The following is a 265,934-nucleotide window of genomic DNA, read 5'->3' as shown; positions in this document are numbered from 1 at the left end:
GCCACCAGGGAAGTCCCACATCTCAGCTTTTAAAACGAATGACTATGTCCTTCACTGCCCTTGTCTAGGGGTTCTGGCATGCTTCACGATCAGATCATCCTCCGGGTTTCCCTGGGGCGCCCAGGGCCCGCAGATAATCCACAAGAAAAAGGACAGTCGGAGTACTGTCTTTTTCTGTATCGCTCCCAGGGCTTGGAGGCGGAAATCTCCACCTCCTCTTTGGATTCACCTTGTTCACGGTTGGTCTGATTTTCACCTAGCTCAGCGCTGTCCACACACAGAGGGTCCTGAAGAAATGCAAATCTGCTGATAGGGCAAGAGTAGGTGAGGGCTGACAGGAGAAGAGAACTGGGTGGGAGCAGGGTCCCCGGATAGGGCCCCAGTGCTGGAGTAGCAACCTCTGGGTGCTGCCAACCCACCCGGGCCACACTGATTTAATCCAATCGAAAATTTCCCTCTACCTCATTAAGGCTCCTCTCTGAGCATCAGCGACTTCCAAACACCTGATGATGCTCAGCAGGGTGCCAGCATAAAGTCCCAACAGTCTTGCCAGGAGAGGCAGGACCACGTCCCCTCCTCCAGCTCCTTCCTCTCTTCACTCCTCCAGAAACCTGCCCCCCGCAGGCGGCGGAGCCCTCCCCAGACCACAGGCTCTTCAGGCCGGCCAGCCTGAGATCTCTTCTTACCCTCTCTCCCCAGCATCCCCAGGGCCCACCGCGTGTGAGAGCTTCAGGACTGAGAGGAAGGAAACAATTAGACGCCGATCTCCCATCCATCTGAACCGCGTTCCAGGCCCGCTGTGAATTTACAACGGTCTCAGGAACCAATTAGCCACTAACCCAGGGGTGCAGGAAGTGTTGCCTGTCTTCATTTTCCATAAATCAAAGAAGATGGAGCTTGCCATTCCACTGAGCAGGCAGGAAATACCATCTCTGTCATTATAGGAGCTCCGGCCTCCTGGCTCAGGGCAGCAAAAGCACTGGGAAGGCCTTTGCGGCCCCCAGCCACAAGCAGGCTGTCGCCTCTGGTCCAGCTTGACCACAGCGGAGGATCGCAGGCAGCTGAGTGGTTCTGGCGGAAGAGGCGGCTCTGTTACCCTTTCCCGGCCAGGAAGTCTGGGTGACAGGGTCCCCTAGTCCCTGGTCCCCGCTGCTGGAGGGGCCGGCCTGTCTCTGGGACTTTCTGGCCCATCTCCCTTTAGAAGACACTCACCTCATCTCCATCCTGCTCCAAAAACCTCAAATAATCCCTTCAGTGAGTTTACACTTGCAGTGAAAGCTGACGTCAAACAGGAAGAGAGGCTGTCTTTGATGGCTTCTGCTTTCCATCTCTATAGACGTATGGAGCCCTAGCCCCTTTCTTGGGAAATGTAGGGGAGAGGAAACTGCAGAGAAGACAAATTTGTATCAATTCATGTCTCAAAAAATCATCCTGCATGGAGCCAGCACGTGCTCTCCCTCACCTGTTCTTTGCTAAGTTGTGTCCAACTCCTGTGACCACATGGACCATAGCCCACCAGGCTCCTCTGTCCATGGGACTCTCCAGGCAAGAATATGGGAGTGGGTTGCCACTTCCTTCTCCAGGGGACCTTCCCGAGCCAGGGATCGAACCCACATCTCCTGCGCCTGGAGGTGGATTCTTTACTGAGTGAGCCACCAGGGAAGCTCAAAAAACGTGTGCATGCGGGCACACACACCCCTCTAATCAGCTGTTTCTCAGGGATCTGTCCCAGCAGACAGCCCTCCTCCTACTCAATCATACTCCTCAGCTGCATTGGAACTCTGTGACCCCATGGACTGTAGCCCGCCAGGCTCCTCTGTCCATGGAATTCTCCACGAGGCTACAATACTGGAGGGGGTAGCCCATCCCTTCTCCAGGGGATCTTCCTGACCCAGGGATCGAAGCTGGGTCTGCTGCACTGCAGGTGGATTCTTTACCAGCTGAGCCGCCAGGGAAGCCCCACCTGTTCTATAACCAACAGTAAACATCGGCTGGGCCTGGGATGCGGGGCTAGGTCCACAGAACATAATAGTCAGAAGGTCTCCATCATCAAGGGGACACGTTTGCATCCTGGGAGCCAAGGAAAACTGCTGCTCATCTGTCACTGCCCAAACGTGTCCCCGTGAGGACTGAGTCCACTCCTTCCCGTGACTGGGGAACGCTGGCCAGATCGCTTCCAGGAGAGATGTTGTGAGAGCCAGACAGCAGAGCAGAAGGTGACGGGAAACAGGTGTGCTTTCACTTGAAGGTCTAAAGAGTTATGATTAGTGGACGTCCCTGGTGGTGTAGTGGATAAGAATCTGCCTGCCGATGCAGGGGGCACGGACTCCATCTCTGGTCCAGGAAGATCCCACGTGCCTCGAACAATGAAACCCACATGCCACAACTACTGAGCACGCGTGCTGCAACTACTGAAGTCTGTGCACCAAGAGCCTGTGCTCCAGAACGAGAGGAGCCACTGCAGTGAGAAGCCAAGCCCCGCGAGGAAGAGCAGTCCCTGCTCGCAGAAATGAAAGAAAGATCTCCCAGCAGCGAAGACCCAGTGCAGCCAAAAAATGAAGTTATGATAAGTATTTTTTAAATTGTGAAAGTACAATCCTAACAGTACATTGAACGTTAGATTCACAATCCATTTTCCTAATCTAATCACCATCAAGATGTTGGTCTATTTCTCTCCAGTATACTTGCTTCTGCATGCTCACTCACACACACACACACACACACAGTTGCTATCTAGTTCGTATACAAATTTACCCTTCAGTTGAACTGCCACTGACTATAATATAAAACTTGACACCATTAAAAAGGAGAATGTTTTGATATCAACTTTGATAACAGAAGAAACTCTGATCTCTGTTCTGCAGCTTTTTATCTGTGTGAATAAAACTGTTATCTCTTTACATCAGAGTCTTGAGAGTGGGCTATCATGTATATTTCAGGTTTGTTCTTCTCTGTTACACGTCTTTCTTATTCAAGAGTCTATTCTACCAAAATATCTCACAGAGTTAGAAAAACTAACTCTATTGAGGCGTTCAGTTAATGAGTTGCCTTCCTTGCAAAGACTGACAATACTGAGTCTACAGGTCCCTGTGAGAATGGTGTCCAGACTGCTGGGACACTGCCTTTGTTTAGGGAAATGCATTTTAAGAAAGTTACATATGTTCATCTGGATGGGGGGAGAGAGTCAGGAGACCCAGAGTCCAAGAGGAAGGAGTTTAGATCCAAAAATCAAGTCTGAGGCAGCTGTCTTTCTGCTATGAAATGTTTACACTCGACACTTAAGGCCTCCACACCAACACCATTTTACAGGCCAGACACTGAGGCCCAGGCAGGAGTCATTGTCCTGGGTCAGATGGCAGAACTGGGCCAGAATCCTGTAAAGAAAGAAAGTGAGGTCACTCTCAGTTATGTCCAACTCTTTGGGACCCCATGGACTGTAGGCTATGAAGCTCCTCTGTCCATGGGGCAAGAATACTGAAGTGGGTTGCCATTCCCTTCTCCAGGGGATCTTCCCGACCCAGGGATCGAACCCAGGTCTCCCACATTGTAGGCAGATGCTTTACCATCTGAGCCACCAGGGAAGAATTATGTAAGTTGCCATGAACCAGACCGCACCAGCTCATAGAGAAACTGGTGTGGAGAGGACACCCAGCCTGCCTTCTGAAGACCCATCCACACCCTCCCTCCATCAAGGAGGTTGTCCATCAAGGAGGCACTGCCCTCTTCTCTGGGCCCTTCCTGTGCCCTCAGACGTTCCTGCAGCCTGTCTGCTGACATCGCCTCACAGTCACTGAAGTTTCAGATGCTCAACCACCAGCAGTGGGAAGGACTGGCGATGGGAGTAAGCGCTCCTAGGAGTCAGAGCGCTGGAAGCTCAGTGCCTGAAAAATCTCACTGCCCTCCAAAATAATCTCCATTGATGGCTACGGTTTCACTCTAAAGAGAATTCCTAATTTTCCCCCCCTAATTTACTTATTTTTTAATTCTTAAATTTAAGAATTTCCTAATTTTTCACTCTAAAGTAAATTCCTAATTTACTTACAATTTATAAATAAACTTAATTAACATATTAAAGTTAACTCATTAAACTTAAGTTAATTCTGATTTGGTTTAAACCTTGACTAAAACCAAGACCCTGAAAGGTTTTACCAAACTTACAGTAAAACCAGACCCTTTTTCTGCTTCTGCACGTGTGTGACAGCCTCGCAGTAGTAACATTTCTCATTATGCGTAGCGATTTGAAAATCATGGTTTTAAAATAAGTGTCGAATTCTTCGCTGCGCTTAAAGGATGAAAGCCAAGGGCTCCTGGGGGCCTTTGTGCTCCCTCGGGTCCGCGGAGCAGAGCCCGGACCGGCGAGGACTCAGCGGCGCGCGGTGCAGTGGGAGCCGACGCCCCCTGCTGGACTGTGGTCAGACTGCAGGTTAGCGCCAACAGGCCTCTTTCCGAAGGGTGTCTACTTTAGATGGCATTCGTTCCTTAAATTTTAAATTAAAAAATAAAATAGCAAAACAAACACAGCCTGCCTGAATTTAAAACTAAGCACCTGAAGACATGGGCTGTTGGTCCAACAGTTCCGGAGAACCCATTCGGGGCCGAGTTGATGCCCCCACGGCAGGCCCAGTGCTGGAGGGATCCACTCTCCCAGGCCTGGCGTTTGTCCAGAAGGAGGATTTGAGCAGGAAGAAACCATCTGTAAAGTCAATACCCACGCCAGCCCTTCCCAGTCATTCTGGGATGCTTTCCCTGGGGGTTCTGCTTTGGTGGGTCTGGAAGGCGGCCCGTGTGGCTTATGGACCACAGACCACTGACCAGCATCCTCTTCCAAGTTCGGGTACCGCAAAGACCCAGAGAAAACACTCGATGACAGGGAACTAACCACATGAAACCACCGGGAGGAGGAGGAGGAGCGTGAGACAGCCAGACCACGAGGACCCAAAGGCCCAGCGGCCTTAAAACTTCTGTGTCCTCTGGAGGCTGGCTCTAACACCAGAGGCGACACCCCTGGCTCGGGCAGGCGGGAGGTGGATTTCTCATTGTTTTTCTGCTAAAAAAATTATTTTTAAGAAGACAATTCGGATTATACAAATATTTGACCCTTCATGTAGTGGATGGGCTTCCCTTATAGCTCAGTTGGTAAAGAATTTGCCTGCAGTGCAGGAGACCCCAGTTTGATTCCTGGGTCAGGAAGAGCCCCTGGAGAAGGGATAGGCTACCCACTCTAGTATTCTTAGGCTTCCCTGTGGCTCAGCTGGTACAGAATCCGCCTGCAATGAGGGAGACCTGAGTTCGATCCCTAGGTTGGAAAGATCCCCTGGAGAAGGGAAGGGCTACCCACTCCAGTATTCTGGTCTGGAGAATGCCATGAACTGTATAGTCCACGGGGTTGCGTGGGTAGATCTCATTTTGGAAGACTGAAAAATAAGGCAGAAGGCAGGGAGCTTTTATAGGATAAAGAATAAAAAACAAGAAAGAGGACAATGGAAAATATCCAGTTGGCTGGGGCACCAGGGTCAACCTGATTTGGATGGGAAGCCCAGCGTTGGGTGGTGAGTGGGGTCACTGACTCACTGACTGCATTTACCCTGTGACTCCAGGTCAAGTGGCCTTCAGGGCACACGGGAGTCACCTAAGTTTCTCTTCACTACGGTGGCACCCCACCCGGGAGCAGCGCCACTGTGGGCCTATAAGTTCCCTTCAACACATCTCATCTCATGCCTCACCGGCTTGTTTGGTTTCCCGTTTGAGGGTTCCCTTTGTCCTCTTTGAATGACAAAAGCTGCCTGCACCGTTGTCATCATTTTTCAGGGCTCTCTCCCGGTCAGGGTAACAGCTGAGCCACTCCTGGTCTCTGATTTTCCAAGGCCTCTCACCAGGCCGAGGCATGCTACTTCCTCCTAGGCGCTGCGTCCTCAGTAGTGGGGCTTGCTTCAAGCTGTGGGACAAGTGGTCAGACAGCCAGGATCCCCCGTGGCCTGGGGAACAGGATCCTGTGGATTCTGCTTGTTCTACAAAGTAATCTCTGCAGTCAGAGGCGCTTCCTTGCCCCTCCTGGTGGGGGTGCCTCCGGGCGGGCCCTGGACCCAGGCGAGTGATCCCAGGCGAGTGGTCCCAGGCGAGTGGTCCCAGGCGAGTGGACCCAGGTGCTCACAGCAGATGTGCTGAAGGACCTCCTGGGGCTGAAGGGAAAGAGGGTCGGGGGTGGAGGCCAAATTTGTAACCAGGGGCAGAGGGCATCCCTGAGCCAGGGGGAGGGACCGGGTCTGAAATCCTCAGGAGCAGCAGGGAGGGAGGAAAGTTGGAAGGAAGAAAGGAGAGCGTGGGATCTCAGTCGTGGGCACACAGCTGGCTGCTCTGCGATGGCTTTCTTGAGGCCCAGACAGCAGTGTGGGGGCGAGTGGTCCTAGTTAATCACCCTGGGCCAGGGTTAATTGCAGGTAACTCTTCAGTTATCGTCTACGGAAGGGCTGTGGTGTGTGGGCAGAACCCTGACCTACACTTAGGAACCCTGCATTTGCCCCTAATTAATCATGTCATCTTGGATGAATAATCTGTTGTGGTGTCAGATTCCTCCTCTATTGGGTGAAGATGCTGGACCAGGTTAGTTGTTCTCAATGTTCCCTTGGGGAGCTTTTCAAAAACACTGATGCCTGGTGTTGTACCCAGGCATTTTAGACCAGATTTTAACTGGTTTACTGAGAGGCCTGGGAATCGGATATTTTTCTAAGCTCTCCAGGTGATTCTAAGCCATAGCCAGAGTGTTGATCCACAGACCAGAAGAACTCTGGGTCCCCTTTGGGTTTGAAATTTTATGAGTCTAGATGGTAAGTAGGGAGACCAACCATCCCGGTTTGCCCAGGACTCTCCCAGTTTTAAAACGGAAACTCCTTGGCCCCAGCAACGTCTGAGTCTCAGGCCATGGTCTACATCCCTCCCTGTCTGACATGGTACCGAAGGAGGGAAGAGAGGCCTGCTCAGAGCTCTCTGCAGTGTGTTGTAAGCGTGGGTCTTGTGTGTGAGGTCACCAGGCCTGTTGGTAAGCAAATGTATGACTCGGCCGCTTGCCTGCCTCATAATTGCCGTGTGTGCAGCTAAGTACACATCTGGATAAAGCTTACCTCCTGTGGATTTCTAAAGATTATACATCAACCATCCTAGCCTGTTTCCTGTTCTCCAACCTGATGCTTTGAGAAAGCATGCTTTTATTTTTTCTTTCTGACTCTAGTAAAAGGAAGAAACAGTAAGAGCAGAATAGTTTTAAAAGACATTCGTTCACTCAAATCTGTCCAGCCTCTGCCTTCTCTGCCCCACGTCCATTCTACACCAAGTCATATTCTTTCTACCTTCAAGACATCTCAAACATATCCCTTCCAACTGCCCCACGTCTATCACCCTGGGGCAGCTGTTCTCATATTTGAGGGACATCAGAATCATCTGACAAGTGTGCTACAATGATATTTCCAGGGCTGGAGTTTCTGATTCAGGAGGTCTGGAGTGGGACCGATCTTTCATGGTTCCCATAAGATCCCAGTTTCCAACAAGGTTCCAGGTGTTACCCACTACATTCAGGGTGATGCGTGAAGATCTGGCAGGTGGGGCTCCAGACTTCAGAAGAGGGACATGACTCTTGAGCCGTGGACTTAAAAATACAATTATGGTGGAATACACATAACATAAATTTACCATCGTGACCATTTTTAAGTGTAGAGTTTGGTTGTGTTAAGTACGTTCACGGTGGTGCAGCCGTCACCACCACCTGTCTCCAGAACTCTTTTAACCTTGCAAAATGGAACCTCTGTCCCCATTAAACCATAACTCCCCATTCTCCCCCATCCCAGCCCTGGCAACCACCATTCTACGTTCTCTCTCAGAGGCAGAATGATAGAGCTTTATTTGCCTCTGTCTTTTTGTGACTGGCTCATTTTGAACTCGGGCGTTGGAGAAGACTCTTGAGAGTCCCTTGGACTGCAAGGAGATCCAACCAGTCCATCCTAAAGGAGATCAGTCCTAAATATTCTTTGGAAGGACTGATGCTGAAGCTGAAACTCCAATACTTTGGCCACCTCATGCAAAGACCTGACTCATTTGAAAAGACCCTCATGCTGGGAGAGATTGAAGGCAGGAGGAGAAGGGGACGACAGAGGATGAGATGGCTGGATGGCATCACGGACCCGATGGACATGAGTTTGAGTAAACTCCGGGAGTTGGTGATGGACAGGGAGGCCTGGCTAGCTGCAGTCCGTGGGGTTGCAGAGTCAGACACGACTGAGTAACTGAACTGAACTGAACTATTCCACTTGACGCTGTTTTTTCAAGGTCCTTCCATGTTGCAGCCTGTGTCAGAATTCCTTCCTTTTTAAGGCCCGATAATATTCCATTAACTGTATAGACAACATTTTGCTTATTAATTCACCCATCAATGGACATTTGGGTCGTTTCTGCCTTTTGTGAATCATGCTGCTATAAACATGGGTGTGCAAATGTCTCTTTGAGTCTCTGGTTTCAGTTCTTTTGAGTTGGAAGTGAAGCTGCTGGATCATATGGTATTTCTATTTTTACTTTTTTTGAGGACCCTCTATACTGTTTTTCATAATGACTGAACCATTTTACACTCCCATCTGCAGTCCACAAGCATTCCAATTTCCCCACATCCTCACCAACACTTGTTATTTTCTGAATTTTTGATAAGCCATGTGGGGCTTTGGCATTTTTAATATACTTGATTAAGGAAATTTGAGAGATTGACATTTAAAAAAATCCTTAGTGAGAACTTAATGCAGGAGAGAGCATAAACGTATTGGGTTGGCCAAAAAGTTCATACTAAACCAGTGTGAACTTTTTGGTCAACCCAATACTTTGAACCAGAAACTTTCTGACATGTTTTGACAAGAATTCTTACATCCTCTACCTTTCCCTTCACTCTCCCATCTTTCTTTTTCTCTGCTATTCTGCTCCCATATCTATGTATTCCTTAGCGACTTTTGTCCAACCCTCCCTCTTGTAGGACAGATCATCTTACTCACAAGGCAAGCCGTGTCCCTCTCAAAACTACTTGCACCTTTTTTAAGCCAAGAGGCAGGACAAAGCAAATTCTGAATCAGACTTTAAGCAGTGGATATTTGGGTGAATCCTTGGGAGCTTCTTAAACCACATCCATCTTTTTCCAAAATGCCAAAGCAATTGTACTTTGGATTATAAAAGGATAAAATGGGAGGCTTTTCTTCCCTTTGCAACTGCTGACAACAATTTATAATTTCTTGCTGTTCAGAAGGCACAAGTTTTAGAATTACCTCTCCTTTGTGTTAAACAAAAAGGTAAGACATACATATCAGAGAAACAAAGATACGAACAGGCGGCTCATAGAAAAGAAAACAGAGATTATCCTTCTTTTTTGTGGTTGGTATGCTTTGTTTTATTTTTTTGTAAATTGTGGATTTTGGAGATTTCAAAGGACCCAGCTGACCACTGAAGGGTGAGACTGGAAATGTGGAGTTTCGTCCCTAAAGGGCTGGAGGCAAAGACCTCAATCGTGGGAAAAGTGTCTCAGCAGATGAAGCATCTGGTCCACAGAGAGATCCCCCCTCACCTCCACAACATGAGCTTCTTTGGCCCCAAGAATGACATGACAAACACTCAAATAATTGGAACTTGAAGATCAGGGAATGAGTTCTCGATTTCCATGTGCCATCTACTGGACATCATTATATGCATATGTAATATTTATTGACTGCTAATTAAATGCTAATATAGGTGTTAAAAAGATAATACTGTCCATGGAATATAGACTCCAGCAAGTGGCTGCAGACTGATAAACCCACGACAGGACCGGCCTTCCATGCTTTAAAGACTGTCCTCTTAGACTAATAATCAGCCTCAGAATGGCCCTCGTGAGGGGGGAAGGCACCACGTCCAGCATGTCCGCTGAGCCACCTCGGAGATGAGCAGGGTGACCTGCCGCAGACAGCCTGTCCCTACCCAAGAGCACGGGCCCTGTCGGACAAGGTGAAGGCGTGTGTGTTTGGGGACAGTGAAGCCGGTAGATTTCTGGCTCAGTCAACCACGTGAAGACCGTTGTTTAAAAATTGCCGCTGTTCAGAATAGAACATTCGGTATTAATCAGTAAGCGTCCCATGGACAGGGGAGCCTGGCAGACTGCAGTTCATTGGCTCACAATGAGTCGGACACGACTTAGCAGGTGAGCACCCACGCACCCTCTTGAAAGCCAGTTGTGAGATTCATCTGTGATAGAAACTGTGACTGATGGACTTCCTTGGTGGTCCAGTGATTCAGAATCCGCCTGCCAATGCGGCGGATGTGGGTTCGATCCCTGGTCTGGGATGATTCTACAGGCCTCGGGGTGCCATCACTACTGAGCCCGTGAGCCTAGCGCCTATGCTCTGCAACAAGAGGAGTCACCGCAGTGAGAATTCTATGCAACCACAGCTAGGAAGTAGCCCCTCAATAAATATATAAAAGAAACTGTGACTGATAGCAAAAGTGATGAGACAGAGTCCTAAGAAATGTCCTCAATGGAAATGGAGGACATGAAAATGTCCTCAGTGGAAATGGAAATGGAAATGTCCTCAATGACATTTCCAGTCTAGAATTGCCAGCCCATTCTTAGTTCCAACAGACAAGACTCCAGCTCACACCTGCTTAGAATAAGAAGGTGTGGAGACTTACTGCAGTGGTCCTGGGAGTTTGCGGAGCCAAGGGAGGCTCTGTGTACTAGGGAAGCTGTGATCAGGACTCGGGGCAGCGTGGAGGTCAGGAACAAGGTTCAAAGCCAGCAGGACGTCCTCTCCCCAGGTGATGCTCTGGCCCGCCCGAATGGAGACAGATTTCTCCATGTGATGGACAATATGGCACCTGGTAACCCAGCCTCACGTGTGCCTTTCAACAGCCCCAACCCGGGGGGATGGAGGCTTCTCTCCCGACTCTGAATGATGTCACAAAGGGATTTTGGCTCCGGGTCACTGTGGCCAGGGCCGAGGTGCTATGATGAACCTGGTCTTGTGCCTCCTCCATAGCTGAGGAGCTAAGCAGGGCCCTTGACGGGAAGTAGAAAGGGTTTGGCGTTGGATGGAATCGTGGTGGCAAGACAACCCCGGGAAACAGAGCAGCCGCGGCAGGGGCAGTCTGCCCCGGGGAGGGCCGCCTCCCAGCCCGGGGTGTCCACTCACTGCGGCCACACTCAGGGGACTCTCCACCCTCCCGGGCACTGTAGCCACGCGGGTCATCCGTGAACCCAGGTGGTGAATCACCGGAAACATTTAACTGGGGAGGTTTCAGGTTCACTTCCTTCTACATCAGCGTGACCACAAAGGAAATGCTACGGTCCTCAGATTTGATAGAGAAAGCTTGATTAAACTCTCCTTGATTTCACCAGCTCTGCAGTTCTGTGTGACTTCTCCGTGGCCTGACTCCAGGCAGAAGAGGCCCTGGACACCAGCCATTGTCGTAACATTTTGGATTTGTTACCGTCTTGTATCTGACCCCCTCTACCCCACCCCACCCTGTGGCTGTCACAGAGTTGTGCGGTCCACGTCTCACTGATCCCTTCCCAGTGGCTTATCAGTAGGGGGTGTTGGAAGTTTGGGGCAGAGACAAGTGGGAGCCAGTTCTTGGGTTTTGAGTACAGGCCCTCTCCTCTGGTCAGTTTGATCCAGTACTTCTCAACTGGGGGCCATCTTAGTTGTCACAATGGGACTTCCGACAGGTAGAAACCAGGGATGCTATAAAACACCTACAGGTCACAGGGAAACCTACAACAAAGACTCGTTCTGCCCCAAATGTCAACATGCTGAGGGCAGGTTCTGCCTCTGATCCAACATGCCGTAGGAGTTCAGTTCTCTGGAGGGTGAAGGATCAGTTCAGTTCAGTTCAGTTCTGTTGCTCAGTCATGTCCGACTCTTTGCAACCACATGAATCGCAGCACGCCAGGCCTCCCTGTCCAACACCAACTCCCGGAGTTTACTCAAACTCATGTCCATCGAGTCGGTGATGCCATCCAGCCATCTCATCCTCTGTCGCCCCCTTCTCCTCCTGCCCCCGATCCCTCCCAGCATCAGGGTCTTTTCCAATGCGTCAACTCTTCGCATGAGGTGGCCAAAGTATTGGAGTTTCAGCTTCAGCATCAGTCCTTCCAATGAACACCCAGGACTGATCTCCTTTAGGATGGACTGGTTGGATCTCCTTGCAGTCCAAGAGACTCTCAAAAGTCTTCTCCAACACCACAGTTCAAAAGCATCAATTTTTCGGTGCTCAGTTTTCTTTATAGTCCAGCCCTCACAACTGAATTACTTTGCTATACAGCAGAAATATGGATACAGCAGGAAAATGGATGGCATTACCGACTCAATGGGCATGAGTTTGAGTAAACTCTGGGAGTTGGTGATAGACAGGGAGGCCTGGCGTGCTGCAGTCCATGGGGTTGCAAAGAGTCAGACATGACTGAGTGACTGAACTGGATGGAACTGAACAGCAGAAATTAATGCAACATTGCAAATCAAATATACTTTAATAAGGTAAATTAAAAAACACAAACCATTTCAGTTTTAACAAACCCTAGAGACACAGCAGCCTTGAATCAAACAATTCCCTTCCACGGTCGTAGGCTGAGCTTTCACCAGCCTGGAAGCAGTTCTCAGTCATCCCACTCCCTTCCCTTGGGTGGAGGGACCTTTATTTTCCAGGCTCCCAGGCTGGGGAGTAGGGGAAGGCTGGCTCTAAAGAGAAATTCACTCTTCTCAGGTAGAAAACCTTTACATATGAAGCTGTTGGTGAAAAGCCCAAATATCTATCTATCTGTCTATATATCTATGTATTATTTATATATATATATAAAATTTCAAACTAACTTGATTCTTAATATTGCCAGTTCCCATAAGAAGAAAATGTGAGATTAAAAGCCAGCTCTTATCACTGGAAAAATTTCATCACGGGACCCAAACCATGAGAACAGGGCATATTTCAACCAAGAGGAACCCTGAGAAAAATATCAGTTAGATGTAATTATATTTCATCACAGACACAAGAGACATGGAGCAGAGAGGATGAGAGAGGCTTCTTCTAATCACGAAGCCCTGAGGAGTACTCACCACAGAGAAAACACGCATTTAGGAAGGATCATTTTTGTTTTTCTTTTTTTGTTGTTGTGCCAGGCGGCATGTGGGTTCTTAGTTCCCTGACCAGGGATCAAACCCGTGTCCCCTGGGTTGGAAGTGCAGAGTCTTAACCACTGGGCTGCAGGGAAGTCCTGGAAAGGATCGTTAAGCTGTTTTACCAGAGACGTAAGGTTTCATCCATCTGTCCATCCACCACGCATCTTTCGTTCATCCTGATTCCCTACTCTGTTCAGGGGAGCCAGTGCTGAAGGCATGAAGGATAAAATAAAACAAGGATCAGAGGGTGACTCCCACCCTCAGAAACTGAGGAATTGGATGTACGCTGTGCCACGAGGACTCCCGTCTTCCTGATGCAGGCGGGGCCTGCATCACCCCGCCACGTTCTAATTTCTGACCCAAGAACTGAGCCAGGTTGTTCTCACTCAGGTGGGAAGCAGGCTGAGAAATTCCGTTTCACCTGGAATTAAGACGCGGGCCTAGCTTGCGCTGTAGGGGGCGCCGTTGCATAGAACACACAGGTCTGAGTCTCCCGGCTGATGAAGGACAAGGCTTTTCTTCTTTTTAAAAAATATGTTTTAATTAGAGTATGGCTGCTTCACAACGTTGTATTAGTTTCCGGTTACAGCAAAGCAAGTCAGCTGTATATTTGCACACATCCCCTCTTTTTTTGGATTTCCTCCCCGTTTAGGTCCCCAGAGAGCTCCGAGGAGAGTTCCATGTGCCTTGGCGTGGGTTCTCCTTAGTTACCTGTTCTACACGCGGTACTGCGTACCTTTCCTGTGTCAGATGCTCGGGGGCTCAGGGTATCTTAGAGAAGTTTGCTGTCCTGGAGGATCCAGGAGGGAAGGTCCTCTGAGATTTTTTTTTTTTTAAGTTAAAGTGTAACATGCATCAAGGGAAGTGTGTAAGTGCTAAAGACACAGCTCAGTCTTTGCACAGCTGCACACTCAGGTGACCATCTCCCAGATGAAGATACGGATCGTCTCCAAGCCCCTGAAGGTTCCTCCTGCGGCGTCCCAGACCACGCCCCCCCCCCACAGGGGCTATTCTGATTTTATCACCATGCGTGGCTTTACCTGTCTTGAACTTCATAAAAATGATAATTATGCCTATATACTCTTCTTGTTCTTGTTCTTTTTTTTTTTTAATCTGCTTCTTTGGTCCACGTTCAAGCCTGCATATCATCCATATGGATGTGTTTGGCCCTAGTCCGATCTCTTCATTACCACGGAGAATTCCACCGGAGGGATGTACTCTCTCACTGGTGGGCCTTTGGGTTGCTGGTAGTTCGGGCTATTGTGACGAAGACAGCACATATAAGTCTTTTGGAGCTTGTTACTCTTGCCACACATGGGATGTAGAATCTGAGCGCATTTTTTTCAATTCTAAAAATGTTCCTGGATAAAACACGCTGGTTTTAAGATAAAACACACTAGTTTTTAATATCTGAATATGCATGTAGATGTTTATTAAAGAGAGATCTGTCTGCAACCCACAGAAAATACATTTTCGATTGCGACCAGCCCCAGTCTGGAGAAGGCACATGGCTTTCTTCTAAATTCACACAACGAACCACGGCAGCATTTATGCGGTGTAGTAGACAGAGGGGACCACGAGGAGAGTGGTATCCTTTGCTCCTTAAAGTTAATTGGTTAAAATTAATTGGCTAGAAATGTGTGTGTGTGTGTGTATACAGTGACCTGGCTCTGGAAAGAATGTGTGTCTTTTGAAAATGACAGCCGGTTAGAGCCTTGAGGCCCTGCCCATCTGTTATCCTGGAAAATGTGAAGACACTGTGACGGTGGAGCCGGCAGGCCTGTACGGCCCGTGAGATGGTGCGTGGGAAGGAGCGGGGCAAAGCCAGCCAGAGATTCCCATCTAGAAGACAGGAGGAAGGTTATGCTATTAAGAGAAGCAAGAAAACCAAGAGGAAGAGGAGTCGCAACAAAACTGACTTGCCCCCTGGGCTGAAATGTAGTGAAAACACATCCACTTCATTTCTCCGTAACCAAATGTGAGATCGCGCCTTCTGGAAAGTTCAGGAAAGGACGCCCTCCAGCTTCCCCGAGTGGAGTCTCAATCTCTCTGGATGATTCACTTTCTTGAGCAAATGCTCTCCACGCCCCCCCTCCCAGCTTCATTTCCTCTGAGAGGCATGTAGGTACTGGGTGTTGAAATTGGCTCCTTTGCCAGGGACCTTGATAACCTCATAAGGCTTGTTGGTGGTGGTGGTTTAGTTGCTAAGTCCTGTCCAACCCTTGTGACCCCATAGACAGTAGCCTGCCGGACTCCTCTATCCGGCAAGAATTCCCCAGGCAAGAATACTGGAGTGGGTTGCCATTTCCTTCTCCAGGGGATCTTCCTGACCCAGGGACTGAACCCACATCTCTTGCTTCTCCTGCATCGCAGGAGGATTCTTTACTGCTGAACCACCAGGGAACTGTCATGAAAGTTAAATTGATTGTAAAGCATATGACCCTAAAAACTATAAAAAGAATAGTTTATTTATTCCGTAGAACATAGAACCAAGAATATCCAGGAAGCCCCTGAAAAAGAACAACAGGGAAAACAGGAAGATATTATAAAACCCTCTCACTGAATCAGACCCAGAAATAGACACACAGACCAAGCAACAGACTAGAAAATGTCGAAAAAGATCCATTTGCACGTGAGACTTAGTTTCTAACGAAAGAGATATCTCAAGTCCATAGGACAAAAATACACGTTTCAATAGAGGGTTTAAGGATACCTGGACGGCCATGTGGAAAAAGATAAAATTAGATCCCTGCTTCACATGGTACACTGAGATTCATTCCAAATGGATCAGAGATTTAAATATAAAGAATCAAGCCCTCCAGCTACTAGAAGAATTCCTCTGTAACTTATGCAATGAGAAAACTTTCCAGGAGCTTAAAAGCTGGAGGCAATGAGAGAAAAGATCAACAAATCTGATTATATGAAAAAAAGTTTTCATGGCAAAAGTACCATAAGTAAATTATAACAAGCCAGGAAAATGTATTATAGACAGAGGGTAATTACCCGTGATATAAAAGTAGCATCTAAATTAAAAAAGAAAAAGTTCAACAGATCTATAGAAACATAGACTAGAGAAGTCACAGAGGGTAAAATCCAAGTGGGCCTTACCCACGTGAAAAGATTCTCAACCTTGCCTACAAGAAGAGAGATGCCAATTAAAACTCATTGAGATACTATTTCTCACCCAGCAGATTGATAAAAGGCAGAATGTTTGACCACATACTCTGTTGACCAAGCTGTGGAGAAGCAGGCTTTCTCATGAGTTGAGGTGGGAATTTTTCACAAAATTGTCTAATTCCTATGAAGGGGAACTTGGCAGGATCTATGAAAACTACACATGCATTTATTCTCTGAACTGGTGTTCCTGCTTTTAGGTATTTGTCCCAAAGATAGTGTGCTGCTGTTGCTAAGTTGCTTCAGTCATGTCCAACTCTGTGCGACCCCATAGACGGCAGCCCACCAGGCTCCCGTACCTGGGATTCTCCAGGCGAGAACACTGGAGTGGGTTGCCATTTCCTTCTCCAATGCATGAAAGTGAAAAGGGAAAGGGAAGTCGCTCAGTCATGTCTGACTCTTCAAGACCCCATGGACTGTAGCCTACCAGGCTCCTCCGTCCCTGGGATTCTCCAGGCAAGAACACTGGAGTGGGTTGCCATTTCCTCCTCCAGGGCATCTTCCCGACCCAAGTATTGAACCAGTGACTCCTGCATCTCTTACATTGGCAAGCAGGTTCTTTATCATCGCACCCCCTGTGGGGAAGATAGGGTACAGATGAACACAACTGATCATAGGTTGACAGCTGTTGAAACTGAGTGATGAGAATAGGAAGACCTCTGTCTTCTACTTTTGCATGTGTTTGGAATTTTCCATAACATACAATTGTTTTTGAAAGACTCAAAAGCTGACTATTATCCTCCTCCCCTGAATTCCTCCCACAACAAGCTGAACCCTCCCGGAGGCAAATGAGTGGTCAGAAGCCACACATGGGGGATTATAATGCAGAAAAGCAACCGACATATTTCCAAAATATTATCTCCATTTCAGAGGGTTTATTTTTGATGGAAGATGACAAGTTCCATTTTACATGTGTTGAGTCTGAGACTCCCAGTTCTAGGAGGAGTTGAAAGGCAAGACTTCAGGGTAGAAGATGTATTAGGGCTGACGTCACCAGTCAGAAAAGTGTGGGCAGGAAAGAAAAACAGGAACTTGAGGTAAAGCCTCTTCCTTCCCTCCTTCATTCACTGATTCATTCAAAAATACATGAGAAAAGTACTTATAAGATGTCAGAGCCTGGGGATGAAAATACAGAAGGTTGGGGTTCATTGAGGAAGAAAGGAACTTAAAGACATGACAGCATTAAATTTCATTGTTAAGGATCCAAGAGGTACAGTAAGGGCACAGAAGTTCTTTTAAGTTTGCCTAAAGAAATCAGAGAAATGCTCGTGTTTAGAAGGCCGGAGGAAAAAGGGAAGCTGAGACTAGCAGCCCCATCTCAGTCCTGAAACTAATGAATCTATTGGGGGACCTCTGTGAAAATGTTTTTCTCCCTACTAAAAGGAAGGTCCTTTTCTGCTCACTTCCTTCCTTGCTGCTCCCTGCTTTTAAATACAGTGTGAGGTCATGATACTTGGTGCAACTGCAGTCATCTTGTGACTACTAGCCGACAAGCAGGAGGACAAGATGTCAATATACTGAGCGTATCTAAACAGGCCTCGGTCCTTGATTACGTTGCTGAACTGCTCAACAAGCCCTAAATCTACTGGTCTGGAAGAGGTACAATTCACGTGGATATAATTCACATCTCCTGGGATATTGTTATTTCTGATAAAATGCTAAAGTGGTTTTCTCATTAACTATACGACAAGTAAGCAGTGTTTGAGAGACTTGTCTCCCACCATCAGTCACATATCTAGAGATGTTTAAGCAAACACTCTGACCTTTCTGCGACTGGCTTAAGTCCATTATTTTAACATTTTATCATCCAAAAATATACTTCCACCAAAAATGAACCATGTCTGCCAGACAGCCTCTCTTTCACAGCAAGATTATAATAAAGCTTTTACATGTGCATGTTCCTTACAGTCTGAAAAGTTTTTACATACAGACTATATAAACACTGGGCTTCCCTAGTGGCTAAGATGGTAAAGAATCTGCCTGCAATGTGCAAGACCTAGGTTTGATCCCTGGGTTGGGAAGATCCCATGCAGAAGGGACTAGCAACCCACTCCATGATTCTTGCCTGGAAAATCCCATGGACAGAGGAGCCTGGTGGGCCACAGTCCATAGGGTTGCAGAGAGTCAGACATGAGTGAGTAACTAACACAGACATACACGTACAAACATCACAGAGTCACTAAACACAAGTTTATGTGATGCAAATAATACAGAAGTATAGATAATAGTAAGGGATAGTCCTCCATGGAATTCCAATTCCCAAAGATAATAACCAGTTCCTGTATGGCGTGTGTCTTCCAGGCATCTCCTATCCATTCATTCATTTGACCTTTCATTCATTCATTCATTCAATATTTATTGATCACCTAATCTCAACCCACTCCAGTGTTGTTGCCTGGAGAATCCCAGGGACGGGGGAGCCTGGTGGGCTGCCGTCTATGGGGTCGCACAGAGTCGGGCACGACTGAAGTGACTCAGCAGCAGCAGCAGTCTCAAGCTGAGGGCAGAAGATACAATTGTGGAAGAGATAAACCTATTCTTTAACTCGTGGATCGTACGCAAACATAAATACCAACCCTCATGTTAATCAGGAAGCTGGCCCCCATCAGTCTTTCTTTCCCGGCTGCAGGTTCGCCGAGGAAGAGTAAGGCCCCTCTTTGCCTGCTCCCATCCGAGGAAAGAAGGATGCGGTGTGCTGGCCGCTCCCCACCTTTCCACTCCACTGCCCCACACCAGCCATCCCCAGACCCCCTAGGGGACCAGGGTGGACGGTCCTGGGGAGAAGAATGGAGGAGATCAAGGCAGCCCGGCTGGGGGAGGAGGGGGAATGGAAAGCAGAGAAGGGGATCCCTTGGCCCCGAGAGAAGGGAGGAGGCTTGCGGGCTGTTGGAGGCCACAGTGACCAGCCCTCCTGTGCCCAGGGCTCCATGGGGGCCTGGCTTCAAGATGGATGGGGAGGCAGATACTGGTGTCCACTGGGGGCCTGGTGCAAGGCCTCCCCGCCCCCAACCAGGGATCAAAGACTCTGCCTTTGAAATCGACCCTAGAGGTCGGGCACTGGGCGCCCAGCTGGGACCAGGAAGTTTAAGGACAGAGCTGCTTCCTGAAATCCTCTGGACGGATCAATACCCCGGGACTCCTGCACGGCCCCAAGGCAATGAAAACAGATCCTGCTCATCCCGTTGCTCTGGTCAGTGGAGACTGCAGCCGGAGGTAATCTGATTGAGGAACAGAAAACAAAACGTTTCCTGCACCCAAGTGGCGCGAAGCAAAGTTACACACACACATCCCCAAGCTCACGAAATTCCTTAGCTTTGTTTATTAGCTCCCCATTCTGCACATCATTCCTTTTTACAATAGAGGCTGCAACTAGACCAGAAGCCTCTTTCCTGCCAGTGACAGAGCTTGTCCAGCGTTTGGCTGGCCCTCTGCAGCCTGCAGTGAGGATGCTGAGGAGCTTTACTTGGAAACGAGCCGAGCTCATGCCCTTTAGAAAGCCTCCTCCACTGCTGGGCAGTGTTAGGGCGGTGTGGGGCAGCTCGGGGTGGCCGACCTCCTCCGGAAGATGCAAATTTCCACAGAGCACTCCGGGGTCCTTTAGGGGACCATTAAAGTGGTCAGGGAAGGGACGGGATTGAGGCCCCCCCCCCTTGCTCAATTAAAGCAGTTCTGCTTTCAAAACAAACCAAAACAACACAGATAAACTGATGTTACTGAGGTGTAATTACAAGCCGTAAATTGTACCCATTCAAGTGTGAATTTCAGTGAGTGGTGACAACTAGAAACATCAGCCCACAATCCCCGTGCAGAGCCTCTTGCATTACCCCTGAAATGGGCCAGCTTCCCTCAGCCACTTTGCAATCAGCCCGGCCCCTGCCCCAGGGGAACCCTGATTTCCCTTCTGTCACCACCGACTGGCTTCAGCATTCCTAAATTTCCGTCTCAGTGGAATCAGGCAGTGGGCACTCTGGTGCCTGGCTTCTTTCACTCAGCAAAATCACTCTGAGGTTCACCCACGGTCAGTGTGTATCAGAGCTGGCTCCTATTTGTAGCTGAGTGTGTTCCACTGTAGGCATGCACACCAGCTTGCTAGCTTGCTCATCTGTTGCGGGCCACGTGGTGTGTCTCTAGTTTTTGTCAATGACGAATGAAGCAATGTGACTCTGCTCTGGCATGGCTTTTGTTTTTGTTTTTAAATTAATTATTAGGCTGTGCTAGGTCTGAATTGCAACATGTGGGATCTAGTTCCCTGATCAGGGATCGAACCCAGACCCCTTGCAATGGGAGTGTGGAGTCTTAGCCACGGACCACTAGGGAAGTCTCTGGGATGCTTTATATGCTTGGATTTGTGTGCCGTTTGGTTGGAAAAACATTTGGCTTCTAAAAAAGAAAAAGAAGGAAGGAGTAGAGAGACAGAAGGAGAAAGGAAGAGAGAGGGGAGTGAAAGGGGGGGAGGGAAAGAAGGAACCCACAGGTGAAACAGAGAAAGCTTCGTCTTTGAATCCACAGACAGAGCTGGGCTTGGAAGCTGGCTTGACTTCTAGCTGCATCAGCCCGAGTGAATGACCGCGCCTTTTAGTCGTAGGGAGCTGTCCGCCGTATACTTTGTAAAACGAGGACACCGCCCAGCAGCGTTACTGAGGGGCTCCGCTCCAGGGAGCGCACAGCTGGTGCTTCTGCCGGGAGAAGGCCGCTGGCCGGAAGAGCCCTCTGGCCTGCTCAGCTCCGCAGACCAGATGTGCGCGTGCAGTTCCCATCCAGCGTCCCTTTGAGGGCTGCCTGTGCCTTTCGATGAATTTAGCCCAAGTGGTTTTTGTCTGCTTGAAACCAGAGTCTGCAGACTTTTGGTCATTCCTAATCATGCGCTAAATAACTCTTTTTAAATTGATTAGCTATTCGCAGCCCTCGAGTATCCTGAGTTAGCTTTGGCCTTGTAGGGGATGTTAGATAAAATGAAGAGCATTTGAATGCTGCTTGCTTAGTAAGGGAAAGTTCCCACCAGCTAACTGCTAGGAAGTTTCTAGAAAAACAGTCTCATCAGATGCTGGGGCCAAGTTAATGAACTCCACTCAGCTCTGGGAAAGGCCAGCAGCTTTGTTTAAGCTCGTGCGGCAGGTTCTAAAGAGCTGTGCTGTCAACTCTGTGGGAATCAGAGAAAAGGCGGTGCTGAAACACGCAGGCACTTGACAAATAACCACCTGGGAGAACGGAGATTAGAAAGGTCACGTCAAGTCTGATGGGGATGGAGCCCCAGGCTGAGTGAGAAGATGGGACGTGCGGTGATGCCGCCTCTGGTTCTTGCAAATCCCACTGAGGGGATGGTTTCTTCATCTGTAATGAAGGGCTTGCACGGGGCAGCTTCCAGCCCTGACATCCTATAATCTTGGGATACTGATTAATCCATGGACGTGAGGTGCTGGGAACCTGGTGACTCCATCAAGTTTCTGACGCTCACCAAGCCCCGGATGAGGTTAACTCTTACGAAAGTGCGAGCTGGGATGATTTGGGAGGCAAAAGGAGGAGGCTGGGGCAGGTGTGGGGCTGCGGAGTAAGTAGTTCAGGTTTTGGTCTGCTGTGACCCAGGTAAAAGTCAGCATTGCTATCTGCATTCTTGAAGGAGCCTGGGACGGTCATAGCCTGAGGGAGGGTCAGGGGTCATGGGCAAGTCAGTTTCAACAGCTATTTGTTGAGCTCCGAGGGGTGCAAACGTTCTTCCATTCAATCGACAAGCATTTATTTAGCATCTATTATGTGCCCAGCTCCCCACTCTACAGGGTGGGAGGGTCTAAAAGGAGACACAGTCTCCCATCAAATTCAGCAGAACTGGGAGCTGTGGGCCAGTGGGAAGATCTGTGGATTTGGGGTTCACCTCTGAGACCCCAGTGTTTCATCTGTCAAATGGAGAGTTCATTGGAAAGACCGATATCTGATATCTTAAAGTACGTAAAAGGTTTCATAAAAGCCTAAATGACAAAGTATATAACAGGCTTCATAAATGCACGGAGCCTGCTCTACACAAAGTCAGGTCTGTGTCGTCAATGAGATCATCAGGCCAGCCAAGCGCAGTGAGCCTGCCTCCCTCCGTCCCCAGATTGTTCCACCCCGGGGAAAGGTCGCCAAGAGAGCAGCCAGGTGAACGCAGAAGGAGGACTCTTTTGATTTAGGACCCGAGTGAGTTTTATTCCTAAACCAGGAGCTGGGGCTTTCTGAACCTTCCCATCTTTTAAAAAATTTTTTATTTATTTTTAATGGAAGGATAATCGCTTTACACTAGCACGCTGGTTTCTGCCGCACCCACACGAATCAGCTATAGGCATACATGTGTCCCCTCCCTCCTGACCCTCCCTCCCACCTCCCACCCCATCCCACCCCCTAGGTTGTCACAGAGCCCCGGTTTGAACTCCCCGAGTTGTATAGCAAATCCCCACCGGCTATCTATTTTACAGATGGTGGTGTATATGTTCCCATTCTACTCTCTCCATTCGTCCCACCCTCTCCTTTCCACCTCTGGGTCCACAAGTCTGCTCTCTCTCTCTGCGTCTCCATGACCTTCCTCGTCTTTCAGCTGCTTCATACCCCGGGTACTCACGCCCCGGGCCACCGAGCGCTGTGCCCTTCACCCAGAGGGAGCGGGGACAATGAGCTGTCTGCACCCGGCTTAGGACCTCGTCACTGGAACACCACGCTTCGCAAACACAGGATGTGACTTTTCAGCTGCTGCGGAGGGAGGGAGAGTGGTGTGTGGGGAGGTGCCCTCCCCCTGTCCTGGGCCAGTGTCAGGGCCAGGCTGGGGGACAGGAAACGACCGGCCACTTCCCGGGGTGCCGCAGAGGGCAGAGCAGGCAGGGGGGTGGGCAAGGCTCGAGCCATCCTGGAAAGGAGGCTGCCCTCATCCTCCAGACTGTACTGGAGGGACGCAGAGCCTCCCTGGAGACTCAGCCATAGAGGTGAGGACGTGTTTGCAAATGGACCGTGGGCTGGAGGCTTGCAGCATGGAAGCAGGGTTCCTGGCAGGGCACTCGCTCCTCTGGGGAGTCCTGTGTGTGCAGATGTTCCGAAGAAAATCTCCGAGTCCATCTCGACAGGCACTTAAGGAAGAGCCAGTCCTTCGTCCCCTTGCCCTTGTGATTTTGATGTGAAAGGTCACAAGCCACCCCAGAAGCAGGCTCTGTTGCCTTTGGGCCCCTCCCAGAACCCTGACTCTAGTGCAACTAAAGCAACACACTCCCTCTGTGCTCTTTTTTTAAAAAAAAAACTTTTTACTTTATATCGAAGTATAGTTGATTAACAGTGTTGTGATTCCCTGGTGGCTCAGTTGGTGAAGAATCTGCCTGCAATGTGGGAGACCTGGGTTCGATCCCTAGGTTGGGAAGATGCCCTGGAGGAGGGCATGGCAACCCACTCCAGTATTCTTGCCTGGAGAATCCCATGGACAGAGGAGCCTGGTGGGCTAGGGTCCTTGCGGGTCACAATGACTCGGATACCACTGGGCGCCTAAGCGCAGCACATGTAGCTGATGACCAGTGTGGTGATGGTTTCGGGTGTGCGGGAAATTGATTCAGTTATGCATTTATATGTATCTGTTCTTTGTCAAATTCTTTTCCTATTTAGGTTGTTACTTAATATTGAGCAGAGTTCCCTGTGTTAACAGTAGGTCCTTGCAGGTTATCCGTCCAGGATCTCAGAAAAAGAAGAGAGGCACAGAGTGCAAGAAATGTTTAGCAAAGCCCTAGAAGAACTAAGCAACAAGCAGAGATGAGCCACGCAGTAACTGAAATGGAAAATACACCAGAAGGAATCAATAGCAGAATAACGGAGGCAGCAGGATAGATAAGTGACCTAGAAGACAGAAGGGTGGAACTCACTGCCGCGGAACAGAATAAAAAAGGAATGAAGTGAAATGAAGGCAGTCTTTTAATGGTTCTCACAAGGCAGAGCATACCAGCTGTGTCTCCTTTGCTCCTTGTCCCTCTACTGGTAGAAGTTTGAGGTTTGGGGATTTTTTTTTTTTAAAAAGAGATGTATTCAAATTAAGAGCAGCTGAGACATGGAAGTAGGTGAACGGATAAAAAAGAGGAGGTACATATATACACACGTATATACAGATGAATGGATAAAGAAGAAGAGGTAGGTCTATACAATGGAATATTGCTAAACCATAAAAAGGAATGAAACAATTCCATTCGCAGGGACATGGATCAACCTAGAGATTTATCATACAAAGTGAAATTAAGTCAAAGACCAATATATGATATCCCATATGTGGAATCTAAAATATAACACAAAGGAACTTAACTACAAAACGGAAACAGACTCACAGACACAGAAAGCAAACTTATGGCTACCACAGGGTAAATGCGAGGGGAAGGGTAAATTAAGAGTTTGGGATTAAAAGATTTTATATACAATTAAAACTATTATATGCAAAATAAACAGCAAGGATTTACTGTATAGCACAGGGAACTATTGAATATCCTGTAAAAAATCATAGTGGAAAAGACTGGTAAAGAATATATATGTATGAATCACTTTGCTCTACACCTGAAACTAATGCAACATTGTAAATCTTCAATAAAAAGATACAATAAAATGAATAAGTTAGTTAAGTGAAGTTGCTCAGTCCTGTCCCACTCTTTGAGATCCCATGGACTGTAGCCTACCAGGCTCCTCAGTCCATGGAATTTCCCAGGCAAAAATATTGGAGTGGGTTGCCATTTCCTTTTCCAGGGGATCTTCCCAACCCAGGGGATCGAACCTGCATTGCAGGCAGATGCCTTACCATCTGAACCACCAGGGAAGCCCCTTATAAAATGAATAAATGAATAAAAATAAGGGCTGCCAATGGAGCCTTCTCTTTTCCCAGCTCTTCTAGGAACTACCCTTGAAAAAAGACTCAGAATGGATTTACTTATTGAGTACTTACAGCATGTGAAATGCCATGCCAAGCATCATTAGAAGGCTACAGAAATGAAGATGATTTTGGTGATGCTTGTAATCTGGTAAAGGAGACAGACTTAGACATAAATCAGCCCCATTAGGCAGACAGCAGTCATACTACCATGGAGGAGAGAAAGAGACTTCTTCCTCCCGGGAGGATGAAGCAGGTTGGAGTGGATGGTGGGGCCATGGGTGTTGGCGGCGGGGGCTTCCATCAGGAGCCAAGCTCAGAGGAGGGGAACTGTAAGAAACTGAATATTTGGGTGTGGTTGGGGTCATCCTTGGGCGGAGGTTGTGGTGGAAGGGGAGAGAGGTAGCTTTGGGTCGCAGGCTGACTGTTTGGACCTGGTTCTCTGTGAAAGAAGGAGCAGGGAATGTTTTCTAAAATGGGAACAAGGCTGTCGGGATGGAGTGGGCCCAGAGCAGGGAGGCCCGTCGGGGGTCACCGTGAGTCCAGGAGGGAGGGGAGGTGACTCTGATCCCGGGGGAGCGTGTCCTCCAGGTCCTGGTTGCTCCGCATCCCTCTAAGTGGGGCCTCCGGGAGCCGAGCGTGTCCACGTGGAGACACGGAGGCTCCATCCATGCCGACCGGACCACTGGGCTCGGCGCATCCAAGGACACGTGGGTGGTCACACGACACACGTTCTTCTGGGTTTGTTCTACTTGCTACCTGGGGTCTGCAGTCACACCCCTCTGTTCTGGATGCTTCAGTTAAGGGGGAGAGCAAGACCAGAGAATAAGCCAGACCCAAGGGTTGATGGCCGAGGGGCCTTCCCTGATAACTTCATCAGTAAAGAATCCTGCTGCGATGCAGGAGACCCAGGTTCAGCCCCTGGGTCGGGAGGATCCCCTGGAGAAGGAAATGGCAACTCACTTCAGTATTCTTGCCTGGGAAATCCCATGGACAGAGGAGCCTGGCTGGCTACAGTCCACGGGGTTGCAAAGAGTCGGACACGACTTAGTGACTAAACCAACCAACACTCCAGAAGCCCAGCTGAGCAGCGGTGCAGCCTGGGCCTTTTAGGTTTGATGAATGTCCGTTCTGTGCTGAGCTGGAAATGCTCCATCTTCCCCCTCCCATGCCCTGTCAAGTGCCCGAGACGGGAGGGTGACCCTTGTTCCCCGCTCTAGAGTTGGGCCTGACCTGCTTCTAAGGAATCGGACCTCAGACCCCTGCCCACAGGCTGTATCAAGTCTCTCCGCTCATGTCCTCTGGGCATGATAAATTCTAGCCAGTATACCACCTGCTTCCTGCCAGGACCCTGGCACAGGTGCTATCTATCCTCTCTACGTGCCGTTCATCCTCAGGACTGCCCTGGGAGGCATTAGTTCCATTTGGTAGATCAAGGAAGTGAGGCACAGGAAGGCTACTTGACCACACCTTTTCGAGGGGCAATTGTGGAGGCTTCAGGTTGGGAGGTGTGGCACGTGATTGTCCCGGTGACCTTGGCCACCACAGGGAGGCCGGCTTCCTTGGACCCACAGCCAAGCCTGCATGAGCGAAAAATAAACTCCTATGTGTCAGCCAGGAGATGGGCTAGTGCGCGACTCGTCCTGAGCACCAGGCTTCTCTACGGTCACTTAGCCAGTAAATGGCAAGACCAGGATACAAACAGGATATGGACAGGATGCAGGAATTAATTAGGAGGAAGAAAGCCCCACACAGCGCTCGGTCGAATGAAACCAGAGCCCCGGGGAATTTTCTGTTGCTCACTTTTCCCACAGCTGTTCTACCCTTACTAACGCCACCATCCATAACCTTCTTACACTTCTTGAGGGCTTCTTGTTTGCCAAGAAATGCGCTAAAGTCTTTGCCTTATCTGGACCTCTGCTGAGATGTGCACTGTTATTATTCACGCTTTTCATTTGGGGGAGCTGAACTCAGAGATGTTAAGCAATTTTCCAACTTCACATGGGTGGTAAGCATCAGCCCTGAGGTTTTCACTCCGGCCACGTGACGTTACTTTCTACTGCCTCCCAAGACCACGGCCAATGCCAACAAGGAAAGGTGGTGTGAAAATGCAAACACACACAAACACCGCACCGCTTGTGATGGAAGGGAGCAGATCCAGTGAACCCTGGATGTTGGAAACATCCCCCCAAGCTCCGGCCACGGCATCCGAGCATGCGCTCTCACCAGCCGAGACGAAGTTTTCCATCAACGGCTTTGAGCCGCTCTGAAAAACCCCATTCCTGCTCCTACACTTGACTTGGTTTCTGTTTTGCAAGCCCAGTGGGGGAACTAGCTTGTTGGAGCTTGCTCACCACGGCAGTCTCCTCCGTCCCGGCAACCACAGGATCTTCATCGTGGTGGGACAATCACATACCAGCCGATGTAAGTGTGTTGGGCAAACCATTCTTCTGGGAGACAATTAAACCTGGCTAAGAGTGGGCCCGACCTGACTGGTGTCCAGCGTCCAAGGGCCCATCCCTCACAGGAGTGACATTAACCACAGCGCCCACCACAGCTCACCCTCATCCTCTGCGGTACCGTTTTCCATCTAGGATCCTCTTTACGTCTGAATCAGTCTTCCATTTGGTGCATATAATTACACGCATGCTAGCAAGAAATTCACGTTAGGGAAGCAAGGATGTATAATTGTTTAATGAGATTATTTAAGATTAAGCTCCCTGAATAGAATGCAGCCCTTTTTAGGCATTCCCCTGTCCCCGTGTCTGAGTTTGTGGCATCATCCAAGATATAAACAACATTCATATATCCAGGGACATTCGCTTCAAGGCTTTTTTTGTCTTTTTTTTTTTTAGCAGTGTGTTGGGGGGAACTGGCTTGGTACTATTTCTTTTCTTACCAAAAGTTTCCCTCCCTCCCAGGGAAAAAAGATTTTGAATATGGAGGGAAACTTCCTTTTTTAACATATGGTATGGTGGAGCGCATGTGCGCGTGTGTGCGTGCATGTGTGTGGGCGTGTGCGTGCATGTGTGTGTCTGCGTGCATGTGTGTATGCGTGTGTGCACGCGTGTGCGCGCGCGTGTGCACGCGCGTGTGCGTGCATGTGTGTGCATGCATGTGTGCGTGCATGTGTGTATGCGTGCGCGTGTGTGTGTGTGTGTGTGTGTGTGTGCATGTGTGTGGCGTGTGCGTGCATGTGTGTGTCTGCGTGCATGTGTATGCGTGTGTGCACGCGTGTGCACGCATGTGTGTGCACGCGCATGTGCGTGTGTGTGTGTGTGTGTGTGTGTGTGTGTGTGCTCAGTTGTGTCTGACTCTTTTGCAACCCCATGAACTGTAGCCCGCCAGGCTCCTCTGTCCATGGGATTCTCCAGACAAAAATACTGGAGTGGGTTGCCATTTCCTTCTCCAGGGGAATCTTCCCCACCCAGGGATTGAACCCACATCTGCATTGGCAGGCAGATCCTTTACCCCTGAGCCACCTGGGAACCCCACAGTTGACATACAACACTGTTTAAAGTATACAGCATAATGATCTGATTTATATGTGTTGCATGTTGATTACCAAGTACGTTTATTTAACATCCATTTTCTCATATAGTTGCCAAAAAAAAGAAGAAAAAATGTTTCCTTCCTTCTGATGAGAATTCTTAGGATTTACTCTCTTAGCAGCTTTCAAGTAAACCGCAGTCATCATGTTAACCATTGCATACAAGTATTCATCTTTTAACTTGAATTTTGCACCTTTCGGTCACCTTCGTCCAGTTCTACCTCCCTCCACAGCCTGCCTCCAGTGACCACAAATGTGACCTCTTTTTCTGAGTTTTGGCTTTTGTTTTTATTTTAGATTCCACATATAAGGGAGATCATAATGTTATTTGTCTCTCTGTCTGACATTTCACTGGGAATGATGCCTTCGAGGTCCATCTATGTCATCACGAATGGCAGAATTTCCTTCTTTTTGGTGGCTGAACGATATTCCACTGTTTAATTACCACATTTTGTTTACCAATGCATCTGTCAAGAGATATCTTGTTTCCATATACTGACTATTACAAATAATCTTACCAGAGACTGTACTTTTGAGGAAGCAAGGGAAATTCTTGGCAGTCAAGATGAAGGGAGCCCAGGAAAGCACAGTTTCTGGCAGCTTCTACGCATAGACCCCAGGAAGGTATTTATGGCCTCGGTTTCTGAGAGCCGTGGATATGAGTGGCCCCCTGGAGGAAAGACCCTGATGCTGGGAAAGATTGAAGGCAGGAGGAGAAGGGGATGACAGAGGATGAGATGGTTGGATGGTATCACGGACTCAATGGACATGAGCTTGAGTAAACTCTGGGAGTTGGTGATGGACAGGGAGGCCTGGCGTGCTGCAGTCCATGGGGTCGCAAAGAGTTGGACACAACTGAGCGACTGAATTGAACAGAACGGATGGAGTAAAGAGACAAGGCCTTGTGTCCATGCAGGTTGGGAAGTTGGAAATAAGACTCCTCACATATATACACCACCCTCAGCATAAAGATGGACCTGAACGGCTCTGTACCAGCAAAGACACGACAAAGAAACTCATCTGCTTTGACCCTGACTCTAGGTAAGGGGGGAAAGTCCTCTGAAAGCGTATACCCACGGCCTTCCCTCAGTGGGTTTAAGGAATGAATGTGAGCCATCTGGGCTGTCCAGAAACTCCAGGACTGGGAACTTTAACTTCCAGAGGCCTTGGGTTGAGGGCACCTGGAAGAATGAAAGGTAAAACCTTTTCGGAGGTTTGCACACTCAGCCAAAGCTGCATGTGATTCTGCAAATTCAGCTGGGTAAGTAAGACACAAGTTCATAGCCCCAGTCACAAAACGCAGGAGGAGAAAGCCTCAGAGCTGGAGACAGCAGGACCAGCAATGAGAGGGCAGACCCCCAGATACTGGCAAGTCCCTGGGAGAACTGAAAGTGGGCATTTCACAGCATTTAAAGAAGCAAAGGGCTTCCTGGGGGCTCAGTGGTTAAGAACTCTCCTGCCAAGCAGGAGACGCAGGTTCAGTCCCTGGGTTGAGAAGATCCCCTGGAGAAGTGCATGGCAACCCACTCCAGTATTCTTGCCTGGGAAATCCCATGGACAGAGGAGCCTGGTGGGCTAGAGTCCATGGGGTCACAGAAAAGTTAAACATGACCTAGCAACTAAACAGCAACAACAATAACAAAGAAGTAAAAGAGGGAATCAAAAAAAGAAGCAAGAAATAAAATACTAACACACAGACCAGACAGATGTGAAAAAAAGACCAGTACTTTAAAAACAAAATAAAACCGTGATAATAACAGAAATTAAAACTCAATGGATAGGTTAAAAGGTAGCTCAGTCAAAGCTGGAAGAATTGGAAGATTCTTAGATAAAAGATTATATAACCTTTTCCTGGCCCTGGATAATTCAGTCTTCTATTTTTTAATTGAAGTATAGTTGAATTGCAAGGTTGTGTTAAGCACTGCTGAGCAGCAAAGTGACTCAGTTATAAATATATATACAGTCTTCTGTCCTTGTGTATGTTTAAGCATCCAACCTGATCTGACTCCTCTTGAGGCTGGAGTCCTAGAGAGATCTGATGTCATGTGGGACAGAAGGACGTCCAGTCTTTACATCACAGTCAAAAGAACAACTCCCAACCTAGCGTTTCCACTGACCACTCAGAGCCTCTAGGTCACAGCCAAAGAAGGAAGGAAGGCACGGACTTTTCAATTATTTTCTTTTGTAAAGCTACTACGAATGAAGGTTTTCAGAAGCCAGTCACACAATTTTCTACTTAGGAGATAATATTTTCCCCCTAACTGTGCAAAGTCATTTTGGTGTATCTTTGGGGACTTAACCTTATTAACAAATGAACGGCTGAAATGTGATGTGTGTGCAACTGTTTAATGCTGACATCTGCTCAAGGGTATGAGTGTGTTTGTGTAAAAAACTTATGACTTTATTGTGCTTCAATAAGATGCTTCATTTTGTTGCAAACACAAGAGACAGAAAGAGTTGTGAACAGAGAAATACCCAGAGATCTTCCCCAGACTGCAATACAGAAAGACAAAGAAATGAAAAGCATGTGAGAGAAAGAAAGAAAGATGATAAAGGACAGAATGTGTGTGTGTTCAGTTGCTCCGTCACATCTGGCTGTTTGTGACCCCATGGACTGTAGCCCACCAGGCTCCTCTGTCTATGGGATTCTCCAGGCAAGAATACTAGAGTGGGTTGCCCTTTCCTGCTCCAGAAAGGACAAAATGATAAGGTTTAAATCTCAGCGAATTGGAATTCCATAAAAAGAAGAAGAAAAATCAGACATCAAAAGGCAAGAAATTTTCCTGAGTTGATGAAAGATGGTGAGTCTTGTTTAAGACGTGAAGCAGAGGGATTCCACGGTGATGGTGATCCCCCAAACTATATGTTAAAACATTTGCACAAGCATATCTGGATTCATTTTTGGTGCCGTTTTCTTGTTTCTCTCTGATGCGGACGTGAGGCTGGGGTTCTCTCGACATCAGAAAAGGGAAGAAGTTAGTGGCAGAGGTAACAGGACAGAGAGGTGACTCTGAGGATGTCAGGTCCCCGGGAAAGATGCTATGAAAGGTCTCAGAGGGGGTACCGAGCCAAAGGTATGTTCATCTGGGTTGACAGATGAGGTAACACGTGGGGTTCAGTGAGAGGGAGGAACTCCAGGACTATAATTTAGTAAGAGTTTTCTGGAACCCCAGTGCTAGAGTGGATTAAGTAGTTATGGCCTCGTGGTAAGTTCATGGGAACGAGCCAGAGGGAAAATTAACTTGTATTTGACATGAAACACATACTCTCTGGGTATTCATCAGAGTAAATTATACGCACTGGAGAAGTTTAAAAGCACTTCCTTCCCCCCGCCCCCCTTAATGAATATGTACTGTTGGATCACACTGGACTGCCCTTCTGGTTTTAGTAAACAGTCAACAACTTCTGATGCCTATAATCTAGTGTTTAGTTCTCTCTACTTATGATTAAATGGAAGGGGGATACACATTACCATAATCCCTAGGAATTGCACAATATTTCCCACCAACCCTCGGTTCCCTGCTCCTCAGTACAATGCGGGATTCCAGCCAGGCTGGCAGGCAAGGCCGTGGGAGAGCCGCGGTGGGGAGTAGGCTTGACCTTGGGGGAGCCAAGGAGTCGTGTGAGCCGTCAGGCTGCCCAGCAGGAATGGAAGTGGCCAGCTGCCTGGAAAGGTGTGGGCGTGCTGGGCGGAGATGCTGAGGCGGGCATCGTTCCTCTTACGCAGCCCTGAAAACACAGGACGGGGTCTGCCCACAGCACCTGGGATGATGCGCTAAGCCCCCAGCTCGCCAGGGGATGCTGGGGACCCATGGCTGGGGGTGGCTTGGGCTGGAGGCACTGTGGGGAGAAGCCTGGCCTTGGCTTCCTCCTTTTCTCCCAAGTCCACCTTCACATTTCCTCCAGCCGTTCAGGCAGCAACAACACATAAAACCCTAAGGCAAGGCCTATATTTGCACAATGGAAAGAGCCAGAAGGTTCCAAGAGGGCTTTTTAATGTCCGTGTGTGTTGGTCAGTAGGGAGCACTGCCATATACTCTGCTTACCTTCACAGCACCCCTGGGAGACAGGTAGAGCGGGTGCAATTGTCCACATTTCAGAAAAAGGCCCTGGAGAGGTGAGATCACCTACTGAAGGTCAGTGGCCAAGCAGGGGCCAGGTTCCAGGTCTCCTGACTCTTAGTCAGGGAGTCATTCCGTCCAGACCTCGAAGCATCCTGCTTAGCACAGGGAAGTTAATGAAGATCTGGAGGCAGGGATCTGACGTTAACTTCTACCCCCTTGACTGTGCTTGGAAAGCCAGTATTCACAGGTGACTCCCTAATCCAAGTGATGATAGAAAAGAATCATGTTAATGTCCCGATTTTGACTAGTTCGGTTCTAAAGCTCTAACCAGGTGGTTTCTGAAGGCATTTCCCATTCTGTGTGCACAGACTTGCAAAGTGGGTAGTGGTCCTCAAAATGCCATCCATTCTGCTGATGCAAGAGTATCTGACAGTGCCAGGTGGCCAGTATCATCACAAAGGTAGGCGTATCATTTTATGACCCTGAAACCCCCCAGGTGTTATGGTCCCAAGACTGAACCAAACAGACACGAGTTTGGGAAAGTCAGAGCAAGATGGAGAGACCCAGGGCAGCAGGCGGTACCACAGACCCTTTTCCCATCACCTGGTTCTTACATCTCCGCGTCCACGTGCACTACTGGCTTCTGCTTCCGCTAGAAGTTTGGAGAAGAGGCAAAAAGGCCAGCCTCTCACCCTGGGTCTGTGGGGCGTCTAGGACAGCACTGTGTCACCTTCCAACCCGAGTAGGTTTGAAGGGAAGGTGCCCTCCAACTCCCGCTGGCCCAAGCATCCTCTCCATCTATCCCTACCCCATCTGAAATGCCTGCTAGCAGAGATACTAATGTAGGCTCAGATTGCAGGGGTTGAGAGAGTGGATAGAGAAAAAGAACCATTGAGAATAAACTTAATAGGGGAAGTTATTGTAATTTGCTAATTATCTTCTTAGAAGGTAGAAAGTAATCAAACAAGTTTTTAATGAATTTCTGCCATAGACTCAGTGCCATGGTAGGCACTGATGGGCCACAGAAACCCCTGGAAGGGGCTGAGATCCAGTCAGAGTGTGACTATTACAGGTCCCTTCAGTGGATAACCCCAAACCACATGCAGCAGCTTCCCTGGTGGCTCAGATGGTTAAGAATCTGCCTGCAATGCAGGAGACCTGGGTTCAATCCCCGGGTCAGGAAGATCCCCTGGAGAAGGAAATGGCAACGCACTTCGGTATTCTTGCCTGGAGAATTCCATGGACAGAGGAGCCTGGCAGGCTACAGTCCATGGGGTCTCAAAGAGTCGGGACATGACTGAGCGATTAACACTTCAAACCACATGAAACAAAGCACTAGGAAGTGAGGTGGAGATCAAAGCTGGCCTCCCGGTACCCTGGGATGTCTTCATGGAAATGTTTCTAAGACACTGAAGTGTCACATCTTCCACTAGACTAGAGGGCAGGGACCAACAAGGCAATGGACAGGTCACTGGGAGTTGGTGGGATGCTATGCATTTGTCCAGAGTCAATCTTGCCTGCCTCCATCTGATTTAGTTAGGACTGGAAGGGGGCAGTCTGGATAAATCTGCCTGGGTGAATCCTGAAGAGGCAAGGACCCTAAACTTTTTGCCCTAAACACACACACACACACACACACACACACAAACATGCATACCCACCTTCAAACTCTTTGGAAGTCCAGTGATGGTGACCTTTCCTCGTCTGCTTGCCTGTCTTGTATGATGCATGGATGCACTGGACCTGACTCACGGACCTCTTGGTAAATGAGAACTGAAGCTAGGGGGGGCTTCACCACCTCAGTGCTGACCTTGGGGCCCGGCCAACTTTGCTGTAGGGTCTGCAGGATGCTCAGCATCATCCCTTGCCTCTGCCTGCTCCCCGCTCCTAGCACCACCCTCCCCCTCCCTTCCAACGCTCCTCCCTTCACCCCCCTTCCCCCCACCCCCAATCAGGACAATCATCTGTGTCCCCAGCCTTGCGGGACATCTGCCCTCTCCAGAGAATGGGACACCAGCCTAGGGGGCCACAGTAGGTGTCCACAGCACGTGGCTGTCCCTTCTCATCATTCATCGCCTTGAATCCCTGGAGAAAGCCACTTGATCTCATCAGGTGGTATTTCTTGAAACCTGAAGGGAACTTAGAGTTGATCAGAATCTAGGCTCTCCTTTAGAGACAAAGGCCCAGCAGGGAGCTTCATCTTCAGGGTGCTGGACCTCGATGAACCCTTCAGCATGTTCACTGTGCGGTCCTTTAGATCTCTGGCCAACAGCCCGGCCAGCCAGCCCTCCCAGGGCCGAAGTTTACCACGTGGTAAGAAGTCACACTCAGGTGACTTCCCTGGCAGTCCAGTGATTAAGACTCTGGGCTTCCAGTGCAGAGGGTATGGGTTCAATCCCTAGTGGGGGAAGTAAGATCTCATATGCCACCTCCCCCCCAAATACATTTTTGTTAAAGTAGAGCTTGGAGCCCACATTCCCTGAGGGTATCCAACAGGCCCTTGTTGGGAGTGGGTTATCAGATTGGGCATTCTGTGCTGGACATAGACCCAGAAAACTAAACTCAGGTCATTTATTCCAAGTAAGAGGGGAGGAAAAGCTAGCAGTTAGGATGCAGCAGGGCAGGAATGGTTCTGGCCGAGGGGAAGCGTGGAAACGCTGGTGGCCAGGACTCTGTGGGTGTGTGGAGTGCCCACGCCTGGCCTCTGTGGGACGTGATTGTCGAGTGGAGCCGCGGGGCAGGGAGCAGACTGAACAGCCTTCGGCGCTGTCCTGATGGCCTTGAATTTACTCCTGTAGGCGATGAGGAGGACAGGGTCCAGGAGAGCCAGTTCAAGGCAGGAGGATTAGTTGGGATGGCTCTGCAGTGGGGACAGGGGCACATGGAGGAAGGGAGAGGCTCAGGAAACACACTCGAGGGTCTCAGCAAGGGGCAAGGACAACGCTCAGTGTCCAGGGGACCTTCCAGATGTGGGGGGGCACATCCAGGTTGGAGAATGGGGTTGGAACCCGTGCATCGGGAGGAGGCGGCGGGTACCTGTCACTGGGATTGGGTGGCATTGCTGGGGGAGCATGGGTCAGAGGAGGGAGTGTGGTGGGGCTCCACATTTACACACCAGTGAATCAAAAGAAAATCTCTCTCCAGAAACCACCTTCTTGGGCAGTCCAGCCATTGCATTGCAAGTCCTCAACCCCTTCCAGCCCATGATGGGTTCCTTTGTGAAACAGGAATAGTGGGCGGAGTTGCCCAGGCAACTTATAAACTTTGTTTCTTAACTGCCCAACCGCTCACAGACTTTTATTTCCCACCACCAGAGACTCTCCGAAAGGCACCAGAATGCTGGCTGGCACGCTGGCCTGGGTTCCAGGATCCTTCTAATGAACTGTGAACCTAACATTTGTGGACAGCATTGTGCAACTTCTAAGGTCTGTGGTCTGAGGGTTTCATCCACAGCTTAATCGTCTGTGTAGACCCTTAAGATCTAGATTATAGCTTTCAGAGGTTGTTGGCGGTTTACTGAAAGTCAAAGGAGAGTTCCCTTTTGCCATGGATTTGCAGTTCTGTGTATTTGCATTGGGGAAGGAGGTTTGCTTTGAATCGCCCCCTCTGCATGTAATTTCCTCTGATGAGTACCTATAGTGTCTGTGTTTCACATGAAACATGACTTGATATTTCCCCCTGGCTGTTTCCCATGAACTTGACCCTCTTGTTTCATGGAGACAGTAATACTGACTGGAGCCCTTCTCTGAGTCTTCTCGGCTCATCAGCCTTTTGGCAGTAACCGCACCTCAGTCGCTCAGCTCTTTAATGCTGAGTCAGATTCCTATCCCTTGGGGGAAAAGATGGTTTAAACAATGAGCTTTTTCTAAAACATTTGTGCTTTGTTTCATGTTCCTATTTTCTTTTTTGGGGGGATTTTAAGAAAAATTTATTTTATTGAAGTATTAACAATTAACAATAAAATTAATAAATATTAAGATTAACAATGATGTGTTAATTTCTTCTGTACAGCAAAGTGAATCAGTTGTACATATACATACATCGTTTATCATCTTCTTTTCCATTATGGTGTATTGCAGAATACTGATGATAATTCCCTGTGCTATATAGTAAGAACTTGTTGTTTATCCATCCTGTATAAAATATTAATAGTTTGCAGCCACTAATCTCAAACTTCCAGTCTGTCCCTCCCCTGCCCCTGATTGATTCCCTTGGTAACCACAAGTCTGTTGTCTAGTCTGTCTGTGTTTCATAGATAAGTTTTCTTGTGTCATTTTTTTAGATTGCACATACAAGTGTCTTTCTCCTTCTGACTTCCTGAGTGTGATAAATCCCTAGGCCGATGCATGTTGCTGCAAATGGCACTATTTCATTCTTTATGGCTGAGTAGAATTCCGTTGCGTAGAGATATATTTAAAGAGTCAGACATAACTAAAGTGTCTTAGCATGGGTGCCCCACACCTTTATCCATTCATCTGTTGACGGACTTTAGCTTCTTTCCACGTCTTGGCTGTTGGGAATTGTGCTGCTATGGGGGTGCGTGTATCTTTTGAAATATTTTGTCTTGATATACACCCAAGAGTGGGATTGCTGACTCATATGCTAACTCTGTTTTTAGCTTTTTTGAGGAACCTCCCTACTGTTCTCCATAGTGGTTGCACCAGTTTACATTCCTATGAACAGTGTGGTGCTGGTGGTTTAGTCACTAAGTCCTGTCTGACTCCTGTGACCCCACGGACTGCAGCCCACCAGGCTCCCCCGTCCCTGGGATTCTCCAGGCAAGAACACTGGAGCGGGTTGCCATGTCCTTCTCCAAGGCATGAAAGTGAAAATTGAAAGTGAAGTCGCCCAGTCGTGTCCGACTCTTCGCGACGCCATGAACTGCAGCCCACCAGGCCCCTCCATCCCTGGGATTTTCCAGGCAAGAGTACTAGAGTGGGGTGCCATTGCCTTCTCCGTGTTTTAGTGTGATGTAGCTTTGATTTGCATTTCTTTGATAATTAGCGATATTGAGCACTGTTTCATGTGCCTATAGGCAAATTATGTCTTTTTTCAAGAAACATCTATTTAGATCTTCTGCCTATTTTTTGATTGGGTTATTTGTAAAAATGTTCTATATAATTAATTATACAAGCCTGGAGGAAAGCTTGGAAAGATACACATCAGATTGTTAACTTTTATTACCTTGATGGGGACGCTGTGGGACTCCAGGGAAAAAGACTGGATTTTTTTTTAAAAGCTCTTTTGGCCACGAGGCGTGTGGGACCTTAGTTCCTCGACCAGGAATTGAACCTGCAGCCTCTGTATTGGCAGTGCAGTGTCTTACCCACTGGACTGCCAGGGAAGTCTCAAGACTGGATATTTTTAAAAGGAAGATGTCTATAGTTAAAATTTAGCACATGCACACAATTAAAAAGAAGCAAGAATGATCAGTAAGATGTTACTAGCATATTTCTTAGGTGGAATGGGATTTCAGGTGAAAAGTAGAAAAAGCATATATATATATGTATGTATGTAGGTATATTCACAGTGGCCACCTATAGTACTCATATTGGTGCCTTTTAGTATAATTTTTTGCTTCCTTCCTTAAGCTTTACATTATCTCTCTTATTGATGAAAAATTAGAGTTCAGAGCTGAAGGCAGGACTCAGAGATTAGAAGATGCCTTTGGGTGGTCGGGGAGTGGCAGTGGTCCCAGGCCCTGCTGGCCTCAGGCGGTACTCACTGCAGAAGGATGTAGTCACAGGAGCATGACAACACAGAGATTTTCTGTTTAAGAATGAAACCTCCTTCTCTGTGCGTGCTGGACAGGCATGCCTGTGTTGTGGGGGGGGTATACCAGCTGGTGTTTCTCAAAGGTCAGCTTAGTAGGGTTCTGGAAACCTGGGTCTACGTTTTATGAAATCTTTACCAGTTTCCTACAGCAAAAAATACATCATTGTGAGAATATCAGAGTGCTAAGCGCTACCGTTCACGATAATGTGGGGAAGGGTCTCAGCTAGGAGACTGAGGTTCTAACTTTGTTGTCACTTAGTCGCTCAGTTGTGTCTGACTCTTTGCGACCCCGTGGGCTATAACCCGCCAGGCTCCTCTGTCCATGGGATTCTGCAGGCAAGAATACTGGAGTGGGTTGTCATTCCCTTCTCCAGGGGACCTTGATCCAGGGATTGAACCTGTGTCTCCTGTATTGGTAGGCAGATCCTTGACCACTGAGCTACTACGAAAGCCTCTGGCAAGGAGACTGAGGTTCTAATTTTAGTTCTCTACCCATTAGCCCGGCAGGATCCTTGTAAATCATTCCTGCCCTTTGAGGTTCAATTTTCCAATCCATATAAACGGCTGAAGATTAGTGCTCCTCACACTGCAGGGTTTGGACATAACTTGCAAGCTCTGAGTTCTCTGTGAGAATTGTTTTTTAAAAATCAAAGTTGCAGAAAAGTCACAAGAGTAAGACAAGAACACACCCTTCATTTCCACTCACTGATTAATAGCCTTTGCTCATCTATTAATTTTTTCATGTTGATGAAATTCACATAAGGTTTTCCGTGGCTCCTTCTGCTGCTCCTTCTAACCAAGGGCTGCCAGCCCTGAGCCTAGGTGTCTGTTTGTGTTTATCTTTTCTTTGGGGACAGGCAGGACTGCTCTCATTTCCGGGGGGTACCCAGAAAAGGACCGAAGAGGTCTCTACAACATCCACATCAAGTAAGGGCCAAGTGATAACATGGGTCCTGCTGTAAATGATGGTTGACTGGTAATTTTCACCGAAAGAAGCGGGCCTGTCAGATCCAGGAAAGCCTTCTCCCTAGAGTTATTAGCATATTCACATCACCAGTAGCAATTTATTTTAAGCAAAACAACATTGTCTGGCAAACTAATGTTGCAAGTTTAATTGCATGGGCTTGGAAGTAATATTTTAATTGAATTGGCAAATCTGTTTTATTATAGTTCTTCAAGAGCTACAAGCATAAGGAATTTATCTCTAAAATAATGCTGGTGCAGACTACAATAAAAATAAAACTGGGGACACGAAAGAATATGTTTCCGGGGCACATTACACATTAGTCCTGTTTGTAAACGGTGAGCTGGAAGGTTTGAGTTTAGAAGCTGTGGCTCCAGGGGTGCCTTGGGAAGAGGAGAGGGGGAGAATAAGGCAGCTGAAGTAAGTGGCCTCCTTTATCCCATTTCAGTACATTGGAATTCAGAATTTCAGAGTTGGAATTGACAGAGATGTCAAGTTAATGAATTGATGCTTTTCTATGTGTGGGAAGATGCAGATTCTGGGATCATTGAAATCGCTGTTTGGTATGTGCCTTAGCTACCTGGGGCCAAGATAGCTTACTCAAAATAAATTTTGAGGACTAGAGGATTCTCCAGATCTTACCCTGAGTAAGATCTTGAAAAACAGAGTTTGGGTACCACCAATCTAGATTATTCCTAAAAATCCTTTGAGCTTTAGCAACCAAAACCCATTTATTTTCCTGACAGTGAAAATTATTGATACTGCTTGAACTCCTCTTCACGTCTCACTGTCTTGAGTGTGTGTCATGTGAAGTTTTGTGGGTGTGCGTGTGTTATTCAGGGCTCTCCAGAGAAACAGAGCCAAAACTGGGGACTTCCCTGATGGTCCAGGGGTTAAGAATCTGCCTTGCAATGCAGAGGACATAGGTTCTGTCCCTGGTCAGGGAACTAAGAGCCCGCATGCCGTGGAGCGGCTAAGCCTGCATGCCACAACTAGAGAGTCCCTGCACCACCTCGAAAATTCCACCAGCCATAATTTCAGACCCACTGCAGCCAAATAAACAAAAAATAAAGCTAAAAAAAAGTGAATTATTCACTCTGAATGTTGTATCTGGGTCTTAATCATTGCACTTAAAAAAAGATAAAAGAAAGACGTTGCTTGCCACATCAGTAAACAAAGCATGTCGCAGCCATCAAGCCATTGCATTACAGTCAGCCCAACGGTGAGCCCAAGGCAATCAGGATGGGAAAAAGTGCTGCAGCCACCCCAACAGTGCATCCCGAGGCCACTCAAGATAAGAAACCATGGGATGCTGGCCCCAGATAGCTAAGGCGCATACCAAGGAGGGATTTCAATGATCCCAGAATCTGCATCTTCCCATACATAGAAAAGCGCCAAATTCATTAACTTGACATCTCTGGTTTTCTTTAATTACCAATGACCTTTTGATGTTCTGACTATTTGATTCTTTGTTGCAAAATCCCCCATATATCCTGGTAACCAACCCCATGCCCCCACCCCAGCCTCTTTGGAACAGTCTAAGCTTTATCTGAGATGCTGTGTCCCAGGCATGAAGTCCTCAGAACGTCCGCTGAATAAAAGATAATTCTCAACTTTTAGATTATGCGTTTTTTCAGTCAACATACACACAGGAGAGAGCATGGGGGAGATTTATTTTGAGGAATTAGCCCACATGATTATGAAGGGACATGCCCAGAATCTGCAGGGTAGACCAGCAGGCTAGAAACCCAAGAAGAGCTGATGTTGCAGTTCAAGTCTGATAGTTGTTTGTGGGCAGAATCGCTTCCTGCTTAAGTGAAGTCAGTTTTGTTCTGTCAACTGATTGGGTGAGGCCCACCCAAATTACAGAGGCAAATTCATCATTGGGAGTGAGGTAATGAAGTCTCCAACTATTATTGTACAACTCATTTGCCCCTTCCATTCTGCCCATTTTTGCTTAATATATCTTGATGGTCTGTCATTAGTTTTGAAAATGTTTGTAATTGCTGTATCTTCTTGCTCTATTGAAACTTTTATTAATATATAATGTCTTTCTTTGTCTTCTGTAAACATTTACGATTCAATGTCTTTTTTGTCTGATATTACCATGGTCATTCCTGCTCTCTTTTGGTTACTATTTTCATGGAATATCTTTTTCCATCCTTCCCCTTTCAGCCTGTTTGTGTTTTGGGGTTTCATTTGTAGAACGACATATAGTTGGGCCTGTGTTTTTATCCATTCTACGCATCTCTGTCTTTTCCTGCTCACACTCAGGTATCTGCATAGATGGGATAAAAGGAGTATGCCACGATTGTACTATGATTTTCCAGGCCTCCTCAAAGAGCCCTGGTTCTCACTTGACCGGATTCCCACCTTCCTGCATTGTTCATCTGCTGCTCAAGTGACTCCTTAGTGCCTTCCTGGGAATGCCTTCCTTCTCTGGGTAAGACCATCTCTCTGCCCCACCTAGAGGAGGGACTGTCACAACTTTCTCTTGGAGGATGGACAAGCCTTCTGATTTAAGTGTGAGCTGAAGATGGCATGCCCCCTTATGTTCCTTACGTACTTACCTTTGATCTGGTCAGAGTTCAACCCACGATAGTCTCATTCTATGATTAAAGGTCTTTATTCTGCTCCCCACTGACTCTGTATAGTCTGTACCCTCCAGTATCATCTCCTAACAAAGCAGTCTCCACACAGCACATTTCACAGCCCCCGTGTAAACTCAACACAGTTAAAAAAGATTTTTTTTTAATCAGAAAAGCAAAGCATGCTCTTTAGATGAAATGTGAGACATAAACAAAAGGAGAGAAGAAAGCATCATTATTAATTTCACCACTGTTAACAGTTGAAATATTGTATTAAGTTTAAAAATTCAGAAAAATATAGAGTAACTAAGTAACTTCCTAAAATAGCACATATTAATAATTTGTCATAAAAAGATTACAGAGACCTTCCATTGGGGCTTCCCTGGTGGCTCAGATGGTAAAGAATCTGCCTGCAATACAGGGTTAGACCTGGGTTCAATCCCCGGGTCAGGAAGATCTCCTGGAGAAGGGAACAGCAACCCACTCTAGTGTTTATTGCCTGGAGAATCCTGTGGACAGAGGAGCCTGAAGGGCCACAGTTCATGGGGTTGCAAAGAGTAGGACATGACTGAGGGACTGATTTTCTTTTTTCATTTTATGAAAGAAATAGAAGATGGCAAATAAAGCTGAAGTGACTTTTTGTCCTTCGCAGGGGGTGGTCCCTGCCCTCCCCAGAGGTAACTGCTCTGATGGGAGAAGGGCTGAGGGAACAGAAGGAGCAGGGTAAACACAGGAGGTGTGCCCAGACATCCAACCGGGAGGCCGAGCTTCGGGCTGCCTCTCCGCAGCGGGCTCAGCCAGCCCTGCTCCAGACGGCGCCCGGGGAATCCGAATCGAGGTGCCTGTGCTGAAGGCCAGGCCTTGAGTCGAAGCCTGGGGCCCCATTTCCCTTCCAACAGCGCTGCTTTTGTTTCCCAGGGCTTGGGATACCAGCCATTCGGGGAACAAAGGGGAGATTTGGGCTGGGGCTCGGCCCAGCGGGGAGCACACGAGCTGGCTGTGTTCCCGGGACAGGGGCAGCCCGCATCCAGGACTCCATGGGGTGGTTGCCATGGGCACGAACAGGCCCACATCAGAACTCCAGGGCACAGACGCCCTTCCCCAGATAGGAAGTGGCCCTCGGATCAGAGCGTGGCCACCTCTGGGTGAGGCTCACACGTGCTCCCCCACCCCCGGCTCACGGACACTCCGCCCGGACCCCATCACCTGCAGGCCTGCTCCCTGCCGGGAGGCGCACCTGCTCTCTCCCAGGGGCGTCAGAGGGGAGGGGCGTTGCCTGGAAACCTGGTGGCGCCTGCATCTCCTAGGAGGAGAGGACTGGGAGGGACCATGGGGCCACCACATTCTTCTACTGGGCAGCCTTGTCCAGCTCCGATTTGTGACGCTTCCGTTCATGAAACAGGGCAGATTAGCCTCAGCACTCGGCCTCTGCGGAGCCTGGTGGTGAGTGGTCAGCGCTGCCTTTGCCAAATGCCAGGTGTTTTGGAAAAAAACCAAGTCCATTGCAGCTGGAAGCTGGAAGTTATCAGCTCCTGGCGAAGATGTCAAAAGGCTGCATTTCTTACTAAGGAGTTATCGTCTAACTGACTTCCCGGGTCACTCAGTCAGTAAAGAATCTGCTTGCAATGTGGGAGACGAGGATTCGATCCCTGGGACTGGAAGATCCCCTGGAGAAGGGAATGGTGACCCACTCCAGTATTCTTGCCTGGAGAATTCCATGGACAGAGGAGCCTGGCAGGCTACAGTCTATGGGGGTCACAAAGAGTCAGACATGACTGAGTGACTAGCAAGTTCCCTCTGCTAGACTGTCTTCTCACTCAAGGAAATCAGAGGGTGGAGAGCTAACGGGAGTGGGCAGAGGCAAGGAAAAGTAATTCCCAGGAATATCCAGAGGGGTTTGGATATTTTCAGCTAAAAGAAAAGGTAAATTCTCAAACGGCTTAAGCCATAGGAAAAATAAGAGCTCCCTAGTAAGAACTCTATAGAGGTTGGGCAGTGTCAGGGCTGGTTTATAAACAATAATGTCATCAAGGGCCAAACTGCCGGTCTCTTTATGTTCTGTCATCCTCCACACTCTGACTTGTTCACTAGGCTGATTCTCCTCATGAGTCCCAAATGGCTGCAGTGATTCCGGGCTTCGTATATCAACAACAACGTCCAGGCAGAAAGAGGGAATCAACCCTGTCTTATATCCCATTTGAAGACTGAGGTACCTTTCCAGGGTCCTCAGAAGATTTCTCACGTCTCATGGGCTCACAAGCACATTGAAACCAGTGATTTAGCGAGGGGAACAAGAGTGCCATAGTGCGTTAGACAAAACTAAGGTGTCCCCTTGGGGTCAGAGAGGGCCCTACACCCCTACACAGCTGTCAAGGTCAAGGCCACTCAGAGGAGGGAAAAACGAAACCGGGGCTCTGCTAGAGTAAGGAAGGTGGGGTGTGTACAGAGTTGGACTGTAGAAGCTAGAGGTGGAGCCAGAATGAGAATTGATGTGAATAAATGAGAAAAGCGTAGGCAATTCAAATAGCCTTGAGTGCTCATGACCAATTTTATTGGATCGGGAGGTATGTGATAAGTGGCATGCAGAGGCATAGGTGAGCACAGTAATTCTCAAACATTTGGTATTTAGTCATTAAAAATAATAGATAACACAGTGGCATGTGTCTGTGTTTCGGGTGTGCTGGGTCTTCGCTGCTTTTGCACCGGCTTTCTCTAGTTGCGGCGAGTGGGGGCACTGTTTCCATTGCGGTGCGCAGGCTTATTGCAGTGACTTCTCTTGTTGCGGAGCTCGGGCCCTAGGTGCCTGGTTTCAGGAGTTGCGGCTCACAGGCTCAGCAGTTGTGACCCTAGGGCTCTAGGGCACAGGGTCTTCATTAGTTGTGGCTCATAGGCTCCGTATTTGCAGCTTGTGGGCTTAGCTGCTCCTCGGCCTGCGGAATCTTCTGGGACCAGGGATTGAACCTGTGTCCCCTGCACCACCAGGGAGGTCCCACAGTGGCATTTCTTAAGCTGTATTTTAAACTATATTTTCCACAACAAAAGAAAATTTAGGAAAAAAAAGGAAATTTAGTTGTTCTACATTTTGCAAATCTCTTTCATGTCTTGAGTTATTATAATAAAAGACTGCTCTCATCTCTGCTTCTGTATTCAGTCCGCTGTGTTGGTTGAAGTGTATGAAGAAGATCTAGCTTCATACAGATAAACAAGAAAGGGAGGAGAATTTTCAATTTTTTTTCAGATGATTATGGATATTCCTTTTTGATACTACACCAAATAATAGTATTGAAACTTTACTTACAAAGTGGAATCAGGACCACACTAATGAAACCTTCATACCATTTTAATGATTACATTCAAATCCATGAGTCTGTGTGGCACTTTGGATGGATATTTTACTCATAAATATCTCTATAACTGGTAGCCTACACAGGCTCCTCTGTCCATGGGATTCTCCAGGCAAGAATACTGGAGTGGGTTGCCATTTCCTTCTCCAGGGGATCTTCCCGACCCAGGGATCAAACCTGGGTCTCCCACGTTGGAGGCAGATGCTTTAACCTCTGAGCCACCAGGGAAGCCCAACTCTGTAACAACACACATTTTTTCATTTGGAAAATATTGGTTTACCGAGTTATGCAGATCTTCTAAGCATTGACATAATTCATATGACACAAAAGAATTCATTGAAGTTGCCATCTATCCTATAAAATATTGGGAAGCTGTCAAACACATGATGGTGAATTCAGGTTTTACGGTATGCTGCTGCTGCTGCTAAGTCGCTTCAGTCGTGTCTGACTCTGTGTGACCCCATAGACGGCAGCCCACCAGGCTCCCGCGTCCCTGGGATTCTCCAGGCAAGAGCACTGGAGTGGGCTGCCATGTCCTTCTCCAGTACATGAAAGTGAAAAGTGAAAGTGAAGTCGCTCGGTCGTGTCCGACCCTTCGCGACCCCATGGACTGCAGCCTGCCGGGGTCCTCCGTCCATGGGATTTTCCAGGCAAGAGTACTGGAGTGGGGTGCCATTGCCTTCTCCATTTTACAGTATGGTGAAGTGGTAAAGAATCTGTCTGCCAATGCAGGAGACATAAGAGACACGGGTTCAATTCCTGGGTCAGGAAGATCCTCTGTAGGAGGAAATGGCTACCTATTCTGGTATTCTTGCTTGGAAAGTTCCACGGACAGAGGATGACTACAGCTCGTGGTGTCACAAGGAATCGGACATGACTGAGTGACGGAGCACAATTTTCTCCTGGAAGTTCAGTCTTAATCATAGCAAAAAAAAACAGTTGCTTTCCTTGGAATAAAGGGCTCACTCTTAATTTCCAACACAATGTCAGCCAAATACCCATGTCTGAATAATCATGATTTATCTTTCTGCTGTTTTTTTAAGAGAAAGTGGTGGTGTTCCATGACAAAAGTAGCTTGTTTAACTCACGACTGAAACACCTGCCAGGAGTTTTTCTTTGAGACAAACATCAAACTTCAGCCTGCAACGCAAGTGCTTCCATTTCGTCAGGGAGAAACACCAGTACCATCATGATGTGTACTCAAGGAGTTGAGATCTAATGAGATCAACAAATTTTACAGGTTTGTCAAGGACACTGCTAAGTGAAACTGATTCGTGTTTTCTTTTTTAACTTCACAGTGACAATTCCAAAGCCTGGGTCCACTTAAATGCCACTTCCTCGATTCATGCTAAGGTGCCACCCGTTTGACTCACCTTGGCTTTTGTATCATCCATGCAAATGTCAACAGCCTTGTTCCAGGATAAACCGTGAGCCTCAAAAAAGTTATTCAACACATTGTGTTTCCTGCCAAGCAAGGAGTTTGTTGTCAGAAAAGGTCTGCGAATCTTCAGTGTTTGTTGCCGGGTGTTCCCCTGAAAGATCTCCAATGTTTATTAGTTGGGGCTGGTAGTGGATTAAAAAACAGCAAACCCAGCCACCTCGATAGATTTGTCCCTTGGTAAAGGAAAAGTACATTTCTGCAAATGTGTCCATTTGGCACCTCTGCGGCCCAAACTTTAATGTAACAAGTTAGTGTGACTGGGAAGCAGCACTGTGGTGATTTCCCTGAAGACTTCATCCAGCAAGCATTCAGCATTGTCAACTGTAAAGATAGCTTTTCAGCTATGTTGTGCATTTCTTCAGCCAACCTAATAAGATAACTTGTGCTGTAAGTCATCCTGGAGGTTTCCTCATTCCTATCTGAAAATGTGTAACAAATAACTTTTTGGTTTTAAGGAGTTCATCACGCCTATATTTAAAATACTAAATTCCTTTTTCGGCAAATGCTGAGTGACTGGTCTCCAAGTGATACCACAACTTAATTGGCATCACAATACTCTTTCTTTTAATTAATGAACATTAGCTTTTAGTGAGATTTTAGGTCCACAGCAAGCTTGAGCAGAATTTACAGAGAATTCCCATATACCCACACCCACTCAACCTCCCCCACCATCTCGAACTATCTGACTCTTGCAACCCCATGGACTGTAGTCTCTACCAGGTTTCTCTGTCCATGGGATTTTCCAGGCAAGAATACTGGAGTGGGTTGCCATTTCCTTCTCCAGGAGATCTTCCTCTTCCTCTTGCCAACCCAGGGATTGAACTCAGGTCTCCTGCATTGTAGGCAGATGCTTTACTGTCTAAGGCACCAGGGAAGTCCTCACATCTTGAACTAAAGTGGTACATTCATTGCAACTGATGACTCATCATTATCACCCCAAGTCCATAGTTTGCATTAGGGTTTACTCTTGGTACTGTACAATGTGTGGGTTTTGATAAATATAAATGACACGAGTCCACCACTGTAGTGTCATACAGAATTGTTTCACTGTCCTAAAAAATGCTCTGTGCTCTGCTATTTCACTCCTCTTCTCCCCTTCATTCCTGGTAGCCTCTCTTCTTTTTACCATGTCCATAGTTTTGCGTTTTCCAGAAAGTCATATAATTGGAATCATACAGCTTGCAGACTTTTCAGACTGATGTAGACTTTTCAGATTGGTTTCTTTCACTTAGTAATATGCTTTAGGTTTCTCCTGTGTCTTTTCTTCACCTGATAGCTCATTTCTTTTTAGCCCTGAATAACACTCCTTTGTCTGGATGTACCACAGTTTATTAATCCATTCACCCACTGAGGGACATTTTGGATGCTTCCAAGTTTTGGCACACATGAATAAACCTGCTATAAACATCCGTGTGAAGGTTTTCCTGTGGACATAAGTTTTCAGTTCATTAGGATAAATACCAACGGGTGCCACTTGGATTTTATGCTTAGAGTATGTTTAGTTTCATAAGAAACTGCCAAACTGTCTTCCAAAGTGAGTGTACCATTTTGCATTTCCACCAGCAACAAAGGAGAGTTCCTGTTGCTCGACATCTTTGCCAGCATGTTCTGTCCTTTTGGATTTTGGCCATGATAACAGGTTCATAGTGATGTCTTGTTTTAATTTGCAATTCCCTAGTAACCTATGATGTTGAATATTTTCATATGCTTACTTGCCATTGGTATATCTTCTATAGTGAGGTGTTTGTTCAAGTCTTCTGCCCATTTTTAAATTGGTTGTTTGTTTTCCTATTGTTGAGTTTTAAAAGTTCTTTGTATATTTTGGAGAGCAGTCCTTTATCAGAGGTGTCATTTGCAAACATATTCTTCTGGCTTGTGGCTTGTCTCCTCATTCTCTTTACAGTGTCTTTCACAGAGCAGAAGTTTTTAACTTTGATGAAGTGCAGGTTATCAATTATTTTTGTCATAAATCAAATCTTTGATGTCGTCTCAAAAAAGTCATCACTATACCCAAAGTCATTAGGTTTTCTTCTATGACATTGTATAGGAGTTTTTAATAGTTTTATATTATACATTCAGGACTATGCTCCATTTTGACTTAATTTTTGGAAGGGGTGTGAGGTCTGTATCTAGACTAGTTTTGTTTTGCATGTGAGTGTCCAGTTGTTCCAGCATCATTTGTCAAAGAGACTGTATTTGCTTCATTGTAATGCTTTGCTTCTTTGTCAAAGATAGTTGACTATATTTATGTGAGTCTTCTTCTGGGCTGTTTATTCTATGCCACTGATTTATTTGCTTTCTCTTTCACCAGTATCACACTGTCTTGAATACTGTGGCTTTATAGGGAATCTTGAAATAAAGTAGTGTCAGTCTGACTTTGTTGTTCTCTTCAACCATCTCAACTCTTCTTCTCAGAAGAGTTGGCTCTTCTGGGTCTTTTGTCTCTCTATACAAACTTAAGAATCAGCTTGTTTATATCCACAAAAAAAACTTGCTGAAACTTTGATTGGGGTTGCACTGAATCTGTAGATCAAATTAAGGTGAACTAATATCTTGACAACATTGAGTTTTGCTATCCATGAACACAGAATACCTCTCTGGTTTTTTTTAGTTCATTTTTTATATCATTCATCAAAGTTTTGTAGTTTTCCTCAAGTAGATCTTGTATATATTTCACTAGATTTATACCTAAAATTTCATTTTTTGAGTACTGATGTAAACGGTAATGTTTTTTATTTCAAATTCCACTTGTTCATGGATGGTATGTAGGAAATCAATTGACTTTTGTATAGTAACCTTGTATCCTGAAACTTGCTATAATCACTTATTAGTTCCAATAGGTTTTTGTTGATTCTTTCATACTGTTTACATAGATGATCAAGTCATCTGTGGATAAAGATACTTTAATTTCTTCCTTCTCAATTTGTATATGTTTTATTTCCTTTTCTTGTCTTATTGCCTTGCAAGTTACACATTCTTCTCAAATTCACATGAACCATTCAGCAAGATAAACCACATTCTGGGCCATAAAAATCAAACCATAACACATTTAAAACAACAAAAATCATACACGTATGCTCTCATACCACAGTGGAATTAAGCTAGAAATAAATAACAGGAAGAAAATGGAAAATTCCCAAACTTTTGGACACTAAACAGCATACTTCCAAATAAAACATGAGCAAAGATGAAATATCAGGAGACATTTTAAATTTTTGAACAAAATACAAATAAAACATTAAAATTTTAATAATATACTGCAAAAATAGTGCTTAATGGGAATATTGTAACATGGAACACATATATTAGAAAAGAAGGTATTTCTAAAACCAATCACTCAAGCTTCTCTTTTAGGAAACCAGAAAAAGAAGAGGAAATCCAAGGTAAGCAGCAGAAAAGAAATAATAAAAATTAGAGCAGAAATTGATGAAATTGAAAACAGGAAATCAATAGAGAAAATCGATAAAACCTAAAGTTGGTTCTTTGGAAAAATCAATAAATTTGATTCTTGCTTCTTGCCAGGCTAACTGAGGAAAAAAGTGAGGACATAAATTGCTATATCAGAAAGGAAAGAGAGAGTATTACTAAAGATCTCATGAACGTCAAAAAAATAATAATAAAGGAATACTATGAATATCCCTGGTGCTTCTCAGTTCCTCTCCTCATCTTTGGGGGGGACAGGATGGGTGGAAGGAGCTAGAGTTGGGCCTTTGTCTTCCCCACATGCAAAGTACAGGGGCCTGGGGCCAGGTCTTTCCCTTCCCCGAGATCATTAGGCTCCAATAAATCCCTGACAGGTTAGGCTCTGGGTAAATAGCTTCTCCTAAGGGAAGCCCTTGTTAAGAAAAACAGAATTCTCTGATTTGTCACAATGGTTATGTTTCCCTTCCTCCTGGCAAAAGCACAGGGATTTTTTCCCCTGATATTCACTATGAGCTTTTGGAGGTAAACCTCTCAAAATCATGGGGACCCCCATGCCTGGATCTTTTTGGAGTTTTTAACTCTCAGACTGTCCCCTCTGAGTCTCCAGCAACTCATCATTTATAGTTCAGGTTTCCTACCCAGGCACTGGTTCCCCCAGAATTTCCTACTTAAAGGTTTCATATCTAGTAGGTCATGATCCTCTCCATCTGTCTGTCTCTTTAATTTTTTGGATAGCTGCTTGCTCTGTGACTTCACTGCTCTAACGACAGATCTAAGAAGTTGATTTTTGTTTTGTTCAGCTATGTACTTGCTGGGATGGAGTGACCATGCTTAAGCTCCTTACATGTGGGACCAGAAACCAGAAATCACCCACCATGATACTTTCAGGAATAGTCATAAATTATTAACATGTATACAACCAAGGAGAAGATAACCTTCTCCGTATTTTTATTTCTTATTCATAATTTCACCCTTTTTCTTTGAAAGTTCCTCCCTTCTGAGCCAGAGAAATGACTGTATATGTAGATGGTGAAGCTGTAGGTTGAGAAAGTAACCAATCACCTTTAAAAATAAGAATAGGGGACTTCCCTGGTGGCTCAGTGGTAAAGATTTTGCCTATAATGCAGGAGCCATAGTAAACACAGTTTCGATTTTTGGGTCTGGAAGATCCCGTGGAGGAGGGCATGGCAACCCACTCCAGTATTATTGCCTGGAGAATCCATGGACAGAGGAGCCTGGAGGTCTACAGTCTATAGGGTTGCAAACAGTTGGATTGAAGTGATTTAGCACGCACCCATGCATGATTGCAATAGAGTCAATATTTTATAACAACTATAAATGGAATATAACCTTTAAAAATTATGAATCACTATATTGTACACCTGTAACTTATGTAATACTGTACATCAATTATACTTGAATTTTTAAAAATCTCCAAAAAATGATTATAAATCAAAACAACAAAGTATGCTTACTTCTTTCCCAGGTAGGCTGGAGGCAAACTTTAGGATGTCAAAATAGCTATTTACTGAACAATAATGAGGTTAAGCAGATTATAGCAAAAATAGTTGAAGGTAGTACGAGCTCAGCAAAAGTACTAGAACAAACTTAATGTCTGAAAATGCACATATTCGTATTCTAAGTACACTTTCTTGGAAAATTGTGGAAAACCTTCCTGAGCAAATGAGAGCCAAAGGCAGATAATGTTGCAATATTATTGTAAGAATAGTTTCAACCTTGAAAACTTCCTGGAAGGGTCTTGCCATCTCACAGGGGTCCCCAGACCCCATTCTGAGAAGTGCTGTATCAGCCCAGAGGTCTGCAGATGGACAAACAAGGTCAGTCACGGGTCCAGGCCTGAGCGCCATGGAGGGATGCGGTTGATCAGTTGTCTTTTACCCTGGTGCTTACGGTGGAACCAGTGACTATCCCAGAGGCTCCTTTGAAGTGTTGAGACACTTTAGGTTAAAGGAGAAAGGACAGTCTAGGTGAGAAGAGAGAACACCACTCCTACATCCAAAGTCTTCAAGTTTAGGGACTTCCCAGGTGGTCCAGTAATTAAGACTCCCAGGCTTCCAACACAGGGGGCGTGGGTTCCATCCCTGGTCAGGGAACTAAGATCTTACATGCTTTTCAGAGTGCCACACAAAAAAAAAAGTCTTCAAGTTTAATTTGTCACTTTAAATTTATTTATTTATTTAACATTGTGGCTGTGCTGGGTCTGCTCTGCTACTTGGGCTTTATCTCTAGTCGTAGCAAGAGGGGTTACTGTCTGATTGTGGTGTGTGGGCTTCTCACTGTGGGGGCTTCTCTTGTTAAGAGCACAGACTCTACGGTTTTCAGTTTTGGGGCTTCAGTACTTGCAGCTTCTGGGCTCTAGAGCCCAGGCTCAGTAACTGTGGGCCTAGTTGCTCCGGGGCATGTGGGATCTTCCCAGACCAGGGATTGAACCCGTGTCTCCTGCGCCGGCAGGCAGATTCTTTACCACTGAGCCACCAGGGAAGCCCCTAACTCATCACTTTTTAAATGCAGTTTCTTCACCTCAGCCTTCTTCATCTGTACAATGAAAACTTTAGATGAGATACCTGATCTCAAAAAATCCCTTGCTGTTGCAATCATTTCTAGTGAAGTCATGTGCTGAAAGTACAGTAATTCTTCCTCTGCCAGTGCAGCAAAGTTGCATCAGTTCACAAGACAGCACGAAAATATGGCCTTAGCAGTGTCTACAGACACATAATCGCCCACACCAGTGGGGTCCCCAGAACAGACAACAGCACTGCTGGCTTGGAGAGTCCATGAGATCAAACTCCAACTCTAACCAAAAGTATCTCCACTCTTTGGCCTGCAGGAAAAAAGGCATAAACAAAAGCCTTGATTTGACTAAAATACCAGCAGAGAAGGACACCATCTGTGACCTTGCTAAGGAATTTTAGAAGTGAGTGGCTAAGAGAGAAATCTGCAAGATGGCTGGAATATTAATTTACTGTTCTAAAGGCTGCCTAGGAAACTTAACCAAGAAACAGCAAAGTAACAATTAACTGGCCTGCAATGCTTCAGGTGGGTCTCACCTAAAAGCCCAGTGGAAAACAAAAGGTATAAATCACAGCTTATTGGAAAATATGGAAGAGAAGACAGACATTTCACATTTCAGGTTAAGAACAAGTGGCTGCATCTTCACATCTGTCCTCCAATCTCATGTGACAAAAATGTCAGGAAATATACACAACAGAGAATTGTGAAGCCCATGGTTCAGCCTAATCAACGTGAGACATTTCAAAACTTGCATTGGATGACTTGCAATAAAAATTTTCTATCCTGTCTTTGTTAGTTAAATCAAAATATCATAAATTACCTTTAGCGCAGCCGTCCCCAAACTTTTTTGGCATCAGGGACCTCATGGAAGACAATTTTTCCATGGATGGGGGCAGGGGCAGGGGATAGTTTGGGGATGATTCAAGGGCATTCCATTTACCGTGCACTTTATTTCTATTATTATTACATCAGCCCCACCTCAGACAATCAGGCATTAGATGCAGGAGGCTGGGGACTCCTACTTTATAGCTGTCACAGAAGGCCTGGTTAAATAAACCATAATCTATAAATTAAAATACCGTACAGTCATTAAAAAGAATGATAAGCTCTTGCTTTACTGATATGACACAATCTCTGGAACACTGTGTCTGTTGAAAAAGAAAGTTGAAACAAGAGGACTTTACTAAATGTATCTTTGTTTACTTACATATACATAAAATATCTCTGAAATGATATGCAAGAAAGTGTTGATGTTCATTGATTCCAGAGGGGAAAAATAGTGGTTTAGGGACAGAGGTGCCAAGAAAATATCTTTTCACAACCTTTTAACTGTGAATCGTATGAATTGACCTATTTTTAAGTTAATTAAATTTTAAAAAGTGGACAAAAATCAAAAAGGTGCTTGCAGAATATTCAATGTGTACCCAGCATTGTGCTAGGTATTATCAGGGCCACAGGGATAACTCAGAATGCTCAAACCTGGAGCATCTCTTGCCCTGAAGGATATAAGCATTCTCCTGGGGTTTAAATGTTAGTGTCTTCTGGGGACCACTTTTTTTCTCACTCCTTGGTAATCCCATCCACTCTAGTAGATCTTTTTGTTGTTTAGTCAGTAAGTCATGCCCAACTCTGTAACCCCATGGACTGCAGCACACAAGGCTCCTCTGTCCTCCACCATCTCCCAGAGCTTGCTCAAACTCATGTCCATCAAGTCAGTGACGCTAGCTAACCATCCTCCTCTACTGCCCCCTTCTCTTTTTGCCATTTATCTTTCTCAGCATCAGGGTCTTTTTCTATGAGTCAACTCTTCCCATCCGGTGGCCAAAGTATTGGAGCTTCGACTTCAGGATCAGTCCTTCCGGTGAATATTCAGGGTCGATTTCCTTTAGGACTGACTGTTTGATCTCCTTGCTGTCCAAGGGACTCTTGTCTTCTCCAGCACCGCAATTCAAAAGCGTTCATTCTTTGGTGCCCAGCCTTCTTTATGGTCCAACTCTCACATCTGTACATGACTATTGGGAAAACAATAGCTTTGACTACATGGACCTTTGTCAGTAAAGTGATGCCCCTGCTTTTCAATCCGCTGTCTAGGTTTGTCATAGCTTTTCTTCTAAGGAGCAAATGTCTTTTAATTTTGTGTCAGCAGTGATTTTAGAGCTCCTAAAATAAAATCTGTCACTGTTTCCACTTTTTCCCCTTCTATTTGCCAGGAAGTAATGAAACTGGATGCCATGATCTTAATATTTTGAATGCTGAGTTTCAAGCCAGCTTTTTTCACTTTCCTCTTTCAACTTCATCAAGAGGCTCTTGAGTTCCTCTTCACTCTCTGCCATAAGGGTGGTGTCATCTGTATATCTGAGGTTATTGATATTTCTTCAAACAATTTTGATTCTATCTTGTGCTTTATCCAGCCTGGCATTTTGCATGATGCACTCTGTATATAAGTTCAATAAGCAGAGTGACAATATACAGCCTTGAGGTACTCCTTTCCCAATTTTGAAGCAGTCTGTTGTTCCATGTCTGTTTCTAACTGTTGCTTCTTGATCTGCATACAGGTTTCTTAGGAGACAGGTAAGTTGGTCTGGTATTCCCATCTCTTTAAGAATTTTCCAGTTTGTTTTGAGCCACGCAGTCAAAGGCTTTAGCATAGGCTATGAAGCAGAAATAGATGTTTTTCTGGAATTCCCTTACTTTCTTTTTGATCCAGTGAATGTTGGCAATTTGATATCTGATTCCTCTGCATCTTCAAAATCCACCTATCAACTAGAAGTTTTTGGTTCATGTACTGCTGAAACCTAGCTTGAAGGATTTTGAGTATAATCTTGCTAGCATGGGTGCTTTCCAGGTGTTGCTAGTGGTAAAGAATCCACCTGCAATGCAGGAGATCCGGGTTTGATCCCTGGGTTGGAAGGATACCCTAGAGAAAGAAATGGCAACCCGCTCCAGTATTCTTACCCAGAAAATCCCATGGACAGAGGAGCCTGGTGGGCTGTAGTCCATGGGGTTGCAAAGAGTCGGACACAACTGTGCACACACATGCAGCAACTTGCTAGCGTGTGAAATGAGTGTAACTGTACAGGAGTTTGAACGTTATTTGGTATTGCCCTTTGGGATTGGAATGAAAGCTACTCTTTTCCAGTCTTGGGGCCACTGCTGAGTTTTCCAAATTTGCTGACGTATTGTACGCAACACTGTAATGGCATCATTTTTTAGGATTTTAAATAGCTCAGCTGGAATTCAGTCACTTCCACTAGCTTTGTTCATAATAATGCTTCCTAAGGCCCACTTGACCTCACACTCTAGCTCTATGTAATTGACCACACCATTGTGGTTATCTGGGTCATTCAAACCTTTTTCGTATAGTTGTTCTGTGTATTCTTGCTACCTCTTCTTAATCTCTTCTACTTCTGTTAGTTCCTTACCATTTCTTCCCTTATCGTGCCCATCCTTACATGAACTGTTCCCTTGATATCTCTCTTTTTCTTGAAGAGATCTCTAGTCTTTCCCATTCTGTTGTTTTCCTCTATTTCTTTGCATTGATCACTTAAGAGGCACTTTTGTCTCTCCCGGCTATTCTCTGGAACTCCACGTTCAGTTAGGTATATTTTTCCCTTTCTCCTTTGCCTTTTGCTTCTCTTCTTTCCTCAGCTATTTGCAAAGCCTCTTCAGACAACCACTTTGCCTTCTCGAATTTCTTTTTCTTTGGGATAGTTTTGGTTACTGCCTCCTGTACAATGTTACAAACCTCCATCCCTAGTTCTTCCAACCCTCTGCCTATCAGATCTAATCCTTTGAATCTATTTATCACCTCCACTGTATAGTCATAAGGAATTTGATTTCAGTCATGCTTGAATAGCCTAGTGGTTTTCCCTACTTTCTTCAAATTAAGCCTGGATTTTGCAACAAAGAGCTCATGATCTGAGCCACAGTCAGCTCCAGGTCTTATTTTTGCTGACTGTATAGAACTTCTCCATCTTTGGCTCCAAGAACATAATCAATCTGATTTCGGTGTTCATCATCTGGTGATGTCCATGTGTAGAGTCATCTCTTGTGTTGTTGGTAAAGGGTGTTTGCTATGACCAGTGTGTTCTTCTGACAAAACTCTGTTAGCCTTTGCCCTGCTTCATTTTGTACTCCAAGGCCAAACTTGCCTTTTACTCCAGGTATCTCTTGACTTCCTACTTTTGTATTCCAATCCCCTATGATGAAAAGGACATCTGATGCTGAAGAAACTGAAGTTGACCAATTCTATGAAGACCTAGTAGATTTAACTACCATCTCTATGCTAAATTGTTCCAAACAGGTGTCTCTAAACTTGGGGTCACCACTCAACTTTAGCCACACTGTATATATTTGTAGTTCATTTCAACAGGGTGGTTTCCACAAATACCAACACTCCCCAAAGCAAATCAACCATCTTCTCCACTCTCAAAGACAGTCCCTGGAAACCCCAAACTGGATTCTCCTCCCAAATTTCCCATCTTAAATGATTTTTCGTTCTGCACTTTATTGTTATTAAAGTGAGAGTTAATTTTTACAAGTCTGTCTTTCTTACCTTCTGCTTTGGCTTGAATGCTAAGAAGAGCTTTTCCTATTCCTAAATCAGATAAAAATATGTTAATGTTGCTGTTGATTAGTCGCTAAGCCGTGTCCAACTCTTGCGAACCCATGGATTGTAGCTGCCCAGCTTCCTTGTAGGATTTTCCAGGCAAGAATACTGGAGTGGGTTGTCCTTTCCTTCTACAGGGGATCTATCCAACCCAAGGATGGAACATGGATCTCCTGCATTGCAGGCAGATTCTTTACCTCTGACCCACCAGGGAAGCCCCCATGTTTTCTTCTCTTTCTTTTGTGGTTGAATTACATCTTTTTTCTTTCTGAAATGTATTTTGGTCTGAAGTAGTGATCTAACATCCCAACACCACTGATTGAAAAAAAATTCATCTTTTATTTGCTTGAATAAGTTTTCAGCTGATTCTCTGGGGTTTTCTGGGTAGTTAATGTAACTAGTGAAAAGTTTTCTCTCCTTTCCAACAATTGTACCACTTGTATTAGTCAGAACATTTTGATTACCTACAATAGAAATCCAACTGAAACTGTCTTAGGCAAGAAGTGAAAGTACCAGAATGGACAGAAGTTGCTTCCATCTTGGCTGAATTCAGGGACACATATGATGTCTTTTCTGTCTCTCTGACCCCCAGCTCTGCTTCTTTCTCTGTGGATCTACTCTTCAGATGGATTTATTAGAGCGTGATGCTCAGTCATCCACGGACCCTCACTTAACAGACTTTTCTTTTCCTGGAGACATAGCTCCATGGAGTCTTACTAGGCTGCCTGACAATGTTATTTTTAGTCACTCAAGTTGCTGAAACCCAATACAGAAGTTGGCATCTTGTGCAAGGTTCAGGCAGCTCTATGAATAACTGTACCAGTTAGCTAGACAGCTGGAGTTGGACCGCACCTTCTTGTCTTGTTGTAAACGTCTTAGTCCCAAGTTATGGAGAGGGGAAATGGACTGGGGAGGTTTCCATGGCATCGGCGTCCACTGATGCTGCTCTTCAAGCCAGTCATCCAGAGCAGCTGCTGCGGGATGCCTGTCCACCTGACTCAGCCGTGGGGTCTGGAGGGAAGCGCCCAGCCCCTCCCAGGAGTCTGGGTTTCCTCCCAATTCAGGGTCGGCTCACCTCCACCCCCACCCCCGCCTCCATGGAAACATCCAACTCACAGGGCTTAACCCTCCGCACTTGAGGTGAGAGCAAAGTACAGAGCTTAGCTGTTGCAACGTGGCTTGATTATGAGACTGATTTCAGTATTTTCAAATATTTGGCTTTGTCTATTTTGTTTCCAGCCAGCCACCTTGGTTTGGAATTTGTCACTTTGCTGGGACATTTTACTCAAGGCTTTGACTCTGATTTGAGCCTTAACTTCAGGGGGCCTGAGGGCTGAGACCCAAGGGTCCTCTTAGCTGACTACACAGATGACTGGCTTTCTGGCCTGGGGTGGGGTGACCCTCAGGAGCCCCAATTCCACTTTTTCCCAGAGGGTCTTTTACTTACAGACCCACTCGCTGTGCCATTTTCTACCCCACTAGAGCCTTCTGTATTTGAAAGCCCACTGTCCTCCTCAGAAGTTTGTTTTCAAAATCTGAGTCTGTTTTATAAATAAGTTTGTTCATATCATTAGGAAAAAAAAAAGTTTCCACATATGAAAACTCCACTGAATTTTAAAAAGCCAAAATCATATAGGCCACAGTTCTGCTGTCACGATACAATAATTTTTAAAATTAAAATAGAAATTTCAGTTGAAAACAGTCAAAAACCTTTTCAGTTCAGTTCAGTTCAGTCGCTTAGTCGTGTCCGACTCTTTGCAAAAAACTTTTAAGACACTCCAATTACAGAGTAAGGCCAAAATGGTATTTAAAAAAATTCATCACTTGAAATGACTTCATTACTAATTAGGAAAATGTTAAAATAAATGCATCAAGAATTCTCTTAAAGAAATTAGTAAACAACAAAACTATGTATTTTTTAAATCTAAGGATAGTGGAAGAAATTGAGAAAGATAACAGCCAAAATAAAGAGTTTTAAAATGCAAAATGGTAGAATTAAATAAATTCAAGAGCCATTTCTCTGAAAAAAACAAGCAACAATCTAATAGACACACCTCTAGTAAGTCCAATTATGAAAAATAAACATATAACATTAAATATTAGAAACAGATGCGGAAGAGATTTAATAAGTATAAGAAAAAACCTTCTACAAATTAATATATTTGAAAAGTTGGAGAAAATAAATGATTTTTAGATAAATGATCAATATCAATGCTAAAAGAAATAGCAGAACTGAACAGAACAGTAAAGTTTAAAAGAGTTGAACTTGTCATTAAAAAACACTGCCTGTGAAACATGTGTATATCCCAGTCGACCCAACAACTGAGCCTCTTCAAACTTTCTAGGAGTAGATGGTACAAATGTTACTTAAAATCACACAGACACAGAGGAAGATTAAAGATCTCCCATCCATTGTACCACGTTAACATAACTTTATATCTAAACTTCACACAGATAGACAATTAAGTCCAGTGTAGATGTTTCATACCTGGAGACAGCCCTCTTCCTAGGCGCGTGTGGAAGGGAAGTAGGTGAGTTGATAATTTAGTCCACGTGGGATTGGTTCCCTCCTTTGGGGTGGGGGCTGAGTGTCTTGTAAACTTTTTAGTTGAATATCCATTTCTGTATAAAAAGGAAAGTAAAGATCTCAAAACAACACATAGCCTTACCTACCGGTAAAGATATCCTGATATTTTGTTATTCTAGTTCATTTCTTCCAGAGCCAAGCAACACCCTAAAGTAATCTTCTACCATTAACAGGTGGCAACTCATGACTTGAAAAACACCCAAGAAGCAGGGGTCCCCTTAGGAGGTGCCATCCATGGAGCAAGGAGCATGTGTGGGGAGGTGTGTGTGTGCGTGTGCGTGTGTGTGTGAGAGAGAGAGAGAGAACACACTTGTTCTCTGGAGGCTGTCATGTCACAGATATGTTCTGAATACGCGCTAAACTCACGACCCTGTCTCAGATAATGCCCTTCTTGTTCTCGGGGGTGGGACCTGTTGCCTTGGTCACGGCCAACTGGACCAGAGCTGGAGCCTGAAACCAGCTGGATTGCAGCTCCTCAGACACTCATCACGGCTCCTTCACTGTATAAGCTAGTTTGAGAGAGTTTCTATGTGGTGGGGAGGGATGAATTAGGAGTTTAGGATTAACATATATACACACAAACACGTATATAATACATAAGGATCCACTGTATAACGCAGGGAACTATATTCAATATTCTGTAATAATTGATATGGGCAAAGAACCTGAGAAAGAATGGATATATGTGTAAGTGGGCTTCCCAGGTGGCTCAGATGATAAAGAATCTGCCTGCAATGCAGAAGACTCAGGTTCAGTCCCTGGGTCGGGAAGATCCCCTGGAGGAGGGCATGGCAACCCACTCCAGTATTATTGCCTGGAGAATCCCATGGACAGAGGAGCCTGGCGGGCTGCAGTCCATGGGGTCGCACAGAGTCGGACACAACTGAATAACTAACACACACACACACACACACACACACACATATGTATAAGTAGATTGCTTACCTGTATATCTGAAACTAACACAACATTGCAAATCAACTCTATTCCAGTATAAAAAATTAAATTAAAAAATAACTTGAGAGGGTTTCTAAACTTGCCACAAAAGCAGCTCTCGTTGAATAAACATAGGAAACATCTCTAAGGTACAAAGTTTGATGTAGGCTTTTAAAATTCATTATATTGTCTTATCAAATATATTATTCGAATTTTCCATTTCAAGGGTTGGCCCATGATGGTCCACAAATTATGTCCAGCCTGTGGCTTGTTTTTTAAAAACCCATAAACTAGGAACAATTTTTACATTTTTAAAGGGTTGTAAAAAGTATATAGAATCTGTGACAGAGACAGCATGTGGCCCACAAGGCCTAAAATATTTAATATCTAGCCCTTTATAGAAAGAAGTTTACCTCTCCACAGTCTCAGTCAGCTCAGGCATAACAAATTCCATAGCCTGGATGACTTCAACAGCATTTATTTCGCACAGTTCTGGAGGCAGGAGGTATAAGATAAGGGGTCCAGCAAGGTCAGGTGCTTGGCAAGGGCCCTCAGGGAGAGATCCCGTGTCCCCCCTCTTTTACAGGGTATCAGTCGTCACAACCTCATCTAACCCTACTCTTTTCCCCAAAGCCCCATGTCAACTCCATTCGCTGGCGCTTAGAGTTTTGACATGTGAATTTGGTGGGGGACATGTTCAGTCCGCAGCACACAATAATCTAAGCTTCCAGCCTGTGAAAGAGCAAATTAAAGCCCAAAGCAAATAGGAAGAAGGGAATATTAAAGATAAGATGTAAAAATAAATAAATAAATAAAGATAGGACGTGAGTTCAATAAAACAAGAACGGTAGAGAAATCAAATCTGGTTCTTTGACAGATTAAAAAAAGAAAAAAGAATTTGCTACACTGACCAAGAAAAAAAGGGGAGTCAGAAAAATAGCATTACCACACCAGAACATACAGATATTAAAAGGGTAACAAGGAAACACTATTAAAAATTCTATGCTCATGTATATGACCATTTAGATAAAATCAACCGATTCTTTGAAAGATAAAAACTCACTTAAGAAGAAATTAGATGACCTGAAATAGTTCTGTATCTATTGAATTTGTAGTATAAAATTAAAGCTTTCTCATAAAGAAAGCTTCACACCCAAAGGGTTTCACTGGCAAATTCTACCAAATGCTTGAGGAAGAAACAACTCTACACACTCTCTTCCAGAAAACAGAAGAGGAAGGAATACTTCCCAACTTGCGTTATGAGGCCAGCATTACTCTAAGACCAAAAGTAGACAAAGATATTACAAGAAAACTACAGACGCAGATTTCTTAGGAACATATAAAACAAAAACTCCTAGCAAAATGTTAGCAAATTGAGCCCAGAAATATATAAAAATAATAACACACCACAACCAAGTGGGGCTCATCCCAGGAATGCAAAGCTATTTTAATACTTGAAAATCAATCGGTGTAATTTACCATATCCAGTTCAGTTCAGTTGCTCAGTCATGTCCGATTCTTTGCGACCCCATGAACCGCAGCACACCAGGACTCCCTGTCCATCACCAACTCCCGGAGTTCACCCAAACCCATGTCCATTGAGTTGGTGATGCCATCCAGCCATCTCATCCTCTGTTGTCCCCTTCTCCTCCTGCCCTCAATCTTTCCCAGCATCAGGGTCTTTTCAAATGAGTCCTATGCAATATTGCTCTTTACAGCTTCAAACTTTGCTTCTATCACCAGTCCCATCCACAACTGGGTGTTGTTTTTGCTTTGGCTCCATCCCTTCATTCTTTTTGGAGTTGTTAATAGGCTACAGAAGAAAATATTTGTTAATTCAAAACGTGCCTGATGATATCTTGGTATAAGCCTTTAAAATAAATTTTGTCTTCCATACAAATTGTGTGAGGTTTTTCATTTTTCCATACAAATTGTGTAAATTTTGTCTTAAACTTGATGAACACTTTTAATTTGACTATGTAGGATTTCTTCACCTAGGAATAAAATTTTAATTTGCTTTTGATAATTCCTTCTGTTTGATTTTTTCTGATGTTTTCTGTAGGAATACCAGCTATCCATGTGTTGGATGTCCTTGTCCTCTAAACGCACATCCTCTGTGTTTCTCTGCTATTTCCCCTCAATTCTAGGATACACTCTCAAGTCTGTGTTATCAATTAACTACTGCTTTATGACAAACCACCTCAAACAAGATGGCTTAAAACAATAGCCATGTATTACTCACAGGTCAGCAGCGTGGCTCTGCCCATCTGAACTGGACTCAGCTAATAGCTCAGCTTGGCTTACTTCGCCTGTGGTCAGTGGGAGGGATGACAGCCGTTGGCCATGAGGCTATCTAGAGCTGGAATGACTTGACTCTGCGCTCTGTGGTTACTCACCTTCCACAAGGCTCGCCCAGGCACGGGCTCAAGGCAGATGGAAGAGAAGGTGGGCAGCCACGGGGCTTGAGCACTTGTGAAGCCTCTATGTGAGTCGGGTTTGTTGCTGTCTCTTTGTCAAGTCAGAGAGCGGAGCCCAAAGTCAGAGTGGAAGGCACTCCAGAGCTATAGAGGAAGGGTGTGCAGAGGGGGAGACGATCACTTAGGGCCATTAATGTGGTCAGTGCACCACGTGCTTCCGTCACATTCCCTATTCGATTCTCTACACAATTCTGGTCCATAGATTAGATTTGGCTGTTTTGTCTTTGGTTTCCTTGTTTTCCCTTTTTAGCTCATCAAAGACCCATTTCCTCTTCCTCTATTTGTACTTGACGACTTTTCTGTTTTAACGTGACCATGTCTCTTCCTATTCTGCTCAGGTTTTGAAAGTTTCTTCTGGTTGTTGGAGTTCCCGTCAAAGCCTTCAGTATGCTGCTGATTTACACTTTGTTGCAATGCATTTCTGTAAGCCTCATTTGATTTCTTTTCAGATAATGATAAAACATCATTTATCAGTATTTAGACTATACGGCCTCCCTCTGTCCATTTGAGGGATGATGCATTACCATGTGTAAAATAGACAGCTAGTGGGAGGCTCAGCTCGGGTCTCTGTGATGACCCAGAGGGGCGGAATGGGGATGAGAGGGAGGCTCAAGAGAGAGGGGATATTTGTGTACACGTGGCTGATTCACATTGTACAGCAGAAACTAACAACATTGTAAAGCAACTGTACTCAAAAAGAAAAGAAAATCCCATCACACGAACCTAGAGATGATCATACTAAGTGAAGTAAGCCAGGCAAAGACAAATATCATATGATATCTCTTATATGTGGAATCTAAAAAAGTGGATACAAATGAACTTATTTACAAAACAGAAATAGACTCACAGATATAGAAAACAAATTAATGGTTACCAAAAGTGAAAGGGGTCAGGAGGGACAAACTAGGAGTTTGGGATTAGCAGATACAAACTGCTACATATAACAGTAGATAAACAAGGTCCTACTGCACGGCATAGGGAACTATATTAACTATCTTACGAGAAACCACAATGGAAAAGAATATTTTTTTTAAAAAAGAATGTATGTATGTATATAACTGAATCACTTTGCTATACAGCAGACATAAACACAGCATTGTAAATTAATTTAAAAGAAAGAGAGGAAGAATTCATGTATTGCTTTTCAGGAAGTGGGAAGGATATTCTGAATTGCAGGTGATTTCAATGGCTACCATGACTATGGATGGAGAAAATTCATGGAGGATGGGATTGTTCTTCTCCTTCTGGTCAAGTGACCCCGCAGGACAGCAGGGCAGACAGAAACACTGACTTCCACAGGCCACTTTAGACACATTGGATTTCTTCTCTCCCACACCTTTGTAGACCTGAATTCAGCACTGGTATTTTCCTTAATGAATGCTTTTTATGTACCTTGTGTAAGACACACATCATTGTATTTCATCTACCGTCTACCCACCCTACAAATTAAATATTATTATCTTTAATAGCTGACTAAATGGAGACCCATTTAGTTACGTTAGACCCATTTCATGAGGTTATTATATCCAGGTTCATATAGTTGCATTTCTTCCGATGACTCAAGCAGTAAAGAATTTACCTGCAATGCAAGAGACTCAAGAGACCTGGGTTCGATTCCTGGGTCAGGAAGAGCCCCTGTAGAAAGAAATGGCAACCCACTCCAGTTTTCTTGCCTGGAAAATCCCACTGACAGAAAATCCCAGGAGCCTGGGGGGCTGCAGTCTGTGGGGTCACAAAGAGTCGGACTCGACATCACGCATACAATCTGGAATCACATAGCTAATGAGATATAGACCGATAGACCTAGAATTGCAGTCACCACCCATTCACATACCCCACCCCCAGTCTCCACTGTCTCAGGAAAACATGTTGATGTGTAAGAATTCATCTCCCTTTCCTGCTCCTAAAGCCTGAGGCAGTGTGCTTTAGTAGGAAATGTATGGATTTAGGAGCCAGAGGAGCTGGGTTTGGGTTTTTGTCTCTGCTGCCTTTGATGAGATGGTACTGTGTGTCAATCCCTAGACTTTCCTGACTCTCCAGGGAGCACGAGTGGTAAAGAACCTGCCTGCCAAAGGAGGAAATGCAAGAGACGCAGATTTGATCCCTGGGTTGCAAAGATCCCCTGGAGGAGGAAATGGCAACCCACTCCAGTATTCTTGTCTGGGAAATCCCCTGAACAGAGGAGCCTGGCGGACTACAGTCCATGGAGTCGCAAAGAGTCGGACAGGACTGGGCGATAGAGCACACACACAGCTAAGTACTCATCCATACAGAGAAGTATAATAAAGTCAGCTGTCTCCAACACCGGATACAGGAGGATCACGCAGGAACGTGTGTATTAAAAGTCTCCGCGATAATCACAGCACCAGCTCACACCTGGAGAGTCCTTTGTAATTTTCCAAGTGCAATCACGTTCTGAAATAATCCTTGTTTTACAGAAGAAAACCAAGGCTGAGAGCACTTGGGTATTGCACAGCTCACACTCTGCAGAATCGGAACTGAAACCCAGCTTTTATTATTACTCCAAATTCTATTATTTTCCCACACTCTAATGCAGCTACCTCATTTGCAAGAAGATTCTTTATTTCTCCAGTGATTAACAGTAGCATTTCACCACAGAGCTTAGTTCATTTTAAATTCTATTCTTAATTTTGTTTTTATACTACTTTTTGGGAGCTCACCTATTGCACTAAGGAGATACTAATAAGTAAATAATGTCAATTATTCATTATTCATTTACTATTTTAATATAGTGAATCATATCATCATGGCCAAAAAGTATGAAGCAGTTCTTTAAAGGTGCTTATGTTAAAACCAGTGAGGAAATTGGGCCTGACATGTCATAATCCCTGGTGCCCATAAATACCATTGCTAATAGGGTGATATTTTCAATAGACTTGAATATTCTCTTTTTAATACCATTTTGGTATTAAACAGTATTGAAAAGTGAAATGATATTTTCCGTACCGTTGTTGGGTGATACTTTCAATAGAATTAAGAGCTTGCCTGCATCCTAAGTACTTACTTTAAAAAAAAAAAATTCCAGCAGGTAACTATGTTTACATGGCTCTTTGGTCTTGGAATATATCACTGTCAAAGTAGCATAAACCCTCCCGCCTGCTCTCTGCACAGTCCCATTGGAGAAGACCACACAGACCCGAGGGCCCGTTTGTCTAGATGGTGTCAGTTCAGCCTTCTCATGGATTAATGAGGAAATCAGCCAGCAAGCCTAGGACACGGGGTACAAAAAGAAAAGACAGCAGACTGGGGCTGAGCAAAAGCAGAGAGAGAGGCAGAAGGAGAGAGCAAAGTCAGAAAACTAGAGGCAAAGAAGAAAAAGGACTTTGTGTATCCTTGGCATTGGCGTCGCCCTGAGCTGGGTAGATGTGCAGAAGAAAGGGTGCTAATTCACATTCAGGCTGCAGAAGCCAAAAGGAACAGTTTCTAAGAGCAAAGGCAATTAACTCAGTGCCCACAAACAAGAGAAGCTAACCAGTCCCTCCTGACTGTCTACCGGTTGGACTGGTGAGCGGCATGGACTCGGCGGGTCTCGTGACTGCCGGAACCAGCTAGTAGCCAGGCTTGACTTCCCCACGCGCCCTGGGGCCTAGGTTGCTTTGCCCACAACCGAGGCCACAGTGAGCCCAGGGACCATCTGGACTGCTCAGCTCATTCCCCAAGAGAAACTACCTTCAGCTTCAGAGTTTATGATTCCACTGCACTTCTATGTGAAACAAATCCCACACACATCTATATTAAAATCAGAGTCCAGTTTGGAAAATGGTAGATGAAGAGGGGATGACCTCGTTGTTGAAACCATAAAAATATGAAACGTGTTTTTTTTAATCAGCCATAATCCCATAAATTCAGAATAATTAAAGAGTAATTGATGTGTAACTAGGCTCTATATTTTCATAACAGTCATATAAAAAGTAACTGTCTGAAACCACCTTACCTTCCAGACAGGATCAAAGGATAATGACTCTGTTCTTACCTCTCTGTGTAGTATTTTCTTCCCCCTAAGTAAGGCTTTTAACTTAGGCTACAGAATTCTAAACAATATTTTGTACAATACCAACATCATAAGCAAGCTGCTGCATGGGGAAGAGAAACCTTTGAATGTCCAATATGACAGGCTCAATTCCAGATTCACTTCTGATCTCTAGCCAACCTGCTTTGGCTTCTTATGTAGTGATAGCTTGGGTCTGCGTACCCTTTTGCAGTCTGTTTTGTTCACTGTATGTCATTTTCTGGACCCACGCCCCTAACTCATTTTTCCTTTGACATTGCAGGAGCCAGATTTATAACCAGAGCTCCTGAAATTTTATTTTATTTTAAATTTTTATTGGCGTATAGTTGCTTTACAATATCGTATTAGTTTCTAACGTAGACTGACTGATTTTCTAAGCTGCCATTCCCCTATCTGCTCAGTTTTTAAAAACTATTTATATATATATATGTTTTTTTTTTTTTTTTAATTTATTTTGAGCTGTGGGTAGCCTTTCCCTTCTCCAGGGGATCTTCCCAACCCAGGGATCAAACCCAGGTCTTTCGCATTGCAGGCAGATTTATTACCAGCTGAGCCACAAGGGAAGCCCTATTAATATATATTTTGGTGGGAGGGGGCTGTGCTGGGTCTTCATTGATGTGCAGGCTTTGCTCTAGTTGCAGCGAGCGGGGGCTACTCTCTAGTTGTGCTCCACGAGCTTCTCGTTGCAGTGGCTTCTCTTGTGGATCCTGGGCTCTAGGGTGCGGGGCTTCAGTAATCGGGGCACCTGGGCCAGTAGCTGCGGCTCCCGGCTCTAGAGCACCGACCCCATAGTGGTGGCGCCCGAGTTTAGGTGCTCTGTGGCACGTGGGACCTTCCCGGCCCAGGGAGCAAACCCGAGCCCCTTGCCCTGGCAGGCTGATTCTTTCCCACTGAGCCACCGGGGAAGCCCTATATATTTATTTTTTAACAGCTGCAGCTGGAGCTGGAATTCTTTTTTAAAACTTTTATTGGAGTGTTGTTGCTTTACATTGTGTTAGTTGCCACTGCACAGCAGGTGAGTCAGCTATATGTAAAGCGGCAACCCACCCCCGTATTCTTGCCTGGAGGATTCCATGGACGGAGGAGCCTGGTGGGCTAAGTCCACGGTGTCACAGAGTCGGACACGACTAAGTGACTAACTTTCATCAGAATTAGAGAAGACTTTACGATCTTGTGTGTCAGCCTTGCCCCGGGGTCATGCTATTCTCTATATTGTTCCAATTTTAGTATATGTGCCACTGAAGCAGGCACTTCCCAATTCTGATTTTAGCCCCACACGCCATCAGTTTTGTTCCAGCCATGTCACTGGCCTGCTTAGAATCTTCGCCTGGTTCTTTGTTGTCTTTAGAATCAAAGCCATGGACTTCTCTGATGGTACAGTGGGTAAGAATCCACCTGCCAATGCAGGAGATACTGGTTCGATCCCTGGTCCGGGATGATCCCACATGCCCCAGAGCAACTAAGTCCATGAGCCATAATTATTGCGCTTGTGCTCTAGAACCTGGAAGCCACAACTACGGAGCTTGTGCTCTAGGACCCATTAGCTGCAACTATGGAAGCCCGTCCGCCCTAGAGCCTGTGATCTGCAACGAGAGAAGCCACCCAGTGCAATGAAAAGCCCAGGCACTGCAAGGAAGGTATTCCCACGCTCACCAAAACTAGAGAAAGCCTGGGCCCTGCAGCAAAGGCACAGTCAGATAAAAAAAGAATCAAAGTCAAACATACGAATGCCTTCTGACCTGACCTTTTCACTTTGTCCCCCAGCTCTGGATGCAGAAAATTAATCAGACTTGATAAGCACCGCTGAGTTCTCTCAAGGATGGATGCCCACGCCAGAGCCCACAGCCCCACAGCCCTGCCCACCTTTGGCACTACCCAGCTTGCTGATCTTGCTGGTCTAACTGGTTCTAGACTGTGTGTGGATCAATGATGCTTGATGCTTTTGATTTTCTTGTCTGGTCATTGTTTGCTCAGAAGCTTTATCATCTTCACTGGGATTTTCATTTTCTTCCTGATTTGCCTTAGATCCTTGTCGTCAGTTTAAGATACTGCAAAGCTCGCCTCTTGGATCTATCAGGATTTAATCCATATTGTCCTTCATTGAAGAGATATTTCCAGCAGCATTGAATGCTAATTCCCATATCTTTTGCTGGATTGTGTTTGTGATTTTTTTTTTTTTTTTTTTTTTAATAAGCACGTAAGTATTTAATAGACATTATCTTGCTTGAACTGCGCCATAGTCCCTGGGGGATGACAGGCCAGCCTGTTTGACTTTATGCAGGTTACTTAAGCCTTAGTCTCCCTATTTCTAAAATGCAGACAGTAGTGATGAACACTTTTCATAAGACTGACCAGTCTGAGGATCAAATATGTTAACAGAAGTCTTCGAACAGGCCTAGTCAACAGAGATAATGATGGTAACGATGATGCTGCTGCTGCTGCTGCTGCTGCTAAGTCAGTTCGGTCGTGTCCGACTCTGTGTGACCCCATAGACAAAAGCCCACCAGGCTTCCCTGTCCCGGGGATTCTCCAGGCAAGAACACTGGAGTGGGTTGCCATTTCCTTCTCCTGTTTGTGAGTTTTAATATTCATTCTTCAAGATTATTCTACCACAATCTTCTATGTGAAATTAGTCATCACCTTCTCTAAAATCTTGAAAGACTTTATAATTCCTTTGTTTTATCCTCTTTTAAGAACATCTTTCGATGGTCTGTTTCTCTGTCTGAAGTCTGACCTCCTCAAGCGTAAGGCCTGGGCGTTATTCACCCCTGAATCCCCAGCACATTCTGACTCACGGTAGTTCCGTGTTGGTGGAATGAGTAGGGGACCTGTGTTAGTGGTCGTGCGGTTAACTGTGTGGAATTAAAGGAAGTCCTTTCCTCTCAGCTCTACAATGCCTTAGCAGAGGACCTTCCGCTCCTGTGGTCTCTTTTGCCCACAGTTATTTGGAATTGGAGCATCAGAGGATGGTCCCGTGAGACCCTGAGGTAGGGCAGCCCTTCAGGGCGCGTGTGAGCTGCTCATTAAGGAGAGGGAGGTGGTCTGCAGAGGAGCCAGCTAGAGTCCAGAGGGCCAGGGGAGGGAGATGAGGCTTTCCTTGGTTCTTGCCAGGTTTTCTGCTTCTGATGCCTCATGAAGCTTTGATCATAAGGTACCTCCCTATTCCTTTAACTTGAGACCTCACCAGTAAATGTCCCAGAGATACCTAGTTACCTGTTTTCTACTCAGTAACAGAATAACTGCAACTTTCATGTTTTCATTAGCGGTCATAGTAACTTACACAGTTTTATGGCTAAGGCAGCGTTTTATTCTTTTACTAGACATACAAAAGTCAACTCACCTTCAACTTCGTCATCAGATCTCTTTTTAACTGACTTCTCTTTTTATTCTTCAGTTGGGTACCACCATGCTTACTGCAACTGAAGTCACAAGTCCTCATTACAACTTGATTAATCTTTCTGAATTAACATTAGAGGGCTTCCCTGGTGGCTCAGATGGTAAAGAATCTGCCTGCAATGCAGGACATCCAGGTTCGATCCCTGGGTGGGGAAGATCCCCTGGAGAAGGGAATGGTTACACTTTCCAGTATTCTTGCCTAGAGAATTCCATGGACTGAGGAGCCTGGCAGGCTACAGTCCATGGGGTCGCAAGGAGTTGGTTATGACTGAGCGACTAACACTTCACACTTAACAACATTGACTATGCAAACTCCATTACTGTCTAGGATGACACAAATTCACTTTATATTCACAGTTCTTGGCATCCAAAATTTCCCACATGAAAGTGGAAAACGCAGATAGCAGTTTGGGGTATTGGTGGAAGGGCCCAATAGAAAGGCAGGCATCAAGAGCCCTCATTTATTTTATGTTTTTAGGACTTGAATAAAAGCTGAACCAGTCCTCTATGATTCTGCCTTTGTCGTAGTGTATATAGTAACTGAATTGAGTGGTGCAGTTCCTTGTGTGGTACAGTTTGTGGGATCCTAGTTCTCTAATCAGGGATAGAATCTGGGCCCTCAGCAGTAAGAGCATGGAGTCCTAACCACTGGACAGCCAGAGAATACCTTGAAAAAAAATTTTTTTTTAATTGCAGTATATTGATTTACAATGTCATGTTAGTTTCAGGGTTGTGTTGTGTTGTGTTCAGGTTCAGCAAAGTAATTTATATACATATACCCATGCATATATATATATAGTGGCTCAGTGGTAAAGAATCCTGCCAAAGCAGGAGACGAAGGATACAAGTTTGATCCCTGGGTTGGGAAGATCCCCTGGAGTAGGAAATGGCAACCCGCTCCAGCACTCTTGTCTGGAGAATCCCACGGACAGAGGAGCGTGGCGGGCTACAGTCCATGGGGTCACAAAAGAGTCGGACACAACTCAGCAACTGAACAACAACAATACATATATATGGGTATTCTTTTTCATATTCTTTTCCATTATAGGCTATTACAAGACACTGACTATAGTTCCCTCTTGTATACAGTAGGTCCTTCTGCCCATTTTGTGTATAGTAGTGTGTATCTGTTAATCCCCAAAGCCTAACTTAGCTCTCCCCCCTCCCCTTTGGTAACAAAAGATTGTTTTCTATGCCTGTGAATATGTTTCTGCTTTGTAAATATATTTATTTTCGCCATTTTTTAGATTCCACAAATAAGCAATGCCACATGATATTTGTCTTTCTCCGTCTGACTTACTTCTCTTAGTATAATAATCTTTTTGTCCATCTATGTTGCTGCAGTGGCATTAGTTCATTCTTTTTTATGATTGAGTAATAGTCCATTGAATATATATCTATATCTATATGCCATATCTTCTTTACCTATTCTTCTGTTGATGGACTCTTAAGTTGCTTTCATGTCTTGGCTATGGAATTGAGTGAATTTTTGTTTAAAGAAATTGTATTGTATAATACAATACAGACCCCCAAATCCACACAAAACAATTGTATAGCTTAGTTAATAATTATAAGGCAGATACGTCCTTGTTATTACAACTCAGGTCAGGAAATAGAAATTGCCCTCCACCCCATGTGGCCATCACAATCACAGCTCCCTTCACATTAAGCTTTAATTATACAAATGACAAAAGGACTGTAGACAATTATGCAAATAATTTTGCAAAGAAGAATATTTACATATATCTGATTAATTTTAGCACTTAAAACATTTTAAAAACCCTACTTGCAGTAAAAAATTTGTCAACATATTAGATTAATCACTACTATATATAATTTATTGTGTGCTCTCTCTATAGATAGATGGACATGTATATAGCTTTAATATGTTATCCTAGACAGATGGACAAACATATATTTTGTTTTAATACCTTATCCTCACTACACCCCGTCTAAGAGTTTAGATAACAAACAAGGAAGCCAAAGATCAAAGCTAAAGAAGTTTGCTCAAGGGTTAAAGCTACAATTGAAATCAAGGACATCTAACACCTCTTTCCAGGATCTCCTGCTATGATAATTCTAAATCCTTCTTATTTGTTGTTAAACAGGTTTACCATAATCTACAAATGTTCTGTTGCTGTATGTTATAGAAAGTAAGAAACTTCATTATTTTTTAAATTATATCATACAACCATTTCACTCTTGAGAACAGTCTTTTTCCTTGATTCATTCTAGCATTCTAGCAATGCTTTGTTTTTAGCATAAAATATATATGCTGACTCAAAGTGAGTATACAGCAATTCTTATGGAATACATATTGTCAGACGCTACTACTGGGAATTGCATTTAACCCTGGAAACAGTTCTTTGAGGTGGGAGTTATTACCTCTGTTTTAGAGATGAAGGTACAGAGTGTTATGGTAAGAGAAAGAGCTGGGATGGAAAACACGTCTGTCTTGGACCATAGCTCACACCACTAGCCCCTGGAATGCCCGCCCACCACACATACCTACTGACCTTGTGTTCACTCGGCTACTAATGGTACCTGTGCTGCAGGAGCCTTCTTTTTAAAAAACTGTAATATTCTTGAGTAACTGAACTGGAACTGTAGCAGAAGGAGGTAATAGAAAGAAGCAGAAGAACAAACCCCACACACTATATGTGCTCCTAACCCTGTGCCTCTTGGCTGCTTTCTGGATCTACATGTCAGGAAACTGGAAGATGATTACTTCTTGTCGGGAAAGCTATGGCAAACCAAGACAGTGTATTAAAAAGCAAAGACATCACTTTGCTGACAAAGATTGGTCTAGTCAAGGCTATGGTCTTTTCAGTAGTCAGGTACGGATGCGAAAGCTGGACCGTAAAGAAGGCAGAGCACTGAAGAATTGATGCTTTTGAACTGTGGTGCTAGAGAAGACTCTTGAGATACCTTGGACAGCAAGATCAGCCAGTCGATCTTGAAGGAAATCAACCCTGAATACTCATTGGAAAGACTGATACTGAAGCTGAAGCTGCAATACTTTGGCCACGTGATGCCAACAACAGACTCACTGGAAAAGACCCTGATGCTGGGAAAGATTGAAGGCAGGAGGAGAAGAGGGCGACAGAGGATGAGATCGTTGGATGGCATCACCAATTCAATGGACATGAACTTGGGCAAACTCCAGGAGATGGTGAGGGACAGGGAAGCCTGGCATGCTGCAGTCCATGGGTTCGCGAAGGGTCGGACATGACTTGGCGACTGAACAACAACAAAATAAGTGCTTTGAAGCAAAAGGTAGAATTCAGCCCATCCTTAATAGGAAGCCCTGGTGCCTGCAGTTTCTTTGACTTACCAAAAGGATACACAGGAGAAGAGGTATGGAAACCTTTGCATCATACTTATTAGTTACCGTGGATGTTTTTTAAATTATCAAAGAGTGTTATGACAGAGTGGCAATGAAATAATAATGTTTTCCATGTGAACTGGAGTTATTTTGAATTTAGTTTGTGCAGCAATTTACGTAAGCCTGTCTGTCACTGAGAAAGGCCTTGTCTTCTTTTGTTTTCAAAGTCATAACTTAAATGACAAACAAATATGTTAAGTGGCTTTTGTGAACTGGCTACAAGCTTTGCGTGCCCAGACTTGTCTGGTACAAAGTGTACAAAACAGTCGTGTGATTTATAAACTATGTGGTAATTGAATGAATACAAAGAAAAAAAAAGAATCCTCTATATTTTAGCATTTGGGAATGAGATTGTAAAAATACTGTAAGGAAATTTTGCTGCTATATGCTTGACTTTCCTTTGATCTCCAAGAGACTTGAATAAGGCTGATAAATCAGGCAAGCTAATTTATTCCCCAGCAATAATATCTGCGTTATTTTCCACTGGAAACAATGCTTGAGCCTCCAGACCATTCCATTTCTACCATGAGGATCACTGAAGCACAGAACGGCAAGGCTCTCAAGAGATAACGTAATTCTGGTTTTTAACATTGAGACTTTCCCTAATTTCCCTGGGCCCATATTTCTATCTGGAAAAAAAATGGAGATATTATTATTACTTGAAGGATGACACAGAAGACTGAAGGTTTTGGTTTCTATTAAAAGGCTTTTTTGATGCAGATCATTTGTTTAAAGTCTTTATAGAATTTGTTATAATAATTGCTTCTGCTTTATGTTTTGATTTTTTTGGCTGCAAGTTACATGGGATCTTAGTCCCCCAACCAGAGATCAAACCCACAACCCTTGCACTGGAAGGCGAAGTCTTAGCCACTGGACTCCCAAGGAAGTCCCGTGAAGGGTTTTGGGTGTCGTCAAAGTTTGATGACTTGATTCTTGTACGTTATAAGTTTTCCTGAGCTAGCTGTTTTTCCTGGGACTGCAGAGAAAGCTGAAGAATACACGCTTTTGTGGCCTGGAAGCATTAAGGACTCCATGCATGTCTGATTTTGCTCTTCCAAACTCTTAAATGTAGAAATCGGTTACACAGTAAAAGAATATTGAAGAGCATCACCAAGGATTATTCCATTGCCATCCAAGGGGCTCGGGTGGTACATCATTTAGGATGTGATCCTAAATGGGATAAATGCAGTCTTATTTCCATTTAACAGATGAACAAATTGAGGCCTGGTGAGGTTAGTAAGCTACTGAGGCTGCTGCTGCTAAGTCACTGCAGTCGTGTCCAACTCTGTGCGACCCCATAGATGGCAGCCCACCAGGCTCCCCCATCCCTGGGATTCTCCAGGCAAGAACACTGGAGTGGGTTGCCATTTCCTTCTCCAATGCATGAAAGTGAAAAGTGAAAGGGAAGTCGCTCAGTCACGTCCAACTCTTTAGTAAGCTACACTCGTATTCAAATAGAAACCACACAGATTGAAACAGGCTGAAGCTTGGGTTTCAAATTCTGTGTTCTGTTAACTAAACCATTACCTAGTCCATTTTCTCTCTTGGTTGGCGCTTTCAAAATTGTCCCAAAACATATAGCAGTCAAGACTTGTCTTTGATTGCATTAAATGTGACTTGATACAAACTAAATCAAATTCAAATTATATTTTAACTTCTTAGGAGAAAGATGAATTAGATCCTTCTGATTAGCCAAAAATCAGAAGTTTATAATAGAGTTCAAAAGGAAATGGTTTGTTTGGACCATGAAGTGACTTCCCTCTATTCAGAATTGTTTCAAGCTAAATTTAAAATTTACTCTCAAACAGCTTGAGAAAGCAAACGTCATGTTCGGCCAGAGCTATCAGCTAACAGAACACTAAGTGTCTGGTTAATATGTTCAGTTCAAATTTCTCCACAGCTATAATTAAGGACCAATGTTTCCAAAAATTTTACAACTCCTTTGAAGCATGCTTGACTTGCCAAGGTCTTTTTTTTTTTAATAAACAAAGAAAGCATATATTTTACAAGTATTAACTTAGCATAACTAAATGCTGTTATTAATTCTATTTCACCGTGGCAACAGGCATCAGGCTAAGAAGACGCATTAGAAGTAGCCAAAAATATCCAGAACATTAAGTAAAGCTAGCATGCAACCAAATAAGCCAATTTTGAGTAAGTAACCACTTCTCCAGCTACTTTGATTTATTTACCACTGGTAGATGAATGAAAATCTGTCCTTGGAACTGAGGTTTTTAAAACCGAGTCCCCAGTCCTCTGCAGAAAATATCACAGGACTCGAACATGAATAGAGAAAACTGACAATGATGGTCAAAAGTCTCAAGAAAAGGAGGAATTCTTTTCTCTAAAAGATTTGGTAGCAAAGCCTTGACACCTCGACACAGCTGCCTGAAGTCGGTCTGCAGTCAGCCAGGCCAGCGTCCCCTCCCTCGGCCCGGACTGTTGACACATTTCGGTTGGTTTCTGCCAACGACAAATTGGCACTTGTCACGGGCCCTTGCCACCCACCTCTACAAGGAATAGATCACGTGCTGTGGCTGCTGCCCTTCGACGGCCCTGAAAGGAGTTCAGGGTGGAGAGCTGGGATGAGGCGCTCTGTGCTCTAGCAACGCTGGTAGGGCCGGTCTTCAGGGAGATGTTTTCAGGAGCTGATTTTATGAGCCCAACTCTTGTGTCGCCTCATATCCAAAAAAGCACGACAATCCTTTACGGTGACGACTGCTCCTTGTGACGAGCAGAAACCTTCTGGAAAAATATGCGCTTGATTGCATGTACTCTTGCTTTCCCAAAATCACATACCGACCTTCCCCCCTGCCTCCTTGGAGCACTTTCTCAGAGCTGTGTGGGCTGCTGTCTCCCGGGCTGCCTTCCTCGTTTTGTCCCAAATAAAAGTAACGTGAAACTTTCATGTTGTGCATTTTTTTAAGTCGACATTTCCAATCAACAGTGCTATGTTGACTGAGGTTTTGCTGGTATATGACAGCAATGTCATTGGGTATTTAAATTTTTTATTTTATATGGGAGTAGAGTGGATTTGCAGTGTTGTGTTCATTTCAGGTGTACGGCAAAATGATTCAGGTATACATATACATATACCCATTCTTTTTCAGATTCTTTCCCCATATAGGTTTTCCCACACAGGGTTCCCTGTGCTAACAGCAGGTCCTTTTTGATGACCTACTTTTACATATAATAGTATATATATGTTAGTATCAAACTCCTAATATATCCCTCTCCCCTAACCTTTCCCTTTGGTAATCTAACCATAAGTTTCTCAGTTTGTGAGTTTGCTTTTGTTTTGTAAATAAGTTCATTTATATCATTTTTTTAAAAAAGATTCCACAAAATAAGTGACATCATGTATTTGTCTTTCGCTGTCTGACTTATTTCACTTAGTATGATAAACTCTAGATCCACTATATTTTGCTTAAGAATTATAAATTGCAGAAGATGGTGACAAGTAAATTCAAATTGTGATGCTGTTGTAATATGCTAAATCTGAATGTAGCCACAGAGAAATTAATTTGTAAAAGAAATCACCTGCACTGTGACTACACTTTCAAGATGAAGATGGAATTGGTCCACTCAGGACTGTCTGAAACCAGCTGGCGAATCTGTAGTTTCCCTGCAACCCCTATCAGCCCCAAGCCATCTTCTTTCCCTTTGGAATTCAAAGAGCTTTGCGTTTGCTGGCCTTTGCTATTAGGTGTAAATGAGTTTGTTGTTATTGTTTAGTCATATCTGACTCTTTGCGACTCCATGGACTGCAGTTCGCCAGGCTCCTCTGTCCATGAGATTTCCCAGGCAGGAATACTGGAGTGGGTTGTCAATTTCCTCTCCAGGGGATCTTCATGACTCAGGGGTTGAACTCCAGTCTCCTGCATTGCAGGTGGATTCTTTACCACTGAGCCACTAGGGAAGTCCTAAAACGAATGTAAGAAATCTCAAACCAGTGAAAATATGAATTTGGAAAGGCAAACGTGTAACAACACACACACAAAAGCTAACATTTTGGGATTGCTTGCTTTTTTTGATTTTCTAGGTCACCAGATTTATTGGTATGATGAACTAAAATTTAATTACTAATTTTTTGAAGAATAATTATATATATATATACACATACATATATATATACACACATATGTATGTATGTATATGGGCTTCCCAGGTGGTGCTAGTGGTAAAGAACCTGCCTGCCAAGGCAAGAGATGTAAGAGATGCAGGTTTGATCCCTGGGTTGGAAGATCCCCTGGAGAAGGGCATGGCTACCCACTCAGTATTCTTGCTTGGAAAATGCCCTGGACAGAGGAGCCCGGCGGGATACAGTCCATGGGGTCGCAAAAGACTTGGACACAACTGAGCACACTTGCACACATTCAGGATTGGAAGAGTCAATCCGACTGTTCACTTTTCTTCATTTGTAAAATGGTAAACAAAAGCGCATCTCTATCCCTACATCACTGAGATGCCCTGTTTTCATATGAAACTGTAGAATCACTCTCTTTATTTAGGAATCTAATGCATCTTATCATTTTGGTGGAGGAAGAGGTGACATTCCGATTGCTAATGTTGGAACTAAGATGGTGAAAGTGAAAGTCGCTCAGTCGTGTCCACCTCTTTTCGACCCCATGGACTATACAGTCCGTGGGGTTCTCCAGGCCAGAATACTGGAGTGGGTAGCCTCTCCCTTCTTCATGGGATCTCTCAACCCAGGTATCCCACATTTCAGGTGGATTCTTTACCAACTGAGCTATCAGGGAAGCCCATAAAGATAATGAAGGAGGGCAGAATTGGATACAGGAGCCAAATAAATAGGTATTTAGTTAACTGCTTTCATGATATGATTTCAGAGGCCATAAACATACTTTTATCCCTAAGAATTAAACCTCTCTGCAATGTCTGAAAATTTCACTTCTTTCCAACTGGAGGCTCTCTGTTAAAAATGTAGAACACCCTGTAAGAAGTTAACACTTTGATGGTTATCAGTTATTTATATTTTTGTGGAAGTGTGTTTTAGATTCTTTCTTGGAATGGTTTTTGATAGAGAGCAGAAGGATTTTGGATACTGTGGGAAGAAATAGAGAAGAAATAAACATAACGTTGTCCAGACACCTGCTTTTCCGTTTGCCAATGATTCAGTTCAGTCCCTCAGTCGTGTCCGATTCTTTGCGACCCCATGGACTGCAGCACACCAGGCTTCCCTGTCCGTCAGCAACTCCCGGAGCTTGCTCAAACTCATGTCCATCAAGTCGGTGATGCCATCCAACCAACTCATCCTCTGTCATCCCCTTCTCCTGCTGCCTTCAATCTTTCCCAGCATCAGAGTCTTTTCCAGTGAGTCAGTTCTCAGCATCAGGTGGCCAAATTATTGGAGAGTCAGCTTCAGTGATGATTGATATGGTATAAAAAATAGAATCTGGTTGCCCAGGAAGTTGATTTACAAATGTTTTTCTATAGCAAAGTAATTCCAAGCTTATATAAAAATGAAAACAGTACAAAGTGTTCTACATACTTGTCATCCCCTCTTGATAAGAGCCACTACCTGCTCTATCAATATCTTTCCCCAACTGATTATTCATTATGCCTAGAATTTGCTTAGATTTGAGTTTCCAGGTGCTAGTACTTCTCTTTTTTTTTTTCCCCCAAAGAACTTTCTTTAGTATTTCTTGGTCAGCAGTTCGGCTGCTGATAAAGCCTTTTGATTATCATTTACTTGAAAGTATTTTATTTATCCAAACATCTTTGTCATGGCTACTTTGAAGTTCTTGTCTGCTAATTCAACATCTAGGTCATCTTGGAGTCAGTTTGCTTTGACTACTTTTTCTCTTGACTATGGACCATATTGTCCCATTTCTTCTCCTCACTGTGGATCACATTTTCCTGCTCTTCTCATTCCTGTTCTTCTTCATTATATGTTGGGCATTTTGGATGACATGGCATTAGAGACTCTAGGTTCTGTTGATTTCCTCTGAGAAGTGCTGGGTTTGTTCAAGCAGATAATTAAATTTGGCCAGATTCAGATTGTACCTGGCCAATGGTAAGCACCAGCTGAATGCCATCCTTAGTTCTTTCAGCTGTTTGATTTCTGCCAGGTTCCTTGGGGTCTCTCATGTAGATTCGGGGATCATCCAAGGACTTGGCAGAATTTATATGCAGATTTTGGGGTTCCTCCTTTTGGGGTTCACTTTTTTTCTGTGATTCACTTTTTTCTGTGATATTCTTCCTCACTTTTCAGTTTAGAAGTTCTGAACTCTATCCTGTTTGTCAAATCAATTTCACTGTAGCTTTCTGCTTGAGTTCTAGTTACTCTCAACTGGTGGACTAAGAAATACCTTCAGGCAAAAAACCCATATAAACACAAATCTCAACCACTGCGGTCCCTTCTTTCAAGGGTTATCTTCTTCCTTATTCTCTGTTTATGGCTTCTTTCAAATTGTTTTCATGTTTTGTTCTGAACTCATTATCTGTAAGAGAGTCTGACACAATTATTCCTCCATTACCAGAAGCAGAATTATTTTAAAAATACAAAAAATAAACATCAATTTTATAAGCTGATGTCAGTTAATTATTTCAGCAACTATCTACCAAGCATTTACTCTGGACTAGTTACTATTTACTAGAAAGCATTCCAGATATAAGATTTATATTAGCACATGCTGTCTGCTTAGTCGCTCAGTCGTGTCCAACTCTTTGCAACCAACCCCACAGATGGCAGCCTGCCAGGCTCCTCTGTCCATGGGGATTCTCCAGGCAAGAATACTGGAGTAAGTTGCAATGCTCTTCTCCACGGGATCTTCCCAACCCAGGGATCGAACCCAGGTCTCCCGCATTGCAGGTGGATTCTTTACCATCTGAGCCACCCGGGAAAGCCCATATTGGCATGTAGTCAACTTAAATATGCCTGGTTTTTTAAACCTCAAAATAAAATGTTATTCAGAGACATAATCCCTCCCCCCACCCAAATAAATAAAATACCTTTACTTGTTATATCATAAATATTTCATGTGGGACTTTTTTTTTTTTCAGATTTCTGAGGTCAAAGGGATTTGCAGTTGAGTTTAACAACATCAACACTGGTTGCAGTTAAAAATTCTCAGCTTTCTTCAGCTAGTTTGAAATCTGTCAAAATATTTCTTTCATGAAAATCCCCAGGATGGAGCCACTCTTTCGTAATAATGAGACCTCTGTTGCTTCTTGATTTGGAAGAGAAGAAAGAAGCTTTGGAATAAGAAACATCAAAAATAAAAGACACGAATAGCACAGTGGTCCTTCAGTATCACACTTGGGACAGAGAAGCGCCCAGTAACCCCAGATGGTTACTTGCTTCTGCTTTGACTTACCACCTTCCTCCCTTGGGTGTGGCTGCTGCACAAACAGCTTTAGCTTTTTACTGTATGTAAATAAAATAAAGGTCAGCAGACTCCAGTGTTAAAGGTTGCTTGTTTATTTGAGGGTGAGAGGTCCAGGGTAGGAGAAAGACAACCTGTTGCTGGAAGCTTCCATGTAGGGCTCACCTCAGTTCTTGGGTTAATTCCTCATCCTCACTCTTAAATCCTTAATCAAGACTTAAGGTCACCAATACAGACTGGAAAGAGGCTGAAGAGGGGCAAAAAGACAGGTGGGAGATGCTTCTTGCTTTGCAGTTTTGTCTGGCTCTGACTTTATTAGAAAATCGCATGGGAAACATTGAGAATAAGCCCCAGTCACTCTTCTGTGAGTCTCGCTATTATGCACAAGGTTGGATATAAGCCAAACGTCCTTTTTATTTCCAGCTCTCCAGCATCCATATGTCAATCCCAAACTCTTAATTTATCCTTCCTCATGACATTTCTCCTTTGGTTACCGTTTGCTTTCAAAATCTGTGAGTCTTTTTTTTTGTTTTGTACATAAGTTCATTTGTATAATTTTTTTTAGATTCCACATATAAGTGATATCATGTTATTTTATATATGCTACTGCTACTGCTAAGTCACTTCAGTCGTGTCTGACTCTGTGCGACCCCATCCCTGGGATTCTCCAGGTAAGAACACTGGAGTGGGTTGCCATTTCCTTCTCCAATGCATAAAAGTGAAAAGTGAAAGTGAAGTCGCTCAGTCATGTCTGACTTCGCGATCCCACGGACTGCAGCCTACTAGGCTCCTCCATCCATGGGATTTTCCAGGCAAGAGTACTGGAATACATATATACATGTGTACATTATATATAGTAGTGTCTAACTAAGATACATTTATTTTTAATAGCTGAAGTTACTTTTCATTACTATTTTCTATCTTACTTTTACTGAATACTTGAAATATATTTCCAACATTACAGCCATCTTACCATAAACTCTGCATCTTCCTTTCTGGTGAATCCTCAAGAACTCTACCGGAAACAGTGTAAGGCTGAGAGCAAACATTTGTGCCCGTGGAGCAGCGGGCTGGCCCAGCTGTGCAGCCAGGGGAGCTGCCCCATCGCGCTAACCTCGCATCTTTCACGCAGTGAAGTGTTAGTGACCTGTTTATTAGTCATGTCGCTTTTCTTCCAAAGAAAACAGCTCCGTCGTGGACCCTTGATGGATTCCTGCGGGCGAGGGGGTGCAGAAGCAGGACAGTCAGCTGGTGTGGCTTTGAAGTGTGCCCGCAGGGCTTCCCCCTTTCCCCGCTCAGCTGTGGAAGCAGAGAAGAAACTTCAAAGCGGCCTCGCTGTGGACCCTGCTGGTAGGGGGTGTGACTCCCATCATCAGGCTTTAGAGAAAAACGAGGAGGAATCTTGCTCTCTCACTCGCCAGAGCCCAGTGTTCACCGTCTAGTGGGTGCAGATAAAAAGCCATTTGATCTGTCTACAGCACAGCTCGGTCGCTCAGTCGTGTCCTTTGCGACCCCATGGACTGCAGCATGCCAGGGTTCCCTGTCCATCACCAACTCCTGCAGCTTCTCAAACTCATGCCCATTGAGTTGGCGATGCCATCACCATCTCATCCTCTGTCATCCCCTTCTCCTGCTCTCAATCTTTCCCAGCATCACGGTTTTTTCTAATGAGTCGGTTCTTCACATCAGGTGGCCAGAGTATTGGAGCTTCAGCTTGAGCATCAGTCCTTCTAATGAATATTCAGGACTGATTTCCTTTAGGATTGACTAGTTTGATCTCCTTACAGTCCAAGAGACTCTCAGGAGTCCTCTCCAATACCACAGTTCAAAAGCACCAGTTCTTCGGTGCTCAGCTTTCTTTATGGTTCATAGCCTTGACTAGATGTACCTTTGTCGGCAAAGTAATCTCTCTGCTTTTTAATTTGCTGTCTAGATTGATCATAGCTTTTCCTCCAAGAAGCAAACATCTTTTGATTTCATGGCTAGTGGATACAAATAAAAAACCATCACCATCAATTTTGTTGCAATTTATATTTATTTAGGTACACAGTTCATTCGAACCAGCTGAGATAGCCAGTTTTCAGGTTTATGCCTCACATCGGGGACAGCATGTCAACCACTCCCACTCCTGATTACGTAAGAGCAAAGTTTAAGAGACTGTTCTCTTCCTGCTCTGCTCACCCCCGGCCATAATTACCACTGTTTACAATTCTTCAGTCTATGTATTCATTCTGGGTACAGGTGAGGAATTCAAACTCATCTGTGGGTTAAGAAAGAATTATTCCATTTGGTCAACAATCCACCTTGTAAAATATATACATTTTTGAATGACATACATTTTAAAGTAAGCAATTTCCCTGAAATCATTTCATTTGGCCTAAACTTTTTCATTTAAAATTTATATTCTTGGGACTTCCCTGGTGGTGCAGTAGTTAAGATTTTGCCTTCCAATCCAAGGGGTGCAGGTTTGATCCCTGTTTAGGGAGCTAAGAGCTCACATTTCTCCTGGCCAAAAAACCAAAACAGAAAAAACAGAAACAGTATTATAACAAATCCAATAAAGACTTTTAAAATGGTCCACCTTAAAAACAAACAAACAAACAAAAAACCAAAATAATGCAATAACTTTAAAAAAAAAACTTAAAAAAAACCCCAACAAAATAAAATTTATATTCTTTACTTCACAATTGTAAAGGAAAAGGCAATAACATTTAAAATATTAACTCTTTTAAAATTGCATTTTGATTCAAAACAAATTCTTTCTCTTTTTTAATATTTATTTGGCTGCTCTGGGTCTCAGTTGCAGCATCTGAGAGCTTCAGCTGTGGCATGTGGGATCCAGTTGCCTGACGGGGGATTGAATCCTGGGCTCCCCGCATTGGCTGCATGGAATCTAAGCCACTGGACCACCCCGGAAGTCCTGAAAACAAATTCCTGAACAGTTACATGGACAGTTAAATGTACCTGCTATTGCCTCCAATCAGTTTTTATTTAAATAAATATGAAAAACTGGGCAAAAACATTTCAGTGTTTTCAGCATGAAGTTTTCCACACAAAAATGGTACAAGATATGAAGTCTATAGGGAAGCTTATTACAGTTAAAAAAAAAAAAAGCCCAAGAAGCTAGACAGTTAAACATGTATAGTCACAAGATCCCAAAGCAAGTAGCCAGCACCAGTCAGAGGTGCCCAAGTCTTCAGCAGCACGGCCCTGGCACGGCTGGAAGAAGACTCTTCGGGGGAAGGAACTTGTGGGAACACCATGAAGGGGAATGAGCTTCAGTCCAGGAAACTTCCGCAACTAGCAGGGGGGTGTGCGTCAGGACTTCACGGTGCAGAAAAGACAGTTTCCTGTGTGACTCCTGAAGAAGCAAAGATGGCTAATTCAATCTCAGGTAACAACAGCCACAAGAACACACGTTAGTTAGTCCCTTATCCATTATGGCATTTATCCCACGGCACAATCGAAGAGGAAGTTCTTTCAATGATTTGATTTTTATTTTTTAATTTTGCGAAAAAGTTCAAAAGTGGCCTAGGCTCCAGACTCTTGTGCTTTTGCTCCTTATTGCATCCTGAAGGACTTGCAAGTCTTCACAAGGTAAGATCGGCATCTCTGGTGACCATCTACCTTCCCTGACACTCTGTGTTCAGGCCCTTGGAGGCATTTTCAATTTGTGGAACAAATGATTGGAGATGAAATTTAAAAAAGCGAAACCAAACACATCAGAAAATTGGGGAGAAAATTACAAACAAAATTATTTTATGGAGATAGAAGTTAAAAAAAAAAACACCCAAAAATGCTGGCCATGATTCAGTAGCGGTAGGAGACTGCACTCTTGAACAACAAGCATTTATGCCGCTGATTTTCTGAGATTTCATTCCAGCGAGAGCTGCACACTGTCAGCTTGGCTCTGCGGCTGCTGATAGTCATACTTCCTGGCTATTAGGAAACAAACAAAACAGAAAACAAGAAAAAAGGAGATACAATTAATAAAGTCTCAAAATCATTATGAGCTCACATCATTAAATTACAGCCAAGTCATGATTCTCAGTAAAGAACCAGCTTAGAATTAAACAATTTCTTTTCACTAGAGGAAATTTATGATACTTTGTGATCCTCTAATTTCTCATCAGTGCTGATATCCATTTTCAAATGTTTATTATTATTGCTGTTTTGTACATTGGCTTATTCAGAACATTAAAATACAGAGTGTGTGCATGCTCAGCCATTTCAGTCATGTCTAACTCTTTGTGACCCCATGGACTGCAGCCCGCCAGGCTCCCCTGTCCACGGGATTCTCCAGGCAAGAATACTAGAGTGGGTTGCCATGCCCTCCTCCAGGGGATCTTCCTGATCCAGGGGTGAAACCTGCGTCTCCCACGTCTCCTGCATTGGCAGGCTGGTTCTTTACCACTAGCACCATCTGGGAAGCCCAAACTATAGCGTAAACACTAATTAAGCTACTAAACTCAAAGTAACATTTTGTAATGTCCTTCTTTCTTGTCCTCCATCTCCACCTCAAGATAAACGAAATAATGCTTTTGCCCACATCATAAAGAATTTGACTATATATTAAATGACAAGCCTAAGACATTTACTGAACATTGTCATTAATATAAACAAGAAGAAAAAACAGACTTGCAATTCTGTACCATTTTTGTTTTTCTGAGAAATAATTATTGAAGATCTTAACCTTCTTAACTTAGCCAAAGTCTTGTGAATGGTTTAGTTTTTGAAGCTTTTTAGTCTCTTCATTAAATTTTTACCAGCCAAGGAAGAAATACTATTTGTTTATATACTCAGGGTGGATCCAGACTTTTGTGGCCTAAAGCTCATACAATTTGGGGGGGGGGGGTCCTTTTTTAAGGAATCTGCCTGCAATGCAGGAGACCTGGGTTCGATCCCTGGGTTGGAAGATCCCCTGGGGAAGGGAACAGCTACCCACTCCAGTATCTGGCCTGGAGAATTCCATGGACTGTATAGTCCATGGGATCACAAAGAGTCAGACACGACTGAGCAACTTTCACTTTCACTCTTTAAGGAAGAAAATTTTGTTTGCTTCTTTCTTGAACCTAGAGACTAAATCAGGATTAGATATGTCATCAACACTAAGAATGATGCAATGTGAGGGGACTCATTAAATGTGCAAATACTCATTATTTATAAGAACAACAGCTTCCAAAGATGTCCACATCCTAATCTCCATAATCAGTGAATATGTTAACTCTAGGGCAGAAGGGACTTTAAAGATTTGATGAAGGATGTCGAGATGGGGGGATTACATAATCACCTGGATTATTTGGCCCAACCTGATCCCAGGGGCCCTGAAAATCAGAGAACCTCTACTGGCTGAGTTCAGAGACAGAGGGAGCTTATAAAAATGCAAGAATGATCAGAAAGATGCGATGTCACTGGCTTTGAAGACAGGTGAATGAGGCCACAAACCAAGCAATGCGGTAGCTTCTAGAAGCTGGAAAAGGCAAAGAAACACACTCTCATTCACAGCCTGCAGAAAGAAACAGTACTCTGCTGACACCATGATTTTAGCCTAGTGAAACTGCTGTGGGACTTTTAACCTATAATTGTAAGATTTGTGCTGTGTCAGCCACTGAATTTGTGGTAATAGAGCGGCAGCAGAAAACTAACACACCTTACAAATACAGGCATTCGAACAAATTTCATTTTTATGCCATTCTCATTATAGAAGAAAAAGAACGGTACACTCGGTTTAAAATTGTATATGCTATGCTAGTAAATATTTTTTGAGGGGGGGATGCAAGCTAACTTCTGGAGGTTTCTTGTTTGTTTTTGTATTTTGGCTGCGTTGCGCGGCATTGCAGGATCTTAGATTCCCCCACCAGGGATCGAACTCTGGCCTCCGTAGTGAAAGCGCTGAATCCTAACCGCTAGGCCCCCAGGGCACTCCCACTAACCTCTGTTTTGAGTAGGCATCAAGGAAAGCCTAATCCTTTAATTTTCCATACAGAGCTTCCCACTCTCTGTATTTTTGTTTTTAATACTTAGGTTTTCTTGGGGATTTTTTTTTTTTTGAGGTAAAATACAAAAACGTTACAATTTGCCATTTGCACCCTGTTTCGGTGGCTCAGGGGCAGAAGCTCCTTTCACCCTGCTGCGCTGCCACCAGCGGTACCCATCTGCCCGCCGCCCCACGCTGCCCTCTCCCCTCCGCACAGAGGAATTCCCCGCTCCCTGCTCCTACAGCCCCTGGTGAGGACTCCACGCTCCGTCTCTGGGAATTTGCTTCACAGAAGTGAAATCGCACACGATTTGTTTATTTTGTGACTGGCTTCCTTCGCCTCCTGATAAGAGTAATTATGAAGCATCATGTCTTCGAGGCTCATGCCTGCTGTAGCACCCGTCAGAATCCCCTTCCCTTTAAAGGCTGGATGACACCCTGTGCGTGTACGGACCACAGGCCGTGGACCCACCCAGGAGGCAAGGACACTTGGGGTGTTTCCATCTTCTGGCTGCTATGAATAACGCTGCTCTGTGAAATTCAGTTTTACTTCTTATTCTGAACTAGTAACACACGAATATGATGCAAGATGCAAAAGGGACCCCATGAGGAAACACTGAAAGTGTATCTTCCTCCCGCCTGATCAGCTCTGCAGCCCCTTTCTACAGAGGAACTGCTGTCTACAGTTCTCGTGTGAGATTTATGCTGAAGGAGTTTTAGAAGTTCTACTTGTGTTATAAAAATTACATATATATGTGTGTGTTTTCCTACCTTTCACCTGAAATTCCAGTCTCCTGAGCGATATACTAGTAATATCTCGCTGATCACTCTTTCTTGCTTTTTACGCCCATGAGCAGGCACACATTCACATTTAAGATTTTACTGCAGACATCTTTCTTTTAAAAACACTGTCTTTTCTCCTTGAGTTCCACAGCATCCCCATCAAGGTAACAAATGCTAATAATCTCATGTGTATCTTTCCAAACTTTCCTCCAGGCTTGCATAATTATACAGAACATTTTTACAAACAATCCTATCAAAAAATGGGCAGAAGACATAAACAGACATTTCTCCAGGGAAGACATAACATATGGCCAACAAGCCCATGAAAGCATGCTCAATGTCACTAATTATTAAAGAAAGGCAAATCCAAACTATAAGGATGTACCACCTCACACTGATCAGAATGGCCAGCATCAAAGTCTGTAAGTAACAATGTGGAGAAAACAGAACCCTCCGACACTCTTGGTGGGGATGTAAACTGGTACAACCTTTATGGAGAACAGGATGGACGCTCCTCAAAAAACTAAAGATTTCCAATCCCGCACCCCCACTCCTGGACGTATATCCAGAGAAAACCGGAGAGATGAAAAGGTGCATGTACCCTAAAGTTCACAGGTGCATGATTTATAACAGCCAAGCCAAGGTCACTACTTATAATAGCCAAGACAACAGAAGCAATCTAAACGTCCCTATAAGTGAAGTCAGAGAAAGAAATATCATCGATATTGCTTATATGTGACACCCTAAAAAAACAAAAAAGATATAAATGAACTTTTTTTACAAAACAGAAATAGACCCACAGACATAAAGGACTGGTGGAGGGAAGAATTGGGAGGTTGGGATTAACATACGCACATGACTAAACATAAAAAGATGACCAACAAGGACTTACTAAATAGCACAAGGAACTATACTCAATATTTTGTGGTGCTCTATAGGGGAAGAAGTCTGAAAAAGAATATATATATATATAAATGTATAGCTGAATCACTGGGCTATATACATGTAAACACAGGTATAAGACAACATCGTAACTCAACTACACGTCGATAAGAAAAATGATATAGAACATTTTTACTGCACATACATGTTGCGGTCATTCAGTGTTAAAGGAGTGGCACCCTAGCATATATACAACTGCATCCTGCCCTTCCTCATTTAATGACACACCACGGAAGCCACACCTCGTTTTTCCAATGCTGGCATCAGAGGTTGTGGCGTGAGTGTACAATTCACCCTGGCTCTGTGCCCTTTAACCTTTGCTCCTTCTCCACCACCCACACACCCAGTGTTCGGTGTCACAGGACAGGTTAATAACCTCCGGTCTGGAAGCTGCTCCTACACACATATAATGTGGCTGTGGTAAGCGGTCATTTAACTGAAACTGAGGTGACTGCAAACTCTGTAAACACAAAATTCAAACCCAAACTAAAAGCAGCTTCAACTCAAAACCTCCCCTTAGCTGGATCCTCAAAGTGCTCGTGGCCACCTCCACGCCGCTGCACATGAGGCAAGTCAGAGGAGGACCAGACAGCACTCTCATCGGCTAGCAAAACATCTCACTTCCGCTGAAGTTTCAAAAATGTGATCATATGAACAGCTTGCTAGGGCTCCTTTCAGGGGGAGGGCTCCACGTGGGAGAAGGGTCCTGAAGCACTTACTTCATGCAAACTGGGTACTACGCTTCTATTATCAACTATTTAAAAAAAAAAAAAAATTTTTTTTTTTTTTTTCCACTGAAGTATGGTTGATTTAAAATGTTGTGCTAGTTCCTGGAGTATAGCAAAGTGATTCATATATACATATATATACATATTCTTTCCCACTAAGGTTTGTTACAGGATACTGAATATAGTTCCTTGTGCCACCATCATTTATTTCTGATAACCTTTGAAAAGTAGACTCAAATAAAAGAAGTATGTATTAAACATGCTTATAAATGTAATAAGGCTTCCTAGGTGGTGCAGTGATAAACAATCTGCCTGCCAAGCAGGAGACGAAGGTTCGATCCCGAGGTGGGAAAGATTTCCTTGGAGAAGAAATGGCAACCCACTCCAGTATTCTTGCCCAGGAAACCTCATGGGCAGAGGAGCCTGGTGGGCTACACTCCATGGGGTTGCAGAGAGTCAGACATGACGAGCGACTGAACAACAGGTATGTGATTAGGCACAGAGTATACTTACAAATGGAGTACATTTCTAGTTGCTGTCTTAAACGAATTTTGCTTATTGTGTCATAAAAGTTGGGCTCTGACAGAGTTTCTGCTGGAGGTGGCAAGCTGAATATCCTCATGATTTTCCTTTTATTCCTAAAACACAAAAACAATGCAGAAGAGAGATTTGTATTCACAGCTATAGGACTGTAACACTCTCACGATCGCAGTAACCAGAAGCTGCATTAAAAGGACATAAGCGGCCATGAGTCCATCTTCGGTTTTGTCCCTTGGCTCAAGTATTCTCTCTTTCACTAAAGTAAGAAGTTGTACATGTATAGTCACAGAGTTACAAGAAAGGAAAAGTAGTGACTAAATACACCCACTTCATACATGTCTCCCCTCATCTCCACAAAAAATGCCCTATTGTTTACAAGAATGCACAGACCAAAAAAAGTATGATTTTTCCTCCGACTTGTCATGCAAATAAAGCTCAATTACTGGGGGTAGTGAATAAACAGAAGGTGAGCAGACCTGAATTCTGGGAAGCAAAGAATAAAACTATTTCCTAAATAGAGTAGCGTGGCCTTAGTGGGGTCATCTAGTTAAAGTGAACAACAGCCTGTCTGTGCTTTTGAAACGGTGGGGTGGGGAGGAGGTGGCAGCTCTTTTTAGGGACCGCTGTCACCTGCCAGCAGCCCTGGGGCAACCCCTGGGGTCTCTTCTCGTCCCGCCCCCAGCGTGGAGTCCGGGAGGCCAGCGGCTCAGGGTTCATGGGCTGTGACGGGCGGGCCTGCGCGTCCCACGGGCAGTGTGACTCTGAACTCTTTCCCAGGCCAGGCAGCAGTTACTCTTGGATGACCAACTCCCCTGAACCGTCTGATGCCTCTGACCTTGGTACATGACGTCACAAAGCATGTGGCTATGAGCAGAAGCAACTCAATCCAGCTACTGCTGTTCTTCCTCTTCAAAGCAACACCTCCCTCCCGCTTTGTCCACTGTACTTAAAGGAGCCAGGGAGTGTGGAAAAGGACAGTTAAACTGCGCGACAGTGTCTGGACTGACAGCAGGAAGTATTTGTGGAGGATTTACACTAATGCGCCACTTCAGGGACACAAAGGTTAAATAAAAGTCCCTGTTCTCGGGGGACTGAGTGTTTGCGGGAGGGACAGACAAGAAATCAGATCATACAACATCATTCACTAAGTTCTGGGACACAGTCAGGCGTAAGGAAGAGAAGGGAAAGCTTGAAACGTGCGAGGACAGAAGAGCTGAACATGTAGGAGTGAGTGTTTGTGCATTTCAGGGACATGGGCCAAAAATATGTGCTCGTCTGAGGGCGACAGCGAACTGGCTGAGTGATAACTCTGAGCTATATCAGAAGTGATAGAATGGGAGTACAGAGCAGCTGGCCTGGGAGCCCAGAGCTGCACTCACAGCCCGTCTCTTGGAGCAGCTGGGTTTTCCAAGCCAAGACCTGGGGTCTGGTACTTGAGGGCAGGGCTGAGAGAGAGTTTTCATAGTAGGAACCAAAATGCTGGTGAAATTGTTTTTGTGCATTGAATTTAGATCAAACCAACCAACCTGCAAAACCTGTAAATGCTCAGGATCTTATCATCAACCCGGAGAACCTCAAGCCTTTACCTCTTGGCATACATGAAGAGCCCGAAGCTGACAAGGATCACCACCAGGTAGACGTTGGTAGCTTCATTCCAGGCCTCGTGGACGCTGTAGTCCATCGCCCCATCGTCCCCCATCACTCCGTAGCCCCCAGGCATGGGCCTGGAAGACAGTCAAGAGGGCGGGTGATGGTGCAGGCGGGACAAAGGCGGGCAGACAGAGGGCCTGGGCCAGCGGCAGCCCCTGCTTGCCTCCGTGTGGCCCAGGAGCCAGAAAGGGTGTTACATTTCCAACAGAGACATTCTAAATGGTTGAGAGTACTACCAGTATCTTCCATTTTTACCTCACAGTCCACAGAGCCTCAAATATTTACAATCTTACAAAACAGAAAACAGACTCACAGACTTAGAAAACAAATTTATAGTTATCAAAGGGGGAAGGGGAAGGGGGGTGGGGAGGGATAAATTAGGAGTTTGGGATTGAGACATATGCACCACTATATAGTAAATAATCAACAAAGGTCTACTGTGTAGCACTGGGAACACTAATCAACACTGTAATAAACTATACTGGAAAACAATCTGAAAAACAATGGCTATATGTACAGGTATGATTGAGTCACTTGTGCTGTATATTTGACACTGACACAATATTGTAAACCACCACTCATACCCCAGGATATTAATTAATAAAATAAAAAATTAAGTTAAAAAAAGGCAAGAAAAAGTTGACCAACCCTGATCTAGATCACGAAGGCATGGAATGCATTTCGCCTTATTTCTGACTTTGAAACATCACAGCTCCTACATAAAAGTTCAAACTTGGAGATTAAAAAAAATATTTCTAAAAGGATACGGGTTGAAGTATAACTGCACATTTTCCAACCCGTAACTGTTACCCAGGCAAATGTACCTGAATACTAAGACACAGGCCCACACAACTGGCCTGGATGCTAAGAGAACAGCAGAGTGTGGGACTGCTGACAGTGGCTCTGATGAGATGCGCTGGCCAGAAGCACGCTCTTCTGCAGGCCCCTGACGCGCCTGGAAAACGAACGTGTCTGCAGCTTTATCTGTGCAGCCTTGGCCTCCTGGCCAAATGTGGTTGAAAGAAGCTATAAAAAGTCACTTTTTGCTATTTACACAGCTGTGACTTCTATTCAAGGAAGTGCATTCTTTGGACATTCCCACAGAAAATAAGAGTGATAACAGCAAGTGTATCAAGTAGCGAGGGAAAGAGTTCTGGTTTCTCACTTGCCGTTGGGAAGTTCACTGAATTGTTCTTAAAGAGAAAGTTCTTCCCTTGTGTTAGATCTCAACTAAGTCAGTATAAATGATTTAATATGTGGAAGAAATTCAGAAGTGTTGCTTTAGACACTCTATCAAAAGGAGAATAACTGAACAAATGACAGGTGATAACTTACTGTAGATTCTAATGATAGTCATTTTCTAATACCAAGAAAAAGGGTATGTGGAATGTCTAAGAAATCATTTTACAATTTTTTCTAGACATCCTAAAATAGTGAAAGCATTGCATAAATTCCTCCACTGAAGTATCTGTCCTATGAGCCTCCAAAATGTTTTTTAACGTTGATTTGTCTCAGTTAATAAGGGCACATTAAGGGCAGTCTGTTTTCTTTCTTACAGTTTGCCTCTCCCTAAAATGAAATTTCCCCAGGGTCTGCTCCCAGGTCAGGTGGCTTATTGGCCCCTTTCTTACACCTGCAATCTCTAGCAGAGGTCTGGGGACAGACTGGATTCTTTTATAATAAAGTGAGTATCACTGAATGGCCATTTAACTTAAATTCTAGACACTGAGGGCAAGAGTAAAGTCTCTGAAACATCTGTGTGTCTGATAAAAATAAAGATCGGTCTTAGGAAAATTAGTCAGAGATGAATAAAAACAATTTAAATGATAAAATTTAATAGCTGCAAGATCTAAAGGCTACTAAATCATTAAACATCCACAGTTGCCAGCTACTAAAGACTGGCGATGGATTTTTTTTTTAAAGAGAGTGGGAGGTGCAGAGGGATTTGACGTTATTCACAGTTTCGATTCTTATGCCTCAAAACTGAACTCCAGAGTTTCTCTGAATGTAACATCATTCATGGTAAGTAAGCAACCTACCTTAAAAGGGGAAACTTTTGGAAGATCAGAGACTACAACTGTCTTTATGGGTAAGGAATCTAGAATTTTTTCTAGATTTTCGTTGGTGCCAAAATGTAAAATAACAATGACTGTTTCGGCTGTTAAGAGATGACTTTAGGGCTTCCCTGGTGGGAATGGTAAAGAATCTGCCGGCCAAAGCAGGAGACGTGGGTTTGATTCCTGGTCCAGGAGGACCCCACATACCTTGGAGAAACTAAACCCTTGAGCCGGCGCCTTAGAGCCCAGTAACCACAACTGCTGAGCCCATCTGCTGCAGTTACTGAGGCCCCTGCGATCCGGAGAAGCAACCCCAGTGAGAGGCCGGTGCACTGAAACTAGAGTGCCCCGGCCCCCGCCCCTGATCTCCACAACTAAAGAGGCTGCACAACAATGAAGACCCAGTACAGCCAAAAGTAAATAAAATTATTTTAAAAAGAGAGAGAGAGATGACTTTAGATGCCTGATTTGAGATGCTGTGGAAGGCTTGGCATTACCATGCTGTCCCTGAGTGGGGTAGGTTTCAGGATTGGGAGTTAATAAGAAATGAGAGAAGGAAAGAAGAACATAGATATCTATGGCTACTGAGACATTCTGTAGGTGCCCTTTATCTGACACAACTGTGAAAGGGTCTCCTACCTGTGTTCTAACACCTGACTGTTCGGAGCCAGGTTAATTTCTTGCTTCAGCGTTTCACAAAATTCTGTTCCTGCACCCCTCAATAAATGGTGTGTTCCTACAGAGCTGTCTTCCTCCTGCTACAAATATGCCAGTCTCTCCTTATATTTGGAGAAGGATTCTAAAATACTGCTGACCACAAATGGTGAAATTTTACCAAGAGTTATTATACAACTTGATTGGTATGCAATGACAGTATGCAGTCACACTACTGTTCCGGGGACACGCACGAGTTATTTTTAGTAGTGTCGTTGTGAAAGATTTGCACCAGGGGTAGGCCTGTCCTGCCCATTCCTCCCTCACAACCAATGACATGACTCTGTAAGCCTGTCCAAAGTCACCGGACAGACGATGGCTCCCATGTGGCCTGAACTATGACCAGCCCCCTCCCAGCTCACCACAGGTTAACCAAGTGTACACACACAACCTTCCTCTTGAGGATAAAATGCCCGGGGGTATTACAATGGTTCCTTCCTGGCAAGTTAATGGATATTTCAGCAAGCTCACCGTGCGCTTGGATTGTCATGCAGGGCTTTTCTGAGAAAACAGAACCTTTCCCACATATTCTTCCTGTAAATTAATGCTTGAACTATTTCAGCAAGGAGTCGCTGAAATAAGTAACCAGAACGTAAGTGCCCAACGTAAGTATCCAGAGATAAAGTTGGCAAAACAAGAAGTAGGGACAGATCTCAGTTTGACAAACTTTTACGTAGAGAACTAAAACTCTTCTTGGGATCAAGTGACTATCATAAACTATCTATCTATCTATATAAAATTCCCCCCCCCCCCGCCCTGTTTGGGGTTCCTGACACTACCTCTGGGGGTGGTGGTTTGGTCGCTAAGTCGTGTCTGCCCCTTGCGACCCCATGGACTGTAGCCCACCAGGCTCCTCTGTCCGTGGATTTCTCCAGACAAGAAGACTGGAGTGGGCTGCCATGCCCTCCTCCAGGGGATCTTCAATTTTGAAGATCCCTTGTCATCAAGTCTTAAATGTTACCAATTTCGCCTCACTTAAGAGCTTTGTTATTTTGAAACGAATCCAGATGAGAATCACTTCAACAGTTCCACGAGTTCCTCACACAACACAATCCACCGCCACCACTGACTGGATTTTTTCTCTCCATCCTCCGAAGCGCTCAAGGTTTGGGGCTCCGGGAGCGGAAAGGGACCCAGTCACAGGCCTCCAACCGGCGGGCCGCTGAAGCATCGCCTGGGCATGTGAGGGCGCCCGTGCCGGGCAGCCCACAGACTCGGTGACTCCTCACCATCCGCGTGCTGCGCGCACTCGAGCTCCCACCTGGCAGGGGCCCCGGGGGTGACGGCGGCGGTGAGGGTGAGGGTTACACAACTCGCCCGGAGCCACCCCCGAGCGGGCGAGTCACGCACTTGCGCGCTCCCGACCCAACCCAGACGCGTGAGGCGCGCTCTTCCCGGAAAGCAAGAGTGGGCGGGCGGGCGGTGAAGCCCCGTCCTGGGGCGGGCAGCGCGCGGCCCCACCCCGCCAGCCCCGGCCTCCGCACCCGCGTCTCTGGGGCGCGGAGCCGGCGGCTCGCTCCGGCCGGGGCGCGGGCAGCCGGCCTGGGGGCGGCGCGGCGGGGCGGGGCGCGCGGTGGGGCGGGGCGCGGGGCCACTCACGCGGCTCGCTCCGCCGGCGGCGCGCGGCCGGGCTGCTCCGCGGGGGCTCTGTGCGCCGCGCCGGCGGCCGGACGCGCGGACCCGGTTCCCGCGCGGACCGGACGGCGTCTGCTTCGTCACTTCCTGCCTGCCCGGCGGCTTCCGGAGGGAACGAGGAGCCAGGTCTTTCCCCCTCACCCACCCCGCCCCGCCCCGCTCCCCTGCCAGGGCGCGACCCGGGGAGACGCGGCGGCCGCCCCGGGGCCGCCCGCGGGCGCGTGAGTGCGGCCCGGCTCCCCTCCCCGACCCCGCGGCCCCCGGGGCTCGGTGGCCCGCGTCCGGCCGCCTCGGCCTGGAGTCCACCTGCGTCCGGCCGCGACGCGCCCAGCGCGCGGGCGAAGGGACGGGGGTCTCCCGGGCGCCGCGGCGCCGGCCCGGCGTGCGAGGAGGGCGTGTGCCGTGGCCGCCCCCGCCCCGGGTAGAGATTCAGCTTGGAAACGCGAAGATTTTTCCTCCCCCCGTTCGTGATGTGGGCGTAGGGTTACTTTTCGTATTGACTTAGGAGAGCACGTGCTCTCCAAACTGGCTTTCGCGCTGTCCCTGACATCGTCAGCGATTCCCTGTCATCGTAAATGATGCGTGGCCGAAGCGACTGAAATGTTTTAAAAGCCGGATGCGTTCAGGATGATGTCGTCTTGTCAGTTTAAGTGGCTTTGGGGTATAATTTTGTGTGTGTGTAACGACTTGCAAAAAAAAAAAAAAAAAAATCCGGCAAGAGACATGTAATGAATTTATGTAGGATTTCAGCGTCAGTATTGAAGTAATCAGATTTCAGTGGTTGGCGCAGCCTTGCAAGTAAATGGCACCTTATCCGCGAGGTTGAGGTCTTAACTGTTCCTTTTGAACGAGTTCTCTAGGATCAGCTGACTGCTGATTATAATTCACACTAGACGACGTAGGGGTTGTGTCCTTAGTTGATAAGCAGAGATTAGAGCTAACATTTAACATTCTGCCCTGTAGCAAGTTTTCTCTGCTGCTTTTTGGATTATTCTGTTCAAATTAAACACCTCTGTTTAGATGAGTAGCATTGCTTGGTGCATAACATAAAAACCTTATTTCTGGTAGTAACACATATTAGCTTATATACATTATGTATACGTAATTATGCTTTACAGCTGCTTAGGATGATTACAAAGTTGGAAAATTAGAAACAGTAATACTCAGCAAAGTTGAGTAGTGGTGGTTTGCCAGACTTGTTTCAAATCATCTACACGCTTTACCTCATTTAATCTTTGGGATAACTTTTTGCATAAACAGAGGTTACTCTGAAGTACTTGAGCACACGAGTTTGATTTGAATGTGTCCAAATGGTGAATATGTACATTAATTGCTTCTGTTTCTGTTTTTCGTAAAACAAGGGTGTTGGCAATATAAAATGACTCAGAGTAAATGTGGTTTTCAAGTTGGAAGGTGACTTTTCAATTGCATGGAATTGCAGTTAGTCCCTTTATTGGAGTATTCAGTAGTTTCCAAAGCCCTGGAAACTTTTTTTTTTTAATCTTTTTTTTTTTTTTTTAATCAAAGTTCCCATTACATATCATTGTCAATCAACAGGCTGTGCTTGGACGTTCAGAAAAAGTAAATGTTGGGAAAGCCTTAATTGCTCCTGGTGAAAGGTCTCTTCCTACCCGGTTTACTGTCTTAGTGACATTCCTAATTAAGAGGTTAACAAATGACATACAGGAAGGGTGATTTTCCAGTACCAACCCAAGGGAATAAAAAGCAGTGGGTTGACTGTTACTTTGTTGATGAGTCTAACATTCACGGGTACATGAAGGTTAGGAATGTTATGTAATCTATGTTGTAGGGGTTCTAACCTCATTTTTTAGTTTGCCTTTGAATGTCTTAAACATATTCGAATCCAGTACTTTGTGCATTAAGGGATTTTTGACTGGATTTAATTGAGTAGTTTGGACATCCTTAAGTTTATTCTGGGTCTTCCCTGGCAGTCTAGTGGTTAAGACTGTACTTCCAGTGCAGGGGGCGTGGTTTCCATCGTTGGGCGCCCAAGTTGTGCAGGACAAAAAAAAAAAAAAAGATTATTTTGTTTCCAGGGGCGATGGTGGGATCCAGCAGTGTGCATCCTATGAGAGTCGAAGCGGTTGAAAGGCCTGCAGAGGATGAGGGAAGCGCTCAGAAACGTGTCTTATTTGTGATGAGAGCGTGTTGGACTTAACCCATCTTTGTATAGTGGTCTGCCATCAGTAAGGGATTTGAGAACGCTTTTGCCAGTCGATATGTGTAAGAGGTTCCTTTACCCAAAGGCATTCTCTTCCGGGAGGAGATGAGTGGAGGTTTGTCATCAGTGGAAGGATGTAGAAGACAAAGATGCAAGTGTTAATCCTTCCGCCCATGGTGACTAGCTGATTCCTGCCACCACATGCATCTTCAGGCACTTCCCTGGGAGATGTTTGATGTCTGTGGGCTGGTAGAGGAGGGAAGGAAGGAAGAGGGTGGGAGGAGCCAGAGCCCAGGGCTTTATGGGGCTTTCGTTTGGACCACCACGGCCTCTGAAAACCTTTCCAACGATACTGACTGTGTGTGTCTGTAAACCTCTTATATGTTATTTGTGTTCAGAAATAATAGAGAATGTCTCGTTAATGTGCTTCATAAACAGTGGAGCATATTGAGAGTACAGAACAGGAAAAGTTGTTAACTTCTGTGGGTTTCCCATTGTTGGAAGCCGGAGCGACCGTAACGCCAGCCTTGGCTCCTGTCTGTGAGGTGTCGAAGCGGTGTTGTGTTTCATCCGAGAGAACGCCCCTTCCTCCTTACTTCGGAACTCAGCTGTCACGTGGAGTGAGTGCCCTTTTAGGTCCTGCGGTGCTGGGGCCTTTGCTAGGTCCCTCGTGGCCGTATCTCGGCCTGCGGAAGGTGAGCAGTGAATGTTTGTGGGATGAACAGGTATGCCAGAATCCGCTCTCTGTGCCCGCCTCTTGTGGAAGTTCCACTCGCCTCCAGGGGCAGGGCGGGCCACTGCAGGCTTGCCCTCTCCACGGCCCCAGCTCACAAGGAACCCTTGGCATTCAATCTTTTATGGCTTTATATTGTTGTAGGAGTGTTTCCCTGTGTTTTGTCTCCCCACCCAAAATACAGGCTGTTTGAGGGTAGGGAATACATGTTTGTACAGGTCTGTGTGTGAGAACTTCCTTGTTCATCTGGTATAACAATCTATATCAAGTAGGTTCATTTTTACCTCTTGAGTGACTAGTAGGTGCCATGGGGGAATGTCAGAAATACTCAAGATGTGGTCCCAGGCCTCAAGTGGGTAAACATTGAGCAAACCTTGTGTACACATGTGGAACAGTATGAGAATTTGGAGTTACATAAAGCAAATAACAATAGCTACTGTCGATGGAGTGCCTAGAACGTGCTTTTGCATCTAGATTTATTTGACTCTCACAACAACCCTGTTGTCCTGTTATAGCCCCATTTTTTACATGGAGAAACTGAGGCACAGAGAGATTCAGCCACGTACCTGAGATCACAGTACGAGCAATAAGCCAGGGAGATGGGATGCGAACCCCAGGCAGCCTGGCTCCGGAATCAGGGTGGATTCTCCCCGGAGCTTTACTTTATGAAAGATAGAAGAGAGAGCTAGAACTTGACCCTAGTTTCTCAGCTGTACAAACTCTTACAATTTCCAAGTAGCATTCACAGTGCAGTGTCCCTCAGCTACAGAGGCTATGCCGGATTTTCCAGGCAGAAGAGGTTGCTAATTAAATGGTTGAGGGGACTCTATTTTGATGTGACTGGAAGCACCAAGAAGAGAAACCGGACTTTGCATTTCAAAGCTGAGTGAGGAGTAGAGCTCTTGCTTGAATTCTAGGACAGTGATTCACAAGGACAGAGGGCCGTGACTGTTTAGGATACTAATTCAGGGTCTACTCATGTGAAATAAAACAGTACTGAATGAACTCGTTACTACCTTTCTTTTTAAAAACACTTTTAACCCCCTAGTGAATGTAACTCACCAGGATGCGAGTGTCACGGAAGGCTTCCGGTGCCCATCTGTCCGGTTGCCTGGTCCTTACATGAAATCTTGACCCACTTCTTCAGCTTGTCTTGGACAGTTGAACACACTTTTGGGGCCCGGAGGCCTCTTCCAACCAAGTTGTATTTCTCTGGTGGATTAAAAAAAAACAGTAAAACAGCACTGTTGGTTTGGTAACAGACCTGGAGTAGTAAGGTCACGCGGAAGCCACACGGACTTGGATGAGGGCCCGCAAACAGAACGCAGCAAGATGAAGGAAAATGGTTTTCTTCAAAGGCCCAGTTCTATGTCCCTTTAGTTGGGAGACGACAGTGTTATTTTGGGGGTGTTGGGCGCCGACAGAGTCCGCTGAACCCACATGACCCCGCCGATAGGGAGCACCACCATTGGCCCTGGAATCCGAGGAAGAGGTGCCCTGGAGCAGGCCCGGGCCTGGTTAGCAGCTCTGCAGGTACGTGTTCTGGGGGACACATCACTTCTGCTGGGGGGTCAGGGGGACAGCCTTGTAATTTCAGTAAGAAGTGACACAGTGCTGCTCTCCTTTCAACATCAGCTCATATTCTGGGATGGCCCGTCAGCAAAGGAGCTGATGGCTGTGAATGTTGCCCGCAGTTGTGTTCTATTTAAGTATCCAAGGCTACAGTTGGGGCTGAAAGAATCTACATGGAAGTGTTTTTATCCAACTGGCATGTTAGCCTCAATCTTAGTTTCAGCCTCCTCTCTGAACGGGGGATTTTTAGAGAAAGAGACAGTGATTCGTTAGTCTTAAACCTGCCAAGCTGGGGTGATGGTGTCCCTCCTGCCCAGTTTTATGACTCTGAGGGTGGTAGAGTGGCACCCTGACCAGTATGGCAGTGGTTTAAGCACGAGTATAGACAGAACGACCCAGGGCTGCTTATACAGTGACAGTCACAGATGCCTCCTCTTAATCCACAGATTAGCGCTCCCTAGAGCCACAGCTGGGGGGCGCGGGCAGCTGTATTTAAGTCCTCCTCAGGTGATCCTGGTACCCATCTCCACCTGTTGGAAGAACCAGCCCTGTATTTTATAGATGAGAGAATCAGGGCAAAGTCAAATGGCTTGCCTACAGCTGGCTCACTGGTTTCAAGATTTTATCACCAGATAGTGTGCAATTTCAGAGTTTTATGGCTGGAAGAAATTTTCCAGGGCATCAATTCTGTAACTCGCTTTATGGCTCCATATAAATGACACTTGTTCATACCATTTCCAAGTCAGATATGAACACAGAGAAATAGTGTTTTCTCAAAGCCTGTCTTCTGTTCTGGCCAAGGTAAAGATCAAAATGTCAGTCACCAAAATTTCTTTATAATTTTAATGGATACTTTTTGTTAATTTCAGAAACAGCAAGTTATTTGCAGTATTTTTTATTATGTAACCTGTGATGCCCTGTAACTTTTTTTTGAAACTATAGAATATTAAAAACTGAAGTGAAAGATTAAAATTTTTTATGAGTTACTTATTCAGTCTTAGCTAGAATTTTCACTACTTTATTAGAGTTTCTTTTGGAAATCTGGTTGATTTTTAACTGGTTTTTTTGTTTGTTTGTTTTCTTTTCTTTTCAGGGTGTCTTACCTTGGAAACAGCACAGTTTGGCTTCCACGTCTTCTCTGAGCTTAGAGAATCCTCTTTTCACCATGTCGTCAGTAGGGACAGAAAACCAGGTTTGTTCCTTCAAGACGTGTCCCAGTGCCTTGGAACAGCAGCATTCCCAGAAGTAAATAATCATGTCAGATGCCTGTGAAAAGACCGTAGGGTCAAGTGACCCGATATAATATTCTTGGAAGAATGGTTTAAAAAAAACTGAAGAAAAGGCAAATTTCAAGAAGCAACCCAATGCGGTGTAGCACTTTTGAGCAGCTGAAAGAAGATAGTTCTGCAATTACAAAGTGGCCTGCCTCGCGTGTCTTACACTGTCTTTGTTAACCCGTTGCTTTAGTGTGTAATATTGAGTAATTATTTCCTCTACTGCTAAAGCTGGTAATCTGCTTACAATCAGAGTTTGCTTCTGGGTGGACAGAAGAGTAGTAGATATAATAGGGGAAACGTGAGCTTGTAATAGGATGCTGGCCCCAGACGTTGACTTTCACTGAAGAATTCCTCAAAGTGCCGGATGTCGAGGAATTGCTTCTTCTCAGTGATTGTTCAAAACTCTGTGACTTCAGGTTCATTTCCTTTATCTTCCGCCGGCCTGTGTATGTGCCTGCTTTTTTCTTGCGTGGATTTTTGGAAAAATCCGATGACTGTGTTTTTTCAGCTTAAAAATAAGAATTATATGAATCATAGCTTCATGAACAGACTTTCCTAGGATCAAGAGTAGAGTAATTGTCATTCTTTTTCTTTCTTTCTTTTTTTTTTTTTTTTTTTTACTGTTTTTATGTTCTTATTAGGTGTTTTGTTTTCTTCCTCTGTTTTCTAGAGGGAAATGAAGCATGATCACGATGTTCTGTTTTTAGTTATGTAGGAGACCAGATGTAGAATTTACAGGAAATTTACATCTTTTCCCCATTATTGTTCTAACCTTGTTTTAAGCTTCCACCAGACTTCTTTGTAGCAATATTGATGTAAAGGCCACATTCTTACTCTGCCCTTTCTTTTTTACTGCCATAGTAAGAAGCAGGGATTTCTCCACACACTGATAAGCCCAAAAAGAGAAAAAGTGAGAGAGAGGAAGCTTTTGTGATCAACAAATGAAGCAGTTGATCAGTAAGGTCATTACTGTGTGTGTACATGTGGTCAGCGTGAAAGTCAGTGTGTGGGTTAGAGCTAAGATGGTTAACAGGCATGAGTAAATTGGACTGTTTTCAGCTCTTCTAACTTTTGCTAAGTCAGTTGACTTTATCAATACCTTTTCTCCTCTGGAGATTGTGGAAACCATTGTTCTTAAACAAGTTTTACCCAACAGAGAAACAGAAACAAAACAGATTTTAAAATTCAATAAAGCGAAATTCCTGAAACCATTTGTCTTTTTTTTTTTTTTTAGTATTTCCTTTCACAGAGGCTTCTTTTACCTCATTCCTTTTTTTTTTTTTTTGCCTTTCTGCCCTGCCTACTTCTCACCTGGTCTCACTTTTGCATTTGTTTCTCATCTGTCCAGAATTTCTTGTTTGGTGTCTTTCCTTCCTGCCTTTTTCTATGACTCAGCCTCCCATCAAGAATGCTCTCTGTTCTCTTTCCCCTCGGTTTCCTTGGGCGTGCCCCTTCCCAGCCAGCCCCCGCAGTCTTGTCTTGTTGTCACTTGTCGGCCCTGGTTTCCCGCCTTGCCCCACTCATTTCTGTCGCTTCCCCTTGGGTGATGACTTCTGTACCACCTTGCCTCTTCTGTCTGTAGCGCTCCCTGGCCTGTCATGGGCTTCATCTAGCTCTGATTCCTGCTCAACACACTGCGTTTATTGTTGTTTTCTTCCTACGCCTTTTGTGTATTTGCTCCATGAGCCTTTTTCTGTTTTCCTCGTCCCTGGGTGGCAGGCATTGCTAGATGAATTTGTTGGCTGTATTTGCATGGAACCCACGTCCTTGCTGTGTATTTCCTGGGTAGCCAGGATGAATCAGTTATTATTAACTTTTCTTGGAACATTGAGCTTCCTGTGTTTTCTGCTTCTAAGAATTAGATGGGTATTCTAGAAGACTAAACTTACTCCAAAGAGAGGGTAATCATACAATGCTGGCATTTTTAACTCTTTATTCAAGAGTTCTTGCCTTTTCAGTTCACTGCCTTGCCTTGAAAGAGTAAAGACAGACATTCAAAGCAGGTTTGGGGTTAGGGGTGGCTGGAAAATGGGAAGAGAAAGGTAAATACCACAAAAGGACACATAGTTTCTAGAACGGGAAGGAAAACTAAAACCACAAACTGCAGACAGTTTAAGATTTATTAGGTAAAAGGTCCCCTAAAAGGGTAAAAAGTATCAGTAATTCTGTCACTGAATGTTAATACAAGGTCATCTTTTTTTATACTTTCAAGTTCTAAGACTTGAATAACAAAACAAATTTAATCTTGTAAATATTTTATTTGAGAGACTTGATGTCTCCTTAAGTATTAACCTGTGTCATTTTGTAACAGTCTCAAAGTGTCATTAATAACCAAGCCAGTTAGCTTCTTGCCTTGGAAAGCATATAAATTGTATACTCTTGCCCTTTTGGACTCTGGAGTCCTGATGAAAAGGTAGCTTTTTAGCAAAATGTTAGGCTGTTGATGATTTACCTTGTCATATTTTTTCCTTCATTCTTGCATGTGTTATGAGTGTGGTGCTGTGTGAATAAACTACTGAAAGTAGACTAATGTGAGTACAGACGCAGCTTTATTAAACGTAAAAAGGAAAACCCTGTAAACCGCATAGTGTTCGTTGCACAGTAATCTCTGACTCTCTGCGACCCCCTGAACTGTATAGGCCAGCAGGCTCCTCTCTCCATGGAATTCTCCAGGCAAGAATACTGAAGTGAGTAGCCTTTCCCTTCTCTAGGGGAACCTCCCCAACCCAGGGACTGAATCTGGGTCTCCTGCATTGCAGGCAGATTCTTTACTGTCTGAACCACCAGTCAAGCCCATACAATGTAGTATCTAAATACTGCTTTTAAGAACCACCCAGCAAATGGAAGCTGATCATACTGAATCTTCTGCCACAGCCTGCCCTGATTCTGATGGTGGTTGTCAGGTATCTTGTAGCTGATTCTGTCACGTTCACCACTTGTAAGCAGATAATAAAATCAACATCAGAACCACTGTTAGGTAACTAACAGGAAATGCGTGCAGGTGTGCTGAGTGCAGCACTGTGGTCTGAGGTTCCAGAGATGGGCCAAAGGGTCGGCTCTTCTCTCCAGAAACTCATCACTGGGTAGGGAATTGATGAGTGAATGATCACAATGCAGTGGGGCAAATGCAAGAGTGTATTTACATAAGCAGCAGCTATCACAGGAACAGATTAATGGAGAGAGTCAGAAAGTATAAGTCAGAAACCTCAAAATGTCAGATACAATGTGTAGATAATGGGTGTGTGTGTTGTGATGATGAATTCATGGGTGGTCCCTCCCTTATTACCTGTGTGAGTCGGACAGCTTCCTTAAAGCACTCAGACACAGTGTCTCCACCTAAAATAGTGAAAATCGTCTAGTAATCTTGCGTGGGTTAAATGAGGTAATATGTGTAAGGGGCCATATGGTTCCTTATGGGCTTCCCAGGTGGCTCTAGTGGACGGTCCCTTCTTCAATTATTGTTTAAAATTTGGAGAACGAGACACCCGGGAGAGAACGTGGCAGATGAATGTACTCTTACACCGTAGACAATGTTGCTGCCCGAAACACGTGGAGTTCCCGCCTCACACATGCTTTTGTAGTTTTTAGGAAAACTTACCTTACAAAAACCTTATAGTCAATCTCGCTCTCTTTTTTTTTTTAAACCAGAAGTTTATTTCCCTTAGTCTACCTGCCAGATGCAGTTCTCAATGACAATTATTTCTTCCCATAAGTCACATCCATTCTCAAATTTAAAATTTGCTCACTTAAGTGTATGTGATAAAAATATGCCATTAGCTTTTAAAGTGTTTAACTAGAGTGACATCACTGGGATGGGTTCTCGTAACAACTGCTTTCAGAAAATTTGGAGGAAGACTTACTGGATTCAGATGCTTTGGAATGTGTTATAAAGTCAGTCTTGGTGTAGTCATAATCTCAATGCCTGAATTTAATGTGAACCTGAATTTAGTTCCTGGATTATATCTACGTTTTTGTTCTTTCAAAAGGTGTTTATGTTAACTTCTTTCACCAGAACCGGACTGCACAATCTGCATTTTCTAGTGTAGTAGAAAAAAATTGACGGGCTTCCCTGGTGGCTTAGTGGTAAAGAATCCACCTGCCAATGCAGGAAACATGGGTTTGATCTCTGGATTGGGATGATCCCCTGGAGAAGGAAATAGCAACCTACTGCAGTTTGCTTGCCTGGGAAATTTGATGGACAGAAGACCCCAGCAGGCTACAGTGCATAAGGTAGCGAAAGAGTTGGACACGACTTAGCGCCTAAACAATGACAACAAGAAAAAATTGGCACAATGATTTAATATTATTTTGTTTATGGTTGGATTCATTTCTTCCTAAAATTAGCAGGTCTTAAAATATAGGTCTGTCTTAGACCATATGGTAAATCAGGCTGGGTTAAGTTTTAACTGGAGACAAATGATTCTTCTGATCTGGGATGTTTAGCTTCGTTACAAAAGTCCACTAATATCATGATTAGATTTGTCTATTCTCTTGTGATTTTGTGTATTATAAGCCTTATATTTGGGATAATTTTTAAACATCAGTATTGAGACAGAACTACCAGCCCTGAATTTTGATCAAAATATGTGTCTTGTCTAAAGCATCTTCAGTAAAGTTCATTGTTTGCAGTCCAGGGATTTGCATCAGTTTGGTTTGTGTTTTATGGCTGGTGTTAATTTGTATTGACATTCCATTCACAGGTAGGGAAAGTGTATTTCCATAGCAAGGGAGGCACTTGGTACATTACTGTTCCAAAGTTTAGTTTTAAGCTGGCTATGATTGGACAAGTGGCTTTCACTTAGTATTCTCAGCAGCAGTCCTGTGGGCACGTTAATGTGTTTAATCGTCCTAATGAATGTCTAGTTAGCAGAGGCTCTGGGACCTCGCAGCAGATGGCGTGAGATGGGCTGAGCTGCTGATCTTGTCTCTGGGTGCTCCCTGCTATAGTCTTTGAGACGTGAAATCTTTTTCTGATAGTGTTTGATTTTTTCTTGAAATTTTTAATATTATTATTATTGATAACAATAACAATTGCCCTTATGGAACCTCAGTAGGGTCAGGCTCTTGACATACATTGAACTCTTTGCTACCACTCAGATAATTTCTAATAAAATTTGAGGTGATAAAATATATTTATGTAGTATATAAATACATGTTTATATTGATAAATAGGCAAATAAATGTTAGGTCAGTTCTGCAGATCCATAGGCTTGTTGTGTTACATTTTCCCCAGTGTTAAAATGAGGGCAGAGGAGTTGATTGAACCACCCAAGGTCACACCGACAGTAAATGGTGAAACTCGGATTACACTCCAGGTCTGATTAAATTCCACGCTTTCCGTCACTTTTAAAATGTTTGCCTTTTTAAAATATACTGCCTTTTGAAATGTTTCCTCTTGAAAAAGTTAAAGTTCAGTTGTTTTATAAGTGCATATTATTTTGAACTAAGATGGACTCTATATAAATTCTATGTGAGACACCTAATTTTTCCCCAAAATAAAGCAACAGTGTTCTTGACTATGGAAATTAATGAGGCTCAATATTAAATGTAACCAGTGCTCAGTGGAGAGACAAAACCAACTACTCTAGAAAAGTACAGAGGAGGCGGTGAAAATCGCTAGGTCAGTGATTTGATGTATGATTGGTCTTTTGCCATATAGACTTTTTGGCATATAGATATGTATTGTGTATTTTTTAAGCAAAACTAGTTTTATAACGTGCTATCTAGAGACTCATCTTTCTTATATTATATATTGGTCACCATTCTGAAGCATCATGAGTTGATACATCTTCATTAAAATTTTCCTTTTTCCGTTTTTGAAACTAATCTTTTTATTTTGGGAGAGTTTGGGGCTTATAGAATACCGCAGAGCTAGTGCTGAGAGGTCCCCGTTTCCCTGTCGTTAACATCTCACCTTGGTGTGGTGTGTTTGTCAGAACTAATGAGCCAGTGTTGATACGTCGTCATTAGCCAAAGTCCCCGCTTCCTCAGACTTCCCTGGTTTTTATCTCCTGTCTTTCTGTTCCAGGACCCCAGCCAGGACGCCAGGCTTCAGTCCTCACGTCTCCTCAGGCTCTTCTTGCCTGGGACAGTCTCTTAGACTTCTCTTGGTTTTTATGACTTGGACAGTCTGGGGGTGGGGGGCGTACTGGTCAGATACTGTTGAGCGCCCCTCCACTGGGATCTGTCTGACGTTTTTCTCCTGGTTCAACTGGAGTCGTGTGTTTGGGGGAGAGAGACCGCTGGGGCAGAGTGTGGTTTTCGTGGCATTGTTTCAGGGCGACCTCCTGTCTGCGTGACTGTAGCCTTGGTGTCCCGGCTGAGGGGCGCTTGTCAAGTTCTCCTGCGAGTTCCTCTTTGTGCCTTTTCCACCGGTGCTCTTGGGAAGAAGGCAGCCCCCACGTCAGGAGTGGGGTCCTGCTCCACCTCCTTGGGGCGGGGGATCTCCCCACTGTGTTTGGCACCTTCCGCACAGGGCGTTTGCTCTCCCAGTTATTCATTTATCCTGTCTTTGATTTATACCCATGCAGACTGATGGATAATTATACTGGTGTTATAATCAGATACAGTACAATCATATTGCTCTGATGGCTCCAAGTGGCCAATCAGAAGAGCTCTCATTGGTTCCTGTCTCCCTTTGCTATACCCTGTTTTTGTAAGTTTTTTTTTTAATGTGGACCATTTTTAAAGTCTCTAATGAATTTGTTAGAACGTTGTTATCTGTTTTATGTTTGGTTTTCTGGTCATAAGGCATGTAGGGTCTTAGCTCCCTGACCAGAGAGTGAACCCCAACCCCCTGCATTGAAAGGTGAAGTCTTAACCAGGGGAAGTCCTCATACTCTGCCGTTGTGGGTTAATATCTTCCTTTTTTCACACAGCTGCTTGGTACTCCACCGTACAAGTATATGATAATATGTCTGATCCCTCTTTGGTAGTCCATTGTACGAGTATACCGTAATGTATTTAATCCCTTTTTGATAATTTAGGTATCAGGTTTCTCGCCATTGTAAACAATGCTGTGATGAGCAGTCTTCAAAAACTGCACTTATAAAATGTTTGGTCATCCTGGGGCAGTTGCTGTGTTAAAGGGCCTGCCAGTGTTATGTTTTCAGTGTCCCTGACTTCCTCCTAAGGCTCTCTTAAGCAGCTTTCTGGGGAGTGAGCGTTTTCACCAGACCTACGAAAACAGTGGTGTGTTTATCGCTGTTGTTGCCTCCCTTTTTGCTTTTTTTTTTCATGGGATCAGGGCTGGTGGTGCAGGTGGCACCAGAGGTCCTGAAAGCTGCTTTGAGAATTAATCTCCACGTCTCTGTCGCCCCGGCCTTATCTGTCAGCTTGTGACCAATCTTGTTTAAAATTTCCATCCACTCCCCCCACCCCCACCACTGTATTATTTGCATTGAATTTATGGATGGAGTGATGAAGGGGAGAAAGTTTCCTCTTGCTTTTTCTAAGCCAGACTGAAGCCAAGCCTAACTGCATTACTATCTTTAAAACTGTTTTATTGCAGACAAATACTCACCTTGCTCATCCTTGTGGTCATCCTACGCAGATTCCTGTCTTCTGCTAACCTCATTCAGACCATCTTGCCTGTCTTTTGACAAGATTGCAGACTTTCCCTTTTCTTTCGTGAATAGGCTTTGTTATAATCAGCTTTGTTTTCCTCTGTGGTATTTCTGAATTTTGGCTCACTTTTATCTCCTATTTTCATTCATCAAGCACCTTTTAAAGGGGTGTCACCCTTCTCATTTCTAAGCAGAAGTTTAAAGGTAAATAAGAAATAACCACAGTTTCACATTCTTCTCTGGTCAAGTGCATCCAGTTATCCAGGGCTAATGTGTATCGTGGGTTTTTAATTCTCAGAAGACACACTTTCAACCCAGTGTGCTGTGAATGTGGGCCTTTTTAAGATTTACATCTGTAGCATTTCACCTACTCTACCTATTTTAAACTACCTTTTAAACCCTTCTTGATGCAGAAATGGCTCTTCTTTTCTCCTTAAAATCCTCTTTGCTTTGAGATGGTCTTTTCTTAACTTTGATATCATTGCTCTGTGCCAGCTGCGTGCCCTTGGTTGCATTTCTTACCTTCTCTTTCTGTTTCCTCATCTGGAAGTGCGGCTCTTCAGCGGCAGCCACCTCACTGGACCGAGTGTTGACTGAACAAGATCCGCTGTAATGCCTGGTGTGCGATATTGCAGATATGCTCTGTAAGTATTCCCGCCATCTTTTCCCCTCCAGCTATCTGGCATACCTCCCTTTACTTGTCCATGAACGTAAAACTGTTAGTTGCTCAATTGTGACCAACTCTTTGTGACCCCAGGTCTTACAGACACTGGCGGGACTGCAGCCCGCCAGGCTCCTCTTTCCTTCGGATTCTCCAGGCAAGAATACTGGATTGGGTAGCCATCCCCTTCTCCAGGGGATCTTCCTGAACCAGGGATCAACCATGGGTCTCCTGCACTGCAGGCAGATTCTTCTTTACCATCTGAGCCACCTGCATTCCATTAGATTAAGAAAAATGGTTTATCATAAGTAGTTTTATGTTTCCTTCAAACTCATTTTAAACTTTTTGTCTTGAAATGGTTACGGATTCACGGAAAGTTTAAAAATACAGAGAGGTCCTGTGTGTCCGTCACCCAGTTTCCCACAAAGTCAGCTAGTATAAGAGCAAAGACAGAAGACGGACCTTGGTGCAACCCACAGAGCTTACTTGGATGTCTCCAGTTTTACAGGTGTGCATTTGTGTCTGTGTAGTTCTGTACCCTGGTACAACCCACAGAGCTTACTCTGTTGTCTCCAGTTTTACACACACGCATTTGTGTGTATGTAGTTCTGTGTAGTTCCATCACGTGTGAAACTGAAATTCACTCAGTCATGTCCGACTGTTTGCAACCCCATGGACTATACAGCCCATGGAATTCTCCAGGCCAGAATACTGGAGTGGGTAGCCTTTCCCTTCTCCAGGAGGTCTTCCCAACCAAGGGATCGAACTTGCTTCTCTTGCACCTCCTGCATTGCAGGCAGATTCTTGACCAATGAGCCACCTGGGAAGTCCCCTACTGTGAAAGCCACTCAGTCATTCTGACTCTTTGTGACCCCATGGACTGTATAGTCCATGGAATTCTCCAGGCCGAATACTGGAGTGGGTAGCCTTTCCCTTCTCCAGGAGGTCTTCCCAACCCAGGGATTGAACTCAGGTCTCCCGCATTGCGGGCAGATTCTTTACCAGCTGAGCCAGCAGGGAAGTCCAAGAATACTGGGTGGGTAGCCTATCCCTTCTCCATCAGATCCATCACGTGTACATTCACGTAACCCACCACCACAGATCCCATCAGATCCATCCATCCACCCATCTCCATCAGATCCATCACGTGTACATTCACGTAACCCACCCACCACCACAATCAGGACATGGAACTGATGCATCAAGGCTTTGATGCAAGGCTTTCTGCTTGCTACTCTGTCATAACCCTCGCTCTGCCCACCAACCCTGGGTAACCTCTAGTCTGTTTTCCAGCTTTATAATTCTGTCATTTTGAGAATATTATATAAATGGAATTGTGCAGCACGTGACCTTTTGAGACTAGCTTTTTAAACCCATGATGCCCCTGCGATGCCTTCTTGCTGTTGTGTATATCAGTAGTTCCGTTTTACTGCCTAGTACTGGTCGTGGTATGGGTGCATCACAGTTGAACCATTTGTCCTTTGGAAGCGCATTTGGGTGGTTTGCTGTTCATTGCTGTTACAAATAAAGCTGTTATGAGGAGCCACGTGCAGGTGTTTTGTGTGGACCCGAGTTTTCATTTCACAAATGCCTAGGAATGCAGTTCCTTGATCAGAACTTTTTGGATGGGCTGTTGAAAGCTTCTTTGAAAATACATGCTAATACCATCCACACTTACATATAAAGGCAATTAAAGTAACATACGTTGTCATTGTCTTTTGTTTTAAACTATCTGCTTGAATTGTGGCATGCGTCCAAAGTATAGAATCTTGTCTTCTTTGTACTGTAATGTAGTGGGTACTAAATAAATATTTCATTTGGCTAATGAATCCCCTTTCATATTTTATTAGCATGTTTTCTTGGGTATATTATTGTTCTCAGATACTAAATTTGAGTGGGACAGGTATTTCATATAATGGTTTTTCTGGTTTTCAATATTCTGTGATGTGGTAGAGATTAATTTTTAAAAATACCTCTAGATTAGCACAAAAAATCAGCAAGTCCATCATTGACTATCTGGCAACATTTCAGATAATCGATAGGTCAGTGCTAATGCTTTTTGCTTTCCAACATCATGTTTGGGGGTCCTAAAATGTTTCATAAAATCATTGCCTCCAAAGTTTATAATAAATGATGAGTCATTATTCAGGTGAAGCTACACATACTCTTTTGACATGTGAAGGGCTTCTATTGATGATAGCCATGGATTTGAACAACTTTATTAATACATTTGCACCAACCTAATAATTTGGCCATCAGAAGTCCACATAAGGATGATATGAATTTATAGACAGTAGACAGGATCAACTGATTTGATCAGTTTTGGCTTTCCCACATATGACTATCTTCTAGCCTTTAATTAACCGGTAAAATGTTCTTTGTAAAAAAAAAAAAAAAAATGGAAGAAAGGAAAGAGTGAAATGTAGAAAGCAGTGATTCTTAACTCTGTTCAAATTATCTCATTAGCTTTAAGAATGAAACAAGTACCTACGAACAGGCCACTTAAATTAGAATCGTTGAAAGTGCCGCCCAGGCACTGGTATTTTTAAAGAACGCTTCCAGGTAATTCTGATGTTTAGCCAAGGTTGAGAACCCCTGAACCAGCAGGCAACAGTGTCTCTGCTCTTGTGTCTTCGCTTTAGAATGGGCTAGTGTTTGTGCTTCATGCATGCATCTCCCACATATTGGATTCACGGATTCTGCAGTCCTTTTATTTATGGCTCTGCCGAGATGGATATTTTCCTAAGGGGGGAAAAAAATCACACCTGTGGACTGTGGACACATTTAATCTACAAAACACAGCTTTCATAAGTATAACAGAAGAATGCCTGTGACAGTGAATCAAGTACCCAACAGTGAAAAACTCAGAATCACTGAAAAGTCAAAAGGAAGTTAGATTTGGTCCAAGGCATCTTGTGGGTGGGAACCTTTTGGGGACATCAGAAAACCTGCCTGAAGTGTTGGGGTGAGAGAGCTGAGTCTGTTTATAGATCTGTTGTCAACTTTATTTAGTTTCTTTTCTTTTTAAAATGTATTGCTTTGCAAAATCAGTATTTGCTTGTAACACGTGAACGTACACAAGGATGAACAACAACATTCATTCCTCCCCACCGTGTTCACGGATGTGAATTCTACACCTTTTCCTATATTCAAAACAGTATGTTTAATGACAATAAGATTTGTTAGGGGTTTTTTTTTTTTTTTTTTTTTTTTTGCTTTTCAAATAGGATCATACTCAATACATTATTCTAAAGCTTTCTCTTCCTCCATAACAGATCATGGCTATTTCTCCAGATCAATAGATCAGATCTAACTCTCGTTTTCAAAAAATGAATAACAGTTTCAACATATATAATTTATTCAGTCATTTCCCTGAGGATGGATATTCAAGATGGCCCCTCCTTTTTTCCACTATAAACAGTGTTGCAACACGTATCTTTGTATGCATAACTTTTGTATCTAAAGTATTCTTATAACCTGTGGCTTGGTTTTCCTCAGATTTCTTAGTTTCTATCTTCTCTGGTAGAATTAGTGAGTTAAGGTCCGTTGAGTTCCAATTAATTGGCTTCTTCAGGGTGTTGTTGGGCATTAGATAGAGAATCATTTATTTTAGAAATGGATCTGAATGGATCCTAATGACCATAGATATTTTTCATAGCTTCTAGAATTTCTAAGTTTACCTCAACAGGCCAATGGATGGGCTTCATGGAGGTCCTGGAACCATCTGATCTTGATTGCAAAACTGTGTACATGGGACATCGCTTTGCCGACAATGGTCTGTCTAGTCAAAGCTGTGGCTTTTCCAGTAGTCGAGTACGGATGTGAGAGTTGGACCATAAAGAAGGCTGAGCCCTGAAGAACTGATGCTTTCGAACTGTGGTGCTGGAGAAGACTCTTGAGAGTCCCTTGGACTGCAAGATCAAACCAGTCAATCCTAAAGGAAAGCAACCCTGAATATTCACTGAAAGGACTGATGCTGAAGCTGAAACTCCAATACTTTGGTCTCTTGATGTGAAGAGGCGACATGCTGGGAAAGATTTAAGACAGGAGGAGAAGGGGACAACAGAGGACAAGATGGTTTGATGGCTTCACTGACTAGATGGACATGAGTTTGCGCAAGCTCCGGGAGATAGCAAAGGACAGGGAAGCCTGGCGTGCTGCAGTCCATGGGGTCACAAAGAGTTGGACCCAACTGAGTGGCTGAACAACAAATCCTGTGATGGCTTTCATCAGATTTTCAGCAGAGCTGTTGCCTCAAGAAAGGCTGAAAATGGATAAAATCAGATGGTAGTTCTGAGCCTTGAGGTTCTATAAAGGGATCTTTGGGACCACAGGAAACTTTTAAGTTCCCGTTGATAGCACATTTAAATCACAGTGTCCTCTTTCTGTAAAGACTGGATTGAGAGAAGTTTATCTAACTTTCCAGATGACATCCACCTAGGAGAGATGACTAATGCCATACAGAGCAGACTCTCGAATCAGAATCATCTGGATAGCTTGTGGCAGCGTTCTAAATAAAATCACCAAGAGGAAGCATCTGCAGGAGTCGAGAATTGGCTCACCTGCACCCAAGAAGATCAGCTAGGGTTTATTTGACCACAGGCTTCTGCAAGCCTCCCTGTGATGCAGCTGCTAAAAACAGGCGTTGGACCACACCTGGGGGCTGTGTTGACGCCTGTGACCGACGCTTCGGTGAGACACCAGCAGAGCAGGGAGACGAGTGATGGGCTGAGAAGTGGAGTCACTGAGGATCCCCCGGGGGAGGAGTTTGTTATTGGAGCAGGGGGAGAGGGTGTGAGAGAGCAGCGCAGATCAAGGACCGGCAGGACCGGAGGGGGGTTTGCAGAGCTTGTGCTGTGGATCTCAGGTGCTCAGTAAATATTTGATGAATGGAAATTACAAGGCAAAGGATTTTGACTCCATCTGAGCTCTAGTGAGGGCTTCCCTGGTGACTCAGCCGGTTAAGAATCCACCTGGAATGCGGGAGACTTGGGTTCAATGCCTGGATCAGGAAGATTCCCCTGGAGGAGGGCATGGCAACCCACTCCCGTATTCTTGCCTGGAGAATCCCATGGACAGAGGAGCCTGGTGGGCTACAGCCCATGGGGTTTCAAAGAGTCAGACACGACTGAGCGACTTAAGCACGGCACGCAGCACAAACACCTAGTGAGAGGTCTCCGGTGACGGGGTGGGGCCCTGCAAAGTCATGACTTCAAGCCTAGTGATGGGCGACCAGGACCGGGGCTTTGGAGGGAATCCTCCTGTGAGGGGGAGGTTGTGCTCTAGGACTTCAGTACCCTTTTCACTGGATCATCATATTTCTTCTCTTGGGTACCTGAATTCTAGAACAGGAGAAAATTCTAGGATAATGTTGCAGGCTCTTTTAAAGTACTTTTTTGATGCTTTTAACTCAAAGGCTACATGACTGCCAGTATAGGTATTTTTTAAAGGTGGCGGAATGTTGAACTGTAACAGGTTTTTATCTGAAACGTGCAGTGCATAAATTATTCCACTGTTAAACCTGAAGTAACTAGTCTAGACTTGTAGTGTGTGGTTTAAGAGTTTATTTTTGTTTCTTTAGAGAGGAGAAAAGCCACATTCTTTTCATGCTACAAAAAGAGTAAAAAAGGAAATTTCACCACTTCCTGGCTTCGTTGTGGCCTCCGGGAACACAGGACACTTATCTCCATTGGGCTAATTGTTCTGAATCCTGACTCAGATGATAATAGCTCTGCACGGAATTTGTGTCATGTCTGTTGTCTACACAGGCCTGCACCTGAGTCTGCACACTGCCCTGCGAAAGTGTAGCTCTGATACTTCACCTGGTTGAGACGCAGGTATCTCTTTTTGTCGCTCAAATAATTGAAATAATATCAGAATCCTTTTGATGGTGGAAATAAATATTGTCAGGTTTTTTTTTTAATATAAAGTATTGGAAGAAAAAAAAGAAACCTGTATCTCACACTAGTGGTTTTAGAAGAGGGTGAGAGCTGCTACCACTTAGGACCATGGTTTCCACTCCTCTTTCTGGTGCCAGAGATGGTAGTTAGGGGGTGGGCTGTGCCGCTGGCTGGCTCGGCAGCCCTGCTCTCCCGAGTCTTGTTCACTCATTTGTAGAGACAGGGAGGGATAGCACTTACCCTGCAGAGAGGCACTTAGCCCGTGCTGGAACTCCAACCGAGTTTAGGGAACGCCCTAAACATTTCACGGCTGTCTTCCACTGTCCCCTCCTTCTGGAACTCTGCACGAGTTTAGGAAACGCCCTAAGCATTCTACGGCTGTGTCTTCCACCATCCCCTCCTTGAGCCCCTTTCTTTTTTCTTTTTCCCCCCCTGATTCAGCAGATAATGTCATCGCTATGTCTTGTACCGTCTTGAACACGGCATACCTAAAGGTGGTGTTTGTGTTCCCTCCCCCGCCCCTTCCTCCTCCCCTACTGAACCTACTTCTGCCCCGTCCTCCTGTCTCCCCTTTTTTAATGAATGGAGACCCCTCACCAGGCATGCTGGGGGCTCTGGAGTCTTCCTATCTGGGATTGAATCCCCGCTCCACCGCCTCACGCTGCCCGGCCTTGGACAGGCTCCTTAATGCCTCTCGATCTCGATTTCTTCAGTGATGAATAAGATGGCAGTTCATCTTCTAGGACTGGGAAGACTCACTGAGATGAATACACATTAGCGCTTAGTGGCGTTCCTGACGTTTAAGTAGGTTGATCACTTACAACTCTCAAGCTGGAAATGGTGGCGGCAGCCCGAATCCCTCTGCTTCCCTTCACCTGGGAGTCCTCAGTGCTGTTGATTCTACCTCAAGTGTCTCTCCTCTTTCTAGTCACTGCTTTTAGGGTCAGGATTTCCTCACTTGAATCCACTACTCAAAAGAGGTTCATAACCCCTCGAAATTATTTGTACATTTTTTGACATATGTGCATTTTTTCTTAGGAAAAGGCTTTTAGCTTTTCTTTTTTTTTAAGGCTTTTAACTTTTATCACTCACTTTCACGTAGGTCGGTGACCCAGAAAAGGTTAGTACTAACTACTGGCGTAGACTCTCCTCTCTTTGTCCGTATCCAGGAACTTGTAAATGAACATTCCTACCCTGGTCTCTGTGCCTCTGACCTACTCTTTTATTTTTTAATTTTAGAATGTTATTTATTTATATTTTCATTTTTACTTTTTGGACTCACCCCATGGCGTGTGGGATCTAGTTCCCTGACCAGGAATTGAACCCACGCCCTCTGTGCTTGAAGTGTGGCGTCTTAACCAGTGGACCACCAGGAAAGTCTCTCTGGTCTGCTCTGCACTCTGCTGCTCAGTTCACTTTTTCCTTTTTTTTTTTTATTGTTCTTGCATCCTCATCCTGCTTGTTTGGTTGTGTTGACTCCCTGTTGCCTGTAGTGACTGTTCTTATCCCAACCACATGCTAGGATCACATGAGAAGACTTTTAAAAACACCAACACCCAGTCCCCATCCTCGACCAATTAATTGATACTAGTAAATACCAGACATCAATTCTGTCTTAAAGTTTCCCAGGAGATTTTGATGTGTAGCCGGAGTTGAGAGCCTCAGGGTGGCGGGTCGGTGCGCTGATCAGGGTTCGCATTGCCCGCAGGGACCTCAGTCATTGCCTTTTCCAGCCTAATCTTCTGCCTCTTCCCCCATTCACATCCTGTCACTCACACCCCCGGCACATAGTTCTTGCTGTTCTTAGAACAGACTCTGAGCTTTTGCCTGTCCTGATCGCTCAGCTGTTTCTCTGCCTGGTCCTTCCATCACAGACCCTCCTCTCGATGCCAGAGACAGCCGCAAGCCTCCTTGAGCAAACTCCTGTTAGTTACATAGGCCTTATGCTGTATTAGTTATCTCTGTGTCTGCCTGCCATACCGCACTGAACTCCTAGAAGGTAAGATCCTTATTTATTTCATCCTTCTTGGGCTTGGCACCAGCTTAAGAAGCTCCCTGAGAGTCTGACAAATAAGTAAATGAAACAGGAAAACAGCAGCCCACTCTGGGGATCAGGAAATTTATGGGGTTAGGGAGTATAAGTAAATATAGCCTAGCAGATGAGGTGAGGAAGGCTTGGCAGAAGTTTTATCCTCTAATATTGCTTTGAATTTACTACAACACTGCCTCTATTTTATGCTTTCGGGTTTTTTCTCTTTTTTTTGGCTGGGAAGCATGTGGCATCCCAGTTCCCAGACCAGGGATCAAACCTGCATCCCGCTCGTGGAAGGCGAAGTCTGACTCAGGGGAAGGCCAGGGAAGTCCCCTGTACTATTGCATTTTCGTACTTTTGTAAAAAAGATCCATGTATATGTGATTCTCGCGTGGGACTGGGAAAGTCGAGACCAGCTTTGAGAATAGCCCCAAACGCTGTTGAGCGCAAAGTCACGTCATATTTGTCTCCTGAGATGGTCCAGAGATTTCTGAATGAGAGATGGGAGTCAGCCGCTTCGATGATGGCAGCTGTTTGTTTTGCCCAGTGGATGGTCCCGACTTAGTTACTGATTTAAAGATATCCTTATACGGACAGTCCTCCAGACATTACACGCTTCTAATTCTGATCTCACCTCTGGCCTCTGTGTTTTAACTGCTGCCTTCGCTTGGCTGTCTTTAATACTTTTCTTCTCAGTGTGTCTCAGAATTGTCCAACACATTCTAAAGAATCATAACTTAAATTTGATTGATTTCCCCTTTTCTTCAGTGGCCAGAATTAGTTAAATTTTGCAAGAGATTACTTTTGGTAAATAATCTCAGAGAGACTATTTTGGATATTGTGCTGGGGGATGTTTGAGGTTTTATCCGAATTATTTTACTGAACACTGGCCCACCACTCCACTCTTAGGAGAAGAGATGGCTTGTTTAACACTTACACAAAGAACAGTAAGTACTAGTCTGATGTCATGATTTGCATGTATTTCTGATATGCCGTGTATGAACAACTAGCATACTCTTTGTCTAACTGGCTGTTTATTATCCTGTAATCCTGTATCGTATCTTAGAGTTGCATAATGAGAACAAGGATTTTCTTATTCAAAATCGAAGTGTTGGCTGGAATTTATTAATATGCTTCTCTTTTATGCATCCATCATCTTATTTAAAAAGAGGGTTTATTTTTTACTTTTTAAAATTAAAGTATAGTTGTACAATGTTTTTTAAGTAACAGGTCTACAGCATAGTGATTCATAACTTTTAAAGGCTTTGTTCCCTTTATACTTATTATAAAATATTGGCTGTGTTCCCCATGTTAAGCCTTAAAGAATCTGGATTTATCAGGAACTCCTCCGTTCGGTGTCATTTACATGAAAAGATCTTAAGTAGTGAAACTGAAAAGATTAATTTTTAGTTATTTTTTAGGAGGTTATTTTAAAAAACAGATCTGACTCAAAGAATTGGGTGATGTTCCCTCTCCTGGCAATTGGAGAGACAGGAATAGAATGTCAAGAAAAAGAACAGACCAAGTCTTACAATGTGAGCATTAAGGTCTAAAATGGGTAATTGTCTCCTGTTTCACAGTCTGCAATAACCACAGATACCCCAGTCCTGCTCGTCCTCCCTTCCTTGTGTGAACCAGGGTCTCTCTGTAAAGAAGCTGGTCTCTGTGTACCAGAGAACAGCCTCTTGGATTATTCTAATTACTGGGCTGTTACAGTTCTGAGAGCTGAGTTGTTAGTCCTTCTTTGCTTATTGCTGATATTTTGAAAAATGAGCCTTCATGGGAGCATTTGTTAAAATGAAATATACAGTGCTTGAGACAGAATCACGTACATCTATCTCAAGAGATAGCCTCTGCTCCCCCTATAGAAGCCAGGTACCTGCTGGATTCTTGTAGCCAAGTGAAGTTAGAATCTCTTACAAATATTTCAGCTGCTGTAATTTGAGGTTGATTTTGAACCACTTATTGCCAAAGTGACCACTTCTCAGTATGTCTGGCTGGGAACGGACTGCATCCGTTTACAACAAAAATATTAAAAATTAGAAAGTAAATTCTTGATTTCCCAACTCTCTTGGTAAACTGGTACCAAGCGTTGTGTTTCCCCACACACTTGGGCATTTTAGCGGCTTGGCGGCTTGAGAATAGAATATAGGAACCCTGAGAACTTACTTGAAATTATTATTAGTAAAACATTGTGGATTTGGACTGCTATTAATGAGGGTCCTTTTAGCTTTACCCTGCAAATTTCCTCTAAAAACTTAGGAGTCCCAAAGTAGGATAGATTCTCTTCTATGTACAGGTGGTTCAAACACAATTTCCCCTTCCTTATTATTTTATGTAGGTAAAATATGTATTTTTAAGAATCTGCCAAGTACCGTTCTGAGTGTGATATGTGCATTAACTCATTTTTCCAGCAGTCTGCTAATTTGCCTGTGGTGGTCAGTCAGCAGGTAGTAAAGTTGGGATTCAAATGAACCCAGAAGGGTAACTCTTACTAAGGAACTTGCTTGCAACCCTCTTTTCCTCAGAAAGTGTTAGATTTCAAGTTAGAAAGTAGGGTAACCCTTACTCTAAAAAAAGTTGTAGATGTTTCTGAAACAGATTTATTTGCTTGTGGATTGAAATAGAAATGAATATTAACTGATAATGTACCAAAAGATTTTGGAAGTTAGTAGCTTGTTGCCCAATTCTTAACAGTTTTGCTATAATTGGATGGAGTAAACTGAGAAGGTGCATTTATCATTAAGGAGCTCAAGATAACTTATTCATTCAAATTCTCTTCACCAGTGCAGTTTGATTTGTGGTAGGTGAAGTTTTTACCTATACGTTATCTGTGAAAAAGAGGTCTCTAAGCAAATAGTATAAGATAGCAGGAAATGCTTACTTATTTCAATGTAGCAGAATATTTTCAAGTACTTTGAGTATAATCTGTCAACTATCTTTAGTATTTTCATCTTAAAAATGGGAAATTCAGCTTCATATTTAGTAGATTCATGTAATAAAACTTTAGTTAAAAATTTTTCAGTTTGGATATATAACTACTTGAAGCCAAATTAGACTGGAATTAGGATTTTGTTAACCCACCTTGTGAGTCACGTAAAATCTTGTTTTTCAGGGCTTTTGTTTCCCCCCTGAAACCTTAGAGTGCAGTATATTTAAGGTTTCTTGTTTTGCATTAGCTTGAATGCTAATAACTTATAGAGGTTCAGATTGTACTTAATAAGCCTATGCTTGTTTTTCCATTGAAAGTGTTTTTATTACATGAGACATTAGTGCAGCTTTGTTTGAATCTGACAGCCATGCTAAGTCTATCTAGCAGTTTAGTATGCCTGGCGTCTCCCAGGCAGAGTTGTTGCCTGAAGAGAAAGGGGAAGGCCAGTCTCTAATCTTTTAACTGAGTGGAGGCTAATATTAGGGCATATATGACCCTGTGTTCTAGTGCAGTGTCTGTGAACTTCAAAGGAAAAAATATATTTATATATATACGAATCTAGCATCTAGTACATACCAGGTTCTGTCCTTGAGGATACAGCTATATCTATATTTCTATATTCATGCACATCTGTCTACCTATCTTGCTATGTATGCACAAACGTGTGAGTTTGTTTATTTAACAGAATGTTTGGAGAAGGAAATGGCCACCCACTCCAGTACCCTTGCCTGGAAAATCCCATGGACGGAGGAGCCTGGTAGGCTACAGTCTGTGGGGTCACAAAGAGTCAGACATGACTCAGTGGCTTCACTTATATATTAAGCAACAGGCACTGTTCTGCATTCTTAACAAATATAAGCCCATCTAATCTTCATAGTCACCCTATGGAGTTTGTATGTTGTTACACGTATTTTAAAGATGATGAAACTGAGGCACAGAGAGAATTAATTGCCCAGAGTCAACAACTAGAAACTGGAAGAAGCCTGGGCAGTCTTGCTCTGGACTCCATACTCTCCTTGGACACTTTGCAGCGTTGATTTGGAGGAAGGAACCACCTTTATCAGTGGTCTAAACAGCTGCTGAGGGACAGAGCTGAAATCCATTTCCCAGACATACATGGCACAGACACGCATCACAGCGTTCCTTTTTCTCTGACTTTGCACGTCGTTGGTTCTGTATAATGTTCTTTCCACTTATTTCAATGTTGAAAGCTTATCAGCAGGCACATTCACATGTTATTTTCTCCAAGATGCCTTTCTTGACTAACCCCACCAGAACATTCCTGTTGGAATGGATTTTTACCCTTTGGGATGCTTACTGATTACCCTCTTATATGGTAGAAAGTATATATATATGCTGTCATGTCTTCTATCAGATTATAAGCCTCTTGAAGGCAGCACTGTCATTAACACCATGTTCTGCTACAATCTTGGGCATCCTGCCGTTTGTTCAAATCTTGTTAATGCTTGGGAGTTTCAGAATGGCAGGAAGCAGTTGTTTAGCAAGTGTCTGTTAAATGGATGACTCTTAAGAATGCATGGTGAGGATAAATTTTCCCCATGGACTCCTAAGATAATTAAAAAGATCAACTGTCTAAAATAAGTATTCAAGCAGCAGCAGTAATAATGCTGCCTTTATTTTTATAGTCCTGATATAATTGTTATAAATTATAACAGTCTTAAGAAAGAACTGTCTTGAAGAACTGGCTGCTATGTGTATATATATTTTTAGCTTACAGAAGTGCAGAAGAAAAAGTGGTTTATTCTTTGAATCAGTTTTCTCTGGTCACGTGTGTGTAAATGGTACTCTTATCCATTTCTGAAGTATTAAGACGGACTGAACAGCCATGAACGTGGCTTGCTGCAGTCCATGGGGTCGCAACGAGTTGGACAGGACTGAGCGACTGAACTGAACTGAACAGCCGTGAACTATACCCATGTAATCAGTCTGAAGGCCAGGATAGAGAGTCATCTTCTTTAAAAAATTTATTTATTTATTTGTTTTTGGCTGCACTGGGTCTTCGTGGCTGCACACGGGCTTTCTCTAGTTGCGATGCGTGGCCTTCTCATTGTTGCTGAGTGTGAGCTTCAGGAGTTGTGGCTCCCACACTCTGGGGCATCGGCAGGCTCAGCAGTTGTGGTGTGAGGACTTAGCTGCAGCTCGGCATTTGGGATCTTCCCAGACCAAGGATCGAACCCGGGTCTCCTACATTGGCAGGTAGATTTTTTTTTTTTTTTTTTTTTTTTTTTTACCACAGAGTCACCAGGGAAGCCCGAGAAATCATTCCTTTAGTAGAGAGTTGTAGCATTGAAGGCCACATAGATTAGTTTGGCCAAAAAGCTTGCTCGGGTTTCCCTATAAAAGGATACAGAAAAACCTGAACAATCTTTTTAACCAATCTAATATTTGTTTCTAATTATAGAACGAAACAAATAAAGCTTAAACTTAACCATTTTAGCAGTTTCACATGCAGACTATCACTGTTTCATGTTAGTTTGGTTAACGTGCTGGTGGATATGACAAAGTAATTGTAGTAATCAGAATTGTGGGTTTTTTTTTTTTAAAGAGAATTGTGCATTTTTAAGAGTAAGATAGACACAGATTAGTCTGAGAGGGTTTCATTTGAAATTAAAGGGATGGACTGTTAGAGACCGTTTGAAGATTGTCTGTCTGTGAGCTTTTGCTGTGTAACAGGCCTCCTAATTCTAGCAGCTGGGAAAAGGAAGCCTGAAGTCTCACGGTTCCGTGGGTCACCTGGTGACTCTTCTGCTTGGATGGAGCTAGCCAGTTGGTGTCTGAAGTCAGCGGGCAGCCTGGCTAGGGCCGCCTGGCCTAGGGTCGCCTCTGAGCCAGTGGGGCCATCGTCGGGCTGGCTGGGATGGGGCTTCAGTGCAGATGGCAAGTCTGTGCCCCACGTGGTCTTACCCTCAGAAGGCTAGGCGGGCGTCCAGTGGTGGCCTCGCTGCCCTGAAGTGCAGCTGGAGCGGGGCCGGCTCCCCCACCCCAGGCCCGCACTCAGGCCTCTGGGTTACGTTTGCTGTTGCCCCGCAGACCAAGCCCAGAGTCAGTGTGGGCAGGGGCTCCCCTGGGGCGTGGGTCCAGGGTAGTGGGAGCTGATGCCGCCCCATCGCCCCGACACGGAACTCATGTGAACGGTCGGTCAGTGTCCCTCGGCTCTGAGCCAGCCCTCGGCTCCCAGCACATGCTGCTGGAGTGGAGGAGACCTGAGCCGGCTGCCCAGGCCACGGTCTTCAGAGCCGAGTTTACGGGCCCTGGCTTCCCTGCAGTGCGTCGTGATTATCTGGAGCCCCTTTCAACCTTTTATTCTTTGAAGCTTTGAACTATCAAAGCAGGACGCCTCTCACCCTCCCTCGTAACGTCCCAGGCGGGGGCTGTTGGGCCTAAAGGCGCCAATTTACTGGGAGCGCGTGCCTGGCGGGTGCCTGGTGACTGAAGTCTTTAGGGCCCTTGATGTCGCATCGCCGCGCCTGTTTTACGGGGCGGGTGGGGAGGTGGACTCACACAGGTCAGCTGAATTGCCCAAGGTCAGAGTGGTGCCCAAGGTCAAGCGTGTGGGTGACCCACACGCTTTTGAACTCAGATCTTTCTGACTTTCTCCCCAGTGGACTGGTGAGGGTTTTGGGGTTTTTGGTTTTTGTTTTTTTTTTAGCACGAAGCCATTGAGTACCCTTCATGCCATCCTCTGAAAAACTGGTGACCATGAAATGTGAATTTTCCCCTTTTCTGCTTCTTTCCCACCCGGTCCCTTCAGTGGTTGGACTAAATCACCAGGTTTAACTTGAAGATGATGAATACCTCAGAGAGGAAACTTTCCTGCTGGTTCCAGATGTCCTTTTTAAAAGTATGTTAGAATAATTAGTCTATCTGTGACTCTTGGAGATTTCAAAATAAAATGCAGAATCCCGAGACAGCCTAAGACATATATTTAAAATTTTAGGGGAGAGGGATAAATCAGGACTTTGGGAGTAGCGTGTACATACCATATAAATATATACATATATATACAAAATAGATAAGAGAGACCTACTATATATTAGCACAGAGAACTATGCCCAATATCTTCTAATAGCCTATGTGGGAAGAGAATCTGAAAAAGAATATGTTATAACTGAATCACATTGCTGAACACCTGAAGCGAACACACATTGTAAATCAACTATACTTGAATAAAAAAATTAATTTACATTTGTGAGAAATAGCCGTCATTTAAAGATGAAACCGTGCCCCCTAGGATGCAGCACGTAGCTGCGTCTTCAGGTTCACAAGAACCGCGTGTGTGCCGGGTGGGGGGCGGCGGTCTGTCCGTCTCACTCAGACGTGCGCTCCTGGATGACGCGGAGGCCTTGTCTTTTCTCTCTTCTGTGTCCTCAACACTAGGTCCCAGGGTGGGAAGGTTCCAGGGTTTACTACACGATTCTGTGCCTGGACTCCGTGCCCAGGGACAGACTCTGTCCTGCTTTTCACCTCGCCTCCATGTCATCCATCTGTCCTCTTTTTAGCCCTTTCTCTCTCTCCTGAGTCCTTTTCCTCCCATCTCAGTTTGTCTGAGTTCCTCCGCTTTCCTTTCTCCCACCCTCTCATTGGCAGTTTGTATAGTCATGACCTGTTTTCTTTTTTATGTTTTATATTGGAGTGTGGGCTTCCCAGGTAGCTCAGACGGTAAGGCGTCTGCCTACAATCTGGGAGACCTGGGTTCAATCCCTGGGTCGGGAAGATCCCCTGGAGAAGGAAATGGCAATCCACCCCAGTATTCATGCCTGGAAAATCCGGTGGACCAAGGAGCCTGGTGGGCTACAGCCCATGGGGTCGCAGAGAGTCGAACATGACTGAGCGACTTCACTTCACTTCATAATTGATTTACAATGTTGTGTGTTAGTTTCAGGTGTGCTATCTTTATGACTTGTTGAAATGACAGTATCTTGGATATATGGAGTTCAATAAAAAAATATTACTAAAGTTAATTTCACCTGTTTATTTTTACTTTTTTAATGTGACTGGAAATTTTTGAATTATAGAAGTAGCTGCTCCAGAGGGTCCTTATCCAGGTCAGTTCACTAATGTGAGTTTTTGTTTTGATTTCTTGGATCTGCTGGACTGGAGACCCACAGATCACCTCCCCTCACTGGCACAGCTCTGCCTCCCTCCCGTCCGCCCCACAGTGTGTGACCTTGAACAGGAAGGCTTTCCCTTGCTTTTAAATGATGCACAGAGATTTTTCTCTCCCGTCATAGGTATGCCCAGGACAGAATACGGTTGACTCCTACATTCTTCTCGCTAATGAAAGGGAAACAGCAGGGTGACTCATGGACACTGGAAGATAGACTATTTACTTTGGAATGTTGCAGTTCTTGGATCTTGGGACAGGTGTGGCCACTGTTGAAGGAAGCAGTGTTCACACTCAGCATATTTGACATGTGAAGAACTGGAGCACTGCCTATCGTCCCCTGCCTTCAGCGTCAGGGACGTGGGATCCACTCCCTTGTTTCTCTCTGATGCCAGATTCGATGCATAGGTGCTTATGGTATATTGGCTTTTTTGTTTGTTGAGGGAAGAAGTACTGTTTGGCTTAGAAACTCTTTGACTGCACTGTGATGTAGTAAGTCAAGGATCACTGTATCGAAAATAGCCTCACAATGTCCTCCTTTGGTGTTGAGAATTCCAGAGTATGTTCGCTGTGGATCACAGAGAACTGATCATATTCATCCAAGGTCAGTCATCTTTGATAAGTACCAGCTTCTTTCCTCTGGGCTCGGGGTGGGGTGCCCACTGCAGGGACTCGGGCTGGGGTGGTTGATGAGCACAGACAGCTACCTACCATCTCATGAGGGGTGAGCAGCTCCTGGCCGCCGCTGCCTAAAGCTGAGCTCTGGGGGTGGAAACGCCCAGACTGGCAGCCCACAGCTTTTGTAAACAGCCAGGAGGGGAATTGTGCTCATGCCAGCGAACACCAAGCTGTCCGCCGCCTTGAGTGGCGTGTCACGCGTGCCGGAGCTGTTAGGACAGAGTCAAGTCTTCTGGTTCCACGTCACACGCCTGTACCGCAGTTGACCTGGGGTTTGGGGAGCTGAGCAGGATAAATCTCCTGAAATCTAAAATGACATATGACATTTTAAAATTAGAAAAACAAACAGCTCCGACAAGATTTGCAGGATTATAGCTAAATAGTTAATATGGAAGACATGCCATGGAGTGGTTAGGAGGCGGGCTGGAATAATCCCATGTTGATTTAGCAAAAAGCGTGGAACAAGCCGTTGAATTTCCTTGTTTGCCCAAATGTTTAAAAAACAAAATGGAAGAATGACATCTCCCAGAGATGTTCAGAGATTTGATTGACATTCATGCCTTGATATCTCTCATGAAGTACCCAATAAGAGCAACATATATTATAAGAACTAAAATATCCACAACAAACTAGTGTGAACCATCTTGAGTAGATATTAAGCAGTTTGGTGTCCTTGACCCAGGTTGTACTAAGGCAGTTTGTATTTTTCAAAGAAAGTTCCGTGTCACCTCTAATTTTCTTCTGAATATCAGCTGTGTACATGGGGTCTTTGACTGTCAGCCTGAGCTTCAACAGGATTTATAGATGGTCTGTCACCAACTGTCAAAGGACAGTTGACCAGTTCTAGCCAGCCAGGCAATTAAATGCTCTTCAAAATGCTTCTTGCTAAGGATCATGCCTTTTGTGAATATTTGCGATGTTTATTCTCAGTTGTAGTCTATTAGTAAACTTGCATCCTCATAGCAACTCCTTGGGAGGTGCAGAAGACAAAGCCAGAGAGCAAATAAAGGAAATTATGTAGCGAGAAAAAGAGCTTTCATTTAAGGTCCTTTGTTGATAGACATATTGGTATGTGTCTTTGGTGCCTGCTCAGTTTCATATAGTATCAGATCTGGGCTTCCCTGGTGGCTCAATGGTAAAGAATCCGCCTGCTAATGCAGGAGATGCAGGTTCCATCTCTGGATGGGGGAAGATCCCCTGGAGAAGGAAATGGCAACCCACTCCAGTATTCTTGCCTGGAGAATCCCATGGACAGAGGAGCCTGGCGGGCTGCATGCAGCCCACGGGGGTCACAAAAGAGTCAAACACAGCTTAAGCAGACCAAGCAAGAGGACCAGGTCTGATCGTGCTGTGTAAATAATCTGACTGAATGTCCCTTGACTTCTTTTTTTTTCCCCTTGTGAAGAGCACACAGCACTGCCACCTTGTTGCCAAAGTTTTGTCTGATCTGAAAGAGCTGAAAAATCCAGAGTGCCTGTGCTGAAAAAGAGCTCGCCCTCCCCGCGGCCGGCACTTGTGAAAGCGGCCGGGAAGGAGATGGCACCCGGGGACCGCACTCAGTAATTAGCATAATCACGATGCTCTGTATTGTTCGCAGGGCACGCCCCTTGGCCGGAGCTCCCATTAAGAGGACACCGATGTTGTCCCAGTGAATAAATCCCGGCGCGTCTGATGCAGATCAGCGAGTTCTGCGGGCTGCGCCGGTGCGGTTAATTTTAGCCAGGGGTTTGTTCTATGAGTTGTAAAACTGTTTACCCGGGTAGAAGTTAGTAAGCTGAAATGTGACTTCTCGGCCAGTGTGAGAGAAGCCTATTTTAGACTCAGACCGTGTTGGCGATCCGGAGAGCGGTCTCTGAAGGATTGCAGTCCCCATTTCCTTTGAAAGTTCTTGTAAGTACCGGCTGAATCTTTCAGATTTCTCCTTGTTCTTTTCGCCCTAGGTTCTCCCTCATGTTGCTATCCATTGTCATTTTTTTTTTAATCTCGGGAAAACGGAGAACTCTGGGCTGAGTGCTTTAGGGGCTTCTAAGAATGGTAGCCAGAGGTTTTTCCTTAAACGTATTTCACTGCAGGAAACCTGCCTCACTTGATTTTCCCAAGAGAAAGTATTTGATTCTTACTATTTTTATCTTTGCAAAAGCAATCTGCGCATTGTTGCATACTTTATCGCTTAAAATATTTGACTAATGGAATGGTGTGTCATTGAGCTTTGTTTTCAGTGGTGACCTAACTCTTAGAGGGGGAAATTGTTGAAATTGGACTCCTGTTATACCTACTGTGAGCTACAGGTTTACGTACAGATGTAATGGGAGTGTCAAATGTAATTTTGTGAAATGTGTCGATAGTTTTTGTTAAAGGAAAATTTGGTGCCTAAAAATAGACCCATGTCTAAAGAGAAGCCCTTAAAAAATAAAATAAATTTAAGAGAAAGCCTTTGGAAAAGTAATTGAAATTATCCTCTAGAAGATTCAGTTAGGGATCAGAATTAACCAAAGGTCAGGAAATTCCCTAATCTCAACTGCTCTTAACAAGTCATTGCCAACTTAAGTTTGGACTGAGGAAAACTAAAGATTTTAATGTAGAGTCATTTTAATTACGTATGAATCACCTGGCTTGGTTCAAAGTGTGTTTTAATTCACAAGACGCTGACTTTATGCCAAACAACTTGCGTATTAACACAGAGCCTGGCAGGAATTCCTTTATCAATTAACATGTATATTCCCTCCCCTGCTCTGGGAATGTGGATTTTAATGAAACAGTTCTAATGCTCCCAGGCATCAGGGTTCCATCCTCTGGTCCCAGAGGAAGGCATACCCTCAGATGCCTTTTTCCATTTGGAAAGCTTTATTTAAAGACTTCTTTGTTACTCTGTATTGTCCGATTTTAAATCCCAACAACCCAAGGTGCCAACAATGAAAGGAAATGTTTCAGGGTACATTTAGTAGGAAAAGAATGTAAGACGGGAAAATGGAACTGAGTTCTTGGTCTATTTTTGGAAGGAAACTTTTTTTAAAAAGCTGAAGTCTTTTATTGAGCAGAAGAGAAACTTGCCATCTAGATTCATTGTGATTATAACAGAAAAGTCTGTAATGTCATCTTCAGCAGTTGAAGGGACTTCGTTCCAGGATTTCCTTTGGAATATATACTTTTATCCAAAGAAAGTAACTGTTCTTATTCTTTCTTTTAACTGTTAATGAAGTACCATCAAAATCTCAGTGGAGTGTTTTTAGAGGTATACTGTGATTGGGTGTTAGATCCTCCTCAAGCTATTATTCAGCCACTCAACTATAGTTCAGTCCTGCAAAAAAAAAAAAAAAAAAAAAAAGCCATGTAAGATTTGTCATTTAAAAAAATTTAACAGAAGGATGTTTCCCAAGGTGTTTTTACTACGAGGAAGCATATGTTCTTTTAGGAGGAGTTGCTAAAATGCTCGTAAACACTTTCCGAGTGTTTGTTTTCGTGATTTATGTGCCGTGAGAGAGTGATCCAGGAGAGGAGGTGATGTCAGTGTTGGTGTGGGAATGTCGGGAGGGTTTGCTGGAGCAGGGACCCTCCTCCCGCGGCTCACCAGTGCCTGGGGAAAGGAAGGAGTCTCCCGGGAAGGGACGGGGGTCTCAGTGCCCTCCTGGGAAGAGCCTCCGGACTGCTTGTGACCTTGACTGTGACCTTGGCCGTGACCAGTTGCAGTGAGCTCAACTCGCAGTCCTCAGCAGGATGTCCAGATGCTGAGAAACTCGGGCAGCTCTGTGGCCTGGGGAAGGGGCCCGGAGCCCGTGGCTCCGACCGTGTGTCGCCGTGTGTCAGACACGCCTGCGCTGCCCACCACCCCCCTGTGCTTGACTCTGCACGTGTGTCCTCCAGCCCTGCTTAAGCTGCTCTCCCTGGCCGCCTGCCCTCCTGTCCTCAGCCTCCCCCTCTTAAAATAGTCCTGGCCCCGCAGGCTCTGACAGCTCCTGATCACAGGAGATTGCTTTTCCTGGGATTTCATTCCTAGAGAAGAGCCTTCTGCTCGAAAGCTTTGAGGGGTTTTCGGGAATGCGGAGAGGCACCTTCTCTCTGGGTCCCCTTTATCCTCTGTTGGCGTGGCCAGAAGGGAACTGAAATGATCTAACAGGTTGCCCTTTGGTTGGGAGCCTAATGCAGGTGCTCAGTGATCACACTTCTAGAATGTTCCTTTCAGAAGGAAACCTTGCAGGAACAGGGCTTAATCCACTGAATTTTCCACTGTTTCATCTGGCATGAAAGGAGCCGAGAGCAGAGGGTGTCTTCCTCGCTGCGGGTCTTGGGCACAAGGGTATGGTAATAGGATCTGGGCCCCAGCAGGAATGCCAAGAGCTCCTGGACGTGCTGAGAGGCTGTTGTTATTTAGCATGTATGAAGCACCCCCAGAGCCATACAATGCACAAAGAAGGCATAGTTCCTATACTCCAGGAGCCCACGTGCTCATGTTAGGCGGGATGCGGAGTGCGGGCCCGACTTAACACTGAGTGAACTGGCAGAACCAGGAAGAGAGGAAGAAAAGGAGAACGCGTGAGGCGGGGGCGGGGGGCCCATGGGCTGCTCTCTGTCCATCTGGGCTCCGGCCTCGTAGGGGTCGGGCAGCCAGCAGTGCCACCGGGCCCTGCGCCCCTGTCTCTCCCTGCAGCTGGGGAAGCGATGGAGGTGAGAGGCCCCCAGGGCCTGGTGCACGGCCCAGGGTCCCTGGGATGAGTCCCACACAGGGAGGGGGGTCAGGAGTTTCACCTGCACCTGGAAAGCACCTATTATTCATCTGTAGGGGAGGGAGCTTGATACCGTGCGCACGCTCAGTCGTGTCCAACTCTTTGCAACCCCATAGACTGTAGCCTGCCAGGCTCCTCTGTCCATGGGATTTTTCAGGCTTCTGGAGTGGGTTGTCGTTTTCTCCTCCAGGGGATCTTCCCAACCCAGGGATCGAACCTGCATCTCCTGCGTTTCCTGCATTGGCAGGTGGATTCTTTTCCTCTGAGCCACCTGGAAGCCCCTGCTAGCTCCATTATTACCGCCAGAAACATCCAGGGCACCATCTAGCCTATGTATGAGCCACCTACATGTTCAAATGTATTATAAATGTAAGAAGCATCTTTCTCCATACAGGGATATTAGGGTAGAAATCTGACATTTGGGTTCCAGACTTTCTCTCCTTCTTAAACAGATACACAGTTGAACAGATTACTTCACCCAGTTGGGGATGTTGGGTCAACTGTTATATTAGTTAGAGAAGGGCTTTGAGCTTCTTGGAAGAAAGGCGTTTCCGAAGGTCAGCCCGGCGTTACTGCAGCCCATAAAGGAGTCAGAATGGTGTGAATCAGAGGGCACTCATAAGGCAGGCGCGGGTGCTAGAGATTAATACCCAGGATGATGTGGTATGAATCATTTTCCCCTTGTGTTCAACCTCATCTCATCTCTGACTAAGGCTCCAGGCCTAGTTCACAGCCCCACAGCTAAAAGGGCTTCAGAGAGAGCTAGACAGAGAACCTCAGAAATGATTAAAGGGTTGAAAAACGATGCCTATAAAATATGTTAGGAACTTCTATTATTTAGCCAGGAGGGGGTAAAAAATGACCAGGGGGGCTCTTGAATAGTTATTCCGGCATCTGTATTCCAGGGCCAGGGGACAGAGGCCAACTGGTGTCCAGTTCTCTTGAGAATGTAAGGGTTTGGACCAGTGACGGTTAGGGTAGAACCGTGGTTCTCGTGGTGCAGCCAGCTTTAGCCCCACCTGGGAGCTAGTGAAAAATGTACATTCTCAGGCTCCACCCAAGACCTGTTGATTCAGAAACTATGGGGGTGGGAAGGGCCTCGCAGTCTGTGTTTTAACTCACTCCCCAGGTAAGCCGGATGAAGTTGGAGGGCCCCTGGTGAAGGTGCAGAGAGAGAAGAGTGTTATAAAATGAGGGATTGGGGTACGGGAAGAGGGAAGCTGTTTTCCTGAAGCCGTCGAAACCTGGGTCTTTGCAGGGTTTTCAGTATTCCGTCTGAAGTCAGGAGTTAAACGACCCGTCGGAGTCCCTGCCAGCCTCCTTCCTCTCTGCATTTCCTTTCACTTCGAGAAGACTAATAATTAACCAGGAGGGTTTTGCAATTACTTTTGTGAGTTCAGTCGTTAGGACACTGCCCATGTCAGAGGAGGCGCGAACGAGAGGCCGATGCAGTCATGCTGTGTGGTCAGGTGTCGCGGTCTCTGCCCTGTACCGTGCGTCATTAAACAGACTGTCTCCTCTCCTCGGGGCTTTTCAGCAGCCACCGGTGGGCAAGTTTGAGCAGCGGTGAAAATGGGGGCCCCTTGGTGTTAGCCCGTGGCCCCTCCATGTCACAGGCTGCTGTGACAGTCCCCACGTAAGGGGGGACTCGTTCCCCTTTCAGAGGCCGGGAGGACGTGTGACCCTACCCCACTCCCCCATCTGTGTCCCTTGCGCTGCGGGAACACTGACCCCCATGCCTGCACGGGGACTCCATCTGGCTCCTGGAGACTGGAGACAGGGGCACCTCGATGTATTGTGTTAGTGGGTCTCCCCGGAGCCAGGGCAGGGGGGCCCGTTTACCCTGTCGTTTTACATCTGCAGCAAACAGCCAGCCAGGCACATAGTAGGCGCTTCACGCAGATAAACAGTGAATCATTCCATCATAGCGTCCAAGGCCACAGGTGCCCTGCCGCCATCCATGTGATGAATGACCTGGAGTCGGGCAGCTCGCCATTCAGGCCTCCCCAGTCCAGATGCTCCCTCCTAAGCGTCCCTCCCCACCCTCCATCTTGCACGTAATACAGATGCATCTTAATTTCGTGGTCTTTGCCCTTTTGTACATTCTTTGTGTGTGATTTGCTGGAAGGAGTGGTCTGGGGTGGAAAGCAGAAACTCCGGAGAGTGTGGTCCCTCTGTCCGTTACACCCTGTATGGCGTTTGGGACAGTCAGCGCTCTCTGCGATCTGAGTGAAGGAAGGGTTCCCTGAGGACGTGTTCTGACAGTGCTGCCTAGAAAGTGTCACAGCGGGAGTCTGCTGCTGTTCCCAGAGAGGCCGTGTCCGGCCTGGGCCCGGCCCGGAGGCCCTCGGAGCTCGGCCCTGAGAACTGGATCGGGGGCATCCTCAGCGTTTGTTCTCTGTTACACATTTGCAGAGGATTCAGCATTCCTTCAGGCGAGGGCAGTGTGGCACGGACTCCAGTGTGCCCTGTCCCGGGAGGCAGAGGGTGGAGGGGGCAGGTGCCTTGTGCGAGGTGTCACCGAGTCCTCAGACCTCGTTACGTTGGAGCAAGCTGACTTCTCAGACGTGAGGGCGTGTGCACCATCCCGTCCTACGTCTGTGTCACACATACAGTATGTGAGGCCTGGTCCATGTTCTGGTTTCACCCCGGGAACACAGGTTTATCTCAGCAATGCAGAAGCAGAGACGGCCGACTTTGAACACCCTAGATCAGCCCCTGAATTGAACATACTGTTTTTTAAACTCCTGAACTCTCAGTAACTATTTATCCAGGAGAGGAAATGCCCAGTGGCTAGTTGATTTGGTTCTTCAGGATAGCAGACAAAAGCTATTTTCATCTCTATACAAAGATAAGTGACGGAATGGTCTTTCTTTGGGTATTTCATCCTGGCAACAATAATTTTGTTTCTAAAGTCAGTCATATCTAGCCCACAGATGTGTCATTAAAAGTGAGAATGGTTAGGTCATTTGGGATTAGCTTTATCTCATGGCAGTTGCTGAGTCAAAAAAATGTAACTACTTTGAAAGGAGAGAAAAGAAAAACTCCTTAGTTTGTTATTAGAAAGAATCACTGACCTAATAATTCAATCAAAGATCCCCAGAAACAACCTAATAAGGTACTTGGACCGTAGCCCCCCAGGCTCCTCTGTCCACGGGATTCTCCAGACAAGAATACTGGAGTGGGTTGCCATTCCCTTCCCCAAGGGATCTTTCTGAACCAGGAATCAAACCCGGGTCTCCCACATCATAGGCAGATTCTTTACCATCTGAACCACCAGGGAAGCCAAATAATTTATGGTCCTGCCCCATAATGCAGCACGCTGCAGCTGTTTGAAATGATGGTGTTGGATGTATATGGAGTAAAACTAGCAGGTTACAAAAAAACATACGTATCAGCTCATTTCTTGAATGGAAGATATTTTTAAATGGGTATTCATAGCTTTAATTCCTTTTTTAAAAAAAGGAAGGCATTTATATGCACATAAAAAAGAACGCCGTGCCCCAAATATAACATCAGTTAGCTGTAGGAATGAGCTCATGTTTCCCCCTGACTTTCTGGTTACCTGTATTTTAGGCTTTTTTCTTCAGTGAGCATATATTACTTGTGAAATAATGAAAACCTTTCTTTTCAAAACAGAACTGTTGTAGTTCATTTTTATTTTGACTTTTTTATTTGATTCATCAGTGGACTCTCAGTGGCTTACGTAATTAATACCTCCCCCTGTGGATAAAGCGAGTACACCCAAGTGTACACAGAAACAGTGGTCATTTTGCAGGAGTGGTCTAGGAGCTTTGTTCCTTGTTTTACTTTCTCCTTTTCTGTATGTCAGAGAAGGCAATGGCACCCCACTCCAGTGTTCTTGCCTGGAGAATCCCAGGGACGGGGGAGCCTGGTGGGCTGCCGTCTATGGGGTCGCACAGAGTCGGACACGACTGAAGCGACTTAGCAGCAGCAGCAGTTTCTGTATGTACCAAAATTACATTTATATGCATGCATGTTGGGCTTCCCAGGTGGCGCTAGTGGTAAAGAACCTGCTTACCAATGCAAGGAGACGTGGGTTCCATCCCTGGGTCGGGAAGATCTCCTGGAGAAGGAAATGGCAACCCACTCCAGTATTCTTGCCTGGGGCGTCCCATGGACAGCGGAGCCGGGCGGGCTGCGGTCCGTGGGGTCGCAGAGAGTCAGGCCCCACTGCGCACACATGTTCCAGGCGGAGGCGAAAGGCGTCCGGCGAGGGTCTGCCGTGAGGCCTCGGTGCTCCAGAGGGTCTCTGAACTCTCCCGTGAATCTCAATTTGGCCAGGTTAGGCGTTATGTGGAGAGGGAAGGCAGGGACCTGGCAAATAAAACATATTTTTAGAAGTCATGAACTTAGTACACCTAGCGTGAAGATTATCCACTTAGGCCCAGAATAGCGGAGGGTGGAACCATGGCTGTGGGCTTTGGGTCATGTTTAGGCAGCACTTATCTGTGTGGCCTCTGCATGCATCTCGGCAGCGTTAACCAAGGTGATAGCATCTGTTGCTAGTGTGCTTCTGCCAGATGTTCCCGGTGTGTCTTTATGGTCTTAATCGGAAGGGTATTTGGGGGAATTGTTTTGGTACTGGTGGTACTTGACAAGAAATTCTTGAGTCGTAACAGGAGGCCTCCCTTTCTACCCGCTTTGTGTGGTGACACGAAAGAATAAATCCTTTTGATGGCTGTGGCAAAGGTCTCCCTTTGAAGTCTGTTCAAACACTAAGCCTTGACCAGAATGAATGGATCCATCCCCAGCTTCACTTGGGGACAGAGGTCTGGGTTGAGATTGAGTTGAATCCACTTTTAACAAGACTGATAACCTTAAACTTAAAGCAAAAGTGCCTTGGGAAACCAGATGAATCACACTGTGGCCTAATCTTTGGTTCAGAGCCTTTGTTTCTCATCAGGAGTCTTTCTCAGAGTCCTGGGAGGCCAGGGAGCTGGTTTTTCAGGTTTCCTTCTTACTGTTTTCATCCTTACAAGGAGCGTCTTTCTCCTCATCCTCTCCTTCCTTTCTTCATCATCTTCGCCTCTTTCTCCGGCAATGGTATGGTTGGAATAATCTTGTAATCCTTCTCCACGCTCTCGCCTTCCCCAGGAAGAAAAGACACATCTCATGTGGGTTTATCATCTTTTTCTCTGGGCAGGGGGGTGGAAAGGAGCAGTGGGTGAACCGTTTCACCCAAATAGTCAGATAAGTCAGTGGATGGAGCTCTGTTCCCAGTGAGGGTATGTTGATGGCGGCCACATCAGCGTATCCTCGCTGCCAAGTGGGTCCAACTTCCGTTGAGTCACAGAGCCCTTCATTCAATGGGAGCACAGACTCGTATCTAGATGAGTAAGTCTGCAGTTACAGTTTGATTGACAGAAGGCTTTGCCAGTTGATTGGCATGAAGGAAGAGAGCACCTTTTTAGAAGAGGGAAAGCAGAAAAAAGTATTTCCTGAGGCTCTAAGCTCCATTAAAAAGGCAGGAAGCTGATGGCTGTCCAGGGAAAGGGTCACTGAATCTTGGCTTAAAAACTTGGACCGAGTTCATTTTCTTCCTTTTTGTTTTTTTTTTTTTGTTTGTTCATCTGTTTTTGTTTTGTTTCTGTCTTTTCTCTGAAGGCTGAAATCGGAAATGAGAAGGTATGGTTGTACTCAGCGTAGAAGGTGGCTAGGAATGGTAAATGAACTCATCAACGAGCATGAAGGTTTTTAAAAGAAAGAGGGATTGCTTTCAACCTGACCTGGAATTGAAGCGGTGCGGGAGCAGGGATGGAGGCTCGCTGGGATGTCCCGTCCCTTTGCGCCTCAGCCTGCCGAGCGGAGTCAAGACTCCCTGGCACCTGGCAGGCGGCGCGCCCACCCTCACACCTCCTCTGTCAGGCCTGATTTTTGCCATCTCTACTTCTGTGGACATTTTTCTGATATTACCCCTATCTTTAAGTCATAATGTCTTCAGGCTCTGTGAGCCTTGTCAGTAACAATTAAGGGAATTCAGAATTTTGACTCGAAGAAAAATGACTTGACGTCTAATCCGGAAGAGACTTCTTTGGCCAGGTAGAAAAGCTTGACATTATCACGCATTAGTTGTCGTGCATTATCATGCAAACTATTAAGTACTAGAAGGATCTGGTTTTTAGTTTGTATATGTGTTCTGAGATGAAATGATTCCAGTAGGCGATCGTATAATAAGAAAGATTTGGTGTTTGTCTCCTTTTAAGAACTCAAGTGATCTGACTCCAGGTGCAGAAGTTATCTTTTCTTAAAAGGCAAATCCAGTCACTTAAAAATTTACATACAGCAAAATTCACTTTTTCTGGTGTTCAGCTGAGTGAGGTTTTACACATGCCCGGGGTTTTATGGCCACCAGCACAGCCAGGATACAGAAGGGTCCCAGCTCTCCAGTGATTGATTACCCTTGCGCTGCCCCTTTGCTTTCAGACGCTCCCTCCATCCCTTGCTCTCTGAACTGTGGAAGTCTCTAAGCCCCAGACGTCGTGGTAGAGCCTGGAAATCTCACTAGCTACGGGGGTTAAGCACGACCTCTGAGCAGTACGTAGCTTATGCTGTCCCCTGGGTGACTCCTAGCAAGCCAGACTAAAATGCAAAAACACGCGGGGACATCTGAGCGGGCACAGCGACAGCCGTACGCTGTAGGGGACGGAGGTGCCACCGAATTCATTCAGCCAAGTAAACAGCCAGATAGCAACAGACCTCCTGGGGAGTGGGAGTACCAGTAACCAGAGTTGCTGCGATGTAAGTTGTCCTCTATAAAATGTCCATTTTTCAAGAAAAAATTATGAGACATGTTAGAGGAACTGAAAGGTGTGATACATACACAGGGGAAATGAGCAGACAGGAGAGACTGCTTTTGAGGGGCCCATTTATTGAACTTAGCAGACAAAGACTTCAGAGCAGCTATTATTATATTATCTCTTAGTTCAAAATCTAAAATAAACTATTCTGAAAGAATTCAAGGAAAATTGGCGGCAGTGACTCATCAAATAGAGACTATCCTTAAAAGAGATGGAAATGATAAAAAAAAAAAAGATCCAAATGTAGTTATGACACCAAAAGCAAAAGTAAGGATAGATAAATTGGACTACAGCAAAATTAAAAGTTTCTGTATATCAAAGGACACAAGCAATAGAGTGAAAAGCCAACCTACAGAATGGGGGAAAATATTTGTAAGTCATGTATCTGATAAGGGGTTAGTATTCACAAGGCAAATATATGAAGAATTTCTACAACTTAAACAACAGAAAAATAACTGATTCAAAACTGGGCAAAGGACTTAAATAGACATTTCCCCATACAGATGACCAGCAAGCACATAAAAAGATGCACCAACAGTAATCACTAGAAAAATGAAAATCAAACCCACAATGAGAAAATCAAACCCACCTCATATCCATTAGGATGACTTCTCCTGAAAAACAGTAACATAGAAAATAACATGTGGAGAAACTGGAACCTTTGTGCACTGTTGGTGGGAATGTAAACCAGTCTAGCTGCTGTACAAAATAGTATGGTGGTTCCTGAAAAAATTAACAGATATATCATCTGACCCAGCAGTTCTGCTTCTGGTTATATACCCAGAAGAACTGAAAGTAGCAACTCCAAGGGATATTTGTACACCATTTTAATACTATCATTCACAATAGCCAAAAAGTAGAAGCAACCCAGAAGTCCCATCAGCAGATGAATGGATAAATAAGATATGGTCCATACATACAATGGACTATTATTCAGCCTAAAAATAAAAGGGAATTCTGACATGTTGCAACAAGGATGAACTTTGAAGACATTATGCTAGGTGAAAGAAGACACTCACAAAAAGACAAATAGTGTATGATTTTGCTCGTGTGATGCACTTAGAACTGTCAGATCCATAGAGGCAGAAGGTAGAACTGTGGTGGCCAGGAAGGCTGGAAAATTATTATCTGATGGGTACAGGGTTTCAGTTTTGTAAGATGAAAAGCTTTGTAGGTGAATGGTTGTGATTTTACACAATGACGTGAATGTACTTCATGTCCCTGAACTCTACACTGGAAAATAGTTAAATGGTAAATTCTATGCTTATTTTCATCACAATTAAAGCATTTTTTTAAAATGGAAATTTTGGAGTTGAAAAGTACAGTAACCAAAATGAAAAAGTCATCCAGGGGCTCCACAGTAGATTTGCATTTTCGGAAGAAAGAAGCAGCAAATTTGAAGACAGGGTGATAGAAGTTACGTAGTCTGAAGAACTGAAAGAAAAAGAAGGAGTGAGGGAAAATGAACAGAGTCTCAGAAAAATATGAAGTAACCCAGCAGGAATATCAGAAGGAGAGAGAGAAAGGGCAGAAAAAAATCTGTCAAAGAAGTCATGGCTGACAACTCCCCAAAGCTGATGGGAGACCCTCATCTGCACACTCCAAGTGCTTAACAAATGCCAGTGAGGAGGAACACAAAGAGATCCACACCCAGACACGTTACAGTGAAAATGTTGAAAGATGAAGAGAAAATGGGAACACAGAGAGGCAGACGTGACTCGTGGCGTCTGAGGGAAGCCCAGGGATGCTCACAGAGTGGAGGCCAGCCGGCAGTGAGGGGACCAGCGAAAGTGCTAAGAGAATCCCGTATCCTGGAGAGCTGTCTTTCTAAACAGGAGCATTCCCAAGAAAGCAAGAGCTGGGAGAATGCCGTGCTGGCAGGTCCACCTTACGAGAAATACCTAAATGAGTTCCGTTCAGTAGGCTGAGAGGAAGCGACGCAAGACAGCAATTGGAATACACGCGGGAGCTCGAGTAAAGGTGATGAAGTGGGTGATGATAAAAGACAATATATATATCTTCCTATTGTCTTAACTGATTTCAAGCATCACAGAAGAGCAGCTTGTATCTCGTGGCTTTCTGGTTGTTGTAAGAAAGCTCCTTATGTTCACACAGAAGCAGCTTCCTCGCTCTAAGTTTTCTAAAAGAAACAGTTGAAGGGAGCTAGTGACTTGCCCTGAAAAGTTTCTGTCTTAATCACACATGAGGAATGAAGCAACAGGAGCACTCTCAGAATTGGGAAATAATTTTCAAAGAAATCTCATAAACTGCCTTTGTTTTTAAGCTTCTGTCTCCATGGTTTTTTGAAGGTGATATCAAGAAAATGCTCATGGTTTCTTAATTTAGTTGTGTTGTTTAGTCGCTAAGTTGTGTCTGACTCTGGATTATAGCCTGCCAGACTCCTCTGTCCATCGAATTTCCCGGGCAAGACTACTGGAGTGGGTAGTCGTTTCGTTTTCCAGCCGATCTTCCCAATCCAGGGATCGAACCCGTGTTTGGTTCCTGCTTTGGTGGGTGGATTCTTTACCGCTGAGCCACCAGGAAAGTCCCTCTAAATTTAGTAACAGGACTTTAATTTCATAGTCTCAGAGGTATGAAGAACTGCTAAATTTTCACCTGACTTACCAACCAAATTTATGGACTCACTGCCTTGTTCAGGCTGCTTTACATTACTATTTTGCACTTATCGGTGGAATTGAATCAAGTTTGAGGCCTTCTGATGAGGTATTTCAGAGACTTGAATGGACTTTGCTCCCTCACAGGGATAAAAAGTCCAACTAAGTCATTTTAATATTTATTTATTTGTCCTCTCTTGCTTCTGCCTAAGAACTATTGCTTAAGAACCTTTGGGATTAAAATAAGAAATACGGGGCTATAAACTTATAAACTGAGCATGGATAATAGTGAAGATAATAATCTTCCTCTATCAACTCTTCCATTTATATTAATGTTCCAGTAATAGAAATAATATGGAGTGGTAGCAGGAATCAATGTTTTTATATATATCATTCACATTTTTATTGAACTTCCATTATACTTGGAACAGAATTGGCAAATAAATATGTAAGTACCAAGATGTCTATTTATATACATAGTTCCATTTTGAACCGTGGCTGAAAGGAAAGTATTTCCCTAATATAGCTCCTGGGACTTGGCCAAGCAGCCCAACACTTCAGGGCACAGAATAGGAACAAGTGATCCTTAGGTTTGCCAGTTGATAGAAAGGATATTAAGTGATTTGCTCCTGAAAGCGAATCTGTTTTTGGTTACAAGTGAAGAAAAACAGGTTACCTAGACTCTTCGGCGGGAATCTGTGTCTATGGTACATACAGAAAGGGGAAGATGTTCAGAGGCCATTTCGTCTGGGAGTGGGCATAGATATATAAGGCTCAGCTGTTCTTGTCCTTGGGTTTCATGCGACATTTCACCTAAAACACTATGGCAAGGTGGTCGCAACCTGTTTTTCAAATCTCCACTGCAGGTAATTCCACATTTCCAGTGGGAGCTCATTTCACTGTGAGGCAACCCATTGAGTTACAAAGTTTTCTCCTCCTGTCTGAGTGTAGCTTTTCTTATTAACGATGAAAGACTGCTGTATCTCCAATTGGATGAAGAGGGACTGATAATGTATTTTCCCTCCCATGGATGGAGGAGCCTGGTAGGCTGCAGTCCGTGGGGTCACTAGGAGTTGGACATGACTGAGCAACTTGACTGTCACTTTTCACTTTCATGCACTGGAGAAGGAAATGGCAACCCACTCCAGTGTTCTTGCCTGGAGAATCCCAGGGATGGGGGGAGCCTGGTGGGCTGCCGTCTATGGGGTTGCACAGAGTTGGACACGACTGAAGTGACTTAGCAGCAGCAGCCTTTTCATGACAAATAGATGAGGAAACAATGGAAACAGTGACAGACTTAATTTTCTTGGACTCCAAAATCACTGCAGATGGTAACTGCAGCCATGAAATTAAAAGACACTTGCTCCTTGGAAGAAAAGCTATGACCAACCTACAAAGCGTAGTAAAAAGCAGAGACATTATTTTGCCAACAAAGGTTCGTCCAGTCAAAGCTATGGTTTTTCCAATAGTCATGTATGGATGTGAGAGTTGGACCATAAAGAAAGCTGAGCACTGAAGAGTTGATGCTTTACTGTGGTGTTGGAAAAGACTCTTGAGAGTCCCTTGGACTGCAAGGAGATCCAACCAGTCCATCCTAAAGGAAATCAGTCCTGGGTGTTCATTGGAAGGACTGATGCTGAAGCTGAAACTGCAATCCTTTGGCCACCTGATGCGAAGAACAGAGTCATTTGAAAAGACCCTGATGCTGGGAAAGATTGAAGGCAGAAGGGAGTGACAGAGGATGAGATGGTTGGATGGTATCACCAACTCAATGGATATGAGTTTGAGCAAGCTTGGGGAGTTGGTGATTCATAGGGAAACCTGGCGTGCTGCAGCCCATGGGGTCTAATGAGTTAGACACGACTGAGCAACTGAACTGAACTGAAACGAGCCTTTACATGGACTCACTGAATTATCCATTTAAAGTGGAAACAACAGATAAAAGCTTTCTTACTTTAACCCATCATTCAGTCAGTCAAATCCCATTTGAACACCACAATGCACTTGCACCTGAGGCGGTCTTTCAGTTTTTAAGAAATATTTTTCACGTAAGTCATGTAGGACCTCCTAGATCTTTCCTTCTTTAGGCCAGATCATCTCAACTCCTTTAACTCTATCTCATTTGAATGAATTTTGCTTTTATTTCTTTATCCTTTAGAAAAAACATATTCTTATTTACTAGATTTAGCCAGTGCCTTCCCAGAGCGCAAAAGGCTATGTGGAAAACATCTAAATAACACAAATGCTTTATGAGCCCAGAAGAAATTTAAATGTCAGAATGACAGGAATGCAGAGGGAGACTGACTGTACCAGTAATGAGGGCTGAGCCCACAGGCTCTGCAGTGGAAACTGTAGCTGGGAGACGACAAGAAGTAGGTTCACGTTCCATAAACTCATGAAGGCCGCTGACTGCATGGCTCGAGAGAGGGTCAGAGGTTTCCACCCGCTCTCCCCACAGGACAATCCTGTGGTTCATGGTTCCAGGCTAAACTGCCTCTTCCCAGTCCTGTGGTCTCTGGATGATGTGCAGGACTCAAGACGTCATCGGACCTTGAGAACGTTCCAGGATGCAGGCTCTGCAACATTCCTGGTTATCCGCTGTCTTTATCACCCTCTCGTCTTTCCCCATCGACTCTGCCCTCCCGTTCCCTGTGGAGGCCAGGACTTCAAGGCATCCCAGCTCCAGGGCAGGAGCCAGTGTCACTGAGAAGGTCTGATGGATGCCTCCCCAGGGCATCACTTCCGCTGCTTTCCTCGGGGCACCTCCTGTGGAGTGAGTGGGTCATCACAACCTGCACATCCAGTGAGGACAGTGACATCTTCAAAAGGACCAAAATCATACTAGATGACTTCTAAAGTCCCTGGGTGTTCGTTGGAAGGACTGATGTTGAAGCCGAAACTCTTAATACTTTGGCCACCTGGTGCAAAGAGCTGACTCATTTGAAAAGACCCTGATGCTGGGAAAGATTGAGAGCAGGAGGAGAAGGGGGCGACAGAGGATGAGACGGTTAGATGGCATCACCGACTCAGTGGACATGAGTTGGGTAAACTCCGGGAGTTGGTTTTGGACAGGGAGGCCTGGCGTGCTGCGGTTCATGGTGTCACAAAAGAGTCGGACACGACTGAGTGACTGAACTGAACTGAACTGAAAGTCCCTTCAGGCTGAAATGTTCTCTACGTCTGTGAACCAAGATAGCCTAAAAGAGTTAATCATACAGGTTGTTTCTTGTAGACATTACCCTCAAATACTGTGAAGTGCTTGGACTGTCAGGACAGTTTCTTATTCTTATTCAGTCCTGGCGGCCAGAACCTCCAGAGACTCTTCAGGAAGGTGAGGGAAGAAACCAGAGAGGGAGCAGGTGTGACCAAGGAGGGACCTTCAGACTCCCGCACACGGGAGGCCCCAAGCCACACAGGGACCCGGGCCCCAGGGCTCAGACACGAGCGGAGAGACAGCCTTGAGAGTGAGAAAGAGAAATCAAGAGAACAGAACTGTTCGGTGCAGCTCGAGTTGTGGGTTGTAAGGAAGAAAGAAATCTCTGAGAGGCCGAGAACAGGCAGATTCATATGAATCATCTTGATTCATGTGAAATTTCATTTTCATATGAAATTCATTTTGTTTACTAGGAAAAACTAAGCTTATTTTGGTGTTACATTCCTAACTTATGGGGAAAAAATGTACTTTTCTTTGTGGTGTTTTGTAGGCATTTTTTCCAATAATACAAGTAGTAACTGCTCCTGGTAGAAAATTTTAGTGATATGAACAAGTGTAAAGAACACCCGGAGAGAGTCATTCTAAACTTGGGCCTGTTTCTTTCCTCCCATGACTGCTAGATTCTTCAGCACAGCTGCAAGAAGGCCTCAGCCATTTTGTGAACTCCTTTTTCACTCAGCATTATCAGGATGTTCCATTGTCATGTAAAGCTCTCACGTTACACCGTTTCAGTGACTACATAAAGCTTCATCTTTAGAAGTCACCCATGTTTCCTCAGCCATTCTCTTGTCCGGCTGAGGAGTTAGGTGGTTTCCTCTTTTCTCACGATGATAATAGATGACACTGGAATAAGCATCTTTATACGTGAGTGTTTATTCGCATTTCATATTATTGGTTTTTTTAGCTCTTGAGAGTCACGTCATAAAGAACCCCCGCTCCCCGCCTGCCTCCTCCTCGTTCACGGCAGAGGACCTGGCTGGCCCTGCCTCTGGCCCAGCCTAGCAAGTGTACGAGCACCATTCCGCATACGAAAATAAACACTGTCACTCGGAGCTGTGTAAATCACTTCTGACTGTACTTACGGGGTGACATTACAGGACTGACTTTAGAATTTGCTGTTGAAGTTGCAAACAAGGTGACACTTTTATTGTCTCGTCCGCTCGTTTACTGTAACTGACCTCCTGGAAACTGGGACACAAGGTGTCCACGAATTTAGACATCACGCATCTCCAGCCCGTGGCCCTCCACAGATGTGATTTCCAGCCAAAACGGCTTGTATTTGCCCTGACCTCAAATGCTCATGAAATGCCCTGACCTCCGGCTCCTGTGGAAGTGATGGAGACTTGTCTCCACGGGAAGACCCGTGCTGTTTTCTCTGTAGAAGCGCTCGATGCCCATCCTGAAGGGCGGTCAGTGGACAGTCCCAGTGGTGGGCCTTCCTCTCTCATCTCTGGCCTCAGAAAAGCTATGTCCGAGTCCCTCTCTGGAGGACCTCCCTGTGATACAGCCACTCCTCTGGTCTTGTTAGCTGTTTGCTTCTCGGTGCCCCTGTTGGAAACAGGGGCGACCGCTTGCCCCTGATCCTGGTCGCACTGGCTGGTCACACTGTGTCTAGCTGGAATGTTCCTTCTTTACTCGCTGCTCTTTCTTTTTTTTTAATTGTTTAGCTTTTATACTTCATCCCAGCTGGACAGTGTGGCAGGAAGGGAAAATACCAAATCTGACTTGTATTGTTTTCTCCTCCCCCGCCAGCTCTGTTGAGGTGTAATTGATAAAGTGGTAAGATTATCATTTAAATATTACAATATGAAGTGTACCCTGTGATGATTTTATATGTTTTTGTACATATACCTTGCAAAAGAATTCTTCCCATCTAGTTAATTAACGCATCTATCACCACACTGCATTTATATATTCCAGTGTTATTTTCTAAGCAGCTTTGCCGAAGCATAATTTACATACAGGCAAGCCCACCAGTTGTCAGGGTACAGTTGCGTAAGTTTTGACACATATGCATAGTAATAGCAGCTACTCTCGAGAGGACAGAGTCTCCTGTCCAGACGCGTGTTTCCATTTCTCTCGGGTCAGTGCTCCTCAGAACGGGACTGCTGGCTTGCTTTAGGGTATGAGAAACCCCAGAGTTCTTTTCCAAAATGGCTTTCCATTTTGTGCGGATTTTTTTCCCCGAGCACTTTTGTGAGTTCTTTTCTCTCTAACCCCTTCACCTCCATCCACCCATCCACAAAGTTGCTGAGCCTTACGGTGTGTGTCAGTCTTTAGGCAAAGACAAGGCCAGAGTTTGTGCAGCAGGAAGAAGAGCAGCCCTTGAGGGAGGCAGGGCCATGTGAGTGAGGAAGACCCTTCCCGAAGGATTTTGGACCCTTAGGCTCTTATTGTCCCTGTGACTGCCCCATAACCAATAACTTCAAGTTGCTTAAAGCCAACCACAACTCGCAAACACTTTGAAAAAAATAGATTTGACCCTGACAATAATTCCAAAAAGTCCACGTGTTATTACTTCCTCCCCGCTTTACAGATGATGAAACAAGAATTACCTGTGGTCACATCACGGGTTAGTAGCGGGGCCAGGCTCAGGCCTCAGGTTTCCTGCCCATCGCCCAGGGCTTTCTCTGCTGGTGACGACAGGTTCCCCACGTGTGGACCCCCCGTGCTGAGCTGAGACCTCGCACACCGCTTCACCGACGGGGCGTGGACATGAGTTGCCCAGGGCAGCTGTAGACTGGGGTGTACCCGGGGTGACCTATCCTGGGCTCGTCCCCTTCTCCAGGTGGGAGAAACAGGTGCTCCTCTTTAATAGTAGAGAGAAAAGGAGGGGGCAAGGACACTCAGGGCTGCGCCGACGTCCTGGCCTCTTCTGTTCCACTTTGCATCATTCACTTTGCACGCCTTAGGTCGCTGTTATCAGGCTGTGTGTCCGTGCTCTATCCCCTGCATCCTCCGCCTCTGTCCCCTGCATCCTCTGCCTCTGTCCCCTGCATCCTCCGCCTCCGTCCCCTGCATCCTCCGCCTCCTTCCCCCTGTTGCAGGTGGTCCCTAACCTTCTGACGTCATTTCTTCCCCTTCTCTTTCCCTCCTCCCTCCTCATCCGCTCTGCCCCTCTCCTCTCCCCGCCTCCATCAGGATAGCACCCGTCTACCTGTCTCCAGGTGTCTCTGCTCCAAGTGCTGGGTGGCTTATCTGGGAACAGGCCCTTTAAAAGGGAGTTGAGACCTGTTTCAGACCTTTCCTAGTAATACTTCAGTTTTTCATCATTTGTGTGAAAACATGAACCTCAGTATTTTCTATATACTGTTACTTTTTGAACTATTTTTTACCTTTTAGAAAGAAAGTGAAGTCACTCAGTCCTGTCTGACTCTTTGCAACCCCATGGACTGTAGCCTATCAGGCTCCTCCGTCCATGGAATTTTCCAGGCAAGAGTACTGGAGTGGGATGCCATTTCCTTCTCCAGGGAATCTTCCCGACCCAGGGATTGAATCCGGGTCTTCCGCTTTGCAGGCAGATGCTTTACCACCTGCGCCACCCTTTTACCTTTTAAGCGTGTAAAGTCAATGAGCTACTCAAGAAGAATGTTAACAGAGACTCTTTATGACAAGGTCTACATCCTGAATGGTGAAAAAAAATGTTTGTGCTTGCTGCACCGTTTTCTGCAAGATTCCAAAAGTGAAATCTTCCATTCTGTTGAAATATCACCAGAGAAGAAAAACTCGTCATCTTTACATCTTATCCGTCAGGCTCCCCCGCAGGTAGCAGGGTTACTGGATTTTACATCCTGCCCCTGAAGGGATACCTGTCTCCCCCAACGTTTTGACCTAAGTGTCAGAACTCCCAATGCAGTTCTGCCAGGAGAGCAGGCTTTTCATTTTCAGAGAGTTGTGTGTGTGAGGTACCTGGGGCCTCAGGAAAGGAGTTGGGAAATTAGTTCAGAACCCCAGGTTTTCTGCATGGGGACCTGGCTCCTTCCTGTCGCCTGTTGGCAGGAAGGCCTGGCCTGGGTGCAGCCATGAGCCTTCGGAAAAGGTCCTCACGGGCCGGGATGACACAGGGAATCCTGTCCTGGTATCTGCTTCTGAATCGAGCTGGAGGATGGAGGCAACTGTTAGTTATGACTCAGCTCATGTCAGTAAATAAGATTAAGCCTATCAGGACCGTGCCCTACTGAGGCTGTTTCCTAGCAGACCCAGGAAATAAGACCTTTTATAGATTTATTGAATTCCTTTGGCATCACAGGGGCAGGAGGAGGACGTGGGTGAAACATGATGCTAGCTCAGCCAGCGTCCTTCAAGATCAGGGGTGTTTTTTAAAAAAAAAACAAAAACTGAGTTTGAGATTGGCAGGTGAACTGATAGAAATAGGTGTGTACTTGGGGGAAAAAGCCGGAAGTCATCTTTGGGATTCTTTTCTGCCTGAGTCTGGGTCCCCGAACAGCCCACAGCCCACCGCTGTGAATCTGCTTGTCTGGGGAGGGTAGGTGCCGACTTGGGAGATGGTTAGACCCCAGGCCGGCGGGGAGTGGGGGGCGCTGGAGCAGACCTTTGCTGGGAGGGTCAAGGGTCCCCTGGGTGTCACCATTGGCAGCATTTCAGAGCAGGACCTCCCTGATCCAGGCTTCTCTGCGCACCGAAATTTATTAAACTCCACGACTCAGCAACATTCCTGTTCTTAAGCAGTGTACAAACCTGACTAGAAATATTCCGAGAATGTTTGTTTTCACGCTTCTGTAAACATTCCGATTCCCGGGGTGGGGAGGAGGGTGTTGGGGAGAGTTGAGTCAATGCTGACAGAGAAGGAGAGTCTGGAAGCCTCCCCGCAGGAGCCCTGGGGGCGCGGCTCAGAGCCCAAGGCCCAGGCGCCAGGGTGAGCTGAGACACCGGCTCACCGGGGAAAGGCAGGCTCTTGTGAACATGACCCGTCTGGAACACAGACCTTACGAAACCCTCAGTACTTCTTGCAGGAGTTCGAACTCTCGAGTGCTCTGCTCCTGCAATGCAAGAAGTCGGGGGCATCTGAAAACCGATGAGTGTCTTGTAACCCTAGGTCTGTGAGTCTGGCCATTTAGGGGTTTTCACACCTGGCCAAGGAGAGGGAAGGGGAAAGCTTGGTTCCAGCCCACCCCCCGTCATGTCCTGACCCTTCTCAGAGAAGCCCTTGGAGGAGAGGTAGGAAGAACAAGGCGTTTGCTGGAGGTCTTCCGATCGGCGTCGCCCCGGACTGAGCATCACCGCTGAGGAAGAGAGATGGCGTTTTCACTGTTGCTCCCACACTCAGAGCCTCTGTCTGCAGGAGACCCGCGAATGCACATGCGTTTCCATCCAACGCCGCCAGTGTCTCGGCTAGGCGTCCCCGTCCCAATGTCGAGTAAACATCTACCTGTAGTCTTTATTCCGATTTCAGTTTTTATATTTAAATCTTTCACTTGGGGTGAGGTAGGAATTCTCACTTTTTCCTTCCTTTTAGATAGTTAGCAGCTGGCACGTTGGCCCAGCATCACTTATTGACTTATTGAATAAGGTGAATTTCCACCCTAATGTGATCAACCCCCCCCCCCGCCCCCCAGTTCAAAATTCTACTTTCAGACATGAGCCTCCTGGTCAGGCCTTGGCCACTCTGAATTTGGCCACGTTCTTGACAAGCTACCACTTCCATGGTGGTTTTCCGGTCCACCAAAGGCTGTTTCAGCAGTGCGACCCTCTTTTTCAACGCATCCTGTTGTGTAGTTATTTAAGCACCTCGTTTTGCCCATGTTGGACAAAAATCAATGAAGAAAATCAAAGTGTTGGTACTTGCAATAGGAAGTAGGCTGGGTAAATATCACGCAAGATGGAAATGATTTGGTCTCTTAAAAGGGACAGGCCTTTCTCCTCGGCCAGGTGCTTTGGAACTTCGGGGGTTGAATGTGAAGGAGAAAACATAGACGTAATTGTGGCGATCAGCTGTCTAAGGTCACGGGAGTGGGAGAGAGAACCCCTGCTCTGAAAGGGTGCCGGGGTACGACAAAGACTATGAAACCCTCTTGAAGCAGAGCCGGCTGGAGGGCCCCGCCTCACCCCGTGTGTATGTCGGTGTCCAGCCGTGAGCTGTGCCCAGACCCTGCCCTGTCACCTACCAACCAAACCAAGCACAGCGCAGATGGGAGAACACCCTGCAGGGTGACTCCTCAGCCCAGCGCTCCTGTCTCCATCCCCACTGACGAGCCAGCAGTGCGTCCCAGCAGTGCGTCCCGGCGGCATCAGCCACCGGAAGCCCTCTTTCCATCCCTTCTCTGCCCCTTGTCAGCACCCCATCCCCGGCTCAGGACACCGCACCTGCACCTGCGCCGTGCAGGGGCCTCGGAGGCAGTCTCCCCGCGTCCCCTCCCGCCTCCATCCTGGCCCGCCTCTGCACTGTGGCCAGGGGCCTCCAGGAAGGAGAGCCTGAGCACGCCAGCACCCCTCTAACAGAACCCCCCAGTGTTAGCAGGTGGCCACCGGCAGTGTGGTCCAGCCCAGCCTTCGTCTCCCCGGGCTGCCTCTGGTCTCCCCCCTCATGCCACTCCTTCCCAACTGGGAACCGCCTGGAGTGACCCCTCCCCCGGTCCCAGGTTAACCCCTCTCATCCTTAGGTGGAAGGGGACCCCCTCCTGCTCGCACAGACCAGGTGCCCCATCTCTGTGCTCATGAGGCTATGTGTGTGATGCGGGCCTCCCCCTTCAGCACCTGTCACACCTGATAGTCTGACGTGTGTCTGTCGATGAGCATCCATCTCCCATCCTGGACCACATCCGTGTCACTCAGCATCTTCCCGGTGAGGGGCCCACCAGGGCGCTCGGTAAACAGCATCCGGTACTGTCCTTGTTGGCCTCTGGGCCCCCTGACCTGACCGACGAGGCTTCATCTAGAACTCTTTGTATTTCAAGGTAGATAACATTGGCCCACACTGGTTTGACTTTGTATTTTCATTTATTGACTCAGCGTGGTCTTTCCCCACATCTCCAGAGTCACGTGGGCTACAAAGCTTAGAAAATGAGAAGGTGGTCTGGGCATACTTCCTGCTTCTTCCTGGGCCTGTCACGCTGCCAACGCGTGTGGCTGCTGCATTTTGATTGTTTTTTCTAAAAAGATGGTTCTATATTGATTTGTTTTTATGTATTATTTTAATTTGGAAAGCACGTCAACAACAGTATAGAATTTTGGGAGGAGAGAAAAAATTGATCTCTACTACTGTCTCTGGGTCTTTTATATACCTTTTAACATTGCCACAGTCATAGATAGGTACATAAATTTTGTGTCCTGCTTGTTTCCCTTAAATCACCTTAATGTTGACTGATCGTTATATTTTAAATGATGTGGTATATGAGGCCAACTCAGTTCAATGAGCATTTTTAGGGATCATTCTCAAGGCTGAGAACCACTCAAGTACACAGATGTGGTACTCTATATAATAATAAAACACCACAACTCCGAAGCTTTTCATGACATTTTTCCTTCACGGATGTTTTAATTCTGTGACATCACCTCTTCATCCCAGGAAGAAGCCTATGCAAGAGTTTTTCCTTCATTTATCTAATAGCTTCTTTCTTCACTTACTCAGCAGCTTGATTAGGGCTTATCCCGTGCCAGATGCTAGTCTGTGTGCTGGAGACACAGCTGGGAACCCCCGTGCGTGAAGCCAGACGGGAGGGAGTGAACGAATGAATGAGGTGGTCAGTAGAAAAGGCAAGCAGTTGGGTGAGAGAGAGGGATAGTGGCATGGGTTGGGGGGCGGCGCTGCTCTTAGACAAGGTCGGGGCCTGCTCTGGTGGTGACGTCTGGGCAGAAAGGGACTTGGAGCAGGCAGTGAGCTGGCAGAGAGGCTGTTTCTGGCCTGGGGACCAGCAGGTACGAAGGCCCTGAGCTGAGGAAGCTGGCGGTTTTCATAGAGGAGGCAGGAGCAAGTGAGGGGAGGAGGTGGGCAGGAGCCGAGGTCAGTGAGCCCAGGCGGGCTTGGGGGATGAGATGAGATCTGGCAGGGGGTGATCTAGGGAGGGATCCCTGGGGAGATCTTGGGGGAGCCCCAGGGAGATCTGGGGAGGAGGAGTTGCAAGGAAGTCTGAGGAGATATGGGGGAGCCATGAGAATATATGGGGGGAGCCCTGGGGACATCTGGGGGGAGCTCCAAGCAGTTCTGGGGGGAACCCCAGGGAGATCTGGGGGGATCCCCGAGCAGATCTGGGGGGAGCCCCAAGGAGATCTAGGGAGGAACCCCAGAGATTGGAGCTCCCCTCCAGATATTCTCAGGGCTCCACCATACCTCCTCGGAGCTCCCCCCAGATCTCCTTGGGGCTCCCCCCCAGATTTCCTTGTGACTCCCGCCCCAGATCTCCCTTGTGCTCCCCCCAGATCTCCTTGGGGCTCCCCCAGATCTCCTTGGGGCTCCCCCCAGATCTCCTTGGGGCTCTCCGCTAGATCTCCCCAGGGCTCTGCAGAGGAACCCTGGGGACATCTGAGGGGGCCCCTGGGGAGACCTGGGGGGATCTCCCTGGCTGTACTCAGGCCTCTGGCTATCCCCAGGTGAGGTGGGAGGCGGCGCATGGTGACTTGCTCTCTCCTGCGCTCTGACAAGGTGGCTCTGCTCCAGTGTCCCCATCCTGCTGGGAAGCGCCTTCAGCCTCCGTCTCCCCCGTCACCCTCTGGAAGGGTCACTTCGTGCTCAGACACAGGTTTGGTAAACTCGGTGTGAGGTGTGTATGTGAGCAGGTGCACAAGGAGCCACACCCCACAGTGTCCCAGCTATGCTGGGGTAACCCTGCTCCAAGAAGTTAGGCGTGTCCCGTGTATCTGATGAGCTCTGTGACTCGGAATTTCTCATTTCTTTTTCTTTTGCTCCTCTGACGGAATTTTTTCTGTCTAAACTAAAGGCCACATATATTCTTCAGATTGTGTAGAAATGTACCCTAGTAGGACTTCCTGTCAATCTATAATCATAAAGCATGATCACCCTCTGAAGTTTTAGAATCAAGACTTTTTTGGTGGTGGTGGGGGGGTAGCAGTTAGCCTGCTTATAATCTTCCTTGCATTGCTTTATGATCAGGTCAGCCACCAGCCTGCGAAAGTGAGGGCCCATGAGTCGTCTCCAGACGCTTCTTCCTGAAAGAACAGACCATTGTTGCCCGTTCCTCGGGGTGACTAATCCCTTTTGTTGTTTTTTTTTTCTGACACAGGAGGAGCCCTCACAGCTTCCCCAGATCAGGAGGGAAAATATGGAATGTGTTTTACCGCTGACTGAACACAACCCAATGAACTGTCCTGACGGTAGTTTGAAAACCAGCAGTTAGCAGTTTGTGCAGCGCCAACATCACCCGGCACTTTCCAGAGCAGACTCACTGTTCACAGGACCTCTCAGCCTCACGCCCCGTAGGACCTCGCGCTCGGCCAATTTCAGAGATTTCCGCACAAGAAAAGCACCCGGCGCCCGCGTCCACAATGGCGATGGACGAGTACCTGTGGATGGTCATCTTGGGTTTTATCATAGCTTTTATCTTGGCGTTTTCTGTGGGTGCCAATGATGTTGCCAATTCGTTTGGTACCGCCGTGGGCTCGGGCGTGGTGACCTTGAGGCAGGCCTGTATCCTGGCTTCCATCTTCGAAACCACCGGCTCGGTGCTGCTGGGGGCCAAAGTCGGAGAGACCATCCGGAAGGGCATCATCGACGTGAACCTGTACAACGACACCGTGGAGACGCTGATGGCCGGGGAGGTCAGTGCCATGGTCGGTAAGTAGCCTCGTCTTCCCGCCCGTGGGAATGTGTCCACTGACCCACTTCTCCACCTGACTTCTGTCATACCCATAAATGAGACTTTTGCTTTAACTTTTCAAAAGCTGGTTTGATTAGTTGTTGTTTTTTTTTAAATAGGAGTGTAGCTGATTTATAGTGTTGTGTTATTTTCAGGTGTATAACAGTAATTCAGATATATGTGTATGTAATATACATGTATATGTATATATTTTTCAGATTTGTTTCTCATTTATTATATCTTATTTGTGCTTTCTGTATATTATGATTTTGGTCAGTGTTCAGATGTCAAGCAATCACTTCTTTCTTGAATGTATTCAAATAGATTTTGGCTAAGTCACTGCTTTTCAAAAAGTCCAAAAAAAAAGATATTTATAGCTTAGCTCTTTGTCATTTTAAAGCTATTTGAAAGTTCTTAAAGAAAGAACACGCTAAAGTGAATGTGTTTCAGAGGTTTACTTAGGTTTATTTATAAACCTTGAAGATTTATTTCTGTTTTTTCATATATTTTTCATTAGTTCCAAGGCGATGTTTTATCATAAAACATGGATGTCAAGAAACAGTATTTATTAGCTTAACTTTTCTATTCTCAATTCAAGTTTTAGAGCAGTTACCAAATGAATCTTAAGTGCCTGTGTTTCAAGAAACATTGGTCTTCTCTGTCATTTGTCATCCTTTTGTTGGTTTTTGTTTGGATTTTCTGATTCCGCCCCTGGGAGCTCCATCTGGTATGCTTGTTTTGTGTTCCGGCTTTTGTTTCAGGCATTTGTACGTCACCTGTTTGCAGTAGGACCTCTTATGGGTAGCGTCAGGGTGCCTGGGTGAAAGAGGAGTGTGGAGGGCAGTGAGCTGCACTGGAAGAGGATCACTGACTGGATGTGTGGTTCCTTCTCTGCCCGCACTGATCTGAGACCTGTAGCATGAGTGCTCCCTCCCCAAGCTGAGAGGTTCAGGCAGCAGGGCCTTAGGTGCAGCCGACAAGACCCTCCTCCGCTTGCCTGTGGGTCCAGGTGACGCACAGCAGCGGCGGTTCTGCATGGGCAAGGGGTGGGGGGTGAGAGGGGTGTCCTGCCACCTTCTGTTTGCAGCAGGGCACGTGCTTTTGTGGAGAGAGCCATGCCTTGGGAGGCCGGATGCTAGTGGACCGAGAACACGGCTCCATCCCACAGGTCCCAAGATTAGTCACCACCAGCACTTCTGTAGCACTGAGGATGTGCAGGTCATTTGCCAGGTTTAGGATGGCCCATCATCTTTTTTGTGACAGCAGGTTAGTCTGAGAAGTAGTTGAGGTCTTTGATTAGAAGCAGATGGAGGTCCTGAGTAAGGAATTAAATACTACTAAGTGACTCAGCAGTGGCCACAGGACTGGAAAAGGTCAGTTTTCATTCCAGTCGCAAAGAAAGGCAATGCCAAAGAATGCTCAAACTACCGCACATTTGCGCCCATCTCACACGCTAGCAAAGTAATGCTCAAAATTCTCCAAACCAGGCTTCAGCAATACGTGAACCGTGAACTTCCAGATGTTCAAGCTGGATTTAGAAAAGGCAGAGGAACCAGAGATCAAATTGCCAACATCCGCTGGATCGTTGAAAAAGCAAGAGAGTTCCAGAAAAACATCTATTTCTGCTTGAGAGTCTTGGACTTCAAAGAGATCCAACCAATCCATCCTAAGGGAGATCAGTCCTGAGTGTTCATTGGACGACATGATGTTGAAGCTGAAACTCCAATACTTTGACCATCTGGTGCAAAGAACTGGGTCATTTGAAAAGACCCTGATGCTAGGAAGGATTGAAGGCAGGAGGAGAAGGGGATGACAGAGGATGAGATGGCTGGATGGCATCACTGACTCAATGGACATGAGTTTGGGTAAACTCCAAGAGTTGGTGATGGACTGGGAGGCCTGGCGTGCTGCAGTCCGTGGGGGCTGCAAAGAGTTGGACACAACTGAGCTACTGAACCGAAGCATGGTAGGTTGATCATAGGTGCTCAAAATGCCTCTTCCTCAGCTGCACATTTTGTGTTTGAAAGATGTAAGGCTCACGATTGATATAACTGATCATTATTTTTAAGAATTAAATATTTACTATCAGTACACAGACTCTGGGCTCAGAGGAGGCCAAGGTGCAGCTTTTTTTGGTTGTCCTGAATCCAGGTTTGTCCGACATCAGCCACCCCCACCTTGCCGCCTAAGTTCGATGACCCCAACGAGATCACAGCTGTGTACCTGACGTGCCCCGGTGGGGAAGTACGTCCCTTGTCTGCCCTGGCCCACAAGCTCAGCCCCCTGGGTCTGTCTCTAAAAACGGATTGGTGATGACATGGCCGAGGCAACCGGTGATTGGAAGGGTGTGAGGATGACAATGGAAGTGACCATGTAGCACAGACAGGCCCACGTTGGGGTGGCACCTCCTGCCTCTGCCCTGAGCATCAGAGCCCTCAAAGAGCTGCCAAAAGACAGAAAGAGGCAGGGAAACATAAGCAGAGTGGAAACACCACTTTTGATGAGACTGTCAGCGCTGCCCGACAGATGCAGCAGTGGTCTTGCCTGGAGAAGTCTCTGCAACAATTAAAGAGATCCTGGGGACCGCCCAGTCTGTGGGCTGCGGTGCTGACAGCTGCCACCCCCACCAGCTCATAGGTGACATCAACAGTGGTATGATGGAGTGCCCAGCTAGTTAAGAGCGTCTAAGGAAAATAATTTAATAGAGGGCTGTTTGACAAAGAAAAAAATCATTTACCATAACAGTTATCATGATGATTGAATTTTATTCACCTTCATTGAATATATGCTTCTCATCAGAGTCAGGCATAATTGACATTTCCCTTAGAAAAATAACAGTTACTTGTAAAAATCACCCTCAGTAGTGGTGATCAATACGTAAGACATAATCATATCAATCAGACCACACCACCTTAGCTGCCTCCGGAGAAATCTGTATGCAGGTCAAAAAGCAACAGTTAGAACCGGACATGGAAAAACAGACTGGTTCCAAATAGGAAAAGGAGTCCATCAAGGCTGTATATTGTCACCTTGCTTATTTAACTTATATGCAGAGTATATCATGTGAAATGCCAGGCTGGATGAAGCATAAGCTGGAATCAAGATTGCTGGGAGAAAGATCAATAACCTCAGATATGCAGATGACACCACCCTTATGGCAGAAAGTGAAGAGCTAAAGAGCCTCTTGATGAAAGTAAAAGAGGAGAGTGAAAAAGTAGGCTTAAAACTGAACATTCAAAAAACAGATCTTGGCATCTGGTCTCATCACTTCATGGCAAATAGATGAGGAAACAATGGGAACTGTGACAGGCTTTTTTGGGCTCCAAAATCACCGCAGATGGTGACTGCAGCCATGAAATTAAAAGACACTTGCTCCTTGGAAGAAAAACTATGACCAATCTAGACAGCATATTAAAAAGCAGAGACATTATTTTGCCAACAAAGGTCCATCTAGTCAAAGCTATGGTTTTTCCAATAGTCATGTATGGATGTGAGAGATGGACCATAAAGAAAGCTGAGCACCAGAGAATTGATGCCTTTGAACTGTGGTGTTGGAGAAAACTCTTGAGAGTCCCTTGGACTGCAAGGAGATCCAATCAGCCCATCCTAAAGGAAATCAGTCCTGGGTGTTCACTGGAAGGATTGATGCTGAAGCTGAAACTCCAATAAGTTAGCCACTTGATGCGAAGAGCTGACTCATTTGAAAAGACCCTGATGCTGGGAAAGATTGAAGACACTAGGAGAAGGGGACGACAGAGGATGAGATGGCTGGATGGCATCACCGACTCAATGGACATGAATTTGAGTAAACTCCAGGAGTTGGTGATGGACAGGGAGGCCTGGCGTGCTGCAGTCCATGGGGTCACAAAGAGTCGGAGCTACTGAACTGAATCATACCAAGCAGAAATTAAAGTTTTGTCAGTCAGGGTGATGCGGACAAGATATATTGAAAGTAAAGGAGAAATAAAAACATTGGCTCAAGTTCAGTCTTTTTAGATTTTTGTTGGCATATAGTTGATTTACAATATTGTGTTAGTTTCGGGTGTATAGTGAAGTGAGTCAGTTATACATATATCCTCTCTCTTATAGATTCGTTCCCCATATAGGTCACTACAGAGTATTGAGTAGAGCCGTGTGTGGTCTGGAGTGATGACGTTCAGCCTTAACAGCAGTTTCTCCTCGTGTTGGATGGGCCCTGTGGGGGGTGGTGGTACTTGTTGAGGAGGTTTGTTGGTGAGGCTGCCCCGGGGCCCCGGGTGGACAGAAGGTCTCCGAGCTGAGCTCTTTGTCCCCACTGACTTGCTGTGTGGACAGCTTAACTTGTCCAGCTTTGGGGTTTTCCCAACCCTGACCTAGCCTCTCCACTCAAAAAATGAAGGATACTTACCTCCACTAGAATTTAGGTTAACCAAAGCAGTTTGTGGTTTTGCTTGAATAACTTGATTTTGTTTGCTTTGGTTTCTTTCTTTCTTTCTTTTTTTTAATGTGTGGTTAGATGAATCTCAAAGCCTATTTTGTTGGGAGTTGGTGAGATGAGAGTTACCTAGACATTTAAAATTGGTTTCCTTGAACATGAGAATTCTGGGTAGTTTTGAGATGGTGATATAATTATGTTTGGCTGAAATCAAGATGATTCTGTTCAAATGCCTGAATTCTCCCAGTCTTCCTCTTTTAAAGCCAACATCCCTTTCTTTTCCCCTTTTCTCCTCGATCTTTTTTACTCCATTTTTTTCCCTCTTTTTCCCTTGATAAACTTTGCCCCAAGCCCATGGGTCTCTGTGTTTTCCCATAGCACGATGGTAGCGTTGAGCTGATTGGGTGGAAGACGTTGTTCATGCCAGCTGGGCTTCCCGAGCACGGCCTCTCTGGGAACTCTAGCTCAGCCCTAAAGCAGTAGTCAATCCACTTAGTATGCAACCGGCCATGGGTCCCAAAATCCACTGAGAATTCAGAATTCTCCATCTTTTCACAGCAATACCGACAGCAGCGTGACCGAGCCATCACCCTGAACCACCCTAGGAAGTGCTAGGTCCCCTCTGCCGCCCTGTAACCCACACCTGCTCTGCCATTCTTTCCTCGTCTGGGAACCCGTAGCCTCAGAGATGCCATCTTAACCCCCAGTCTCCCCAGGTTTTGTCCTGCTCCCTATGTTGCTCAGTCGTGTCCAGCTCTCTGCAGCCCCATGGACTGCAGCGCAGCAGGCCTCCCTGTCCTTCACTGTCTCCCAGAGTTTGCTCAGATTCATGTCCATTAAGTTGGTGAAGCCATCCACCCATCTCATCCTCTGCCACCCTCTTCTCCTTGCACCCCAATCCCACACTTAATCCCTTCCTTCGTGGTGGGTCACCTTTATCTTTAGGTTAGACTATCTCTTTTTCCCACGGTTTTTCTTTTTTCAAATATTTATATTTATGTGTTTATTTGGCTGCACAGGTCTTAGTTGTGGCAGAGAGAGCTTTAGTTGCAGCATGCGAGCTCTTACTTGTGACATGTGGGACCTGGTTCCCTGACCAGGGATGGAACCTGGGCCCCCTGCATTGAGAGCTCGGAGTCTTAGCCACTGGACCTCTATGGGAGTCCTTCCCACTGCTTTTCTTAATATTAATATAATGCCATTCACCTCCAGGATTCCCCAAGGTCGACGAGGCCTCTCACCCACTCTCACCTCACAAGACCCCTGCTCACAAGGCTTCTGTCTTCCCCTCCATCCTCCAGTCATTTCTCCCCTCTTTCTCTGGGCAGCCCCATCCCCCTACCTCTCCTTTCAAACCTTCCTGTTGTAAAGTCAGCCCAGGGAGAGGAGAGTGGCTTTCAAGACAGAAAACTGCACCGTCTGAGTTCATGTAGGTCAATTTTTCTCATTCTCATAACATCCCTGGGTTACTTTAATTTTTGTAAGACTATCAGTCATAAAGTTTGCTTTTTCAGCTCTGGTTCTGTGCTGTGTAACGCACTCCCAACTCTGGCTTTATTTTTAAAACAATCCGTCCCCCCAGGAGCCCAGGGCTTAGGTGTCCCGGCTCACAGAGCTGTCCGCGGGGGAGCGTGGGCGCCGCCATCCAGCCAGTCACCGGATTGGCGGCCCCAGGCTGGCCCTTCTGCTCCCAGCACACGTTTCAGGGATAGACTCGGGGTCACGGCCCGCTTCGGCTCAAAGGTCGTGGCGCCCGGCGCTCCCGGAGCAGCTGGCCGCCTTGCTGCACAAACTGAGACCTCTCATGAGCCTCTGTAGCACAGATATTTTTGGAGAAAATGCCAGGGGTCTGTTTGAAGGCCCTGCTGCTGCCAAGCAACCAGATTTCCAGAATTAACGCTTGGGATTAATGACGTGCCCTGTTTATCAGCCCGGCCTTTGTTCCCCTGCGGTCCTTCATGAGCTTTTCAACAACTGTTTCTGAAAGCGATCTCTCCCCAGCTGATGCTTTTAATACTCCCTGCAAAACCTGATCTGCTTATGAAAATATCTGGAGTGAACTCTGGCCTAGCAAAACACGAAGCCTGGAAGAGGGTGGTGAAGCTGAGGTGAAAGGACACAAGGCCAAAACGCAGGGATCCTCTTGACTCCTGAGAGTTTGCAGGCTTGGGGGGAGCAGGCCGAAAAGGCCTGGCGGCTGGGCAGGGCCTGGGGGTAGGTGCCCAGTGTGGGGTTTGGTATCACAGTTGTTTCTCATGGGAGAGGCAAAAATATGAGAAGCAACATGGGATTACATTCTTTCTTTTTTTTTTTTTAATTGAAGTATATTAGACATGACATTGGTAATACCGGTTTTAGGTGTACACCACTTGTGATTTTTTGGGGCTGCCCTGGGTCTTTGTTGCCGCTTGGACTTTTCTCTAATTGCAACGAGTGTGGGCTGCTCAGTGGTTGTGGCTGGCAGGTGTCTCTTTGCAGTGACTTCTCTTGTTGTGGAGCACAGGCTCCAGGGCGCTGGCTTAGTAGTTGTGATTCACAGGCCTAGTTTCCCCTTGATATGTGGGATCTTCCCAGACCAGGGTCAAACCTGCGTCCCCTGTTTTGGCAGGCAGATTCTTAACCACTGAACCGCCAAGGCTTCCCTGGTGGCTCAGACAGAAAAGAATCCACCTGCAATGCGGGAGACCTGGGTTTGATCCCCTGGTTGGGAAGCTACCCTGGAGGAGGGCATGGCAACCCACTCTAGTATTCTTGCCTGGAGAATCCCCATGGACAGAGGAGCCTGGCGGGTTACCATCCACGGGGTCGCAAAGAGGCAGACACGACCACCAGCGAAGTCCTAACACCGAGATCTGACGTTTGTGTTTTACCCTCTTTTGTACCGATGAGTATCCATAGCCTGTATCCAGTCTCCTTATGATGCAACCAGAAGATGTTAGCTACAGCAAAATCTTCTCTGAGACACAGCCTTTCTTGTTTCTTCATGTTCATTGGTTCTCAGTGTCCTGCTTGTTCCTGACCACGCTTCATATCAGAACTCACTCATCACCTGCATCCTTGCTTAAACGTGACAGAGGCCACTTGTAGGCTTTTCTTTTCATACTATCAAAGACTTTCGCTTGAATAAATCATTATTATCCCGTCCATGTTGAAGAGTGTTTCTTTGCCTAAAGTTATTTGAGTGGTTTCTGTCGGGACTTTGTTAAGAAACAACCCAGAGACAATTAACCCCAGGTAGGGGTAAGGAAGGAGTGTAATTTGGGTTTTCTTCCTTCTGTGGCGATCTGAGACACTGGACCGGGTACCTGACTTTCTTCCGTCTTTGTTTTTTATCTTCAACCCACAGGCTCAGCTGTCTGGCAGCTCATCGCATCCTTCCTGAGGCTCCCAATCTCGGGGACTCACTGCATCGTCGGGGCCACCATCGGGTTCTCCCTCGTTGCAATTGGTACTCAAGGTGTGCAGTGGATGGAGCTGGTCAAGATTGGTAATTGGCATTTTCTTTTACGTATAAGAAGGAAAGTTTACATTTTCTAGAGTAAGTGTTATTAAAAGTTACAATGATGTTTTTTCCTTTAAATGTTCATGTATGCTGATAATACATTTTCCCTTAAAATTTCTGGTAGCAGAGATGGTGAACTGTCACGCAGTTGTTTTATTAACTCCAGACGCTCTTATCAAATACTGCATTGTCATTCAGCTTTGAAAACCAGTGTCTTATCTGCTGTTCACAGGGAGTTAAGAAATTTACCTGGTTGAAATCAGTCCGTAGGCAGAGAAAAACTTGGGGCCCTTGTCCAGGAGTCAGAGTCCCTGGTTATGGGCAAGTGTGGAAGTGAGATGTTTACCCCCACTGCATCCAGGAGTCCCCCCCAGTCTACCTGATGCTCCTTCTGCATTGTGGGCTGCCCAGTGGGGACTGTTTAGAGAGGTCTGACAGCTTGCTTCCTGCCTCTGACTTCTTCAGCTAGAGGAAAATCCATCGAACCCCATAAGTACCCACATGCTCATTGCGAAAAACACAGATCTCTCACCCACCTCCATCATTTTACGAATCATAGTGGCCTCAGGTCCCCCAGCCTGAACGGACCCCTGACCTGCCAAGCAGAACACAAATGGCCAGAGAACTCACCTGATCCCAGGAAACTCAGATGAGCTCCCCAGAAACTCACCTGAGATCCTGGGAATCTCACCCGAGATCCCCAGCTCCTGAAACAGTGTAGTTCGATTCCGGCTGCACTTTAGAATTACCTGGGAGAGCAATAAAGATATCAGCGTCTGGACCCCATTCCAAACCTTTGAAATCAGAGTTCTGCGGCTGGAGCCAGAGCGTTAACTGGTTTTTGAAAACTCCCCGCAGATGTTTCTAGTGCGTGACCAGAGGCTGCGGGGTGACAGTGTCAGGCTGGCCATGGACTGTGAAAGGGACGGGGCTGCCTTTTCAGTGACCCCCGCAGCTGGCACGGGAAGGGGCTCGGTGGGAATCAGAGGAACCGTCTTCAGAGGCCAGAGCTGGGGCGGCCGCGTGCTTGGTGGGCTGGAGGAGTTCGTGCTTGTCTGGGTGGGTTTGTGTCTGAGGGTGGTGACCCCCGTGTGGAGGTCAGTGGGTTTGCTGAGTTCTGAGTTAAGGTGAATAATTCTAGGAATGTTTGTTAATGTAAGTGCTGTATGTTAGTTAACTGCTTTTTATGTAAATAGGACCTGAATGATGTAGAATTTTAACATTCATTAGATTTTCTTTTAATTATTCAGTTGCTTCTTGGTTTATATCTCCACTGTTGTCTGGTTTCATGTCTGGCGTGCTGTTTGTACTGATCAGAATGTTCATCTTAAAAAAGGTAAGCGAGTTTATTATCCTTCTTAGTTAAGTTTTAGATCTAAGTTTGGTTCTGCTCAATAAAAATTAATGTGAGAGGGCTCAGGGGGATAATTACTAAGGCACAGTGCCCGAGGTGGGAATCAGACATTATGATAAAGCAGGCGGCAGACTCGGTGGAGTGCCCAGGGTCTCCCGGACCTGCGCTGGGAGCAGCGCAGGTGTCCTGCCTTATGGCTTAGATCGTTGGTCAGCATTCCCAAGCCCTATGCTCACACCTCAAAAAGGAAAGACAATTATTTTGTGACGGGTAAGTAGAACAGAGTGAGATAGTGTTACGATTTTGAAACTGACCAGCACTAAAAACAACTGGAGAATTTTTTTACCCAGATGGAAGGTATTTTCTATTTTCTAATGGAGAAGGGAAGCGTGAGACACTGGTTTTATTTTTTCCCTGTCCTTGAGGACAAGATAAAAAGAAGGAACTATACCTATGGGGGTACATTTTTTTTTTAAATCAAAAATAAAGTGAGATGAAAATGAAAACTTACTGAGATCAGTATTCTAGGGGAATGTCAGGGGTGGTTGCAGCGCCTTATAAGCCCTGCCGCTTGCCCTTGGTCACTCGGCACACGCCAGGCCCATCGGACGTGGCTGCCTTGAGCTGTGTCCTTACACGGCTCTTCTTCGAGTCAGGCTGAGGTCTCTTGGGTAATCTCACACCGACCATCCCTTCTCCGGGGCTCCCGCTGTGCTCGGACCTGTTAGCATCTTGGCAGGTGCCTGGTAGCCTCCCGCTTGTACTTCTGCCGCCCTGGGCATCCCTGCCAGGCGGGCTCCTGTCCTCCTCCGCCCCCAGGTGTCCCTTCCTAGGAAGCCATGCCTCCCGCCCCAGCTTCCACCGGGCTCCTCCCTCTGTGTTCCCACAAGCTCCCTGCTTCTCATCACTGCACTCTCGCATCGTCGTGCGGGGGTTTATTGCCTGCTTGGCTCCCTGTTCACTCTCTGTGAGATCTGTTGAGCGTGGAAACCATGACTCCCTGTTCACATGTGTAGGCCGCGCCCAGCTCTGCCCAGCCCTTCCGAGCCGCTGGCTGAGTGTCTATTGAGAGCAAACAAAGGCTGCTTGGATGGGTGACATGTGATGGGAGGATGGAAGGAAGGAAAGAAAGGAGGGAGGGAGGGAGACAGGAGGAGGAAAGGAGACGGGGCTCAGTGAGACAGCTGTCCGCGTGTGGTAAGAATAGGTTCTCTGGGGACTTCCCTGTGGTCCAGTGGTTAGGAGTCCCTGCTTCCAGTGCAGGGGCTGAGGGTTTGATCCCTGGTCGGTTAGCTGGGTTCCTGCATGCCTTGTGGCGAGGCAAAAAAAAAGAGTAGGTTATTTAAGAAAGCGTAAGGTGATTCCGTTACAGCACACAAACAGAAGACTTTACACCTTCACAAGTTACCAGTTGGGAGTCTATCTTTAGCAGCTGCTGTCCCCAGAAAAGAACAGTTTGGGAGCAGAGGTGGTAGGCATGTGAGCATGTGGGCGTTCTGTTCTTGGTTCAGCCCGGGTTCCTGTCCTGGGTCCATGGCAGATCAGGGGACAGAATGCTCCTCCCAGGCCCCTGCCCACCCCTTCTTAGCTGCCCTTCACCTGCCTGCCTCTGACCCTGGCCAGGACTCCCATGCAGCTGCGTCACCTCCCACCCCAGCTCTCAGCGCTCCTTACACCTCACTTCCATTTGCTCCAGCATCCTGACAAGTGCTGGGGGCCGCTAGAGACATTCTAGGCAGGCTCTTGATGCGCTTATGTTCTGCAAACGGGCTTAATTTCTACACGTTTGCATTTAACAGTAGGAACCTTTGAGATAGTTTCTCCGATCCTGACTTCCATAGCTCACATCAAGAGGAAGGCATGGCAACCCGCCCCAGTATTCTAACCTGGAGAATCCTATGGACACAGGAGCCTGGAGGGCTACTCCATAAGGTCGCAAAGAGTTGGACATGACTGAAGTGGCTTAGCATGCACACAGATTACTGATCCTGACTTCTGTAGCTCTCATCAGTGTTCAGACCTAAAAAAAAAAAAAAAAAAATGTTTAGATTTGATGTTCCTTGTAATATGGGTAGGTAATAGATTTATATCAATGTATAAGAGTGTTTTACCCGGTCATTAGAAATTAACCCCTTTTTGAATTATTTAAGCAACACCTACGTGCAAGTGCTGTATTGAGTTCCCAGTTCATATTTTTGCTTCAGAATCCTCTGTGGATCCAAACCCTCAAACTCTACATTTTTCCTCTCTAAACTCTAAATTTCTAATATTCTCCCAGGTGATATTTTGCCTTAAACACATGCAGTACTGTTCTTGTTGAAACGTTAGATTTAGGAAATGTTGTACCAGAAGCCTAAGGTTGTTAAAAAATATGTTTTCTTAGAGAGCCCACAGTTCTTTTTAGTGTGACAGTTGAAGGTAAAATGCTCTACCTTGTAAAAAGATTTGGAAACTCGTAGCACGTGGTTCTGTATTTACTTTATGTATTTCAACACAGCAAACGTGTCACGGAGTCACATAAAATCTAGTAGTAACGCCATGGTGTGGAAGTCACTTGACTTTCTCAGGGCGTCCTCGGAGGGTCAGGCCTGAAAATATTTGTTGAAAATGGATTTTAGGGGGCCAGCATGCACATAATTAGAATAGCAAGGGCCCTGGGTTCTGAAGGGGAGGCTGGCTCGGGGCTTGGGTCCCGGGAGCTGCCTCATGAGCAGCCCTTCCCTGTCCCCAAGTGTCCCACCAGCCCACGTGGTCCCTGGGCTTTGATGTGTCTGCTGGTCCCCGTGGCGGCCCTTTGAGACAGCACTCGTGTGGGAGGGACGGCCCAGGCCAGCGCTGGGTCTAGGGGTGCACACAACCCCAGGCCAGGCTTTTCCCGAGCAGCTTTGCATGTCCTCTTGCCTGAGCCGTCTGCAGACACCCCCTGGAATCCTGACCTGACCCGTTATCTCCTTACCCCGCAGGAGGACCCCGTCCCCAACGGCCTCCGGGCGCTTCCCGTGTTCTACGCCGCCACCATCGCCATCAACGTCTTCTCCATCATGTACACCGGAGCCCCAGGTGAGAGCCCTCGGCAGGCGGGCGTGTGCGAGTCCAGCCTGGGTGGTGGACTTGGGCCTGGCGCTGTTGCTGGCCGCCAGCCAGAAGCACTACCCGTAGTCATTATGGAGCAAAGAGTAGGAGGTGCAGTTACTTGTTTTACATATTCAAGAGAGGTGTGAAATGGAAAAGCCAGAGACTTGGGTTAAAAAAAAAAAGACAGTTAAATTCCCCTTCCTGGTGCTGAGTCACGGGACATGATATGCCAGCCCAAACCTCTCTGAGCTAGAGGTCTGGGGGACGGGGGAGAGGGGCGCACGTGTAAACAGTAGGTCCTCACCCCCGGACAGGGTTGGGGACTGTCAAACACCCACCCCCACCGCCCAGAACTCATCAGACCAGGAAGTCCAGTCACTAGAGCTGTGCTTTTTTCCCCCCACATACTGAAACCAGTGATACTTTTCTTTTCAGAATTATTCCTTTTCTTCCAGTTCTGATGGCTGTGTTCTTTTTTCCCAATGGCTTGGGGTGGGGCCTGGTTAAAAGTCCCTTTCTTTAACATTTTCAGTAGGTAAAACACTTTCACGCAGCATTGGTATTTGCACACATCTCCATGTTGATGAGCTCGTGGGGGCCTCACTGAGCATCTCCGTTCGAGTCTCTGCGGAGAGGATGGTGCAGAGGGGTGCCCGTTTCTCTCTGGGATGGGCCTCCTATGGCCGGATCCTGACACACCCATCATCCTGGGGGCATCCGGTCAGCAGAGATGCTCGAGGTGGTGTTTTCCTTCTTGCTAACATCCACCGCTGCTAAGTCACGTCAATCATGTCTGACTCTGTGCGACCCCATTGATGGCAGCCCACCAGGCTCCTGTCCCTGGGATTCTCCAGGCAAGAATACTGGAGTGGGTTGTCATTGCCTTCTCTAGGGGATCTTCCCGATCCAGGGATCAAACCCGGGTCTCCTGCACTGCAGGCAGACTCTTTACCATCTACATTCTGGTTATATGTTTGTGTACTTCAGTCTTTTCTGAAAGATTCTTTTTAATTTTATTCCTTTTTTTTTTTTTTCTTATTTTTGGCTGCGCTGGGTCTTCATTACCGTACGTGGGCTTTGTCTGGCTGCGGCGAGCCAGGGCTTCCCTCTCGTGCGGTGCCTGGGTCTGTCACCGTGCTGGCCTCTCTTGTTGCGGAGAACGGGCTCTGGGCTCACAGGCTCTGGGCTCACAGGCTGCAGTCGTTGTGGTGCTTAGCTGCCCTAAGGCCTGTGGGATCTTCCCAGACCAGACCCATCACACCCTGCGTTACAGGCAGAGCTACCAGGGGTGTGCCCCACCCCGCCGTGATTCACAGCCCTACGTAACCTTCTCCTTTGACGTGTTCACTGCATTCAGAACATGGCTCTTATGGCTTTGAAGAGTTGAGGTCGGGGCTTTCAGATTTCAGGGGTGGGGGTGGGGGGAGCGCTGAAGCATCCCAGCTGGTTTAAGTCACATGAAAAGCGCAGGATAAGCGTCATGGCGAGCTGGAGAGAGGTGAGACCCTCGCCTCAGACGACAGCAGCCTGATGCCCCTGCAGGCTTGATCATTCAGGGTATGAAGTATGTTTGTCAAAGGCTGTTTTCATGATCCATTTTTAAAAGGCCCAAAAAGCAGAGGCAGTGGCAGAGAAAGAGCAGTTCTACAGTGTGAAGGCCACCCGACCCCAAGTCTGAGCATCTCACGAAGCTTTCGCGTGGTGCCGGGCGGGCCCCGGAGCATCAGGTGGGAGGTCAGCTGGAGCAGAGAGGTGTCCACCCGAGCACTTGTTCTTGGTTTTACTCGGCTCCCAGAGCGCAGGTGAGCTGAGCAGAAAGACGAGCAGCCGTTGACGACCAGATGCCTCCTGCGCTCGTGATGTAAGAGATTAAACAAATGAAGGTTAGGGGGCCTTTGTCAGACAGAGTCCTAGAAATGGGAACTGGGGGAAATGAGAGTCATTTCTTTCTAAATTCTGCACTTTTTTTTCCTAGCCTCTATTTCTCTCGCTCCCTGGTTCTTGATCTGAATGTCAGAAGACCACAAATGTATGATTTTTATTAAAATTTGACTTTTTCTAGACTTACCTATTTCTTCCATCACTTCTTTTTCTCATCTTTTAAAAAAATATTTTAATTTTTATCTTCTGGCCACTGCTTAGTTCCCCGCCCAGGGATCAAACTTGCGTCCCTTACATTGGACGTGTGTAGTCTTAACTGCTGGACCACCAGGGAAGTCCCTCTTTTTCTCATCTTTTGCTGCAGTTTTATTGCAAATTTTCTAGAAGAATCAGATTACTAAGAGATTAACTTATGCTAGAGAAATGAAACTAGAAAATGAAAGAGGCAACCAAGGGTAATATAAATACTTCATAGAGAAGTTTTGAAGAATAATAATAAATAAATGGTTTTATTGAGCTGAGTTTTAAATGAATTAACTCTTCCAGGAAATCGGTAAGATTGCCAACACCTCCTGACAGGGGGGAAATAGGCACAGTGAGTCTGGCTGAGTGCCAAGGCCATATAACTAGTAAGGTACAGGGCAGACTTGAAAGTGGGCAGCCCGGTTCCAAGCCCCTGTTAGGGTATTCCTTTGACACGTGATGGGGCACGGCTCAGACACCCAGCATCCAGTCCCTGGTCCCCGATGTCACTGTAAATGACGATCAGAATACATCAGCCTCTTACATCCTTTCCTTCCTCTTCACTCTCTTTGAAGATAGCTTCCAGGGAGCTCCCTGGCCATCCGGCGGTTAGGACGTGGTGCTCTTAATGCCACGGCCTGGGTTCAGTCCCTGGCTGGGGAACTAAGATCCCACGAGCCATGAAGCTCAGCCAAAAAAAATAAAAAGGCTTCTAATATATTTGGAAATGATGTGGTTTTGTATCTATTTAGTATCCAGCTAGTGTGAAGAGGGTGGCCGCCCCTTTGTTTGGGAATGTCGGGAAGTCGGTACGAGAGCCTTGGTGATGGATACTCGCCTGGGAACACGGACGACGCTCCCCGTGCTGGTGGGGCCCATCGCCTCCTCTCCCCGAGCCTCTGGCCCTCATAAAGGAGAGAGGGGTGGGCAGGGACGGCTGTGAGAGGGAGGCCACGTGGCGGGAGGTGACGAGGGCAGGGCGTTGAGCTCGGTGGCTGCTCACGACAGCGCTTTCTACACTTGGGGCGTGGGGGGGGTTCCCTTCACTACCGTCGGTCATAAGTGCCGCCTCTCTTCAGCCTTATGTCTCCAGCGTGTCCTGAGTCAGCGCGTCTCTGTCTCCCCACACACGCCGCTGTGGGAGCTTTTCCTGAGTTAAAGTTTGTGGGTGCGGAGCTTTGCATAGAGATGGAAGGCGGTCAGGACTGACGGTCCAGCCAGAGTCGGAAAAGGACTCTCAGAAAAGGACTTTGCTGAGGTCTTGGCTCTGGGGAGTGTTTCTAGAATATCCAGTAGGTGAGTCCAAATCCTATTTTTATTTAAACATTGAAGGTTAACTTAGCCCTTGAAACTAAGACGCTAATTCCATCCTGTCTCCCCGTGCCGGCTTCTCTGCCGTCCACCTGGGTCGTCTGTGGCCCTGGCGTCCTATCTGGGGACAGGAAGAACCACCTCCACACGACTCAGTCCTCTGACTCTCTCACAACTTGCCGGCCTTTCTGCCGATTTTGAGATTTAATCTCCCTAGTCCTTTTCTTCCTTAAAACATTTCCATTCAATGTAAGGGGCCTTAGAGATGAGAGGAAAGAATGAGTGTTCTAATAAAGAGTGGCGGCATCAACCTAACCCTGTTGCAGCTTTCAGAGACTTTTCTGCGTGGAGTTGAATCCGGTGGGTCCCCATGAGCTGAGTCACGAAGCTCTGGTTTGACTTCCTCCCCTCCTCCTCCCTAAATTATTTTGAAGTTGTTTATATCTCAGGCTTAGTCTGATTTGTTTTACTTTGTGTTTGACGTGACTTTTCTCAGAATTCATCCTTATACTTCAGAGACTGAATTCGCACTCTTCAAAAATTGTCTTTGCCTTTTTGTCCCTGAAAAAATAATTCACAAGAAGCAAAAATAACTTGAGGCAATAAAGTGGGTTGGGTTGGATAAATCACTTGGGTTGGGTTGGATAGAAGCCTGAAGTTCATTTTTGATGAAGGGCTTCAGCTGGACGGGACCTGGGTTTTGTTCTGCCTTTCTGGAACGAATGCTGAGTGAGGTTCATGGCACATGACTTTGTGGAGGCAGAGCAGATTAGCTAATGACGCTTCCCAAGTCCAAGTGTGGTCCCTGCACCAGGAGCATTGGCGTCACGTGGTCACTTGTCAAAAATGCAGATTCTTAGGCTTAGACCCGCTGAACCAGAAACGCAGCCCAGCGGTCAGGGCTTACAGGACGGAGCGCTCGGGGTGACCTGGTGCTTGTGCGTTGGAGGGTCCCTGCTCTAACCACCTCTTTACCTATTGTTGTTCTTCAGTGGCTAAGTTGTGTCCGACTCCTCAGAACCCCATGGACGGCAGCATGCCAGGCTTCCCTGCCCTCCGCTATCTCCTGGAGTCTGCTCAGACTCATGTCCATTGAGTCGGTGACGCTATCCCACCATCTCATCCTCTTCTGCCCTCTTCTCCTCTTGCCCTCAATCTTTCCCAGCATCAGGGTCTTTCCTAGTGAGTCGGCTCTTTGCATCAGGTGACCAAAGTTGGAGCTTCAGCTTCAGCATCAATCCTTCCAGTGAATATTCAGGGGTGATCTCCTTTAGGATGGACTGGTTAGATCTTGCAGTCTAAGGGACTCTCAAGACTCTTCTGCAACACCACAGTTCAAAGGCATCAATTCTTCAGAGGTCAGCCTTCTTTATGGTCCAAGTCTCACATCCATAAAGGACTACTGGAAAAACCATAGCTTTGACCACTTTATCTAATAACCCTAACCCTAATCCAAACCCTAGTAATAGGATCCTGTCACCATAAATGCTGCTATCTTATCATAGTCCTTATGTAAAGAGATGCTCTTCAAAAGCCCTAACTCCTCACCAGCAGATGAGTTCTCAGACTCCACCAGGCCTGGTGTCTGGTTTCCCCAGAGTGGTCTGTGCCTGAGATGGGGCTGCTTCCTCCTCCTCTTCCTCCTCCTCCCGTCCTCCCCCTTCTCCATCTTCTCTTCCTTTCCCCCTCCTCCCTCTCTCCCTCCATCTCCTCCTCCTCTTCCTCCCCCAGTGGTAGCCCTTCTGGTCCAGCCCCAGGGAACCCAGAGCATCAGGCACTCCTTGAGTCCCCGCTGACTCAGGAGAAGGAGCTTGCTTCCCAGAGATCCTCTGTATTCTGTGTTCAGTTTTTACATTCCAAGCTGTAGGGGCTCGGCTGTTGGAGCGGGGGTGGTTCCCAGCCCTGGGTGGGAAGGCCTGGGCTGAGAAGAGTCTCCAGTTTCACTCAGAGCAGGATTCAGAACAGAGTGATTTGAACTCACTTCCTTCTCAGAACGGTTGTAAGTAAACCCTGGTTTCAGAAAGCTAGTGCCATATGCAGAGGGAAGAAAATCCCAGTTATGGGGCAGATTAGGAAATAGTGTTTCTTATTTTCAAAGCGGTGCTTCATCTTCTTAAAGTTGCCCCAGGATTCCTCTTACATAGGGAGCTCCTCCAATGCTTTGAACATGTTGATCTAAAACAGAACAAAAACTAGTTGGCTCCATTTATCAGGGAAGGGAGGACTAGCAAAAAGTGATTCTTCAAATGAGGTTGACTTGTGTGTGTGTGTGTGTTACTGTGGGAAAATGTCCACAGTATACTGTTATGTGAGAAATGTAGGCCCAGAACAATATATACAGTATAGTTTACATCTATTAAATTTAAGGCAAAGTAAAAGAAATCCACACAAACACGCTGCACTAGATGTTTGTTTATCTCTTGAAAATGCCTGGGAAGATACATACCAAATATTTATCAGTATTTCTCTGGGAAGTGGGTTCAAGAGGGGAGGACAGGAGGCATTTTCATATTTGTACACCGTATAATTTGGTGTATGGCTGATTTTTTTTAATTTTTATATTATATTGGAGTATAGTTGATTTACTGTACTGTGTTAGTTTTAGGTGAACAGCAAAGTGATTCAGTTACACATGAATCTGTTTTTCTTCAGATTCTTTTCCCGTATTGGTTATTACAGAATATTGAGCAGAGGTCACTGTGCTATACAGTAGGTAGAGCCTTGTTGATTATCTGTGACTGATCTTTTTATAATCTTGTATTATTTATAAAATTAAACCAGAGAAAGCAAGAAGGGAGGGTGCAGGAGAGATGGGTGACAGGTGTAAGGGAACGAATATGGGCGAGAGCCTTATGGGTTTTATAGAAGCTTCACTTTCCCGCAGTAACTCACACACACACACACACACACGTGGACCTCATTTGTAGAATCATTTTTTCTCGTGCTCTCTCCGCTAATAAATGGAGTCACTAGTTTTGGTTCTGTTGTAGACCAACATGTTCAAAGCATTAAATTGTAACAGTGCTTGTTGCATGTGAAAAACAAGGGCTGTAGCAGAGTCAGGACTCCGGAAGACCTTTGAGTGTGTCTAACCGTTCTCTTTGCTTCCTCCCCAAGTCCCTTGGACATCGTGATCTTCAGGGGGTTGGGGAGAGAATTGCAAGGATGCCTGAGGTTTGAGCTGAATCACTATTCATCATATCTTTGCTGTTCAGAAAATGAAAGAGCCGGACATGAAAGGCCATTGAGGGCTGGAGCCAGGCCCGGGCTTCCGAGCACCCAGTGTGGGCTCCTGGCAGCCGCTCTTGGCCGAGGAATGGAGCAGTTCAAGCCCAAGTCGTGTCCTACTTTGCCTTCCCCCGGGTGCGGGTGCGGGCCGAGCCTCAACGCCCTCTTGAGCATCTTATCCGAGGATAATTTGAGCTCCTAGCAGGAAGGCCATTCAGTACCAAGTATTTTTGTCAAAAATTTTGTTGTAAAAAAGTCTACCTTGAATTTTCAGAAGGAAAGAAGTTTTCCCCTGAAGGTGCATTGAGTCAAGGGCTTTTCTTTGCTGAATTTTTGCATTTCATTGATTTTTTTATCCATGAAACTTGATTCTATGTATTTAGTACAATTTAGAGCTGGGTCCCATAATTGTTAGTCAGCATCTCTTACATGAGGCTATAAAAGTAAGTCCTGCTGCTCTTTTTTTTTTTTAATTGTGGAATATAGTTGATTTACAGTGTTATGTTTGTTTCACCTCTACAGCTAAGTTAATCAGTATTATATACATATACTTAACACACATAATACATAATATGTATAATATATAAATACATAAATACATAACTATATAAGTACATAATTTATAATATACAAATCATATATAAATTATATGATTTATATATACTGTATAATTATATAATTACAACCAAGCATATAATATTATATATTTTTAATATATAATATCATGTATTATATATCACATGTATTCTTTTTCAGGTTCTTTTCCCTTTGAGATTTAACCTTATGGGTTATCACATAATGTTGAGTATAATTTCCTGTGCTATATAATAGGTCCTTGTTGTTCATCTATTTTATATACAGTAATGTGTACCTGTTGCGTTTCCCAGGTGGCTCTAGTGGTGAAGAATCGCCTGCCAATGCAAAAGACATAAGAGATGCAGGTTTGATCCCTGGATCAGGAAGATCCCCTGGAGAAGGGAATGGCAACCCACTCCAGTATTCTCGCCTGGGGAATCCCAGGGACAGAGGAGCCTGGCGGGCTACAGTCCCTGGGGTCGCAAAGAGCCGAGATACAGTGAAGCGACTGAGTACGCACAATGTGTATCTGTTGCTCCCAACCTCCCAGTTTATCCCTCACTCCTCTCCCCTTTATAAGCAGAAGTTTATTTTCTGTATCTGTGGGTCTGTTTCTGTTTTGTATATAAGTTCATGCTCGTGTGCCCTTGATGCTCTGTTAATTTACTAAATTGCTGGAATAGTTCGATAAGATCCAATCCCTATTCTGTTCCTCTCTCTCTTACTCACCATTGACCGCTCACCCATCTTCCTGGTTCTTTTGCTCTTCCGCCATCTTCCCCCACCCCTGGCTTTTTTCCCCTGTGTCTCCCGCCCCTTTCACCCTCTGATCTTCCATCCAGTCCTGTGACTCAGAGGGGGGCTCCAGAGCTTCCTGGCCACTTTGCAGGTCAAACCGATGGTGAAGGTGGTTGTGCTGGTAAAGGTTCAGGAGCACATGACCTCGGGGTTCATCGTCCCCACGAAGCATCGTGAGCCTTGGGTGTAGCCGACCTCAGCCTGTCCCTTTTGGGTGTGGGTCCTGATGCCCTCCAGAGCCCATGTGACCTCAGCACAGAGATGGGCCTGGGAGGAGCATGTTGAGCGGCCCGGCTCTGCCCTGCTGTGGGCTCTGCTCAGAGGGGATGGAGGAGAAAGGGGCCTGGGAGCAACGGTGTCCACTCGTTCAGACACTCACCTCTCCAGCTCCCCCAGTACCCAGAGCTCTGCCTGTCTTAGCTCAGGTTAAGGCAGTGAGGCCAAAGTAGCCCAAGTGTCAACTTTATCATCAGCTCAACCAGAAGCTGCAAAGCAGACGGTGAGAACTCTTCAAAAGCCAGGTAGTTTTAAGCCGTAGTTGGTTTGATGCTGGTAATTAACAGTTACCATTCAGTTCTGCAAGAAACCAGATCGGAGCGGTCCTTCCCCACATGTCCGGACGCTGACATGCAGACACAAGAGAAGCGGGGAGCCCCCGCCGCAGGCACGGCGGGGCGAGGTCAGCCTGAGTGGTTTTATAAGCAGCTCCGAGCCAGGGCTGGGGCGGGGGCTGCCGGCCGCCTGGGCGCAGCCCCTCGTGGGGCCTCGCTGGCTGGTGTGACTGGGCGCTGGAGGGTGGAGCCGCCTGGCTGCTGAGCCTCTGCCCCCACCAGTGACCCCTCCACGGTGCCAAGGCTGAGTGATTCTGGTTTCTTGCTTTTCATACTTGTCTATGCTAAGTTAGAGTACTAACTACCCATTCTCCCTCTTACCATTACCAAAATGTCTAATAATGCCTTACCTGAGTAATTTTGAATTGGTTTATATATATAGCATGGTTTGTGTCCAACTCTTTTCCACCCCATGGACTGTAGCCCGCCAGGCTCCTCTGTCCACAGGATTCTCCAGGCAAGAATACTGGAGTGGGTTGCCATTCCCTTCTCCAGGGGATCTTCCTGACCTAGGGATCAAACTCAGGTCTCCTGCATTACAGGCAGATTCTTTACTGTCTGAGCCACCCTTACCTTTTATAGAATGGTTAACAGTGACCAGTTATACTCCAATGAAAAAAATAATGGAAAAAAAAGAAAGTCAGTTATGTATTAAGAAAAGAACAGTTAATAGTAACAAAGCCTGCAGCATTAAAGATTTATTTAAGAGCAGAGCTTTAAATAGTTCACTACTTCTTTTAAACTTTTAAAAAAAGTTTAACAATTTACAAAAGTGTGTGCTTATTATAAATTTTCAAAGCTAGCAGTATGAGAGCACATAGTAAGTGCTATAGGAGCCTTTAGCAAACAAGCAGGCAGATAAATAAATAGATCTCATTTTGCTTCCCAAATGACTGTGAGTTTCTGCTTTTCAAGTTATTGAGGTTTTTTTTACAGTTTTTTTTTTCCTTTGCCTTCTCTGTTTTTGTCACTATTCATTGGCTTGTGACTAACAGCCCTTCTCTCCTTCTATTTAGAAAGAATGTGGTATAATGTTGAGGGCCTTGGGCGTGGGAGCGAGATGCCGGGGTGGCTGGCCTTGTGCTTAAGATGGACAGTGTGTAGCACAGGGAGAGACCCCTCCTGTTTCCCAGCCCTCCACAGGAGTGACCGCTGGTTCTTCCCAGAACTTCTCCGATCTGTTCAGGAGCGTACGCTTGGCGGGGGGGAAACAGCGGTGTTTCTCTTCTAAACATAAGTTGGATGGTGCTGCACACACCGTGATCCCGCTGGCCTTTCTCACGTAACTAGACAAGAGCATCTCTTCTTATCAATACATTTATCTTGACCTTATTTCATGCCATGCCCCACGCTGACTTCACACGTCCATGATGCCGCGTGTATCAGTTGTCTTGCAAACTCTTACTGTTGCAGGTAATGCTCTAGTGAGCACTCTGGTGCCTGCCTCCTTGTGCCTGTGCAAGGGTGCACCTGTGAGTGTCCGAATCACGCCTGTGTCACCAGGGGAGCTGGGCTTGGAGCCCTGCAGGGCAGGGAGGCCGGATGCCTCTCCACCTCCCACCTTTTTATTGACTGAGGGCATGGCAACTTTGTGTGCTGGACCGGAGAGCAATGAAAAGCTTTTCTGTGTTGTAATTCCCTGAGTTGGCCCTTGAAAGAAGAATTGAGCTTGAAAGTCAGTGTCCTTTGAAAACACTTTTCTATCTAAGCGGACTTTATTTTTTAAAACATTAAAAGGGTTTATTTATGCATATGGAAACCTTCACAGAACAGAAATGAGTACTCAGAAGAGAAGCAGTTAGACTTCGGGACTTATGTACCACTTTGACAAAGGGTGATAAATTATGGAAAGAGACTAGGAAACACATGGAGGAAGCTAACAGGATAGAAGAGTTAGTGTAGCAAGGTCTGTTTGTGCAGACCCATCTTGGTGGTGGTGTCTGGTCTCCAGTGATGGGAGTCACTCTCCTCTTTCTGGAACAAGGAAGGCACGTTTCTCCCAAGAAATTTATGCCCTGCTGTCCGGCAGTTACAAAGTGGGGCAGCAGACTCTTCCTGCATCTGCTGTTTCTCAATTTAAGCTGACTTTAAAAAAGGTTTGTGTGTGTGGTCCAAACGTCATGTACATTTAAAGCCGGGCTGCTGACTATTGAGAAACCAGAGAGGCGGCCGTCAGCTTTTGCTGTGGCCGCTGCAGCCCTGGGCTTCGGGCTGCCCGGGGGAGGCAGGGGCGGGCATCTGGAGGGAAGACAGACCCCTTCCTACCCCTGTTTGTCCACTCAGGAATTTAGGTATTGAGATAATACTGTAAATGGGTTTATTACCAACTTAATATGTTGTTTGTGCCAAGTTGGTCACTTTTTAATGATTAGCTTACTCCCTGAGTTAACAACATAGTCACAAGGTAAATGGTATATCTCGATTATTTTTTTACAATTTTATAATTTATTTATTTGGCTGCGTTGGGTCTTCGTTGCGGGCTTTCTCTGGTTGTGGAGAGGGGGACTACTCGTTGTCGTGGTCCGTGGGCTTCTCACTGCAGCGGCTTCTCTTGCTGCGGAGCTGTTACCCCAGAGCAACAGGGCCCTAGGGTGCAAGGGCTCAGTCGCTGTGGAGCCCGGGCTTAGCTGCTCCGAGGCACGTGGAGCCTTCCTGGACCAGGGATCGAACCCGTGTGCCCTATACTGAGAGGTGGATTCTTATCCACCACACCACCCGGGAAGTCCCGGCCGTGTGTCTTTTTTTTTTTTTTCCGGTCGTGTGTCTTAAACACAAGACTTTGTTCCCCAGAAAAAGCCTGGCACAGTGTTGTGGCTGAGAGTTTTATTAAGCACAGAATCCAGGTGATGCACTTCAGGACCGGGGAATGGCAGGAGTGGGGATGTCACACCTGACCCTGGAGACATGCCCAATGACAGCCGCGTCTCCTCTGTCCGCAGTGATGGGCCTGGTCCTCCCCATGTGGGCGATCGCCCTCATCTCCTTCGGGGTCGCACTGCTGTTCGCCCTCTTCGTGTGGCTCTTTGTGTGTCCATGGATGCGGAGGAAGATAACAGGTACGTGCTTTTCTGTTCTTCTGATTTGCAAAAATGCTCCGACTCCTGAGACTGCAGGCATCATGCAACGTGATCCCAAGTAACAGGGAACACAACCACAGTCAGGCCAGTCCTTGTCTCAGGGCTCCTGCCTGCTTTCTGGCGCAGACTTTTCCTGGATCACTTGGGATCCCGGTGAGAATGAGGTCCTAGCTGCCGTGGGTAACGGCGGGTAGCAAATGAGCAGTGTAGCACTGCCCTCCCTCGAGAATGGCGAAAGGTACAGAGACGAGATTCCGAGTGTGATAACTGGAATTCCCACGCGTCTCTGGGGAAATAAAAACTGGTACAAACGATGGGAAAAGTGAGTTTAGCAGTTTCCTATAAAGTTAAGCAAACATTTAACCATATGACTTAAGTAATTCCACCCCTAGGTGTTTATCCAAGCGAAGAAGTAAAACTCGTACACAAATTAAGTCATCCTAGCCAAGAAGTGGAAACAACCCACAGGCTCATTAACAAGTGAGTGGATAACCAAATTATTCATACAGTCGAGGACGCGTTGGCAATGAAGAGGGTGAATTGCAGGAGGAGCCACACACAGATGCAATCATCGTGTAGGATTCCAGAGGACAGCCACCCGCAGCGGCAGAAGCCACCGGCCGCTGGAGACCATCACAGAGGGGGCTGGAGGGAGCTTTGCTGGGACAGAAGGGAGCTTTAGGGACAGGACAGAGCTTTGCAGGCACCGGAGGGAACTGTGCAGGACTCCGGCTTAACTGGGCGTAGTTTGTCACTTCTCATTTGTCACAGGTCATCTACCTGCACATTTTAAAAGGTACACATTTCATTGCACAGAAATTATACCTCCGTGAAAGCAGTTTTTTAAAAAAGAAGACTCTGGCTTAGAAAACTGCAGGAGCTATTGTCCTGTCACTGGCAACATGATTAAATTCCAAGCCTTATGGCCACACGCTTTTACAGGGCTCTCAAAAGAAAAGAAGTATTTACTTTTGGCCTTAGAGTGTACCTTACAGTCATGGCTTGATACGGACATATCTGAACTTGAAAACCCACATTTCAAACAAAAACTGAACAACTGAGGAGACATTACCGTGCTTATGAATGGGAAGGCTCTACAGGAAAGATGTCAGTTCTCAAGTCGATCTGTACATTTAATGCACTTTAAATAAAAATCCCAGCAGGATATTTTGTAGATTTAGACAAGTCACTTTAAAAATGTACATGGGGGACTTCCCTAGTGGTCCCCCCACTGCAGGGGACAGGACCCCAGGAGGATCCCTCATGCCGAGAGCAGCTGAGCCTGTGAGCCACAGTGAAGGGACGCCCCTCACTCGGCAACGAAGACCCAACACAGCCAAAAAGAAACAATTCATCAATTTAAAAAAATCTATAGGGAAAGGGACTGGACTGGCCAAAACAAATTTGGAAAAGAGTAAAGCTAAAGGACCCATGCCACAAGAAGCTACAGGAGAGTGTGGAATTGGCGAAGAGATAAACACCTAGATGAACAAAACAGGATAAAGTCTGGAAACAGACCTGCAAATAATGGCCAATTGATTTTCAACAAAGTCAGTTGTTGAATGTTCAATGATACTGGAATAACTGGGCATCGAATGCCAAAAAGAGAACCTTGACCTTATACCTTGCAAAAAAAAAAAAAATGAACTCAAGGTGCATCATAAGTATAAATGTAAAATAGAAAACTATGAAACTTTGGGAGCAAAAAGAGGAAAACTTTTGTGACCTTGGGTAGAGCAAAGAGTGTTTAGGTTTGATACCAAAAACACAGTTCATAAAAGAAGTTGGTAAGTTGCACTTCATCAAAATTATAAACTGTTGCCCTATAAGAAACACTATTAAGAGAGAAGACAAGCTGTAGACTGAGAGAAAGTGTTTTGCAAATCCTCTAAAAAAGGACTTGTATTCAGAACATATGAAGAAAGCTCAGAAAACAACCTGATTTAAAACAAAAAATTTAAATAGCTGTTTCACCAAAAAAAGATACATGAACGGCAAATGAGTCCATGAAAAGCTGCTCGACATCAGAAATACAGATTAAAATCACAAAGAGGTATCCCCACACATCTATTTTAATGGCTTTAATAAAAAGGATAGTGCTAAATGCTGACAAGGATGAGGCTCGGCTGGAATGTTCATTCATGCACTCCTAGTGGGAACGCAAAATGGTATAGCCGCTCAGAAAAGGAGTCTGATGGTTTCTTATAAGGTTAATCACTTACCCACTCCTAGGTGTTTACCCTAGAGAAACGCACATTTAAATTCACACAGAAGCCTGGAGATGATTATTTACAGCAGCTGTATTTGCTATTACCAAAAACTAAAAGCCTGGATTATCCACAGAACAAACACACACGTATTTATGGAAATAAATACATCCACGTATTAGACCGCTACTCGGCAGCGAAGATGAGTGGGCTGCTGAGCCTGCACCAGCATGGATGAACCTCGGGCGCATTGATCGTGCCACGTTGGAGGAGCCAGCCTCAGAAGCACATGTCTTATGATTCCATTTACATGACATCTGGAAAAGACAAAACTGTAGGGACGGAGACCAGACAGGTGGTTGTCAAAGGCTAGGGCAGAGGGGCTGACTATCGGGGAGCTTTGGGGGCAGACGGAATCCTTCTCTAGCCCGATTATGGTGGGCGCTACAGGAATCTGGACTTTTTAAGATTTTGTTTTTAATGTGGGCTATTTTTAAAGTCTGTGGAGTTTGTCACAATACTGCTTCTGTTTTATATTTTGGTTTTTTGGCCACGAGGCATGCGGGATCTTGAGGGATCTCGGCTCCCTGACCAAGGATCGAACCTGTACACCCTGCATTGGAAGGTGAAGTCCCAACAACTGCAACACCAGCGAGATCCCTAGACATTTTTTAGAATCAGAAGTCTACACACACAGAGCCAGTTTACCACGTGCAAGTTTTAAAAACTAATAACTAAAATACTACATTAGTACATACAACTTCAAACTGAGTAGTGATTTCACACTATGACGGATTCATATCCAGCTGCTGCTTCCTCTCCTATGTAGCAGCTCCCTGCCCTTGGCTGAGAAGAACACCCCCCTCAAACGTCCTGCTTGTCTGGTTTAGCCCCAGTGGGAGTGATAAACTAAACCTGAATGCTCTGACGTTTAAAGCTTTTTCTGAGTGTTGTAGTTGTTCAGTTGCTAAGTCATGTCTGACTCTGTGACCCCGTGAACTGCAGCATGCCAAGGCTTCCCTGTCCTTCACTAATTCCCTGAGTTATGGACCATAAAATCTTTGCTCCCACCTTTAGGCTGTAATGTTACAGTAGGAAACTGACATTACTACCCATTCTGGCTTGCCACAAGATTTTTTTTGGCCAATGACATGTATTTTGACATTTCAATATATAGATACCTTGTTCTATTCATTTAAGTACAGACGACAGCTAAGGGCATGGACGGAGAGTAAACTGACTGTATTTTACCACCTGGGTGACCTTCAGCAAGTGACTTAATCTCTCTGGGCCTCAATTTGCTCATTTATAAAGTAGAGAAAATAGTAATACCTGTTTCATACGTTAACACGTTTTCGGGGGACTTCCTGATGGTTCAGTGGTTAAGACTCCATGTTTCCACTGCAGAGGCCCCGGTTTGATCCTTGGTTGGGGAGCTAAGATCCTACAAACTGCACAGTGTGGCCAAAAACAGAACAAAAAACCAACAACAAGAAAAACACAATTTTAAAAATGTGTTATAATCTTTACAGATATTAACTTTTCTCATCTACATTGTAAGCAGCTTGAGGTCAGAAATCTGTGTGTACCTTTGTTTGTTCCTTGTAGTAAACAAACAGTTAAAAAAATCTGTCTTTTAGATTTAGATAAGTATAGAGATAGAGGTAAAAGATTGAGGGCAGGAAGAGAAGGGGACAGAGGATGAGATGGTTGGATGGCATCATTGACTCAACGGACATGAGTTTCAGCAAGCTCTGGGAGATGGTGAAAGACAGGGAAGCCTGGCGTGCTGCAGTCCATGGGGTCGCAAAGAGTCAGACATGACTGAGCAACTGAACAGCAGAGATAGAGGTGATCCATCTAGGTAAATATAGAAATGGGGGTGATGCAGGAGTGTATCCGGCAGAGGAACCGAGAAGACTGTGTCAGCTGGGTAGGTTAGAGCTTAGACGTTTGCTCGGGGAAGTGTGAGGCAGCAAGACCATGAATCCACATACCAGATCTGATTACCAAGAATGCGCTCCAACTTCAAAACCACTTTTTCAAAATCCCTGGTTTCTTTTGAAAGTAGAGGATTTTTTAAAGTAAGCAGAATCTCTCTGTTCCTTTTGAGGAAAATGATTTACTTGTTTCCTAAGACTTGGTGACCTGAGGAAATCTGAGCAGTCTCTTATTGAACAGAAGAAAAGCAAACAGACCCTAACAGTATCTGTGAAGACAAAAAGGATAAACATTTCAGTGATTCTGAGGTCAGTTTAAGAAAACAGAAGGCTGGTCTAGATGGTTGTAGAATTTACAGAATGTTTACCTTGGGAATCAGATCTAATCCTGTCTTTTTTGTTGCTTTTGGATGAGATCATTCAGGGCTAAGTCTCCATCTTTCCCTCCGTAGCTGAATTTTCTAGCCTGTTTCCCAGATTAAATTGTCCACTTTATTCCCCCCCCCCTTTTTTTTTGTTCTCAAAGTACGAAAGTATCATGATAAATATTTGTTTTTTATATTAATTTGTCAATAACAAGAATTCTCTTCCAGAACTTTCAGTTATGACTCTTACTTTCTTCAGGCAAATTACAAAAAGAAGGTGCTTTATCAAGAGTCTCTGATGAAAGTCTCAATAAAATTCAGGAAGTGGAGTCCCCAGTATTTAAAGAGCTGCCGGGTGCCAAGGCTCATGACGACAGCACCGTCCCTCTCACGGGCTCAGCTGCGGAGCCCTCGGGGACCTCAGAAACCATGTCGGGGGGTCACCACCCCCGGGCCCAATATGGTAAGTCCCTGGGGGCTGGGGTGGCACGGGGCAGAGGGCAGTTTTGGGGGAGCCAGTTGGGCTGCATGTGGCAGTGAGGCTCCAGTGCACATAAGTGTCCCCAGAGAAAACTCGGCGGCTGCAGGGCCCAGGGTTTGGTTGGTCCCAGAGCAGGCTTGTTCCTGTCCCGAGACTTTCCTCCAGGAGCCATGTAGCTGCAGTCTCCCAGCAGCATCTCTGGGCCCCTCACCCCTGTCTTTCACGTGCAGTCAGCTAACTGCTGGAGATCTGACTATCACTTTATCCAGCTTTTTATACAAACACCTTCCTCCTGGGAGATGCAGAGAGAAAGCGGACGTTGGAACCAGGGCGGTGGTCCCACTGGAGAACCACAGAAACCACCAGGGCCATCGCGGGGGTCCTCTGTCCCACAGTGTTTGTGGACAGTGACGGGCCAGCTCCTGCCTCTGCCACGGCCGCCTCCCTGCAGGGGCGCTGGCACCACGGTCCAGGCTGGATCTGCGACTTGGCCAAGAAAATGAACTCTGCCCACTGATCTGACACACCACCTTTGACTGTGTCCACCAGCCTTTTTTAAAAATTGAAGTATATAGTTGATTAAACAGCATGTTAATTTCCTCTGTACAGCAAAGTGACTCATATATATGTGTGTACATGCATATATGTACATCCTTTTTTAAAATATTCTTTTCCATTCTAGTTTATTACAGGATATTGAATATGGTTCCCTGTGCTGTACCGTAGGACTTTGTTTATCCCTCCCTGTATAAAAGCTTACAGCTGCTAACCCCAGCCTCTCACTCCATTCCCCTGCCCCCAAGCACCCTTCTGTTCTCTATGTCTGTAACTGTTTCTCTTTCATAGGTGGGTTCATTTGCTTCTTATTTTTAAGGAGCACCTGGAGTGTGTATCTCACAGGGAAATGCCCTGAGTCTCTCTTGTATCAAGTTTTCTGTAAAATAAGCTCCTGATAGGCATCCTCCTACCTGTTCCTGGAAAAGGAAAGAGTGCTTCCGCGATCTGTGGCAGACACATTTTAGGAGAATGCAGCATCGTTTTTTAACTGCCGTATTGTTAGTTTTACCGTTTGCTCTATGTTTCCAAGGTTCCCTTTTTATTTTTACCATACTTCATGGCCTGTATAGTCAAGTTAGAAAATAAGGAGTAGGGTGGAAAAATGCAAAACCCCTCACTGTCCAGCCTTCCTGAGCTGATGTGGTGGCCCCCCAGCATCCCAGGCCTGGGCTCAGGCTGTCCCTTGTCCCCGCAGGCCGGGCTCAGGCTGTCCCTTGTCCCCGCAGGCCGGGCTCAGGCTGTCCCTTGTCCCCGCAGGCCGGGCTCAGGCTGTCCTTTGTCCCCGCAGGCCGGGCGCTGTCCATGACGCACGGCACCAGCAAGTCGCCCGTGTCCAACGGGACCTTCGGCTTCGACGGCACGGCGCGGACCGACGGCCACGTGTACCACACGGTGCACAAGGACTCCGGGCTCTACAAAGACCTGCTGCACCGCATCCGCGACGAGCGGCCGGCCGACGGGGCCCCGCGGCAGCTGCGGCGCAACAACAGCTACACGTGCTACACGGCGGCCATCTGCGGGCTGCCCGGCCTGGCCACGCGCCGCGGTGACACGCCCGCGCCCGAGGACAGCGAGAAGCTGGTGGCCGACGCCGTGGCCTACTCGCGCCGCCGGCTGCGCTACGACAGCTACTCCAGCTACTGCAACGCCGTGGCCGAGGCGGAGATCGAGGCCGAGGAGGGCGGCGTGGAGGTCCGGCTGGCGCCCCAGCTGGCCGAGCCCGAGCCGCCGCGCGACGACCCGGTGGACGAGGAGAAGGAGGAGAAGGACTCGGCCGAGGTGCACTTGCTCTTCCACTTCCTGCAGGTCCTCACCGCCTGCTTCGGCTCCTTTGCGCATGGCGGAAATGACGTGAGGTCAGGACCAGGGCGGGGCCTGGATGGGGCGGGGCCTGGAGAGGGAGGGGTCTGGATGGGGGCGTGGTCTGGTGAGGGGAGGGGCCTGGTGATGGGGGCGGGTTGGGGTGAGGGTGGGGCCTGGGACGGGGAGATGGGCGGGGCCGGGGGGATGGGATGGGATGGACGGGGCCGGGGGTGGGGTGGGCTGGACGGGGCCGGGGGTGGGGTGGGCGGGGCGGGGGCGGGGCCGGGGGTGGGGTGGGCGGGGCGGGGCCGGGGGTGGGGTGGGCGGGGCGGGGCCGGGGTGGGAGGGGAGGGGCATGGCAGACACCTGGCCCACCCTGGAACCACATGGGTTGCAATCGCCCATGCATGGTCCGCCAACACCAGGTTTTGTCCACAAGTGCAGCACCTGCATCTTCATGGTGCAGATCTTTGAGTGAACCAGATACAGGGAGAGTTGGCCTGGGGTCAGAAATCACAACAGGTGGAATCAGTAGAACTGGGCTTGGAACCCTGATTTCTGCCCAAGCTGTCCTGGCTACCTACCCTGGCCTGAGTTCAGTGCCATTTGGCATCAGTGCCTTTTGGTTTCGAGGCAGACAGAGAAGTACCTAGGTTTCCCCCAAGTTGTACAAGGGTCATGTGTGAGCAAGTAGCTCCTGTAGTGTACCACACCGCGTCACAGGTCAGAAAGTGAGGTGGGAGCCCCCCGGGGCTGCCGTGTTGGATGTCCACTCCAGTCAGGAGGGTCCCCGAGGGACACCTGCAGTGACTGAGGGCACAGCTGTGACGGCATCTATAGGAGAACCTTCCGGAAGAGGAAAAAGCACTGCTTTATGGGGTTTTCCAGAAAGAACCACTAGCAAGAGCATGGGGAGCTCAGGTCAGCTGGGCATGGAGGCCAGAATGTGTAGGAGTGTGTGTAGAGTCTCTCCCCTCCTCATACTGGCCCAACATCTGTATCAGTCACTGCATTTTCTGAAGCCTCAGTGTCCCAATCTGTGAAATGGGGGTAAAACTAGTACAAAGGCAGGAGATTTCTATGAGGGTTATGGTGAGGTGCTTATATAATAAGGACAATCCTTTCCCATAATCAGTGTCCAGACACTTTCACTATTATTATAGTTATTATGCAGCCTAATGTTTCTGTCCAAACGAGAGAAATGTGCCATCATTGTATTTTTTTGGCCCAGTTGTATGCCTCCATCTTACACCATCTACACATGTGCAGCTGCATTTCTGTCCTTTTTAAAAGATGTCTTCCAACCAGACAAAGAGTCCTGGACAGCTTACATTCTGCTCAGTGTCACCTAGGCATTGCTGTCTTATTTTATTGGGGGCACCATGTTCTGTCCTTTCTTAACAGTTTTTTACTCCCCTCCCCCACCAGCCCACTTCCTCCTCCTCATCACAAATTCTTTCTGGAAAGCCTGGTACCAGCAACATGTTATGAATTGGGTCCCTTTCCTTTAGAACTAAGTTCCAGTTAAGGAGACAGGAGAGACATACTCCGGGGAAAGTAACAGAACACCCCAAAACAGCATTTCAAGGCAGAGGAAGAGCCTAGGCGGTAGCTGCTGCAGGTGACCAGAGTGCAGAGCAGCTATTTGCGGTTTGGAGGCTGATTTTCAGGCTTTTGAGCAGGGATGTAGTCTGATGAAAGCAAGGCTTTAGAAGTAACAGTGCAGCAGTGAAGAGGGGGCTTCTGTTTATTCAACAAGTTATTCTGTTTATTCTGTTACTAAGTTTGTACCTGGCTTCAGACCTGAACCACTTGTAACTTACTCCAGCCCTCCTCAGAACAGTCCTTTATAGGCCTAAGTGAAAGAAAGTGAAAGTGTTAGTCACTCAGTCATGTCTGAAGCTTTGGGACCCCATGGACTGGAGCCCACCAGGCTCCTCTGAGAGAATTCCCATCCAGAGAATTCTCCAAGCCAGAACACTGGAATGGGTAGCCATTTTCTTTTTCCTAGGGATCTTCCTAACCCAGGGATCGAACCTGGGATTCCCGCATTGCAGGCAGATTCTTCACTGTCTGAGCCACAGGGAAGCCTGCAGTTCTGAGTGGTACCCCATCAGAAACCGGGAATCTGAAGCTCAGCAATGTGACTTTTGCCCAGGGCCACACAGTTAGAGAGAAGCCGACGTTGGGAAGCCAGCTCTTTGTGACTTGGTCTCCAGAGTGTGGAGGGTGGGCTGGGAACCACAGGGGTCATTCAAAGCCTGTAGGGAGCTTGGGAGTTATCACTACATCCTAACAGCAAGCGAACACCAAATAGGCTGCAAAGCCAACCACTCTTCTTGGAGCTCGAAGGGAGAGGAGAATACAGGACAAACCACTGCCCCTAAGGTCGGAGAGGCAGAGATGCAGGGCGTCCTGGAGGAGGGAGGAGGGAGTGGATGCTGTGGTGAGAACCATGGAATCCTGGACTGGAGCGGTGGGCCCTGGAGGCTCAGGGGGGACAAGTAGAGAGTTAAGGCTCTGGGGGACCCAGGGTAGGGGGACCCACTATCCAGGAACCCTACCAGATCCTAACAGTGAGTACCAGGGAAGAGGAATCCCTCCTGCTCTGGCGGGAAGGAAAGCAGCCACTAGACAGAAAAGAGACCATGTGCTGAGCCAGGCTGCGCTCAGGAGAAACCAGGTCACCAGAGCCCAGCCTGCAGGGGATTACTGCAGGCTAACTGACCCGGAAGGGGACATACACTCCAGGCTGCCCTGACCTTCCCCTAGGGCGAAGGGAAACTCCCCAATTCCAGCCACCCTGTCTCACATAAGGAGGGAGGAAATATTGAGAAACACTTGCCAAGTTCACAGCACAGAGGCACAGTCTCAGTGAGAGACCGAGACCTCATCAAAGGGGTCATCGAAGGACCCACAGAAGCTTTCTCCATCCCCAGACCCACCACATCACTAGCAGCCTATTGACAGCGGTTCCTTCTACCCAAGACATCGTGTCTGGATATCAAGAAAAATTTCCAAGGCACACTAAAAGGTGAAAAACACAACTGGAAGAGACAGAGCAAACAGCAGAACTGATACGGCAGAGATGTTAGAATTACCAGACCAGGAAATTTAAAACAACTATGATTCATATGCTGAGGTATCTAATGGACAAAATAGGCATCCATTAGATGGACAGGTGGAGAAGGAAATGGCGACCCACTCCAGTGTTCTTGCCTGGAGAATCCCAGGGACGGCAGAGCCTGGTGGGCTCGCACAGAGTCGGACACGACTGAAGGGACTTAGCAGCAGCAGCAGCAGATGGACAGGTAAGCAGAGAGATGATAATCCTAAGAAAGAACCAAAAAGAAATACTGGAGATCAAAAACACTGTAATAGAAATGAAGAATGCAGCGGGGCTTTCCTTGTGGCTTAGTTGTTCAGAATCCACCTGCCAATGCAAGAGACATGGGTTTGATCCCTGGTCCAGGAAGATTTCACATGCCATGAAGCAACTGAGCCTGTTTGCTGTAACTGTCGAGCCTGTGTTCTAGAGCCTGAGAGCTGCAACTACTGAGCCCATGCTCTAGAACCTGCGCTCCTGAAAAGAGAAGCCACCACAGTAAGAAGCTCGTGCATTGCAGCTGCAGAGTAGCCCCTGCTGGCCAAAACTAGAGAAAAGCCTTCATAGCAACAAAGACCCAGCACAGCCAAAAATAAATAAGTAAATAAAGTTATCTGTAAAAAAAAAAAAAGGATGAAAGCCTTTGATGGGTTTATTAGCAGACTGGACACAGCTAAGGAAAGAATCTCTTAGCTTGAGGGTATGTCCATATAATCTCAAAAAGCAAAGAGAACGAAGACTGAAGACATACAGGACAGAATTTTGAAGGGCACCGGGAACTGCAAAAGGCATTGCATAATGAGAAGATCAGCAGGAGAAGACAGAAAGAAACGAACACATGAAATAACTGACCGAGTCACAGCAGTGACAGGATTTCTGTAAGCTGATGTCAGACGTCAAACTACAGATCCGGGAAGCTCAGCGAACACCAAGCAGGACAGATTCTCAAAAAGTGCACATTGGCCTATCAGATTTAAACTTCAAAAAATCAAAGATACAGGGGTATGTATAGATAGAGAGGAACACAGATAAAAATTATATCTGACTTCCCCTCGACCCTGCAATCAAGAAGAATGTGGAGTGAAATAGTTTTAAGTGTGAAGGGGAAATCCCATGAACTCAGACTTGTGCACCCTGTGAAGTTCTTTAAAAGTGAAATGAAGTCTTCGAGAGAAATAAAGACCTTCTCAGACAAAGAAAAAATGAGGGAGTTTGTTAAAAGCTGACCTGCCTTGCGGGAAATGTTCAAAGGAATTCTTTAGATAGGAGGAAAATAATGTGTGTCAGAAACTCAGATCTACATAAAGTCAGGAAGAAGATCAAAGAAAGGCTAAGAGAAGGTTAAAAAAAAAAACAACTAATTTTTCTTCTTCTTAATTGATCTAACAGATAAGACTTGTTTCAGAACAATAAAACCAATAATGTAGTCAATTATATGTTTATGTACATGTTATATATACATATACATATTTAGTTTAATATATAAAAACATCAACAAATTAAAAAAAATAGAAATGATACAGGGTCTGCTCTGAGGCCATAATTGAATTAAACTACATGTGTGTGTGTGTGTGTGTGTGTGTGTGTGTATGCACACTTATTTATGCTTGTGTTAAGTGAATGAGTGATAGCAATGATGCAAGGGATGGAAGGGTGGAATTGGGATTATTTTTTTATTTTAAGTTACCTACACTTAACTTACATGGTTTGTATGGTAAAGAATCTGCCTGCCTTGTGGGAGACCTGGGTTTGTTCCCTGGGTCAGGAAGATCCCCTGGAGAAGAGAATGGCAACCTACTCCAGTATTCTTGCCTGGAGAATCCCATGGACAGAAGCGCCTGGGAGGCTATAGTCCATGGGTTCGCAAAGAGGCGGACACAACTGAGTGTAACACTTGCACACTTTCACACTACCAGTAAAGGAGTATAATGTTATTGCAAAGGGGATTTGGATTCACCCCAGGTGTATGTGGCAAGCTCTCGGGCAACCATTTTAGAAAGTTAGCAAAAAAAAAGTATAGCCAAAAATTAAAAAAATATATATATATAGCCAATATGCCAAGAAAGGAGAGAAAATGGGATCATATGGAATGCTCAGTTAAAACAACAGAAGGGGGATAAAAAGGCAGGTGACAGAAACAGGAGCAAAGAACAAGGACAGCAGACAGAAAGCACTTACCGGCGTGGTGGAGACTGACCCAGCTGCACCAGCAAGCAGTTTGAATTTCAGTGATCCAGGTGCGCCAATTAAAGGACAAGAGATTATCAGGATGGGTCAAAGAACACAACTCAACTCGCTGTTGTCTACCAGAAGCCCACTTGAAATGTAAACACACTTAGGTTAAAAGTAAATGGGATGAAAAAAAGTAAATGGAAGAAGGAAAGGACAGCATGCTAACACTAAAAGAGAGCAGGAGTAACTGTGTTGATTTCAGACAGAGGAGACGTGGACAGATCCAGCAGCAGGAATCAATAAGGACGTATTTGAGCGAAACAGACCATCATTCAACTGTGTATGAATCAGTAACAGAAGATAACTGGAAAATCCCCAAATACAGGGAGATTAAACCACACACTTCTAAATAACATATGAAACAAAGAAGAGATGCCAAGAGAAATGTTAAAATATGTTAAACTAAATGAAATTGAAAAACACATCAAAATTTGTGGGAAGCAGCAAAAACAATGCTTAGAAGAAAGTTTATAGCATTGAATTCATATACTAGGAAAGAAGAAAGATGTAAAATCAATAATCTAAGTTTCCAGCCTAGGAAATGAAGAGCGAATTATTAATTAATCCAAAGTAAACAGAAGTAAAAAAATAATAATTAGAGCTAAATAAATGAAATTAAAATCAGGAAATGAATGGAGAAAAATCAATGAAACTAAAAGCTGGATCTTTGAAAATATTAATGATATTTATAGGCTTCTAGCCAGGCTAACTAAGGGAAAAGGAGAAACCAAATTGCTGATATCAGAAATGGAAAAGTAGACATCACTATAGATCTTATGGACAATTAAATAAAAAGTTAATAATACTATAAAAGCAATACTATGAATAATTTTATGTTTGCCAATTTGATAAGCTAGATAAAATGAACCAATTCTTGAAAGACAGAACCTGCCCAAACTCACACAAGAAGAAATAGACTATCTGATAGGCTTGTATCTATTAAGAAAATTAAGTCGTCTACGGCCATACCACCCTGAACGCGCCCAATCTCGTCTGATCTTGGAAGCTAAGCAGGGTCGGGCCTGGTTAGTACTTGGATGGGAAAATTAAGTCAATAATTAATAATCTTTCAAATCAGAAAGCACCAGGCCCAGATGGGTTTACTGGTGAATTCTACCAAGCTTCTAAAAAAGAAATTATACTTGTCTACAATTTCTTTAAGAGGACAGAAGCAAAAGGAATACTTCCTCACTCATTCTGTTAGACCAGCATTAACCTAATACCACAACCAGACAAAATCCTTATGAGAAAACTGTAGACCAACATTTCTCATGAAAGTGAAAAGTGAAAGTGAAGTCACTCAGTCGTGTCCGACTCTTTGCAGCCCCGTGGACTGTAGACTACCAGGCCCCTCTGTCCATGGGATTTTCCAGGCAAGAGTACTGGAGTGTGTTGCCATTTCCTTCTCCAGAGAATCTTCCCAACCCAGGGATTGAACCCGGGTCTCCTGCATTGTAGGCAGTCTCTTTACCTTTTGAGCCACCAGGGGCTCCTAAGGATATGCTAGTATCTTAGGGCAGTATAGGATACGTTAATGATGGATACATGTCAATTTGTCTAAATCCATAGAACATACAACACCAAGAGTGAACCCTAATGTAAACTATGGACTTCGAATGATTCTGATGTGTCACTGTGGGTTCCTCAGTTGTAACTGATGTTCCATTCTGGTGGGGACGTTGTTGAGGGGGAGACTTAAAGTCTTAAATAAAGTCTTAATTAAAAAAAAAAAAAGCTGTGGAACCCTACCGCCCCCCCTAAAAAAGACAGTGTGTGCTCGTCAAGAGCCTGAGTGACAATCCTGGGTCTTGGGGAGGTGTGAGCACAGAGTGAATCCTAAACTCACATCCCAGCTCTGCTTCCTGCTAGTGACATGATTTTAGCATCAGTTTTCTCATCGGTAAAATAGGAGACCAGTGCCTACTTGGCCGGGTTGGCCTGAGAGAGATAGATGGTTTGTGGTTCCTTTGTGGGGAGGCTGCATGGTTGCCCCACACCGGTAGTTGATGTTCGTAGCTGTGCTGGCAGTGATGATGGAAAGAAATAGAGAACGAAAGGAAGGAAAGAAGAACTTGGTCTTTGTGTCCACTTCTTCTGATTTCTCAGTATTTTAAAAATAGCAGATCTCACCGCCATGAAGATGGCTACTGTGAAAACAAAGGGACAGGTGTGGGCGAGGATGTGAGAAATTGGAAATGTAAAATGGTGCGACCACTGTGGAAAACAGTCTGAAGGTTCCTCAAAAAATGGAGCAATTCCACCTCTGGGTATATACCCAAAAGGGTGGAAAACAGGGCCTCAGAGACATCTGCACACCCATGTTCACAGCAGCAACTGTTCTCAATCACTAAGAGATAAAAGCAGCCCAAGTGTCCATCAACAGATGAATGGATAAACAAGATATGATGTGTGCACACACACACAATGGGATACTCTTCTTAAAAGGGAAGGGAGTTGTCATATGCTACACCACCGATGAATCTTGAAGGCATTCTAATAAGTGAAATAAGCTAGTCGTGAGAAGACATATACCTTATGCTTGCATTTATGTGACAAACCTAGTAGAGTCAGTCAAGTTCATGGAGACAGAGTAAAATGGTGGTTACTGGGGGAAGGGGGAAAGGCAAAGAGAATTCTTATTTAATGGTTATAGTGGTTCAGATTTCCGTGATTAAAAATTTTCTGGAGGCCCGTTTAACAACAGCGTGAGTGTCCGTAACACTCCTGAACTGTGCCGTGGTGGTTGTTGCTCCGTCGCTAACATGTCCTGCTCCTTGCAGCCAGATTGATGCAGCACGCCAGGCTGCCCTGTCCTTCACTATTTCCCTGAGTTTGCTCAGATGCATGTCCACTGAGTCAGTGATGCTATCTAACCACCTCATCCTCTGCCACTCCCTTCTCCTTCTGCCTTCAATCTTTCCCAGCATCAGCATCTTTCCCAGTGACACTTAAAAATAGTCAGCGGTAAATTTTTTGTTTCTTTTAACCATGACCAAAAAAAAATGGCTAAGTCGCTATTATCACTTATAGAGTACATAGGCAAATCACAAATGCGGCAAGATAGGCTGTTCTCAAGACTGCGAAGTCATTGAATGTTGTGTACAGCATCATCTGTGTGTGTGGACATTTGTACAATTTACTTGTATGTTTTGTTTTGTTTTCTCCTAGTAACGCCATCGGGCCCCTGGTGGCTCTGTGGCTCATTTATGAACAAGGTGCAGTCCTGCAAGAATCGGCGACTCCCGTCTGGCTGCTATTTTATGGAGGGGTTGGAATTTGTACGGGCCTCTGGGTGTGGGGGAGACGAGTGATTCAGACCATGGGGAAGGACCTCACCCCCATCACGCCGTCCAGGTGAGCCGGGGGTCAGCCTCAGAGCGGGGTGTCGATGTCCCCCTGCACAGCCTGCTCTGGGGAACGGGGGGTGGTCCCCGGAGCAGGGCGTCTCCAAGCACCATCTCCCCCATCACCCTCATGCTCTGCTTTGCCCCCATCCGTGGTGGCACTGAGATGGGGGAGAGGGATGGGAACGGAGGCAGATGCGAACGGAAGAGCAGACGCGATTCCACCTGCAGCCCCTGTTCCCATCCCACTGGGGTCCTCCCATCCTAAGGTCCAGAGAACCAGTGGTAAAGGCCGGGCTGTTGGGCTGCTGGGACTGCCTGTCCCAACACTCTGCTCACTGGCTCCACCTGCTGGCGGGAGGCCGCTGTCACCTGCTGCCCTCAGGGGTGATTGCCTACATCCTGCCTGGGCTGCCTGGGCTCAGCGGATGGGGTGGGGGGCGTGCCCTGCCCTGGAGTGGGGTCTGGAGCCTCCCACCTGGCTTCCTGTGGTCCTCCTTTGCAGATGTTTAGAGATATTAGGAGTCAAATAAATCCACAAGAGAATTATCCAAGTACAACTAAAATTCAGAACTACATATTTTAAGGACTTCCCTCATGGCTCAGTCGGTTAAGAAACTGCCTGCAATGCCGGAGACCCAGGTTTGATCCCTGGGTCGGGAAGACCCCCTGGAGAAGGGAATGGCAACCCACTCCAGTATTCTTGCCTGGAGAATCCCATGGACGGAGGAGCCTGGTGGGCTACAGTCCATGGGGTCGCAAAGAGTCAGACACGACTTAGCGACTCAACCACCACCACCACCTATTGTAAAAGGTCTTTTCCCCTTGAAATTCATTTTAACGAAAGATTCTAGCATTGATTTGAAGAAAAACTAGTAATCCGAGCAAAAAGTCACTCCTTTATAATGTTAAGCACACATTTTTGAAACCAGAGTGTGGCTTTCCCTGCGTCCATTTAGAAACGACGTGTGTACAGTTTTCCTTGCGGCAGGTGTTCCTGGCCCAGCCCCTTCAGGTAGGTTTCTGAAAACCCACCGGGGAGACAGGACTCGCGCCTCAGGGCTGAGCGGGCCTCGCGGCGAGTGCCCTGTGATGCTGCCGCAATGTCCGGGTTCTGGTGCCGTGTGGCCCAGTCCACCGGGGGTCCTGGGGAGCCCCTGGCGGCGCCCTCACGGCCTCCCGTCTCCCCCCACAGCGGCTTCACCATCGAGCTGGCCTCGGCCTTCACCGTGGTCATCGCCTCCAACATCGGGCTGCCAGTCAGCACCACGCACTGCAAGGTAGGTGGGCTGGCCGGCTCACCAGGGCGAGGTGGGGGGTAGTCGGGGCGGCTCTGGGCGTGCACTCAGGGATGGCAGTCACCTGGGGTCTCCCGGGGGCATCTTCTTCTCGGCAGCCCCTCTGGGCTCTCCCCGCCCTCCTCCCCCGTGTCCTGGTTCTCTCACCGGGGGTTTTGCATTGAGGTCCCGTGTCCATGAACCATGTTCGTAGGCCGGGTCGGGTGGGGAGGGGCGCATCACTCAGTCCCCCCACGCCTCTGAAGGGGCCCGGGAGCGGACAGGGGACAGACATAGGCGCAAATCGCTCATGTAAGCGTAGGACACAGCTGTTTCAGTTCTCTTCTCTTCTGCATGGTGGTCAGAGCGACCCTATTGCCTTTGAGTCAATTGCAGACGATATTAACCACTGTTAATATCAGGCTCTAGAGCTCAGGGTGAGGGAATTTCTTGTCTAGTGCTGAGATGTTGGAGCTGCGAGGAGCCTTAAAGATGAAGAGAGAGGAAACAGGCTCTGGGAGTTGTCCAAGGGAGCCCCAGGGTGGACCAGGCTGGAGCCCAAGTCTGCTAACCCAGGGTTGCCGAATACCTGGGGGAATTCTGAAATCTGCCCAGGGCCCTCCTGTATACAAACACAGCCACTAACTTCAGCAAAACAGAGGCCTTTGCAGATTTTCCTAGGTTCAGTGACTCCTGTCATTCAAGAAAAACTGACCTGTTCTGCTCGGTGTGAGGTGCTGTCCTGGGCGCCGAGGGACCGCGGTGACCGTGACAGACACGGCCTCCCCACACCCAGTCTCAGAGCTCCCACCCGTGCGTCTGCAAACAAGCTCTGCTGAGTGTGAAAGGCTCACAAAAAAAGAGTGAAATAATGCTGCTTGTAGCAACATGGATGGACCCAGAGGTTATCATATTAAGTGAATTAAGTCAGACAGAGAAAGACAACTATCATATGATTTCACTTAGTAAGGCATTGAGTCTGATTAACAATGATACAGATGAACTTATTTAGAAGACAAAAACAGACTTACAGACATAGAAAACAAGCTTATGGTTACCAAAGGGGTAAGGGAAAAGGAGCGATAAATTAAGTTTGGGATTAACAGATACACACTACTATATATAAAACAGATAAACTCCAGGGGCCTACTGCACAGGGAACTATGCTTACTATGTTATAATAACCTATAGCGGACGAGAACCTGTGTATATATATATATATATATAAAATATATATAACTGAATCACTTTACACCTGAAACTAACATAACATTGTAAATCAACTCTAATTAAAATATCTACAAATAGGATCACTAGCCTCTAGGTTTCAGCTATCTAATCTGGAAAATGAAAAGACTACCTTAGATGACTTGTAATACAGATGCTGTCTGATTCCCCTACTTCTCAGTAATTCTGTTGCTGTTAGTGCTTGGTGATGGACTTAATCTGGAAACATACTCAAAAAGTTGAAATGACAGCAAAGAATACCACCTTATATCAACAAAAGACCTCATCAATAGTGAAGCCATGGGACTCTGGACCCTTTGTGATCCAAATAACATAGCAACTAAAAATACAAGGCAAAAGCTGTTAGAACTCAGAAATTACTATGTCTAAGTCTGTGATAAATGAAGAAGATAGAAGTACTTAGGAATGTAAAGGATCTGAATAGGTTTATAGTAGTATAATTGGGCTTCCCTGGTAATTCAGATGGTAAAGAATCTGCCTGCAATGCAGGAGACTTGGGTTCAATCCCTGAGTCAGGAAGACCCCCTGGAGAAGGGAATGGCTACCCACTTCACTCTTCTTACCCGGAGAATCCCCATGGACAGAGGAGCCTGGCAGGATACAGTCCATACGGTCGCAAAGAGTTGGACATGACTGAAGCTGCTTAGCATGTATACTTAGCAAGCACACATGACAAATAAATATGAAACAAAAAGTGGGGAGGGGGAGTGGAAAACCTGATCAGAACAGTAGGAAGAAATTAAGGAAGTTCTCCAAAAACAATTCTCACCTGAAAAGACAAAAGGAGGAAAATGCTGCTTGACTCCAGATCTCGATGGAGTCGCTGGTTAATCTTTTCTACCTCAGAAGAGAGCATTCTCATATTAAATGAACTTGCCATAACATAGGAGAAAATAAAACAAGAAGCCCTCCAATTTGTTCTATGAAACATATACTGAATAACCTAATACTGAAACCTGATTGAAAACATCACAAACAGTGAAAGCTGTATTTCCAGATGTATGTTGATTTAAAAAAAAAGAAAAACAAAACCTTTACGTAAGATGCTAATAAATGACATCAACACTATTATGAAAGAACATTTCAACAGGACCGCACTGATCTTCTGGGTTGTCAGAAAGTTGGCTCTGACCAGGACAGGTCCTATCTGCTGCCGATACCTATACGGGGCAGGCCCCTCACAGAGCTTGAGAAATGGGTGCTTACAGACGTCTTCAATATAATATGGTTCATCGATCCATTAGAAAACAATGTATGGTTGTCTGCTGAGATCCATTCCAAAAAGACATTTAGTAAAATTCAGCATGGATTTCTAAGACATTCCTGGAATCCAGTAAAAATGACTGGGTTTGTGATAAAAAACACACACAAAAATTTAGAACTTTTTTTTAATTTTTAGTTTTTTTTATTAGTTGGAGGCTAATTACTTCACAACATTGCAGTGGGTTTTGTCATACAGTGACATGAATCAGCCATGGAGTTACATGTATTCCCCATCCAGCAATTAGCCAGTAAGAAAAGGAGATAAAAACAAAGAACTCCTCCATAGTTGCAACAAAAATAAAAGGTACTTCAGAAAAATCCTAATAAAGTGAGAGATGTACATGGAAAAAACACAAAGCTTTGCTCACAGGTCAAAGAAAACCTGAGTATGAGATATACTGTGTCGTTGGGTGGGAAACTAGGTTTTATAAGGATGTCAGTTCTCCTCAAACACCGCCAACCGAATTCTTACAACTTTACAAACTAAGGCTACAGTCCATTTTGTGGGTTAAATTAGCAGCAATATAAAATGATCTACAGAGAAAAACAATGATGAGGGAACAGCCTGGCCAGATAGGAAGTCTGTTACAAGGAAACAGGAGGCAAGAGGGTGGGGAGAGGGCTGATGGGCAGACTTTCAGGTTGGGATGACAAAAAAGTTCTGCAGATGTGTGGTGATGATGGTTGGCATTAAATTGTACACTTAAAAATTATTAACATGACAGATTTTTGTGTTGTATATTTTACAATAATAAAAAATTAGATGAGTGAGTGAGTGAGTGAAGTCGCTCCGTCGTGTCCAACTCTTTGCGACCCCATGAATTGTAGCCCACCAGGCTCCTCCGTCTATGGGATTCTCAAGGCAAGAATATTGGAGTGGGTTGCCATTGCCTTCTCCAGGGGATCTTCCCGACCCAGGGATCGAACCTGGGTCTCCCACATTGCAGGCAGACACTTTACCATCTGAGTCACCAGATACTTGTATTAAAAAGTAGATAGGCCAGAGATAGAATCTAGTATGTATGAGCATGTAGTTTGAGGAAGGAAAACTTTGACCAGTAAGTGATGTTGGATAACTGGCTTTCCCCCTAGAGAAGCAAATTTAGACCCACAGTTGTCAAAGTACGTGCTATTATCCAATGGCTTAAATATTTTTAAATTACTTTAAAATTTAGAATAAAATAGAATTTTTTTAAAAATTTAGAATAAATGAGAGTTATGGGCTTCCCTGGCGGCTCAGTGGTAAAGAGTCCACCTGCCAATGCAGGAGACGTGGGTTTGATCCCTGATCCAGGAAGAGCTCACCTTCTACAGGGTAACTAAGCCCGTGCACCCCAACTACTGAGCCTGTGCTCTAGAGCCGGGAGCCGCAACTACTGAGCCCACGGGCCGCATCTAGTGAAGCCCACGGGCCCTAGAGCCCATGCTTCGCCAGCAAGCGGAGTGACCACAGTGAGAAGCTTGTGCATCACAGCTAGAAAGTAGGCCCCACCTGCTGCAACTAGAGAAGAGCCCGCACAGCAACACAGACCCAGCACGGCCAAAGATAAGTGTTTTTAAATAAAGGATTGAGAGGTAAATACCAAATATTCAAGCCAAAGATCAGTCACAGAGGAAAAGTATAGCGTATTTTAGTGTATGACGTTAGAAATTTAAAAGTGAAAGCAAAAATACTGACTTGAGAAAATATTTGCATTAAATATCGGTTAATATTTATTTAAACACCACATCAACAAATAAGATCTTAAGTGACCTGGATAACCACGATGTGCAGTCTCTCAGAGCCAGACATCCTGGAGTGAGACGTCAAGTGGGCCTTAGGAAGCACTGCTGCCAGTGAAGCTAGTGGAGGTGATGGAATTCCAGCAAAGCTGTTTCACATCCTGAAAGATGATGCTATTCAAGTGCTACACTGAATATGTCAGCAAATTTGGGAAACCCAGCAGTGGCCACAGGAGTGGAAAAGGTCAGTCCTCACCCCAATTCCCAAGAAAGGCAGCCCTAAAGAATGTTCAGACCGCCGGACAGTTGCACTCCTCTCTGTGCTAGTAACGTATGCTCAAAATCCTCCAAGCTAGGCTTCAGCATTATGTGAACGGAGCACTTACAGGTGTTCAAGCTGGGTTTAGAATAGGCACAGGAACCAGAGATCAATTTGCCGACATTTGCTGAATCATAGAAAGAACATTCCAGAAAAACATCTACCTCTGTCTCATGGACTACACTAAAGCCTTTGACTGTGTGGATTATAACAAACTGGGAAAACACTTGGAGAGATGGGAATACCAGACAATCTCACCTGTCTCCTGAGAAACCTGTATGCAGGTCAAGAAGCAACAGTTAAGAGCCCTGTGTGGAACAACTGACTGGTTCAGGATTGAGAAAGGCTGTTTATTGTCACCCTGTTTATTTAACTTATACACAGAGCACATCATGTGAAATTCCTGGCAGGATGAGTTACAAGCTGGAATCAAGATTGTCAGGAGAAATGTCAACAACCTCAGACATGCAGATGATGCCACTCTAATGGCAGACAGTGAAGAACCAAAGAGTCTCTTTAGGGTAAAGGAGGAGAGTGAAAATCCCGGCTTAAAACTCAATATTAAAAAAACTAAGATCATGACATCTAGTCCCATCACTTCATTACAAATAGATGGGGAAACAATGGAAACAGTAAGAGACTTTATTCTGGGGGGCTCCAAAATCACTGTGGATGGTGACTGCAGCCATGAAATTAGAAGACCATTGCTTCTTGGCAGGAAAGCTATGACAAACCTAGACAGTGTGTTAAAAAGCAGAGACATGACTTTGCTAACAAAGGTCCGTATAGTCAAGCTATGGTCTTTCTAGTAGTCATGTATGGATGTGAGAGCTGGACAGTAAAGGAGGCAGAGCACTGCAGAATTGATGCTTTCAAACTGTGGTGCTGGAGAAGACTCTGGAGAGTCCCTTGGACTGCACGGAAGTAAAACCAGTCGGTCTTAAAGGAAGTCAACCCTCAGTACTCTCTGGAAGGACTGATGCTGAAGCTTCTGTACTCTGGCCACCTGATGTGAAGAGCTGACTCACTGGAAAAACCCTGATGCTGGGAAAGATTGAGGCAGAAGGAGAAGGGGACAAAAGAGGATGAGGTGGGTGGATGGCATCACCCATGCAGTGCACATGCACTTGGGCAAACTCTGGGAAATGGTGAGGGTGAAGCCTGGCGTGCTGCAGTCCCTGGGGTTCTTGAAGAGTCGGACACAGTGACTGAGCAATAACAGAACAAGAGACACATTCAGATTCCAGTATGGAAAAAGGTAAAATACAGGAAGAGGCTTTATGTTCCCAGGTGTTATTTCAACTGTTTAATATCATTTATGTAAAATGCTGTAGTTTTACGTGTACAACATAGTAATTCAATTTCTATAGATGATACCCCATACAAAGTTATTATAAAATGTTGGTTATATTCCCTGTGCTGTATATTACATCCTTGTAACTCATTTTATACCTAGTGATTTGTACCTTTTAGCCCCCTTCGCCTGTCTTCCTCCCCACTGGTTGCCACTAATTTGTTCTCTGATTCTGTGAGTCTCTTTTTTATTATACTTACCTTGTTAGGTTCCATGTATAAGTAAAAACATACAAAATTTGGGTCTCTTCTTTCACAAAGCGTAATACCCTCCAGGTTCATCTGTCTTGTTGCAAATGGCAGCATTTCATTCTTTTTTATGGCTGAGTAGTATTCCCGTGTGTGTATACCACTCTTCTTTATCCATTTATGTGTTGATAGACACTTAGGTTGCTTCCATATCTTTGTTATTGTATGTAAATAATGTTGGGGCGCACATATGTTTTCAGACGAGTGTCTTCATTTTCTTTCGATAAATACCCGTGAGTTGGACTTGCCGGATCGGGTAGTACTGTGTATTTCCATTTTTTGTGGGACCTCCGCACTGTTTTCCACAGCGGCCGCAGCAGTTTACACCTCCTCCAGCAGCGTGCTGGACTTCCCTTTTCTCCACACCCTTGCCAGCATTGTTATCTGTGGTCTTTTTGATGATAGCCATTCTGACAGGTGATGGCCCGCTGTGGTTTTGATTTGTGTTTCCTGGATGATGAGCGATGTTGAGCAGCTTTTCATGTGCCTGCTGGCCATCAGTATGCCTTTTTGAGAAGAATGGCTATTTAGGTCTTCTGTCCATATTTTAATCAGGTTGCTTCTTTTTTATATTGGGTTGTATGAACTGTGGCCCTCTTCTCCTCCTGCCCTCAATCTTTCCCCGCCATCAGGGTCTTTTCCAGTATTAATCCTGACATTGTTTCTAATAGGGAAAAATTGGAGGCAAATTGGAAATGTTTAAATAAATTAAGGTACATCCACCTAAAGGGTTTACCATTTTTTATGATGCTCATTAAGGGTGTGAGCACTATGATAAAATGCTTATTTTCTTAAAGAAAGGAAACAGTAGTGTTCCCTGTTTACAAATATAGGTATGTTTATTAAAAATAATATAAAGGAATACACAAACGTGAAAATAGTGGTGTTTTGGGATAACTCACTAACAGTGGCCATCTGATAACGTTGGCCACTTGATGTGAAGACTCACTGGAGAAGACCCTGATGCTGGGAAATACTGACAGCAAAAGGAGGAAAGCGCAGCAGAGGATGAGATGGTTAGATAGCGTCACTGACTCAGTGGACACGAATCTGAGCAAACTCCAAGAGATAGTGAAGGACGGGGAAGCCTGGCGCGCTGCAGTCCATGGGGTTGCAGAGTCAGACACAATTTAGCTACTGAACAACAATTAATGGTAATTGTCCACTCCTCCTAATTACATAAACTTGCAGTAATATATTTTCTTTTAAGGAAAGTGTTTTAAGAGAGTGTGGATAACCTTAAAATTTGAGTATGTTCTCTTGTGTGTGAGTAATCCAGCCTAGCTGAAGAGGGATGTATCAAGGAGAGTCCATCTCAGAGGCCACTGTTCGTAGACTTGCTGTATTTGAGGACCAGCAGGACCTAGCGAGTCTTTGTGCAGCAGCAGTCTCGATTGTCTCCTGTGTGCTAGAGACTGGTTTTGGACAAAGGATTTACATAGAACGGTCATCTAATGCTCCTTAGACGGGTTGTTAGTTGCTACTGGAGGTGGTACAGAATTGCTAATCACAGCGTGGGTTGACAAAATGTCAGATTAACTTCCTTAAATATGCTGCTGGTTTTGCTGTTCCAGTTTGCTTCCATCAACAAGTGAAGTGTTGGATATTATTGTTTCGGCTGACCTCAGAATACACCCCAGTTGCTCTTTGAGGCTCATTGGCCCCTGCTAACTCTGAAATAATTCTGGATCAGTGGAGACAAAACCTGTTTCATGGAGATGTTCAGGGGCCCCTCCCAGGGGCCAAGGGCACCCTTGTGACGTCTCTGAGCTTCATCAGAGCTTGATTGAGGTGTGAGATATTAGGCTTTATACTTTCTCATGATTTCCATTTTTAGATACTTAAAGTTGTGTGTTTTTTTCCTTTGTAAATTTCATAAAATGAGCTGCGAGTGTACAGAGAAATATTGAATCCATGTTAACATATTGATTTTCAAGTATCTCTATTATTTGTGAAACATGATTGACATTTTAAAACCAATAATATTTATGTCCCATTTGATTAATTTTTTATCAGTAAAGTACAAGGACTGCAAAGCAGTTGGAGAAAATGTTTAAAATCAAGAGCCCTCAGTTCTCACCCTCAACCTGCCATGACTTAAAAATCTTCTCCTACCCCCTACGCCCTCTGGAAGTGTTTTATCTTCCACAAACTGAGCCACATGGATTAGACCTTTGCAAAGATCTCCAGCTCCAACATTTTATGATGTTTTTATTCTAGGAGAAGGGTACGTTACTGCCATTTCATTGTGTACTTACAGTAGGTACACCACTGTAATCAACAGTCTCCTGCCTGGGGAATATTTAAAATAAGGGCCATCACAGCTGATTGCTAAAGTGGCAGGGAGAAGAGAAAACATTTGCTTGGCTAAGCTTCCATTCAAATAGAGCAGAATACATGTGGGAAAGTGCTTCAGAACTGTTTTCTGGACAGAGTAATCCTAAAATAATTATAGCTAAAATCTAGTAAGTGTTTTTAAAAGCTTTTTATCAGATTTAGGGGACAGAACTGGTCGTCTTACACTGTTGGCTGAATGCAGATTGCGTCTGGCCTGGGTTTGCTCTGAAATGCCTGTGCTCCCTCCTCCAGGTCGGCTCGGTGGTGGCGGTGGGCTGGATCCGCTCGCGGAAGGCCGTGGACTGGCGCCTCTTCCGCAACATCTTCGTGGCCTGGTTCGTGACGGTGCCCGTGGCTGGGCTGTTCAGCGCTGCTATCATGGCACTCCTCATGTACGGGATCCTTCCATTCGTGTGATCGCTCCTTGGCGGCCGGCAAACGAGGGACGGTCCGGGGTGTGTGCGTGGGTGCTGTGGGCTCACACCCGCACGCACACGCCGTGCCCACGCGCGGGCTGCCCCCCGGCCAGCGCCTCCACGCCCCTCTCAGATGTTCCAGACCACACTGTCCACCTAGGTGTAGAGTCATCGTCCAGAGCTAACTTAACTACTGTACATAATACTGTGCGTTCAACTGGTATTGTGGCGACATAACATGGTGCGGTTACTTATATATTAAATATATATTGTATACATAGAATAATAGCTAGTGTTATTTCAGACATGCTCGAGATGGGAGTGGAGCTACCTGCCTAGATTTCAATATTCAGCAAATCTTTGTACATACCGATTTCAGTGGCAGATTTTAAGAACCTCTTAAAAGGAAAATGCAGATTGGAAGACGGTGTTTTTTCCCCGTTTAATATGCTGTAATGTAAGTAAGATGCAGGATGGAGGCGGCCCATTCGGGAAGGTGTCCGTCTGTCCGTGTGCTTTTGACGCATACTGGAACAGGAGTTCGCAAGTGCTTTCTCTGAAGAATTTGTTCATATACTGTGTATTGATTATGTAATATATCATGAATTGCTTCTGTAAATACGTAAAACTGTAATTTTTTAATGGTGTGCTTCCCTTATACTTTTTTGATCAGAGAATTTTGGAAAGTACCAAAGAAGCAGCGGAATAGTTTGCCAGTATTATATTTTCATACTGTTTGTGTCCCCCCTCCCTTCTCACTAATCCCAACGTCAACCCTGGGATGTGGCGCGACCACCACCTGGAGCCTCACCTGTATGGTGAGGCACCAGCCCCCGCCACGGGCACACCCCACTTCCGGTCCCCCCAACGCACCCCCCACTGCTGCCCGTGCCAGATCCTGGCCCCTCGATGCTGTCAGCGTAGAGATGTACGGACGTGATCGAGCGCTACATGTCAAGTCCAGTTTAAACTCCCGCCCCCTTCCTCCCCTGCAGCCTGAAGAATGGGACTGTGACCTCAGCCGTGAGGCAAGTGCTTTGGCCTTCTAGAAATTCGGGAGTGGGGAGGGTCGACCTGTTAAGACAATACACTGGACTTGAGGACTTCTTTGGGGCCTTCACGGAGTGGAGCATCCTGGTTGCTCTGCTGTGGTCCCCACTGGCGTCTTCTCTTTTTTTTTTTGATAGCGGGAGGAAGTACGACTAACGCGAGAGCCTGAAAACTGTGGAAATGCTGCTAAAACTTTTATATCGACAAACACTTTCTCGGTACTTCATTGTGATTTTTCATTAATCAACCATATTAAATTTATAATAAAAAATGCCCCTCAAAAGTTTGCCTCTGAAGTCTTTTCCTACGTACCTTTTTCTTACTGAAGTTCCACAAAAATAAAAGCTATAATTTGTTTCCTTCTGTTTTTCAAATACCTTTTTTTTCCCTCTTATTTTACTGCTGTTACCTGCTTGTGCCCAAAATACACGAGAGGAAAGGATGGCCCACGACCCGGCCATGCATTCACACACAGTGAGCCTCCAGTGATGAGCCGCCTGCCAAGAGAGCCGGTCCCCGATGGGACCCGTCACACTCTGCTCAGACTTCTCATTTCATACTTTTTTTTTTTTAAGGAATTTTTCTAAAATTGTTATCTCTTTCTGTTTGGTTACACTGGGTCTTTGTTGCTGCATGCAGGCTTTCTCTTAGTTGCGGGGGGCAACTGGATTGAACCTGTGTCCCCTGGGTTGGCAATGGATTCCCCGCCACTTCGATCACCAGGGAAGCCCCTGGGTTCACCCTTAAGTCAGCCAGACTCAGCAGTGCTGGGGCCGCGGCTCGCCCGTCTAGGGCTGAGGACCCAGCCAGAGCCCACGTCCTGTCTCCCTTCTTGGCTCCAGCAGCCGAGAACACAACAAGGACACAGCTCCCTGGAGCCTCGGGACCTTCAGAAGGAAACTTTCAGCCTCTGTGGCAGAAGTCATGCTCTCGATGTCTCCTTCTGGGGCCGGGAAGGTAGGCGAGGAGGAGGGCTGGCCAGGTGGAAACTCTCCGCAAAGAGTCTTGCCTGCCCTGATTTTTAAATGGTACTTCAGGCCTTTCGTGGCCCTGCTTTTGATAAAACTATAAAGAAAGTTCTGTTTCCTCCTAAACTTTACAAGAAAAATAATGGCACAGCAGGGTCAGGCTGCAAGGCCCGTCCTGGCAGAAGGGCTGCTGCCTCAGTGCAGGGGCTGGGAAAGAGGGCTGACAGGATGTCAGTCCCACTGCACCTCTCGTAGCCAGGATGGCAGAGGCCCCGGTGTGAAGCAAGACAAAGGTCACAACCACACGGGGCCCTGCAAGAGAACCGCTTCAGATGTAGACACAGGCTGAGAGGATGGAGAAAGGCACTGTGTACAAATGGAAACAGAGAAAGCTGGAAAAGCAATACTCGTTATCAGTCAAAATAGAATTCAAAGACTAACAAAAAGACAAGGACATGACGTAGTGATCAAGGGATTAATCCAAGATCAACTCAAAAAGATGTAACAACTGTATATGCACCCAACCTAGGAGCACCTCAATCCATAGTGCAAAGATCAACAGATATAAAGGGAGGAACTAACACTAACATAGTATCAGGAAGGGATTTGAGCACCTAACTTACATCAATGGACGGACAGAAAATCAACCCAGAAACACTGGTTTTCAGGCCAGTCTGTGCATTGCTGCTTATACCTATATCTATATTTCTATCCCAAACTGGCAGAATACACATTATTTTCAAGTGCACAAGTAACAGTCTCCAGGATAGATCACAAGCTAGGCCACAAATCAATTCTGAAAGTAAATTTAAGAAGACTGAAATCCTGTCAATCCTCTTTTCCAGCCACTGCACAGAGACTAGCCAGTGACTAAACAGCGTGCAGAGACAAGCCTTGCCCGCTGCCCCTTCCCCCTGCCACCCCCGAGTTATCTAACTGGGATGGCCTCCCCTTCCCACGAGGGCAGAGGGACCCCTCCCAAGGGGAGGGGTTGCTGATAGTCTTTCCTTTGAGTTAATCAGCCTCTTCCTCTAAAAGAGGAACACTTCTGAGACCAGGGACCCTCCTGTGACCTTGACATCTTACTGTGCTGAGGCTTTGTCACCAGATGCTCTGCGGTGCAGAGACAGGGGCATGGATCTCTGAGGGGCTCCTGGGGATGCAGCCTCCCAGCCCGGCCTCCCGTCTCTCTTCAGGGCAGAGCCTACACGCAGCACAGGCTGTAGACCACCAACAGAGCCACAGCAGGATGCATCTGCTAGTCATTTCCCAAGGCCAGCAATCTAGAGGTTAAACCAAACTCTGAATGTAGATTCCAGACTGTGAGTTGGGAGGTTACTGGGAAAGGGAGGGAGGAAGTCAAAAGGAACAAGACAGACGGACCTCCACGGCAGGAGGCCTGGCCCCCACCTCCCACTGGCAGACGACAGTGGCACCCAGTGGTGTCAGATGTGGCTGCAACCATGTCCGTCTTTCCAGGACCTTTTTAAATTGCAGCAGAAAAGTCACCTCACAGAGTGTTCAGTGTATCATAATTCAAAGAGCTGTCAGAAAGATCAGAAGTTATCTGTGCCTCTTTGATGGCCAGAGGTGACTGAGTACCGCCAGAGGAGAACCTCAATCTGGATGCAGAAACCCAAACCAGGACCATTTTCTCGGGGCCACACTCACTGAGGAAGCGAGTGCCCATCATGTTCCAGCTGCTGGCCTGGCCACCAGACACAAGCAGACAGGCCTCGTGGAGCTCATCCTCGGGGGCGGTGGGTGCGCAAAACTGCCAACACGATGGTGTGACTGCCTCGCTGTGCGAGTGCGCCCAGAAGGCAGGAGCCAGTGGGGGGGGGGGGGGGGGGGGGGCGGCTTTCAGAAGAGGCAGAACGTTGGCAGAGACACCAAGAGCACAGTGACGGTGACGGCACTGTCTCCCTTGGGAGACGCTGTGATTCAGAGGCTGCAGAACAGCCGAGAAGCACATCTGACAGGCTGCTCCCGGCAAACGTCTGTTGGTGGTCAGCCGCCCACCGAAGGCCCAACAAGCTGGCTGGAGAGCAAGGCTCCAGAGACAAGACTGAGGATGCCGGCAGGGTCGTGAATGAATCAATGTTAAAAAGGAAGATCATATAACGGCGAGGCCACAGGAGTTACAAGGCTGTAACGGGCTGGGGGTGGGGAAGGGGAGGAAGGGGACGCTGGGGAGTGGAGGGGAGGTGCTGAGGGGCATTTTACAGGGCAGAGAGTGCTGGTGAGCATCTCAGCACCAGCGCACTGGGGAGGCTTCCTCTCCCCGGCGACTGCACTCCAGACGCCTGCAGTCACTGTGAGGGGCCAGCACAGGGCCTGGCACGGAAGCTCAAGCATGCTCTCCTTTCTGCTACAACTGTCGTGACGAGGGCACTTAGATCACAGCCCTGCAGCCGTACAATCCAATGAAACTGCGGAATAAAGGCTGAACTCCACATCCTTCTGTTCATGTCTGGGTTACCGTATCAACACAAAGACTGGCTCTTCAGCTCTACAAGGAGGAGCGAAAAACACTAACCTGCAGCAACCTTCCCACCTACCTCGGGCCGTAAATACAACTCCCCTCGTCAGACAAGGTAATGAAGCAGCGCGTGAGGGGGCATCTCACCAGCGGTTTTCCGCGTCTCCTCAGGCCCCCAGCATTTCCATCCCCCACCCTCGCCACCGCCTGGCTGAAGAGAAGCCCACAGTGACACCCTCTAACCCCAGGAACCACCAGGAGGCCCAGCCAGCCCTGCTCAGCGTCCCATTCACGCTCAGGTTGCACAGTTCTCCCAGAAAGGCACAGGGGCCCACTACACAGAATGAACTCGTCGTTCACCCCCTCACCCCTTCTCCTTTCCTATTATACTTCATCTCCTGTGAGGATGGCTCAACCCACAGAGACGATGAGAAAATACAATTATATCGTGTGGCTGGTATCACAGATGATACCTGACATAAGAAGTGGTGGCTGGAATCTGGATTCTCGAAGAGAACCTTTGGTGAGGGCAGGGAAATGTCTTGCAGCACTGACGTTTTCCAAAAGCAGCTGTGTCTAGTTGTTCTTAAGATGACTGATTTGGACAGTGAGGAATCTGAACAGGCCAATCAGAGAATTACAAGTATCAGTGAACCCATGAAAACAGCTCCATCTCACTGGCCGTCAGGGAAGCACTGTTAAAGACATGTTTCCTCTAAAAGTGGTAAAAAATCTTTAAGTTCGTCAACATTCAGGATTTGTGCAGATGCAGGAACAGGCACCCTGCACCACCACTGGCAGAAACACAGGCTGGTGCCGAGTTTCTGAAGGGTGACGGTGCTGTCCATCAAACGTGCCCAGCACCTCTGACTCAGCACCTGCCCGACACAGACAGCGGTCCTGGGGACGTGCGCTAATGCAGCTGCCCCCACTGTGCATGTGGCCGTGCGGTCTCACAAAGACACAGAATTAAAGACAGCCCCTCCACTGACCTACCGCACGCCGCTGAATGGGGCCGTGGGGACACACCGCCTTCACCACCACAGAAGGCTCTCCTGGGCAGTGCGCCCCGGGCACGCTCACGGCGTGGACAGAGAGACGTGGACAGAGGTACTCAGTGCAGCACCGTCTATACAGCAAGCTGAATCCAGCAAAGAGGGGAGCAAAGAAACGCCAGACAGATTCAGAAGTATAACAATTACGAGGCATGTCTATACAGACAGAAAAACTGCTTTGTTCACTTGAACAAGACAAGATATGCATTTTAACATTTTATAAAGGTACTTATGCAGTCACTAAAGACATTGAAAAGTACCTACAAGGACATATGTCAAACTGCTAGTGACAGTGGAAAAGGAACTGGAGAGAGGAAATGCAGTTTCACTTTTATTTACAACCACACTGACTGCATCTGCTGCAACCAGCACATACTGTTAAAAAATTTTTTTTTCCCAGGAGTTCTACTTTTAGAAAGACAATTTACCAGTAAGCCCTGAAGATATCACCGTCTCCTCACTTCTCTTCTGAACCGCTATTTCCATCCTCTGGGCATCATTTTTCTACACCAAAAGCCTTGCCCCGAGACCCAGGGGCCCTCGGGTATGCCCCCTGCTCCAGCCTCTCCCCTGCAGCACTTCCCCGCTGCCCCCTCTCCACCCACCGACACTCTCGCTCCTCCCCAGCAACTTTACAGAACTACCAGGAGGACAGACTCGCTCACTGCAATCGGCAGCGAGGAGCCCTGTAGACGTGGCCCCGCCCAACAGGACGAGACTCGGCCTGACCCACAGCGGCAGCAGCAGGGAGGTCAACACAAGAGGCAGCGACAGGCAGGAGCAGAGCCCCGCTCAGACACAGAGCCCGCCCCCAGGAGCACTCCTCACAGCAGAGTCGGTCACACCGAACACCAGCAGCCGGCACCGGCAAGTCCAGGCAGTTTATGTTCCAAATGTGATGGGTTTATTTTATTTTACTCTGATGCAAAACCAAAGATGCTACTACCGTACAGAGACCAATATATTACAAGGTCATGAAAAAGTGGTGTGGGACATGCAGGACGTGATGGACAACTGGGGGGTCGGGGCGTCTCCTTGAACATGACACTACACCGTCGCTGAGGAACACTGAAAAAAACACTGCGGAACTGAACTGAAATGTGGCACAAACGTGACAACTTCTGGGCATGCCTTCACGCACCTCCCTTAGGATGGACTCGGTACCTAAGCTTCAGTGTGGGGAGGAGTACAATTCTTTGGAAGAATAAAAAGTTCACACTTTTGAAATTTCACAGAAGAATTTTAAGGCCAAAACATAGTGGGTTCATTTCTCTTCACCTCCAGGGACAAAGCTGATGCTTTATTCAAAACCACATTAAGCTTCTAGTTCAAATCCCAGACCGACCTTGTGCCCTCCTGCATTGAAGTTCTTTCCATCGATTAGAGCTGACAGGGTCAGTTTCACTCCTGAAAAGAAGAAGATCACAATTACTTCTAACAAGCATCACAATCAGATTCTGTGTTTCCTAGAAACCACGGGTGGAGTCAGCAGCGTTGGTTCAGCTGGCAGAGAGATTAGAGCTATTACTAACTTAACACTAGGGATCCATAACCACCTCATCTGTAAAGCAGTCAAGACACACTCTACTTGGAGTTCAGACTTAAGAATGACGAGTGATCAACCAAACTCACAAGCCAGAGGGACCAAGTTATAATTAGAAGTACACACACATATTTTTAAACAAAAGTACTGAATTTGTTTTACTTCGAACCACCAAATGTTACACAGTTGTCTGAATTTCCCTAAAGTGACTACAGACAGGTTGTCTGTAATTTTCATTATTCCTCATGCACCTTCTCCAAGCTCACTGTTATTCATTCCCTTACTCACCTGGTCGAAGGGTCTGAGTGTAACCCAGTCCAATCAGGCTGGCATTGTTTACTTTAGCCTAAGATAAGAAGATGAAACAAACAGAAATCAGTTTCATAACATGCAAGGCCGACACAACTACTTCATGCATCAGATTTCCAAAGCTGAAACACCTTAGGACCAATCCAGAATTACTGAAACCGAAAGCTAAATCAATAAAAGATAAATCTTTTAAGAAGTCAGTAGGACTAGCAGGGACAAAGGGGACCTTGAGCATGCAGGTTGAAGGCCTCGAGCAAAATGTTAAAACACCGTGTGGCCAAACACCCCTCCCTGTGCACCGGATTCTTCTGAGATCAGCTTTATGACCTCTGACAGTGGCAAGAGAATGACCTCTGGGGTCAAGCCCTAACATGCCTCTCACTGAGCGACCCTGGGCAGTTACCTGACCTAAGTCTCAGCTCCCTCGTCTGTAAAATGCGGGAGGAGGGTAATATTATTCACCAGGGTTAGTTGTGAGGATTACATGAGATGATACATACAAAGTCTTAGCACAGAACCTGAAATTTAAGAGCTCAATTAGCATTATTAACAAGAATTACTAATGGCAACTGGGCTTCCCTCATAGCTCAGTTGGTAAAGAATCCACCTGCAATGCAGGAGACCCCCAGTCGAATCCTGAGTCAGGAAGATCCACTGGAAAAGGGATAGGTTACCCATTCCAGTATTCTTGAGCTTCCCTTGTGGCTCAGCTGATAAAGAATCCACCTGGAATACGGGAGACCTGGTTCAATCCCTGGGTTAGGAAGATGCCCCGAGTAAGGGAAAGGCTTGCCCACTGCAGTATTCTGTCCTGGAGAAGTCTATGGACTGTACAGTCCTTGGGGTTGCAAAGAATCGGACACAACTGAGAGACTTTCACTAATGGCAACAGGAAAGTAACTGAAACCCAGGAATCTGTAGATAAGAAAATTTTGAGGCCAAAGAGATAAAATGACTTGAGAAGATCAGACAACAAACACGGGAAGAACCAGGATTGAAACCCATGTTTCCTGACTTCAGGGAGAGGCTCCTCTCGATACACAGTGACCAGCACTGTGTAATGAAGAACATGCAAAGCACAGCCGTATCACAACATCCATTTGTAACTCGGGTGAAACCCTAAGAGCAGAGCCCATCTGACAGCACATCCTTACAGACAGAGAAGTTCTACTGTCCAGCTTGTACTTGGCAGCGATGCCGAAGCGGGTGTTGTTACTGCCGGCTGTCCACGCGAGGTTGATCGACGTTTCAATCTTCTCATTCACCTTCTGGTAGATTGACCCTCCAAATTCAGTGCCATCATTCCTGTTTTCAAGGCACAAGAAAAACTCATTAAGTATCTAGTTTGTTACAATATGGAAACAAACTCCAAGGCTATCTAAATCAGGGTCTTGTTTTATAACTACAGATTTCAGTAAACTTCTAGCATAAATGACTGTCAAATAAAAGTTATATAGTTTATAACCACCTAATTAAAGCACAGTAACATCTGATTCATTTACTTGGCTCCCCCACATGATATAAATTTCTTAAACAGCATTTGACTAGGCACAATGGCAGATACCAAGTAGATATAATCTGGATGTCTCTCAGTTGTTCATAGAACTTAGAAACTTCAAAATAAGAGTTCCACAAAGATTCTGTGAAAAAACATATATAGTAGTACAAGCCAATTCTGGATTTCACTCAAAACACAATCTGAGCATAAGAAAGCGCCTTCCATGCAACGGCTACCGGGCATGACCCAAGGTGTTGTTTCAGAGCATCTCAGGTCAGCCCGAGCTCCGATGGCTCTCCTGACAATACTGCTTCACCAACTCCAATGCCTCTGTCTACACCACCAGTGACTTTAGTCATCGTAAGTGGATTAGACTGTCTAGTGGACGGCAATCTGCAACACTTCAAAAACACAGAGCTAATCCTTCTCTTTGTGGGACACTGGTAGTACCCAGCAGGCCAAGACACGAAATAACAGTTTAAAGTTCAAATTCATGTAACCAACAGGCTGCGGCCTGCAGACTTGAACCCAGGACTGCTCTGGGGACCCTGCTACTTCTGAATACAACACAGGTACCTAGGGTCACACCAAGTACCTGAACACCTCCACAGAATTACACTGGTGCTGCTCCAGGACTCTGATCCATCAGGGGGTTACTCCTGACCCAAACAGACCTGCTTCCGGAAACTGCCAAGATGAGCAGGGAACCAGAGGAAGCAGCAACACCTCTCCAAAGGACCCCTCCCACCAAAGGGAATCCTTGCCCTCGCTCTCTCCGTCCCAGGCTCGCAGGCCAGCAGCGAGCACCAGCGCCAAGGGCAGCAAGGCCCGCGGTGCCTGCTGACCTCCGGGACAGCACAGCAAGGCTGGTGTCCACCACGGCATCATCACGTGCAAGCACCAGCCCCTTCCAGCCCACGCAACATGCTAACGGCCACCCTCCCTCTGGGCGGCCGCACCGGCACTAAAGGAGGAACTCTGAACTTGGAACACTCACACATGAGTGTGCAGCTGGAAGTCTGCGGCCTTGTAACCCAGGGCGAAATTGTTCTGTGACAGTTTGGATTTGGCTGTGTCAAAACTCATCTGATAGCCAGCAAGCCAACCTTCAAAGGCCAACACAGCCCAGCCATAGATGGTTGGTCCTGAAAAATCTATATCAACATTACTGCCAAGACTGAAACAATCCCGTTTATATGAGGCCTTCAATTTCCCACTCTTCTTTCTGTAAAACAAACAAAAACAGAATGAAAACAACATGAGCTTTTAATGCCGTCTAGGAATCTTGAGAGTAAGATCCCTTTTCTCCCCCAGTGTAAATATTATTTTGGTAGAAGGCACAAACAGACTAACAATGTTTCAAATGACTTAGCTCTAAAATGTAATTTTGCTAGGATTTGAAGTAAATATACTATTTTTTTTACCTATTCTCTACTGTAAGTTCAGATGATAGGGTATTTCATGATTAATTTCACAAAAGCATACAAAAAGTATAAAAAGGTGCAAGATATTCAGTACCAAATGAATAACCTGAATGCATATGTATATAGACATACAAGAAACCAAATTTCTTTGAATGTTTCCAAATGGTACAAAAAGTAACACCTGACACAGTTTTAGATTATTAACCTGTCACAAAGAGAAATGTACTTTATTTTTTGGTAAGCATGTTTATTTTCCACAGGTCAGTGTTGTCTCCCTGGATAATGTGGGCCAGAAGTGTACATTTCTGAAGGACAATTTTGTGAAAACACAAAACGAGCCCTTAACAGTCCAGGGCGACCCCAATCAGGCCTCTTACGAGGACACTCGTCCCGAAGACAATGCGGGTGTGCGGCAGGAGGGGTACGCCTGCTTCACGGCTCAGGCGGAGCTCAGCCCCTCGAGCGCCTCGCCTTCAGAGACAGGCAGGTGGGAGACAACAAAATCCCCACCTGACAGATGAAAACACTGAGTCAGAGAAGTTGGGGGATTTACAAAGGCTAAGAAATCAAGTAAGCAGAACTGCTCTTTACACTCTTCTGCTGCCAGGAGATGACACACTTTTCTAAAGATGTTAACTTCCCAGCAAGACCTCACATCCAAGAATCCTCAGGATAGCTTAAAAACATCTAGTCTCAGACCCTTCTCGCGCCTACGTTTTTCCCACAGTGTGCCTCTTTAAATTAGATTTACAAGTCCTTGTTCACCTGCCCACATTTCAAATGAAAACCGCCCCCTGCCTCCAGCGATCTTCCTCCCCGTCTCCTGCACACACAGGTCTCTGCTTGCCTCCCCTCCAGAGCTCCTCCTGCAGCCCCCTCCTCTAAACCTCTCCATCCCTTCAAGAAACAAGACCATTTCAGAAAACGGGGTTGGGATAATTACCCTGTGTTCGGTACAAATATGGTATCAAGAGTCAGTTTCAACCCTTCAGCCAACTGAAAAATAAAGATTTAAATTTAACAATTAGCATTTTTCAATTCTTTTCTTGACTTGAGAAACCAATTCTAAAGTTTTCTCTGACTTCTTCGCTAACAAGGAAGTCATTAAAGAAAGCCAAATATTAGATTATCTCATGAACTGCCTCTTCTTCCTTTTCCCTGCCCCCACCCCACTCCCCCCACCCCAGGCTTCATCACGATTCTCACCAAAAAGCAGGCTAAGATATACAGGTCAGATCCAGTTATAATAGCCAATAATGTAAATTCAGAGTACAAAACAACAAAATCCCAGTTCAACAAAATAACTGTGAAGCTCTTGTGAAATTGCTTTGGTAACTGGACAGTTAGCAAACCAACCTAAGTAGCTTATTCAGCTATACAGATGCATTATCTATATATGAAAATGTGCATACAGACATACCTCAAAAACTAGTGCCCTGAATGTGGCAGGCACTTGACAAGCATCTGATGAAAGTTTTTCTTTGAAAACATTAAAGAATTTTTAGAAACATTTTTCTGTGGAGTCAATTTTGCAATGATTACAAAAACAAAATTAAATCACTACAAATAGCTTGGTCTGCTCAAGAGAGGCCCAACTGTGTAACAGTAAGTAGAACTGGTCAGAACAAAAGATGTCATAATTATGTACTCACCAACAAAATCTTACTTCCTAGAAACATAAAACATACCAAAGAAGACCATGTGCAGAAAAAAAAATACGGCAACTAGACAGTGTGCAAGACTTCGCTCAGATTATATTTGGACAAAATATATACTGTGGACAAAAGTAATATTGTGGACAAACTGATGACAAAGTTTGTTTATCATCTTATCCCCAAGATTAAGTTTACCCTACAAATAACTTCCAACGCTCTCGTACCTTATTCTCCCAGGAGATTTCTGTCCCAAGAGTATTGTCTGTGTTCCACTTCTGGGTGAAGGTCAGCCCATAGTTACAGATCTTGTATTTGGTCTCTAGGTTGCCTGATGCTTTCCCTGTATCAGTGTAAGCATGACCAGAAGTAGAAAATTCCTGGTAAGAAAAAATAATTAAAATCAGCACACCAAATAGAAAATATTCATTCCAGAAAACAGTATTCAATGCAGCAGAAACCAATACAACTGACTTTCTACCACAACCCTACTCTGCAGCAACTTACTTCCTGCTCTCTTTGTTCCTTCTAATCTCTAGATATTGTAACTAGTCTTGCAAACTTCCCATTACTCCACCTCTCTTACTGGTATTTCTGTTCCATATACCCTCTTACTAAATGGGAATCCCAAACTCTCTCTTTTAAAAGAAAAATATCTTTACTGAAAATGCCTTTCCTAAAAAGACAAAAATGTCGAATCTTCAACATTTACTTCATGACATGAAAAAAACTTAGTTCTCTATCAGACCTTTTGAACTATTAGTTAATTTTAAAGTCTTTAAAAAATCCCCAAACACTGGAAGCTTTAGATTCCCTCCTTTTAATAGGGCCATAACTTTACTGCATTAAAAACTTTTTTTAAGTTTTCATTGCGGTGAAATAACAACATAAATTAACCATTTTTATGTGTACAGTTACACTGGCATTAAGTACATTCACACTGTTATGAAAAATTTATTGCTTTTGCCCACAAAACTATCTTTAAGATTTTCAGCATACACAATTTCAATATTTGACAGTATCTATCCACTTTTCACAACAAAATGGAATGTTGTAACTTATCCCTCTTCCTCCCTCTCCCCTGTCAAATAGTTACTATGAATGGCTCAGAATAAATCCTCCTCCCTAGTTAGATGTCCCCCAGTCATATGACAGTAAGCAGTTAGAAATACATCTCGTTCTAGGGGGAAGCAAACAGTCAGCACCTGTCACTGACAGTCTAGGAACTGTCAAGGAAGACACATTTCTGACCGGCCCTGTCTTTAAAGACCGTCTCTGAAACATTGCCAACAGTCATGAAACGCCAGCAACTCTGCCGCAGTTGTTTTACCACCTGCAATATGAATCCTTCCTCCACCAAATGCCCTGCCCCCTAACTCGCGTTCTATAGGCTGACGACACAACTGGGAAACTGTGATCTGTTAATCTCCACGGCACAGCAAGTTTTCAAAGAGACTATCAAACTGCACACTAAGGCAAGGCCTTGGCGAAACATGACAAAATGCTAGTCGTGTTTTAACAACCCACATCACTGTCTTTTAGTAGATCCAGCTACCGAGTGTTTTATTTTTCACATTTACCTTTTATAAACTTGCAAGTAGAGCAAATATAAACCTTAATTTTGGTGCAAAAAATTAAGGTAGAAGCGTACTTAGTCTGTATTTCTTTCTTATCACCACTATTTCTTCATCTGAAGCTCTGTCAAAAATCTAAAATACCAGAGCTCCAAATCTCAAACACAAGGTTATAATTTTCCTAAGTTGAGTTCCAGGTTCACAATTACTTCAATTTTTGTTTAATTTCAAAATTAGCTCAAACAGTGCAAAATATATTTATAACATGCACATAACATCTACAGTTCTGCTGTGATGCTAGTATGCAACAAAACAATCATGGAAATGTTACTGTTATAAGTGGCATATCGTAAAAATACCAAGATACGATCTAGGCAATCTGGAGCAAGGGATGAAATTTTTCCTAAATCACTACTAAAGAACAAAAACAGCCATAAAAACAAAGCACACAAATATACTGTTTTTCTTACCATCTGAATGAATATTCACACACAACAGCAGCATGGAAGGGAGACAAAGTTTTAGTTGTTGGTTTTGTCAACACAAAACTACCTTGAGCAAATCTGAAATACTAATTAAAATGAGTGTGATGTTTCTGTTTTAACAGACTACATAATAAAATCCCATCTTAGGAGGGTAGTTGCATAAATATTTATTTACTACTAGAAAATCCAGGGAAAGAATAGTGACAAACCAGGATTAGATGAAGTATCAGACAAAGCATCATAAATACTCCACATACTTCTTGCCCTTCTAATTAAATCATTATATCCAGAAATAAAATTTGCACTGGTTTGAAGAGACAAATACCAAAGGAAAAAAAAAATGCAGCCAATATGGAGAAATCAGAGAATAAGGTGAATATAAACCTGATCTATTTGTGGAAACTTATAAAAGCTCTGGTTAGTGATATATGGTGATATATCCTTTATTTCTTAACTTCCAGGAAAAGACTTTATGAACATTAATAAAAGTTGACTAACCTTCTGCATGTATTTCTACATTTGTTTCAACTAATCATGATGGGACAGAGACTAGTTTGTTTTTGTAAAAGGGCAACATAGTTTGCATGAACCCAATAAAAAGGAAGCAAAGATTATAGCGTCCACATACATATTCACAAAAGTATAAAAATACGGCATAATATATATATACACACACACACACACACACACACACACACACACACACACACACACATACGTATACACATGTATTCTATATCTTCTGAGAGTAAGACTCAGAATACTTTTATAACGACAAAGATCTCCCCTAAATTCAGCTTGATTGTCCTTGGGCTCAACTGGCTCAGTGGCTCTGAAATCTGAGAGGAGGACAAGGCTCTAGGGAAGATAGCGTAGCACCAAAGGTATGCTGTTTCAAGTGACTTGACTGAACAATGACTTTCAAACAGGTTCCTTTAATTATGCTGCATCTATTAACAGTATATTAAGTACTTACCACTCCACTACATGACTTGGTTCTCAGATCTATTTTGACCATGCCAAATCCTAGAGACACACACACAAAAAATAAGTGATGTACAAAATGTGACATCCACTCCAGTCTTAACAATTTAGAAATTATGAAAATAGTCCCTAGTACATTTCATATGGAAAATATTCAGTATTCCTGTTAGGTGAGAGTTCCACAAGAAACTGAATTATAACAAAATTCTAAGAAAAATTGAATTGTAACCAAAAATTACAACAAAATGCTAACAAAAATTAAGTGTAATTTTTAAAGCCAAAATAATAAAGACAATATTTTTAAAATGTAAGTTAAAAAAACCTATGGATGAAAGAAAAATGCATTATTTTAAGAACCAAAATTATCAGAAATTATATATATATACAAGCTTAAAATAAATAATTAACATTATTAATAAAAAATCAAATGTGTACAGCACAAAAACTTAAAAATTTCAAGACTACATTTTTAAAACCAAAACTAAATGTCTATTTGGTTTCAAACACTGTTATGTTCCTCCAAAGAAGTCAAAAGCTGGGGTTTCATGCTCATGAAAACACTGCCATTATTTGGAGGAGGAAAAACACACTCCCTGCTTTAACTGTCCCTAAAGCTAACCAAAGGAGGCACATACATTACAGATTTATACTATTTCACCCCACAGATAATACTAAATATGCAAATATTATGTGTTTATGTACACAATGGTTTTTAATGCTTGTGGCACTCCACCTCTAAAAAAAGAAGTCTGGTAACCTGCTAATAGTTATCCCCTTAAATCTTGTGAAATAGATTAATGTTGACTTAACCTCATTTTACTGAGCACAATAGCGCCCATATCTTAGGCATTCAGTATGAATGCTTACCCCACACTGGCAGTTTACAATAGCATACTTACCATATCCTTTGTTGAAGACATCTTTGGCAGCCTTTCCTAGGTCACAGTAAGTCGGTGTGTTACACATATCTTATAAAGAAAAATAAGGACAGGGAATAAATAGTATTTAGTACTTATTCACTGTTCAAGTGTTTAGTCCTGTAAGAAGAGGTATACAATGTTTCTTGCTTTGCATCGTTAATGTTTATCTCTTAAGGCAAGCAAAGTTCAGAGAAAGCACGCTGCTCCTTTAAAAAGAGCTTTCCAGAAATCTGAAGAATGAAAGGGTGTTTTTCATGAGATTCACAGAGGTCATCTTTCTGATTGCATTTCAAAGAGAAATTTCTTGAAGGCTGAAGCAGATGTTCTGTTAAACTGGACTTTCACTTTTTAAAACGATGCAAAAGTGTACATTAGTAAAACATGTCTTGGGCAGTCATAAAGCCAGAGAGCTGTGTAAGATGACAAAGTAAATATTCTGAAGATCTGTAAAGCAGGTGCAGTCAAACATCTTCAGAGCTAACATTTTTGCCACTCTGAAATTCAGTTAAGAGTTACACTAATTGAAGTGTATTCATCCAGAATATGCCCTCTCTCAAAACTCTTCTTAAAATACAGTGCTATAATCTAACCTATTAAGCAGACAGAGGATAGATCCTACCTGCAGTAATCTGCTTACCAAAAATCAGTATACACTCTAAAAGTTACAGTCTTCAAACACCCTAGGTGCTTCACTTCATCTTGCCTGAGGATTCAGTCAGCTTCTCTACTGCCAAGATGACCCTCATCCTCATCAAAATTCTCAGGCCAACCAACAATGCTGAATGTACCATTCTTTGGCCTTTCTGCACAACAGGAAATCTCTTCCAGCAGCATCCTCAAGTCATGCTGGAGCACCTCAGGCAACCCCAATAGCCCCACTGTGCATGCTAAGTTGCCAGGCTCCTCTGTCCATGGGATTCTTTAGGCAAGAATACTGGAGAGGGTTGCCATTTCCTCCTCCAGGGGATCTTCCCCACCCAGGGACTGAACCGGCCTCTCCTGAGTTTCCTGCCTTGGCAGGTGGATTCTTGACCACTGAGCCCCCTGGGAAGCCTCTGTTAACCCCATTACTACCCCCCCCACCCCCAGTAAAATCCAGAGCACCAGCGAGCCCTTGCAATTACGATGCCTCAACCACCTACACGTTCAAACCTATTCACTTCTATTTAGCAGAGCTCTCAGTCTGGCCTCTTGCTAATAAGTAAGCTTCTGCCTATCCCGCCACACCTGACCACCACACACACACTTCATGGTGCATTTCTTCACTGTGAATTCATTTAAAATGTGTTCCTTAACCTAAACCTGTCAAATACGACAGACATTAGGATATGTTAAGAGAACAGAGCATAAGAATACATATAAAGTTAAGTGGAAAGAATAAAGATGAAGAAGATAAGTGTACTGAGTCACACCATAATAAAACTTCGTACTGGGCCACAAGGTTTCAAAGTTCTTTTCCAGAACAATTAATTTACAACACAAGTCCTCTGTGTCCCAACCATCAATTTGAGACTTCTTAAACGTTGCCAACTGCAATCTGATATTACTCTTTATGATCACAAACGACTGTGGTACCTGTTGAAATTCTGCCTGAAGCCCATAATTTGGGAGGTTAAGTATAAAAACCAGGCACTACTGTACTCAAATATTAGAAACGCTAAGGTTTTACAGTTTGCTTTTAAAAAAAAAAAGAAAGATACACTTCAGTGTTTAGAAACCTCCATCCAGGGACCCATTACAGTCTTCTAGCATTTTGCTTCTTTTACAAAAGCACTTGCTAGACACTGCAAAAGTCGCGTGGGGGGAGGGGTCGTCTGACCTCAACGGTGCCCAGTTCAAGCTTTCTTTTCCAGGCCCACGATCCCGACGGGAAATGCACTGCTGGTATGAGCAAGCAAAAACTCGAGAAGCCACAGACACGTCACGTTCCAACACACTGCCGCGGCTCTGCCGATGCACTCGTCCGTGGACGTGCACGGCGCCCCCGGGCTGCCGGAGCCGCAGGCGGGGGCGGGGAGCGAGGGGTGCCGGGGTCGGGGGATGGGGGGGCGGTGGCTACAACAGCACCACCGTGGGGACAGCCGGCTCGCCTCGCCTCCGTCAGCTGTACGTCCAGCACCCTCCCCTCGGGGGCAGGGAGTAGAGGGGCCCCCGGAGGCTGGATGCCGAGGCCGGAGAGGAAGCCGGGGCTCGGGAGTTCGCGGACCCGCCTTCCCTCGAAGCCAGCCTCCTGGGTGCCGGCCGGGCCGGGGCGCAGGTGGCGGCGCGGCCCGCCCGTCCCCTGAGGGGCCGGTTCCCGCTGCCCCCGCCCGCGGGCCCGCGCCCCGTTCGGCGGCCCTGCCTCCGTTAGCCGCCTCCCGCGGGTCCCTGCCGGACGGCCGCCCGCCCGCCCGGCCCCCGCCCGGCCGCCGGCCCGCGGCCCCGGCTCGCCTCACCTCCGACCGGAGGGCCCGTCCGCTCCGCTAGGAGGGGCCTGTCCGCTCCGCCAGGGCACCGCTGAAGGTCTTCTTCGGACCAACGCCGTCCGCGCCTGCGCGGCTCCACGCCCGCGGCGCCTGCGCGCCCCGAGCCCCGAACCCCGCGCCGCGGCTGCGCCGGAGAGTCGCTCCGGGGGCGCGCGCCGCGGGCCCGAGGAGGCCCAACACCTCCAACTGTCCGAGTGCGCGCGCGCGCGCCGCGGGGGCCGGCGCGCGAGGGCGGGCGGGGTGGACGTGAGCGCGCAGGCGCGGCGCCCGCGCCTTTATCCCCCGAGGGGCCGGCTCTCGCGAGAAGGCGCGGAGCCCACTAGCGACCCTTGCCCGTGGAGGGGTCGCCCCCGCCGCGTCCTTCTCAATCGGATGCCTGACAGACCTGTGAGGGGATGCCATCTCAGAGTGACTGAAATTCAAGAATGTGGCCTTTAGGTCAGCTCCTCTTAACGATGAGGAGAATACGTAAAAGATGACACCAGAGGAGTAATTCAAAGGAAGAGAGGAGGTGGATGAGGGACAGCTCACCTTTAGAGAAGATTTCCAACTCATAAATGTACAAGAAATTACAGAAACAGAAAACCCCCTCTTTGGAGCCACCAAGAACTGCGTCAGGCAGAATTCATCAATAGTTGCTGGACGCTTGAGGATATTCGTCCAGTTCCAAAGTGTCATCCCATAGATGACTTAGTGAAGAGAAGAGGGTACCTTCACATCAAACGCATCACCTAAACCGAGTGATGGGACTGCGCAGCGTGTGTGAGAATGACTCGCCCAAGAAGTGCTTTGTCTCCCTTTCAGAGGAAACAGACAAATCCAGTTGAGGGACAGTTCTGCAAAACAACCACCTGGTCTCTCCTAAAAACGTGAACTTCATAAACTGTTAAGAAGACTAGTCAAGTGTTCTAGATTAAAGGAGACAAAAGAAAGATATGACCCTTTAGAGCCATGCAATCCTAAATTGCACCCTGGATCAAAAAACAAAAAGCAGCTATTGAGGGTCATTATTGGGACAATTGAGAAAATTTGAATGTCGATTGTATTAGTATTGCATCAATGTTAAATTTCCTGAGGGTAATGGTTATACCTTGATTATGCAGAAATGGGGACTTCCCTGGTGACTCCGAGGTAAAGAATCCTTGTGCAATGCAGAAGATACAGAGATGCAGGTTCAATCCCTGGGTCAGGAAGATCCCCTGGAGGAGGGCACAGCAACCCACTTGCCTGGAGAACCCCATCGACAGAGGATCCTGATGAGTGACAGTCCATGGGGTTGCAAATAGTCCGATGTGACAGAGCTCGCATGCTAACACGCATGCATGGATAAATGGCCTGTTTTTTAAGAGATATATAAAGTAATTCATAAGTGACATAGCGTGTGTCTGCAACAAACGCTCAAATGGTCAGGAAAAAACATTCACAATGTTAACAATTGATGTATCTAGGTGGATGATCTATGGATCTTCATTGCATTATTCTTGACTCTTTCCTGTAAGTCTAAAATTATTTTTCAAGATAAAAAGTTGAAAAGAAAAAAACCCCACAAAGTCTTTGATTCTCAGAACATGATACCAGGTTGCTTCTTGAAACTAGAGGCAAAAATGATTTCCCTGCTGTGTTTAAGTATTTCAGGCTAAGAAAAGATAAGTAAGACACTTGCTCCCAAAGGACTCATAATGTGAGACTTGGAAAATGAGGCAGAAAATGATCAATGTCATTGGCAAAGCAATATAAGTTAGTAGGCTAAATAAAATGAGCTTTGGAGTCAAAAGAGGCTGGGTTGGCACCTCAGATCTGCCAACCCTGTGGTTGTTGGCGAGCAACTCTGTCTCTGTTTCCACATCTGTGAGGCAGAACCAAATAAGGTCTACTTCAGAGGATTGTAGTTGATATAGTAAAGACGGTGAGGTATCCAGAGTACACAGTGATCCACCTAGCACATGGATAATGTTCATTAGTTAATAGCACAGATGAAAATTAATATGCTATAGGCGATTAAAAGCCACGCAAGCGAACTTAGATTTATTCACATCCAGATGAATATTAGAACCATAACTTCAGTCTGCACTTTGGCACAGACCTGGCCTTTGTCGGGCCCAGCAGGTCATTAAAGTCTATAAAAACCACTTCTAACAGAAAGTTGGCAACATTGCTTCCTTGGGCTTCTTCATCCAAAGTCTTTCCTTCTGAAGGGACCTGATAACACCAGTCCCAGGTCACACACAGAGGACCTCCCCTCTCTCCCAACATGCAGGAAGGCGGTAAAAGAAATTGGTCCGGAAAACAGCAGCTGCAGAGGGAATCATTCCTTTGTTTCCCATCGCTCTGACCCTGCTGGCTTAGCAGGATCCACAGTTGCTCTCAACATTCACATCAAGCCTCTGGCCTCAGCCACCTCCAGACTACCGCTAGTTCTCACACCCTGCCCACCCACACTGGGTTCTGAATCTTGGGAGGCATAGAAAGGACTTTCTCAGTTCAAATCCTAATCATCTGGCATTCTTTTCCTATAAAGTGTCTAGAACCAGCATTTTAGGGCAGGGAAGGTGCTTTAGATGCCTTCTTTTGTGGAGCATTTGCTGAGTGCTTACTGCATACAGGGTACCATGCTCAGAACTGATGGGCGAGCACAAACCCGGAAGCATCTGTGCTGTGTGTGTCCAGAGGCTCTGGTGAGCAGGTTTTCAACACAGGTCACCTGCTCTAGTCAAGATAACCTGGTCTGTCTGCCTTTGTTACCTTTGTGAGAGGAAATCTCAAAGGGTAAGTATAGTTTTACTCCCCCCCCCCCCCCGCCACCAAAAAACAAAAACAAAAAACAGAGAACAGAAAGCCTACAGTGAAGATTTGGTATCTCAATTGCCCTAAGTGTAAGGAAAATTAAGATTCTGAAGCCAGCAATGTTATTTAATTCTGTTTCTTTAAAGAAAAGGAGCCCACGTGTTTTCAGTTCAGTTCAATTCAGTCGCTGAGTTGTGTCCAACTCTTTGTGACCCCATGGACTGCAGCATGCCAGGCTTCCCTGTCCATCACCAACGCCCAGAACTTACTCAAATTCATGTCCATTGCATCGATGATGCCATCCAACCATCTCATCCTCTGTCATCCCCTTCTCCTCCCGCCTTCAATATTTCTCAGCATCAAGGTCTTTTCCAATGAGTCAGTTCTTTGCATCCTTGGCATCTTTGAAGAGGAGATACTAGCCCTGTCCGCGAACCTCCTCTAGGGGGCAGCAGATCTCAGGGCCCCGGAGGTGTAAGCCCCTCACTGTCCCAGGGGTGTGTCAGGTGAACGAGAGGAAGGGCTTCCAGGGCTGAGGGACAGAGATACAAGACTATGTTGTTATATGTTTAGGGTGTATGTGGTACCCTTAAACTCCAGGTCTGACAACTTGCTTCAAGGCAATAGACTTGTGTAAAGGTTCATCTTGAGTAGCTTGAAATAATTACAGCAGCAGGAAATTGAAAACCAATTGATGCTTTTGAACTGTGGTGTTGGAGAAGACTTAAGAGTCCCTTGGACTTCAAGGAAATCCAACCAGTCCATCCTAAAGGAAATCAGTCCTGAATATTCATTGGAAGGACTGATGCTGAAGCTGAAGCTCCAGTACTTTGGCCACCTGATGTGAAGAACCTAAGAGACTTATTGGAAAAGACCCTGATGCTGGGAAAGACTGAAGGCAGGAGGAGAAGGGGACAACAGAGGATGAGATGGTTGGATGGCATCACTGACTCAATGGCCATGAGTTTGAGAAAGCTCCAGGAGTTGGTGATGGACAGGGAAGCCTGGCGTGCTGTAGTCCATGGGGTCACAAAGAGTTGGACATGACTGAGCGACTGAACTGAACTGAATTGAATGGCCGACATTTAGAGGACTCATTCAATTGTAATACACCCATATTTTGAGATATGGTTCAACCATGTGTTCTGATGATATCTGATAATCTTAGGGAAATGCCCAGTTTAAAAAAGTGGAGTCAGGGAAACAAAAGTTTAAGTACAGTGTAACTCCATGTGTATGTGTGTATGTGTGTGTATGCATGTGTTACAATTTTACTTAAGGAAAAAGCAAGGTCTCCTTCACTGCAGGTGGTTTCTCTACCATCTGAGCCACCAGGGAAGCCCCATAGACATGGACATTGGTAATGGCTTAACTCTGGACTGGTGATAGATTGATAATACATACATTATATATTAACTAAATAGATGCTGTATATTTGTATGTGTGTGTGTGTACGTGCATAGAAGCAATGTTGGGTAAATGTTTCCAAAATCTGACAGTGACTCTCTCTGCTGGGTCAGAGTATACGTGATTTTTATTTTCTTCACACTTTTCTGTATTTTCCAAAATTTCTAAAATTTGGAAATGTGTTTGTGTTATAATTAGAAAAGTTAAACTGACTTTCATAAGGTGGGGAAGTACCTAGGTTCATAAGAAGGGGAGTGCTGTGCCCTGGGGAATTTCCACCCAAAACTGGGAACTGCAGCTGGGATCAGTCCCTGGAATTCACGTTGGGCCTTCTGGGCATGCACGTCACTCTTGGCCACAAGAGGGCACAAGGAAATGAGGTAAAGAAACGTTGACCTGGCAGGTGAGTGCTGCAGGTGGGAGTCAGGGTGATGAGCCCAGCCCTCCCCTTGCCCCCAGAGCCTCATCCAAGCTCTCCATACAATTGTGAATACAGCTATGGGGCTTCCCTACCCAAGGTAGAGTCCAAGTTGAAGGTCAAAAGGGCAGGGAATATTTACAAATTGTTTTTATGAGGAAACCAATTTTGTCAACATTCCACTGTGGATTAGGGTACAGCCTGGCTGAAACAACCTGGAAATTAGCTCATCTTAACCGCTTGCTAGTAAAGCACTATGACCACTTTACACAAAGGATAAGTTAAGAAAAAGGAGGGTGACATAGTCCTACGTAACCTGAAAACAGGAAGAAGCAGTGTCCCTTTGGTGAATATATAGCTGTGTTTCAGGGAACTTGATGTTTTGGAGAATGGTCTTTGATTAGTGAACTGTGGAGTGTGGTATGCAAGAAGGAATAAACTTTGGAACCAGAATTCTTGTGTTCAATCCGAGGTCTGCAACTCACTAGCTGTGTGACCTTGGGCAAGTTACCTGACTTCTCTGAGCCTCGGTGTCTTCCTCTTTAAAATGGAGATTCCCCAGAAATAAGCCATCTGGATGAGGCCCGCCCAAGGGGTCCCACCACGTGGCTTTCTGTGGTCAAAGTTCTGAGGAGGCTTGGACCACACCCAGGGTTCACCCCAGGCAGGAGACAGATCACACCCAGCGAGTCACATACAACACAACTCCCAGGACGATAGAGAAGCCAGATGCAGACTCACCCTGAAGGGGTGCAGAGGGACCCTGGGACGGGATTCTACTACTTGGGACCCCTGGAGAGCACGCAGGGAGCGTCAAGGCGCACAGCCTCTCCCCTCCAGGGGGGACTCTTGTGCAGAGCTCAGGACAGCTTTACTGAGATGTAATTAACATGAAACACTATGTAAGTTTCAGGGGTTCAGTGTGATGGTTTGACACACACAGGTGAGGGAAGGAGTCCTTTTACCCGCACACAATTATCATTTCGTTACTATGGTGAGAGCACCGATGCTCTGCTTTCACAGACCTTTCCAGTTCACGGCACAGAACTGTTAACTGTAGTCACCACCGCTATTCATTTTTAAAAATTTGCATCTTTAGAACTGGGACTCCAGGCAGTCTGGGTTCTCCTAATATTGTGGGATTCACCCGCTACCTTTGAGAAGAGCAATCAGATTCCAGTTAGGGTGCAGACCCCTTCTCGCCTACAGGCTGGTTGGATTCCCCTTTGCATGCTCCTTCCCTGAAACAGGCAATGGGGTGTGTGGACCGCTGCTCAGGTCCACTCTCTGTCCTGCAAAGTCACACACAGTGGGTGCGGGGCTTGGTTCCACGCCCTCCCTCCACAACCCTCTGGCTTCCTGCTTACAGACGCCACAGAGAGACCCTGCGCTGGTCACACACCCCCAGCCCCACCCTGCACGGCGGAGGCCGCTCCTTGGCCTGGAGGACTGGTCATCAGGCCGCGGTGCCACCAGGCCCCGACAGCACAAGGGGAGAAGAGGAGGAGTAAGCGGGTGAGTTACAGGGGTAACTGGCTGTGACTGAGAGGGTGAAGAGCGAGGAGGAGAAAGAGAAAGACTCAAATGACGAAACCATGAGGGATAAGGGTGTAGAAGAAGGCAAGCCGAAGAGAAGAATGGAAGTTGGTCTCCACTGAGTTCCTTAGGTTTCTGTCCTCCTCCCCACAGTGTATTTACTGTTAAATTACAGCCAGTACAGTGAATAAAGGACTTCCCAGCTGGTTCAGTAGCAAACAATCCGTCTGCCTAGCAGAACACTTCGGTTTGATCCCTGGGTCAGGAAGATGCCCTGGAGAAGGAAATGGCAACCCACTCCAGTATTCTTGCCTGGAGACTCCCATGGACAGAGGAGCCTGGTGAACTACAGTCCATGGGATTGCAAAGAGTTGAAAACTACTTAGCGAAGTAAACAGCAACAGTGAGAATAAAGCAAAGTGGACTGTACAAAAAGGCCTTGCTAGAACAAAGAGGCTGAAAGGACCTTGTGATCCACTCTAGAATATAAGCGTAATTCAGTTGAAAAGGAAACCACCCGAGTCTCCCACACTGATGAGTGCAGGCGGCTGGGACCCTCAGCGGCATCAGCCAAAGGCCATCAGTTCTCTGAGTCAGCTGAGTGCCAAGGCCTCGTCCCAGCTCCCTGACTCCTGCCCTGACCGAAGACGAGCGATGCTGTTTCCAGCTGCTGTGTATTGAGACCTGGGAAGCTTTTGAAACATCTTTCCTTGCCTTTTCACAGGAGCGTGTGCTCTCACTACCCCACGTCCGTGTCTTGTGTAACACGAGTGTGTCTGGGGTTACAGGATGCAGAGGAGGAAGAGCGATGCTGTGGTCTGAACACTCATGTGCCCAGATTCGTGTGTTGCTATCCTGACTCCCAGGGTGATGGTGTTGGACGTGGGAACCTCCAGAGGCGCTTGGTCTGGAGGTGGGGCCCTTGTGAACGGGATCAGCCCCCGCGTGCAAGAGCCCCCACAGAGCTCCTTGCCCCCGCCTCCACGTGTGTGGAGAAGGTGACACGGAACCTGAGCACATGGGGACTCTGACCTCAGACCTCAGCTTGAATGCAAGCACCTGGTCTGTGGGATTTTCATTACAGAGAAGTACGGTGTGTGCCCAGGAATGGGGTAGGGCAGACAAGGCAGTTAGGATTCACACTCAGCATCATCGGGTTTTTTTTCAGCCCAAAGAAGGCAGAGCACAAGCTCGATTAAGCAAGCTAGGGGCCCCTGGTGCTGTCCTCAGCTACACGTCTGCTGTGGGGCCAGGAGGGCTGAGGCTGCTGCGGCAGGAAAGGAAGGCCCCAACACCGTGTAACTGCACAACTAGAAGGGAGGCCACGCACAGAGACACCGGTCTGGGTCCAAGTGGTGCCCCCGGGGCGTGCAACATTGCGGTCACCTCCCCCATCATCTGCCTGCAAATTCCCAGAAACCTGGCCTGGAGGAGCCCTCCAGGCCACAAGGAGCTGAGGCTGAGAGGCCCCGTGACCCAGCCAAGGCCCCAAGACTGGTGATGGGCTAGACCCCATCTTCCTGGCTGCATCCAGGCCATTTCCAGAAGTAGAACCACCCAAAGGGGCAAGACATCTGGTAAACCCGGTCCCTCGGCGGTCCCCTCCTGACCTCAATGTGTACACGGCTGCAATGATTACACAGATCTGCGATTTTGTCTCCCCTCATCAACCTGCCCCTCTCATCTTTCACTTATTGAACATTTCCTGTGAGATTCTGCCAAAGACCTGCTCGTTTCGGTCCCTTTGATTTTCTTTTAAGAGAAGCAAAAGGTATGGAAATCAAACTGGTTTTGACACAGGAGTCATAACCAATAAAATTTTGCCTTCCGAAGTGAATATAAATCACGGTGCTGTCTTTGACGCGAACCGCAACAACTGTCACCGGAGGATGCAGGTGTCAGCTCTTATACACCAGCCTGCACCCCCGCTTCCCAGGCTGGGAATCACCCTTGGGGGGGCATCTCCCTCCTTGCTGAACCGGGGTGTGGGGTGGAATTTCTTCTCGAGAATTTTCATTTCCTCTGAGCTCAGTCGATACTCCCTGATCCCGCTGTTCCTTTGAGCCAGGAGCTCCCTGAGGCATGAGGAGGACCAGCTCAGGTTGTCTGTTGGCCTCACAGTCCTTGCCAGGGGCGTCCAGGGGCAGGAGAGCATGTGAGGGCATCCTCACGTGAGGGGCCAGGCTCCCAGCATGGGGAGTGGGTTCTGCAGTGCTCTCGTCTGCGTCTGGGGACTCAGGCGCCCTGAGCTACTGTTGTTGTTCAGCTGCTCAGGCATTTCTGACTCTTTGCGACCCCATGGACCGCAGCACACCAGGCTCCTCTGTCCTTCACCATCTCCCGGAGTTTACCCAAACTCATATCCATTGAGTTGGTGATGCCATCCAACCATCTCATCCTCTGTCGTCCCCTTCTCCTCCCGCCTTCAATCTTTCCCAGCATCGGGGTCTTTTCCAATGAGTTGGCTCTTGCCATCTGGAGGCCAAAGTGATGGAGCTTCAGCATCAGTCCTTCTAAGGAATATTCAGGACTGATCTCCTTTAGGATGGACTGGTTGGATCTCCTTGCAGTCCAAGGGACTCTCAAGAGTCTTCTTCAACACCACAGTTCAAAAGCATCAATTCCTTTTCAGCAGAAACACTTCTGAAGCCTTCCTCTCCCCTCTGCTCCTCCCTGGCATCCACTTCCCACTGCTCCATCATCTCTAAGCCGCCAGGACTGAGATCAGCCTGAGAGCGGTGAGTGCAGTCACTGGGCATCCTGGCTGAGGAACCCAGCTTGTTAGCCACAAGCAGCCTCGGCAGATCTGGAAATACCCCAGGTCATCTTCCAGGGAGACTCTAGTACTTATGTCCTCAAAGTCTCTCTGGCTTTTGGGAGACCTAGAAATAACAGACAATTTGTGGGGGTGGGGGGAGGGTATTTTTCTTTGGTTCATAGGATTACATTGAACACAGAGGAGAAGAGGGTGACAGAGGATGTGATGGTTGGATGGCATCACCGATTCAATGGACATGAACTTGGGCAAGCTCTGGGAGATGGTGAAGGATGGGGAAGCCTGGTGTGCTGCAGTCCGTGGGGTCGCAAAGAGTCAGACACGACTGAACTAGTGAACAACCACCACTGGATTATACAGACTTCCGCCGAGCGCCTCCATGGAAGGGCCACGTGTTGTGCTAAGTCCTGAGGTTTACATGAGGATGGAAGGGTCTGGCCTGGGATAGAGCGTATGAGCGCCAGGCCCTCTACATGAAGTCAAACCCTGAACCCTCAGAATATAGGCTTTCTGGGGAGTCATGCCCACTTTACAGTTGCAGAGATGCAGCCCAGAAGGTGGAGTATCTTGTTCAAAGTCACAAAGTCACAATAAATGCATTTATTTATGCAGTCTAACATCACAGAAAATAATGTATGGAGCGTCTATTGTGTGCCAGGCCCTCAAAGCATGAGGATACAAAGATGATACCTTTGTCTCTCGTTGTAGAGACAAACCAGTGTCCAATCACGCTAGAGTTTTATAAACACTACAGTGGGCAGAGGGATGCCTCCGGGAGCCAGGGGCTACAGGGAAGGCCCGTGTGGTGCTCCAGTCAGGTCCAGCTGACTCTGAAGCTCTCAGTCTTGCACGGCTGAGAGAAAGTCGGACAGAGACAGAGGGGAGAAGCCTGCTTTTCAGTCTCGTTGCCCGTTTGCAGCCTCCTGCGTCTGGTGTGTCTGAATCCTCACGTCCTCTCGTCTGTGGGACCGTCACTCCCGGAGGACACAGGGGCTAATCTCCTGTCTCCACGTTAGATACCCAGCAAAGGCCTGACGACTTGGGTCACGGTGCTCCTGGCCTCTGTCCCACTGCCCCCAAGCTGCTTTCCATCCTGACTTCCGTCTACAGGGCGTAACCATCCGTGCACGTGCTTAACTGCCCAGTTGTGTCTTGACTCTTTGCGACCCCGTGGACTGTAGCCCCCCAGGCTCCCCTGACCGTGAGACTCTCCAGGCAAGATTACTGGAGTAGGTTGCCATGCCCTTTTCCAGGGGATCTTCCCCACCCAGGGATGCAACCCACTTCTCTTAGGTCTCCTGCGTTGGCAGGTGGCTTCTTTACCCCTAGCAACACCTGGGAAACCGTAACCGTCCACCTGTGCACAGCATTAGAAATGTCAGGGTGAAAAAAAAAAAAGAAATGTCAGGGTGACCTGAACTCCTCTGTTTCACTCACTGCCCAGCCCTCTCGTCAGACGATGGAGATCCAAGTGCAGAACCCCATCCTTGGCGGTCCTCACTGTCAGCGAGTCACTCCCTCACACTGGCCTTCCTCTTCCTCCTCCTCCACCTCCTCTTCATTGGCCCCACATTCACTTTCACCCCACTGTAACCCCGGCTCCACACTGCCACCAGCACTGCACTCCTAAAAAGTCTTTTAAATTAGATCCTATTGTTTTCAAGTTCAGATATCCCCAGTGACTTTCTCCTGCATGTGAAATAACGTCTGGTTCCCTTTGCCTGTTGTCAGTTCTTCACAGTCTAGCTTTCTCTGGGCTCTCCACCATCTGCCCCAGTCACACAGACTCTCTAGAACGGAAATGTGCCTCCCTGCCCCTGTACACACTTCACCGTCTGAGCCTGAGGCGAGATCATCCCCTGCTCCTTAACCTAGGGAACTCCTACTCAACCCACAAAACCCAGCTTAAATAATCCCTTCTCCAGAAGGTCTAATCACGAACTCCTCTGTGATCCTCCAGCCCCACATTTCTGCCTATATGTATCGCTTGTCATAATATATACAAATTATCTCTACATATACGTCTTCTGGACACTAACTCCTCAGGGGCAAGGACCATTTTTATCCTTTATTCCCAACACCTAGTCAGAGGTGCCGCTATGTGCTAAGTGCTAAGTACTCAGTGAACCTTTGTGCCAATCCTTTTTGTCTGTGTGTTTTGCCAGAGGCCTCCGCTGCCCTAATATTCTCTCTTCAGTTAGGCAACAGGAAGCAGAGAAACCCAGCAAGGAACAAACCCTGGGGCTTTCTCCTTTATCTTTGGTCATAATTGTCCAACTTCAAAATAAATTCTGTAACACACCTAGTCACCAGGCGTATCCTACTATCAAAGGGTGTTTGATGTTGGTGTACGTGAAAAAAGTAGTACGTGCAGAAGAAATAGCTCCTGACACCACACGAAGGAGGCAGACATCCCAACAGCACGAAGAGAGCCAAGTAACGGAGCCTCAGGTCGCCTGTCCAGCCGCCAGGGCACTGGGAGCCTCTGAGGCTGAGAATGGTCCCCTGGCACAGGATATCCAGGTTCATCTCGACAACTGAGGCCAGCTGGTTCTGGAAGAAGACCCAGTGATACTAAGGATGACATTGATGGCATAGAAAGAAAATGTCGTTAGATTTTTGTGTGTGTGTGTCGTTAGCTTTTAAGGGGCCCCTTACATCCCAGGTACTGGGATGAATTTACCCTGAGAACAAAGCCAGCAGGGAAGGGGTTTTTAGATCCCGATTCTCAGACTCTTCTACCCTTAAAGTACTTAGGCCATGACAATGTGTTGGTCACTCAGTCATGTCCAACTCTTTGCGACCCCATGGACTATAACCCGCCAGGCTACTCGGTCCATGAAATCCTCCAGGCAAGAATACCGGAGTAGTTTACCGTTCCGTTCTCCAGGGGATCTTCCTGACCCAGGGGTTGAACCTGGGTCTCCTGCACTGCAGGCAGATTCTTTACTCTCTGAGCCACCAGGGAGATAAGTTCATGTCTAAATTATTTGACTTAGGTAACAGGCTGACTGGGGAAAAAAAAAAATCAGACAAATGGGGATGAAGCAGAAGTTATAAAAATTTAAATTAGGAAAATTGAAAATGCATGAAATTCCCTCTGAAATCTGCTATATTGGAGACCATTCTGCTTCAATTCACCATCATACAAGACAAGTTAAATCCATTGCTCAATAACACGCACCCAAACTTCCTATTAAGTTGTGTAAATCTGTATATACAATTGCCTCTCTGGGGTTCTCTCTACCATTAAAAGGACAATTTTTATAAATCTCACTATTTTCCTAATTGAATAATCCTAACTTCTAACGGTTCCATTTTCATCTTAAGGAGAATTATTTTCCAATTAACATTTAGCCCGAACAGGTGCTGTTCCATTCACAGCTCTTAAGCTGTTGGGCTCTTTACATCTGGATGCCAGAGCTAATCAGAGGCATTGTCCCTTGTTTCTACCTGGGCATAGTCTTCAGTACCTGAGCATAGTTTAAAATGTCTCAGTATGTTTGTAACTCATTAGTTTTTGGCATCCCGCATAGCACGTTGGCTAATAGGAGCCATTCTTTCTTGGGAGCACAATTAGCTATGAAAACAGATCTTAGAGCGGACTCCCTACCCCCCCCCCCCCCAGGATTATGGAAGGTAGGAAATGCAGGTGATTATCAGAGCTTGCCTTTGATACAGACATCCTGCTCCTCTGCTGGCCCTTTGAACTGACTTTGATAGGCAGTAATTAAGAGGGATTCAACCCCTGGAGGAGCAGCGGCTGCAGCCCTGTCTCCACTTCCCCCTCCATTGAGTCCTTGTTTTGAACCATTGATCAAACAGATTTGCAGGGATTTGTTCTAGCCTGTGTGGGGTAAGAAGGAAGGAAATAGAGAAGGAGGGAGCAGGGAGAAAGGAGGTGATGCGTCTATAAATAGTTCAAGAGGGAACCCGCTGATCAGACCTGCTCGCATTTCACACACCTTCCTCCCTTCTTTTTCAGAAAAAGTAGTTCCCGGCGACTTGCTGAGTTTCCATCTTGGCCAAAGCTCCGCTGCGGGTGCAGAGCTGCCCAGCTTCAAGGAGGACGCGGGGAGGGCTGAGAAGGTCGAGGATGGTGGTGGTGGTCCTGCTGGGGCTCGGCTGGCTGTGCACCCCCCTGGGAGCCCTAGTTCTGGATTTCAACAACATCAAGAGCTCTGCTGATGCACAAGGGGCCCAGAAGGTAACAGCCTGCAAGGGAGGAGGGGTGGGTGCTGGGTTTGTGTGAAGCATCACTCAGATCGGGGCCTGAAATGGTTCACCTAGACTAGCCGGGGAGCTGGAAAGGCAGTGAGCTGGATTGAAGGCCTCCTGGGAGAATCCAGTCGCCTTAGTATTAACTCACCCAAGAAGCCAAGTGGCTTTCAGGGCTCTGAGCTCTCAATTCGCCTACAAATCAGAGAGGAAGAGAACAGCGAGAAGGCTGTGCCACGTGCCAGGCCTCTGATACATAATACCTTGCTTCCTTAGGGCTTGAGATAGCTGTCACACCTCCTAATGTGAAAATGCAACTCAGAGATGCCGAGGGATTTAACTCAGGCCACACAGTCAGGGAATACGGGAGTTATTAGTTCAGTGCTAGGTGCCAAGGAGCACAGGCTTGTCACCCTCTCACTTCACAGAACTGTTTTATAGGAAATTTTCATATCTATTTGAAAAAGCATCAGTTGTAGATGAGAAAAGTCAGTCTTTGGAATCTGTTGCTCTGCAAATGAGGCATCCCTAAGAATCAAGTGGCTTGGGTGAGGTCCCCCGAGGGCTCCTTGGCGAACGGTGACTAGTGGAGTCAAAAGGTCAGACAGAGATAAAGCGGCCACAGACACCAGGCTTCCATCTCATTAGACTGTAGCACAGTGTCCACGGCTTCTAGCCACACAGCAGGAATCTCGTAATCAGCGACTTCCCTGGCGGTCCAGTGGCTGGGACTCTGCACTCCCCATGCAGGGGGCCTGGGTTTGATCCCTGATCAGGGAATAGATCCCACTGCTGCAACTAAGTCCTGGTGCAGCCAGATAAATAAATAAAATTTTTTTAATCTCATAACCATCTCTAAGACACATGGGAAAACATTTTCTTCCATTTTCACACAGAGCATAAAAGTTAAATTCTGGGTTTAAAAGTAGGACAATTTCTCAAACACGAATAACCTCTGCAGCACATGGGTCTCTTTGTTGATGATTCACTCTCCCCTTTGTGGGAGAAAACCAACTCTAGTGGAAAAAAATGAAGATGCTGCTAGAGGCTTGCCGCAACGTTTCAAGGGCCTCAGCATTCGGCTTCCTCCACCTCCTGCCTGCAGTGAAAAGTCTGCTTACGTCTCGCTGGATTCTCTAGCCCTGTGAACAAATGTCCCTTCACAGGGCTCACAGTGCGTGTCTGACAAGGAGTGCAGCACTGGAAAATTCTGCCTCAAACCTCAGGATGAGAAACCGTTCTGTGCCGCCTGTCGTGGACCACGGAGGCGGTGCCAGCGCGATGCCATGTGCTGCCCCGGGACGCTCTGCGTGAACGGTGAGTCGGCCCGGAGCTTGCCGGGACCGCCGTGCTCCGACGCGGCGGAGACAGCACCTGGGTCTCTTAGACCATCATGGCCCACGACAGGCGCTCTCTAAAGGCTCCCTGGAGTCATTCTTGAAGCGACTCTCCCCAGCCGCCTTTTCTCGATGCAGCAAAATAGTTCCTTTCCTGGCAACAACTCTTGCCAGCAACTTGCAGATGATTTTAAAGGAAGGGTACAAGTTGGAATCGCTGTTTCCGCTTTGATTCAATTACTTAACCCCCTTCTTTGCCTTATGTGAGATATAAATATTTAGTGCACATGTCCCAGAAGCCTAGACAGTTATACAGAAACCGAAGGCAGAGGGCCTGCCCAACTCTCTGACAGCCTGAGGACGCGCCTGCCCGTGGTTCCCATCCCCTCACCCCACCCGCTTCTCTCTCAGATGTCTGCACTGCAGCGGAAGAGGCAGCCCCGGGACTGGAGAGGGGGATGCATGACCAAGACGACGCAGACACACAGGCAGCAACCGAGCACCCAATCCAGGAAAACAAACCCAAGGGGGAGCCAAATGTTAAAAAGTCACAAGGCAGTAAGGGTAAGAGCAGCATTCTAAATGTGTGTGTGTGTGTGTGTGTGTGTGTGTGTGTGTGTGAGCAGCATTCTAAATGTGTGTGTGTGTGTGTGTGTGTGTAGGCTCAGTGGTAAAGAATCTGCCTGCCAATGCAGGCAAGGTGGGTTTCTTCCCTGGGTCAGGAAGATCCCTTGGAGTAGGAGATGCCAACCCACTCCAGTATTCTTGCCTGGGAAATCCCATGGACAGAGGAGCCTGGTGGGCCACAGTCCATGGGGTCACAGAGCATAAGACATGACTTAGCGACTTAACAACTACATAAACACGTTTTTTAAAAAAGAAAAACATTTCTCCTCTTGGGCTCCTCAGGATAGGCTGAGACTGGCTTGTTCCTCTCCACCCCAGAAACACCCAGGAAGCATGTTCTGCTTCTAATTTTTCCATAAATGGCTGCAGAGACCGTATGGGGAAAAGCATAGGTAGTTGACAGGCCTAGAGGATGGGAATACCTATAATCATGGGCTGATGAGCAAGAAAACTTTCAATTGTTTAATTAAATTTTCTATGCACATGTTTTTACAGCCTATAATTTAACAAATAGAAATCTTCCCTTACTAAATGCTTAGAATACAAAATAAGGGCTTCCCTAGTAGCTCAGACGGTAAAGCATCCGACTGCAATGCAGGATACCCGGGTTCATTCCCTGGGTTGGGAAGATCCCCTGGAGAAGGAAATGGCAACCCACTCCAGTATACTTGCCTGGAAAATCCCATGGACAGAAGAGCCTGGCGGGCTACAGTCCATGGGGTCACAAAGAGTCGGACGTGACTGAGCAACTAACACACACATACCCCAATTTAAAAACATACGTACATACAAATATAAGCCAATAAATGTGTTTTTTTAAAAATACAAAATAAAAGAGATGAACACAGATGCAATAACTTTTCCTTCTCAAACAAAACACAAACTTCACTAAGATGCTTTTTACACAACTGTAATCTTAAAATCCAATCTTTGAGAGAAAGCACCTGGAATGTTTGAAGGTGAACTGGCTGCTCTTGTTGGTGTCTGGGTTAACTGGTCCCCATGTAAGCAGTGGTCTCTTACCAGGTCAGTACACATCCCATTTAATAAAACACTGATGAGTGATACTTACTTTATGTCTCAAGACAGGAAATCCCATCTTTCTCTGATAGATGTTTTAACTTGGTTGTTGTCCAGTCACCAAGTCATGTCTGACTCTTTGCAACCCCATGGACTGCAGCACGCCAGGCTTCCCTGTCCCTCACCATCTCCCGGAGTTTGCCCAAGTTCATGTCCATTGAATCAGTGACGCCATCCAGCCATCTCACCTTCTGCCGCCCTCTTCTCCTCCTGCTCTCAACTTTCTCAGGCAGTATCTTCTGCCAGAGCTGAGATGTCCGTTTCACGGTTGCGTTCAGCCCTGGAGGCGGGCATGCTGCTCCAGCCTTACTCTGCCGGCTTATCCTCCCTGCCATGCCTCTCCCCAGTCACACCCCCACAAGCCACCTGCTTATCGCTAACGCCTATGTCAATCTTGTTACAGGACAAGAGGGAGAAAGCTGTCTCAGAACTTTCGACTGCGGGCCTGGACTTTGCTGTGCTCGTCATTTTTGGACCAAAATCTGTAAACCGGTGCTACTGGAGGGACAGGTCTGCTCTAGGAGGGGTCGCAAAGACCCTGCGCAGGCTCCGGAGATCTTCCAGCGCTGTGACTGTGGGCCCGGGCTAGCGTGTCGCAGGCAGGCGGCTCGAAACCGGCAACACGCACGGTTGCGACTGTGCCACAAAGTCTGACGGCTGCAGGTCTGACCCAGCAGAAGTCTCAGGCGTGCACTTGCGCATCTTCCCATCTACACATCCTAGAATCCAATCTCGTAGCGAGTGAAACAGACCAAGCTGGAGAAGCTGTCTTGTGATGAATGGAAACTAGTTTGGCTTTTTGTCTGTTTCTGCAAAGTGAACGTGATTCTAGAACAAATTTAAGTTCATCTAGTAATTCAGTTAGTTCAAATAAATCTTTTAAGTAATTTCTGGTGAAGTTCTGATACCTCACGGGAGTTGGACGGGGAGGCGGAGTGACAGTGTATATGTTGTTAAATTAGCTTACCAGGGAAAATGATCACATATTTTCCTTAAAACCCCCACTGTTTATAATCCTTTATTTTTTGGAAGGGAAATGCCTTCTCGCTACAGAAACAAAACCTCGGTTAATAAAGATATGATTCAAAAGATAATAGCTTATGTTGGTATAACCCATTACGAGTTCCAAAGCATTTTTCCATTATTTTGTTTTCAATAGCCTTACTATTTATGAACTTTTCATATTTTTGTATTCCTATAATTTCTGTATGTCAAAGCTTGAGCTTTCAAGGAGTGTCTGACCATCTGTACTCAAAAGTTACACTGGAGGAAAACAGGGGAGAAAAGTGAAATCTTTGTCTATTTGAAGTTTAAATGGTCATATTTGATACAAATGGGTGAATATTGGAAAAGACCCTGATGCTGGGAAAGATTCAAGGCAGGAGAAGAAGGGAATGACAGAAGACGAGATGGTTGGATGGCATCACCGACTCAATGGACATGAGTTTGTGCAAGCTCCGGGAGATGGTGATGGACAGGGAGGACTGGCGTGCTGCAGTCCACGGGGTCACAAAAAGTCGGACACAACTGAGTGACTGATCTGGACAACTTAATTAGGGAAGTTCTTTCCGATGGATTATAAGCAGTTGCTACAGATTTCATTTAAGAGATAAACCACACACCTGTTCTGTAGTTTATAAGTATTTATAACAAAATCAAATATGGGTCAAGCCAAGAAAAAAGTTTAATTTATGAAGTTCTCTAATCTCTAAAAAAGCCTGAACCCTCTTCCAGGGGCTGGCCCCTGGGTACACCTTAACTGACTAATTTATAACCAGTAAACAGGAGGAAAGGTAATGAGGTAATGTGGTTTATAGCATAAGGGCAGGAAATGAGAAAATAAAAATCCCCATTTAAGATCTGTTATCATCTCATCTCTTAATTCTGTCTACTGACCCTTAGTAAAGTGTGGTCATGAACAGAATATATATAAATTTAAACGTTTGCTAATGAAGTTAAGAACTAGATCACAGCTGATAATCATACAAGAGGTTTTATTGACTATAGTGCAGGCTACGCCATGAAGAAGAAACAGTCATTTAAAAACACCACAGACCCTTACATAGCAAAGCTTAAGAAATAAATTAAGACCCCGATCGGGCTGTGCCAGGGAGGATGGGCCTCACTCGCTTCGGTCCTTGGGCTCACGGTATTTCCACTGGATGTAGTCGAAGATGTCCTTCTCACTGTCCACGGGCAGGGGCTCCCCAGCAACGCCTGAAGGAGGGACAAGAGCCTTCCTCATTAGCCAGCTCTGGAGCTCAGTTACAGAGGGGTCAGGGCTGAGAGTCGAATAGGACTTGGTTTCAGAGGGAAAAGAAAATAGTCCACAAGCGACATAAAAAGACCTCCCTCAAGAGCTCCTGTTCCCACCCTTTGAAGTGACCCTACTCCATGACTCTCCTCTCAGCTGGATCTCCCCTGTACCAGAGAAAAGACTCCAGTGAGTTCTCTGCAACTCAGCACGTGGGCCCTGGACCAACAGTACTGGCACTGCCCGGCAGCTTGCTAGCAGGGCAGCAGTTCCGCCAAGCCCACTGAAGTGAAACCTGCACTTAGTGAGGGCCCCACGTGGTCCGCAGACACGCTGACACGTGAGAAGCACAGCCCTCCTTTACAGCTTTAGGACAAAAAGACAAAATTTTCATTCTCCCAGTAGATAACAGTGAACAGTGAAGTAGCTCAATTGTGTCTGACTCTTCGCAACCCCGTAGACTGTAGCCTACCAGGCTCGTCCCTCCATGGGATTCTCCAGGCAAGAATACTGGAGTGGGTTGCCATTTCCTTCTCCAGGGGATCTTCCTGACCCAGGGATCAAACCCAGGTCTCCCGCATTGCAGGCAGAAGCTTTAACCACTGAGCCACCAGGGAAGCCCCCAGATAATAGTAAACCACATAATAAATATATTGTGAAATGTTAACAAGATCTATAAAACAGATAAAGCAATTCTTACCCTTTAAACTTTAAAAGTTTGGAGTCAAAGCTACCAAGTTTGGCCTGACAGTGAAAGGAGTAACACCTGAGTTTGTCAGAAATCTTCGAGATACATTTAAAAAAACAAAAATCCTTTAGATCAATAAGTGTTTTTTCTTTTTTTACTGACCAAGGAAGTAGAAAGAATTTAATCCATTCTAACACAGAAAATAAATCTAAATCTTGTCATCATGAGCTGAAGACCTGGGAACACCTATGGAGCAAAGCTTTCTTTGTTGCCTGAGGGACTAACAATACTAAAGAAACTACAATTAACTGCCATGGTTACTTACAGGCTCTTTAGAAAAACCAAAGTTGCCAAACCAAAGCATCCAGATGACTGGGATTATCTCCGGGCAGACACAAATACTCACCAGTGACGCCCAAGGGACGGATTGTGTATTCATTGATTGTGAAGCCTTTTTCTAGGGCATGAGCTCTCATATTCTTATTGAAAATATCACTCCCAGTGAAATAGAGGACACCGCAGTAATACTGGTCCTTGGGTATCAACCTAAACAAAATAAACAATCAAGCAATCCTTTACTATGCATTTCAAACTTAGCAAAAACAGGACTCATAATAAGTAAGGACTCATAATACAAGCCTGCGCAGTCCAATAACCTGAAGAGGAGACCGTCACCAGGACCATTTAAATGCAGCTAGTTCAGGCTTCAGTAAACTACGCTCGGCAAGGGGTGTGGACAAACCCAAAGGTGGTCTCAGGACCACCTTCCCCAGCGGATCCACCTCATGCTGTGGAAGGCACCCTATCGAGAGGCAAATCCAGAGACAATAAAGCAGATTATGTGGACAGTGTTATTCTTTACATACTTCCAGGCCAAACACTGTCTACTGCAGGGACATATGGCACTTCAGGGGCTTCCCAGGGGGGCGCTAGTGGCAAAGAATCCACCTGCCAATGCAGGAGATCTAAGAGACAGGGCTCAGGAATATCCCCTGAAGAAATGGCAGCCCACTCCAGTATTCTTGCCTGGAGAATCCCAAGGACAGAGGAGCCTGGTGGGCTATAGTCCACAGGGCCACAAAGAGTTGGACACGACTGAAGTGACTCAGCAGCAGCATGGGAATACAGAATGAAAAGGGATCCTGGATATTTATGCAAATTCCAAGATATAGAGAGGGAGGGGGGAAAAGGAGAAAAGAAAGAAGTTAATAGGTCAGCAACAAATTTTGAGCAATACCTGATATCAATTCTCCTGTGTGGATATTCCTTTTCATTGTGTTTACTGGGAAGCTGGCAAACACCCTAAAATGGATATTTAAAATAATGTTTGAAGATTTTTTTTTTAAACTTAAGGCTTAATTCCAATCAAATACTGTTAAGTGTGAAGTTACTTTTGCTTTAAATGGAGGTGGTTTTAGAACTGTGAAGATCTGTAACTTAACTTTTCTATGCTCTGTATGTTATCACCCCCTTCGTACTGTAATACTTCATGATTACTAAAGAACCACAGGAAACAGCAGATGATGGATGGTTCACCTGGCTTTTCTGTGACTCTAAACAAGAAAATAATCAAGGAAAGCATGGAAGACAGAGACCAAAACAAACAGAAAAAGGCAACTTGGAAGAAACAATGATTATTCAGGGAGACAAAAACACAGACAAAAGCTATCAGTAACATTCTTAGATTACAGACATTTTATCCATGATACAAGGACAGAATTCTACAGAAAACTCTAGGAAAAGATTTAAATCAAAATTAAAAATATGATAGAAGAATTTGAAGTTGAAGATATCTTCCAGAAATTAGAGAAGACAGAGAGAGTACAATTAAGAAGAAAATTAAAAGACAGAGGACTGTTTTATTCCTTCTCTATAGGGGCGTTTTCATTATACTTCTGCAGTTTTTAAACAACAATTATCAAGGTCTGTTTTGTTATCTTTTCCTTTTCCAGAAAAATGTGGAAAGTTTATGGGCTGGGCAACAACCCATATGTAAAATATGTAAAAAAGAAAAGCATCACCATTTTTCAAATTTAAAGCTTCAAACGCCACATTCCGAGAAAAATACACACAAGTTACAGGCTTCCGGTTCTGAAGGGCAGTCAAGCTGGTACACACGTCACTAAAAGTCGTATGTTTCACTCAGCAACACATAAAAATCAAAATCTAAAATGGTTATTTTCTCTAGCAACTCCTCTGGCTGAGAGATTAATGAATCCTGTTTATCTTCAAATATGAAACCTACCTTCTAAGAAACTAACAAGTTCCAACTCAACCTTCAGAAGGAATTACCATGAGGCATTACCTTGCGGATATGGAGGTTTGAGCGCCATAGGCAGTGATCCTGCTATTTGTCACATCAGTAAAAGGATTTAATCTAATGGCTTTGTTCCTTTCCTCAAGGCTAAATTTCATTTCCTGCACTTTTTCTGAAGTGATGGTGTTAAAGAATTTCTCTGTATTACTGTAAATTCTTCATTAGAGTGAGTGGTTTAGTTTTGTTTGGCATTTTGATGAGGTAGTTTCGCTGACTGTCTGAAATAAAGTCTTTTCCATTCCTCTAGTGTGGCCAAGGTTTCCTCTATTGTCCCCTGAATCCTCACTGTGATCACAGAAAATCATCTTCTGAGGCCAAACCTGCACAAAAATGCTAAAATCTGAGTGGTACTCATCTATATAAAAAGGTATCTAAATGCAGAGGAAATTGGTTTTTCTTCCAAATGTTATTTTATTCACAGGAAGAATAGTTGAATTAACTAAAGACCATGAGTCCACAAGAAGATCTGGAATAACCCTGACTTTCCTAAGGTTTGATTACTATTAGTTTAAAGGAATTCATGTTTTAAAAATAACTTTAAAAACACAGAGAAGGTTGTATCTTTCAAACTATTTAGTCAGTGATTATAGCAACAAGATATTCTGAAATCAACTGGATCGATATAGAGTGGAGTTTATTCTACTTCATAAGGTGAATTCATTTTGCAGCCAATTTCCTTTCAGAAACCCAGAGATCTTAAAACTTCTTTGGTGATCTTCACTAATGTTCTGTGCCCAGAATCACTGCCCTGACTCCTGCCTGCCTGTCTCTCCCCGCAGAGATCTGCTGGGCTAACTCCCTCACCTCAAGCCTCTCCCTAGCTGTCATCTCAGTAAGGCCATCCTATTTAATACCTTTTCTTGAACTCCCTAGATGGTACTGGTGGTAAAGAACCCCCCTGCCAATGCAGGAGACGCAAGAGAGACGTGGGTTTGATTCCTGGGTCGGGAAGATCTCCTGGAGGAGGGCAGGGCAACCCACTCCAGTATTCTTGCCTGAAGAATCCCGTGGAGAGAGAGGCCTGGTGGGCTACAGTCCATGGGGTTGCAAAGAGTCCAACATGACTGAAGTGACTGAGCACACACTTACTATCTTAACCTACCATGCAACTTACCTACTTAATATATTCACTACTTAATATATTAAGTACTACCTACTTAATACATTCATATTGTTGACAAGCAGTCCCTTCCACGCCCCTCAAATGTAAGGACCACTTAAATTCACTGATCTAGCCCATGCTCCTGGGGCAGAGCATAGAACACTGCGATGCTAACATCGTATTTGGTGAACTGACTGAATACAGCCTTTCATCTGACCGATACCCCTTCTCCCCACTTTGTTCTTTGACAGCACCACCCTCTCTCTGTCCATCCCTTCTGTTCCCCAATTTAATACCTTCTAGACTACTGCCTTCCTCTTTTTATATTATTATTATTTATTACCCTAGTATAACACTCTGTACAACTCTTTAAAAGATTCAGTATCTTCAAAAGGTATTTGTACAGACCCTTCAAAGTTTCCACGCGTATGACCTAAGTCTAACCCGCATGAGAGTCCTTTGACAGAGGGCAAGGACGTCACTTTATAGGTAAGAAAATGAAAGCGGCACAGGAGGAGGGCAGCTTGCCAGCACTGCACGAGGCACTGCCCTGGAGCCCCGGCATCACGCCTCTGTGCCCAGACCTCCTCCCCGCAAGGCAACACGCCCACAGCCACCCCCAGCCCTGCCACCAGGCCAGGCCACTTCTTACTGCCTCCAAAACAAAGCGAGCTGCAGTGCTTCTCATCCTGACAAACAAGAACGGCAAACGTCAAGACAGCAGGCTCACACGTGGCCTTTTCTAAGCTTCAGTAAATACATGAAGCACATGTACGGTGCCCAAACTTTATACACAAACCCACTGAGATGGATGCTTTTGCCACAACAAAAAGGCCTTAGTCTCTTGATCTTACAGTCATTAAAGTCTTCTGTACTTCAAAAGCAAACAAAAAAACTGCTTTCTTATTTCTTAACCTGTTTTCTTCTGGGAATCGGTTTAGGAGGATTTCCTTTCAAGCAAGATCTGTACATGTGTTGCCATGTATATACGAGGATGGGAAGGCAAGAGAGAGCCAAGATTCCCAGCGCTCCAGCCCACAGATGGATGGGGGAGTGGCCCTGCCTTTTACACAGCACAGGTTCTGTAAAGGCTGAACTGGCTGACTGCAGCATCACTGGGGTTTGGCTGCCCACGACCTTCCTAGCAAAGGATGCTCTTCTTTGAGAAGCTACTGGGAATTCCACTACCGTCAGCAACTCTCAGCATTCATGTATGTGGCTGCCCACCTCCCTTTTTGGGTTACACCCAGCCCACCAGCTTGTAATTTGTCCTTGTATCCTTGCTAGCTGGATGACTACAGCCTCTGCTGGTCTTCACTCTGGGTCTCTCTGGGCACAGCAGAATGCTGTTCAGACTGTAAAAAAAAATGCTTCTGCTTTTTCAGTTGAATAAACACCTTCCTGGTGGCTAATTCTGAAAACAGCTGGTGTAGTTCCCCAGGGGACAGCTCAGTGCCTCTCACAAACATGACTACTGCAGGAGGACAGTCAGGCCACAAGAGTTCCCAGAATATGCTCAGGCATGCCAGGACACTTTCTTACTACTTAAAACAAAACAAAACAAAAAAGCCCCAAACTTGTCTCGCATGCATTATTTTTAGAATTTTATCTGACTGAATGTTCTTTAAATATAAGATCTGTGCACATTCATTTTGAGGAAATTAAAGACAAGCCACATTCCAAAGAATGTTCATAGGGCACACACAAACCCTATTTTTATTAATATCTTGGGTGGATACACTTTTGGACACAGAGCTCAAAACCTGACAGACTCAGGAGAATCAATAAAAATTTAATTCCCTAAAACTGATTAGGATTTTTATTTTTACCTTTCCCAAAGTTCTTTTGAAAATATTGATAAAGTGTGGCCAACTTAGACAATATACTCTCATAGCCCATTAAAATCACCATGCCGCACTTAATGACATTCTCGCACAGGTGATTAAATTACACAAGATGGACCATGTGTAAGCGTGTGGTTCCACGGCACAGAGCACATTCACACGGTGTGACCATCACCACCATTCATCTCTAGAACTTCATCACCGTCTGCAGCTGATACCCTGTCCCCGCGGAACACGCACTCCCGTCTCCCTGCCCCCCTGCCCAGGCCCTGGCAACCACGCTCTAGTTTCTAAATGACGTGGTGTTTCAATTTTCTGTCTCAACCATCTCCTCCTACTTTCAGCTAAGACTGTCAAATCTGCACGCTGAGTCTCTTGCTAATTTTAGCCTATCCACGTCCTAGAAGTACAGGCTCCTTCTGTTTGGTTGCACAGCTCACGAAAAGGGGGGCATGGAGAAGAGAGGGTCCACATGCTATATTTAAGGGAGTAACAGACGAAGGTGGCTTGTTACCTTAGCCCTAAGATTTCTACTTGCCTCCAGTTTCTACACAGGACCATTCATTAATCTGTTTTTGATCCATCGGCCATCTGTCCTGAGTCCTTGAGCCTTAATTCCCCAGGAAGACCACAGGATATCACGGTCCGTAGCAGTGGGTTTCTCAGTGATGCTCTGCAGGCGCTGCTCCGCTACCCACCATCTCACACTGCACGGCCCTTCCCCTGGACTTTCCATCACTGACCCTGAATGCCTTCTTTCTTTCGAGCTGTCACAGATAATACTCTTCAGGCAATTCTAATCTCACTTATTAACAGATTTTGAGTCAAAGAATATTTGCTATTTTAGGGAAAAAAAAATAATGTGTCAAAGTCATTATGGATATTTTAAAAAGAGCAGATTATCCCTAATTACCTATTCCATTATCCTGATGAGGGTGAAAGAAAACAGTGGAAAAGCTGGCTTAAGAATCACTATTCCAAAAACTAAGATCATGGCATCTGGTCCCATCACTTCATGGCAAATAGATGAGGAAAAAGTGGAAACAGTGGCAGATACTATTTTCTTGGGCTCCAAAATCACTATGGATGGTAACTGCAGCCATGAAATTAAAAGACGTTTGCCCCTTGGAAGAAAAGCTATGACAAACCTAGACAGTACATTAAAAAGCAGAGACATTACTTTGCTGACAAAGGTCTGTATAGTTAAAGTTATGGTTTTTCCAGTAGCCATGTATGGATTTGAGAACTGGACCATAAAGAAGGCTGAGCACTGAAGAACTGATGCTTTCTAACTGTGGTGCTGGAGAAGACTCTTGAAAGCCCCTTGGACTGCAAGGAGATCCAACCAGTCAATCCTAAAGGAAATCAATCCCAAATACTCTTTGAAAGGACAGATGCTGAAGCTGAAGCTCCAACACTTTGGCCACCTGATGTGAAGAGCTGACTCACTGGAAAACATCCTGGTGCTGGGAAAGATTGAAGGCAGGAGAAGAGGGTGACAGAGGATGAGATGGCTGGGTGGTATCAGTGACTCAATGGACATGATTTTGAGCAAAATACGGGAGATGGTGAAGGACAGGGAAGCCTGGTGTGCCGCAGACCACAGGGCTTCAAAGAGTCACAACTTAGTGACTGAACCACCACCGCTGCCTATTCCGATGGCACAGGTTATTTACAAATGGGGCATGTTGAACAAACTCTTCACTAAAATATTCTCAGGCTAGAGAATATGTCCCCTCTAAGGACCAGGATGCCCTGTTTACTGATGGACACTAAGCTACAGTGAGGTCACACCCAGAACAGTTACTTGTTTTTCAAAGGTGTTAACCCAGGCGAGTACTCACCATGAACTTCGTTTCACCCTTTGACAGAGTGTCTGTGATAAAACAGACCTTTTGTAGCTGTTCCACAACACGATGCAGCAGTTTGGGCTGTAGAATCACAATCAGGGATAAGAAAAAAAAGCAATTACTCTCTTAGAGCAAGAAAGCATTTTTAACATGAGATTTCTGATGCTCTCCGCATAAATGCCTAGTTTTCCTATGCTCTGACGACTTTTTCTTCTAACAGAAAATTCACCTTATCAAATGAAACCACTGCTTTTCACGAATACCATGACACCTCCAAACAGACATCATTTGTCTTTACCTGTTTCATAAACAAAAAGTTACCTGCTTATCTTTAAAAGGTATATATTCCAAGATAAAAAACATTTGCCTTCATGGGTCTTCTAACAGAGGTAAAGTTTCTTAATACAATATTTCTAATAGCAAAATACTTCTATGTTAAAGCTTGAATATTATACTGGATATTTCTAAAGTATCTATGCTAGGCAATAAATAATTCTGGAAGTATCTTACTAAATTTCATCTCTTTCAAATATTAGGCAGTTTTGTCAGTTCTCTGTGGAAAAACAATACGCATTCCTTTCAACAATTTACTTATTGCCTTTCACAGAATTCAATCAGTACAAAGTGATTCAACTGACTTTCAGAAAGATTAAAACAAAAACTCATTCTGAAAATATCCAACTATCTCTTAGAAAATGATATTCATTGCTGTGAGGACTGATCACCTGTGCCTATAAGTTCTGAGGTACCTGTTTGGCTGACTCAGAAGTAAAGCTTGGATGGGTGAGAAGGACATCCATGTCACCACTTGACTCTGCACCTATAACAGCAAAAAACATGTACGGAGTTTCCCTTGTAAATGTATCAGTGAGGCAAATATTGAACTGAGGTGATGACACATAGAAGAGTCTTACTTCTTACTGCTTAACTTTCTATTTCACTGTGTTTCACACTCAGAATTAGTTAAAAGACTTCAACTTTCTGTCCAAGTAATCAGGTTTATTGATGTAAACACCAGAATCTCGGATAACAACAGTAACTGACATTAGATATGCATTGTATACAATTAGTTATAAGTTATTAAAAATGCAACTAAGAAACTACTCAATAATGATGATAAAAACAATATTTAAATATAGCTTTAAAATACATCTATGAACACTAAATAAATATCTAAGACTCTCGAACAAACAATATAACTCTGTATTAATCAGAAAATTCACTTCAATTCATACGAATACATTCATTTAAAGAATATTGGTAACCATTACTACTATGATATCATAGATGAGAATGCTAGACGATCTGAGCATCTGCCCAGAGAATTTCTGACAGCCTATTACCACTTCCTAACCAAAACTCTAGAGGTGGCCACGGATTTAGTCAGACATCTATTCCAAAGTTTATATAAAGTTTTTCAATTTCAACTTTTTAAGATAACAGGGGTAAACTAGGTTGGACCATAAAGAAGGCTGAGCACCAAAGAATTGATCCTTTTGAACCATGGTGTTCAAAAAGACTCTTGAGAGTCCTTTGGACTGCAAGGAGATCAAACCAGTCAATCCTAAAGGAAATTAGTCCTGAATATTCATTGGAAGGACTGATGCTGAAGCTGAAGCTCCAATACTCTGGCCACCTGATGCAAAGAGCGGACTCATTAGAAAAGATCCTGATGCTGGTAAAGACTGAAGGCAGGAGGAGAAGGCGATGATAGAGGATGAGATAGTTGGATGGCATCACCGATTCAGTGGACGTGAGTTTGAGCAAGCTCTGGAAGCTGGTGAAGGACAGGGAAGCCTGATGTGCTGCAGTCCATGGGGGTCACAAAGAGTTAGACACAACTCATCAAAAATAACAATTTAAAATTTTAGGTTACCCTTCCAAAATTTTGGATTGAGTGGTTCTTACTTTGCTCATATTCACATAGTAAATCAAGATCTAAAGAACTTGGTTGTTTTGAGAATGGTTTTAAACTGGTGTTCCTGAGACATTAAACTTTGATTCATTATAGAAAACTTTGAAAATTAAAGTAAAACAAGAAGCAAAAAACCTACCCACAGCTTCACTAGTTTCTGGCCAGACAACAACTACTAGTATTTAATATACGTAAAATCACGCTGTGTGAGTGCTAGGTCACTTCCGTCGTGTCCGACCCCTGTGGCGCTATGGACTGACTGCAGCCTGCCCCCTCTGTCCATGGGGGTCTCCAGGCAAGAACACTGGAGTGGACCGCCTGCCCTCCTCCAGGGGGTCTTCCCGACTCAGGGACCAAGCCCGTGTTTCTTATGTCCTTGCATTGGCAGGCAGGTTCTCTGTAATATTATAATAAAATTATTTTATAAATTTTATTAAAACTGGTCATCAAAAAAGCCCATGCTGGACTTCCCCAGTGGTCCAGTGGTTAAGAGTTCGCCTGCCAATGCAAGGGACATGGGTTTGATCCTGGTCTGGGAAGATCCCACAGGCCACGGGACAACTTAGCCCGAGTGCTACAACTACCGAGCCTGCATGCCTAGAGGCCATGCTCTGAGTGGCCCCCACGCGCCGCAACTACAGAAAGCCACGTGCAGCAATGAAGACCCAACACAGCCCAGAAACCAGAACAGCAAAAAAACAAACCCATCCTATCAAAATCAGGATGAACTTCCTCTAATTTACTCATATATCCCCAATTATAAACAAATAAACTTAGCTAAAACTACGAGGTCTTAGCAAATCTATGAAGTTATGGAAATTACACCTTTTTAATGCATGTTTTTTGTATACATTAGCAATTTTAACATCAAGGCATGAATAACCTAAGATTAGGAAGTATGTTACCTCTTCTGAAACTGCCACAGACTGTAGCAATGTATTCAGAATCCACTTTTTTAACTTCACTTAGTACAATATCCTAATAGAAGAAAAATTAAGTTAGTATTCTAAAAATGGCTTTTCACCAAGTGACATTCTCAATTCTATTTAAAGAATATAATTCAGGGCACTCTTACTTGCATTTGTAACATTTCTTCACGTGGAATTCTTTTCTCAAAGTCCTCAAAATATCTATAAAGACAGAATAAGTAGACAAAAGATTTTTTGTAAAATTTAAATCTTAACATTAAACTGTTTACCTTATTGAGCATCTTTACACAAGCAGATGTTTAAAAAATCAAGACTAAAATTCATTAAGAGCAGCAAAATTGGGGGGGGGGGAGGTGGTATGAGGAAAGGTTTACTCCTTAACTTGGATCAATCCCTAAGTGTCACACTTAGTGATACTGCAGATATTCCATTCAAACTTATTTTAAATAAACTTCACATTTCAAGAGTAAATAAATATATTTAAGTTTAGTATGGATTCAAGTTAGAGTGCTCCCTACTGGCAAATTCAGGGATTGCAATTTACTGCTTTTAAATCCTGAAAAATACTTGTATAAATATTTTAAAATATGATCCTATAGTATGGATGAACTGAGACAACATTAAGTGAAAGTCAGTCACAAAAGACAAAATACTATATTATTTCATTTACATGAAATATCCAGAATAGCCAAATCTATAGACACGCAAAGTAGAATAGTGGTTGCCAGGGGCTAGGGCAGCTGGGGAGAAATGGGGAGTGACCACTAATGGGTTTGGGCTTTTCTGGGGATAATAAAAATGCTCTAAAATTGACTATAGTGATGGTTGTACAACTCTGGCAATATACTTCAAAAACTCATTGACTTATATACTTTTAAGTGGGTAAACTATATGGTACATGAAACGATATTTCAGTAACGTTATTAAAACATTGTTGTTGTTCAGTCACTAAGCTGTGTCCGACTCTTTGCGACCCCATGGACCCCAGGCTCGTCTGTCCATGGGATTTTCCAGGCAAAAATAACTGAGTGAGTTGGCAACCCAACTGAGTGGGTTGCCAACTCCTTCTCCAGGAGATCTTTCCGGACCAGGGATCAAATCCACTTCTTCTGCACTGGCAGGCAGATTCTTTACCACTGAGTCTTATCTTAGTATTAAATAACATCCAAGAATGATAAACAAACTGTTCAAAACCAATTCTCACAACAAGCAAGTTCTTCAGAAGATGTCCATTTACTATATAAGTGCAAAGAGAGTGGGAACCACACCATCTTGATGTCTCACTGATTTGAAGTTTTGGAAGGTCAGGATAAATTTTCAAATACTGTGCTAAGGCATTATCAGGCGAGTTCAGAAAGTTATTAGGACTGAATGGCCAACAAGACAATACAAGATCAGAGGAGATATAAGCTTATGGGTAGATATAGCTAATGCACTATGTGCTGTAAATAGTTGGAAGGGGGGAGGGTCTGTATTTCGCATGTGACAAAAGAAATTACCCATGCTGACAGATGATATATCTACTAGTTATTCCAGTTCTGTTATTTAGGTGTTTGGGTTTTTTTCCTATTCCTTTTTTAAAAAATTAAGTGTTTCACGGTCATGGCCCATCTTCTCAGGTAGACTAAAATTCTTGAGAGCTACACTGAACTTGTTTGTATCCTAACCTCATGCCAAGTGCCGTGCTTTCAACAATGTATGCAAGAAATAAACACCCTGACTGACTGACGCCCTCCATTCTGCGCATTCTAAGAGGAAGTTCTCAGCCAAAGGAAAGGGAATGAGGGAACCCCCCCACACACACACCATGTGTAAATACAGCGACACCGTCTACAGGAGTATGCAACAACCTTAACGTTTCTGAATAGTAAAATGATTTGTGTTTAGCTAAGTCTGAAAACTTATGCAGTACAGAAGAATGGCTATAATTTTTTTTACTTTTACACTTCAAGTGTCAAAAGAAAATTTGCTATCTTACTTTAGCCCAATTCGTTGATGATGGTTCAATTTATCTTCATTTTTTCTGAGATCTGTATAGAAGATAAATAAAGTTAAGGTGCTAATTTCTGGGGAAAAAACATTTTCCAATTTGGGGGAAAAAAATGCTAAATTCAGTGATCCTTTCTTCAAAGGACTACCTACAGAAACACATTGTAATGACTTTGAAAAGACAATGAAAAAAACTTTCAGATAGTAAGGACTTGATGAAGGTGACTTCATGTCAATGTAGTAAAACCTAACAGTTGATTTCATAATCATTTTTATTTACTGAGTCAAAATTTCAATTATAGTTATATAAAACAGTACAAAAAACATATCAAGATCATATAAAATTTCACTGAATACAGCAGAAAGCAGCCTTGTAAGGACCTTCTATTGTTGTTCAGTAGCTAAGTTGGGTCCAACTCTTTTCAACTCCATGGACTATAGCCTGAAAGGCTCCTTTGTTCATGGGGTTTTTCTGGCAAGAATACTGGAGTGGGCTGTATTTCTTCCTCCAGGGAATCTTCCTGGACCAGGAATTGAACCCACGTTTCCTGCACTGGCAGGCGGATTCTTTAGCACTGAGCCACCAGTGGTGGCCATCACCCTTCTAAGGACTTATATTGCTTAACTTATGATTAACAGCAGCTGCAGAAGTTCATTCACACTGTTCATTTGTTCATTCATTGTTCATTCACTCTTTCAGTGAATTAATATTCTTTGTGTACTGATTTGTGCAGCCACTGTGCTAAAAATTCTGTTGAAAGGAGAAGTATTATTGTCATGTTTTAATCAGAAAAACTGTCACGTCTTAAACTGGATGGTCCCTTCATGGGCACAAGCACAGGCATGAGCTTGTTAAAGAAATGGCAGGGTAAGTATGCTTCAGAAGCAATTCCTATGGTCACCGCTGGGCTTTCCTGGGGGCTCAGTGGTAAAGAATCTGAGTGCCAATGCAGGAAACACGGGTGCAATCCCTGAGTCAGGAAGACCCCCTGGAGAAGACAATGGTTACCCACTCCAGTATTCCTGCCTGGGAAACCCCGTGGACAGAGGAGCCCGGGGGCTACAATACATGAGGTCGCAAAGAGTGGGACACAGCTTACCGACCGAACAACAACAAAATGGTCACCTTATGCTCACAAATTCTCTCTGGAGACACAAAATGGAGAAAGATAAGCACCTCTATGACACATTGAGCATGAAATATTTATCATAGTTTTGTGCACACAAAAAAAATTAAGTATATGACTGAAAATGCAATAGAAATATTGAGTTTGTTATATGTATATAGAGAGATCCAACAGCTATTACATTACGTATCTGTGAACAGTGAAATAATCGAAAACCATCACTGTAGATCCTCGACACTACCAAGGGATGCAACTGAATACCTAAGAGGAATAAACTCTTGGCCTCTTTAACCAATATTTTACTCAGATAAACGATATATGCCACACGCAGAAAAGCACTAACCCTCCATGAGATGCAGGTATAGAACAAGTTCACTCTTAGCTATGAGAGTCACACAAATTCTCAATAGTATGACTAATTAGTCATACCTTTTAAGAGTCAGTTATTGTTTTTAGGTACCAAGCACTTTGCTAAGTTTTTACAGACATTACTGCATTAAATCACATGAGATATTATGAAACTATTTTGTAGCTGAGAACCTGAAGCATCAGTCATCTATTCTAAGAAACTGGTGGAAACTGGATGCAATCCCAGGTCAGGCTCCAAAATCTCTGTCCACCTATTAGGGTTGCTTATAAATAGTTGAGCCCACATATATTAATGCCCAAATGCCACAGATGGGCTGTAATGAATCAATATAGTACATACCCTTGAAAGCATGAAAAGAGAGATTATGTTTAAAAGATTGCTATATTAGGTTTAATGAAAATGTTTTACAATTACTTGACTTCTATTTTTATCACTTCTTTGAAAGCAAAAAATCCTTCAATAAGAATTCCAAGCCTCTTAACAGAATTTTTCTCAATATACATGACTTGGCTTTTAGGCTGAATGTACAGGATTTCAATGGTCTAAAATTTTATTAAAGGAACAAAAGCAATTTAAATCATCTAAAAATCTGCAAGTGAAGCTACTGTCTTTGAACCAAGATGCCACCTCTTGCTCTTCTTGATTTTCTTCTGAATTATAGACCACAACACAGTTAAAATCAGAATATAAACTACACTTTACATCTATTCTTTATCGTATAGTTAAAAAGAAAATCTTATCATTCATATCTCCCTGCAGTAGGAGATGACAACCTACTCCAGTATTCTTGCCTGGAAAATTCCATGGACATAGGAACCTGGCAGGCTGCAGTTCATGAGGTTGCAGAGTCAGACAGGACTGAGGACTGAGCATGCACATCATTCATATCTACTAACTGAGAAAGGTTTCTTTTCAAGTTTCAGTTTCTGAGAGCATCACCTGTCCTTCAGGACCATATCTGACCTGAAATTAGTGACCAACTGTACAGACTCACCTTCTAATGTCTTAATTCCTTCATCTACAAACTTCCTTGCAGCAGATGGACTACAAAGAAAGAAAAGCATCATCTCAATATCAAGTGAAACTCAGGATCCTTATAACAAATAACCAGTAATGTTGTCTCTTGTCAAACACAAAAGTTACTGGTGAGCTAAAAAAGACCCGCTAAACTATTGTGTGGTTTCTTTGTGAAAGTCGCTCCATCGTGTCCGACTCTTAGCGACCCCATGGACTATACAGTCTGTGGAATCCTCCCGGTCAGAATACTGGAGTGGGTAGCCTATCCTTTCTCCAGGGGATCTTCCCAACCCAGGAATTGAATTGGAGTCTCCTGCACTGCAGGTGGATTCTTTACCAGCTGAGCTACCAGGGAAGCCCAAAAGCCCAAAGTGGTTACTTTGGCAATGTTCAAATTCTTGAAGCCTTAATCTAGGAAGACAGTCATGAACTTAGACATGAAAAAGATGTCCAAGCAGCTAGGTGTCATAATGCCTATGTACTTTACTCATAAACCAGACATACAGGCCCTTGAAAACTATTCATTCTTACAAATGAGATTTAATAAGGGCTTATTACAGATACTCCAGGTGCTGAAACGACTGCAGGAATAAGACAAGTAGGGGCTCCGCTCTTACCTACTGACACTCCAGTGGGTGGTGAATGACAATAAACAGATACATAAACAAAGAAAATACCAGGTAGATGAATTGGAATAGGGTACTATGACAGAGTGGCTGGTCTTCTTTAGATTGGGTGATGAGGGAAGGCCTCTCAGATGATACATAAACTGAGATTTCAATGATAAAGAGCCTTGGTACAGAAACTGTGTGGCACAGAAACTGATATTCATGTCAGGAAGGCAACATGGCACTGAAATAACATATCTGAATTGAAAGCCCTGAGACCTAGGTTCTGATTCTGACCCTGCCACAGCTACCTCGGTTTCTGTACTCAGCTTTCTTGCCTGGAAAGAGAACAACGTAACAGATGCTCTGTAAAACAAATACTAACATTTTATATTGATCATTGTTTTGGGGCCCCAAAGAGTTATGCTCCTTTTCTATATACTAGGTTTAGGAATTTGATATATTTAAAATAACTTTTACCGAAAATGTTGCCATTAAGAAACAATCACCATAAACCTATGCTTCAATCTATCAAGACAACAGTTAACTAAAGTGCTGTAGTCCTAACATTTTGGTGTTAATCTTTACTCTGTTGAGTATCAAATTTAAGATAAAGGTGCCTCCATTAAGAAATGACTGCTTGTTCCAAACTCATATGCACTGTGCTACCGGGAAAAAAAAAAAAAAGCATTTTAAATATTTAACAGACTCAAACTAGATTCATCAGGGAGCTGACAGGGGCCTTGAATGACGCTCTTAAAGTCGAGGCAGCAACTGAAGAACCAGCTTCAAACATGTAAAATGTGAAAGAGGGAAGTACGCGGACAAAGGCACAGAGGCAGAAAGGTACAGCTTTGAAATGGAAACAGGAACTTCTTCAGTTTGGCTGACACACAAAAACTTAAACCAACCCTATGACTGTATCTGCTTAAAAAAGAATTCTTACCCAATGCCACTAACTCGAGTCAGGAAATTGATGGATGAACTCGTATCATCCTGCCGAATCTTAAAGGGGAAAAAAAAAAAAGTCTAACAATGACTTAGGAATGCTTTGAAGACTCAAACGATCTTATTAGAAACACACTAGTCTGCTAAGAGACTTACTAAGGGCCATTACATTTGCCTGGATAACCCGTGCAGAAGCATTCACGCACAACCTCAGTGGTTACACGTGAGTGAGAAAGCAGATGAGGATAGCTCATTTCTCATTCATCCAGTATTTTTTAAAGGTTTATTCATAAAAGACCAGAAGTAATACAAAGTAATACAATTACTATCATCAGAATAAAATAAAACCATAAAAAATGCTTGGGAGGATTTAAGGATAAAAACTCTAAAAGATAACAATCACTTAGTCTAAGTTTATAATCTCCCTTCTAACTGGTAATGAAAATAAAGAAATAATTCTACTACAGAGGCAAACAGTCTCTTAAATGTCACATAAAATAAGTGAACATTTTAGAGGAGAGATATTTAAAATTTAAAATACAGGACACTTAGAGAGCCATAAACTGCTCCTTCCTTAACCTACTGGGTCTCAAGGAGGGGGATGATTTCACTACTCTGCAATGGTGCTACATGATAGCTGTCATAATTATCAAATAAACAAATAAGCAAAAATTTTTACCTTTTCCAGTTTACGCAATTTTCCAGTAGCTAAAAACTCATCAATTTTTTCAGCAATTTTTGTTCCTACTCCAGGCTACATAGAAAATAAAAAATACAAAAGTCACATAAATATAATGGTTACCAAATCACTAGAAGATAAAGTAAAAAATGAGAAATGAAAAACCAATGACCACTACATGATCGTACTTCAAAGGACACAGGTAATTGAGCACCACTAAAAAATATATATATACTCTCCCAAAGACAAAATGCTTAAATGACTGCCAGAAGAAAAGCCCTAATGAGACAATTCTAAATGACTCTTGCTTTTTAAAAAATTAACTTTTGTTGTAGAAAAATTAGAAACTACAGAGCTGAATAAAGAAAAATATTAGCATCATTTGTTAATTTCATCACTCTGAAAATTAAAATAAACTATAATCTTCCCACTTAACATCTGCTATATACTGACTTTTCTGCAGTCAGTATATACATATACATTCATATACATACATAGACAAAGTTATCTGTATATGTATATAAACAAGAGTATATACATGTATGTATATATACCTTCCTTTTTCTTACAAAAATAGAATCACACTGCTTTGTAAAGTGCTTTGACTTAAAAATACATCATGAACAAATTTATGTACCAATAAATAAATATAACTACAACCACTTTAATGACTTCATAGTGTATCACTGTATGAATGTATCATCATTTACTTAAAAATGCCCTGTAGGAGAACATTTGGATGGCTGAATTTCTGATATTACAACAATGCTGTTGTGGACTTCCTCTGGAACAGAGGAAGCTTTCTCAAGCTTCTGCATACCCCAACACCACCTGGGAAAGTGTTAAAACACAGCATGCCATGTCCCGCCCTAGAGTTTCTGATGCAGCAGACTGCATTTCTAACGAGTTCTATATTCTTAATTGATTTAATGTTTAAATAAGTGTCCAAAGACCACTGAATGCATAGTCAAGATCTGAAAATAGCAAATATAGGTAGGAGTGAATAAAAGAAGTAGAACAAAAAGGGGAAACTGCTTGCGTTTCTCATCTCTTAAAGCAAAAGATACATACAGATCTGAAGCAATTTTAGCCTAAGCTACTTTCTAAATCTAACATTAAGGAACAAAAGGCAAAACTCTCATTCTGGAAATTTCAAGTTTCTAGATTACTGAGAAGCACTCACATGCGCCAGAGAGTAGGTCTGTGCTTTTTAAATTTACAGTGAAAATCCAGTCTTATGCAAAAGTAAATTTGGATATTTCTACATTTTTGTTAAGAGATATACCATGGGCTCAGATTTGGGATGAGATGCATCAAAACTTGTCAAAAGTTTGCCTCTAATAAATGAGCAGGCTATCTGCAATTACCATAAAGAAAGAAATTCAGTGGTGATAAAAGGGAAGCAGAAGTGGTAAAACTGAGTCAGTTCACCAAGAGAGAAACTCAGAATTAAAGTCTAAGGTATTTAAAACTTGTTAGGCTAGTCTGTTTGGGGAGGATTTACCGAAGTTGAGAACTATTAATGGCACAAAGGATTTAAAACCCCTGAGCGTAACTTGTGAGTAATAAACGAAAGGTGAACACGTGACACATAATTAATGCGGATCTGTCACTCAGTCATAAGATGTGTAAGACTGATGGCAACGTTATAACTCTGAAAAGTGAAATAAAGAGCAGTTACAGGCTCTTATGAGAAAATTAAGGACAGTCAGATACTAATACCGAAATTCTAGAGGGCTTTTGTGAGACCTACACAGGTAGGTAAAGAATAAAATAAGGTGGCAACTTCTTAAAAGTCATGCCAGTTTGACATTTTTAACAACAAAATGCATAAGATACGGTCCTTAATCTTGAGGAACTTAGAATCTTTTATCAATAGGAGGACTTCCCTAAGATATTCTTAGCGATGTTATGCAAATTAACAAGAGATGCAGGTGACGCTACTAGAAACTGTAACACCGCCAGCATACTGGGCTTCATGGAAATTACAGAGAGCAGGGCTAAATGCCATGCTGTGCAAAGGGGCTTAATCATGGCTCATTACTAGTAAGTAAGAGCTCCCTGGGAACAGTAACTCTAACTCACATAAATCCCTGTAAGTGGGGATCAGAAGGAATAGCGAGTGAGCAGATATGCTAGTCCCAATCTGTTACCACACTCTTCTTAAGGACTAACTCTCAAGATGAAAATCAATGTGAAAATGAACACACATGTACATGGCAAAGTAAAAGAAAATGGTAATTACATATATTAAAAAAACTTTTTAACCCACCCCCTCCTCCAATAAACACACGTGGAGCTTGAAAAAGTTTGCTTGAGATAGCATTAATATTATTCCAAGAAAGCAGTGAAATTTGCCTGCCTGGGCCAAGGGCAGTTTCGGAGGCAAATTTTGTTTTGTGGGGAACCACCAAACCGGTACACGGGTGAACTCTTCGACCAACTTCCTCACTAAACTTACTAGTTTCTTTGCTTCCGCTCCACTCTTTATTTTGTGTGGGTACTTTGCTATCACAGATGCTGCTTTTCTACAAGGGGAAAAAAAAGAAAAAAAGGAAAACCAATTAGAAATCCAGTGAGGTAGTTCATTTTTCTTATACATACAAGCAAATAAGCAGCTTAAACTTTCACCAAGACAACTAATTTCCCACATCTGTGTAAAACTTAAAAAACTCAATGAGCTGACAGATCACCCACAATCTCTAACTTTTAGAAGTATTCTGAAGATCTTCACATTTGAGAATAACACAAATTTAATCGCATATGTAAAACTAGGGTGATTTAGGAAACCAGTAGTCTTTCCCTTTGGGGATTAAATGGAAAACATCATCAAGCTTTTTTTTAAAATAGCTGTGCTGTTCTGTGTGCAGTTGCTCAGTCGTGTCTGACTCTATACGTACATATATACACTTATATGCCGTGTGCTAAGGCACTCAGGCGTGTCCGACTCTTTGTGACCCCGTGGACTGCAGTCCACCAGGCTCCTCTGTCCATGGGGATTCTCCAGGCAAGAATACTGGAGTGGGTTGCCATGCCCTCTTCTCAACCCAGGAATTGAACCCAGGTCTCCCACATTGCAGGCAGATTCTTTACCGTCTGAGCCACCAGAAGTGAAGCGAAGTGAAAGTCGCTCAGTTGTGTCCAACTCTTTGCGACCCCATGGACTACACAGTCCATGGAATTCTCCAGGCCAGAAACCTTGAGTGAGTAGCCTTTCCCTTCTGCAGGAGATCTTCCCAACCCAGTGATCAAATCCAGGTCTCCCGCATAGCAGGTGGTTTCTTTACCAGCTGAGCCACCAGGGAAGCCCTTAAAATAGCTAGTTTTTAGAAACTGTTCATAATAATCTTTCACAAAAAATGTGCAGCTAGTAATATTCAAACTACTACATACAAAACTGGCTCATGGATGGTTATTTTAAAATTCATGGCTTAAAACTGTATTCCCCTGTGTCCAGGTGGGAACCAGTTGTTTTTTCATCACTCTCGTTTCAGAGCACTGACTTGTGATCCTTGCCATCTCTACACATGCCCCGTTCAGTAACCTGGTGACAGACGGGGTCCACCCTGGGAGCCCACTGATGGTATCCTGTCTGTAATTTCAATGCTAAATGTAGGTGAGCACTGATGCCCATACAGAGCAGCGCTTCTAAGTCTGAAGCATAAACACTGGATAGTCCTTGGCCCTTAGTTTTTCATTCTATTCTAGCACATGTAACCTTTAGACCTGGATTTCTTCTGACTTCTCTATTAGCATATTACTGATAATGAGTCTGGAAAGGTAGGTTGAGTGCAATCTGTGGATGAAATTGTTCCAGCAAAGGCAAGTGGTGCCACATAATCAGCACTATGGCACAAAGCCTGAAAGGGGAGAAGGGTTAACTGTGAAAGGTCTCTGTATGCTTGGTGCTTCGGGGCTTTGTTAGAGGGGAGAGAGAATAGTTACCTATTTAATGTGGGAGAGTGACAAGACCAGACAGCTATTTTCAAGAGAATACTTTGGCCACATCAAAAGAAACGTGTATGGGGAATTGGTGAGGTGGGGAGGAGCCTTCAGGGGTGTAGGGCATCACCTGCTTTTCCAGACTTATTTCCCACTCAGACTATATCCCATAAACAAACTGAATTACTGACTCCCTAGAAAATGAAATACCCCTCATGTCTCAATGCTGTGGTTCACTTTGTTTCCTTTCTCTAGAGAGTTCTTTCTCTCACTTATCTCCCACTTTGGGCTCCTTCAAGACCAAACACCACCTCTCTGAATCTGCTAAGACTCAAACAGAATATAGGGTTGGATATCTCTCTAATTTTCAGATTATCAAATGTCTGGACTACAGTACAATTACTTTACCTAGAAATTCATAAGAGGTAAAGAAAGGGAGTGTAAACAGTTTTTAGTTATATTGAGTGGGAAGGAAAGAAGGAAGATGAGTTTAGTTTTGAAAGGGTAGAGACAAAGGTAATATAGGCTTGAAAACCTGGAGAAAACGTCTGTGAACACAGATCTGGAGTCATGGTCTGGTATTCAAAGCCAAGAACGGTAAGACTGCCAACTACAGAACTGAGAAAAAAGGACTAAGGGCATTAAAAGGTAAGAAAGAACAGAAGGTTGTGCCATTATAGAAGTCACGGTGAACGTCAATGAGAGTTCAGTAAGATGAGATGTGGGTGAGAGGCTTTTAGAGAAACAGCAGGAAGGAAATTACACTGCAATGAGATAAGGAATGGCTGGGGATGCAGAAAACCAGACAAGGAACACAGATTATTCAACGTTAACTGTAAAGTGGAGAAAAGAGAAAGGTGCTAGCTCAAGGGCTGAGGAAAGTGAAAAAGACTGCTTTGTTGTTCTTAAGAGTTGAGGAACTGGACATGCTTCCAGGTTAAGGGTACAGAAGTAGATGGATGGGGCATTAATGGTCGGGATAAGGGCCCTGGTGAAATGGACAAGGATGAGATCCAAAAAGTGACAGAACACATACTGACCGACCAGATGGAAACATTCCCTTGATCCACATCCATTTCACAACACAGGCCTCACTGTCTTTCATTAGGGCTTGAAATCAAACTGCATTTTCAGTAATTCATATTTGTTGATGGGGAAAAGTATGTATTAGCCTATTTTCAATCAGAACAGGGAACCAATCAAAACGGATCCTACAGAGCTCTGCCAATTCTCCCAGAAATATCGCAGGAAAGTGCCACCAGAGTCAATACCCTCAGTTCTTGCTTTTTTTTTTTTTCCTCCTTATGCAGATGGTTCAAATGTCCACGGGGACCCTCATTCCCGTCAACTGCCACACATCCCAGAACGCATGCTACCAGAGAATGCTTGCACCGTCCCACCTGTAGGCATTGTATTTGTGGATAGCCTGGTTCACGTTCTTCTCAAAGTTTGCGAGTTCTGAAAAGGCAACAAGAGGTCCGGGTGAACAAGAGTCCCGAGTAAACAAACAAGAACCGAGTTTCCTGGAAGGAGGCGTTAACAACCTCTTAAAGGAACAGTGATCCCCCGCGGGCACACCAGCTCAAGGCAGCCCAAGAGCGACTCGACGGTCCCCAGCAGCGCTGACAACCGGCCACCGGCGGCAGAGCGAAGGCCGGCACCGAAGACCCCGCGCTGCGGGCGGCCGGCTCGTCCTGGGCTGTCAGGACGGCAGGGAAGGTAGGGAAGGCGGCGGGGAGGCAGCAAAGGAGAAAGACGGCGGCGCCCGGCGGACTAACCTGTGAGCATGTCGGTGATGCCCCCATTGAGAGTCTCCTGCGGCGCCTTCCGTTTGCTCATGGCGGCCCGCGCCAGAGGACCACGGAGAGCTCACCGCCCAGGACGGCCGCCTCTCCCAGCTCTGAGGAGACGCCGGGACTCGCCGAGGGGGCAGGACCAGCCCAGCGGCGGCGAAGCCAGCGCGACCGGCTGAACAATGGCCTCCTCTGACAGGGGGCGCGGTGCGCGGCGCTTGCGTGACGTCACGCTCTGGGGGCGGGGGCCCAGGCGCTACTAGAGGCACCATCCGAGCCTCGTGGGTGGGGCCGTGGTTAGGGGCGGGGCAAGGGGCGGGGCTTGCACGGCGAGCCAGCAAATGGAATCTGGAGTGCGCGGGACCAGGAGGAGAAAGCCGGAGCGGAGCTTCGGTGTGGAGGTGGGGATCTGGGTGCCTCGGGATTACAAGCCAGTGGGGTTTCTCTGGGAAGAACTGGATTCCTGACGTAAGGCGTTGGACCTGTCTCCCCGGTACATTTCTCTGCAATCCTCCCCCTAGGAGGGGAAGTCGGGTTTTGATTCTTAAGTCAAAACTTCAGATGATGGGGTTATGTAAGATGATGGGGTGGGGGTAGCATACACACCATCTGTGTACAATGATAATTTACCGAATGCATCACGTGCTTTATGTGTGAGCAGGGGCAACACCAGCGTAAGACTTACTGTCCGATGCTTGTGTGAGCCCGCAGTGGGCCCGCTGCAGAGGACCCACGCCGCAGGAGCCTGGAACAAAACCCGCGGATCCCGGGAAAGGCTCCCGCACCAGACTTGTTAGCAGATATGCCAACCAGTGACCAAGGATATTTTGTGTTTTATTCCCCTCCATTTGTGCTAGGTGGAGAAGGAAATGGCAACCCACTTCAATATTCTTGCCCGGAAAATCCCAGGCAAGGACAGAAGGACCTGATGGGCTACAGTCCATGGGGTCACAGAGTCGGACAGGACTGAGCAACTAACACATTTGTGTTAGGGGCCAAAGTGAAAAAACCACTAACAACTCCTTAACCTAGCTAATGAGCAATGCAACTACCATTACAACATGACCTGTATCTGAGAAATTTACAAGTCTGCTTGAGAAGTGAAAATGTGACATCAGCAATATTTTATTTACAAGAGTAACTCCTGAGGTTCATACTCAACTGTCAATGCCAGGCAACTGTTCTCTGTATAAATTAAAAACTTAACAAAATGATACATCAACACTGTAGCACAATCTGAGAAATGTATAAAAGGAGAATAGAAAATAATTAACATCAATTAGTATGTCACCATTCCAGTTTAACCACTATTAATGTTTTGTGACATACACTTCCAGTCTTCTAACCCAGTCCTTTTAAGATCCTCCTTATTTTTCAATAATGGAATAATTATTTAAATGTAACTAGTTTCTGTGATTAGGTCATGCTTGTTTTTTGGTTTTTGTATTTTACAATATTCATGTACATCTTAAGTTATGCTTCTAGGACATTCATATTTCTTATATTTTCTTCATTTTTCTAATGGATAGCTGTTACTAACTTACTAGATTTTTAAAATGTTACTAGTAACCCTTTTCTGCATTTGTAAAATTTTTAATAAATATTTGCATTATCCCCTTATCCTTGGTGGAGAAGGCAATGGCAACCCACTCCAGTACTCTTGCCTGGAAAATCCCATGGACAGAGAAGCCTGGTAGGCTGTAGTCCATGGGGTCTCATAGA

At 45.4% G+C, this 265,934-nt stretch overlaps 5 protein-coding genes and 1 non-coding gene across 11 annotated transcripts; 2 read left to right on the top strand and 4 right to left on the bottom strand.

Annotated features, from left to right (window-relative positions):
* Positions 1–68,652: 68,652 nt before the first annotated feature.
* On the bottom strand, positions 68,653–68,756 carry LOC136143902 (U6 spliceosomal RNA). Its single transcript, XR_010658409.1, has one exon. It is a non-coding gene; the product is annotated as a U6 spliceosomal RNA (small nuclear RNA).
* Positions 68,757–85,110: 16,354 nt separating this feature from the next.
* On the bottom strand, positions 85,111–96,763 carry SMIM19 (small integral membrane protein 19). 2 transcript variants are annotated; one of them, XM_065946348.1, is made up of 4 exons: positions 96,626–96,763; positions 92,192–92,329; positions 90,579–90,703; positions 85,111–85,574 (listed from the first exon to the last, which is right to left on the bottom strand). In XM_065946348.1, exons 2-4 carry the CDS (start codon positions 92,323–92,325, stop codon positions 85,510–85,512), a joined length of 324 nt encoding a protein of 107 aa, XP_065802420.1. In that variant the 5' UTR covers positions 92,326–92,329; positions 96,626–96,763; the 3' UTR covers positions 85,111–85,509. The 2 variants fall into 2 exon arrangements, with proteins under 2 accessions (XP_065802420.1, XP_065802419.1); XM_065946347.1 differs by lacking the exon at positions 96,626–96,763 and adding an exon at positions 94,952–95,773.
* Positions 96,658–205,584, top strand: SLC20A2 (solute carrier family 20 member 2). 3 transcript variants are annotated; one of them, XM_065946345.1, is made up of 12 exons: positions 96,989–101,109; positions 102,242–102,340; positions 153,887–154,437; positions 162,220–162,360; positions 163,626–163,711; positions 166,693–166,789; positions 178,392–178,508; positions 183,301–183,504; positions 184,868–185,435; positions 193,889–194,074; positions 195,260–195,344; positions 204,085–205,584. In XM_065946345.1, the coding sequence occupies exons 3-12, from the start codon at positions 154,149–154,151 to the stop codon at positions 204,247–204,249; spliced, it is 1,938 nt and encodes a 645-aa protein (XP_065802417.1). In that variant the 5' UTR covers positions 96,989–101,109; positions 102,242–102,340; positions 153,887–154,148; the 3' UTR covers positions 204,250–205,584. The 3 variants fall into 3 exon arrangements, with proteins under 3 accessions (XP_065802418.1, XP_065802417.1, XP_065802416.1); XM_065946346.1 differs by lacking the exons at positions 96,989–101,109; positions 102,242–102,340 and adding an exon at positions 96,658–96,787; XM_065946344.1 differs by lacking the exons at positions 96,989–101,109; positions 102,242–102,340 and adding an exon at positions 128,841–129,208.
* Positions 205,585–210,684: 5,100 nt separating this feature from the next.
* VDAC3 (voltage dependent anion channel 3) lies at positions 210,685–222,836 on the bottom strand. Of its 3 annotated transcripts, none has more exons than XM_065946788.1 (9): positions 222,628–222,836; positions 220,172–220,240; positions 219,265–219,314; positions 216,457–216,609; positions 215,521–215,573; positions 214,151–214,378; positions 212,810–212,960; positions 211,631–211,692; positions 210,685–211,210 (listed from the first exon to the last, which is right to left on the bottom strand). In XM_065946788.1, exons 2-9 carry the CDS (start codon positions 220,236–220,238, stop codon positions 211,132–211,134), a joined length of 843 nt encoding a protein of 280 aa, XP_065802860.1. In that variant the 5' UTR covers positions 220,239–220,240; positions 222,628–222,836; the 3' UTR covers positions 210,685–211,131. The 3 variants fall into 3 exon arrangements, with proteins under 3 accessions (XP_065802860.1, XP_065802858.1, XP_065802859.1); XM_065946786.1 differs by having other exon boundaries at positions 211,635–211,692; positions 222,628–222,831; XM_065946787.1 differs by lacking the exon at positions 222,628–222,836 and adding an exon at positions 222,012–222,155 and having other exon boundaries at positions 211,635–211,692.
* A 12,838-nt stretch (positions 222,837–235,674) lies between these two features.
* Positions 235,675–239,509, top strand: DKK4 (dickkopf WNT signaling pathway inhibitor 4). The gene is given in 4 exon segments (XM_065946541.1): positions 235,675–235,785; positions 236,963–237,113; positions 237,545–237,697; positions 239,244–239,509. Coding segments are annotated over 4 exon segments (681 nt in total).
* Positions 239,510–240,814: 1,305 nt separating this feature from the next.
* On the bottom strand, positions 240,815–264,421 carry POLB (DNA polymerase beta). The gene is made up of 14 exons (XM_065947107.1): positions 264,198–264,421; positions 263,820–263,877; positions 260,939–261,005; positions 258,478–258,552; positions 257,797–257,855; positions 256,220–256,269; positions 253,718–253,769; positions 251,886–251,940; positions 251,716–251,788; positions 249,645–249,715; positions 248,890–248,976; positions 243,020–243,084; positions 242,189–242,328; positions 240,815–241,057 (listed from the first exon to the last, which is right to left on the bottom strand). Exons 1-14 carry the CDS (start codon positions 264,256–264,258, stop codon positions 240,963–240,965), a joined length of 1,008 nt encoding a protein of 335 aa, XP_065803179.1. The 5' UTR covers positions 264,259–264,421; the 3' UTR covers positions 240,815–240,962.
* Between the last annotated feature and the right edge of the window lie 1,513 nt (positions 264,422–265,934).

The sequence above is a fragment of the Muntiacus reevesi genome, chromosome 10 (assembly GCF_963930625.1).
Source record: "Muntiacus reevesi chromosome 10, mMunRee1.1, whole genome shotgun sequence".
Lineage (NCBI taxonomy): Eukaryota > Metazoa > Chordata > Mammalia > Artiodactyla > Cervidae > Muntiacus > Muntiacus reevesi.
The sequence above is the reverse complement of the archived record's forward strand: the minus strand, read 5'-3'. Positions and strand labels throughout refer to the sequence as shown.

What these genes read in the sequence shown, in the direction of transcription:
- VDAC3 (XM_065946786.1), bottom strand. Translation starts at nt 220,238, where the DNA reads ATGTGTAACACACCGACTTACTGTGACCTAGGAAAGGCTGCCAAAGAT. An exon ending in CCAAGTCATGTAGTGGAGTG is followed by an intron (nt 216,610 to 219,264) that starts GTAAGTACTTAA and finishes TTTTCTTACCAG; the next exon opens with GAATTTTCTACTTCTGGTCA. An exon ending in CACTCAGACCCTTCGACCAG is followed by an intron (nt 211,211 to 211,634) that starts GTGAGTAAGGGA and finishes TCTTCTTTTCAG; the next exon opens with GAGTGAAACTGACCCTGTCA.
- SLC20A2 (XM_065946346.1), top strand. Translation starts at nt 154,149, where the DNA reads ATGGCGATGGACGAGTACCTGTGGATGGTCATCTTGGGTTTTATCATA. An exon ending in GATGCGGAGGAAGATAACAG is followed by an intron (nt 178,509 to 183,300) that starts GTACGTGCTTTT and finishes TACTTTCTTCAG; the next exon opens with GCAAATTACAAAAAGAAGGT. An exon ending in TCAGCACCACGCACTGCAAG is followed by an intron (nt 195,345 to 204,084) that starts GTAGGTGGGCTG and finishes TCCCTCCTCCAG; the next exon opens with GTCGGCTCGGTGGTGGCGGT.
- POLB (XM_065947107.1), bottom strand. Translation starts at nt 264,258, where the DNA reads ATGAGCAAACGGAAGGCGCCGCAGGAGACTCTCAATGGGGGCATCACC. An exon ending in ACTCGAGTTAGTGGCATTGG is followed by an intron (nt 256,270 to 257,796) that starts GTAAGAATTCTT and finishes CTTTCTTTGTAG; the next exon opens with TCCATCTGCTGCAAGGAAGT. An exon ending in AAGAAATGTTACAAATGCAA is followed by an intron (nt 251,789 to 251,885) that starts GTAAGAGTGCCC and finishes TTCTTCTATTAG; the next exon opens with GATATTGTACTAAGTGAAGT.
- SMIM19 (XM_065946348.1), bottom strand. Translation starts at nt 92,325, where the DNA reads ATGCCTGGGGGCTACGGAGTGATGGGGGACGATGGGGCGATGGACTAC. An exon ending in CTCTTCATGTATGCCAAGAG is followed by an intron (nt 90,704 to 92,191) that starts GTAAAGGCTTGA and finishes TTTGTGTTTTAG; the next exon opens with GAATAAAAGGAAAATCATGA. An exon ending in ACTAGAAATGTACTCCATTT is followed by an intron (nt 85,575 to 90,578) that starts GTAAGTATACTC and finishes GTTTCCTAATAG; the next exon opens with CCAGGAAGTATGACTATCAG.